Genomic DNA, 274,473 nt, shown 5'->3' on the forward strand with positions numbered 1-274,473 from the left:
TAAGGATGGAAATCTCCGTTTCATCAACGCTGAAACCATACAGTAAAATGCCACGTCCTATAGTGTAGTAATAATGAAATCAAAATATGCACTTAAAGTGTAATAAAAAAAACTGCATTGACCCTCTACCGAATGTTCAATGGGAGAAGACACGTTACTATCAAGAAAGAGAAATATCGAAATTGTCATGCTTATTATACCGCTACTAAGCTACCTGATACCAACAGTCGACCAAAGGAAGGAGAAGTTTTGTTCTCGTGGGTAGCCATCAATCTACTGATTCTGATCATTTCGCCCTCGCTGTAGTCTATATTACATCGGTCTTTTTCGTCACAAAATTTGCTCCAAAATAGTTCCTGACCATGCTATATTTGTATCGTCTATCACCTTTCATGGAGCAAAAGCTTATTGTTGTCATGATAATGGAGGAAGACGTTCCTTCCGTTAGACGGTATGATGTGAGTGGGGGAAATTGAAGATTCATCAAGCCATTATTCGAGTCTCTCCATACTTTTCGTACATCTAGTTCTGCATTATGGATATTATGTTATTGTATATATGTGTGTGGAGATTTGGAAAAGCAAGAATATACTGAAGGAGCGATCGTTTTTGTCACGAGAATCCGGTTATTTTATTAGTTGCATGTAGATGATAATTAAAATGTTTCCTTCGGCGGCCATGTATTTGTACAGAGACCTATATTAGTATATATAGGTCTCTGATTTGTATAATGTGACGTACAAGATATTAGTGACATCAATGTGACGTAAAAGATATTAGTGACATCAATGTGACGTATACAAGATATTAGTGATATCAATGGTTTCTACTCCCTTGTTAGCACTTTCATAAAAACCGAGTAACCGGAACTAGACTTGGTTACTATTTTACGAGTAGTCAACTAGGAGCTTTTGCCAAATACCAGGAACTGTATGTGTTGTATATAAAGCTATAGTTATCAAAATACCACTATAATGTTTTAATAGAATCATTCTGTAATGTCGTAAGACAGATGCAATGAAGTTGGAACATGGAGGGCGCCTAATGGTTCATGTTAAAGTCTTGAAACATAATAAGGGAATCGACTGGAATGTTGGAATGTCGTGAATGTTTGTGTCTTTGATGTACGTCTCGTTTGACAAATACTTTTATACCACTCTACATGTCCTGTAGTTGTAATTCCCGTCTGCTTCCACAACACACACCATTTTCAGGGTCGACGTTGGCACAGAATCTTGGCCCAAATTCCAATCACACGGTCCTGTGGGCGTCTGTGTTAATCTTAGTGTCAGAGTTTGGCTATTCACAGGGTCGACACATCAAAACATATGAGGTTTAAATACTGACTAAACACCAGGAATCTTTATATTGATTACGAGTTCCTAATTATACGCGAAGCATCCCGTTGGCACCAGACATCTGAGGTAAATCACCAAGATTCCTAAAAACACACTCAAAATAACAAGCCTTTTTGCGTCTGGGTGTCGATGTCCTCAAAATTACTTGCGCAGGTCGTGAAGATCGAAATGACTCGCTGGAATGAAACCGAGATCATACCACAGGTGCCTGACTCGTTTTATAAAATAATAACATATAGAGTACATATAAGTGAGAATATATAATTCTCATTTATATGTACTCTATATGTTATTATTTTACAGGTGCCTGACTCGTTTTATAAAATAATAACATATAGAGTACATATAAATGAGAATATATAATTCTCATTTATATGTACTCTATATGCTATTATTAATTCTCATTTATATGTACTCTATATGTTATTATTTTATAAAACGAGTCAGGCACCTGTGATCATACCAGAGCTATGAGACATTTTGAGAAGATTTTTTATGTACACTTGTATTTAGACGATCGGGAAATATCCATCTTTCAAACGATAAACAAACAAAATATATATATATATATATGTGGTAGCGCGACAGTTGCCGTTCACCGTGCGGCTTTGATTCTTCCTTAGAGTGCTCGTTAGTAGATGGATCGAGTCCAATTATGTAAATCATATTAATCTTGAAGTCCATTTTCTTCTCTAAAGATGAAGGCCTTTTTACCTTATTGGTCTGTATCATCCTGGGCCAATGGATCTCGGCGTTGTGTACAAATAGCCGGTATATGTCAAAGATAGAAAACAGAGGTAAATAATTACATTGTAATAGATTTGGTCTGAATATCCATGCATTGGCTAAATAAGATCTGGCTGCATCTAAATGCTTTTTATGGGGAACATTAGTAGAGTCTAATCGATATAGCAGACATAGACAAATCTTTATAAACCCTAAATTTCCTTAAGAACGGGTAAAGAGAGTTGTTTCTACTGTATTGCCAGAAACAAATGGTGCCATCCGTCAAAGACGGATTGAATTGCCTGAGCACAGCGAGAGGTCCCAATATGATAGATCTATATCATTATACAATTACATTCCTAAAGAATAATTGAAGATATTTTAATCTAAATTAACATTATGTGACGCAAAGGAAATTGGTTGTTGCACCATCTAGGGCGGTTGCACCTCAGGATGAAAACGATACCACTTAGAAAAATGGAAGAGGGATCATCTATATAGTTGTCTGTTCGTCTAAACATATTCAAGAAAAAAATACCTTAAGGACAAAAGAATTGTCTGTAAGATCAAATCTGTATTGTTTTACATTTAGCCGTCATTTAAGTGATATCACTAAACGGGATTTATTAATAAAATGGTGCCCCGTATCAATTATGTGAATATATATATATATATAGGGTCTAGTAAGTAATAACGACGGTATAAACCAATATAGGTACTGGATCCTAACAAACAAATGTTGGATGCGTATTACTAGAAATAGATATATGTCAAGTAGTAATAACGACAGTACAGACAAGTAAATTGTCGAATTTTCGAGACAATCTTCCCCTTTATCAAGACACAGGTAAATTACATACGATCACATATATACATAGAACATGGACCAGTTACACAAATATAGTAGGTATAAACAACGAAAAATATCGTATTGTTGTAAAAATGATCCCCCTCGGCCGATACTTAATTCGCCGAGGGCCTATTATGATTAATAAGGAAACATCTTTGGTGGTGTATAGATGCTAAAAGTAAATGAATGAGGAAGTAAATGAATTCATTTATTCATTTACTTTAAGCATCTATACACCACCAAAGATGTTTCCTTATTAATCATAATAGGCCCTCGGCGAATTAAGTATCGGCCGAGGGGGATCATTTTTACAACAATACGATATTTTTTGTTGTTTATACCTACTATATTTGTGTAACTGGTCCATGTTCTATGTATATATGTGATCGTATGTTATTTATCTGTGTCTTGATAAAGGGGCAGATTGCCTCGAAAATTCGACAATTTACTTGTCTGTACTGTCGTTATTACTACTTATATATATATATAGGTATACATGCATGTTTATATGGATATTAATAATGTATAGCCCCGTGCTTATAGATCTACATTTATATAATATTTTCTAAACCGCTATTCCTTTGTCAGATTATTTTCTGTGGGGAAATTGAATACCTTAACATAATCTGACAAAAAGCGCCGACGTATGACGTTATGGGAGGAAGCCTAGAACAGATAAGTCAGTGATACCCAGTTCATTAAACGCGTAGTAAGCATTGGAATTCGGAAGGGAGGCGCTGAGGTCAGAAGGTGTGGAAAAAGTTTCATTCATAATTTTTCTTTGTTGCAGTGTGAAGGAAGACTCCCGAGGTACCAAAGTATCCGAATGAATTTCGATTGAGCATGCGCGCACGATTTATTTCCTGTGAAAGGGATGATTATTTTCCAGTCCTACGCTTCGATACGTTATAACATATGCTAGATGTAAGTATAATTGCTTTTTAAATGTGGCAGATCTGATGGTTGGATATAGCAGATGCTAACTTATATTCACATCATCAGGTTCGAGGCTTGATCAAGGTGGAAATCACCGAACGTTACTTATCTGCTCTTCGTCGTTGCATCTTTCTCGACCAGAAGTGACCAGTCCACTTTCGTGGTCCATTGTTTTGTTCTACCATGCGTACATGATTCGACATATATAGCGACTTTCCATTTGTGCTTTGTTTGTGTCATCATTTGAAGCCACTGTAGGAAAATACACTCATAGACTGTGTGTTGTTGGTATGTGGGATACAGAATGTGACTGAGATTTGATTGTTTATTGTGGCCTTTAGGAAGAAATCCGTCTGTCATGTCTATTTATTTTGTGGCGAATTTTCGGAATAATATGGACTAACGAATTTGTAAGTATACTACTAATAAATTAAATGCAAGACATTCGTCATTGAAATGTAAACCACCGGTAGTGTACACGTGTGGGTACACTGGTCCATCACACTACAGTACATGTTAGAATGTGATACATGCCTGGAGCAATGACTTCACTGACTTGCAGTAAAACCGTGAGCAATTTAACCTTACTCAAGAATAGAATAATTTATCAGTTTTGATACGTTTCAACAAAACAACAAATGTTTGATTTCAATTCCAATACTTAAAATAGTACATGCTTCATTCGGGTAGACTGGACTCTGTCTCGAGGCATTTCTATTTATTGTTGAAATTCTGAATCTGACATGAAGTAAATGTGACCCAGTCATCAGAGTAAACACAAGAATTGTAGGCTGTGCCACAAGACAGGTACAAATATTGTATACATGCAATGTAGGCTATCAAATGACTGGGACCTATATTTTCTGCTTCATTGACTTTGGCTAGACAGTTTAGCCCAACTTCATAGATATGGTATATGTACTGTATGGTAATGTATGGATAGGTAAAGCGAAATACCAAAAGTATGTATCACACATATCATAACCATATCTAGGAATACTCCTAGACAGAAACTGCATTGCGCAAGTTTGTCATTAAAGCATTCAAATTAACAAATATTAGTCAAGTACTAATTACTACTACATATATATATAGCTTAAAAGAATTTAAAACATGGACATTACAGAGGTATTATATATAATTAACAGCAGACTGATTAAGTGTCTGCCGAATTATGAATTTCCTTTGGACATGTGCTGCTCATAACAGAAAGTGTGAAAATTGCAAGCTGTTTATATATGTAGAATATTGAGGTTTTGAAATTTATAAACATTATGTGAAAATTGAAATAGTAAATTGCAGAATGGAAGTTCAATATTCAAAGAATGCTTTGAAAGAACTGTATTTATGATTAAGGATCAATTATATATCAATGCGTGCATTTAGATTATCTGTTGTCTAATGCTTTGTAATCTTCATTTGACCTGATTGTGACTTGTTTAAAAATTCATCAGTTTCTGCAACAGGAAAGTTGGTGTATATTCTGTCAGCAATTGGACTCTTTCTAAATGTCAAGTTGTCTGCAGAGAATGGATGGTATTTGAGACCGATACTTGATAGCGGCTAACTGGGCCAGTGACAATACCTAGACAAGATAAGGAGATGGTGAAGTATTATATTTTACACCAATTTGCAATTGCGTTTTCATTATTTTGACACATCTGACAATCAGTCTGACCCATGATCTGCAGTAATTACACATTATCAATTTAATAAAGCTGAGCCAGGAAGCATGGAATGCTGATGACATACCATTATATCACCATAACATTAGCGTGACGAGGCAAGCAGTTTCCACTTATATACAATGATGTATTGGGAATGAACACAAGTAATAATATACACGTTAGTAGTTTAGTTGATGGAACATGTGTATTAACAGCAGACTGATTAAGTGTCTGCAGAATGATAAACTTATCGGTTGTTTCTGTGGACATGTGCTGCTCGTAACAGAAAGTGTGACAAGCTGTGTAGAACTAGAATATAGGTAGACACCAGACTTGGGATACCAGTTATTCCCTTTGATCCTTTGATGTGATGCTGATAGAGAATATGTCATCTCAGTCTAATTATGAGCTAAACACTGTATATATTCAAATCACAGTATTTTTAATCAGAAAAGCAACAAATTAGGAATATTACTGTACAATGCAACCTTTCATGTTTTTGTAAGTGCACAGTGCATTTATTAGGTTGAATACGGTAGCTAGTGAAATATACAAAGATTCTCACAGCTTAGTGATACTATACTGGCAACACACAGTAATAAAAAGAATCATCCTGTTAACAGTCGTAGTTGACGTTTAAAATCGTTTTGCAATACCTGGAATTTGTATGGAATTTATGCAAGATTCCTAACACATGTACAACAGTTGTCAGACAGAGCTGTGACAGTATTTACATACCAGTACTACTGGTAGGCTTTTGTATGACTATAGGCTGTCACCAGTTGTATGACTATAGGCTGTCATGATCACCGGTTGTGCGACTATAGGCTGTTACCAGTTGTGTGACTATAGACTGTCACGAGTTGTATGACTATAGGCTGTCACCAGTTTTGTGACTATAGGCTCTGTCACCAGCTGTATGACTATAGGCTGTCATGATCACCAGTTGTGCGACTATAGGCTGTTACCAGTTGTGTGACTATAGACTGCCACGAGTTGTGTGACTATAGGCTGTCACCAGCTGTATGACTATAGGCTGTCACCAGTTTTGTGACTATAGGCTCTGTCACCAGTTGTATGACTGATAGACTGTCACGAGATGTGTGACTGTAGGCTGTCACCAGTTGTGTGACTATAGGCTGTTACCAGTTGTGTGACTATAGACTGTCACTAGCTGTGTGATTATAGGCTGTCACCAGCTGTGTGACTATAGGCTGTCACCAGCTGTGTGACTATAAGCTGTCACCAGTTGTGTAACTATAGGCTGTCACCAGCTGTGTGACTATAGACTGTCACCAGTTATGTGACTATATAGGCTATCACCAGCTGTGTGACTATAGGCTCTTGCCAGCTGTGTGACTATAGTATAGACTGTCACTTGCTGTGTGACTATAGGCTGTCACCAGCTGTGTGACTATAGACTGTCACTAGCTGTGTGACTATATACTGTCACCAGTTGTGTGACTATAGGCTCTGTCACCAGTTGTGCATCTTCGCTAGCCAAGGCTTCTGATTACGTTACACTCCACGAACCCTTGGCGGATATAGTCGTGTTCAAACCGTCGCGCCCTGGAATCCCAGGGCAACCAATCAAATCGCATTTTACATTCAGGCTTGTTTTCGCATTAAACAAAAACTGCGGCACCCAGTACAGAGCTACATTGTCGACTATGTCATTGCATTTTAGCTATATACAGAGACGTACAATCATTAGGGAAACATTCACAGTGTTTGATCAATTTATATAAGTCATTGATCACACATCTCATCGAAATTGACACAAGCCTTCATGTGTGTCTGTAAACATCACCGATGAAGTACATTGGTAACGCTCATTTTGATTGGTCGAAAATTTCATGAATAAAGGGTGGTAATTTCGAATCTCCGCTAGAGGGCCAGAACTGACGACTATATCCGCCAAGGGTTCGTGGAGTGTAACGTAATCAGAAGCCTTGGCTAGCGAAGATGCCAGTTGTGTGACTATACAGGGGTCGACATTAACTTTTTTCTGCACTTGTCCCTTTGGACAAGCAACATTTATATTCACTTGTCCGAATGGAATTATCACTTGTCCCACTTAAAAATTTTCAATTAAGTTAAATGATGTTTTTCAATGTCTGTGTGTCATGCAGTAAAATGATAACATTGCAATGACAACTATATATATTACTGATATTTATTGGTGTTTTGTCCAAGCTACATAATGAAGAAGAAAAAAAATGCTACTGACTGCCTATTTTCGATTTACAGCAACTAAACTAGTCTTATAAGAAAAGAAATAAACTGACTAAAACATGAACATAATTATAGAAATGCAATAGTGCATAAATATCTGAAATACTATATTTGCTAAATCTTGCAATAAATAGCGAGCCTGCATCTGTTGCCACTTTAGTCCTTCAAATACACTTTCAATTTCCTTGTACTCTTATATTCATATTCCTTTTTTTTTCAATATGCATATTCAATACAAAGACACCAATGGGGCTGACAGATTGAATATTTTTGAAAAACACAGAAAGTTTAGTTATCATCTGCATTAGTGTTCTGAATTAAACTATTTTCGTTATGAACAAGTCACTTCCAATGTACACTATCCATGTTTTCGTTTCTTTTTTTATCATAGGTATATAAGGTGAAGTCTTGTGAATGTTGATTTCATAATATAAATAAACAACATGAAGACAATATTGGTCACTTGTCCCGTCGGACAAGTGTTTTGATACTTTCACTTGTCCGACAGCAATTTAGTCTGGTACAGGACAAGCGGACAAGCCTTAATGTCGACCCCTGCTATAGGCTGTCACGAGTTGTGTGACTATAGGCTCTGTCACGAGTTGTGTGACTGATAGACTGTCACGAGTTGTGTGACTATAGGCTGTCACGAGATGTGTGACTGTAGGCTGTCACCAGTTGTGTGACTATAGGCTGTCACCAGTTGTGTGACTATAGGCTGTCACCAGCTGTGTGACTATAGGCTGTCACCAGTTGTGTGACTATAGGCTGTCACTAGCTGTGTGACTATAAGCTGTCACCAGTTGTATGACTATAGGCTGTCACCAGTTGTGTGACTATAAGCTGTCACCAGTTGTATGACTATAGGCTGTCACCAGCTGTGTGACTATAAGCTGTCACGAGTTGTGTGACTAAAGGCTCTGTCACCAGTTGTGTGACTATAGGCTGTCACGAGTTGTGTGACTATAGGCTCTGTCACGAGTTGTGTGACTATAGGCTGTCACGAGTTGTGTGACTATAAGCTGTCACCAGTTGTATGACTATAAGCTCTGTCACCAGTTGTGTGACTATAGGCTGTCACCAGTTGTATGGCTATAGGCTGTCACGAGTTGTGTGACTATAAGCTGTCACCAGTTGTGTGACTATAAGCTCTGTCACCAGTTGTGTGACTATAGGCTGTCACGAGTTGTGTGACTATAGGCTGTCACGAGTTGTGTGACTATAGGCTGTCACGAGTTGTGTGACTATAGGCTGTCACCAGTTGTGTGACTATAAGCTCTATCACCAGTTGTGTGACTATAGGCTCTGTCACCAGTTGTGTGACTATAGAATGTCACCAGTTGTGTGACTATAAGCTGTCACCAGTTGTATGACTATAGGCTGTCACGAGTTGTGTGACTATAGGCTGTCACGAGTTGTGTGACTATAGGCTGTCACGAGTTGTATGGCTATAGACTGTCACCAGTTGTGTGACTATAAGCTGTCACCAGTTGTATGACTATAGGCTGTCACGAGTTGTGTGACTATAGGTTGTCACGAGTTGTGTGACTAGGCTGTCACCAGTTGTGTGACTATAGGCTGTTACCAGTTGTGTGACTATAAGCTGTCACCAGTTGTATGACTATAGACTGTCACCAGTTGTATGACTATAGACTGTCACCAGTTGTGTGACTATAGGTTGTCACCAGTTGTGTGACTATAGGCTGTCACTAGCTGTGTGACTATAGGCTGTCTCTAGCTGTGTGACTATAGGCTGTCACGAGTTGTGTGACTATAGACTGTCACCAGTTATGTGACTATATAGGCTATCGCCAGCTGTGTGACTATAGGCTCTTGCCAGCTGTGTGACTATAGGCTGTCACGAGTTGTGTGACTATAAGCTGTCACCAGTTGTATGACTATAGGCTGAGTCACCAGTTGTGTGACTATAAGCTGTCACCAGTTGTGTGACTATAGGCTATCACCAGTTGTGTGACTATAGGCTCTATCACCAGTTGTGTGACTATAGGCTCTGTCACCAGTTGTGTGACTATAAGCTCTCACCAGTTGTGTGACTATAGGCTATCACCAGTTGTATGACTATAAGCTGTCACCAGTTGTGTGACTATAGGCTGTCACCAGTTGTGTGACTATAAGCTGTCACCAGCTGTGTGACTATAGGCTGTGACCAGCTGTGTGACTATAGGCTGTGACCAGTTGTGTGACTATAGGCTGTCACCAGCTGTGTGACTATAGAATGTCACCAAGTTGTATGTCATATCTTGACCCTGGTTCTTATTTTGGTGATGTGACATTAACAGGAATTTACCTAGATTTAAATTGCCGGTGAAGCTGATGTAGCCGATGATGCTTACCCTTCCAGATCTAGATATATTCAATATTCTTGTAATTTTTACAGGGATGGTGTTCACACTTTATCCCTGTTTTATTGTTTTGGGGTTGAAATTACTGTTTTGTCTATATGCTTGTAAATTCTCATTTTTATATGTCAACTGTTTAACAATATATGTAGATCAGTTGTATCAGCTCACACATGTATAGTATGTATTTTACCTACCATGAATGTGTGAATGTACAAATATAATAAGTCATTGTTTGAGATTCAGTTGAAATATTCTTGACTTGCAATATTATTCCTAGTTGTTGTAATTGTCTTGAACACAATGTACATTATATATTTACGCTGTCATTTTTAGAAAGGAAAACATGCTTAGCCTGCTGTAAATATATACCGTATATATATATATATATATATAGTGTGTGTGCTTATTATAATTATAAGCCTTATTTTTAACACACATATTTTTCATTTGTTAGGACCAGTAGTGAAAATTGAACAAAGGTGTGCTACTTCAGTATAAAGATAGATCTATCAGCATGTAATTGTCACAGTCATTTATGGATCTGGGTCCCAGATAATTGCCACCATGACATTTTCATTTATTTAGTACTTTTGTTTGCAGTAGAAATTAAATTGCATTCCCATTGAATTGGTAATGGGCGTGTGCTTTTAAGTGAAATACACTGACAAGTCTTTTCAATGAAGTGGACTTAAAATGCTACAGTGACAGTTTTTATTCAATAACTTTTTTTTTTATATTTCAACTGAAAATGATTGTCACCATTATTGCATCTGTATGAATGATCAGATCTATTGTTTGCATTGTTGAAACTCATCATACCTGATTGTCACAATTCATGACACACCTGGATTCCTTTATGCTCCTACTTAGCCTTTCATTATGTTTGTTGGAACCTGATGTGCTAAAACTAAATTTTGTGCATGCAAGTTTCATTATAGATATATATGGCATGTGTTTAAATATAGATCATTTGTGTAAATACACTGCCCACAAATGGCATTGTAATCAAAGAAAGAGCTACCAATATGTTTGGCAGACAGATTTTAAAATGTCTGACACATATGGATGAAGCAAGCTCCAAATTTTGATTTAAACGCATCCCCCTTTCGAATTCACTTACCAAAATGTACAAAATTTCCCAGACGTGAAATATCCCAATTTACAGTACCTTTCTAGAAACATATATATACTTTCCAAACAGATAATTTCAATATGGTTATCTCATTACAATGCAGATCAGGAAAAATGATGTAAGGGATATATATATATATATATATATATATATGCAGACAACCATTTATTATATACTTTAAATTTAAAAGCAGGCATGTTTTGACCTACTCTAGTACAAGTAAATATGGACATACATGTATATTAACAGTAGCAATTTCGTAAACATTACAGGTTATGTAGACTATATAATTTTTTAATTAAATAAATGATCCATTCATTGCAAAACCTATATACAATATTTTCTGATTCAAATAAAACATATAACCACACACAGACGCAATATTTAGATCTCTGATTATATAATTACAAGCTTAAGGTAGCATATAGTCTAACTTTAATTTTGTGTCACAAATGAAACATGTGCCTACACAATACCTCTTATTTCGCAATAACGATCATAATTACTGTATCAGGAAATGAATTAAATGAAATACTCTCATTTTACCAATTTATAAATGTGCTATTGTTCAGCATGTCATTGTTATGTATCGGTCTTACATTAGATATGCCAGGTACATGTTGCCTACATGTTTGTGCCTTGATTTATACTTCACGGAGATTTTTGCCAATATCGACCTGAATAATTCCAGCTCAGGCTTATTTTCTGAACTATAATTTCGTAGAATTCGAACAGGTTCATCAATATTTAATTATGTTCGAACTGACCGAATAGTAATTGACAATCCATGGCGTTACGTACAATGTATATCAAAAAATATATATGTGTATAGACGTGCTACATAACTCTAACCATACAGAAAACAAAAAGTAAGCTTTGTCAAACAGGTGTATACGATTCAACATTCTTCCCCGGGCTAGTCAATTTTATGTTACATGGAAAGAGAAAAATTTGAATATGGTATGTAGAATTTTATAAAATCTGCCTGCAGACTTATACTATAAAATTTGTCACACATATCCATTTAAATGCATGATATAGTATTCGTATGTACTGTAATGCAGGTTAAAATAATCAAAAGAAATGATATTTTTCATGTGTACATGTTAAGATGAATAGTTTTATTTTTTGTAGCCCGTAACAAAGATATTTTAGTCAGTTCTTAAAAATAAAAGCTTTTAAGTTAATGATACCCTGATCATAAGTATTGTTTACTGGGGCTGCACCTTGTTGGGCGTGAGTGACGATTTCGTGAGCAGTGTATCCCAGATATTGATCGTATTACCAGCATATGTAACCTGCTCAAATAGGACGAGGCATTGCTGCCTGTAGCATGGGGAATAACCTTAAAGCCCTTTAGCCTCTGTTCAGGGTATACCTGTCGCAGAAGATCACAGATAACTGACATTCAAATTACAGAAAAATCCATCCTCGAAATTTGCTCTAATCATACTTGATATGGGAACACAACCTTCTGTGTTAAAACACATGTACAACACATGCATTGTCATGTTTGATTTAAGCAGTTTGGATTTTAAATCGTGATCTTAAAAAAAACCCCACACAAGTAGAAACACCCTATGAGCTAGCTCTGGTAAATTTAAATAAATGTTTTACATTTATATAACCAAGAAACAGTGTTTCTGTTACAATGGCTTATATCTGCTATCACACAAATAACCAAGCTATATATATTCTGTTTATGTCCAACACGGAATTCCTTGTCAAAGTTAGGAATTGACAAAAAAAAAACCTCAGAAAATGGCTATATTCCTGTTATCTTAGATTTTAGTATAAAAAATATTAAGTCGGTAAAATCGGAGTGTTCTTTTGGAAGTTAGTCAAAATTTGATAAAAAAAGGTCTGTATATATACGAGTTAAGATGTATAAATCACACTTTTATTTCATTTAAAACTAAGGAAAACTGACAATGTTCAAATCTGGATTAAATCCTAAAAATGTCACCTTTGAGATCAAGATTCTTATATCACTTAATTCACATATACTGTTATGTAATCTTTTTTTAACAGATAGAATTACACAAATTATCATTTGTCATTTGCAGTTTTAATATCTTCATGACAAGATAATTAGGAATCCCCAATTCATATTTGTGCTACCTAATCTGTTGAAATTCTGGTTATGAGAAGTTACTTTAAATTGCAATCCATGAATGAAGAAATGTACCTATTAATTTAATAAGAAACTATATATGAAGTTATATATGGTCCGGAAACTAGGAAATTCCCAAACGTATGGTCCGGAAACTAGGAAATTCCCAAACGTATCCCCAGAATACAAAATGATGATGATATAAATGTGTTACTCTCAGCTCCAGGATAATATGATAGATATGATAAACTAGGGACGCTAGTCGTGTAAGGCAGGGAATATGTACACCTGTGTCACATAGTGTATTTCAGTGTTAAACTTTCATGTTCTAATAGGTGCAATTGTCTTGTACTGGCAAATATTTCACATTCTTCTCATTCTATTAGTCCTGGAGGGATTCTATATTTCAAATGGCAAAGATGTTCATTCTGATGTATGCATATAGTTGGCTGTTGATCGTGACTGTTCTAAGAATGTTAGATAGAATGCGCAGTAGCATATAGAAAACAATACTTATAACAAAATATTGCAGGAATTCACAAGATTTATGTCTCGGGAATCCTTATCTTGATCTTGGGTGTTTAACTTTCTTGTTGTTTTATACGATGAACAAATTTACATTTACAAAATTTACAAAAAACCTGAAGTGCTGTAAATTGAGATATCTTGCAATTGGCTGTGGTTATATTTTGTGTTTTTTTGACGCCTGGCATTAAAAGTGCCAAAATTTAACACATTGAATTATAACGTCGTTGGTATATTCCGGACATACCGTTTTCTACTTGGTGATTAGATAATGTGGTTTATTTCTGTAAAAACAATTAACTAGGAATTTTTATCAGCAATTTCGTATTAAATTATGTTGTTTTGTCATTCATCAATAAAGGTATGATCATACATATAAAGACTTTAAATATATATAGGTATTTCTTGCTAATTTCTTGAATTATAACACTACAAGTTACCATGCATGGTTTCAATCGATTCTTTGTTCATTAGCTAACAATGGCACTAGCTATATCAATTACTATGTATATAATATAGATATATCAGAATAAATAACTTGTATGTATTTTAAAGAAGATAACGTTTCTTGGATGTTGAGAAGCCTTTATTTGTTGCATTATGTTCACCACATGCTCAGATCTCTACTAATTACCGTCCGTCAGGTATCCATCCTAGAAGAATTACCACTGTTTGAAACAATTGGAGTGTTGGTTCTTTCCTATCTTAAGTTATTCCTGTTGTTTGTATTTTATATAAAAGGGGTTGGTCAATTGTACGGAAGATCTCTAAGTATGTGGAGTTTATGGAGATGCCAAATTTAGATACACCAATATAAAACCAGCTTTAGATACACCAATATAAAACCAGCCTGCTTTGACAAAAAAGCGCAAAAATTGCAACACCAACATATCCTGATTCAAGGGGCTGCAATTCAATAGCTCATCAAATAATCACTGATGAGCATCAGACCAATGGCAATGTACTCACCTCAGGCAAAAATTTATGGTGTAAATATGCTGCAAGGAAATCTAAATATAGTACCCATAATATATACATATATATATGTGTACAAGATATGTGATAATTTCATGTCACCTTTTGCCATGTGATTTTATTTCTTGTTATGTGTACGTAGAGGACATCAAAGCCCAATCACGCCACCCCTTGTTTTTGTTTGATGTATGTTAACCAGAATGAAATCACCCAAATCAATCTTCTCCATCATGTGTTGTTTGTGATAATAGTGTCCACATTTCCCTTTTGATAATATTGTATTATCACCCACAATTTATATCAATACCAAGGTGTTCTGTTTCCTCCCAATATTGCTGTTCCTGACAATGAAGTATCTTTTCCAGTTACCATAGTGATATGACATAATTTACCGGTAGTAGCCTATACAATATTGTATTATCACCCTTGATTTACCAATACCAAGGTGTTCTGTTCCTCCCAATATTGCTGTTCCTGACAATGAAGTGTCTTTTCCCATTACCATAGTGATATGACATAATTTACCGGTAGTAGCCTGTACAATATTGTATATGGATGCAGATGGAACATTAAGAACTAGAAATAAATGTTGTATGTTATAAAATGGCTGTTGTTGGGGAATCACCTGAAAATTGATATGCAATACAAAGAGCTAATTCTATATTGCTGTAGTAATTTAAATTGGAATTTTACAGTAGTCTGATCAAATCCTCTCAGTCTTCGACACAGAGATTTGGCACGATTCCCAACCCCATGGTCCATGTTAATCATGGTGTTCATAGAAAATATAGAAATGGACCGCGGGGTTGGGAATTTGTGGCACTTTAGTCCCTGTGGTCTTATATTAAAGTACATTCCTTTCATGTGTAAGGAAATAATGTTTCCACATCGCATGGTACCGGTAAAACAAGGACTCTATGGAGTTTCACTGTTGCCTTATCTTCTTGCCGGCCTTCTTGTCTATGAATTATATGGGTAATTTAGGCTTAATTAATTTGAATTCATGCTCATAGTGCAATTTACACAATAATACTTTACACGTGAAAGTCTTGCTGGGTGTGCAGTACTAGTATAATCCCAAGAAAATATATTGATTTTTTTTTTTTTGAATTGTGTATTGGGTATTGTGGCACTATGTGCATTGTTGTATGGGGCCTTGTAGGGCTATTGCAAAAATTTGTAAGCAGAGCCAATTTTCTAATCACTAATAAAAGACAATTTCCTGACTAATTGAAGATATGAAACATTGTGTTGGGAGCAATTAGTGCATTGTGTAGTCGTGATCATGTATCATGTAGAAATCACCATATCACTGCTTTAAAAAAAGAAAAAACGTTCAGCATAAGAGTTGCTTCCTCACAAGAAAAAATATTTAGGGTTGCTATAGTAACTGCATGTACAAGGAAGAAAAGCATTCATGTTGGCGTCACACTGTCACTTTGGGAGGACGCATGATTGGCCCTTTGCGTGGATATGGAAATATCTTAACATATCAGATTCACGTAATGTTGTATGTTCAGAAAGTGAATTTGTTGTGGTGGTTAGTGGAAAAAATCTGTGGATGGGTAGTGATAGTGAGATAATCTGTTCTGACTGTTCCTATATATAGATAGTGGGACATATACAGTCTGTCCCCTCCGACTTTTACTGGATAGTGGGAAAGTTGTTCCCCTTGGATTTTCACTTGATAGCTATTGAGGGAAAGTCTTTGACCCTTTAGGCTTTCGATAGATAGTTGGATGGTCTGTATCCTTACACTTTTGATAGATAGTTGGATGGTCTGTATCCTTACACTTTCGATAGATAGTTGGATGGTCTGTATCCTTACACTTTCGATAGATAGTTGGATGGTCTGTATCCTTACACTTTCGATAGATAGTTGGATGGTCTGTATCCTTACACTTTCGATAGATAGTTGGATGGTCTGTATCCTTACACTTTCGATAGATAGTTGGATGGTCTGTATCCTTACACTTTCGATAGATAGTTGGATGGTCTGTATCCTTACACTTTTGATAGATCGTTGGATGGTCTGTATCCTTACACTTTTGATAGATCGTTGGATGGTCTGTATCCTTACACTTTTGATAGATAGTTGGATGGTCTGTATCCTTACACTTTTGATAGATAGTTGGATGGTCTGTATCCTTAGATTTTCATTGGATAGTGGGAAAGTCTGTCCCCTAAAAAAATATTCCCTAAAACAGTGGCTTTGTATTTACAGATAGTTGGGCAGTCTGGTAGTCAGATATATTGTAACAAGTGGGATCCCAACCCAAGGGGGAAGATTCTTAATCTGCCAAATGCAAACACGAGGCTTGTTGAGTGTTTGGCAGCTTAAGAATCCTATGCCGAGTGTTGAGATCCCCATGTCTCATTTCTAAGGGGGTGAATGATTATTTTTCTCTTAACCCTGTTTACCCTCTTATGTATCTAATATTGCTGTTACACGATCATGCAAAATGATGTTGACATGACGTGATTGGATTGTCGACATGACGTCATTGTAATGTTGCTGTGACGTCATGCAATTGTTGAGAACGTGTAAAGAGAATGTGTAGCCTGTCTCAACCCTAGGGTGAGATAAGAAAATCTCACACAGGTACAACCCTAGGGTGAGATAAGAAAATCTCACACAGGTAAAATCCTGGATATCCCTGTCCAGGGTAAGTAAAAGAAAATAATTTCCATTAATGCACCAACTGGTTTCTGAATTACACATTCAGGTAGTACATGGATTAATGCCAAGCTGTATTCTCTCCAGTATGATCGGAATTGATACTTTGTTTTATCTAGTGTTTTGGGGATAAGAAAGAAACTATCTTCAAACTTGACTCGCCACATTTGAGCTAATCAAATTAATGTGTTGAACACGTACAACTTTTTCATATCAGAAATTTCTTAATGAATGTAAATATGTAAAAAGAAAAAAAAATTATGGTGTATGTTCTTTTCGTTTGTAGAGTGAAGACGCTGGAAACAGAGACTTGATGAGGTTGTTATTGTGACAGAAAACATATGAAGTCCTTTTCCCACTGGATACTTCCAATTCTGGAATGATGGATTATGGATGAAGATTAAAAGAGAAAGTCAATTTCAAACCTGGCATTTATATCAGGTTTGAAGAGTCAGACCTGAAAATGTTGTGTCGAAGAAACGTTGAACGTTTGAAAATGATGTTCCATCGCTGGCCATCATACAGTTTGCGATCATGGCCACGTTCAATACGAAAGTTATTGTCTATAGGGGTATTTATAGTAATAATCTTGGTTATAATTCTGTCTTATCAATTAAAGATCATCGGAAGTAGTCGTCGAAAAGTGAACCCACCTCAGCCATCCATTACTTGTCGATTTGATCATTCTCATAAATCATTAGTCAAGCCCAAGAACCATAACTCTCGTGATAGTAGACATGTATCTAAACGTGTGTTAGTACTTGTGGAATCTCCGTACACCAGTCTCGCAAAGCATATCATTACTGTGTTAGAGGCAGCTAGGATCGAATATAAAATTGAAAACACAGGCAGAAACCTGCCAACATTGACACACTTTGACAAAAGTAAATTTGGTGTGATCATTTTAGAAAACTTAGAGGCATATGTGAATATGGACAACTGGAATAGACAACTTCTCGACAAATATTGTCGCGATTACAAAGTCGGCATGATTATATTTGTTCATTCTGTAGATGAGTATGGAATAGATAGAGAAAAAGTGCCTGGGTTTCCTTTATTATTGAGGTACAATATGGCTTTAAAAGACTATACACTGAATTTATTTAGTGACATTTGGAGAATAACGCGTCCTGGAGAGATTTGGGAGGGAACTCTTCAACAAGACGATTGGACTGTCTTTGAATTCAATCACTCGACGTATGAACCTTTGGCGTATGCGAAAGCAGCACCCCCACCTTTCCTGGATGCCGGATACCAGGTGGACAACAGGACACTGGTCAGTGTGTTACAGGACCGAGGCACATTTGATGGTATACAGAAAGTGTTCTTTGGTAATGGACTGGACTTCTGGTTACACATTCCGGTCTTACTGGATGTACTTTCCTATCTGTCTCATGGTAAACTTAGTCTTCCGTTGGAACGGTTTCATCCAGATTGACGTCGATGATATCTTTGTCGGGATTACTGGTACCAGAATGACACCTGTTGATGTAGAGGTAAGACAGCTTTCTTTACTGAAGTCAAACATAAGAAAATGTACGTTAATAAGTTTACTAATCATTTGGTATTTTGTAAAGCAGTTTCTTGTAATTGTATGATGTGGCCATCAAATACAGATTTTTTGTTGATTTAATTGATCATAAATACACATGCATTAAAACACCTAAAAGGGTACTGATTATGCTTACCGGGGTGTATATATATACTAAGCGGGCTCATTTGAGGACAACATGGTTTGAAACTTTAACACTAGGGGAGGGAGCTTATTTGAGGGTACATATATCAATATATATGATATCAAACTTCAACACTGGGGGAGGGGGCTTATTTGAGGATAAATACAGTATGAAACTTTAACACTAGGGGAGGGGGCTTATTTGAGGATAAATACAGTATGAAACTTTAACACTAGGGGAGGGGGCTTATTTGGGGATAAATACAGTATGAAACTTTGACACTAGGGGAGGGGGCTTATTTGAGGATAAATACAGTATGAAACTTTAACACTAGGGGAGGGGGCTTATTTGAGGATAAATACAGTATGAAACTTTGACACTAGGGGAGAGGGCTTATTTGAGGATAAATACAGTATGAAACTTTGACACTAGGGGAGGGGGCTTATTTGAGGATAAATACAGTATGAAACTTTAACACTAGGGGAGGGGGCTTATTTGAGGATAAATACAGTATGAAACTTTAACACTAGGGGAGGGGGCTTATTTGGGGATAATTACAGTATGAAACTTTAACACTAGGGGAGGGGGCTTATTTGGGGATAATTACAGTGTGAAACTTTAACACTAGGGGAAGGGGCTTATTTGGGGATAAATACAGTGTGAAACTTTGACACTAGCTAGGGGAGAGGGCTTATTTAAGGATAAATACAGTATGAAACTTTGACACTAGGGGAGGGGGCTTATTTGAGGATAAATACAGTATGAAACTTTAACACTAGGGGAGGGGGCTTATTTGAGGATAAATACAGTATGGGGGGGGGGAGGGAGAATTAATTTAGGATAAGGGTAAGTATAAACTTTGAAGTTTTGTCTCGCCTGCAATGAAGTTGCGAAGCAAGACCATGGTGTTACTTTTCCGACAGCAGGGGCATCATCGCTTCACTTGTAAGTTTAGCATTTAGATTTGTTGCCCAAACTTTAAACCAAACTTGGTATATAGTTAGATCACATAGTTGACATCTCAACACAACCTTCATTTGCAGAATATCATCCAGAATTCATGGTCCAGTAATTCTGGAATTTAGCCAGGGGTGCTGGGAATCTGGACTTTTAAAGTTTTGTGTTTAGGTGATCAGTTTCTCAAAAGTATCAATGTTATTTCAACCAAACCTGGAATGTATTTGTATTTAATTGTACATATCAACACACCCTACAGTTTACATGAATTTTGTTTTTTTTGCTCTAATTTTTGGGTTAAAATCTTTAGATTTTGAGAAATTGGTATAAAATCTTCATTGCTTTCCATTTAGCCAAACTGGAATAATGAATTCTATCATATATATCAGATGTATTTTCCTGATCACTTTGTGTGATTTTGGAGGTCTAGTGACAAATTTAGGTGAATTTTGAGAAAAGTAATTTTGCAATACATGATTTGTTTATTTTTATTTTTTTTTGCAATTTATCAATATTTTTTTTACACATGTCTTGATATATATAATTTTTTTGTGAATTTTGGAGTTTGCTTAAAATTTTCTCTATTGACAATGCGGGACAGATGAGACATATACATGTACTTACTAGTCATAATCATCTCCTGAAGCTAGCTATAGGTTTCCAAAATTTCTACTGTTTAAAATCTTCAAGGGCTGTTCTCGTTTTGGTTTTATTTGTGCCGATACCTCCAGATACGTGGTACGGTGGACATGATATTAGGTCATGGCGATTTTTTCTCCTCCATTTCTTTTATTCTGAAACTAAGCTAACCTGAGAAAGTGCAGTCAAATTTTAATACTAGGGATTTGGATGGTCGTAAGAATACATTAATCACTGTTAACGTTGTAAGGTGTGAGTAATCACAACTTCGAAATCTGAGAGTTATATTCGTTCTCAATTTGTTAACTCGGAGCACAGACCATGCCTAAATTAATGCAACCCTTGGAATTATTAATTAGTGAATTCCTAACTGGCAAAAATAGAAAAAAAAGGAAACAAAATCACCGCCTTCGTTAATAAAGTATAAAATTGTGTCCTAATTATGATATGAGAGTGTAATCCAAGATATTAAGTTCGGTAATAAATTGTTGATTTATCCAGTTTCCCTGGATCTCTTGATATATTTATGCTGACAGACTATAAGAAATAGTTTATTTGGGTGTGTGTAACTCAATTTGTTTCAAGAATGTGCTGAGATATTGTGTATTTGAACCTATGATATTATTTAGCTAGATGAAATTTTGCCGTGTGTGTATTATATATATGTAGGGGTTAACCAAACTCTAAAATCTACTGCACCAAGGGGCTAACTAGCAGGTCTAACTAGCCCAGGGAATCCACAGGTCTGGCATCAGCATGTGATCAGCTGGAAATTAGCCAGCAGTGTGAGAGGTCTTCCTGTAGTAGGAATCTAATAACATTTAAAATATTTAATGTGTTTGCAGTGAGAAAGCCAATATTGCTTGGAGGTAACTATAAATAATCAAAATAAAAGAAACTTCAGGGGTCCAGTTTCACCCAATTCAACTGCAGCTGTTATTTAGGATACTAATTACATTTTGTTGAGGAATTTCTTTTTGTCTGTACATTAAAACCTGTCTTGTGAGACCAATGCTTTTGTATATATACTTCACAACCTGTCTTGTGAGACCAGTCCTTCTGTGTGTACATTACAACCTGTCTTGTGAGACCAGTCCTTCTGTGTGTACATTACAACCTGTCTTGTGAGACCAGTCCTTCTGTGTGTACATTACAACCTGTCTTGTGAGACCAGTCCTTCTGTGTGTACATTATAACCTGTCCTGTGAGACCAGTCCTTCTGTGTGTACATTACAACCTGTCTTGTGAGACCAGTCCTTCTGTGTGTACATTACAACCTGTCTTGTGAGACCAGTCCTTCTGTGTGTACATTACAACCTGTCTTGTGAGACCAGTCCTACTGTGTGTACATTATATTAGGGCTGGGACGATACAGTGATTGCACGATCCGATAAGATCACGATACCTCCCCTACGATCCGATACGTATCACGATACTTTATTTATGGTATTGTCAAAGCAATGAACAACTTCAGTGTGTGATTTTTTTCAAATTTTAAACACAAAGTTCGACAAGTAACAAAACCATTTTAAACAGTACTTTTAACCTCTTGCCATAGGCTCAATCATTTGAGTATTGCATGAATTGACTAGTGAACTGAGGAAACATAAAAATGCATTGTATCTTGACTAGTAGAATAAAAGAAAATTTCAACATATCTGGACTTGAAGAATAAAACATTAACTAATATGTAATACATGATGTAATACATGGAGCTCTATATTGTCACAGATTCAGAACTACCTTGCATGTGGTTTTTGTTTTGTCAGTCTTCCTGATGCCACTGCCATCTTTGTTTTTATAAACAGGCTGACCGAACGTCTTCCACACGGACGATTTTGTGCCTTGCGGCGTAACTAACTCATCACAGTCGTCCATTTATAAACACATTTAGTCTAGCAATGGTTTTGTAATCTACTATTTGATTGGCTAACCATGAAACAGTCATAGTGAAACGACCAATCAAACGCTTCCTAACATAGTGCCCCATTCCCGGAAACGAGACTCGCAAGTACTTTCACTTTAAGAATTTCGATCTTTCTGTGTTTTTTTACAATTATTTTACTTTAAAAGCTTTGTTTAATGGATTTCAAATGATAATATGAAGCAATGCGTTTTGTTTTTCACAAAAATATAGTGGATCGATACCGTATCGTAATAGGCTTCTTTGGATCGATACTTGTATCATGTTGAAGTGTACCGCGATTCACCGATGCATCGGTGTATCGTCCCAGTCCTACATTATATAATTACAACCTGTCTTGTGAGACCGGTTTTATTAGCTCACCTGCCCAAAGGGCAAGTGAGCTTATGCCATGGCGCGGCGTCCGTCGTCCGTCCGTCCGTCCGGCGTCAACTTTTCCATTCAAGCAACTTCTTCTCAATAACCAAATTTAAAAAGCCCAGAGACCTAATATTGAGTCTGTAGCATGCTGGGGTGAAGGGCTACCAAGTTTGTTCAAATGAATAACGTTGACCTTCATTCAAGGTCACAGGGGTCAAAAAGGCTTAAATCTTTAAACGACTTTTTCTCAATAACCAAGAGTCCCAAGGAGTTGATATTGGGTCTGTAGCATGCTGGGGTGAAGGGCTACTAAGTTTGTTCAAATGAATGACCTTGACTTCATTCAAGGTCACAGGGGTCAAATATGCTAAACAAAATTTAAACAACTTCTTCTAAATAACCAAAAGACCCAAGGACTTGATATTGGGTAAGTAGCATGCTGGGGTGAAGGGCTACCAAGTTTGTTCAAATGAATAAAGTTGACCTTCATTCAAGGTCACAGGGGTCAAAAAGGCTAAAATCTTTAAACGACTTTTTCTCAATAACCAAGAGTCCCAGGGAGTTGATATTGGGTCTGTAACATACTAGGGTGAAGGGCTACAAAGTTTGTTCAAATGAATGACCTTAACCTTCATTCAAGGTCACATGGGTCAAAAAGGCTAAAATCTTTAAACGACTTCTTCTCAATAACCAAGAGTCCCAGGGAGTTGATATTGGGTCTGTAGCATGCTAGGGTGAAGGGCTACAAAGTTTGTTCAAATGAATGACCTTGACCTTCATTCAAGGTCACAGAAGTCAAAAAGGCTAAAATCTTTAAACGACTTCCTCTAAATAACCAAGAGCCCCAGATACCTAATATTTGGCCTGTAGCATGCTTGCGTGAAGTGCTACCAAGTTTGTTCAAATGAATGACCTTGACCTTCATTCAAGGTCACAGGAGTCAAAAAGGCTAAAATCTTTAAATGACTTCTGCTCAATAACCAAGAGTCCCAGCTGGGAGTTGATATTGGGTCTGTAGCATGCTGGGGTGAAGGGCTACCAAGTTTGTTCAAATGAATGACCCTGACTCACATTCAAGGTCACGTCAATCAAGTATGCTTAAATCTTTAAATAACTTCTGAATAGCCAAAGTGCCGAGAGACATTATATTTGTCCTGTAGCATGCTTTCAAATAACTGCAGGATCTATATATGAAAAGATCACTGCATTGCAGGTGAGAGATTCGGGCCCATTGGGCCCTTGTTTTATGTGGGTTTATATCCTTTTGTTAATTGCCTCATATTCTACTTCCGTAGTAGAAATATAATTCATTTTTCCTCCTTGAGAGAAACTAATACACATGCGTGCATAATTTCATAAAGTACAGTCAATTAAGGTTTAAATGTTGTATTATACTGTTGTTACAGAATTACAAATTCCATCTTTTAGCTTTAATCTTTTTACTGTTATATACCATTAATGGTATGAGAACATCAACTTTTATGTTTGAATTTCAAAGTTTTAGTTTCATTATATTCTTATGAGATAAATTGGTTGAAAATTGTAACCGGAACAATATATCATTACTGGTAAAATTTTAATTCAGGAGCAACATATATATATATTAAAAGGAAACTTTTAAGTAATGCTGTCTCAATGGAAGAAATTTGCAGACAATCTATTATTCCATATGGTTATATTATCTCCTAAATTATAAAAACGATCCCATCCATGGAAACAGAATATTATGTTGTTACTTGCACACAATTATATAATCAAAATTTTGGGAAATTTTCACAAAAAAAACACTTGTTATATATGTATAGGCATATGCAATCACTCCAAGTTGACTACAGCTACAAAAGTTTTTTTTTTTTAATAAATAAATAATGCTGTATTTCAGAAAGCTTTTGAAGTAAGAATCAAAATTTAAATCCTCTTTAAATATACAAATATGATCTAGAGCCATCATTGGCAGAGTGTCAGTAACCAAGAAACGTTTCATATTGATCTTTGATTTGAAATATAAAATGTCATGAAATACAAATTACGTCAAATTGGTTAGTATTATTTGATATTGTTCATATCAAGTAAAGTTACTTTATATATCATTCCGATTATATTTTTGAAAAACTCACTCAAAAGGCAGTAGCTGTATAGTTATAATCACTGAAATGCTTCCAATGCTTGTCTGATATAATCAGATAGGGAGAAATCTAAAGTACGCTGTGGTGATATCATTCTCTCTCTTACTGATTGATACTGCTGGGTAATTGACTCAACTTGTACGATGTAACGTACAACTGGAGAATCAATATTGATTGTGCTGATTAAGATTTGCTGTCAGATGTACCTGCTATAAAGTACAAGCTGACTGGTAGTACGTGGTACCCATGTCTCTCTGATCTTTGTGGAATCTACACAGAAATTCCCTTAGGAATATTGCTATCTTTTGTAAAAATTATACAGGAAAACAAAGAAAATGGGGTACCCAATAGGTTATATTTCAGACAATGAAAAACTCTTGATGTCAAATATTTCGGTCAAAGATTCAAAGCTCACAATTGTAATATAAAGTAATTAGTCATTACAAATTATTGATGCTCTTCTCAAGAATTACAGGTATATATAGCACTATCCTGCTTAATTTACTAGGGTCAAAGGTCAATATATATCAATGAAGATATTTTATAAAACCCATAAATATCCTGCATCATACCTATAACTGCCAGCCGCTATACACTATCATGTGCTCTTTTCAAAGCACTCAAGCTTAAGGTCAAAATAGTTTGAAGGAATATGATTTCTTTAATATTAAATATATTTCAATACATTTTGAAAGTAAAAACTTAACAGATGTTGACATTAGAAACTGTAAGCAGATCTTGTTACTTGATACTTGAATTGATGCAAGAAACTTATGAAATCTGAACACTTTTTTTGATTTCTTTAGTTTCTTGATCAGCAGATTAAAACTGATACATGCTATACAAAATATCCCATTGTTACGGGGACCACGATAGCTCAGTCGGTTAGAGTGCCGACCACATATCTCAGATGAAGATTTGAGGTGCTTGGTTTGACACTCCCTACCCCTGTCGGTTTGTGATTCTAAGGAAGCTGAGGGCAAAATAGGAAGCTATGAAATTAAAAACAGGCCGGTCTGTGCTGTCGTGGTTATGTCCTTGTGCAAGACGCTTTGCCCTAATTGATCTGGATGGCATGCGATGGGCCTCCTGTATGTTATTCATTCAAGTACTGGTCACCAACTACTACAAAGAGACCCCGCCTCAAAATAACACTGGCTGTGTGTTCACACCAGGAAACAAACAAACCCATAATGGGGATTGTTATTGTGACTTAATAGCAGGTGGGAGAGGCATGTCTACTTGAGAATTCCCAGACTACTGTAACAATCAGGAATCCATGTGTGTTGGTATATCCTGTAGTCAATATATTGTCATTGGATGTAGCATCTTCATTACATGGAGAGTTTTAAATTAGGAAGAGTTTTAAATTACAGGGTGCTTTAATTCAGTCTAACAGTAGACAGTTATTTCAGTAATACAATTAGATGGTGCACAAGAGTGGGCTCACTAGGGCTGATGTGTTTTCTCCTCCCTGGGTGTATATATATATGATCCCGTATAATGGAATGCGTAGAGGACTCGTAGGTGTCTCATTGTGCGTTGGGATAGCATTAAAAAAAACTATATCAGCAAAATCTTTTAAAGTGTTATACTTAATAGTAGAGTAATTTGATATTTAGTATTTTGTCTCCTATATAGATGAAATCAATTGGATTTTTATATCACCTTGAAACACATTGAATGGTATTACTCAAATGAAATGCTATATACATTTTTATATATATATTGTATCATAGGATTGAGCAGGCTCTACATCTTCTGTTTAATTCATCAAAGATAATTTCAATGAAAAATCTTGAGAACCTTCCTTCCTTAGTGATGAAGTTTGTAAGATTTATGTGGTATTTAGGTTTAAGTTTCCTCTGCATCGATCGTGTACATATTATATACATAATGCCAAAGTTTGACTTCGCTCTAGCACCTTCATTCCTTAGGGATTTTGATCATGTTTCACACAATGATAGAGGAATATAATATCTCAGACAAATTCAAGTTTCAGGGTTTTTGAATCAAGGTCACTATTACTATTTTTAGCAGGGACATGTGATTATTACTTGAGCAACACCAGTATATGCTTGTTAGGATATGAAATTTACTGTATACACTAGCACTATCTCCATCTACATAACTAAATACAACTGATCATGAGGGATATATGTTGTAAATTAGAGAGAATACAAATGTTAATCAGTAAAATTATATTTCTACCTTAGTCAATTATGGTGTCACTCTGCATCCTACCCACATTATGTATGCATTTCCTCCCCCTTTTCCAGGATATCCACATGAACACACCATAATAAAAAAAAACACCTCCCCCTCCCAACCCCCAGACATTGATATTTCCTCCCCCTTCCACCCACAATACATTAAGCATATTCCCCCCCCCCTCCTCCCCAGTAAATATCAAATACCCCCCTCCCATCCTCTCAACAATATACTCTCACACAGCAAGATATATCTTTAACAAATCAATTGTTGCTGTTTTTGACAGGCTATGGTTCAAGCTCAAGAACGTCTTCAGAAGCAGGTTCAAGGGTTCAAGTTCAACCTTGGGTTCTCTGGATGGTTCTTTCAGCATGGCAACTCTCTGGAGAATGAAGGCGACCGTAAAATATTAGGTTTGTATAACGCATGGAGCTTAATTGTGTAATATAAGTTGTCAACATTTGAGTGGACCATTGATGACAGTGTAAAGAGGTTTCACTGTATATTAGATACAAATGAAAAAAAAACCAGAAGTTAATTATGTCCTTCTTTTTCATTTGAACAGATGAACTTGCTTTTGTGTCACTGTTAACACTGATGACACCACAAGTGAACTTAACACAAATAAAAAGAGGCAATCAAACCCTCACATCCTGTATCTGCAATTATCTAGCAAGGTTCTGTTAAGCATTTTAAAGCATTTTTTCAGAAAATGAATACATACCTGTATTATCAAGGAAAGATAAAAGAAGAGGCTGTTTTTGACTTATAAACCTTTGGCCATGGATGGTTGTCTGTTGTACAAGTACTGCAGCCAGCTCTTTGATGTAGTATTAAGCTAAATGTACAAAATCTGGTGTCTGAATAAAAATATTTAATGGAGCGAGGAAAAGGAATGTGTAGATTTCCTGCTGCCATTAATATTCCACTTGTTCACCATACAAATCTACATGGTGATATAGGAAGGCCTAACACACTCTATAAGATCTTATACTGATGTAGGTTAACCAGGTACTGTCTATACCTCTATATCACTTATAACCGATAAATATCCAATTATACTGATATACAATATATAAATACCCAATTATACTGATATATACCCAATTATACCGATATATACCCAATTATACTGATATATACCAAATTATACTGATATATATACCAAATTATACTGATATATACCAATTATATTGATATATACCAAATTATACTCATATATATACCAAATTATACTGATATATACCAATTATATTGATATATACCAAATTATACTGATATATACATGTATACCAAATTATACTGATATATACCAATTATATTGATATATACCCAATTATACTCATATATACCCAATAATACCGATATATACCCAATTATACTCATATATACCCAATTATACCGATATGTACCCAATTATACTGATATATACCAAATTATACTGATATATACCAATTATATTGATATGTACCCAATTATACTGATATATCCCCAATTATACCGATATATACCCAATTATACTCATATATACCCAATTATACCGTTATATTCCCAATTATACTGATATATATCCAATTATACTGATATATATCCAATTATACTGATATATGTACCAATTATACTGATATATACCCAATTATACTGATATTTACCCAATTATACTGATATATACCCAATTATACTGACATACACAATTATACTGTCATATACACAATTATACTGACATATACACAATTATACTGATGTAGGTTAACCAGACAATGTCTATACCTCTATACCACTTACACCATCTACACTTAAAGTGATGTAGGGAGTCACAACACTATCTACACTAATACTGATGTAGGGAGTCACAACACCATCTACACTTATACTGATGTAGGGAGTCACAACACCATCTACACTTATACTGATGTAGGGGGTCACAACACCATCTACACTTATACTGATGTAGGGAGTCACAACACCATCTACACTAATACTGATGTAGGGAGTCACAACACCATCTACACTTATACTGATGTAGTATAGTCACAACACCATCTACACTAATATTGATGTAGGGAGTCACAACACCATCTACACTTATACTGATGTAGGGAGTCACAACACCATCTACACTTATACTGATGTAGGGAGTCACAACACCATCTACACTAATACTGATGTAGTATAGTCACAACACCATCTACACTTATACTGATGTAGGGGGTCACAACACCATCTACACTTATACTGATGTAGGGAGTCACAACACCCTCTACACTAATACTGATGTAGGGAGTCACAACACCATCTACACTAATACTGATGTAGGGAGCCACAACACCATCTACACTTATACTGATGTAGCTATATAGGAGTCACAACACCATCTACACTAATACTGATGTAGGGAGTCACAACACCATCTACACTAATGCTGATGTAGGGAGTCACAACACCATCTACACTTATACTGATGTAGGGAGTCACAACACCATCTATACTTATACTGATGTAGGGAAGTCACAACACCATCTACACTTATACTGATGTAGGGAGTCACAACACCATCTACACTTATACTGATGTAGGGAGTCACAACACCATCTACACTTATACTGATGTAGGGAGTCACAACACCATCTATACTTATACTGATGTAGGGAGTCACAACACCATCTACACTTATACTGATGTAGGGAGTCACAACACCATCTATACTTATACTGATGTAGGGAGTCACAACACCATCTACACTTATACTGATGTAGGGAGTCACAACACCATCTACACTTATACTGATGTAGGGAGTCACAACACCATCTACACTAATACTGATGTAGGGAGTCACAACACCATCTACACTAATACTGATGTAGGGAGTCACAACACCATCTACACTTAATACTGATGTAGGGAGTCACAACACCATCTACACTTATACTGATGTAGGGAGTCACAACACCATCTACACTATACTGATGTAGGGAGTCACAACACCATCTACACTATACTGATGTAGGGAGTCACAACACCATCTACACTTATACTGATGTAGGGAGTCACAACACCATCTACACTTATACTGATGTAGGGAGTCACAACACCATCTACACTATACTGATGTAGGGAGTCACAACACCATCTACACTATACTGATGTAGGGAGTCACAACACCATCTACACTATACTGATGTAGGGAGTCACAACACCATCTACACTTATACTGATGTAGGGAGTCACAACACCATCTACACTTATACTGATGTAGGGAGTCACAACACCATCTACACTTATACTGATGTAGGGAGTCACAACACCATCTACACTATACTGATGTAGGGAGTCACAACACCATCTATACTAATACTGATGTTAGGGAGTCACAACACCATCTACACTTATACTGATGTAGGGAGTCACAACACCATCTACACTTAATACTGATGTAGGGAGTCACAACACCATCTACACTTATACTGATGTAGGGAGTCACAACACCATCTACACTTATACTGATGTAGGGAGTCACAACACCATCTACACTTATACTGATGTAGGGAGTCACAACACCATCTATACTTATACTGATGTAGGGAGTCACAACACCATCTACACTATACTGATGTAGGGAGTCACAACACCATCTACACTTATACTGATGTAGGGAGTCACAACACCATCTACACTAATACTGATGTAGGGAGTCACAACACCATCTACACTAATACTGATGTAGGGAGTCACAACACCATCTACACTTATACTGATGTAGGGAGTCACAACACCATCTACACTTATACTGATGTAGGGAGTGACAACACCATCTATACTTATACTGATGTAGGGAGTCACAACACCATCTACACTAATACTGATGTAGGGAGTCACAACACCATCTACACTTATACTGATGTAGGGAGTCACAACACCATCTACACTAATACTGATGTAGGGAGTCACAACACCATCTACACTAATACTGATGTAGGGAGTCACAACACCATCTACACTATACTGATGTAGGGAGTCACAACACCATCTACACTTATACTGATGTAGGGAGTCACAACACCATCTACACTATACTGATGTAGGGAGTCACAACACCATCTACACTATACTGATGTAGGGAGTCACAACACCATCTACACTAATACTGATGTAGGGAGGCACAACACCATCTACACTTATACTGATGTAGGGAGTCACAACACCATCTACACTTATACTGATGTAGGGAGTCACAACACCATCTACACTAATACTGATGTAGGGAGTCACAACACCATCTACACTAATACTGATGTAGGGAGTCACAACACCATCTACACTTATACTGATGTAGGGAGTCACAACACCATCTACACTAATACTGATGTAGGGAGTCACAACACCATCTACACTATACTGATGTAGGGAGTCACAACACCATCTACACTAATACTGATGTAGGGAGTCACAACACCATCTACACTAATACTGATGTAGGGAGTCACAACACCATCTACACTTATACTGATGTAGGGAGTCACAACACCATCTACACTAATACTGATGTAGGGAGTCACAACACCATCTACACTAATACTGATGTAGGGAGTCACAACACCATCTACACTAATACTGATGTAGGGAGTCACAACACCATCTACACTATACTGATGTAGGGAGTCACAACACCATCTACACTTATACTGATGTAGGGAGTCACAACACCATCTACACTTAATACTGATGTAGGGAGTCACAACACCATCTACACTTATACTGATGTAGGGAGTCACAACACCATCTACACTATACTGATGTAGGGAGTCACAACACCATCTACACTTATACTGATGTAGGGAGTCACAACACCATCTACACTTATACTGATGTAGGGAGTCACAACACCATCTACACTAATACTGATGTAGGGAGTCACAACACCATCTACACTTATACTGATGTAGGGAGTCACAACACCATCTACACTAATACTGATGTAGGGAGTCACAACACCATCTACACTATACTGATGTAGGGAGTCACAACACCATCTACACTTATACTGATGTAGGGAGTCACAACACCATCTACACTTATACTGATGTAGGGAGTCACAACACCATCTACACTTATACTGATGTAGGGAGTCACAACACCATCTATACTTATACTGATGTAGGGAGTCACAACACCATCTACACTTATACTGATGTAGGGAGTCACAACACCATCTACACTTATACTGATGTAGGGAGTCACAACACCATCTACACTTATACTGATGTAGGGAGTCACAACACCATCTACACTTATACTGATGTAGGGAGTCACAACACCATCTACACTTAATACTGATGTAGGGAGTCACAACACCATCTACACTTATACTGATGTAGGGAGTCACAACACCATCTACACTTATACTGATGTAGGGAGTCACAACACCATCTACACTTATACTGATGTAGGGAGTCACAACACCATCTACACTTATACTGATGTAGGGAGTCACAACACCATCTACACTAATACTGATGTAGGGAGTCACAACACCATCTACACTTATACTGATGTAGGGAGTCACAACACCATCTACACTTATACTGATGTAGGGAGTCACAACACCATCTACACTTATACTGATGTAGGGAGTCACAACACCATCTACACTTATACTGATGTAGGGAGTCACAACACCATCTACACTTATACTGATGTAGGGAGTCACAACACCATCTACACTAATACTGATGTAGGGAGTCACAACACCATCTACACTAATACTGATGTAGGGAGTCACAACACCATCTACACTTATACTGATGTAGGGAGTCACAACACCATCTACACTTATACTGATGTAGGGAGTCACAACACCATCTACACTTATACTGATGTAGGGAGTCACAACACCATCTACACTTAATACTGATGTAGGGAGTCACAACACCATCTACACTTATACTGATGTAGGGAGTCACAACACCATCTACACTTATACTGATGTAGGGAGTCACAACACCATCTACACTATACTGATGTAGGGAGTCACAACACATCTACACTTAATACTGATGTAGGGAGTCACAACACCATCTACACTATACTGATGTAGGGAGTCACAACACCATCTACACTTATACTGATGTAGGGAGTCACAACACCATCTACACTTATACTGATGTAGGGAGTCACAACACCATCTACACTTATACTGATGTAGGGAGTCACAACACCATCTACACTAATACTGATGTAGGGAGTCACAACACCATCTACACTTAATACTGATGTAGGGAGTCACAACACCATCTACACTTATACTGATGTAGGGAGTCACAACACCATCTACACTTATACTGATGTAGGGAGTCACAACACCATCTACACTAATACTGATGTAGGGAGTCACAACACCATCTACACTAATACTGATGTAGGGAGTCACAACACCATCTACACTTATACTGATGTAGGGAGTCACAACACCATCTACACTTATACTGATGTAGGGAGTCACAACACCATCTACACTTATACTGATGTAGGGAGTCACAACACCATCTACACTATACTGATGTAGGGAGTCACAACACCATCTATACTAATACTGATGTAGGGAGTCACAACACCATCTACACTTATACTGATGTAGGGAGTCACAACACCATCTACACTTATACTGATGTAGGGAGTCACAACACCATCTACACTTATACTGATGTAGGGAGTCACAACACCATCTACACTTATACTGATGTAGGGAGTCACAACACCATCTACACTAATACTGATGTAGGGAGTCACAACACCATCTACACTTATACTGATGTAGGGAGTCACAACACCATCTACACTTATACTGATGTAGGGAGTCACAACACCATCTACACTTATACTGATGTAGGGAGTCACAACACCATCTACACTTATACTGATGTAGGGAGTCACAACACCATCTACACTTATACTGATGTAGGGAGTCACAACACCATCTACACTTATACTGATGTAGGGAGTCACAACACCATCTACACTTATACTGATGTAGGGAGTCACAACACCATCTACACTTATACTGATGTAGGGAGTCACAACACCATCTACACTTATACTGATGTAGGGAGTCACAACACCATCTACACTTATACTGATGTAGGGAGTCACAACACCATCTACACTTATACTGATGTAGGGAGTCACAACACCATCTACACTTATACTGATGTAGGGAGTCACAACACCATCTACACTAATACTGATGTAGGGAGTCACAACACCATCTACACTATACTGATGTAGGGAGTCACAACACCATCTACACTAATACTGATGTAGGGAGTCACAACACCATCTACACTAATACTGATGTAGGGAGTCACAACACCATCTACACTTATACTGATGTAGGGAGTCACAACACCATCTACACTTATACTGATGTAGGGAGTCACAACACCATCTACACTTATACTGATGTAGGGAGTCACAACACCATCTACACTTATACTGATGTAGGGAGTCACAACACCATCTACACTATACTGATGTAGGGAGTCACAACACCATCTACACTTATACTGATGTAGGGAGTCACAACACCATCTACACTAATACTGATGTAGGGAGTCACAACACCATCTACACTATACTGATGTAGGGAGTCACAACACCATCTACACTTATACTGATGTAGGGAGTCACAACACCATCTACACTAATACTGATGTAGGGAGTCACAACACCATCTATACTTATACTGATGTAGGGAGTCACAACACCATCTACACTAATACTGATGTAGGGAGTCACAACACCATCTACACTTATACTGATGTAGGGAGTCACAACACCATCTACACTAATACTGATGTAGGGAGTCACAACACCATCTACACTAATACTGATGTAGGGAGTCACAACACCATCTACACTTATACTGATGTAGGGAGTCACAACACCATCTACACTTAATACTGATGTAGGGAGTCACAACACCATCTACACTATACTGATGTAGGGAGTCACAACACCATCTACACTAATACTGATGTAGGGAGTCACAACACCATCTACACTAATACTGATGTAGGGAGTCACAACACCATCTACACTTATACTGATGTAGGGAGTCACAACACCATCTACACTTATACTGATGTAGGGAGTCACAACACCATCTACACTTATACTGATGTAGGGAGTCACAACACCATCTACACTAATACTGATGTAGGGAGTCACAACACCATCTACACTTATACTGATGTAGGGAGTCACAACACCATCTACACTTAATACTGATGTAGGGAGTCACAACACCATCTACACTTATACTGATGTAGGGAGTCACAACACCATCTACACTTATACTGATGTAGGGAGTCACAACACCATCTACACTAATACTGATGTAGGGAGTCACAACACCATCTACACTAATACTGATGTAGGGAGTCACAACACCATCTACACTTATACTGATGTAGGGAGTCACAACACCATCTACACTTATACTGATGTAGGGAGTCACAACACCATCTACACTTATACTGATGTAGGGAGTCACAACACCATCTACACTAATACTGATGTAGGGAGTCACAACACCATCTACACTTATACTGATGTAGGGAGTCACAACACCATCTACACTATACTGATGTAGGGAGTCACAACACCATCTACACTTAATACTGATGTAGGGAGTCACAACACCATCTACACTTATACTGATGTAGGGAGTCACAACACCATCTACACTAATACTGATGTAGGGAGTCACAACACCATCTACACTTATACTGATGTAGGGAGTCACAACACCATCTACACTTATACTGATGTAGGGAGTCACAACACCATCTACACTTATACTGATGTAGGGAGTCACAACACCATCTACACTTATACTGATGTAGGGAGTCACAACACCATCTACACTAATACTGATGTAGGGAGTCACAACACCATCTACACTAATACTGATGTAGGGAGCCACAACACCATCTACACACTAATACTGATGTAGGGAGTCACAACACCATCTACACTTATACTGATGTAGGGAGTCACAACACCATCTACACTTATACTGATGTAGGGAGTCACAACACCATCTACACTTATACTGATGTAGGGAGTCACAACACCATCTACACTTATACTGATGTAGGGAGTCACAACACTATCTACACTTATACTGATGTAGGGAGTCACAACACCATCTACACTTATACTGATGTAGGGAGTCACAACACCATCTATATTAATACTGATGTAGGGAGTCACAACACCATCTACACTTATACTGATGTAGGGAGTCACAACACCATCTACAATTAATACTGATGTAGGGAGTCACAACACCATCTACACTTATACTGATGTAGGGAGTCACAACACCGTCTACACTTATACTGATGTAGGGAGTCACAACACCATCTACACTTATACTGATGTAGGGAGTCACAACACCATCTACACTTATACTGATGTAGGGAGTCACAACACCATCTACACTTATACTGATGTAGGGAGTCACAACACCATCTACACTTATACTGATGTAGGGAGTCACAACACCATCTACACTTATACTGATGTAGGGAGTCACAACACCATCTACACTAATACTGATGTAGGGAGTCACAACACCATCTACACTTATACTGATGTAGGGAGTCACAACACCATCTACACTTATACTGATGTAGGGAGTCACAACACCATCTACACTTATACTGATGTAGGGAGTCACAACACCATCTACACTTATACTGATGTAGGGAGTCACAACACCATCTACACTTATACTGATGTAGGGAGTCACAACACCATCTACACTAATACTGATGTAGGGAGTCACAACACCATCTACACTAATACTGATGTAGGGAGTCACAACACCATCTACACTTATACTGATGTAGGGAGTCACAACACCATCTACACTTATACTGATGTAGGGAGTCACAACACCATCTACACTTATACTGATGTAGGGAGTCACAACACCATCTATACTTATACTGATGTAGGGAGTCACAACACCATCTACACTTATACTGATGTAGGGAGTCACAACACCATCTACACTTATACTGATGTAGGGAGTCACAACACCATCTATACTTATACTGATGTAGGGAGTCACAACACCATCTACACTTATACTGATGTAGGGAGTCACAACACCATCTACACTTATACTGATGTAGGGAGCCACAACACCATCTACACTTATACTGATGTAGGGAGTCACAACACCATCTACACTTATACTGATGTAGGGAGTCACAACACCATCTACACTTATACTGATGTAGGGAGTCACAACACCATCTACACTTATACTGATGTAGGGAGTCACAACACCATCTACACTTATACTGATGTAGGGAGTCACAACACCATCTACACTTATACTGATGTAGGGAGTCACAACACCATCTACACTTATACTGATGTAGGGAGTCACAACACCATCTACACTTATACTGATGTAGGGAGTCACAACACCATCTACACTTATACTGATGTAGGGAGTCACAACACCATCTACACTTATACTGATGTAGGGAGTCACAACACCATCTACACTAATACTGATGTAGGGAGTCACAACACCATCTACACTTATACTGATGTAGGGAGTCACAACACCATCTACACTTATACTGATGTAGGGAGTCACAACACCATCTACACTTATACTGATGTAGGGAGTCACAACACCATCTACACTATACTGATGTAGGGAGTCACAACACCATCTACACTTAATACTGATGTAGGGAGTCACAACACCATCTACACTTATACTGATGTAGGGAGTCACAACACCATCTACACTTATACTGATGTAGGGAGTCACAACACCATCTACACTAATACTGATGTAGGGAGTCACAACACCATCTACACTAATACTGATGTAGGGAGCCACAACACCATCTACACACTAATACTGATGTAGGGAGTCACAACACCATCTACACTTATACTGATGTAGGGAGTCACAACACCATCTACACTTATACTGATGTAGGGAGTCACAACACCATCTACACTAATACTGATGTAGGGAGTCACAACACCATCTACACTAATACTGATGTAGGGAGTCACAACACCATCTACACTTATACTGATGTAGGGAGTCACAACACCATCTACACTTATACTGATGTAGGGAGTCACAACACCATCTACACTTATACTGATGTAGGGAGTCACAACACCATCTACACTTATACTGATGTAGGGAGTCACAACACCATCTACACTATACTGATGTAGGGAGTCACAACACCATCTACACTAATACTGATGTAGGGAGTCACAACACCATCTACACTTATACTGATGTAGGGAGTCACAACACCATCTACACTTATACTGATGTAGGGAGTCACAACACCATCTACACTAATACTGATGTAGGGAGTCACAACACCATCTACACTATACTGATGTAGGGAGTCACAACACCATCTACACTTAATACTGATGTAGGGAGTCACAACACCATCTACACTTATACTGATGTAGGGAGTCACAACACCATCTACACTTATACTGATGTAGGGAGTCACAACACCATCTACACTTATACTGATGTAGGGAGTCACAACACCATCTACACTTATACTGATGTAGGGAGTCACAACACCATCTACACTAATACTGATGTAGGGAGTCACAACACCATCTACACTTATACTGATGTAGGGAGTCACAACACCATCTACACTAATACTGATGTAGGGAGTCACAACACCATCTACACTTATACTGATGTAGGGAGTCACAACACCATCTACACTATACTGATGTAGGGAGTCACAACACCATCTACACTAATACTGATGTAGGGAGTCACAACACCATCTACACTAATACTGATGTAGGGAGTCACAACACCATCTACACTAATACTGATGTAGGGAGTCACAACACCATCTACACTAATACTGATGTAGGGAGTCACAACACCATCTACACTTATACTGATGTAGGGAGTCACAACACCATCTACACTAATACTGATGTAGGGAGTCACAACACCATCTACACTTATACTGATGTAGGGAGTCACAACACCATCTACACTTATACTGATGTAGGGAGTCACAACACCATCTACACTTATACTGATGTAGGGAGTCACAACACCATCTACACTTATACTGATGTAGGGAGTCACAACACCATCTACACTTATACTGATGTAGGGAGTCACAACACCATCTACACTTATACTGATGTAGGGAGTCACAACACCATCTACACTTATACTGATGTAGGGAGTCACAACACCATCTACACTTATACTGATGTAGGGAGTCACAACACCATCTACACTTATACTGATGTAGGGAGTCACAACACCATCTACACTTATACTGATGTAGGGAGTCACAACACCATCTACACTTATACTGATGTAGGGAGTCACAACACCATCTACACTTATACTGATGTAGGGAGTCACAACACCATCTACACTAATACTGATGTAGGGAGTCACAACACCATCTACACTTATACTGATGTAGGGAGTCACAACACCATCTACACTTATACTGATGTAGGGAGTCACAACACCATCTACACTTATACTGATGTAGGGAGTCACAACACCATCTACACTTATACTGATGTAGGGAGTCACAACACCATCTACACTTATACTGATGTAGGGAGTCACAACACCATCTACACTTATACTGATGTAGGGAGTCACAACACCATCTACACTTATACTGATGTAGGGAGTCACAACACCATCTACACTTATACTGATGTAGGGAGTCACAACACCATCTACACTTATACTGATGTAGGGGGTCACAACACCATCTACACTTATACTGATGTAGGGAGTCACAACACCATCTACACTTATACTGATGTAGGGAGTCACAACACCATCTACACTTATACTGATGTAGGGAGTCACAACACCATCTACACTTATACTGATGTAGGGAGTCACAACACCATCTACACTTATACTGATGTAGGGAGTCACAACACCATCTACACTTATACTGATGTAGGGAGTCACAACACCATCTACACTTATACTGATGTAGGGAGTCACAACACCATCTACACTTATACTGATGTAGGGAGTCACAACACCATCTACACTTATACTGATGTAGGGAGTCACAACACCATCTACACTTATACTGATGTAGGGAGTCACAACACCATCTACACTAATACTGATGTAGGGAGTCACAACACCATCTACACTATACTGATGTAGGGAGTCACAACACCATCTACACTTAATACTGATGTAGGGAGTCACAACACCATCTACACTTGTACTACACTTATACTGATGTAGGGAGTCACAACACCATCTACACTTATACTGATGTAGGGAGTCACAACACCATCTACACTAATACTGATGTAGGGAGTCACAACACCATCTACACTTATACTGATGTAGGGAGTCACAACACCATCTATACTTATACTGATGTAGGGAGTCACAACACCATCTACACTTATACTGATGTAGGGAGTCACAACACCATCTACACTTATACTGATGTAGGGAGTCACAACACCATCTACACTTATACTGATGTAGGGAGTCACAACACCATCTACACTTATACTGATGTAGGGAGTCACAACACCATCTACACTTATACTGATGTAGGGAGTCACAACACCATCTACACTTATACTGATGTAGGGAGTCACAACACCATCTACACTTATACTGATGTAGGGAGTCACAACACCATCTACACTTATACTGATGTAGGGAGTCACAACACCATCTACACTTATACTGATGTAGGGAGTCACAACACCATCTACACTTATACTGATGTAGGGAGTCACAACACCATCTACACTAATACTGATGTAGGGAGTCACAACACCATCTACACTTATACTGATGTAGGGAGTCACAACACCATCTACACTTATACTGATGTAGGGAGTCACAACACCATCTACACTTATACTGATGTAGGGAGTCACAACACCATCTACACTTATACTGATGTAGGGGGTCACAACACCATCTAAACTTATACTGATGTAGGGAGTCACAACACCATCTACACTAATACTGATGTAGTATAGTCACAACACCATCTACACTAATACTGATGTAGGGAGTCACAACACCATCTATACTTATACTGATGTAGGGAGTCACAACACCATCTACACTTATACTGATGTAGGGAGTCACAACACCATATACACTTATACTGATGTAGGGAGTCACAACACCATCTATACTTATACTGATGTAGGGAGTCACAACACCATCTACACTTATACTGATGTAGGGAAGTCACAACACCATCTACACTTATACTGATGTAGGGAGTCACAACACCATCTACACTTATACTGATGTAGGGAGTCACAACACCATCTACACTTATACTGATGTAGGGAAGTCACAACACCATCTATACTTATACTGATGTAGGGAGTCACAACACCATCTACACTTATACTGATGTAGGGAGTCACAACACCATCTACACTTATACTGATGTAGGGAGTCACAACACCATCTACACTTATACTGATGTAGGGAGTCACAACACCATCTACACTTATACTGATGTAGGGAGTCACAACACCATCTACACTTATACTGATGTAGGGAGTCACAACACCATCTACACTTATACTGATGTAGGGAGTCACAACACCATCTACACTATACTGATGTAGGGAGTCACAACACCATCTACACTTATACTGATGTAGGGAGTCACAACACCATCTATACTTATACTGATGTAGGGAGTCACAACACCATCTACACTTATACTGATGTAGGGAGTCACAACACCATCTACACTTATACTGATGTAGGGAGTCACAACACCATCTACACTTATACTGATGTAGGGAGTCACAACACCATCTACACTTATACTGATGTAGGGAGTCACAACACCATCTACACTATACTGATGTAGGGAGTCACAACACCATCTACACTTATACTGATGTAGGGAGTCACAACACCATCTACACTTATACTGATGTAGGGAGTCACAACACCATCTACACTTATACTGATGTAGGGAGCCACAACACCATCTACACTTATACTGATGTAGGGAGTCACAACACCATCTACACTTATACTGATGTAGGGAGTCACAACACCATCTACACTTATACTGATGTAGGGAGTCACAACACCATCTACACTTATACTGATGTAGGGAGTCACAACACCATCTACACTTATACTGATGTAGGGAGTCACAACACCATCTATACTAATACTGATGTAGGGAGATTCACTTTGATATCGGAGATACATGAAGCTTTGATGCCTTACATTGCAGCATGCTCGGTGTTTCAATTGTTGACTCATCAGCACAGATGGAAATACAATTAAATTGGTTTGAAGTTTTTTCAAACGATACATTGTTATGTAATCACGATTTTATATAGATATATTGTTGGGAATGCTTTTCTATTCGTAACGCGATACACCAATGGTTCCCTTAGGATGACTGTGGAGGTAATATGTAAAGAGTTAGAAAATGAAATGTTAATATTTAAGGTTGCTTGTCTTTCAGAACATAACAATTCATATACTGTGTCGATTTGGCAACTGATAGTCAGGAACAATAGGCATGTATTAAATGGTACATGTTAAGTACTGTTTCAGCTTGTTTGTAGCTGTATGTCAATATAACTCGGTCAACACTCAATTACTCTACCTACTGGTTCAGAGCTATAGACACTTTCGTATGTAAATACTCGTCGTCAGCGCTCAAGATACATTGTTGTGGTGGATTGTAGTTCCTGTTTAAATATAAATTCAGCATAAAAGAAGAATAAACAAACTGTTTCGCTTATAAACGACTGCCTGGACTTTCTTGATAATATAAAATTGTACTGGTACATATATACAGTCAAACCTGTCCAAAGAGACCTCTCCAGCTAAAAAGAAGGACCATGCAAAATAAGTCTTTTTAGGCTGATAGTCTTTATAGCCAGGTTAAAATTTTTATAATTATTTATGCAAGGGGTCCTCGGAAGAGGTTTTTATAGACAGGTGGTCTTAATACACAGGTTGCCACTATAGCAGATTTGACTGTATCTCAAAAGGTTACCACAATACACACAGGATTCACAATAAACAGTAAACAAGGAAGAATTATTAGATTTGATTAAAACTGTGGTTACCAAATGCAAACCAGGGCTTTTTCTCACTGGTTTGGGATGGGGCCTTTTCGTGTCATTTTGGGCAGAAAATTGGTGAATTGGTATTTTTTTTTTCTGGAGTAAACTGCAAATTTTGGGAATTTGGCTTAAATATGATATAATTCCAATTGGGAATGGGGCCTATTAATGGCCCCAAAAAGCCCTCTGAAAAAGCCATGCAAACATGTTTTAGCTCGCCCAAAGGACAGATGGACATATGTTACATGATGCTGTCTGTCGTACACCTAACACCTTTTCTATTTAAATCTACTTGTCTAGAATTGCTAAGGGGATGTTCAGGAAATGTACTCAGGAATATTGTTAATTGACACTCAGGACTTGATTATGCATAAGTGGATGAAATAAACACATGCTGAGATCTGCTGGGGGGGGGGGGGGGGGGGGGGGGGCAGAGGAAGAAAGTGTAAGAGAGAAAAAAAATGAAAACAAAAACAAAAATCTTTTTCATTCTGTACTGTGTTTGAAGAATTTTCTATACAGAGTTTAAAACTCATTTTAATCCATATGGGTTCGCTTGAAAGTGATGAAAGCTAGAAGTTAAGATCATGAGAGAGGAATGGGTATGAATATTTTATAGATGTTTCATCGGAAGCTAAAGAGTTATAGGCTCGTTATAACCCTTCAATTATCTTTTAAGCTAGAAGTTACATTTACAAGCGGAACAGGATGAATATTTTATAAAGGTTCTGTATGTTTTAGTAGAGTTTCAAAAAATGCAATATTGCAGGCTTAGAAACAGTGTCAGGTTTGTCATCTTTCTGATATGTTTATTTTTCAGAATTGTCTTTAGAAGTTTTAACATAAAAAATAACATTCTGTTTTGGTCCTGAAAAGCAATAAAACTCTTTGTTTCCCTGAGGTAATTTGATACTTTGTGTGGTCAGGTGTGTAGAGGTGTTTTCATCAATTAGAAATCCAACTCACACATGAATGCTATGGTCAATTATCTTTTATTTGATGGCCTTGTTTATTTTTACAGAACAAAGACACAAGTTTTGGTGGTTTGGTCACATGTGGAGACATGAACAAGCTCACAAGTTTACTCAGGATCACCTAGAGCGCTCCATGTTGCTGAACTACCAGTTTGCGAAGGTCAGGATCTACAGTACACAGATTGATAATCTGTACTCTGTTTTAATTAAGTGTTCTACGTGCTTCCAAATTTAATCAATTTTGCATGTTAGAATTTGCACTCACCAAAAAGAACAATTAAGTAAATTTGAGATACAATGAACCAGCAGAAGGAATCCATGATAAGATGTTAGTATTCAATTGCAATATGCAAAAACTGTCACTGACAGTTAAATCATTGAGAAATACAATAACAGCAACAGTTCCAACATTTATATGGGAAAATTCAGTAGAAATTGAGAAAAAAAAATTGCAGAAAAGGTTGGATCAATTTGCGTCTACAATGTTGTTTGGAAGGTTGGAGGGCTTAGACTGGTATAGGCGAGTCATCTCTCAACCGTCACTTGTTACAGGGAGCAAACTGAGAACTGGCTTCAGAATTCAATAAAAACGTAATAAATATTGTCACTTTGTTAAATGTTAAAGCTTATTTATGGGGAAACTTGTATATTGTGCCCTACAAGGTTGTGGCCGTCCTGACATATGGAAATTTGTAACCTGGTGTTGGAGTATTCGCTTACACATCATGGCTGATCTGTAGGCCTCGACTGCAGTATATCTATAAACTGCTTATCTGACTATTCTCTATCTGTTTTCTATACAACAAACTTCATAAATTATTTTTGATACTTAAATTTGAATTTTATCTGAATTTTATGTAAAGTTATGCTGTATATACATTTGACCCTCTAAACACTAGTCTGAGCTGCTGGTTGCAAAAATGATGTGTAGATGTAAACACATTATAATAATGCAGGAGTGAAAATGCCTGTTGAATGTATAATGATATCGTATCACTCCTTAGAGGGTAAATGTTAAGTCATACTGCATTCTTATCACTTTAACGTATATTCATGCCACTCATAAATCTCTTTGATGTAAACTAATGCCACACATGAATAATTTTATTGAAAACTCATGCTACACATAAATCAATTTAATGTAAATTCATGCCACACACAAACTGTTTTAATGTTAACTCATGCCACATAAACTGTTTTAATGTTAACTCATGCCACACATAAACTGTTTTAATGTCAACTCATGCCACACATAAACTGTTTTAATGTCAACTCATGCCACAGAAACTGTTTTAATGTTAACTCATGCCACAGAAACTGTTTTAATATTAACTCATGCCACACATAAACTGTTTTAATGTTAACTCATTCCACACATAAACTGTTTTAATGTTAACTCATGCCACATAAACTGTTTTAATGTTAACTCATGCCACACATAAACTGTTTTAATGTTAACTCATGCCACATAAACTGTTTTAATGTTAACTCATGCCACAGAAACTGTTTTAATGTTAACTCATGCCACAGAAACTGTTTTAATATTAACTCATGCCACACATAAACTGTTTTAATGTTAACTCATTCCACACATAAACTGTTTTAATGTTAACTCATGCCACATAAACTGTTTTAATGTTAACTCATTCCACACATAAACTGTTTTAATGTTAACTCATGCCACACATAAACTGTTTTAATGTTAACTCATGCCACACTAAAACTGTTTTAATGTTAACTCATTCCACATAAACTGTTTTAATGTTAACTCATTCCACATAAACTGTTTTAATATTAACTCATTCCACATAAACTGTTTTAATGTTAACTCATTCCACACATAAACTGTTTTAATGTTAACTCATTCCACATAAACTGTTTTAATGTTAACTCATTCCACATAAACTGTTTTAATGTTAACTCATTCCACATAAACTGTTTTAATGTTAACTCATTCCACACATAAACTGTTTTAATGTTAACTCATGCCACACATAAACTGTTTTAATATTAACTCATGCCACACTAAAACTGTTTTAATGTTAACTCATGCCACACACAAACTGTTTTAATGTTAACTCATGCCACACATAAACTGTTTTAATATTAACTCATGCCACACATCATTTGTTTTAATGTTAACTCATTCCACACATAAACTGTTTTAATGTTAACTCATGCCACACATAAACTGTTTTAATATTAACTCATGCCACACATCATTTGTTTTAATGTTAACTCATTCCACACATAAACTGTTTTAATATTAACTCATGCCACACATCATTTGTTTTAATGTTAACTCATGCCACACATAAACTGTTTTAATATTAACTCATGCCACACATCATTTGTTTAAATGTTAACTCATTCCACACATAAACTGTTTTAATGTTAACTCATGCCACACATAAACTGTTTTAATGTTAACCCATGCCACACATAAACTGTTTTAATATTAACTCGTGCCACACATCATTTGTTTTAATATTAACTCATGCCACACATAAACTGTTTTAATGTTAACTCATGCCACAAATAAAATGTTTTAATGATAACTCATGCCACACATTAACTGTTTTAATGTTAAGTCATGCCACACATAAACTGTTTTAATATTAACTCGTGTCACACATAAACTGTTTTAATGTTAACTCATGCCACATAAACTGTTTTAATGTTAACTCATTCCACATAAACTGTTTTAATATTAACTCATGCCACACATCATTTGTTTTAATGTTAACTCATTCCACATAAACTGTTTTAATGTTAACTCATGCCACACATAAACTGTTTTAATGTTAACCCATGCCACACATAAACTGTTTTAATATTAACTCGTGCCACACATCATTTGTTTTAATGTTAACTCATTCCACATAAACTGTTTTAATGTTAACTCATGCCACACATAAACTGTTTTAATGTTAACCCATGCCACACATAAACTGTTTTAATATTAACTCATGCCACACATAAACTGTTTTAATGTTAACCCATGCCACACATAAACTGTTTTAATATTAACTCGTGCCACACATCATTTGTTTTAATGTTAACTCATTCCACATAAACTGTTTTAATGTTAACTCATGCCACACATAAACTGTTTTAATATTAACTCGTGTCACACATAAACTGTTTTAATGTTAACTCATGCCACATAAACTGTTTTAATGTTAACCCATGCCACACATAAACTGTTTTAATATTAACTCGTGCCACACATCATTTGTTTTAATGTTAACTCATTCCACATAAACTGTTTTAATGTTAACTCATGCCACACATAAACTGTTTTAATATTAACTCGTGTCACACATAAACTGTTTTAATGTTAACTCGTGTCACACATAAACTGTTTTAATGTTAACTCATGCCACATAAACTGTTTTAATGTTAACTCATTCCACATAAACTGTTTTAATATTAACTCATGCCACACATCATTTGTTTTAATGTTAACTCATTCCACATAAACTGTTTTAATGTTAACTCATGCCACACATAAACTGTTTTAATATTAACTCGTGTCACACATAAACTGTTTTAATGTTAACTCATGCCACACATAAACTGTTTTAATATTAACTCATGCCACACATAAACTGTTTTAATGTTAACTCATGCCACACATAAACTGTTTTAATATTAACTCATGCCACACATAAATTGTTTTAATGTAAATTCATGCCACACATAAACTGTTTTAATGTTAACTCATGCCACACATAAACTGTTTTAATATTAACTCATGCCACATAAACTGTTTTAATATTAACTCATGCCACACAAACTGTTTTAATGTTAACTCGTGCCTCACATAAACTGTTTTAATGTAAATTCATGCCACACATAAACTGTTTTAATGTTAACTCATGCCACACATAAACTGTTTTAATATTAACTCATGCCACATAAACTGTTTTAATATTAACTCATGCCACACAAACTGTTTTAATGTAAATTCATGCCACACATAAACTGTTTTAATATTAACTCATGCCACATTAACTGTTTTAATGTTAACTCATGCCACACATAAACTGTTTTAATGTTAACTCATGCCACACATAAACTGTTTTGATATTAACTCATGCCACATAAACTGTTTTAATATTAACTCATGCCACACAAACTGTTTTAATGTTAACTCATGCCACACATAAACTGTTTTAATATTAACTCATGCCACATAAACTGTTTTAATATTAACTCATGCCACACATAAACTGTTTTAATGTTAACTCATGCCACACATAAACTGTTTTAATGTTAACTCATGCCACATAAACTGTTTTAATATTAACTCATGCCACATAAACTGTTTTAATATTAACTCATGCCACACAAACTGTTTTAATGTTAACTCGTGCCACACATAAACTGTTTTAATGTAAATTCATGCCACACATAAACTGTTTTAATAATAACTCATGCCACACAAACTGTTTTAATGGTAACTCGTGCCACACATAAACTGTTTTAATATTAACTCATGCCACACATAAACTGTTTTGATATTAACTCATGCCACACATAAACTGTTTTAATATTAACTCATGCCACACACAAACTGTTTTAATATTAACTCATGCCACACATAAACTGTTTTAATGTTAACTCATGCCACACAGAAACTGTTTTAATGTTAACTCATGCCACACAGAAACTGTTTTAATGTTAACTCGTGCCACACTTTGCCAACACTTTGATGTAAATTCATGCCACACATTGATCAGTATATGTATATATAATGTTTGTGTTGCAGTACTCCTTTAACTCATTGATAATCCTTGTTAATTTCACAGGACTTGATAGTCTAGATCACATCATTAATATGAGGTCTATGTCATTGATAATCCTGGTTAATTCCACAGGACTAGATAATCTAGATCACATCATTAATATGAGGTCTATGTTAATTTAAGGCCATGTTAACCTACGTCAGTACCTAGGTATGACTTTCCTATTCAGTAACTCGACTTCCCTTTGTAGGACCATGACATCCCCATCTACCAGCAGTATGCTGTTGCGCCCCATCACTCGGGGGTGTACCCTGTACATGAGCCTCTCTATCAGTCCTGGAAAAATGTTTGGGATATACGAGTCACCAGTACGGAGGAGTATCCTCGACTCTACCCTGCCTGGAGGCGCAGGGGATTCATACACAAAGGCATTATGGTAAGTCTGTTCCCTTCGTAGGGGATTCATACACAAAGGCATTATGGTAAGTCTGTTCCCTTCGTAGGGGATTCATACACAAAGGCATCATGGTAAGTCTGTTCCCTTCGTAGGGGATTCATACACAAAGGCATTATGGTAAGCCTGTTCCCTTCGTAGGGGATTCATACACAAAGGCATTATGGTAAGTCTGTTCCCTTCGTAGGGGATTCATACACAAAGGCATTATGGTAAGTCTGTTCCCTTTGTAGGGGATTCATACACAAAGGCATTATGGTAAGTCTGTTCCCTTCAGAAGTAATGCACCAATATACTGAATGTAGGTCACTGTGGTAAATATTTTCTGCTTCACCGACTTTGGTTAGACAATGTGACGGGGTAAGCTAGTTTCCTTCCGATGGAGAAGTTTGTTGTGGCCCTTTGTTCGTGAAGAATCAACAGGCTTAAGTCATACCTGTGATGGGGATGACCTATATAGAGGTTACACAACGAGTGATTGTTTGATATAGAATTTATTTCACACGAGTAAGTTTTTTTTTTTTAAATAACTTACGAGTTTGAAATAAATTCCATATCCAGCAATCATGAGTCGTGTGACCTGTTTCTTCCACAATAATATCGGCTTGAATCAAAGGGAAACGTGGCTAAGTATAATTTCCCGTATGCAAATAAAGTGTACTGGTGACGTCCGGGACCCGGTGATGTGATGTCATTCGATTATTAATAACGTCAATAACAATTGCAGCTTGGGTCAAAGTTCGAATTCTTGACCAATCAAAAGACCGGAAGGTCATATACCACTAGTGGTATATAACATATATTTATCCAACAGTCGGCACATTTATACAATGGCTTGAGAGTGGATTAACAGAGCGTATTGTGGTAGAAATGGTAATTGTCCATTTCAGAATCCTGAATGCCTACATTTCTCATATTTTAGTTAAATATTGGTGAACATGTAAAGGATCAAAGTTAGGGGTCAATATAAAGCTTTTCATCATCATAAATCAGGAAGATTGTATTAATATAACATTTCAGGTTTTACCTCGACAAACATGTGGACTGTTCACACATACACTGTTCTTGGACAAGTACCCTGGGGGCCGACAGATCCTAGACAACAGCATTCAAGGGGGAGAACTCTTCCAGACATTCCTGTTTAATCCGGTAAGTACATCAATATATAGTAGTTTACGAGAAATCAAATGATATGAGCTAATATTGATATTTTGTACCAACAAAAATACTAATTTAACTTGCCCAGAACTCTATTGTCTATAACATGATACTGCTTCAATTTCCATTTCTTGCAGTAGATCAGAGTATGAAAATGAAAATGGATAACATGTCAAATTCTGTAATATTTTCGGAAGTTAATATGAGACCTTTATTGGATAATTAACACAATTCTGAAAGACCGTAGCTACAACTGTTTGGACTGTAGGAAAAGTCACCTTTTATACATACTCTAGCTATATCGTTTATATTTATTCTCAGATAAACATCTACATGACACATTTGGGGAACTACGCCAATGACAGACTGGCACTGTACACATTTGAGAGCGTGATCAAGTTTGTACAGTGCTGGACCAATTTGCAGCTGAAGCAGGTGCCCCCTTTAGAGTTGGGTATCAAGTATTTTGAGATGTACCCCGAGGAGAGGGATCCCCTCTGGCAGGTAGGCACCGCTTTAGGATATTTATGAAGTATAACAGAGTGTCAGGTGTATATTTTATTAAACTTTTATTTCTAATTTTGTTGTGTAACTTTACAGGAATAAATGTAGATAGCAATCTCAATAGTGTTAATAAGATATTGAAAACCAGAACATTTAGTACCATACAACTTGTGTATAAAATATGATGTGATTTATTTTCAGAATCCTTGTTTATACAAGCGTCATCTAGCTATATGGTCCACAAACAAGAGCTGTGACAGACTGCCTAAATTCCTCGTCATTGGTCCACAGAAAACAGGTTTGTTACTTGAACTGAAATTAAAATATTTAGGATTTATCATATCCAATATCAAAATGATTAGTGTTCAGATAAAAGATCAATTGGATAAATTTATAATCAATTACAAACACTAAAAAGATCTTTTAAAATAAGAAATTGCCAATCACTAGTTTTCCATTTTGTATTGCCTTTGGTTAATGTACAAGTCCTGGCGTTACACAGGTACGACAGCCCTGTATACATTCCTGTCCCTCCACCCAGCCATCCTCAGTAACTACAACAGTCCTGATACCTTCGAGGAGGTCCAGTTTTTCAATGGCAACAACTACTACAAGGGAATTGATTGGTAAGTAATGTCATAGACTTTCTGCCGACTTTTTGACCAGATCTTACTTTTAGACTTTCTGTCGACTTTTTTTACCAGATCTTTCTTTTAGACTTTCTGCCGACTTTTTGACCAGATCTTTCTTTTAGACTTTCTGCCGACTTTTTGACAAGATCTTTCTTTTAGACTTTCTGCCGACTTTTTGATCAGATCTTTCTTTTAGACTTTCTGCCGACTTTTAGACCAGATCTTTCCTTTTAGACTTTCTGTAAGGGCCTAGGTGGCCAATTGGTGAAGGTATCCCGACACTTTATCACTAGCCCACCACCTCTGGGTCGCGAGTTTGAAACATACGTAGGGCAGTTGCCTAGAACTGACCGTAGGCTGGTGGTTTTTCTCCGGGTACTCTAGCTCCAAAACCTGGCATGTCCTTAAATGACACTGGCTGTTAATTATATATATAATAGGACGTTCAACAAAACAAAACAAACCAAACCAAATAGACTTTTCGCTGACTTTTGAGCAGATCTTTCTTTAAGACTTTCTGTTGACTTTTGGACCAGATCGTTCTTTTAGACGTTCTGTTGACTTTTGGGACCAGATCGTTCTTTTAGACTTTCTTTCAGACTTTCTTCTGACTTTTACACCAGGTTTGGCATTGCGATTTGTTACTTTGAAATTCCCTAAGTAAAAATAAGCTTCATCTGATTTTGATTTAACAGGTATATGGAATTCTTTCCAATCCCACCAAATGCCACCTCAGATTTCCTGTTTGAGAAAAGTGCTACATATTTTGACAATGAACTTGTGCCAATGAGGGCTCACGGACTCATTCCCAAAGCGAAACTCATCTGTATATTAATCCATCCAGCCAAACGGGCTTACTCATGGTACCAGGTGAGAGTAATGTTATACTTGGAATGTGATTGACATCAGTATAATAATAATAACAATAATATAATAATAATAGGCTTTATTTAAACTTGATAACATATTGAGTCAACGATTCGTCTTACATATATGGTCAAGTCCTATGAAATGTACAACAAATTATAAGTTTTAGGTATTCTCTTTGTAATCATTTCACCAACTGGTACGTGAGTTATATTAGTATATAAGGTACTATGTAGACATATTATCTTCATCCAAACTACTGGCATATAATTATGTCTCCCCTTTCGAATGAAGGGAAATATATTGATTTAGTACTATTAACAACCTCGTCCATGTCATAACTTTGAACTGTTAAAGATATCTTGATAAGATTTGAGACATATATACAATGCCCGCAGATGCTGTGCATTGTACTATAATCAGGTCACTGAAACTTCATTTCTAGGTCAGAAGTCAGTTGAGTTCAAAATTTTTGAAACAGTATAGTCTTGGCATAACTTTTAAATAGATTTTAAGATGTCTTGATGATTCATTATATTGCTGTGTTAGTAAGGGGACACATGCTTTTGTGAACAAAATTAAACTCTAGTTTAACATATTGGAAGTTCTAAAAAATCCATTTGATTGAAATAACAGCTTTTGAACTTGACAGATATTATGGAGAAGTGATTAAATTTAAAGAATGTGTTCTTGCAGATTAAAATGGTTCTTGTTCAGAATTGAGATGAAAAAGTTAAACATACATGTACAACTCATTTGATAAAATGTCACAAGACTGTTACCGGTATATCAAAATATCTCGCATTACTGTAACAAAAATGAAATAAGTTATTTAACATTCCAGCATATACGAGCCCACAATGATCCTACAGCACTAAACTATACGTTCCTCGAAGTTGTCACAGCGGACGATTCAGCACCTCGGAAACTCAAAGACCTCAAAAATAGGTGTCTGCTTCCCGGTATCTATGTCCAACATCTGTCCAGATGGTTGGACTATTTTCCTGCTCGTCAAGTAAGTACCGGTAATAAGTGGATACGTACCTATATAAATAGTGAGACAATGGCTTGATGACAGAGGATTAAGAAATCATTTTGAAGATTAAAATATCCTGTTAAGAAACTTATTTTCAACTTTCATTTAATAATAAATGTTCAATATTTAGATGAGTATATTATAGTATTTAAATATGTATTCATTAACCATATACAATGTACATATATACCGATCTCAAACTCTGTTATAAAGTATCCTTGTGATGTGAAAATGAATTACTTTATCTAAAGTTACAGCTCCCTGGTGCTGGACTTACAAAAACAATAGAAATTTCAACATTTCAAGTACTTGAAAACAATTATTGGTCATGTTAAAGTGAAAGTAGTAAGACGGACAAATGGTCTTCTATCAGTGTCTATGTATGTACACTTGTTACCTAGATTGAAATTTGTGGTGTGTAGTTAAGGCCCTACACACTATGGTAGTCAGTCTATTGTCTTGTATGTCCAGATTTTGTTTCCATGCAGTTAATTTAGAATCATCTTTCAATCTCCCCTGACATAAGGCTGCACTGTTTACTATGCCGTTGACCCATTTGAGTTCCATTTCAGAATTGCAAGAGTTATGCCCGTTTTGTTTTCTGTGATAGTCCTCATTTTATCTGTATGGTCAGACATACATCATGGCCGATCGTAAACTGTCAGGTGGTCTAGTTGTAAATGCTACTGAGTTATTGTCAATTACTGCAATACTACCTGGTGGTATTAGGGATATATTTAGTTTGGCGTACTACAGTGAACTGTCAGATTTCTATTAGAAAGGTTGAATTTAAACATTTATACATACATGCCATACTTTCAGGAGACCAATAAGGGAGATTGATGATTATTTTAAGGGAGTTTTGTCTAAAATAAGGGAGATTTGTGTACGACATGAATATCGACATTTTTACTCAATTTTAAAGAAAAAAACTAATTTTGAAAGTGATAAAGAATATTTATATTTATTTGGGATATTAATCATACTGTATATGCAAACAACACAAAGTTGTATAAGGTAAAAAATGCAGTATACATTTAGATTCTGATGATATGAAATTATTTTTTGATTTTTTTATGTAACACAAAAAGTTTCACAGCACTAAGAACTTTGAATGACCACTGTCCGGTTGGTCACTCAAGTGGCCAAAGCTGAATTTCTTAAAGTTTCCCTGTCAATCAGCTCTTGCTGAGGCGACATATTTTAAACATTTGATTTTTTTCCAGTTATTCATTATTGACGGTGAATGGCTTAAGAGTCACCCTGTTGCTGTGATGCACAATGTCCAAAGATTTCTACATATTGAGCCTCATTATAACTACAGTCAGCTGATAAGGTTAGTCTTTATTTCCTGTCTGAATCACCAGTAATTGATAACAATCTGTACCAATGTTTCTCTGATTTTAAGATACCAAATTTTATAGAATCTGCATTGCATACTTTTTCCTGTGTACCTGTAAGAGATTAACGTTAATTATGACATTTTAGTAATAAAACATGTCTCGCATTTCATTTCATCAAATTTTATTGACAAAGTTTTTATCAGTCAGTTCGATAGATAATGGGCAAGGCCTATATACATTCTCTCCATTAAATGGCCAAAGTGGAATAAACAGTGAAACAATATTTTAAACATTTGAAATGAAAACAATTACACAAGATATAAAATACAAGGGCAAGGGAAGTAACTCTTGATTAAATTGTCTCGCACACCCCATAACATTCCTACATGTCTCACATTTTGTCCCTTAGGTTCGACCCAAAGAAAGGATTTTACTGCCAGATATTGTCAGAAGACAAAAACAAATGCTTGGGAAGAGGAAAGGGCCGACTCTACCCTAACATGAGCAAAAAAGTTACAGGCTACCTGAAACAATTCTACAGGAAACACAATGTCGCTTTATCAAAGTTTCTCAAGAAAAATCAGTACCGCATACCGGACTGGCTAGAGGAAGAATTAAGTCACTAACATCGTATTGATCATGATGTAGAAGCCAATGGATGTCTCCGTAACTTGTTCTCATGCTCAATACTGATTTAGATCTCCTGACAAAATGTGGCACCATAATCTCAGATACTTTTAGTTATGCTGTGTTTTAATTTAAACTGCTTTAATTATATCTTCACGCTGGAAAAAGAAGTAATATCAAGGTATCGGAAAAGTAATATTGTTAATCATGATTTGAAGATCTCTATTTGAATTTTTTACATCTGCTGCCATAGAGCACATTAAATCTTAATTCTCAATACATTAGTTAATATAACTGATTACTAATTAAATCCAATATATTAATCTGTTATCAAAACATGTTCTTTGTAAACTAATGGTACCCATACATATGAGGTACACTTCTATGAAGATCTTTGGTGAATTATTGTGTTACTGTAAAGAATCGCGTCTCATTTGCTTTGGTGCTGGGTCATTTTGCAATCGTTGAATAATGCTATGACACTGTACACATGCTGAGTCATTGTACATTACAGCATGTGGCAATCAGTGAAAAGGTTTTTTTTGTGTGTTTTTTTTTTTAATGTAATACGGGTATATTGTTGTTAATACGCTATGAACAATGAAGATGAACCTCCTCTGTGTACACAAATGTTTGGTTATACCCCTTCATATACCCTTTAGCTTTGTGAGCGTATGAGACAATCCCACCACATATCTATAACAGTAAATAGTGCTAGACTGTCAGAATCTGATGGTATTCCAGGCCCGGTGTACACGTTTAACTTACAGATGAGCATTTGTCATTACTCTAATGTTTCTACTATTATCTGTCACCATGGTAATCTGTCACCATGGTGACAAGATTATTATTTCATCATTAACAACCTGAATTAGCTAGATAACTTGACATGACTGTCTCCAAAACCCATTTGTTAGTACGGTGAAAACCAGACCTTGTTAGTACCTGTGGAATACTAACTGGATATGTGGAATACCAATCCCTGTAAGTATATGTGGAATACCAACCCCTCTAAGTATATGTGGAATACCAAACCCTGTTAGTATATGTGGAATACCAAACCCTATTAGTATATGTGGAATACCAACCCCTCTAAGTACATGTGGAATACCAAACCCTGTTAGTATATGTGGAATACCAAACCCTATTAGTATATGTGGAATACCAACCCCTCTAAGTATATGTGGAATACCAACCCCTGTTAGTATATGTGGAATACCAACCCCTCATATGTGGAATACCAACCCCTGTAAGTATATGTGGAATACCAAACCCTGTTAGCATATGTGGAATACCAACCCCTCTAAGTACATGTGGAATACCAACCCCTGTTAGTATATGTGGAATACCAACCCCTCATATGTGGAATACCAACCCCTGTTAGTATATGTGGAATACCAACCCCTCATATGTGGAATACCAACCCCTGTAAGTATATGTGGAATACCAAACCCTGTTAGCATATGTGGAATACCAACCCCTCTAAGTACATGTGGAATACCAACCCCTCTAAGTATATGTGGAATACCAACCCCTGTTAGCATATGTGGAATACCAAACCCTGTTAGTATATGTGGAATACCAAACCCTGTTAGCATATGTGGAATACCAAACCCTGTTAGTATATGTGGAATACCAAACCCTGTTAGTGTATGTGGAATACCAACCCCTCTAAGTATATGTGGAATACCAAACCCTGTTAGTATATGTGGAATACCAAACCCTGTTAGTATATGTGGAATACCAACCCCTGTAAGTATATGTGGAATACCAACCCCTGTTAGTATATGTGGAATACCAACCCCTCTAAGTATATGTGGAATACCAAACCCTCTAAGTATATGTGGAATACCAACCCCTCTAAATATATGTGGAATACCAACCCCTCTAAGTACATGTGGAATGCCAACCCCTTTAAGTATATGTGGAATACCAACCCCTGTTAGTATATGTGGAATACCAAACCCTGTTAGTATATGTGGAATACCAAACCCTGTTAGTATATGTGGAATACCAACCCCTGTAAGTATATGTGGAATACCAAACCGTCTAAGTATATGTGGAATACCAACCCCTGTAAGTATATGTGGAATACCAACCCCTGTTAGTGTATGTGGAATACCAAACCCTGTTAGTATATGTGGAATACCAACCCCTGTTAGTATATGTGGAATACCAAACCCTGTTAGTATATGTGGAATACCAACCCCTGTTAGTATATGTGGAATACCAACCCCTGTTAGTATATGTGGAATACCAACCCCTGTTAGTATATGTGGAATACCAACCCCTCTAAGTATATGTGGAATACCAACCCCTGTTAGTATATGTGGAATACCAACCCCTGTTAGTATATGTGGAATACCAACCCCTGTAAGTATATGTGGAATACCAACCCCTGTTAGTATATGTGGAATACCAACCCCTGTTAGTATATGTGGAATACCAAACCCTGTTAGTATATGTGGAATACCAAACCCTGTTAGTATATGTGGAATACCAACCCCTGTTAGTATATGTGGAATACCAACCCCTGTTAGTATATGTGGAATACCAACCCCTCTAAGTATATGTGGAATACCAACCCCTGTTAGTATATGTGGAATACCAACCCCTGTTAGTATATGTGGAATACCAACCCCTGTAAGTATATGTGGAATACCAACCCCTGTTAGTATATGTGGAATACCAACCCCTGTTAGTATATGTGGAATACCAAACCCTGTTAGTATATGTGGAATACCAAACCCTGTTAGTATATGTGGAATACCAAACCCTGTTAGTATATGTGGAATACCAACCCCTGTTAGTATATGTGGAATACCAACCCCTGTTAGTATATGTGGAATACCAACCCCTGTAAGTATATGTGGAATACCAACCCCTGTTAGTATATGTGGAATACCAACCCCTGTTAGTATATGTGGAATACCAAACCCTGTTAGTATATGTGGAATACCAAACCCTGTTAGTATATGTGGAATACCAAACCCTCTAAGTATATGTGGAATACCAACCCCTGTTAGTATATGTGGAATACCAAACCCTGTTAGTATATGTGGAATACCAACCCCTGTTAGTATATGTGGAATACCAAACCCTCTAAGTATATGTGGAATACCAACCCCTGTTAGTATATGTGGAATACCAACCCCTGTAAGTATATGTGGAATACCAACCCCTGTTAGTATATGTGGAATACCAAACCCTGTTAGTATATGTGGAATACCAACCCCTGTTAGCATATGTGGAATACCAACCCTTCTAAGTACATGTGGAATGCCAACCCCTCTAAGTATATGTGGAATACCAACCCCTGTTAGTATATGTGGAATACCAACCCCTCTAAGTATATGTGGAATACCAACCCCTCTAAGTATATGTGGAATACCAACCCCTGTTAGTATATGTGGAATACCAACCCCTCTAAGTATATGTGGAATACCAACCCCTGTTAGTATATGTGGAATACAAAATCCCAGTAGTAATTGCTAGTTGTATAGAACCCCTCATATCCAAAAGATACATATCTGGACTTACCAGAATTCTGCCATGACCACCTCATAATAAGTTTCCCTGCTGTTTTGAAATCTCACATTAAAACAAACAACCCAAGCAGTTTGTATAGGCCGTGTTTTGCTGTATAATACCATGAAATATTGCAAAGTGTAAGATCGGTATAAAATTATTGAGAGAATTATTTCATTTTTTGTTAATTAGCTCATGAATCATTAAAATTTGGTTGAGAATCGGACTTAAGTAACAGGAAATTAATTTCTTGGCCTTTTCCTTCAACACTGCAGATGTTTTTATATTCTATGTAGTGTCTGTATATTAGCTACAAGTTTATAAAAGTAGAGATTATAGGTCACCTTACTAGCTCAGGCTAGTAGAAACTTTCCTTTGTCTAGTGGTAGGATGTTGCGTTGAAAGCAAAACGGTCGCTAGTTCGAGCACCAGCACGGACAGGGTATTTTTTTCATTACTCCTTCCTATTAGATTTGGTGGCATTATAGGAGATTGAGATGTTTCATCGGAGCTAAATAACCTGGGTTGTGGTTGTCTTTGGGGGCAGATATTGTGTGAAGGAGGGAGTAGTGTAAAAATAGAGAGTATAGGTCCCTTTGATAGCTCAGACTAGCGTGGATTTCACTTTAACCTAGTTGTAGGATGTTTGCCTTGAGAGTGAGCTGAGGTCATTAGTCCGAGCCCCAACACGGGCAGGGTATTTTACTCCTTCCTATTACACACAGTACCGGTATGTTGTTACAACTTCAGGCCATTATAAAATGTACTCAGGAGAAGTTACATCATGTGTTGAATCTTGATATAACTGTATAACAGTTGTATGTATTGTCGAATTGTGGACTTAAATGATTAGGTATACATTGTAATATACAACTGTATGTTTTTTCCTTAAATTGACTAAACCCTTAGAAACTTTACAATAAATTAAATGCTTTGTGCTTCATATTTGTCTACTGTGTAGACATACAGTTGTCTTAGAAAACAATACTTTAAATGCTTTGTACTGTATATTTGTCTACTGTGTAGACATACGGTTGTCTTAGAAAACAATACCTTAAATGCTTTGTACTGTATATTTGTCTACTGTGTAGACAAACAGTTGTCTTTATATTAACCTAGTTATTATCAGCCATTTTCGGACAGGGTGACGTGTTAGAAAACTTTCAATGGAATTGACCACCACAGTAATTGGCTTGGTGGAGGGGAGATAACTCAAGCCAGAAACTTCCTTTTGAGATTTGAATTGCCGGTTTCGATCTATTATAGTATGTATTTGTCTGTGCTTCAATAAGATAACGAGAATTTCAATCAAAAGAACTGGGAGTGGTTTGTCCTATCTGCTTCAAGTAATTAGGAACTTTTCAGCGGGGAAATATGTGGCAAAATTCAGAAAGAAAATGACTTCTGACTTGAAATAATAGTTAAAACAAGTTAGAACTGTTATGTGTATTGTATGAAGACAAAGTAAAATTGATTGAATCATGATTCCGAAAGTCAGATGTGAGGGTGATAATCTCGCTCCAAAGAAACTCTTTTGTGTAACTTTCTCAATGCTTTCCTGTGAACAAATTCTTTGTGATAATCAATATTTCCCCACACTTTTTTTCTATACAAAACAGGTATTTTTTTAAACTTACGCAACACCTGTCACTTTTTTGTCTATTAAATATCTATGGCAATAAAATGGTTGTAAGTCTGTTCTGTCATCCTGTCTTGCTAGTTTCGTGTAAATATGTTGTTAAGATTCTATTTAGACTAGATCCATTGTGACTGCTATACATATCAAAGGAAAAACAGTTTAACGTTTGAATTTCTATGATGGACTGTGTTGTTTTGTTTGGACAGAAAATATGGCTGAATGCAAATTTCTTCATATATTAATTTTCTTTAGAAAGTTCAGATGGAATATTTTATATATTATTATCATATCCTAGACATGTCCATTGATTAACATTAGTAATTATTTTTTATGTTGATTACACCTTAATGCATGCGTATATATGGACATGTTCGACATTGATTTCAGTAATGAAGTTGTTGGATGGGTTTGAATGTAGTTCTGTTTCTTCACAACTTAAGCTGTGCCATCTCATTGATCAATTTCTTGGTAGGACTTGTATTCATTTTCTTTCTACAATTCGCAATCCCTTTTGGATGTATAAAAATGTATTCTTTGGGGAAAGAATTCATTGACTATATCAACGTCTGGGGTAATAATGACAGGGCATGAATTGGTTGGAGAGAGGAAATGTTCCTGTGGCACCTATCAGAATGGGGAAGGTAAATTTTATCCCTGTGGCACCTATCGGAAGGGGAGGGGAAATTATCCATGTGGCACCTATCAGAATGGGGAAGGTAAATTATCCCTGTGGCACCTATCGGAAGGAGAGGGGAAATTATCCTTGTGGCACCTATCGGAAGGGGAGGGGAAATTATCCCTGTGGCACCTATCAGAAGGGGAGGGAAAATTATCCTGTGGCACCTTTTGGTAGGGGATTGTAACTTACTCAATGTCACATTTTGGTTTGGAGGGAAAACTATAGGAGTAAATGTACATATTTTTTTTTTTTGTAAAAAAGGGGATTATAAACCTTTCAGCTTCAATATTGGGATATACTGTATGTACATCATATAAGTTGTATTTGATTCATGAAATTGTTTTATTTTTGTATTGTAGTACCTGTCATGTGACATATCACATGATCACCACTGGTTGTGATATTTTAAAGGTGTCATATAACATATGGTTACTACCATAGAAACAGAGTATATCTCTGGGGACTATTTTTTCAATTTGATTCTAGTATAAATGAATAGGATTTGACTTAAGGAAAATGTTGTGAGTCAATACATTAATCCAAGATGTTGATATTAACTTAAATGAGTGTGTGCATGTCTATCAATGCTATTTATGTAGGAATTACCTGTTAAAGGTATTAGTTATTTATGTGGTGTGAGTCGTGTGTCAGTCCAAAGTGATCGAGTGATGATTGTAATGTGTCATATCTGTAATTATTGGTATCAAATTACATTGTTGAAAGTTCTACCAAAGAGCAGATAATGATAGAAATGTTAAATCAAATCTTTGTCCATTTATTGGAAAGATTTCAAAGTATCGAATATGAACTTATCAATTTACTCATGAATACTTGTTTGAAGATCTCGTCCTTGTTTATCTGTCAATCTTCCTGTGTTAGATCTATTCTGTTCTGGCTTTAAGATATATGTCATTCTCAAATTATGAAGTATATTGTTTTGGAAATTCATCATTGAAATTTTCAAAAACTGTGAATTTGCTAATTGCTACATATGTAATCAAGAAATTGAAATTACCTTGTACTTACTGCCCCCTTAATCTGTGATATCAATATCAATATCACCAAGGATAATGCTACAATTTCCGAGTTTTGAGATTTTCAAGGGAGGCAATCTTGCCATCTCCATATGAGCTATACATTGTTTGTGTTAGATTTCAAGAAAAGAGACATGTACAATTGTATGTGTAGAATTTATGAATTTGATATTTCTCCTTATTTTATTAGTTTGCCAATGACCCTGCCTTACAGGTGTGGACAGTGTAATCATTTCATTCTTCTCCCCTTATGAATCTTTTCAGACTTTTTATCCACTTTAACTTGGCATTAAGCTATTATTGAGGCAAAGGTAGTATGTATATATGTCAAAGTCAAGATACCTGTTGCACATGCCCAGTGTCAATGCGACGTGGACAAATAACGAATTATATCAACTTTGCTTAGTGTACGAAACTACATAGAAATGCTGTCTCTCTCTCTCTCTCTATATATATATACTGAGTAGATCAACAGGTTACATTAAGTAGATCCTGTAATAGATTTAGTTGATAGTCTAGCAACTGTTACACCTGTTGAATTTGGTTAAAAAATACTCATTGATCTACATTATGTTACCTAAGGCCAGTGTTTATATTAAAACACAAATCATCTTTATGTTGGGGACCAATACCTTGTACAAGTTCCCATCAAATACATCATTTGTTTATTTTTGTCGTTGAATAGTGTGTAGCAATATATAGTTACATTAATGTGGGAAAGACTGCCCGACTTGTACCCCCTTTTCACCCCAAGATTGATTATCCAATATCTTGTTTTTTCTATCGTACAGAAAAAAATTCTCACCAAAGATTTAAGTGTAAGCAGTTTAAAGTTTTTAAATATTAACTTCCCTGTTATTCAAATAATTATCGTTTAAAATGTTTTCAAATCAATAATGGTGAAAGTGCGAAACACTGCTCGAAATTATTTCACTAAAATGTTAAGTTTTAGAATTATAAAATGAAATTTTTAAATGTTTAAATATGCCAGATATTGTTATATATTGTGTACCAAGTAAATTATGAAGTAATCTGCCAGTTTGGTTGATTAGGACAAGACTCGGTATTTAGATGAGGCTGCCTCTTTCTGTATATATTTGGTAATTTTATAGACAGCTTACCATTTTAAGTTGTTCATTTTATGTTGAAAATGCATGCCAAAAATTGTTTTACCTTTTATATTATGTACAAGTAAAAACAAAATAAAAACAAAATAAAAACAATGAAATGACGTAATGTAAATTGTTATTTATTTCTAGCCCATCATCAGATGGCGGCAGTTCAAATCTCTCTTCTTCTGTAGTCCATAACTGTGAGGGATCTTGGCGCCGACTATTGAAGGATCCATATCAGTCAAATGAAAGACTGATCTTTTCTCTTCTTTTCACTTCTTTCACTCTTGCTTCAAAACATTTAATAACTTTATATAACACGATATAGCAGGAGCAACCTGCAATTGGCAAAATCCAAGATGGCCACCTGTCGGCCATGTTGTTTTCCGATCAGTCCCAAAATGCATTGTGCAAATCTAGGTACCAAGGGGAACCTGAGAAAGACCCCTTTAGTTCTTTTTGAAATAGTAATAACAAACTTCAATTGTCAAAATCAAAGATGGATGCCTGTCGACCATGTTGTTTTCCGAAGTCATAAAATGCAATATGCAAAATTAAGGACCAAGGGGAACTTGCATATGAAATTTGAGAAAGATCCCTGCAGCATTTTCTGAGAAATAGCGGTAACAAGAATTGTTTACAGAGGGAGGGACCACGGACGCAGGACAACTTGAATAGCCCACCATCCGATGATAGTGCATAAGCGATATTTCTTGAAAAACACCTGTGTGTGAGAGAGAGAAAGAGAGTATGTGTGTGGTGTGGTGCGTGTTAAACAAATGAAGAAGAAACACTATTTTTGATTTTTTTTTTATTATTTCTGCTTGAAAGGAGAAAGGTGGAAGATTACTGTAACAAAATTTAGTGTTTTCTTCAAATGAATAACTTCAATAAATATAAATTATTGAAATGAAGACTTTTTATAATTATTTACATTTCATTAAACTTAATAACAAAAGTTCCACCAATAATTTTCCTAAAAAAGGAATATCACTACTACTCTCATAAATCTGAAAACATTTAAAACCAGAAAAAGAACCCAACAAACTTTTATATACAGCACTTGTGTGTATAAATGGACATATATTTTTCTAATGACGGACATGCATTTACTACAGATCTTCAATGAGTATTGGGCAAACATTGAACCTTTGTATTGGTTTTCAATAACAAGATGAACAAGTTCAACAGATGATGTGTCAAAAGTATGAAAAGGCATTTCGTTGTGAAATGGTACTAAGACTTGGATCATGGTATTATAGACACTAGAACAATTATTCTAACAAATAATGTGTCATAACCATGTGTTTTAAGAATGCAGTCAAAAGTTTTCATTAAAAAGAATTGACATCTTATTGGTCCTGTACAGAAGAATTGGACAATTCTCATTCAACTATCCTATGTACTGAAATAACGTGGAGAAAAAGTAGGTGATACTGGTCGTTATAATGTGGTCCTTGTTCTAGAGGCTGATTATGACAGATGGACGTGTGAACAGCAGTAATGTGGTACCCACATGCCTTAATGTACAAACTTATAGGATGTTCACTGAAACTAGTAACATGTAGATTGAACAGAATATATTCCATATCTAGTTCCTATATGGTAAAATATTATGTACCAAAGAACAGTGTAGAACACAATAGTTTTATCAGACCGAGATGAAAACAAGTTCTTGAAAAAATACTTTGAGATGAGTATTCATGAATCCAATGCACCCAGCCTTTTATGCATAAACCAAGGCAGAAAACATGAACATGAATCATTTCCATATAAAACATCTGTTGAGCTCTCCGCTAAATGCGCTATTTTTGATTAAATATTCATGCTGGTGTCATGAAATATTTGATATATTGAATGTATGATATTTGTTCTTAAATGCGATTAGCCCTGTTATCTTTATCGTGCTTAATGGTGTTTGCGTGGAATGAATAATACCAACGGACTTGTACAACCTAAACCACCTGTAATATTGTATACAGTTGGAATGTTATTTATCTAATATATCTCAATAAAATCATTTAACCAGTAACTTTTATTAGAAACACAAATTTTGATACACAACACAATGTGAAGACGCCATGAGAACACCTACACTAAAAAACATTTAAATTGTACATAATTTAAATTCTGTCATTTCTTTCCAGTAATTCACTTGTGACAATATCTTTGATCAACACAATGTCATAAAAAAATTCCTGTACTTAATGTCATGTTTATTTTCAAATACTGTACCATGAAAAAAAAACTAAATAAAATCCTTATGAAATTTTCTGATAAGACACACTTCCTAAATACTGGTACATGTATATGAAATGTGTTTTGATTAACACCAATCACAATTTAACCACTGGAAATAGTAGCAAAACTTTATACCAGCATATCATCTGGGTAATTTTAAAGGCAAATTTTACATAGATATGCAAGTTCAGTATATATATGTAATTTTACTCTGTGTATATGTAAGGTACATATCTGACTATAAATACCTGGTACATGGTCATGATGTGTAATAAACACATTAATGAAACAAACATATTGGGTACAACTGTTAAATATACATTCCCATTCAGTATAAATAGCCAGTAACGTACAGTGATACACAGTCTATATACACATTGATGTAATACATTGTCTACATACCCAGTAATGTAATACATTGTCTACATACCCAGTAATGTAATACATTGTCTACATACCAAGTAATGTAATACATTGTCTACATACCCAGTAATGTGATACATTGTCTACATACCCAGTAATGTAATACATTGTCTACATACCCAGTAATGTGATACATTGTCTACATACCCAGTAATGTAATACATTGTTAACACACCATGTAATGTAATACATTGTCAACACATTAAGCAATATATTATGTGTGACAGTTGTTTTGCTAAAATTCTTTAAAACCAACTTTGACTTTGATATTTCCCTCAGGTAGATAATATACATGTACAATCTGTACAAATGACCACTGAGTCGAGCATAATGTGTTTCCCCTAATATGAAATATAGCCACACATTATGTGTCTCCCCGATATGTATTTACTGACATTGTAGTCTACTTAACAACTGTCACCATCACATACATTACTATCAGACCCAGCACTTGTATCACCATCACATATTCACATTAAAGCTGGCTCACTGATTACATACCGACTCGACCACAAGTCACCATACGGACAATGGCTGCCACATACTTGCAACATACTTTATGGTTTACCCTGTGAAACACCAACTTTGTATCTGTAAAAAAATGTCCGTGGCCATCACATACTCACACATTCCCCGCAGTTCACCCTGTGACGCACCACATTATGGTTGTAGCAGATTGAAGGAGTATAAATACTTTAATACAGTAATAATACCAGATACTAGTACTTCATCTCAAGTAATTCTTCTATCACACCTCTAATTATTTAAGGACAGTTTCACACTATGTTTTTGCTCCTGATACTGACAATTTTAAAATAAAGAAATTTTGCCAGACAATGAAGCAAGTTGAGTATGCAGTCAACTTAATTTAAAATTATACCTTCACTGTAGACTGATGTTTCCCCTGACTTCAGACTTGGACAATCTAACAGATAGATACCCCAGATCATGATGGCCAAGTCTGGTGTCAGGGTCAGAGGAAACTTTACCTTCTTTTACTTCAGTTCAATATCACTTTTTAAATACATGGCACAGAATTCTACTCTATATAAATACAATGACGTATTTTGTAATTTTACACTACAAACCTCTGAGAGAATATCATACTTAACAAAAATTTGTACCATCTCCAGTGTATGGACTTTCATGGTCCATGATGGAGGACTGGTCCTGAATAAAATTATCGTGTTGTAAGAAAGTGCTTGATGTGAAATTTTGATTGATATTTTATCCAACAAAGTATCCTATGAATTCATATAAAGATGCATTCACATGGCATTTTGAAAAAATCTTAAAATTTTGTGATGACTAGTTAGTAGATAATTTTATTTACATTGTGCAATCTTGATTAAAAAAAAAACTTTTTATAGGGGGTAACTCACAGTTCATTACATAATGATTCCATGAAACACTTCCAGGCAGTCAATTTCTTTATCCAAGCACCACATCATTAAATACTTCTGTTATCTTAAGTTTTGTTTTGTGAAATATTAATTAGATATAGTGTCTCTCTTAATTAGTAAGAATGTTTTAACGAGGACAGCTGGGAAGTGTTTCATCACATGCTGTCCACCAAGACAGACACCAAGATGGTACCCAATGTACAGACTGACAAGGTAGATCAATCTCTAGTTAGGCTCCCCTCAAAGTATCACATTCAACCAATACAGACACACATAGCGAAGCCTTACACAACCTACATATAATGTATGTCCACACAGAGGAATCCTTTCACGTCAGTTTGCTGTACATCTCGTCAATCTGACTTTTAAAATACACCTTCAGTTCATTTCGCTTTGCTTTAAATGTTGGTGTTAAGAGTCCATTTTCCACAGAGAATAGTTCTGGGAACACAAATATATCTTTCACCTGCGGATAGAAAATGAGAGAAACAATGTAAGACACTTTAGACACCTAGAAAGTTTTTTACAGCATTTCCAGCCGCAGAAAATACCTGTGAACATTTCACAGGTGCACAAATTACATGTTCTTTTTTGTTTTGTTTTTGTTTTATGTTGTAGATACTGGTAGTAGTAACACTTGTGTAACATTTGTATACCCTAAATACCTGGTAACATACAAGTAAAAAGTAATATCTCTATATGCTGTGTACAGGTAGAACTTACCAGTAAGATATGTTTTTAATTAATATATTCTTATCTGTCTATATATACAATTAACTATAACTATACAGTTCTAAAATAAACATAAATACAGCTAACATATACAGCAAATGTTTGAATTTTTAAAAATCTCAACTTCATCTAATATAAATAGTTTTATATGTGACCCCTTCGATCACTGTAATTTGATATATGAAGGGATATCAGAATGATGGTACTCACCTGTTCAAAAGAATGGAGGCCAGATTGTTTGCCAATATTTGCCATATCATCTAGAATTGCTTTCTTGATTTTCTGAAACAAAATGTCAATGCAAAAAATATGAATCTATAGAAAACAAAAATGTGAATCAGCATTCTCTTCAGTAAAGGAATTTCAATTTACAACTCAATATTAAATGCTGTTTTAAAACTAAATGGTCTTGAGAGTATTCTTTCAAAAAAAAAGATGTTATATTTTTCTCATCGGAGAACATACATTAAAATAGTGGGGTACTCATCTGTATTATTTCACAATACATCAGAGTTTTGGCCTGGTTTTATTCAGAATGAGGGATAGATTTGTTTTCCTCATCAAACTTCCCCCAAAAAATTGATTATAAATGTATTTAGAGATTCAGACCTCTTCTAGCTACCCTGCGGACATCTGGTTTCCAGCCAAATGTGCTAGCCAGTCGGAGTTCAAGGGGTAGTCAGGGTACCTGAATTCAATCTTATTTACTTGTAACATGCTATTCCTTCTCTGGATTAGGTTTGCAATATTGAAGCACAGTAATCTGATGCAAATAATATGCACAGCTGTGTCTTTATCTTGCATTAATGGCTATATGTTTTGCAGTATTGTGGTAATCTGTTGTCACTAGTCCACACAGCCATAATATAATCTGCTACTATTTGTAGTAATCTGTGTGACTTGTTTACACATCTACAAATTACTCTCTGCCTAAACCGAGAGTGGGAATGGTATCACCAGTGTAAAGTTGAGTCTACCCCAAAGATGCCAAAAACACTTTAGCTTAGGTTTTTCTGGGTTTTTTTTTATGAGCTGGTTATCGATATGTATAAAATGTTTCTTATATTATGTAAGTTTTTTGTTTTATGCAAGATGCAGGTTGTTTATGGATGTTATTATGAATATGTTGATGGAAATGGATTGTTTGTATTTTATTAAAATTAAAATCTTCTATTATTTGTTCTATTTAAAAATAAGGAAATATAGAGAGTCATCCTTATAATAAAACCAGGCTAAATAACTTTCATAATATCAAAACAATTACAAAAATGATGCGACAAATTAATGTCATAACTGTATTTACCGGGTTCTTGGACAGCTCCTCTAGACTACCTGTCATACCGAGCTTGGACTTGGCGTACTGTGGGAATGTATCTGGGTCAGGCACCACCACGCCCACTAGGGACGACTGTCAAATACAACAAGGGGTCAAAGTTCAGGTAAAACAATGTGGCAAGAATTGAATACAGCAAGTAAACCATAAATGTATCATTGATATATACAAATATCCCAGATCAAAATATTTTATTACCATTTAGATTGAATAATTTGAAATTCTTTTTGCTACCCCTGAAAAAGTCAACAAGGAATTACCTTCAGACTGTCCCCATGGACAAACATCTGGGCCACCAGCGTACTCCGTACGTACACGTTCTCTATCTTCTCCGGAGCTATGTATTCACCTTGTGCTAGTTTGAAGATATGTTTTTTCCTGTCAATGATTTTCAGTGTACCATTCTGTAAACAAAGAAAACAAGAATGTTAACAGTATAAACAGGACAAGGAAGATAAAGGAAATTCAAACCAATACTCAAATCATACTATGGAGTCAAAAGAGCAGTAGTTACCTCAAAACTCAAGGTATCGTCCAAAACCTTCCATATAAATTTAATTAAAATCCACCACAAATCAATGAGACAAACAGACAAATGGTCATATGTTACAGCAGGGGACAATAGCACAAACTATGGAGTCAAAATAGCTGTAACTACCAGGGGATAATAGCCCAAACTATGATATTCCTCTGTCCCATATATATGTTCTGTAACTTACTGGTAACCATTCCCCTATGTCCCCTGTGTGTAGCCATCCTTCATCATCCAAGGCCTCTTTGGTCTTCTCTGGATCCTTGTAGTACCCAGCAAATACATTTGGCCCTTTTACACAAACCTAGAAAAAAAAATATATATTCAAAATTATATTTAGATGTACATGTTAAGACAGCCATTACGTATGTAAAATGTATTTAAGTCAGGAGAAGGCTAACTAAGTTGTAAGAACTTGTGCCTAGTCCTTTGTCATTTTAAGACAATAAAAATATGTTTAAACCAACGCCTACAATTGTACTACAGTACTGTCAACTGACCTCGCCTTTGTTATCCTTGCCGAAGTAATTCATATCAGGAACATCAGCCACCTTGAGATAGTTACAAGCAATCGGTATACCCACATGTCCTGTAATTAAATAGTGGATAAGATAACCTATAACCTCAGAGCATAAGTATCAGGAGATCTCTCCATACTGTTTCACATTCCGAAATATTTACGGTGTTATTTTAAGGAAGAATACAGACTGAACGGTAAAAGCATGCGAGACAATTTCATCAATTTATAATGATCTACATCTGTGCCAATCTAATTAAAATTAGACTTGTAATTTCCACTCCTCTACGATACACTGCAATACAAGATCTAACGATGCCCCGTAGGAGGTCATCTCAGCATGACCTTTGAGCTCAGCCAATCAACTCGCCGCCTATAAAATTGTCGGTGTGATTTCATTCTTCGGAAGTATAAATACTTACACAACATTCCCGAGGTATTCCGATGGTCGATAGCAACAGTAAACAACATGGCTTCGCCCACCCGGCTCACCAAGAAACCTCAACAAATTCATAATTTAACAAACCTGTGCTGTCCGTTTGGTTTTTCCTTCATCGTATGAGGGAAAGACATTGAAGACAACAGCATCGTGAACAAAAATTAGTTTGAAAGGGAATATAATATAATGTGTTACGGTAACGATTTTAGAAATCCAATTGGCAACACAATCTGTCCTGTCGATGAGATATTGTTTAATTGTTTTCTGTTCTTCTTTCAATGTAACGTCCAGAGGATTAGCAATATTTCTACTACCGTGGCCATTAACATAATGCAGTTATGTTTGTGAAATTTTGAGTACATGTATTTCAAATCAAGCGCTGAATTGAGTCGTAAATACTAAGGAGACGCAATCAAAGGCTTGTATAAGACTCTTTGTCATTGGTTGATTAATGACATCATTGACCAGTTTTCATTGGCTTATATTTGAAGCTCAAAGGTCATGCTGAGATGACCTGCTACGGGGTATCGTTAGATCTTGTATTGAAGTGTATCATAGAGTATTGTAGAGGAGCAGATATTACAAGTCTAATTTTAATTAGATTGCATCTGTGCCACAAAGAGGATGTTAATAGCTGAATATCAAATACATCTCATAAGTATAGTAGAATATTTTTCTTTTTCTTTGAGTCCTCATTGATGAGAAAATCATCAATATTTCAATTTTCAAGTACAGTAAAACAAGTGATATATTAACTTCCAATCGAGGCAATAAAATGGTCAAATATGACAGGTGGTCTCTTAATCCAGGTTCAGGAAAAGTATAGAAAATAACATTGGAAGGGGAAAATATGGTCACATTGTAGAGGGAGTCCGATCAAACCATTATCCATTCTAACATAAACTTACCAACTTCTGCATCACCAACCGCAGTCAGAGAACAAATAGCATGACACTCAGTCTGTCCGTAGCCTTCTAAGATCTGTAGGGAGAAATAAAGTGTTAAGACTGGACAGAAAAGTTAGATAACCCTGTTACATCTAAGATAACAACATCAACTAAAGGTACTTGGAGGTCAAGAGGAGGTTTTTTTCTAAGCCCCCCCCTCTCCCCTCCCCTGCACATTACATTTTGTATAACATAACATACAAAATTGACCCTCCCTTCCCCTACACATTACATTTTGTATAATATAACAAACAAAAGTGTGAGGATTATTGAGAAACTAGGACTGGACTAATGCCACAATCAATGATACAAGCTTTGATACAGGTGGTGTGATGACATCCCCCCTCCTTTGTGCCTGTACTACAGTAACTACAGAATCCACTTACCCACCTATCAAAAGGACCAATAAAATCACTGAGGCATGATGAATTGTTTCAGCTCAGTAATTTTAGGTAAGTATGTTACAATTTGGGATATTTCTGTTTTTGTTGAGTATGTTTAAACAGAAGATTAGACAGATCAATTTAATCTTTCAATGTCTTGGGGTGGGACGAGGGGATCTCAAGCCAAGGGGAATCGCCCACGTCTCAACCCTAGAGTGAGAAATGGACCTCCTGCTATAACACATCTACAGACATACCGGACAACCCACACAGCACCGGAGGAACTGTAGCACTTTAGCCGACAGTGGGGCAGACCCCGTCGTGATCAGTTTTACTCTCCCGCCAAGTCCTTCCTGGATCTTCTTGAAGACCAATTTATCCCACAAACTGTCTTTTCGTATAATACTCCTGAAAGTAAAGAAAGCATGGAACTGTTTCAAATACATCCTCCCTACAATGTAACAAAAAAGTTTAATGACTGACTTACTAGTCAGGGCTTTTGGGGGCCATTAATGGGCCCCATTCCCATTTAATATTATTTCATATTTAGGAGATTACTCCTGTAAAAGTCTTTCCCAATTCACCAATTTTGTTCCCAATATGAGACACAAGGCCCCTTCCTAAATCAGTGAAGAAAAGCTCTGCTAGTGCTTGAAACTTGAAGAGCCAAGCAAAGAGTGAAAGTGTCAATATTGCAATTATACTGTAACAGAGGGAAACAACACAAATGATATACCGTTTTAGTTCCGACTCTTTACTGCTCATTGCCATCTTGAACATAAACTGTTTGACAGCACTTGCTTGTGTTCCGGCCACTACCTGCAAAATCAACAAGACAACAGTAATAACATCATATAGTGTTGATAATGGATTCTACTCGATAATGATTTTAAATTGAACCATTTGACAGTGTATTTATCCAGAAATAAGCCAGGTACTAAGTCTAAACACCAATCTACTATAGTGCTGGAATTTGTTGCGATATCCTATATTAGAATAGAATTTATTCAGATACGCGTGATGCCAAACTTATCGTAGAATCTGTCGAGACAGGTTAAGCTACCTTAAAGAAGCTGTACAGACATATGACCTACCTTATAGAATTTGTCGAGACACATAACCTACCTTATAGAATCTGTTGAGACACATAACCTACCTTATTGTAGAATCTGTCGAGACAGGTTAAGCTACCTTAAAGAAGCTGTACAGACATATGATTTACCTTATCATAGAATCTGTTGAGACACATAACCTACCTTATTGTAAAATCTGTCGAGACACATAACCTACCTTATCATAGAATCTGTTGAGACACATGACCTACCTTATCACAGAATCTGTTGAGACACATAACCTACCTTATCATGGAATCTGTTGAGACACATAGCCTACCTTATCATAGAATCTGTAGAGACACATAACCTACCTTATCATGGAATCTGTAGAGACACATAACCTACCTTATCATGGAATCTGTTGAGACACATAACCTACCTTATCGTCATAGAATCTGTAGAGACACATAATCTACCTTATCGTAGAATCTGTCGAGACATAACCTACCTTATTGTAGAATCTGTCGCGACACATAACCTACCTTATCGTAGAATTTGTAGAGACACATAACCTACCTTATCATGGCATCTGTTGAGACACATAACCTACCTTATCGTAGAATCTGTTGAGTGAGACACATAACCTACCTTATCGTAGAATCTGTTGAGACACCTTAAAGAAGCTGCAGACACATGACCTACCTTATCATAGAATCTGTTGAGACACATAACCTACCTTATCATAGAATCTGTCGAGACACATAACCTACCTTATCATAGAATCTGTTGAGACACATAACCTACCTTATTGTAGAATCTGTTGAGACACATAGCCTACCTTATCATAGAATCTGTTGAGACACATAACCTACCTTATCATAGAATCTGTTGAGACACATAACCTACCTTATCATAGAATCTGTTGAGACACATAACCTACCTTATCATAGAATCTGTTGAGACACATAACCTACCTTATTGTAGAATCTGTTGAGACACTTTAAAGAAGCTGTAGACACATAACCTACCTTATCATAGAATCTGTACAGACACTAACCTACCTTATCGTAGAATCTGTAGAGACACATAACCTACCTTATCGTAGAATCTGTTGAGACACATAACCTACCTTATCATAGAATCTGTTGAGACACATAACCTACCTTATCGTAGAATCTGTTGAGCAGTCGAGGTACTGAGGGAAACAATGTGGGTCTTAATTCTTTGATGTCATCCATCAACATACGTACATCTCCTTGGAAAAACCCAATTTTAGCACCATACATTGTAAGATAGCACTGAAAGAAAAAACAATTCATAATTATATATTACAGAAGACCGTCATGATAGTTCTTCAGCAAAAATATGAATACAAATCCACAAAATTATCCCTGAACACTGATGTGCTTTACCTCTAGTAATCTCTCGTAGGAGTGAGCCAATGGCAGGTAGGATATTAATACATCGTCAGGCGTGATCCTTATTCCAGCTGGATCCTGCAAGATAAATTTCAAGGATGTCATTGATGATTTTCCCACAGTCAACAATAATTGACAAAAGTGTTATGTACCCTGAGTCTGTACATACATAGTAATAATGACATATGTCTATGAAAATAATGCATTTCAAATTCATTTATTTTTCAAATAATTGTATTTAACTTTAAATGTTAAATAAATGAAAACTGTTGCCACTAAATGCTTTTTTCTCCATTTTTATACAAAGAAAAAAGCTTGAACAATCTCACACTTTGGAATAAAATAAGACGTACTAACAATGGCCTTTCCAGCGTGTTAGTTACACTTTAAAGGTCGGAGAGTGGGTAGGTGATAACGAGACTGTGACAATCGTGTTATGTTACATGGTGTTAATGATATCTACAATAAAATCCTCACCAACTGTTTGTTAGTAGCTGCCACTGTAGCCAACGTTCCTTTGTGAGTCAGCATGGCACCTTTAGGAAGACCTGAAAAAATGTTTTGTATAAACTTTGACATTCAATCACTGCATTAGTTTTAAACAAAAACATGCTTGTGAAACAAACGCTTTGATGAAAATGGCGCTAAATGCAAAATTTAGCCGTAGTACAATTTTTTTTAAAAACAAATCCTATATAATTTGTATTTCCCCCCAATTGGACTGCACACCATTGATATTTGACCTGAGAAGAACTTTCAGGCAAAATTTCAGCTTCCTTTATCACTAAGAAAAAGGGCCTGTACAAGAGTTCAGTACAGAGCTATCCGTGTTGTTTTACATCCTCCTACATGAGTCTAAGTTATGTATTAGCGTCCTGAGCATATTGCAGAATAAATACGGTATCAACTACAAAGTTTAACTTCAAAACCACATAATTGAGTAATTATGCAAATGAATTCTCTCACTTCCTAAATATTTGAGTTAACTAGAATTCGTCTGACTCTCAAACTGTAGACAACTCAATTAAAAATAAAATAAAGGCTGATGTTCTGTACCTGTTGTTCCACTTGTGTAACAGAGAACACACAGATCGTCTGGCTTAGCGGGCTGTAAAAGATCACAGTCATAGTATCAGATAGAGTATCACAGATCTGACCTCGGGGATATCAAATGTAGAATTACTGTAAACGTGCTAATTTTGGCGCACACTCAAAGTTTAGCACATCACCAAATTTTAACAGATTGGCGCACCAGTATTTTTTTCTATAGAAATAGTATATAGAAAGTGTTACTCGTGCAATGCTTCCAGCACAAAAGTGCTAAAATGGTATTACTGCTAAACACTTACAGTATCACAATGTAAATATGATTCCTTATAATACAAATTTGTTAAAGAATAAATTTTATTTATCTTCAATCATTAAAAAACATTCTAAAAATATTTAAAAACAAAAGTGACCAATTACCGTTGGTTCCACAGGGTTTTGTTCTCCCAGTTTCTGTAAGGTAAAAAAAACATACATTTGAAAAAAATTGCTGTCACCTCACTACAACCATATTGTATGTCCTATTATCAACATCAGCTTTTAATCATTAAACAGAGAATATTATATTACTGTCCATCTTGAAATGAGGTTTATAATCCAGGTCAAACATTTATGGACAATTGGCAAATGGCAACTCTAGAAACTGTTATAGATGAAATAACTGTTGTAAGTGATAAATCATTATATATGAGAGCATTGCCTTAGCACTATACTGACAATAGTAAGTGTACAGGGCACTTAGAAAATTGTCAAAAAGTGGGCATTTATTAGGTTAATAAAAGAACATGTAAATAATTGATGAAAGCTATCGGCGGATGTTTTAAAATAAAGAATGTGAAACATTTTTGGTTTTAAAACAAATTTCACTGCCATTTACACCCTGCATTTGCTCAAAGAAATGGTGTCATTTTACTAAAAGTCATAAAAAAGTAGGAGGGGGCTTATTGGGACATGGGTGCTTGTTATGGCAAATACGGTAAATGTAATTACATGTTGTACATCAATATAAACTGGCTGTAAAATTACGTTTAACAACAATAATGAAACCTTATGAAACCTTAAACAATGATAAGGTATATAGTATATCTGAACCTCTACAAACATTACTAACAGCCAAGGATATAGCCCTGGGTCACTTTTAACTGTACTGGCTGGGACCTAGTTATTCATCTTACAATCAAAGTACAAATGTAATTATGAGTTCTACAAATATGTAGGTGCTGTTATGTGTGATTGTGTAAATGTTAAATGTTCTCATTCAACTGTTTAAATAACTGGCTGAATTTTAAAACTAAGACATGTAATGATGATCAATTACATACTTGTTCGTTTGGTATAAAAAAAGCATGTCAAGAGAAAATTTGATTAACTTATCTATTAATTCCTCTAGTACTGCCACTATATAACTATACCAAATTCAAGTGGCATTCCTATCAGCTATGAATTAGTGGAAAATCTACATGAAACATAGACTTATCACACTGTATGAGGACGTTTGCTCACCTCAAGATCCGAGAACTGGATGAGTTCAATGCCACACTGCTTTGCTTTAGCGACATTTTCTGGGGTGGCCGGTTCTATCAGGGCTATCATCTTCAGTTGAGGTGTCTCCTTAATACGCTCAAGTACATTCTGAACTTTAACATTTTTGTCACAACACACCAACTCAATGTCGGCTAAAAGAAAGAAATCAAACAAGACGTAATCCGTTAGTTACATAATGTGAATAGGTTTTATGTAAATTACAAATATAATATACATATATTACCAATAGAAAAATATTAATATCTATAATAAAAACTTATGACAATTATATAACTTCTTGGGTAATAAAAAGTTACCAAAGTCTCCTTTTCATATGAATATTAATATTTTTCTATTTGCAATTAATTACCACTGGAAGAATGATCACAAACTCACCTTGATTTATAATAAAGGAGCAAGCCTCTGGTCCTAATGTGTCATATAAGGGCACCAGTACCATGGAGTACATGTAGCAACCCTGCTCCATGATGCCATACTGAAAAGCACAATATAACAATTTCAGTTGTCAATCTTTGGAATAAAAAAGGTAATTAGTACTTTTAACTGTATTTCACAGCAAACATAAGATCTACTTTATACAGTTTAAATCAGGTTCAGTTTCAGGATATTACATTACATACAGCTTTTCATTATTTACTAGCCTAAAAGTATGATGAGGCTGAGTTAGGTTTCCATGAATACATTTATTGTTGACTAAAATATCAAAAGATACAATGCATGCCACCTTGTAAATTTCACCAGAATAGTCATAAATCGAGAGACATGGTATCTCTTGGCCTAGACGCCATAAATCTGCCTTTTCCTGTCATGGTTTATAACTGCTAAATCAATATATTTGTGGAAAAACAAGTGTATCAGAACTTTGGCATTTAAGACAACTGTTAAAATGAAAATTTACGATGAGGCATAAATATCAGAAACTACTTCATTACATTCATGAAATCAGTGGTCCTTAAGGGTCCAATGCTAGTTTTACTGTTTTTATGATCTTTGTATTTTATTTTATCTCTGTATTTTCTAGTGTTTGTAGACGATTATGTTTCTGTGCCAGGAGGCAGTAAACTCAGGATATACATGTAGAAGTACATGTCATCTGAAAATAATAATAAAACTCTATTCTCCCCTCAGTACTGTACCTAATATATCTGTTGGTAAGGCATTAGGGCCCATTCAGGGGCAATATAAATGATGTTATAAAGTTGAAGTATTTACTAGGTAGTTGGCAGAAGGTTAACAGCAGTGCTTGGGCGTGGGTGACAGTGGTGGGTGGGTGACAGTGGTGGTGGGTGACAGCAGTGCTTGGGCGTGGGTGACAGTGGTGGGTGAGTGACAGTGGTGGTGGGTGACAGCAGTGCTTGGGCGTGGGTGACAGTGGTGGTGGGTGACAGTGGTGGTGGGTGACAGCAGTAGTGGGTGACAGCAGTAGTGGGTGACAGTGGTGGTGGGTGACAGTGGTGGGTGGGTGACAGTAATGGTGGGTGACAGTGGTGGTGGGTGACAGTGGTGGGTGACAGTGGTGGTGGGTGACAGTGGTGGGGGGTGACAATGGTGGGTGGGTGACAGTGGTGGCTGGTGACAGTGGTGATTGGGTGACAGTGGTGATTGGGTGACAGTGGTGACTAGGTGACAGTGGTGGTGGTGGTGACAGTGGTGGGTGACAGAGGTGATGGGGTGACAGTGGTGATTGGGTGACAGTGGTGATTGGGTGACAGTGGTGACTGGGTGACAGTGGTGATTGGGTGACAGTGGTGACTGGGTGACAGTGGTGGTGGTGGTGACAGTGGTGGGTGACAGTGCTGGGTGGGAGACAGTGGTGGGTGGTGACAGTGGTGGGTGGGTGACAATGGTTGGTGGGTGACAGTGGTGGCTGGGTGACAGTGGTGGGTGGGTGATAATGGTGGGTGGGCGGTGTAGGGATGTCAGACCTACCTCTACTCTGTTTTGGGAGTAGATTCCTACAAATGTCTTGTTGGAAGCTTTAAGTCCTTTACTTAACAACCCTGCTCCAACGTTAGCTGCCTTCACCAAAACCTGACAAAAAGAAAAAGAATTAATATTGTGTAAATGGACATACTCCACACGGAACATTTAAGGTCAGACATGTACATTAAATTTGACCAGGTACAAATATACAGCTGAACCCGATTATCTCCAAGTCAGTGGGGTAACAAAGACATCTCGAGATATCCAAGTACTCAAGTTAACCAAGTTATCTTTAAGACAGAATTTTTACTCTTGGAACTGAATTTTTCACTTGAGTTAAGCGGGACCTTTGAATTAACAGAGTTTGAGATAGTGAAGTTTAACTGTACGTAACAAACATGTAAATGTAACTTACACATTTACAGTCAATACTGAAGCTTAACACTACTTATAATTTAATTTAGCTTGTAACAAGCATTTTCATTGGCTCAAAAAATTATGTTATCATCTCATAACATAAAAAACAAGAGATCCCAGAGGGATCTTGGCGCCCACCATTGAATGATCTTCATAGGTTCCATGTCAGATTGATCTTTTCTCTACTTTTCCCTTCTTCTAAGTCTTACTAATCCTAATCTGTGTAAATACAGAAACAGCCCTCTATAGCTAGTACTTTTCAAACAAGCGGAAACTATATATAAAATTTAAGATTTAGCGATAATGGCTGTCTGTCGACCATGTTTTTGGATTGGTCCCAATATGCAAAACTAGGCACTGAGGGGAACCTACAAATGAAATTTGAGAAAGATCCCTTGAGTGCTTTCTGAGAAATAGCGATAACAAACTTCAATTGTCAAAATCCAAGATGGCTGCCTGTCGGCCATGTTGTTTTCTGATTAGTTTCAAAATGCAATATGCATAACTAGGCACCAAGGGGAACCTACATATGAAATTTGAGAAAGATCCCTTCAGTACTTTCTGAGAAATAGCGATAACAAACTTCAATTGTCAATATCCAAGATGGCTACCTGTCGGCCATGTTGTTTTCTGATTGGTCTCAAAATGCAATATGCATAACTAGGCACTGAGGGGAACGTATGTATGAAATTTGAGAAAGATCCCTTCATTACTTTCTGAGAAATAGCGATAACAAACTTCAATTGTCAAAATCCAAGATGGCTGCCTGTCGGCCATGTTGTTATCCGATTGGTCTCAAAATGCAATATGCATAACTAGGCAACAAGAGGAACCTACATATGAAATTTGAGAAAGATCCCTTCATCACTTTCTGAGAAATAGCGATAACAAACTTTAATTGTCAAAATCCAAGATGGCTGCCTGTCGGCCATGCTGTTTTCCAATTGGTCTCAAAATGCAATACGCATAACTAAGCACCAAGGGGAACCTACATATGAAATTTGAGAAAGATCCCTACAGTACTTTCTGAGGAATAGCGATAACAAACTTCAATTGTCAAAATCCAAGATGGCTGCCTGTCAGCCATGTTGTTTTCGGATTGGTCTCAAAATGCAATATGCATAACTAGGCACCAAGTGGATCCTACATATGAAATTTGAGAGTGATCCCTTCAGTACTTTCTGAGAAATAGCGATAACAAACTTCAATTGTCAAAATCCAAGATGGCTGCCTGTCGGCCATGTTGTTTTCTGATTGGTCTAAAAATGCAATATGCATAACCAGGCACCAAGAGGAACCTACATATGAAATTTGAGAAAGATCCCTTCAGTACTTTCTGAGAAATAGCGATAACAAACTTCAATTGTCAAAATCCAAGATGGCTGCCTGTCGGCCATGTTGTTTTCTGATTGGTCTAAAAATGCAATATGCATAACCAGGCACCAAGAGGAACCTACATATGAAATTTGAGAAAGATCCCTTCAGTACTTTCTGAGAAATAGCGATAACAAACTTCAATTGTCAAAATCCAAGATGGCTGCCTGTCGGCCATGTTGTTTTCCGATTGGTCTCAAAATGCAATATGCATAACTTGGCACTAAGGGGAACCTACATATGAAATTTGAGAAAGATCCCTTCAGCACTTTCTGAGAAATAGCGATAACAAACTTCAATTGTCAAAATCCAAGATGGCTGCCTGTCGGCCATGTTGTTTTCCGATTGGTCTCAAAATGCAATATGCATAACTAGGCACCAAGGGGAACCTACATATGAAATTTGAGAAAGATCCCTTCAGTACTTTCTGAGGATTAGCGATAACAAGAATTGTTTACGGACGGACGGAGGGACGGACGGAGGGACGGACGGACGGACGGACGACGGACCACGGACGCAGGGCGATTTGAATAGCCCACCATCTGATGATGGTGGGCTAAAAATAAAAGGAACTACTTTCAGTTATACCGGAAGTAGCGGAGTAATCGTTGTTCACAGGATTTTGTATTTATCGATGTTTTTTTAAATATCTGGAGCAAAATAAACATGTTAAACTTAATGAAAATGTTTCTTATCGTTGTTAATTAAATTATAAGGGTTAACTGTACTATTTTTTTTACGTTATTGAGCAATAACACAAAAAACTGGGGTGTACTCTGAATAAACCGCAAAGCGGTTTATGAAAAGAGTACACCCCAGTTTTTTGTGGAAAAACAAGTGTATCAGAATTTTGGCATTTAAGACAACTGTTAAAATGAAAATTTACGATGAGGCATAAATATCAGAAACTACTTCATTACATTCATGAAATCAGTGGTCCTTAAGGGTCCAATGCTAGTTTTACTGTTTTTATGATCTTTGTATTTTATTTTATCTCTGTATTTTCTAGTGTTTGTTCAATAACGTAAAAAAAATATTACAGTTAACCCTTAAATATGTAATGTTTGGAATCATAGTTATCAATTTGAGCTAGTGGATTCTCTACAGCAAGGAAGTCAGCAGAGGACTGACAGTTATAGCATAAACACAATGTTAACACATACTGGTGCGGTAGTCATCCTTTTGACCACAAGTCATTTCACTTAAATAGCCAGATTGTCAGTCCTAATGCTGTTACATTATCTTGTCATTACAGGCCATAGTTATAATCATATCGTAATGGTATGAGAAACAATTACTTGTAAACCTACAAAGGACATTTTAATTTTTTAACATCCGTTATATTTTACAACTGATATTTTAATCATTAACTTCACTACCATCCACTAGTGTTTACTCATTACATCTTAAATAGCAGAAGTCTTCTTGAGTAGGATGTGACTTAAATCCAGTTTCATCCTGGATAATTTTTTTTATATACGCTGTTTACTTTAGATATTTAAGTATAAAAACAAGGAAGTGTTGAGATCTACATTTCTATTGTGAGACAGGAAAGGGCCTCTCAATGTGAAGTCAAAAGCTATGCCGTAACTCAGTAATCTTGCTAACACACCCATCGTTTTTGTAATAAGTAGTAATGACAAGTGAATGAAACATGAAAGGCAAGCATAGCTGGTCCCTAGTCCTTCATGGGATAACGACAATAAGAAGTTGGATAGATGAAAATTTATAATCAAAATGCATTTTAATGTTCAGAATAAGTAAACAAGACAGTTGACCGTTGAATAGTTTAAATCACACGTAGTTAAAAAAAAGACTTAATTTTAAAATTCAATATGCAGAGTCAAAAATTTGGAATCATAATATGGATATTTTTGTTTTTAATTTAAAATACTACAGAAAAAGGGCAAAAATAAAAAGTTATTGTCTGAAGTTACTTTAAAGTGAGGAGTAATAGTGAACTTGACCTTTCAAGCTCTAAATGAGGAATGCAATTTTCCAGCGATGCAAAGTTATGGTCTTGAAACCAAAATGCCTATACTAAGGTACGAGTAATTTTGGAAGACCTACATTTCCTAACACTTCTAATTGTATAGTATTATAGACAGATTTATTTATTAAGTGAGGCCAGAGTTTAGTTTTGATGCAATATGGTAATAGTTATAGATAGAGGAACACTTACATCATTATAGGAGAGCCATCGATATGGTTCCTTTGGACTAGGCTTCCAGCCATAGCAGGGACCATTGTCTGTAACATAAAGGGTATATAATGTATATATATATATATATAATGTCTGTAACATAAAGGGTATATATATATATATAATGTCTGTAACATAAAGGGTATATATATATATATAATGTCTGTAACATAAAGGGTATACCGTATTTGACCTAATAAGGGCGCAGGGCGCGGGTAATTGACAGTGGGGGCGCCCTTATTAAGATAAGTTATTCTGAAGTTTTATGAAACAGACTATACCTTATAGCAGAATACCCAAGGTTGTGGAAACGGTAAAATATTCAGTCATAAAAATATTCCAGATGAAGATATCTATTCATTATCATATATTAAGCTTAAACATCACTTGAATACTCCTGTAAACTTGTAAACCATGCCAGCTGATCTTTAGACCAGAGAACGTGTGTTCCACCATTTATGTTCAAATGGAACTCTTTTGTGTTCTATTGATTGAAACAGGTGATTTCCCAGATCATATCAAACATCGTTTTCTTTGACCTAATAATTGATTTACAATGTCTTTTACTAGCTTTCTGTTCTGAACAAATCTTATTTATCAACAAGAATGAAGTCTTTACTTTATCTTCAAATAAAGATGGTAAGTTATTATGTGTATGTGTGTTTAGTTTTGGGTGCTCTTTGCACTGACATGTCATCTGTAGCCTGTAGGAATACACAAAATGTTAAGAAAACACGTGTTCCAGTTACTTAATTTGCTAAAGAAAATTGAACACATAAAGTAGCAAAATATTTCACATGAATTTTTACTTTTGATCACCATTTTACACCATTTTGACACTCAGTCAAAGATTTATTTCCTTGAAAAAAGGTAGGGGCGCCCTTATTAGGTCAAATACGGTATATATATAATGTCTGTAACATAAAGTAGTGTCTGCTGCTAGCTTAGCAACATATACAAGTAACACATACAAGTAAAATTGTAGGTGATATATTCAGAAAGTGATCTTTTTTTTCCTCGTTTGTGGAATCATCAATAAAAGCAAGCAGGTAGAAGAAAAGTTGATTTCCCAAACGACGTGAAAATGATATAATATAAACCAAGCTATTGCTAGCATCAGAAAAGTGTGTTTTCCGAACGATGATGATATGCTATAAGCAGGTTCCATGGGAAGCATTGTATTACATTTACCATACTGGTACAATCAATTACAATCTCATACATATTTGATAGTTCTTTATTTGGAATTCCTAACAGGACAATCTGTTAGGCATTGGTCAAACACAGGTCTGTACACAGGACAACATCATATGAAGGAACAGCCACACACATATCAGCTTTATTCGTCCATTTCCAATTGGGCCACTTTTGTTTCATTTTGGGAAGATAATTGTGAACTGGGAAGGAAATTTTCATGAGTAAGCTACAAATTATGAAATATTAACAATATGGAATGGGGCCTGTTATCTGCCTTCAGAAGCCCTCAGAAAAAAAAAATTGTATACAATATTAATTTATCACAAACTTTTCCAAAGGTATTCAATATCCATACAGCAACAGTTTCTGGGAAAACCTGACGAGAGAGAACTTACTTGATAGCCTTGCACCCCTTCTGAATGCTTCATATAGTGTTGTAACACCATCTTCTGCTTCAGTGATGAGCTGTCCATTCGTACACAGTTTAGAAATTCTGGCTCTGTCTTTTCCCTGCAAAAAATAAACATCAAGACTATATAAAAAAAAAATGACAGTAGTGTTTTGTTGGAGTGGAACCCTTATAAGATAAATGACAGTAGTGTTTTGTTGGAGTAGAACATTTATAAGATAAATGACAGTAGTGTTTTGTTGGAGTAGAACCCTTATAAGATAAATGACAGTAGTGTTTTGTTGGAGTAGAACACTTATAAGATAAATGACAGTAGTGTTTTGTTGGAGTAGAACCCTTATAAGATAAATGACAGTAGTGTTTTGTTGGAGTAGAACATTTATAAGATAAATGACAGTAGTGTTTTGTTGGAGTAGAACCCTTATAAGATAAATGACAGTAGTGTTTTGTTGGAGTAGAACACTTATAAGATAAATGACAGTAGTGTTTTGTTGGAGTAGAACCCTTATAAGATAAATGACAGTAGTGTTTTGTTGGAGTACAACCCTATAAGATAAATGACAGTAGTGTTTTGTTGGAGTAGAACATTTATAAGATAAATGACAGTAGTGTTTTGTTAGAGTAGAACCCTTACAAGATAAATGACAGTTGTGTTTTGTTAGAGTAGAACCCTTATAAGATAAATGACAGTAGTGTTTTGTTGGAGTAGAACCCTTATAAGATAAATGACAGTAGTGTTTTGTTGGAGTATAACCCTTATAAGATAAATGACAGTAGTGTTTTGTTGGAGTACAACCCTTATAAGATAAATGATAGTAGTGTTTTGTTGGAGTAGAACCCTTATAAGATAAATGACAGTAGTGTTTTGTTGGAGTACAACCCTTACAAGATAAATGACAGTAGTGTTTTGTTGGAGTAGAACCCTTATAAGATAAATGACAGTAGTGCTTTGTTGGAGTAGAACCCTTATAAGATAAATGACAGTAGTGTTTTGTTGGAGTAGAACCCTTACAAGATAAATGACAGTAGTGTTTTGTTGGAGTAGAACACTTATAAGATAAATGACAGTAGTGTTTTGTTGGAGTGGAACCCTTATAAGATAAATGACAGTAGTGTTTTGTTGGAGTAGAACCCTTATAAGATAAATGACAGTAGTGTTTTGTTGGAGTACAACCCTTATAAGATAAATGATAGTAGTGTTTTGTTGGAGTAGAACCCTTATAAGATAAATGACAGTAGTGTTTTGTTGGAGTAGAACCCTTACAAGATAAATGACAGTAGTGTTTTGTTGGAGTAGAACATTTATAAGATAAATGACAGTAGTGTTTTGTTGGAGTAGAACCCTTATAAGATAAATGACAGTAGTGTTTTGTTGGAGTAGAACATTTATAAGATAAATGACAGTAGTGTTTTGTTGGAGTAGAACCCTTATAAGATAAATGACAGTAGTGTTTTGTTGGAGTAGAACACTTATAAGATAAATGACAGTAGTGTTTTGTTGGAGTAGAACCCTTATAAGATAAATGACAGTAGTGTTTTGTTGGAGTACAACCCTATAAGATAAATGACAGTAGTGTTTTGTTGGAGTAGAACATTTATAAGATAAATGACAGTAGTGTTTTGTTGGGGTAGAACCCTTATAAGATAAATGACAGTAGTGTTTTGTTGGAGTAGAACCCTTATACGATAAATGACAGTAGTGTTTTGTTGGAGTAGAACACTTATAAGATAAATAACAGTAGTGTTTTGTTAGAGTAGAACCCTGATAAGATAAATGACAGTAGTGTTTTGTTGGGGTAGAACACTTATAAGATAAATGACAGTAGTGTTTTGTTGGAGTAGAACACTTATAAGATAAATGACAGTAGTGTTTTGTTGGAGTGGAACCCTTATAAGATAAATGACAGTAGTGTTTTGTTGGAGTAGAACACTTATAAGATAAATGACAGTAGTGTTTTGTTGGAGTACAACCCTTATAAGATAAATGATAGTAGTGTTTTGTTGGAGTAGAACCCTTATAAGATAAATGACAGTAGTGTTTTGTTGGAGTAGAACCCTTACAAGATAAATGACAGTAGTGTTTTGTTGGAGTAGAACCCTTATAAGATAAATGACAGTAGTGCTTTGTTGGAGTAGAACCCTTATAAGATAAATGACAGTAGTGTTTTGTTGGAGTAGAACACTTATAAGATAAATGACAGTAGTGTTTTGTTGGAGTAGAACATTTATAAGATAAATGACAGTAGTGTTTTGTTGGAGTAGAACACTTATAAGATAAATGACAGTAGTGTTTTGTTGGAGTAGAACACTTATAAGATAAATGACAGTAGTGTTTTGTTGGAGTGGAACCCTTATAAGATAAATGACAGTAGTGTTTTGTTGGAGTAGAACCCTTATAAGATAAATGACAGTAGTGTTTTGTTGGAGTAGAACATTTATAAGATAAATGACAGTAGTGTTTTGTTGGAGTAGAACCCTTATAAGATAAATGACAGTAGTGTTTTGTTGGAGTACAACCCTTATAAGATAAATGATAGTAGTGTTTTGTTGGAGTAGAACCCTTATAAGATAAATGACAGTAGTGTTTTGTTGGAGTAGAACCCTTACAAGATAAATGACAGTAGTGTTTTGTTGGAGTAGAACATTTATAAGATAAATGACAGTAGTGTTTTGTTGGAGTAGAACCCTTATAAGATAAATGACAGTAGTGTTTTGTTGGAGTAGAACACTTATAAGATAAATGACAGTAGTGTTTTGTTGGAGTAGAACACTTATAAGATAAATGACAGTAGTGTTTTGTTGGAGTAGAACATTTATAAGATAAATGACAGTAGTGTTTTGTTGGAGTAGAACCCTTATAAGATAAATGACAGTAGTGTTTTGTTGGAGTAGAACACTTATAAGATAAATGACAGTAGTGTTTTGTTGGAGTAGAACCCTTATAAGATAAATGACAGTAGTGTTTTGTTGGAGTACAACCCTATAAGATAAATGACAGTAGTGTTTTGTTGGAGTAGAACATTTATAAGATAAATGACAGTAGTGTTTTGTTGGAGTAGAACCCTTACAAGATAAATGACAGTTGTGTTTTGTTAGAGTAGAACCCTTATAAGATAAATGACAGTAGTGTTTTGTTGGAGTAGAACCCTTATAAGATAAATGACAGTAGTGTTTTGTTGGAGTAGAACCCTTATAAGATAAATGACAGTAGTGTTTGATTGTAGTAGAACCCTTATAAGATAAATGACAGTAGTATTTTGTTGGAGTAGAACACTTATAAGATAAATGACAGTAGTGTTTTGTTGGAGTAAAACACTTATAAGATAAATGACAGTAGTGTTTTGTTGGAGTAGAACACTTATAAGATAAATGACAGTAGTGTTTTGTTTGAGTGGAACCCTTATAAGATAAATGACAGTAGTGTTTTGTTGGAGTAGAACCCTTATAAGATAAATGACAGTAGTGCTTTGTTGGAGTAGAACCCTTATAAGATAAATGACAGTAGTGTTTTGTTGGGGTAGAACACTTATAAGATAACTGACAGTAGTGTTTTGTTGGAGTATACGTAGAACCCTGATAAGTTAAATGACAGTAGTGTTATGTTGGAGTAGAACCCTTATAAGATAAATGACAGTAGTGTTTTGTTGGAGTATACGTAGAACCCTGATAAGTTAAATGACAGTAGTGTTTTGTTGGAGTAGAACCCTTATAAGATAAATGACAGTAGTGTTTTGTTGGAGTAGAACCCTTATAAGATAAATGACAGTAGTGTTTTGTTGGAGTGGAACCCTTATAAGATAAATGACAGTAGTGTTTTGTTTGAGTAGAACACTTATAAGATAAATGACAGTAGTGTTTTGTTGGAGTAGAACCCTTATAAGATAAATGACAGTAGTGTTTTGTTGGAGAAGAACTCTTATAAGATAAATGACAGTAGTGTTTTGTTGTAGTAGAACCCTTATAAGATAAATGACAGTAGTGTTTTGTTGGAGTAGAACATTTATAAGATAAATGACAGTAGTGTTTTGTTGTAGTAGAACCCTTATAAGATAAATGACAGTAGTGTTTTGTTAGAGTAGAACCCTTATAAGATAAATGACAGTAGTGTTTTGTTGGAGTAGAACCTTTATAAGATAAATGACAGTAGTGTTTTGTTGTAGTAGAACCCTTATAAGATAAATGACAGTAGTGTTTTGTTAGAGTAGAACACTTATAAGATAAATGAAAGTAGTGTTTTGTTGGAGTAGAACACTTATAAGATGATGGACAATAGCATTTAAGTAGAACCCCCCTAATTATTTCTATATAAGCAACAATCTTTTAATGGGCTTTACCTTTGAGAGAAGGTGTTCTGATAAAATGATTTAATGAGTGGTAAGATGTAAATATCTACAGTAGACAAGAGAATTCTAACAGAATGTCCTCAAGTAGGACGTTCATTTAATCCCCTATAAGTAATTCTTCGTAAAAACACGAAGGATAAAACCATAAGGATTCGGATTTTAGTTGATCATGCGATGTACCTATTCGAGAGAATACTGTTATTTATCTTAAACAGCTATTGATTTACACAGATCAGGAAGTTCCCAAATGCATTGTCTTCATTCTTGGGCCAAGGGATCTATTTGCCACTGACAAAGTATAAAATAGTCCAATGACCTTGACCCTGAAATTGCAGTACGTTCACTGCCACATTTAACTATTGATTTCATCATTTTATATGCTATATAGTCTCCATGACTATCCTATGGTATTGATTAGCACGTGTTGTGATAAAACAGACACTAGATCCACCTCCACACTGGCACAACGTACACCTGATTAATAAATATAAACAACAGTTATCTCCCCTTGGTGAACTGGATCTTTTATCAGACTGTGAATTAATAATCAAAGTTCTCATGAATGTAAATGACTTTTCCAAATAAACCAACTTTACTTCAAAAACTGTGAAAGTTAAGTTTCGTAGCAAGTAACCTCAATATAATTGTGTTCTGTTCGGAATAGCATACCATTACAGTCAGTGACATTCTTGTAAAGAGCCTATATAGCTAGTACAGTTTGAAATGTTAACTGTGGTGTCCCATTATAAATACTTTCAGTAAGATTGTGCGATATACCTATTAGGTTCATATATATCACTAGGGTATATATCCTCCGCTAATTTGCTTATTGTAAATTGTAAGTACATGTATATACGCGTACACAATATGCATCCTACCACTAACCCTGCTAGGTATACACCAGAATTATCTAATAAATGTAATCGAAAATATATTTATTCACTTCACGATTATGAAACAAGATTTCACTTGTATTATCACTCGTGCTGGCCTCAGTTTGGCAGTCACGCGTCAGGTCTTAATGTGGGACAAAGCCGAAATATGTGGAGAAAACTCACCTAAAAATGTCAGGTTTATTATGTAGGACACCCAATACCTTCGTGTCATCCTCTCGTTTTAGACTCTCGTTTTAGAGTCTTATTATAGACATGTAACTTAGGTCAACATAAAACTTTACAGAAGTTTATGTATTTATAGAAAGTTCTCAAACTTATGAATCAGAGACAGCTTCTCATGCGTGAAGTTTTGTTACCCCGACTCACATAATGTTAGGTATGTGTCACTGTGTATGTAGTAAATGGTATTTTTATTAATAATGATCACCTTCAGGGTATCTTATTCAACTCAGACAAACTATATAGCCTGTCTGATCCGGTTCACGTCACATCAATCACTAATACTACCTTAAGGTACACTTTCAGCGGTGTATTACATCCAATAGCAATAAAGTGTGAAATTATGTACATATATACAGCTATATAAGTTACTCAGTTTATACGGGTACAGATCAAATAATTCTTGACGTGATCATTCTTGCTGTACGACCTAATATTGATACTTTTCCACAAATAAAGCACATTATTCGGGTGTATGTGAAACCAGGTGTGAACTCAATATATTTGTTAAATAAAAATCTCATTCCAAGATCAAGTAAAAAATCCTAACAATTTTATAAGAATATAAAATTATCATAATTGCTTTTCAGTCCTGTAAATTCAATTTTGCACAAATTTAAAAGTTTTTTGGTACCACTTTTTTTTACCCCACTTACATTCTACTAGCCATGCATGAAGTGCCACACTCACATCTTTAAGGTAGAAATACTCACTTCCAGATATGGATAGCAAGAAAAATATTATCAGAGTAAATTGTCTAATTATAAGAAGTTGAACATATCTTAAACAGACACATATCTTAAACAGACATATGCGGACCCAAGCAAGGCCAGCCAAATTTGACTAAGTCAGTGAGGTGGAAATATATAGATCACAGTGACCTATATATTATGTAATTGGAGTAAGCATACCTGAAGATGTATATATAAGTATATACAGTTTTATGACTGTGAGACTTGTAGTGTCAAAGTGAAGGAATCTGAGAAATAGAGCTGAAAAACTAACCAATTGATGTAAGAGGCTACTATTTAATAACCTCACCAGAAATAGGAGTACTATAGATAGCTGGGGTTACAATCCCAGGAATAGTTATGTTGTACATTGTATACCTGAAATTACAACGAACAACATTTCTAATAATAAATCTGAAGTGTACATGTAGATCAGGTTCCATTGGCACACCTTTGGTGAAAGGTATACAGTGCTGTTGAGGTTGCAGTGTTTACACAGAAAAGACAGGATGTAATATGCTATAACACTAACATAACAGAAATCTGCAACCTTACATCAAAATTACAAAATCCCTATTTCTCCTACATAAGTCGAATCTTCTAGAAGTAGGCCGCTTTGGAGTAGACTGAAATACAGAGGTTACTAATTAATGACTTGGCTAGATATATGATTAAGCTGTTTGATCCTCCATAAATAGATTTTTGCACCAGTGTTACATCAGTAAGACATGCATTAGTTGGAATGTTATGTCAGTATATTGGTAACAGCAATTAAGAAATATACTCCTTCTGGTAGACAGAAATGAACTCAGAGACATCAGACTTCCAATATGCTTATCACCAGGTACTTTTTATGCAGAATAAAAAGTATCCGGATACTTTCTATGCAGGAGGTACATATTATGCATGACACCGGTCAAACTACTTAGTCCTGCTTTTACATCTAAGTACTCTAAAACTACGTAGGAACACTCCTTATAGTCCTATTGGTATATAAATATCCAGTTACTCTCAAAATACATGTAGTTGTGAATTGTCAAACAAGTTTGGGATGTCAGTCTTACTGGAAAAGCCAAACCTGGTATAAATCAGTAGTGCCAGATTTGTCTGTCTCATTTTATCTGACTTTCACCTTTTACAAAAACTTGCTGCTTGACCAAAAGATCACACAGCTGTTAGAAGTTAGAAATAATCTCCATATTTCTTAATTGACTATTACTCCATTTACCAGGCTGAACCAAGACAACGTTACTGACAAGGCTGTAAGGTTCAATAACCTAATAAGGTGTCAACAGTCCTGAGCTTTACTAACATTAGTTGTTGGTCAACTAAACAATTTCAAGTCGTTATGCAGTTCAATTCTCGCAACAAATTCAGACCTACTGAATCAAAACCACATGTTTACCTGTCTGAAGCATGTGGCTGCATACCTGTATGAAGAATACTATATTTATACAGGTAAAACAGGTAAATGTATTGACATTCCCGGACGAATACTGCTAATAAGGTAAATCACTGATCTTCCCAACACAACATTAATCATCATAGGATCCATTACTTTTAACACACTATATATAGTTAGTACTGATGGTAAATACATGGTACATACCTCTACTAATGAGGATTGTTTAGCAAGGTCCACCAAAAGTGGCACTGAGCTTGAACTTCCCATGGTCGTGTAATCCACTCACTGTTAGATCCTAGTACTGGTTACTCTATACACATGAGTGAGTTAGTTATGGCCATATACCTGAATGTGTATAGGTACCAGCCAGTAAGAGTTCTGTTCACCTGATATTAAATCGGGTCAGCGAACACTGGTCACATTCAAATTTTTTTCCCTCATTCACATTCCTTGGGATATACATTAATTGATCATACAGTTTGTATACTTTCCTTGGTCTAGGTTATACAGGCAAATGAGTTGGGCTTAAGTCCATGGTAGTGGATATGCTCTACAAAACTGGAGATATAGCAAGACCTGTTGTAGTGCTGATCAGTGCTAACCAGTCAATCAATAAAGAGAGAGAGAGAGAAAAATAATTCTAGTCAATTCCGGCTGGCTCTATCAGATTATTTCATTCCATGAATTATGAATTTGTTTCTGTACCAGGAAAAACTACAGTGTATAGAAGGACAAGAAAAGAAACAGGAAATAACAAATCCACAGCTTTTTAGTTTCACACTGCCTCTAGTCGGCAGTCACATGGCCGATAGTATATAGTAAATATTTCATCATTCCCAGGTCATGTTGTTAGAAGCTGGCCTGTGATTGGTTAAAGATGGTGGAATTATGAATGAATGGGGAAATGATTGGTACACACAGACACACCATGCCGTCTAAATATCACCCCACATCAATTAAGCCTTCATTCTCTACAGCACACGTAGCCTTAACACAGCTATTCCTAGGCATTGGTCACCTCAGTATATTTAGCCATTAGACAAATAATTTAACTATCTTTAGGAGTGTTCTCCTCAGCTTTTCCTGGTAAATGTGCTCATTATTGAAACTTAAAGCCAAACAACTTGGCATTTTTTATATACATATCAAAGATTTGGTAATTATTACTCAAATGGAAAGTTACATTTGTGTTTCTTAGTATTGTATCAGGAGCTGGAGTAGGTACACTAAATCAGTAAAGAATGATCTATAATGAACCATGAAGTATGCTTTTTCACAATTTCCTAAATTACAGGTGTGTGAAATTATGATCAGAGAGGAATCAGGTCTCATATATTCTAATCATGTCACAGCTTCAACTCCAGTTTTGGACAAAATTTGAAGACAGATGTGCTTCATTTACTGAATTTCTGGAATTACACTTTTCAGAGGATGAAATCACATGTAATCGCCTCATCTGTCATTGGGTTTTCTGACAGGTGAGGCGAGTACCTGTGATTAAACAAAAGAAATGGCAAATGTTATAAACAATGCAAGATTTTAACAGCAACTTCAAAATAATATTGTCAAGGAAAAAAATTCACAGTAAATCACAGTCAATGCCAGAAGTGTGATCAGTATTAAGTTTGGATGTGTATATTTTCAAGTGAAATGAACATTCTGTAAATCATACTTCCTGTGTAAGTAATATTATGGTTAACAGGAAACTGTATGCTGGGAATAAATAAATACACAATATTCTAGGAAAATGTTCAGTTTTGTAACTATGTGTTGTGGTTAATAAATAATTATCTTTGTTTACATGTCGTCATATTGTCAATCTTTCCATTTATGATTTCTACAGTAACACGGATGTGCAATTTGAAATTCCATATGGTATATATAATCTATTCCCTGAACAGGGAAGGGGCCGCGGTGGCAGAGTGGTTAAGGTGTCCCGCCACTTTATCACTAGCCCTCCATCTCTGGGTTGTGAGTTTGAAACCTATGTGGGGCAGTTGCCAGGTACTGACTGTAGGCTGGTGGTTTTTCTCCGGGTACTCTGGCTTTCCTCCACCTCCAAAACCTGGCACGTCCTTAAATGACCCTGGCTGTTAATAGGACATTAAACAAAAACAAACTAAACAAACCAAACCCTGAACAGGGGTTTTTAAACCAACAGAATGTTACTATAAATTGTATAAGGTTGTATATCAGATCTCTCAATATCTTGGGACCTTGTCTAAGGCCAATAAAACTAAGCAATTCTGTAACAGGTTGTGGAGTACCAGCTGCCTATCATAAATCTTTGACAACCATATTTACTGCTATATACTAGAAGAACTGATGAATATTTAATCACTACTCTTTGGTAAAGTTGCATTACAATTCTTATTTCCATTTAATATTGATGACAAAAATACATCAGGTGATGAAGAAAAATCCCAGGTAAGCATGCGCTACCTTGTAGCGTAGTCTTGTTGACTAGTGTACATTTTGTATTTTGTTGTTGAGTAATATTGGTTTTTAAACATTGGTACATATGTTTGTCATACCTGGTAAGTAGATTTAAATCAATGTGATGATAGCAAAGAGCTATGATGACGGACTAGATAAAGATAAGCAATAGAATTGATGAAGACATCAATATGTCAGAATCAATATATGGAAACACTTATACTGCGGCTGCTGGAAACACTTATACTGCGGCTGCTGGAGTGCCAGTGTACATCCCTGTATTACTAATCAATACCTGTATCATATCCTGTTCAGGTAAACAGGTACAGTTGTCAAGACAGTACAGTGAATTATTATTCACATTTTCAACATCCATGTTAGACTTTAAACATTGATACTTTACTGTTTTTGTGAATCTCAATATTTAAGCCTTAAGGGAGGTCCAAGACGTCCTAGGGACAGGAATCCTTATAACAGTTCACTGTAATCTGACCTTTGGAGTTGGGACCTCAATGGATATGGTTTACTCCATAACAATGAGCATGCATTGTTTGAAAAATTGCATGGCCTGAGTTGGAAAAATACCTGCTTTAAAGTCTTTAAACAAAAACCACTCAAAGGGTATGGCATCGACCATTGACAAAGAAAATCATTGACACGGAAACTCAAGCTCTATCCCAATATTTCATGGTGAGATGGTGTGTACATATTGTTGGCCTTCTTGTGACATCCTTATACCTTAAACTACTTATCTTGCTAGTAATTAGAAGACACATTCTACCTAGATTTTGATCTATAAGTATAAGGTCCTCTGCCCAGGGCAGTCATATTTTTTATTTTTAATACACACCTTATTGGGTTGAGGTGCTTTCCTCATTGTAACCAGGCATTATAACATTTGTGAAAGAACAGGGGAAAACACATTCCTGCCAAGAGCCCTGACAGGAATTGAACCTGGGTCTCCGGCATGATAATTAAAGTCACGGCTCTACCTCCTGAGCCAGAGAAGCATGCTCCGTCAGCTGAGAGACAGAGACTGTATTAATTAAAACTAGCTGAGTGACAGAGACTGTATCAATTACAAGAGGCCCAATGGGCCTGTATCGCTCACCTGGCTCTACAGCAACTTTGAAGTTGATTGAGGTCATTTCTAAAGATACTATGTTGATTACCTCTTTATTCAAATATCATTGCAAGCTAGTTTTATTCATATTAAATTTTTTCTAGTCCTTCATTCCAGCATTCTATTGGCCTACAATTGTAATATCAGGTCTTGGAGGCTCTTGGCTATAGCCTATTTGACTCATATGACCTTGAATGAAGGTCAAGATCATTTATTTGAACAAACTTTGTAGCCCTTCACCCCAGCATGCTACAGGCCCAATATCAATTCCCTTGGCCTCTTGGTTAGTGAGAAGAAGTCGTTTGAAGATTATAGCCTATTTGACCCATGAGACCTTGAATGTAGGTCAAGGTCATTTATTTGAACAAACTTAGTAGCCCTTCACCCAAGCATGCTGCAGGCCCAATATCAAGTCCCTGGGCCTCTTGGTTATTGAGAAGAAGTCGTTTAAAGATTATAGCCTATTTGACCCATGTGACCTTGAATGAAGGTCAAGGTCAATTATTTGAACAAACTTGGTAGCCCTTCATCCCAGTATGCTACAGGCCCAATATGAAGTTCCTGCGCCTCTTGGTTATTGAGAAGAAGTTGTATAAATGAAAAAGTTGACGCCGGACGGCCGGACGACGGACGCCGCACCATGGCATAAGCTCACTTGCCCTTCGGGCAGGTGAACTAAAAACTAGCTGAGTGACAGAGGCTGTATTAATTAAATAAATTTAGGTGTTTTATCAGAACCCACTCCTCTGTCCTGAGGGGGCACATCCTTCATTTATACATTTAGGTGTTTTATCAGAACCCACTCCTCTGTCCCGAGGGGGCACATCCTTAATTTATACATTTAGGTTTTTTATCAGAACCCACTCCTCTGTACCAAGGGGGCTCATCCTTAATTTATACATTTAGGTATTTTATCAGAACCCACTCCTTCGTCCATAGGGGCACAATAAGGATTCTTTATACTTTAGGCTAGGATTAAATTACATTAATTTCGTCTTTCAGGTAGATCCAACTCGTCTGGCTGTAGGAGACCACAACCTCTACTTAAACTAAGTTGAATTTACTGGCTCAAGGATACTCCAGACCAAATAAGATAACAGGGGTACTGCAGACCAAACATGATTTGCTCTTCTTTTGCCAAAGTGACATTCATTCTTGAATCAAATTACATTGTAACAAAAATTGTCCAATCAACATGCCACTCTAGTAAGAAATAACAATTACATGTCATGATGTTCAATCCCTCCAGTGGTCTCAAAGAAATCAATCACAAAACGAAAATGGAGACTACACAATATTCAGATGGTGAAAAAAAGGGGAAATAACTCTTGTAAAAATCTTCCACATTAGGACTCAGCCAGACTGATACTCAAGGTATAACACCATAACAATAATTACCAGAGAATTTATGGACAATTAAAATCCTTACACCAATTCTTAAGTATTTCAAGTATATTCATGTTTAATATCTTTTATTACTATGAAATTCGGAAAGGTACGTCAATCTAGTGCAATGAACCTGAATATGCAAGTATAACACAAGTGCTTTCCTCATCAGACACAAAAAGTTACCACGTAAATCGGTTCTGATGAGATATGATAATTTATGATATAAAGAGCGTTCTTAAATATGTAGTACCATGAACTGCTATGTGACTTGGGATAAATATCGAATGTTATATGGAAAATTGGTGACCAACAACAGAAAATTTAATGTACTCACCGGTACAATGGATGACTGGTTTTCAAGGTCGCACACCAATGGTACAGACGGTGGACTCCGGGTCAGGTAATAGGCCGATGCTGTAGTGACGGCCCCTATTGCCACAGCCCCGGCCCCCATTAGGCGCATGTATTCATCACCCATCCTTGTCACTGGAGAGTTACTACCAGATACCTGTAAATAAGATGTGTATCAATTAAACAACTAGACAATAACTAGAGTACTGGCCCGTCAGAAAGGGATCCATAATGTATGTACCCCTTAACCTGGCGCGTCAGAAAGGGCTCCACAATATATGTACCCCTGACCCCTGAACCTGGCGCATCAGAAAGGGCTCAACAATGTATGTACTCCTGAACCTGGCCCGTCAGAAAGGGCTCCACAATGTATGTACTCCTGACCCCTGAACCTGGCGCAACAGAAAGGGCTCCACAATGTATGTACCCCTGACCCCTGAACCTGGCGCGTCAGAAGGGCTTCACAATGTATGTACCCCTGACCCCTGAGCCTGGCACGTCAGAAAGGGCTCCACAATGTATGTACCCCTGACCCCTGAACCTGGCGCGTCAGAAGGGCTCCACAATGTATGTACCCCTGAACCTGAGCTAATAACAAGTGTTGCATGGTATTGAATTACTGCTTATATGTTTTTAGTTAAGAAACTTTGGTTAAGTTAATTAGTTTAGCATAAAAAATAAAAGTAAATTAAATTAGGAGACTTCAATCTTAATCAAAATGAATACAGGTGAATCAGAATGAATGCAGTTGTGAACCTGTATAAATCTATAAGTATAGTCAGTTGTGAACCAGTAAAATCTATAAGTGTAGTCAGTTGTGAACCAGTAAAATCTATAAGTGTAGTCAGTTGTGAACCAGTAAAATCTATAAGTGTAGTCAGTTGTGAACCAGTAAAATCTATAAGTGTAGTCAGTTGTGAACCAGTAAAATCTATAAGTGTAGTCAGTTGTGAACCAGTATAAATCTATAAGTGTAGTCAGTTGTGAACCAGTAAAATCTATAAGTGTAGTCAGTTGTGAACCAGTAAAATCTATAAGTGTAGTCAGTTGTGAACCAGTAAAATCTATAAGTGTAGTCAGTTGTGAACCAGTAAAATCTATAAGTGTAGTCAGTTGTGAACCAGTATAAATCTATAATGTATAGTCAGTTGTGAACCAGTAAAATCTATAAGTGTAGTCAGTTGTGAACCAGTAAAATCTATAAGTGTAGTCAGTTGTGAACCAGTAAAATCTATAAGTGTAGTCAGTTGTGAACCAGTAAAATCTATAAGTGTAGTCAGTTGTGAACCAGTAAAATCTATAAGTGTAATCAGTTGAGCATAAAAACCATATTGAATGCAGTCATAAGTTTATATTTACAAGTGTTGTCTTACTTCCGTAAGCTTTGTACCTGGTATGCCTAAAGTACACATATTGCCCAATCTATATCATACACATGTACACATTACCAATGTCCCTATCAGGATTTGATCAGTTCATACTTCAATAGATGATCAACGTTCAAACTCAGTTAATAAGTCAGTCACAAGCAACTCAGCAAATTCATGCTTCATGTATAGAAGTAATAACCTAGAAGAGGCCCAAAATTTTAAATCAACAGCAACAATTTGAATGTCTTTGCCTGTACTCGGTCTTTGAACAGGAATTATTGCAAGAGAGATAACTCTAACTTTTTATGGTAGGACCTGGTGTGTTCCAGTTATATAAGATCTGTATACTTTAAACAATTGACTATTATTATATATTACGTATATATACATACATGCCATACTTTCAGGAGACCAATAAGGGAGATGGATGACAGCTAGGCTCTGTCCAATTTAAAACAGGTACCCCAATACATGTGTTCTATATACCTTATAAGAATTAAATGTACTCTATAGACTACATTGAATTATTATAAGGTATATATATATATAACATACATGTATTGGGGTACCTGTTTTATCCATCACTAATTATAGACTACATTGAATTATTATAAGGTATATATATATATAACATACATATATTGGGGTACCTGTTTTATCCATCACTAATTATAGACTACATTGAATTATTATAAGGTATATATATAGTATACATGTATTGGGGTACCTGTTTTATCCATCACTAATTATAGACTACATTGAATTATTATAAGGTATATATATATATAACATACATGTATTGGAGTACCTGTTTTATCCATCACTAATTATAGACTACATTGAATTATTATAAGGTATATATATATATATAACATACATGTATTGGGGTACCTGTTTTATCCATCACTAATTATAGACTACATTGAATTATTATAAGGTATATATATAGTATACATGTATTGGGGTACCTGTTTTATCCATCACTAAATATAGACTACATTGAATTATTATAAGGTATACAGCATTCATGTATTGGGGTACCTGTTTTAAAATTGGACAGAACCTAGCTATACTATCACTGCCCTTATAATTACCGTATTTGACCTAATAAGGGCGCAGGGCGCGGGTAATTGACATTGCCAGCTGATGTTTAGACCAGAGAACGTGTGTTCCACCATTTATGTTCAAATGGAACTCTTTTGTGTTCTATTTATAGAAACAGGTGATTTCCCAGATCATATCAGACATCGTTTTCTTTGATAAATGTATAGCCTCCTTGCAATCACATACCACTGCCAGTAACTTGCGAAGGGCACAACTAGAATAGTCAGAGGTTAATCTAGACCGATTTTACTACCAACATTAGGTAGTATTACCCACTGATGGTGTTTTCCCCTTTGAATAAAAACAAATTTCCCATCAAGAAAAATCCCATAAAACAGGGGAAAATTCTCCAAAACAGGGGAAATCCCCCAAATTTTGATGAAATATGAAAGAATTATAGCAAAGAATAGCTGTAATGTTAAAGTTTAAAGAATAATTCAGACACTGTGGCCCTTCATTTCCCCTAAATTTCATAATGGTTTAACCCCTAATATGTGACTATGTACTAGTATAAATGACAAATAAATGAAAATTGCAAGGTACACCTACCACATGCACATATATAAAAAAAATCCAAGGTATTGAATGAAGCCATGTATCAGAAAAAATCATGTGAAACACAGTCGATATTAGACTTATTAATCAAAGTCGTGCTTTCAAAGTCATGCAAAGCACTGTGTAAATCATTATCAATCCAAGCAAGCAATATTGTGCAATATTTGACTGGCCCTCTATCCACTTACTTAGTTATTGTTATGTAAAAAAGGGGAGTAAATATGATCATATTACTAGCTTAGACTAGTGGGAATTTCCCAGCCAATAAGGCCATCTTATAATTACTAGCTTTGGCTAGCGAGAATTTCCCTGTCAAAATGGTCACCTTACTAGATTAGGCAAGCGAGAATTTCCCAATCAAAATGGTCACTTTACTAGATTAGTCAAGCAAGAATTTCCCTGTCAAAAGGGTCACCTTACTAGTTTAGGCCAGTGAGAATTTCCCTGTCAAAAAGATTCACCTTATTAGATTAGGCCAGCGAGAATTTCCCTGTGAAAATGATATGGTCGTCTTACTAGCTTAGGCTAGCGAGAATTTCCTTATCAAAATGGTCACTTTACTAGATCAGGCTAACGGGAATTTCTCTGTCAAAATGGTCATCTTACTACCATAGGCTAGCGGGAATTTCCCTTTGTCTGGTGGAAGGGTGTTGCCTTACGAGCAAAAGGTTCCAAGTTCGAGCAACAGCACAGGAAGGGTATTTTTCATTACCCCTTCCTATTAAAGAATTACTGAGAAGTACCGTTGACCAGTCCAAATGAAAGCCATAGGAGTCTGAGGGGCTTTCTTGCAGCTAAATATGCTGGGTTGTAGTTGTCTTTGAGGGCAAAGTCTCTGTGATGGAGGGAGTAGTGTAAGAAGGTCCCCTTATTAGCTCAGGCTAGAGGGCCATTCCTTTTAGCCCCCGGACAGGATGTTTGCTTGAAAATGAAAGGTCGCTAGTTCGAGTCAGTATGGGCAGGGTATTTTTCATTACTCCTTCCTATTAGAAATTTACCACAAGACCATAGAACATCCAACTTCTCATGTACCCGATATAAATGTACTGTAGTTACTGTATTAGGGTCAGAAGACCTCGACAGTATCAATTAACTTGGTCAATTAGTTATAATTATGAATACTGGGGACGATAAATGTGAACAATTTTTTGAGTACTGGCTTGCAGGCAGAACCTCTACAAGCCAAACTATATATATTCACAATAAACATATATTCATTAGGCTAGTGAATTGTTAATTGAACTATGATATAATAATCATACAGATTACACACTGTCTGGGTGATTTTCAGACAAATGAATCCTGCAACCCAAACTCATGCTCTATAGATACCATATTTTAAAACTCCCTTATCTCTAAGTAAATTGTTGTTATCAACATTTTGGAAATGAAGCGCCAGATATGACACACCTAAAACATTTGAATATACCTAAATGATTCACCTGGTTAACATGCAAATATCTCTCATGGAAACAAAAGCACCTGAAAAACAACATCCACATGTTACAGTGGTGTATAAATAGTACAGTAGATACCTATCATCCAGCATCTGGTTGGTGTATGGATTCTAGTGATTTTATAGGCATGTCAATTACACACTTTATCTTATTTATATGAATCACTGCATTGAAATTTTAAAGGCATTTTCAAGAACTGGCTAAAAATATCCTACAAAAACACCTGTATCATTAATGATCAATTCTTGAAGTTTCTTAAAGTTTCAACCAGAGGTTGTCATAACAATGTTATTAAAATCCAACTTTTTTTTTACTTACCCCTACATCCTGCTATAAGCTGATACTGCAGGATTACAAACAGTCTTATTGAAGTTTTACACTTACTAGGTGCACAAAACAGAAGCTGCATGCTGGGTATATTTAGGTAAAGCTACATCATTAATGTAGCTGTATATAGATAAGCACCTGCTGGGCACATCTGCCAAGATAGAACAGTTGATATCATGATGTGATCAGGGGCTGGGCTTTAAGATTGGAATACAATCACATTGCCAGTGTGTAAACACCAGAAATTTATATGTCAAAATAATGTCTATGAAAATATATCGACTTATTGAGGTTAACTCATGGTTTTAAGTTAAGTATCAACTTATTGAGGTTAACTCATGGTTATAAACTCATGGTTATAAGTTAAGTATCAACTTATTGAGGTTAACTCATGGTTATAAGTTAAGTATCAACTTATTGAGGTTAACTCATGGTTATAAGTTAAGTATCAACTTATTGAGGTTAACTCATGGTTATAAGTTAAGTATCAACTTTTTGAGGTTAACTCATGGTTACAAGTTAAGTATCAACTTATTGAGGTTAACTTATGGTTATAAGTTAAGTATCAACTTATTGAGGTTAACTCATGGTTATAAGTTAAGTATCAACTTATTGAGGTTAACTCATGGTTATAAGTTAAGTATCAACTTTTTGAGGTTAACTCATGGTTATAAGTTAAGTATCAACTTTTTGAGGTTAACTCATGGTTACAAGTTAAGTATCAACTTATTGAGGTTAACTTATGGTTATAAGTTAAGTATCAACTTATTGAGGTTAACTCATGGTTATAAGTTAAGCCAGACATTCTGACAATACATATGCCAAAATGTCTCATCTCTAGTTATAGAGCCAGAGAAAACTCAAACTGTGTTAAAGTGAACATCAGACATCTATCTACCAAAATGTCTGATCTCTGGACATCGGGCCGGAGGAAACTCAGGGTATATTTATCATAGTGAACATCAGCCATCTATCAGATATCTACCAAAATGTCTGATCTCTGGACATCGGGCCGGAGGAAACTCAGGGTATATATATTATAGTGAACATCAGCCATCTATCAGATATCTACCAAAATGTCCAATCTCTGGTGATGGGGCCAGAAGAAACTTGGACTAGAATTGGACATTAAACATCAATCTATCAAAATGTCTGATGTATAATGTTCAGGTCAGAGTGTACTGTATTCAAAAGCTGGACATCTATACATAGCAAGGGCTATCAGATTTTACTTTATATCTAGAAAAAATTTTAATTACATGTACTATAAATTTTGGATGAAGAATATTTCGAAAATTTGTTGTACACCTTGGATTTGTTACATCAAAGAATTGAAGGCCACAGTGTAGTGTTATCATACAAGTTAACTCTGAACTGCATGTAAGCCAGATGAAATTCGGACAATGTAAATACACACACAGTACCACCATATCATTATATCATATTGAGCTGTGTGAGCAGAAATGTTCACCTTATTTAAACTCTGGCTATATTGGTTTAACTGGGGTCAATTTAAGGCCATGGCTATGTCTTTACACAACTGATATATAATATTATCAGGATTCCTGCACTACCAACAACAGCCTACCCAGTCACACTATCCAATCAACTACCAAGTTTGATATTCTTACTTAAGTTACGATCATTAAATTATGTAAACCTTGATAGATTCAAGGTTGGTGCACACAAATGATCTGTATATTGATGTATGTTCTGCCCAATTTAACATCCTCCACCCTGCAAACACCTCTCATGGGGGGTGATTATGGGGAGAGAACTGATATACTGTATATTTTTATATTAAGAAGTTTACAACTCCTTCATATGACACCAATATCCTGACATCAAAGGAAATCATCTGAAGCTGTCCATGTTATATTGATGAACTCATTGCAGCTATCATCTCATGTCTACTCCTATACTCAACTCATCTAGAGCCTCACTCGAGGTTCCCAACACCTGTCCTAATGAACTCCTCTGGCATTTCTGCTTTATCCTCTACACATCTGAACCACACTGTCTAATTAACTTCTTACGGAACTCAACTGGAATTTGAAATGGCGCCTTGTATCATCCTCATTCCTACAGAATCTAAATGGAACCCTGCTTCTCATCCATACATTACCCCTACCCATCTCATCTTATATTAGTTCTCACTTCTCAGTATTTCTTAACTCATCTAGAATTTTTACCTTAAACCCATTCCAACTTAATTACGTGTACATGTATATGGAAGCTTAACAAATCCACACTAGTCCAGGGTAGTTCAGGGCAAGAAATAAAATTTCAGCATCATTGGTCCTGGGCAAGAATTTGATGTACATTGTACATTGGTCCAATTAAAAGGTTAAGATTACAAGATATTAATTTAAACTGGCCTATCAGGCAAATTCAGTCACTAATATTTTACATGCCCACACAGACCAAATCAATTCTAATTGATTTCAATTTACCTGGAACTTGTGCCTACAGTCCTGTCATTACCAGTAATTTATCTGATCAGGAACCACGCTCTAAGCCCCAGCTCCAGATCAGTTTCTACAGAAATCAGGCGATATATCTCTTATCTAACCTTGTACTTATAGAAAATGTACACCAGATTATGTCCATGACTTTGACTACAAGCAAATAACAAATGACCTTGATATTATACTTCAAGGTCAACAGTTTGTAGGACTTTGTTTACCCTATCCTACTGTACACCAAATCAAAAACAATTTACTGGTATAAGTACCAGTACCTATCACAGATCTATCGTACTAAGGCCATCCTAGATAAATAAATATGAAATCTGCAAAACATTCTTCCTGGGTTGGTTTAAAACTTGATACTGAAAAAAAGTTTTGATATTAAATTCATATTATCAGCATATGCAGCACGGAGAACTACCATATAAATAGAACTGTCATCTCAAAGACAACCAACACCCCCAGGTGCTAATTCTAAGCCTTTCAATCAATCAATCAACAACCTATATTTCGTCAATCAAAGTTATCATAAATGAAACGCCTGCCTACCAATTTTTAGATTTATCATACAATGGCTACATTCTGACCAGCAAAAGCCATTGTAGTAACGTTAACCATAGCAACAGATAATATGTGCACAGCAGTTAGATATGCGCTGCCTCATTGCCTCAAAATTTGATAAAATATGATATGTTTCATCATAAAACAGTGATAAACCATTTATAGAAATTGTTGTTCTATAACCATATGTCATGATCACAACTAAAAGCAATCACAAAGGCAAATAAATGCACTTGTAACTATATGTAGAATTAATTTTAATTGATAACAATCTCTAAATCTTAATTAAAATTATATTAAGGTATTCTTAAAAACAGGCTATAGTATATCTACAGCAGCTCAGGAATCATTAGGTCCAATTCCTATTTTCAAGTTCCTATTTTTTCAATTTTCCAAAGAATGCATTACCATAAAAAATATAAGCAATCAGCAAAGGTTAAAAAAATATGTAAAAAATTAGACATTTGAAGTACACTTATTGAATTTATATTATATTTGTTGCATGAATATTACACAACAGATACAGTCTTATAGATAAAGAAAATGATATATATACATGTATATATATATACTTTATCTATATACACACTAAGTAGGTAATAAATATAGATGTACATGAAGTTACATCTATACATCAGCATTAATATTATTTATATATAAGTATATATTAAATATATAAGTATATATTAAATACATAAGTATATATTAAATACATAAGTATATATTAAACTCTAATTTCGGTATTGTCACATTAAATTTTCAGATTATAAATGTATACATAAAATATAACCTTTTAAAATTAAAAAACATCATAACCTAACAACATAATGATTATTTTTTTCAAAAGATGTAATAAAACCATCATTTATTTAAGAAATAATATTAAATTAATGAAATATAATTACCTTGGCTGTTGTAACCTTGAATCTCAATACCACTATTAATTAGAATAATTACTAAATGAACCACAAGTGACACATTTCGTTACTGTCAATCTTCTCTGTTCTGTCTGTATAGTAGCTATATATACACACAGTCTACTTTACATATACCACTGGGCAAAGTCCAACCCACCAGCCCACTTAACCTTGACAATGATCAATCGCAAAGGTGTTTTAATGATGGTTCTACATGTGACCAAAGTACAGCCCATGTATGGGTAGTGTGTACTTTGTTCCAATGCAGACCCACTGTTAACACCAACTCTCTTTATCCCACCTTGTGGCTCATATAGACTAAAGGTTGTGTGTGACAACACTATGACATTCACACATGCACACCACGCTTGTACAGAGGTATATACCATGTATTTAGCAAAGACTAAAACACAGGTAAATATAATCAAAACCATACAATCACACCTTTAAGCAAGTTTATAATCTTTACAAAGATTGTTACTTGCAGGAGTATACATATATGTAAGTAAGTTTTTCCTATACATGTATATGATATATGTCAGAGTTACCACAGATAAATTTTAAAAGTTATATGACTAACGGCCAGTAAGCCTATAATAGATATCACAACTCAACACTCCTTCACAACTTAATCATTTACAAAGGTATATCCTAATTTATTTTTTTTTTTTTCGTTTTTATTTCGAGTCAATAAAGCATTTTCTCAAACGGATTTGTCCTGTGATCACTTACCAGTATATTATAGTAAATCATTACCATATATGACCTAATTAAGTACACTTTGTGTTTACAAAAGAGGTGTGCTTAATAAAACAATGTATGGCGCAAAGTTTCCATGTGAAATCTGGGTGGGGAAAATATGCAATGAAAAGGAGTAATTTTGAAGTAGTAAAATTGAAGAAATTTGTGAGTTTTGGTGGGCGATTTTGGAAAATATGGGGCAAATGGCTCCATGGCCCCTCCAGAGTTATCCCTGCTACATATCAGCCATTTTGTTTTTCTGAACAGTCTCAACATTGGACAATTACATTAGCAAAGAGGAACCTACATATCAAATTAAGTAAAGATCCATCATATGTGAGAAAATAAAGAAATTTCAACTGTCAAAATTTAACACTCAAATAAAATGGAGACCAATGGTATTAGCCTAATACATTTATGAAATTAGAGGAAATACCAATGTGTGCATTTAGAAGCAGAAACCAAGACAGCCCTCTATCAGCTGTTTTGCTCTCAAATCAGTCTCAAAAATGAAAAAGCAAACTAAAGACCAAGAGAAACAGATACCAAAATATTCCTACTGTGTACATGCCATACAGATTAATGCATGGTCATCCAGAGATTAAACAATTAATAAATTTCAAATAGCAAATTCCATGATGGCCTTCAGTCAACCAATTTGTTTAAAAATTCAGATTAAAAATTGATAGAGTACAACAATTGACCAATAGGAAGCCTACTTTATTAAACAGTAGGTAGCAAAACAATTGACCAATAGGAAGCCTACTCTATTATAAAGTAGGCTTCCTATTTGTCAATTGTTGTACTCTATCAATTTTTGAAATTATATCTCTAAAATTTGACAATAAAGGGATCAATATTTGATGTACTACACCAACATTCCGAAACATTATAGGATTTAAGTAAAAAGTCTGTAGTTAAGTGAACTTTCCTTAAATTCTGTCATGGTTTTCAATGGAAAATTTTGTTGAGGAATTTGCTTAAGTTATAAGTAATATAGAGAAAACCAAGACCTGAGGAGTGGGGATGTAGCTTTTTAATTTGTTAACTATAATTTTCAAACACAACAATTCAGGGGTTTCGACCATTGCAAAGAATCAGTTTAGGAGTTATTTTTATTTACCATTTTGTTGTTACATTTTCAAGATCGGAAAAGTACACATAGGCTGCTAGTGGCACTTGCTGAAAGCCTCCATTTCAGACAATTGTTTGTTTTTCTTTTAGGCTGACACAAGGCCCATTTGGTCTTTATTAATTATTCATTTGAATAAACTGTGTAGCCCTGTATCCTACTGGTCCAATGTCTTGACTTTTCGGTGCTTTGAAAAGTTGTTTAATGATTTTAAAACATTTGATCCCTGTGATCTTGAATGTAAGTCAAGGTTATTCATTTGAAAACATTTTAGTAGCCCTTCCACCAACATACTACTGAGTATCAAAAACCTGGGCCTTGTGTCTATCTTTAGGTTGTTTACATGTTAACACATTTGATCCATTTGACCTTGAAAAAAGGTCAAGGTCATTTATTTGAAAAATCTTACGTAATTTTCATGACATCCAATGGCCAACAGACCTTATTTGTTGACCAAATATCACGTCCCTGGGCCTCTTAGCTACTGATAAGTTGTTTTGAAGATTTTAACACAATTTTGAGGTCAAGGTCATTTATTTGAACTAACTTTTTAGTCCTTCATACAATTACTACTTACCCAATTTTAAGAACATTGGCATCTTAGTTTTTGAAATAATCCCATACAGACAACAGGCACTTTAAGTTCACCATTACACATCATGTCTGTTACATGATATGGTCACTTGTTCTTCAGACAGATAAACTAATCAATATATAATAATTATTATATGGTCTCGTCTGTCAGTGTCACTCTGAAGACATGGATTAGATTGGATTTCTGTTTTATATGAACTAGATAGGATATATTCCCCCTGCTCTTTCATTGACTTTTCAAAAAGGTACTTAACAAATCACTTGTTCACGAATAGGTCATGTGTTGTCGAGGGATCTTATCCTCTGAATTGTCCCCTCAATCCCATCCTGATGCTGCTGATGTAAACATGTTCATAGTACCATTAAACATCAATAGGGAGAACGGGCTCTTTTCAGTACAACTTCAGGATACCTATTGCGAAACTAAAAGAAACAGATACATGTAGCACGCTCTAAGTGCGTTCTTAAGCTTTCAAACACACAAAAAACCGACCTTTGTAACGAGATGCGTTGAACGTTCTTTTGCACTGATGCAGTCTCCGTCAGTTTACGTCTAAATCTGTTTTATGTCATTTCTGAAATTGTTCATCGTTCTGTAACATAATCGGTTCTAAAATTTGATTCTTTTAGTTTAATGTTTTACTTACCAAATATGCAGCAGTTCCTTCTTACAGTTATAAGTGACTGAATATTAAATGCTCTCAAAGTAGCCGGGTAGTTATGGTCTGATCCCTGTGCATAATAAGAAGTGTAATGACCTAGAATGAAATTTATAAGAGTTTGAAGTGAATATTAGCTATTGAAAATAAATTAAAATAATAATTTGGTGTTTACCAATAATATCTTAAATTTTTGTGTATGATATATGTTGTTTTATATGAAATATAAATAAAAAATAAAATATTTAAAAATAAATGTATAGTTTATCCTTTCTGACCACGTGGTTTTCGCATCGAAGCCGCACACTTCCGGTTGTCTAGATTAACCAACGCCATTACTCGATTCAGCTGTCGAATCTCTGTACACAAGGAAACAGGTAACTTTATGTTGCTCGTGGTGCTAGACTGATATGTTAAAACAATGTGTAGTAATGCTCCAGAATTTAGATCAATCATGATTGTGCAATTTAACGAAATATTATTTATAGAAATAAATTTGTCGTGCTAGAATACCCTAACTAACAACAATGAAAATCATTTTCCATTTCTGAAAAAATCGATACTTATCAATGTTCCTGACTGCTGACTGCTTTGATATTTGTAATACATATTTTCAAAACATTGTTAGACTTGACTACCTACACTCAAATTTAAAACGCGATTAATTATTTTGTATTTGAATTTGTGAACCTTATTATCATTATTCGTTATTAGGTTGGCACATGTTAATTAGGCCTATTTATAGCTCTCTACATCCAAATCGACAAAAAATCGTCAGCTGAAAGGCCGTAATAGCAGACGTAAAACCCATAAATAAATAAATAAAAACAAAAACATCATTTTGGGTGGATTAAATTAAACCACATGCGCACAAAAGTCACATCTCAGGAACTTGATAGGGATGTTAATAAAAGAAATCTGAAAAACATCAATTTTGCCGATGCCAGCCCTTGTAAGTTGTATGGAATATATAGAAAATCTACATTGATCTGAGAATCTTGACTAGACAATGAAATAAAACAAATAATGTTTAATTGGTTTTGGTCTTTGTATACTTTACATGATCAACCGTATCAATGTTGCCTATATATCTAGAAGGCACAGAATATCTTTAAAACTAGGGAACTTATAATTACCACTGCGAAATTGGCTTAAAGGTGCAGTTATTAATTAAACCTTCTTCAATATGGGTCACTGTTGTCGTAACTGAATACTAGCCATGACTTTTTTCAGACTTTGGGCCCATGTACATGTGTTGAATATGATTTCATAGTAGCTGATTTCCATGTGATATTCTGCTTCTCCTCGGTATATGTATATAGGCTGAGTCACCTTGAGGTAGATTCTGCTGAGTGTTTGTTAATACATATTTTCCATACAGTAATTACTGTCTTGAGGCCGTGGTGGCAGAGTGGTTAAGGTGTCCCGACATTTTATCACTAGCCCTCCACCTCTGGGTTGCGAGTTCGAAACCTACGTGGAGCAGTTGCCAGGTACTAATTACCGTAGGCTGGTGGTTTTTCTCCAGGTACTTCGGCTTTCCTCCACCTCCAACACCTGGCACGTCCTTGAATGATCCTGGCTGTAGGACGTTAAACAAAACAAACCAAACCAAATTACTGTCTTGTCAACTACACCATCCTCAATGAGATAACTGAAGTTGAAACTGTCATATCAATAATCCTAAACAATACAGTTTTACTTATCATTCTGGTTGGCACAACTATTTAGTAGGCAGTCAGATTGTGTATCACTGAGATATGACAAAAACAATAGATGCCTTGCTGCCATCATCAGCTACAACCTATTTACTCATGGTGAAGCTGTAATGGTACATGTTATAGCTATATAGGCACAAACAATATATACCTGTGTAACCTTTGGTATTCGTATAGATGGAAACACCAGGGTTCAGATTCAGGATTCTTTTATTACATAAAGACCTATATATAGCTCCAACACATATAACATGGAGGTAGTACATTGATCGGAACAACTACAGTATATTTAAATGACAATGGTACACTACACGACCACGGTTACAATTATGTAATGTATACGTAGATATATTGGAAGTTAAATTTATGAAATAGACATGAAGACAGACTTACCAGGGCTAGTCATCTATACTGTCCAATGGCATGATGGAGAATGAACAGGGAGCGGGGGACAGGAATGATATGTGCAGGGAATAGGACAACACTCTCATCCAATCAAACCTCTCTCACACGATGACATTTGACAAGAGTCCTTACATGCACGGGACATACATGTAGTTGATTATATAGATACATACATGTCCTGAGCGCCCAAGGGCTACACCTTTATTCCCAATTTCTTTGTAAAATTTGAAGGATGTATTTCATTACAGATTTATATATAATTGAAAAGTAAACGAGGTAGACAACAATGACTGCCACGAGGAGATCTCAAGAAAAGGCTAAAGATAGTAGTAAACCTACAGAGGAAACTGCAGCCGAAAGTTCTGAGGCTACAGCCACCGAGGCATCAGCTGAATCTATAGCTGATACACCAGTAGAGGACGCAACAGCTACCGACAATCAGGGTGAGACTGAGAACAATGAATCAATTTGTGGTGTAGAAATATCAATGGATAGTTGTACATGGCCTTCATATGTTGAGGATCCAGAATCTACAGATACCCAAGACTGTACATTAGTAGAGGAACCAGGGCAAGAAACAACTGAAAATGGGAAAGGTGTTATACTGTTTTGTTATTTTGGTACAAGTTCGTTACTTGCATGTGTTGAAGAAACAAGTTGACTTCTTTGTTATTGTTCTGTTTCTTTGTTATTGTTATTTAACCCCCAGGTGAAGTTGGGTTAACTTGTTTTTCCATTTCTTGGTTAATCGTCTTTTTTGCCATTTTCTCATCCTAGTGTGATCTTCAGAAACTACAGTAGTGCAGGGACATTTCTGTTAAAGTTTTTGTTTATTTTTCAACATTTTCATCTTCCAAGCATGATATTGTCTGACTTGGTAAATAAGGGAAAAGTTCATGACACAATTCTGCTAGTCTTAACTAATAGTCATCAGAATAGTACGAGTCTGGTACTGTTCTGTAATGTCAATGCTATCGATGAGTAATATGGAAGACAAATTGTGTTTCCTTCATATTTTGGGGTCAAATATAAGATCACATTACTTTAAAAAGAAAATAAACAGGAGTGTTCAAGGGGACATTTTTGGTGCCATTTGCAGTATTGCTGTTAGATTCCAAATACTTGTACCTTGAAAATTCACCAACAACATGTTCTTTCTCTAAAAGAAATCTAAGGCTTACATGGGTTTCACTTTCTAGGGTCACAACTGATGTCACAGCTATGGTAATATAAATAGACTGAAGACTTGTTGATCTCAACTGCAAGGGTAACACTGTATATTAAATTGCTTAATGAGGGGGAAAATCCAGAATATATACTCCTCCTCCTTAATATTTGTTTTAGTAAATAGCTGTTCAAAATATCAGACACATGTTGCACCTCATTATTTTATGATATCATTATAAATGTTTGGTTGATTAATGAAGGATTTGTTTACATTGCAGGTGAAGATGTTGAAATGAAAGAGGAGAAAACTGAAGATGATAAGCAGGATGAAAGTAACGAAAAAAAGAAGGAAGAAACAGTGGAGATTAAGGAAGACGATGAAACAAAAAAGAACAGACTTGTAGATCAGCTGTACAAGGCTGAGTTTTTAAAAGGCATGTTTATATATATAGAACTGTTTTTAGATGTGCTTATTTGTAAATGTTAACAAGGTATGGTTATGTGAAATTTCTTGTCTGCAGACTAGATTTGACTGGGACAACTGTGAAATATTTTTTGGTAAATAATTCTGTTAATCTGAACAAAAAACAACTACAGATGAACAACAAAGAGTATAATTTTATCCTATGTAATAGTAATAATAAGGATTTTATGTATTTCAGCTGTGACAGAAACAATTACCATAGAGCCTGTTAAATCACAGCTGCTGAAGAATGAGGAATTTATTGGACTGCTATCTAAAGCCAAAGTTCTTAACCTTCAGATGGAGCATCAGACAGGGTAAGCATATTAAAATAGTGGATTTTTTTTGTGTAGAAAAAAAAAACTTACCTAACTCAGTCACAATACAAACAAAAGTTTGTCTCAATTTGAAAAAAAAAGAATATTATGGTGCAACATGTGTGTTTTGTAGAACTGCCAAGCTTACCTTTGCTCCCTACCGAGAATGGATGGCCTCACGCATCTTGAAGGGATTGAATAGACTTCAGAAAGATGATTCAAAATTGAATATTGACTGCTCTGAAGGGCTGAAGGACCTTCTAGGTAATTAATAATTAGCTACATTATAAAAATAACAAGGTAGTCCTTTAATAGAGTGAAATTCTGATGCACAACACCAGGATCGAGAACTGGTTTTAATTATAAACTGTACACATTTTGACACTCAAATATATAAAATGCTCTGCTAAAGAGTGTATTTATCATTGAATTCTTAACACTCTTTACAGGTTCAAGAGACTGATGAAATTTCAACAAATTCTTTTATTTAGAAAACAAATTTATTGGACAACAGGAAAGCCTATATAAGTCCTCTCCAATAAGTACCACATATATACAAACCAAAGTGAACAAAGTAAATGATAGATATTATAGATAGTTAAGTATATGTATGTATATAAAGAGATTTAGGAATGTATGTATTGATGATACTATTCAAATCATGAAATGTATATATAATAAGCCCTGTTTTCTTTTTATTTCAGCATTGGAAAAAGCTGGGAAGCTCAAAGGTATAAAAATATCACTGAAGATAGGTTATACTGTCATTACTTCTGGAGAACGTTATAAATAAGTTGACTATCAAAAAAAATTGTAGAAAGATTTGATTTCTTTCTTTATCTGAATTATACCTGAAACAAACACAAAAGAACCTTAAAATTTAGTAAGGTTTCATTTTTACAGTCTTGAAAAAAACATTACCAACTCTTTTTTTTGTTGGTGACCAAAGTCTAGTCTAAATTTAGACTCATGTGGATGTCCAGTGCTTGTCACTAAGACAGTGATGAAATGTGAAATCAGCTCCCCGAGTCTGATGCACATGTTTTTTGTTTTTGTTTTCTGTTGAGTGCACTTGTATACTGTATCATCATTTGTTGCATCCACACATTCTACAATGTACTCGCAAACTACAAGAGGAATGACAATGGTATGTTGTTCAGCTCTCCTCGGCCATAACGCTCCACGGGATGTGTTCAGCGTGACCATAGCATGTAATTCTGTTATCAGCAATTACATCACCAACGACACCAGTGGAAGGTATCACAACTTAGAATCGGTGAGATTTACTCATCAGTAAATGCATTAGCTTTGCATCCTAAAGACTTCGGAGGCTACCAGTTGGCTTGTCTCCTGGACTGTTGTGTTTCCTAATGGAGTCCGGACATTCTTTTGGACACAAAAACTGAAACTAAAATGTCACAATGGCCACTGCTAATGTTCAAAGTGGGCTTGAGGGTTTGGTAAGTCAGTTTGTGTTGGATCATGCATGATGATACAGGATGAAAGGTGCTGATTCAACATTCTTATCTGGCATATTGAACATTTCAATGTTTGTGTATTCATACTGCACACAGCTGTATACATATCTCATCTTTTCTATTTGTTAGGGACTATGTCCTTACAACGAAACATTCATTATTTGAGATAACCTTGTTTTGCCGCCTTTCCTACATGCAGTGGTGTGATACACCTGCCCGGTGGTTTATCAGCACACAACCTTCTATTCTGGCCAGTGGCTGGTGCAGGGTGTCTGAGCGATAGCCTTTGTCGCTCAGACTTCCCCACATACATCCCTAGGAGTTGTTGTTTACAGGTGATTCTCGTGAACAGCAAACATCTAAGTGTCTGTATGTTAATAACATACCAAAAGACACTACGGAAGAAACCTTGAAAGCATTTTTTCCAAAATGCGTAAAAGTCTATGTACGTGGTGAATCTGAAGAATCCGTTTTAGGGTAAGTATATTCCATTAACCCCTACAACCAATTTACAATGACCTTCGGTCCACCTCTCTGATAGAGCTGGCTATTTGTTAACCATAATACCAAAGTACGTACTTGGTATTTCGCTCTTCTAAAAGAGCATAATTGCTGCATTAATGAAAATGATATCAGGGATGGAATTTGGAGTATTTACCCATTTCTGAAACAATTAATTGGTTTCTTTGTCAAATTTTTAATTAGTAATATGCAGTTATGCATGTTATGATTAATTTACATGCATACTGGTACAACATACATACCAATAAATGAAATACAGGTACATTGACAAGGTACGAGTTTCTACCGTCTGTATGTTGACCTGCTCACACATGTAACAGTGAAATATTTATTTATTTATTAACTGCAGCAGAGGTATTTGGGGTGTCAGCAACTTTTATGTTTATCTTGCATAAGAATTGCACCTTAATTTCAAGGGGAATGGATTTAACTCTTAAAGCACGGCGGTATCAGTTGTCTTTGAGAGGAATATTTATTTTCAAGTTGTTTTCAGCATTGAATAATGTTTGTTTGTTTTCAGGTGAATTAAATATTGCTGTTCTTCATAAATTAATTAATTTGATCAAAATTACACATCTTACCTAAGACTTAATAACAACTTGTTAATGATTATATATGATACATAATGCAATAATGATGTAACAAAACTGTTTCTTAAATTTTATGATATAAAGTTCTACAGAAAAATAAACTTAATATGATAATGGTAGTCTGTCTTTTCATACCTTAATTATATTTTATTGAACAAAAGATTATTAAAAAAAATACATTTTTTGAACCACTGCTATTTACAGATGGGCTGTAATGGAATTCAGCAGTAAAGCAGAACTTGACGAAAGCTTTGAAAGTCAGAAGGAGATTGAAATTGGGGAAAGCAAAATTGAGGTCTGCAAGGTGAAACCTTTCGAGAAAAGAGGTAAAACTAAAATATCTTGTATTTTTCATTGGTAGGAATAAGATTAGTGGTTCTGTAGGGCATGTTTGACATATTATCAACATAAATCTAAATGTTTAGAACTTTCTAGCATAGAGGATTACCATGGAATCTGCACTGTGCTTTAAACATATTTTATTTTATCTTATTATATACAAGGGAATTGGGCACAAGTTATCAAAATTATATTAAGCCCTTTCACTTTATAATTTTACATAACACATTCATTTTTACAAAGATGACATATATCTACATATTTGAAAGAGAGAGACATCAGACATTCAAAATAAAAAATATCAATTTTTATTTGAAAATAAGTGTTTGTGCACATTGATCAAAGATGAAAGGTTTTCCAGTTCTGAAGAAAGGAGGTGTCATGATAGCGCAATTGTTTTGAGAGACTAATAGACCTAAGGTCTGCAGTTAAGTTACTATTTGGAATAGATTGTGTTTATCAGGAAGCTGAGATCACTGACCATCCTGACCTGTTGTGTTGGTATACTTGAGCAAGAAAACACTTTACACCAATTTTTCTGGATGTCATATAATAGGTCTCCTGGATAATGTTCAGTGAGATACCAGCTTCTAATTTGTTATGATCACCTGCAATTTAACCAAGCAGGTGGAGAAATCCGAAGAAAAGAGCTCAAACTTGGCAGGCAACAGCACTAAGTGAACTTTAAAGAAATAAGCATGTTTGTTAGATTTTTTTTTAAAGATGAATTATTTAGTTTTCCTAAAGTGTAGTAAGAGAGATCATCTTCATGAGCAAAATCAGGGGTATGGTCCTATTAATACTTAGTGATAACTTGTTGTGGATTATGTTTTTTCTCCATGTTTAAATTACTGGATTTGTTACTTCTTGTTATGACAGGCAAAGGTTTCAAAGGAAAAGGAAAGTTCCAGAAGGGTGGTTTTAAAGGACTGGGAGATAAAACGAACAAGCCCAAGCCTACAACTGCAGGTGGTGACAAGCCAAAAGGGGGATCACAACAGTCCAGTATGGCCATGAAAGCCAATGACCTCAAAAGAAAAGCACAAAATCAAAAGATACAGCAGTTCAGTACCAACCAAAAGAGGAGGAAGCTGGGAGCAATGGGTGGCCCTATGGGGGGAGGAATGGGCGGTATGGGATCATTTCAATTCGGAAACCGAAACAAAAATATGCGGGGCTCTGGTATGGGGATGTCAATCCTGGGCAACCCAAGAGGAGGAAATTCAATGATGAATCTTGGACTAGGACCCAGTGTACCAAATATGATGGGAATGGGCAATATGATGGGTATGGGCAACATGGGTGGTAATATGGGTGGTATGGGTATGGGCCAAAACATGGGCATGATGGGAAACAACATGGGTGGCAATATGTCATCATTCAACAGCATGGGCGGAAATACGGGCAATCAGAAAAACAAGCGCAACAACAAACGAGGTGGAAATATGGACAGAGGTGGACAATGGTCAGGAGGTCAAGGTTAGTTTAAATGTCAAGGTCAATAATTGTTTGTGAGAGTTTTAAAACTACCTTTGCTCTCTTTGAAATTATCCTTTGACTGCTGTACCTAGAAATTTTAACTGGAAGTAGAATTTAGTTAATTTGACATAAATTATAACCATATACCGTATTTGACCTAATAAGAGCGCAGGGTGCGGGTAATTGACAGTGGAGGCGCCCTTATTAAGATTAGTTATTCTTAAGTTTTATGAAACAGGCTATACCTTATAGCAGAATACCCAAGGCTGTGGAAACGGTAAAATATTCAGTCATAAAAATATTCCAGGTGAAGATATCTATTCATTATCATATATTAAGCTTAAACATCACTTGAATATTCCTGTAAACTTGTAAACCATGCCAGCTGTTCTTTAGATCAGAGAACGTGTGTTCCACCATTTATGTTCAAATGGAACTCTTTTGTGTTCTATTTATAGACACAGGTGATTTCCCAGATCATATCAGACATCGTTTTCTTTGACCTAATAATTGATTTACAATGTCTTTTACTAGCTTTCTGTTCTAAACAAAAGTTATTTTATCAACAAGAATGAAGTCTTTTACTTTATCTTCAAATAAAGATGGTAAGTTATTATTTGTATGTGTGTTTAGTTTCAGGTGCTCTTTGCACTGACATGTCATCTGTAGGAATAGACAAAATGTGGCGAAAACTTGTGTTCCAGTTACTTAATTTGCTGAAGAAAATTAAACACATAAAGTAGCAAAACATTTCACATGAATTATTACTTTTGAACACCATTTTGACACTTAGTTAAAGATTTATTTCCTTGAAAAAGTTAGGGGCGCCCTTATTAGGTCAAATACGGTATTTAACTTACTAATAGCTTGTTTTAGCAAATTGTTTAATTGCTCAGTATTTTGTTTTGAAATATAGCAACTTAATGAAGTATTACATAGGGATAATATGATTTGCAACACAACTGTGTAGTTTTCAATTCTGAGAATATTTCTTGTTTCAGGCAATTTTCAAGATAGTCCTTCAGATGTAAGTGTTGTGTATCTTTTTATTTTCAATTTCTTTTTCCTATGTAGGAGATTCTACCTCACCAGAAATATATCCACACTTGACTGTTGACTAGTTATTAATTTGTAAAACATTTCTTTCTTGTTAGGCAAAAGATATAAATAGGGTTTTTTTCTGACATTTTCTTACTCCAGCTGTTAAACTGTAGTAAATGCAACTACATTCTTTTATTCACTTCTTTAAAGAAAACTTCATAATATGAATCCAGTCTCTATTTCAATTAAATAAGGTAATCTGATACACTGAGAACTCACTTAGGTAATCTGATTCACTGATTACTCACTTAGGTAATCTTAATCACTGATTACACACTTGGGTAATCTGATTTACTGATTAAGGATTTCGTAATAGAATATGTACTTGGAGCACCAATTATTAACATATTCAAATTCTTTATTTTCAGGAACTCTCATCCAAGCTGAGCAATGTGTTATCCAAGCAGAGGTAGACATGCTTTTGTCATTAACATAGTAACCTTCCCTTCTACATAATGTTAGAATTAATTTGCGTGCAGTGAGCAAGCCCTCCTGCGTGAGGACACAATATTGTTCAGGGGGTTGATCCCAGGGCTCCCCAACCTGGCAATCCTTATTAAATATAAAACAATGGCATAGCTATAAGTATAAATATATTTATTAATAATGCTGGGGGAATAAAATATTTGTATAAAAAAAAACAAAAAAAAAAACAGGAATATAATTATCCATATTGTAAGAATGAATTAAAGTGTTATTCCAGAAAACTCCCTTTAATATAAAAGATGCTTTATGCTAGATTTTGTTTGTAAATGAATTTATGACTATATTTGCGTTGTCCAAATTATGTAATTGCATGAAGTTTCGGTATTATAATTTAACGATGAGAACATACATACCAATTAAGATACATATCCATTGTTTTCACAACAAAATGTGGGCACTTCTTACCACATAATTCCTGCATGACTAATTTATTTGTATGATATCTAACAGGGTTTAAGAGTTAGCGTAGTTAATGTAAAATGTTTTGTTTGAAGGATGGGACAAGACAATGATTCAGACATGGTGTCCATGTTACAGTCCGCCTTAAAGGCTGCTCAGAAACGAATGTCGTGAGTACAAATTTTATCAAAGTGGTCTCTTATCATCTCAATTCATTTCAATATTAGAAATCATAAAACTTAAATCAACACATTAATAAAATAGCTATAATTTTTAATTCCCATTGATTTAATGGAGGACTTTCTGTAATATTGTAATAGAACCAACCACTATATATTGTTTATACAATGCCTAAGAATTTGTTTTTACTTTTCACAGGGGCAAAGATACAGGTGACAGAGACAGCGGTAGAATGTTGCCACCAAGCGCTTTCTCTAATTCAGGTACGATACAAACATTTACTCATCTTACCCTGTTAAAATTGACAAATATATGGAGATGATATATCGGGATATTCAATGGACATTTTAATAGTGTTTGACATTCAGTTAAATAAAAGTACTACAATCATCAAAGCTGTCTTTCAGTCTTTTAAAGATGTATTTTAGGAACAAATTATGTAGGTATCGCCTGTTGTATAAACCTGTTATAATAATATGTACTACAAAGTACGAACATTGATGTGTTAATTTAGGTTCATCGACCATGAATCAAGGCAACAAGAAACAACGCCAGCAAAGACAGAAAAAACAGAACTCGGGAGGTAACCGATGGGGATCTGGTTCAGGGTCAACGGGCAACTACGGCAGCAATAGTAGTAGTAGTAGTAATACCAGCTACATTAGTACCACCGGAGGCAACTATGGCAGCAGGGATACCAGCAGCTGGAACTCCAGCTCCAATTACGACAGCTCCCAAAGTTATGGGGGCTCATCGAGCCCAAACTATTACGGTAATTTAAGGGGGAAACACCAAATTTCAGTGTCTGATGATGATAGTTGGCATGTTTTTTTCCATACCAAAGTCTGTCTGCTCTTGTCTCTAATGCATTTATTTAGAGATTATTGTTTTTGTAGTATTTGTCATACTTTTGATCAGCTGTATTGATCAAATTAAAGTGTCTGTTTAACAGTAAACTTAAGGCATTGATATTGTGATGGCTTAAAGCATTTATCTCAAATTCAATATAAAAAAAGTGAAGGAAAAAAATAAATGGAACAGCCACCATCAGAAAGATCTCAAACGCTGTTTTTTAATTGAAATGACTCGCTCACTTAGAGTAAATGTCTTGCTTGGAAAAATATCGTAAATGTAAATAAAAATATGGTTTTGAATTAAAATGTTTATATTTTAGGAGGAGGCTACAGTGGAACATCTGACCAATCCAACACAGGTGCTGCTTATTATGATCAAGGTATTGACCAATCCAACTCGCCACTACCTCACTTTATACCATAGAGTCATTCTCTACTGTCATTCAACACACCTTACATTTAGTTTTCATAACAGGTAGTAGTGAAATATTTGAACCATGTGTTCAATTGATATTTTAGATATTGAAATATTTCATGAAAAATAAAATAATTTATATTTCAGGCAACTATGGATCAACTCAGAGTTCATATTCAGACACCTCTTCATACAAGCCTTCTACACAGTCATATGACTTCTGTAAGCATATTAAACAAAAATTAGTAAAAAAAAAATTATGACTATGTCATTGTGCTCTACTCTCAGCATAATATATTGCCTGAGTTTTTGTAACATACAGTTTTATTCGATGGTCTATATTCATGAAATTTAAGGAGGTAGTCCAAATGAATTGTTAAGAAAGAGAGTTTATCCATGAGCACTGGAAAAATTATTTTATCTCATCATCAAATGTAAGATTTACTTACCACACAAAAGTAGAATTTATGTTTAATATTTCAACAGACAAAATGTTTACTTTAATGATTATTGTGAATTTGTGGATACATTATCTCGGACAAGAAAATATGAAAATGTTTTATCATTTCAGCACAAAGGTCACCATCTGATTCCTACTATAGATCTGGATATTACTGATCAGATACACAAGACCAAGGAACTGGAGGGTGTGGAAGATCTTCTGTCAGAGGATTCTGTTTTCCTTCTTCTTAGTAACAGAGACTTGTTTCATTATCAGTCAATAATTGTATTCAAGATTTTCAGTTGAAAAATCATGAGTATTTAAAAATTCTGAAAGGATAGTGGTACAGATTTAAGCAGTAATTTTATTCAAGTACATTTAGCACCTAGTGAATCTTGCCCTGAACTATGATTGTGCTAAATTCAATTTTACATTATTGTAGTGTTGCAATTCATTACTTTGTATACTTTAGCTAACCACTTAAAATTTGAAGGCATATTCAAGACCCCAAAGTTGATTTCATCATAACATCTCAATGTTTATTGGACAGTTATAGTATTAAGTATCCTATCTAAATGTGAGTGGGAGTATTTTAGAATTACACAAATATATGAAGACATGTGTTACTGCAATGATATACATGTATGTTTGATCAATTATATTGTATTTCTAGTACTTTAGATCAATTGCAATTGTACCGATATAAAATTTGTACACTGAAATTATCTAAAGGGGACAATTCTGAAAATTTATCATTGTTTATTGTTGATAATTGTGATTTAAAAATGACTCAAGCTTCTAAACTTAGTTAAGAAAATTGTTGTTTTTGTCACATATTATTTAGCTTGAAATGGTTCTGTTATATCATTTTCATCCAATTCAACAACCATTTTTATCATGTTGTAAGTATTGTCATTACATGTTGTATTTTTAAATTTATTAAGTGCAGGTAGACGCTGATCTGTACCATGAATGATGGTTCCAGATCTGGTATACAAATCATGTTCCCCATCTGATGTCGTTATATGTGGCGATGTGTTCTGTGTCGGCCAATAAATTGCCCTCCACAATTGTAGACCGACGTGTAACACAACAGTTTCATAGCATTTTCAAAGTAATAGTTTTCAACTGTGAATCGCCTGAGTTATCTCCCTTGCATGTCAGAAACTCTTGGAGGCGGTCGAGATGCAGCAGATATTCATTAGAATCAGGTTTTAGAAAAAGACCGGACACAGTATGTTACGTATTATGGACATCTGGAATGTGTTGTCATTGTTTAGAGAGGTTTAATAATAAAAAAGATAACAAGATATTTGAAGTGTTGTTTGTATTTCTACCAGTATTTGTTTAGGCCTAATATAAAACTCATTTAACTGGGCATGACTACAACATGCTACTGGCTCCCGTTTTATTAACTTATCTGTTGCCTTAAATGTTACATCAACAAAATGGTAGATTCTTTCATTGTTTGGAAAAGGAGAGGTAGATTTGCTAAACACAATATATTTACTATTGTTAGGTACTTCAATGATGGACTATATTATAAAACTTGTATATGATTTTCCCAACGACTTTGACGGTTACGGACTATATTATAAAACTTGTATATGATTTTCCCAACGACATTGATGGTTACGGACTATATTATAAAACTTGTATATGATTTTTTCCCCGACTTTGATGGCTACAGACTATATTATAAAACTTGTATATGATTTTTTCCCCGACTTTGATGGCTACAGACTATATTATAAAACTTGTATATGATTTTTTCCCCGACTTTGATGGTTACGGACTATATTATAAAACTTGTATATGATTTTTTCCCCGACTTTGATGGTTATGGACTATATTATAAAACTTGTATATGATTTTTTCCCCGACTTTGATGGCTACAGACTATATTATAAAACTTGTATATGATTTTTTTCCCTGACTTCGACGGTTACGGACTATATTATAAAACTTGTATATGATTTTTTCCCCGACTTTGATGGCTACAGACTATATTATAAAACTTGTATATGATTTTTTTCCCTGACTTCGACGGTTACGGACTATATTATAAAACTTGTATATGATTTTTTCCCTGACTTTGATGGCTACAGACTATATTATATAACTTGTATATGATTTTCCCAATGACTTTGATGGTTACACAGTGCACAAATCATCATTCTGTATGTATACGTGTCAAATTAACATGTTAAAATGGCTCCCATAGTATAGATATACATCTTGGTAGTGGCACAAAAAAAACAGTAACAGCTATGTAAAACTATCTAAAATGGTCGCTAGGCCGTTGGAATATATACGGAATGCAATTGATTATTCGTTCACTTCAAATTTATACGAGACTCTTTTAAAGACTGATAATAGCTTAGTATGAACAAGACTCGATTCTTCTTTACAAACGACCATTGACTTATGGAAGGCAACAAACGGCATGTATGGTCATGTTTACAATTTCAAAAACAGTCTTGAATGGTGACCACTGGTCACATAAAAAAGGGGGACATGGAACATCATCAACTGGATCGTTGCAGGGGTGAAACCTGATAAAAAAAGACCTATCCAGTATTTGTGTTTTCACACCTGATCAACGACACTGAGGCTGAGGAATATATCACTGAACAGTTGTGATGTTGTATCTCTCAAGAGAACTAGCTATACCAAGCCCGACAATCACAGCCTCAGGGCAATGGAGCTCCACAACTATGTAGTGTTTCCGCATCGTTCTGAATTTAAATATCACCGACGGCAATCAACCAGCCCCAATACTTTGACCGTTTCTGTTTTTAGCTCCATTGTTTACCAGTTTCAGATATCCTTATAGACATATGATTATCTCTCTTTACGAGTGAAAATGTAGTACAGTTAGTAACACTTGGGGACAGACATTAGGCGATTGATTATATTTACCAGAAAACAGTATTTTGTTCATTTAGTTTTTTTTTGAGTAATTTCGGTTCATGATGTTTTTAAACAAACTTTAACCAAGAATGGTAGAACAATCCATGAAGGAAATGTTGGGATGGACAATTTTCAAAACTGAAACTAGGTTTAGTTTATTCAATAAGCATATTTTATTGTCATTAAAGTGATACATAAAATACAAAGAAATTGTGTCTCACCATATAAAAAACCTATATGGAACAAGGTCGTAATATATAGAGGTTAATAAGTATGTCAGCCAGCAGACTTCAGACATTCTCAGATGTCTGTCATGATTTGAATCCATGTTGATAACACATCATTGGTTCTCGAATACCCAATGTGACGAAAACAGTCACGTGGTGTAATAAACGAGGACAAAATATAAACAAAAGTACAGATTGAGGAGAATAAGACCAGGTGCTCTGGAAGAGTAAGCGTCTTCTGCTTCATGGACGACACCTGGCATAAAAAAAAATAGGTCAAATCTGGGTTGTCACAATTTCTTACTGGACATATCAACAAGCATTTGGTTTGGTTTGGTTTGGTTTAACGTCCTATTAACAGCCAGGGTAATTAAAGATGTGCCAGGTTTTGGAAGGTGGAGGAAAGCCGGAGTACCCGGAGAAAAACCACCGGCCTTCGGTCAGTACCTGGCAACTGCCCCACGTAGGTTTTGAACTCGCAACCCAGTGGTGGAGGGCTAGTGATAAAGTGTCGGTACACCTTAACCACTCGGCCACCGCGGCACCATATCATATCAAAAAGCATCGAACATGAACAATTTCATATGGTCTTCATCAACCTACATCTCTTTTTCGATTGATAACTTTTCCGTCGACATCTGTCACGGAAACCGTGTTAATGGGAACAAGCCCTTGGATATCGAATCAAGTGGGACACAAACACCGTAGGTAGGGGAAGCAGGGATGTTACTATATAGAAATGGAAATTTAACCATTGAGTAATGGAAATCATCACACGTATACAGCTTAGTTGTAAGATGTCCCTGCTGGTTACGTTTTAAGTAAAGATCGAGGTAAGAGGCTCTATGTTGAAGAGTCAATAGTCTCCTTCCTTTCAAGTTCTACATGGTTTGGTTTGGTTTGTTTTTGTTTAACGTCCTTTTAACAGCCAGGGTCATTTAAGGACGTGCCAGGTTTTGGAGATGGAGGAAAGCCGGAGTACACGGAGAAAACCACCGGCCTACAGTCAGTACATGTACCTGGCAACTGCCCCACGTAGGTTTCGAACTCGCAACCCAGAGGTGGAGGGCTAGTGTTAAAGTGTCGGGACACCATAACCACTCGGCCACCGCGGCCCCATATTCTACATGGTATATCCGACCAAGATGGTAGATAAAGTTATTGTTATTTAAATATAACACGTCATTAATATATACCTTGTGAAATTAAAGGTCCATTGTGACGTCGTAACATAATCTGCTTGTGTATGACGTCATTTTATTATCATATTTGTCATAAGACATAAAACTTAAGTTTTATTTCATGATCCCTAATTCAAGTCTAAAATCTTAAACTTAAGTCCCCAACTTAGACTCAAGATATTTTGATGATCCCGGAGCCTGATGTATTCATTGACTAATGCATCAATCATATGGTAGGTAACATGTGTATAAGATATCGAGTCATGTAGTCTTTACTCGGTACATTTAAAGGTGTATGGTCGGCACAGCTGAAGTAAATGACAATTTTCCGATGAAGTTGAACAAAGGAATGCGAGACAAAAACAATTTATGTGTTCAAAATTTTGCAGTTACTGTTCCCCGGTATTATAGGTGGCGACCGCCTTTAATTAAGTTTCGAACTATTTCCAGATGCTATATTAAGACGCTATACCGGTATTTTGGAAATGATGTAAGGTAACCAAAATTATCATATGCTGGTTAAAAAATAAGACTCTACATTGGCCCAAGCTGAAAATGTTATAGGGCGTTAAGTCAAAAGACATTTAGCAATATTTTAGTAGAATATTTGCAAGATATAATATAATCCATTTAAAGTGTAATCAACAACAGAAACGGGCGTATTAACATTTATATGTTTATAAACCCGGGGCGTAGCCAGGTTAGAAACAATATGGATGCAATATTTCCAAGGGTCTCTTAGCGACCCAAAGTCTCCTCGGGGGTGCTGAGGCATGCTTCCCCAGAAAAAAATTGAATATGGATCCTCTCTGGTGCGATTCCCTGTGTTCTGAAAGCAAAATTACCTCCTTTTTTTTGTGTATGTTGGAAATATATCAAGTTTATAACTGGATTTTCGATTTTTTAACAAAATGCAAAATGAAATATTTCAAATAAAATGGCCACCATTCATTGATAAATTCCGCTAATACTATAGATACATTTGTATCAATAAAGTTAAAATACGCACGGTGTGTTTAAAATACGCACGGTGTCCCGCCTGTGTAACAGAGGGTGCATGGATACTTATGTATCATATTTGTACTTTAAAATTCTGATTGCTTAATTAATTAAGAGACTATTCAATATAATGACTCAATATAGCAGTAAAGTCGGTGGACGGGGTCACCAACCAGTAATTTATTTAGTGTACTGTAACAACATTCGTTTTCTAAGTACTAATCTAGATTTGTTTCAAACAAAAGATAAAATGCTTAAAACATTACCAATTGATTTTCAACATGGAAATCTATGGAGAAACACAGAGTGTGAAATGTTCATTCATGATGTTCAAAAGAACATGATCCTCTATTTGTCCTATTCGTCGTATGTCCCGAAATAGTAATCACCGCGCGATAATATAATGGATGTAAATTTATAATATGCCTTCTGAAAATCATATCTCCGTACACGTATGTCCATATCTGTATGTGAATTATATCATGAATTCGTTTGGTGATCATATGCTTCCCTAGTACAAAACCCACGCTATTATGATCTATATACATTGTGTAACTATTGAATCTATATTTTAAGTTTCAAACTTTGGCTAGATAGCTTAAACAACAAGATGTAATGCAGTATTTCATTTTCTACCTTTAGGAAACGTAAACAGATAATATTTGTCCTATGTCGCACTAGGGTTTTGTAGGTATCATTACGTTACTTAGTACAGTTAAAAGTTCGTCAGAGACTAGCCTACTTGGTCCAGTTCGGAAGAAGGCTTTGGCTTTGGAGTTAACGATTCTGACCCAGAGGATTTAGGTTCATTTCTCCGGGCACTAGTCCTGTCTAGGTGAAGTGCCGAACAAGTCTGTAATTTTCTTTTGTCCATACAGACCGCCGTGTAACTTTTAGCGAGTTCATTATTTAGAGTCGGCTGCCTTTAGTTTTATTTTTACCCGGATTCACATTCACATCATTGTGACACGGGCAAAGAAATTGTTTCTTATAAGTGTGTGTACATGGGGGGAATCAATATCAATTCAATCTTAAAAAAAAAATGAGGAAAAAAAAACAGGGAAAAAACCAACAAAACATGCAAAAAGAAATAAAATCCCGTTTTTTTCACACCTTATCACTGTACAATGGTTAAAAAATGCACAAGTTATGGGAATTCGCGGCATCTTAAAAACTAAAAACAACAGGTGAGCTTATATGTCTTCAACTTCATCGAAGACACCGATCATATACTGTATTGCAGTAGGCCTATTAATCGGGAATCAAATACATGGATTTTCATACCGCAGAGTAAATAATACAGTACTGTATTTCATAGCGACGACTTCAACTAGTTGAGGTTATGTCTTCTATGAAATGGCGAGGATCCAGATTAGAAATCGCTAAAAATTAGGGTATTTTTATTGATTTTTAATCTATAAGGCCGTACACACTAGGAAGGTCCAAATATAGACTGTAACAAATTCTAAGGTTCCTGTCATTAGATAAATTCCGGATTGCTGGTCCGGCAATCCGCATCAAATTTACACTACATCCGATAAAAAAATCATGGCGGAGTAAGTAGCAGACTTGTTGACATCCTCTAAATTTGAGTTTATTACAGTCCCTTCGTCAACATTTCTTTTTAAAATAATAGGGCATTTTGTTTTCAAATATTCTAATTATATATTAGTAAGTTTGTAACTACCGTGTTATGTAAGAGTAACTTCCTATACACCAACAAAGGGAGCATGCATCCTCTGCTGGTCCCAGGGCCAGGCCGAGTCTCTCGTCAATTCACAGGTACTTGTGGACAGCAGTATAGTTTTTCATTAAATATGGAAAGATGAGAATGAATTATTTTTTAGGAATCATGTACTGAATTAGAAAATTTTATTGGCCTAATAAAAACAATCCACGTTTTTGCCTTAAAATCATGGATTGTTTTTAATAAGCTAATGTAAACTTTTAAAATTAAAATCGTGCAACGTCTGATTGTTATAAAATGATTTATTCTCGTCTTATTCACCATGTATAATGAAAAATGACTCTCCTGTCCACAAGCACCTGCGGTCAAGTCAATTTTATTTAGAAGTCAGTACATGGGTTACTAGGTAGCTAGCTATATGACAAACATCCTAACCTAAAACCAACCCCCATACCTACGATCTAATTAACCCAACATCCCGACTAGTAGAACCCACCCAAGACCCTACATAACCTAACACTACATTAGTACTGGCGAGGAAGACCTAACAGCACACAGGAAACTAATCCATCAGACTGCCCAGTATATGATATACCACCATGAATATATCCCACATTTAACAATACAAAACTTATAAGGACCAATCACAACAGGGAATTCACGGGCACGACAGACACTGACGAAAAAGCAAGCGACTACAAACAATGCATGACAAAAACATCGATCAGACCGAACACGTGAACAGTGGACAACAAAGGTCAGTGTGACATGGGTACACATAGTGCAGACACAACATATAGACATGACACATAGTTAGCGTTAAGCTTAACTCTGTCAGCTTAACCTGTTAATACGATAACATCCCCCTCTACAATTGCAATGCAGGACATCCTTCCTCGCCAAACACTTCCCCTGAGTTTGGATGAGTTGTTAAAGAGTTACAAGACATCCTCTCTAAACACATCATCTGAGTTAAGATGATGTACCTAAGTTGCAAGACATTCTGATCTCCTCTCTTAACACATCTCGGTTCGGATGATGTGTTAAAAGTTACAGGACCTATAGGACAGCTCAGGAGTGCTAATGGAAGCACAGGAGCTTTTTCCATTGATTCAGTAAAAAAGTAATATTTGTATATATGCCTTATTGACCCCTGGTATTGGGCTCATATTTTTAACAAGCTACTTGAAAGTTGTATGTGTGTTATAAATACTTGTTTAACTTTCTTTTATTAATTATCACTGAATTATTGAATGATACACGACTTTGTTGAAAATAATAACTGACAGTATTCATTTTCTTGACATGCAATTTGCTTTTCATTGCAGAAACAAGAATGTGATTACTACATGATCAGTTTTGTGTAAAGATAAGAATATGTCGCGGAATTACCAACACAACAGAGGTGGAAACCAGAATTGGAGAAGAGGTCATGGCCGTGGATTTAGAAGGGGTCGTTGGAACAGAGGCAATTTTCATCACAGAAACCAAGACAGGAATTTGGAACCAAATCAAAGAGACTTCAGAAGCCCAATGAGAAATGGTAAATTTCCCTTCAAGTTACGTGGGATATTAGAACACAATCACTTTACTTTGTTAGGGCATAAATCTTATACTGAATCAGTGATTTTTTTGGCATGAATTTAGGGCCGAATACAGGCCCCTTCCCTTAAAGAAATTTTGCTTTATTTTCCTAATTTTTAGTTCATATTTTCCCAATCAGAAATTGTAAGTTGCCTTGTATGTTAATGAATATGAAGAAATGTTGATCATAATACATTTCACATAATGTTTTCACAATCCATTGAAGCCAATGCTATAATTGATTGATCATAGTTATAATGCATATTCAAAATTATATTAAACCATTGATTTGATGATTATTTTTGAGCTTGGAAGAAAGTACATTTTGCACTAAGTTAAAACAAATATGATATGGCCAAATTTTCCCAATGGAAAAAGGTACAGGCCCCTGTATAATTTGAGTAAGAAAATTACTGTGAATATATATCGTGCAGAAATTGTACCCCACTACATAACATATATAAGTCTCTTGTTGACACTGAAGTTTTATGATAGTGAATTATGAACAGCAGCCAGGTGTTGTGTTACATACTTATCATTAATACATTTTTACAGAAAAGAACCCTTATGAATGTAATAAACTAATACTGAGTACATAGACACTAAATATTACCTCAATGCATCTCAACTGCTTGTCTGTTTTAGAAAACTGGGATGAACATGAGCATTTCGATGACAATGTTATGGAAAGATCTCCAAGATTTGAAAGAGAAGGTTCTCCTGGGATATTTTTTGATGGTGAGCTTGAAGAAAGAAATATGGTGATGGAAGAAGACATCAGATCTCCTGAAGATTTTGAAGAAAATCGTTTTCGTAGACGAAGGAGAACTAGGTGGAATAGATCTAGAAGCCCAGAGATCAATGATGAAAGAGATTTTGGATTGTCACCAAATTCACAAAGAGAATGGCTGGGACAAGGCGATCAGTTTAATGAAGAATTGGAAGGTCATGGAGACCACATGTCACAATACTCTAACGAGGACCATTTTAGAGATGGTTCGTCTATTAGGGAAGGTATGGATGAATGGCAAGAGGACATGAGATTTCCAAGTGAAGAAAGAGGTCGCAGACGACGAAGTCTATCGCCACACCGCAGTGGTTCTAGGGAACGTATACCTAGAGATCATATGAGAGATGACAGAAGAAATTGGAATGAGAGAGATGACAGAATACATCCTAGAGATCGCTTTTTTGGTGATCGAGACGATAATATGCATGAAGATCAATTTATTGACAGGCCTGATGATGTCCAGTTTGTTCACAGTCCAGTAGAAGGTGACTTTGTTCCAGACGAATTTGCCAATAGACAAATTGATGAATTTCCAGACAGAGACACAGATTATGATAGGCAAGATATAAGCCCTGGCCACGAGAATAATCAAGATGACATTTTAGATAATGAAAGACCAGTAAGAGATGAATTTGATAGAAGAGGTGGCTTTGAAAGAAGAGGTGGCTTTGAAAGACGAGGAGGATTTGACAGAAGAGGCAGGTTTGATAGAAGAGGTGGTTTTGAAAGAAGAGGTGGATTTGATAAAAGAGGTAGAGGACAAGATCGGGGCCGGTTCAGACATGACAATGACAGACAAGACAGACACAGGTCTAACAGAAATCATCGTAGCACAAGCCCTAGAAACCGCCGAAGCACAAGTCCTAGAGGTCATCGAAGCATTAGTCCAAGAGAACGTATGCGAAGTGCAAGCCCAAGAGAGGAACGCCAATTTTTATCTCATCCTGCAGGTATGCATGTGATTTGAATAGTGTTCCGTATAATTAATTAGTAAATTATAATTTAAATACTTATTGCTAATTGATTAGTTACATGATTTTAACTACTTGCAAAAAAGGAATTAGTTTGACCAATTTTCATATTCTTCAAAGCAGAAGCTTGGTACATTTGTATATTAAAAAACTACAAAGCCCTGGTTTATTTGTTAGAGTATAAGTAAATAAGATCCTGATAATCATAACAATAAATCAAAAGAAACCAGTTATATTTAGAAATCCAAGCAATATGGTAAGTGGAACTACATGTACTGTGATTTATCTCGGAAGATTTGATACTGTGTTCATTGCTTTCTAAATTACAAAGACAAATATGGCACTACAATTTCGGGACATGATTTCATACTCTTTATATGCAGGTCGAAATATATTCAAATTTGGATATACATCTCTCGTTGTTGTCCATCTACACTTAAGCTTTTGTAAGATAATTTGGTGCTTTTTAACATCTGCAAGCATGTTGTTCAATATCCAAGATAAGGCATGTGTAAAGCTGAGCAAAGATCATTGCCTTCTGTATTATGGTTGGATGTTTCCAATTAGTATAACTAGTAAAACTGTTTTCTTTGTACAAATAGATGGTGAGCCAATATTGATAGAGGCGGGGATGTCCAATATCATACACACAGAGGATGGACCAATGTTGATGGGACCTGATGGCCCCATTGAATTGTTGCCTCCAGGTGTACCTATAATGATACAGCCGGGAATGGAACCTCAGCTTCTGGGCCCAGTCGGACCAGATGGTATGCAGCAAGTTCTGGTCCATCTTGACCAGCCACAGATCATTCCAGAAGAAATGATGACCGAGCATAGACCAAACAATGAACCACCAGATGAAAGTCATCATTTTAGGTCCAGAGGCAGGGGGCGTGGCAGAGGAGGAAGATGGATTGACAGGGGTAGAGGTCGGGGAAGAGGGTTTGATAGAGGACGTGGTGGCAGGGGACGAGGTGGCTTCCACAGACATGAGGACATGAATGAAATGAATCGAGGTAAAACAGCTTTTTTAGCAATAAATTATGTTGATATGTTGTATAAATTGGATCATTAAGCTGATAACTGGAACCCTGTCCAATAATCTACTGCAGTATATATATAATATATGATAATAGTATAATCCTGTTTCAATCTGATTCATTGTTGTAACTTGGTTTTCAACAGACATTACTAAGAGAATACCGTGGTAGAGATAGGATTCTGGGTGCCAAGATCCAGCTAAAAGTCACATTACACTGAAACTTCACACAATGAAATAAGATATAACCAGGCAATATTAAATGAAATGGACTGGTATATACATTTTAGATGCTACTAGTAGAAAATGTTGAAACAATGAAACTAGTCTTGCACACGTCATATTAGATTTATCTGCAAATACAAATGTCCTCATCCTTTAAGTATAAAAAATTGATTGATTTATGCCTACAGATATAAACTCATTTTCTCTTACCACCCTATGTAGAAATGCCTGGGCCAGATGACATGCCTATAATGCTGACGGAGCCGCCCAAGGGACCTGGGCCAGTATTCATGGAACCAGGTATGATGCCGCCTCCAGGCATGCCCCCTATGGACATGCTACAGCCAGGTATGTCTGACATACCAGTTTCCGCTGGTGGGGGTGTTCCAGTCATGTTGGACCCTAACACCCTACAGCCCATACAGTTAATGGTTCATAACATGGAGCCAGGCATGCCACTAGAAGGAGATCAGATTGGACCGCCTCTCATGAATTTACCGCCAGAACACATGCCACAAAGAGGCGGGCCTCCAGAAAACATGCCGCAGAGAGGTAGGTCTCCAGAAAACATGCCACGTTGGGGTGGGCCTGCAGAAAACATGCCACGAAGAGGTGGACCTCCAGAAAACATGCCACGAAGAGGTGGACCTCCAGAAAATATGCCACGAAGAGGTGGACATCCAGAAAATATGCCACACAGAGGTAGATCTCAAGACAGAAGGAACTTCTCCCCTGATCGTCAGCGTGATCAACGGATGGATGACCGACACCATCATAGACATGAAGGCAGCTCTGATGGCTCTGCTAGCAGGAGTAGGGAAAACTACAAGGGCAGTGTCAAGGGAAAAGACAGGCCATCAAATAAATCAGCTGGTCATAGCAAGTTAGGTATATCTCACTAATTAACACCAGACATTTGATCCTAAATTAATCTTCTTTTGTTTCAACTTAATGACAATTTTGTTGAGATAGCAATTCATGTCATCCTCTGTTAATACAATACCATACCTTGTATGGTGTGTGTTTATGAGATTAAATGTGGTTGACCTTATGACATGTTAATGCATTTTAAAAATTCTTTATTTCTCTTTGTAATACAAATTTACATTCATGAAATAGCTATCAACGAATGTGGTACATACCCAGCAATACTATGTTTCTTTTTTAACCTTTTTCTGGCAATCAAACCATCAATTAATAAGTTGTTAATGAGTATTAGTTTTCCACAAGATGACAGATCTATTTGGGACTCTTTGTCGGTCCTGAAATATTTGTTATTTCTCCTATAGCTTTACTTTATTCCACATACATGTAGTTGTACAAGTGTCGACAGTTACAAACAAAACTCTAAACATAAGTTAAAATCCTTAATTTGTCCTGTTACACTTACTCTGACTTTTCAGGTAAAAAACAAGGAAAAAAAGGTACCAAACAGAGTGGAAAGAAAAAACAGCCCCCAATAGCACGTAAGGTAAGTATTAAGTGTTTAACACTGAATATTTAGAGCAGTATGCGAATAAATAGACTCACTCGGGAGATGGAGGATTGTATCTATCATGTTTCTTAATAATTCAAATTTAGTTTTAACTGGTTGTACATTATACTCACAATATGTGTACTGTTAAGGTGTAGTGTTTTCTGCTTTATAATAATTTATCTTTTTCTATTTCAGAAACTTGCAAAGCAGATAAAAAATGTAGTAGCCCGACATGGACTTCAGTAAGTCTACTGGTAACATTTAATCATTTTATTTTCCATGTATCATGTTAACACTTATTTTGATTGCACATCAGTTCACCCTGGCTTTTAAATATCCCATTTTGACAGACCTAGTAGGGGAAGGATATTTCATTGATCTTATGAATGAGGTCTTTGATTTCTCGGAACAACTTGTTTAGTGCATTGGATTGATGAGAATACCTTAAACTAGTTTGATTTTCAGTTTGTTTGGTTCAAGGCCAGGGCTATTGTTGAAATCTCAGTCTCCTTCTTTGTTGACATTATCATTTATTTGATTTCCCGGTGGATTTTGATCAACATCTTCCATGGACATACCTTACTTTTTAGTTTTAAATAAGTTGGGCATAGTCACTTTTCATAACTTGATCCACTTTTTGTCAGCTAACTATTATAGGAGCAAGTGGAATTTGTAATTTCCATTGCCCTGCTAGAATTGCAGTATTTTGTGTTTTTTAGTATTGAATGAATATATAACATAAATTTAGTTTCATTACAGACAATGGACATGGTTATCAGTTTTATGATGAAATGAAGAATTTTTGAAAAGTTTCGATTTTTTTTGTTTTTTTTGAGCATGCAAAAATATAAACTGTTTTCATACCCCAGTAAATCTCAACTGAAACGAAAGCTTGTGTAACATCCAATATATGTAATTAACTGCATGAGATTTAATACAATGTATTAAATAACTGTATGGGAGATATTATAAAATATATGTAATTAATGTCATGAGATGTAATCCAATATTTGTAATTAGCTGCATGAGAAATGTAATCCAATATATGTAATTAATGTCGTGAAATGTAAATGCATTATAAAAATTATGTAATTAAATTCATGAGATGTAACATTTCACAGGCAAAAAAAAGCAACAAATGATGCAGCCATGTTAAACTTGCTCAAGTCAGCTTTGGATGTGATGCAGTCAAGAGTCAGGTAAGATGTCATTCACTACTGACCATCATCATTAGCATATTTCAGGACTTCTCTGCTGCCACTTACAAACTTAGGATGATTTTTTCACTCAGCAACCCAGAAGACAAGTAAGTTTAAACTGTGACATGGCATAAATCCACTGCCCACCAGTTGTCAACATTCTCCTTAAAACACTTCTACCTTGAAACAGGAGTTTTATTACATTTCATCTAAGCATTGTTTGGCCAAAGTAGTTCAACAGTGAATAAATGGACTGTCTGCCTCCATTAAGTACATGGGATTGGTTCTAGTAAAGAAATTAAGCATACTCATTCAAGTATTGTTTTAAAAAAAACATCCTTAGGTTTAAACACATTTTTCTGGTACATGAGCTGCCACACCCATAACAGGGGGATAAAGGGAAATTCAAACTACAAACTTCAAACCCAATCCAGTGAGTGAGGGGGAGAAGGCGAGGGGGGTGACACAGTGGGTGAGGGGGGATGGGGGAGTGACACAGTGGGCGAGGGGGATGGTGGAGTGACACGGTGGGCGAGGGGGGAATGGGGGAGTGACACAGTGGGCGAGGGGGATGGGGGAGTGACACAGTGGGTGAGGGGGGATGGGGGAGTGACACAGTGGGCGAGGGGGGATGGGGGAGTGACACAGTGAGCGAGTGGGGATGGGGGAGTGACACAGTGAGCGAGGGGGGATGGGGGAGTGACACAGTGGGCGAGGGGGGATGGGGGAGTGACACAGTGGGCGAGGGGGGATGGGGGAGTGACACAGTGGGCGAGGGGGATGGGGGAGTGACACAGTGGGCGAGGGGGGAATGGGGGAGTGACACAGTGGGCGAGGGGGGATGGGGGAGTGACACAGTGGGCGAGGGGGGATGGGGGAGTGACACAGTGGGCGAGGGGGGATGGGGGAGTGACACAGTGGGCGAGGGGGGAATGGGGGAGTGACACAGTGGGCGAGGGGGGATGGGGGAGTGACACAGTGGGCGGGGGAGGGGGGATGGGGGAGTGACACAGTGGGCGAGGGGGGAGTGACACAGTGGGCGAGGGGGATGGTGGAGTGACACAGTGGGCGAGGGGGAAATGGGGGAGTGACACGATGGGCGAGGGGGGATGGGGGAGTGACACAGTGGGCGAGGGGGGATGGGGGAGTGACACAGTGGGCGAGGGGGGATGGGGGAGTGACACAGTGGGCAAGGGGGGAATGGGGGAGTGACACGGTGGGTGAGGGGGGAATGGGGGAGTGACACGGTGGGCGAGGGGGGATGGGAGAGTGACACAGTGGGCGAGGGGGGGATGGGGAGTGACACAGTGGGCGGGGGGGTGGGGGAGTGACACAGTGTGCAATGGGGGAGTGACACAGTGGCCGGGGGGAGGGGGGAGGATTGGGGAGTGACACAGAGGGCGAGGGGAGATGGGGGAGTGACACAGTGAGCGAGTGGGATGGGGGAGTGACACAGTGGGCGAGGGGGGGTGGGGGAGTGACACAGTGAGCGAGGGGGGATGGGGGAGTGACACAGAGAAGAAGTGAAGGATAGCTTGTGTTCACAACATGTTTTCAGTGCCCCAAACACATGTTTCAAAGTCTATTATCCCTATCATACACATTGTACATTACATGATAACTCAGGTGAAGACCATAACCAACCATAGGAGGGCAGAAATGTTGCATATTGTCTGCACAACCATTTAAAACACATGCAGGAGAAGAAGTACAGATATGACTGTGCCTCTTAAAGTATTTACTGGAGTAAATCTTCTGGCTGCTGAACTTGTCAGAGGTAAGATACAAATACAAGCTAGCCAGGAAGCTGCTCAACATGTTGGTGCCATGCCCTCATTTAATGAGTGTCTTGCAACAGTATCCATCAACTTTCCACCTCCATTCCAATATATATATATATGTATATATATATATGGTGATCGGGATACAAAACACATACCATACCTAGAAGGCTAGAGCCTCCAGAATTTGTCCTTTAGAAGGAGTTTGTAGGTTTAAGGTATAGAAAAGCCTATAGGTAAATTAAGATCCCGTATGTTCCTCTAAACCTCAGACTTGTGTATTTGGAGAACAACTGGGAGACAAGATTGAGATCTATAATATAACTCCTCTATAGACTAGCACTGCTAATGGAGTGGTATATCAAATACATTTACTTTAACAGGATGGGCAGTGAAAATGAAGAATGTGAGGAGATTGAGAGGGTAGATGACTCACTTAAGGAGATGAAGAAGCTGGCTCCATTAGTGGAGACAGAGGGTCCTTTGGAGTCAACAAATGGAACCTCCATGATAGCACCCTCTAAGGGACTGGCTGATACAGTAGCTCCCCATTCAGATTCTGTGGAGCATAGTAGTGAGGTTCAACAAACCCCACCTATTGAGACAGAAGATGACCAGAAACCCCTGCAATGTGCAGGGTTATTCCATCATCCAATGTCTTCACAGCCACCTCCGAACACAAATGCTTCAGAGGAAGCGAAGAGAGACCTTGCCTCCAATGTTGTCATCAGTAGTGAGGTTCAACAAACCCCACCTATTGAGACAGAAGATGACCAGAAACCCCTGCAATGTGCAGGGTTATTCCATCATTCAATGTCTTCACAGCCACCTCCGAACACAAATGCTTCAGAGGAAGCGAAGAGAGACATTGCCTTCAATTCTGTCATCAGTAGCGATGTTCAACAAACCCCACCTATTGAGGTAGAAGATGACCAGAATCCCCTGCAATGTGCAGGGTTATTCCATCATCCAATGTCTTCACAGCCACCTCCGAACACAAATGCTTCAGAGGAAGCGAAGAGAGACATTGCCTTCAATTCTGTCATCAGTAGCGATGTTCAACAAACCCCACCTATTGAGGTAGAAGATGACCAGAAACCCCTGCAATGTGTTGGGCTATTCAATCAGTTTATGTCTTCACCGCCACCTCCGAACATAAATGCTTCAGAGGAAGCGAAGAGAGACGTTGCCTCCAATTCTGTCATCAGCGACATCGTCTCTGTGAATTTGGAGGTTGAGGCTGAGGGTGTAGGAAAAGATAGGCCTGTCAAAGAACTTTGCCCTCCCCTCTATGTGACTGAGTCATTCAGGCAATCTCCACCCCAAGAAATATCACTGATTAGCAACTCTACTTCATCAGGAGCTATGGTGATTTATTTGTCAGGGGTAGCCTCAAGGAATAGAGAGGAGTCACAAAGTGGAAAGCCTGTCCTTAAACCTGATCATACCCTGATTGTGAAGGTGTTGGGAGGTGGATCAAATAAAACTAAAAGAAAGAAAAGACAGAGGGCACGGCAGAGGCAGAAAAAATCCTACAAACTGTCTTGTGTGACTGAGTCTTTCAGACAATCTCCTGCCCAACAGAAATCTCTCATTGACAACCCATCTCCATCTGGCGCACTGGTGATTGCATCTTCAAGGTCAGCTTTAAGAAAGAGAAAACGGTCCAGAATTGGGAAGTCTATCCTAAAACCTGATCATACCCTGATTGTGGAGGTGTTGGGAGGTGGATCAAATAAAACTAAAAGAAAGAAAAGACAGAGGACACGACAGAGGCAGAAAAAATTCTCTGCACAGCATTTTGTAACTGAGTCCTTCAGACAATCTCCTGCCCAACAGAAATCTCTCATTGGCAACTCTACTCCATCGGGAGCTATGGTGATTTCATCTTCAAAGTCAGCCTCAAGAAAGAGAAAGTGGTCCCAAAGTGTGACATCTGTCCCAAAACATAATACTACTTTGATTGTGGATGGGTTGAGAGGTGGTGGATCAAAGAAGACTAGAAAAAGAAATGCACAGAGGGCCCGGGCCCTACAGAGGCAGAAAAAAAACTCTGGAGATCTATTTGTGAGTGATTCCTTCAGACAACTCCCTGAGTTGGTCACGTTCTCATGTCAGCCTCCTGTTAGAGATCAGTTACTAAGTGGCAGATCTGCTATGTTGGGGCCTGGGTCAATTTCATCCTCATATCAGCATTTTAATATAGAGACTGCTCTATCGGGGCCTGGTTTGGTTGCATCTTCATTCCAGCCTCCTAGAGATCCATCATCCTGGGGCAATTCTGCTGTATCAGGGCCTGGGTTGATTACATCTTCATTCCAGCCTCCTAGAGATCCATCATCCTGGGGCAATTCTGCTGTATCAGGGTCCGGGTTGATTACATCTTCATTCCAGCCTCCTAGAGATCCATCATTCTGGGGCAATTCTGCTGTATCAGGGCCCGGGTTGATTACATCTTCATTCCAGCCTCCTAGAGAATCATCACTCCATGGCAAGTCTGCTGTATCAGAGTCTGAGCTTATGGCATCCTCATGCAAGTCTCCTGCCCTTGAACCATCACTCAGTGACACCATTGGGGACTGGGGTGATGACATCCTAGGGGGCAGCTTCAGGAATAGAAAGTGGTCCGAAAGCGGAAGGTTTGCCCTAGACCCTAATCCCACCTTGATTGTAAATGAGTTAGGAGGTGTTTCAAAGAAGTCTAGGAGAGAGAAAAGACGGAGGGCCCGGGCCCGAAAAAAACAGAAGAAATCCCCTGGAGAGCTCTGTATGATTGATTCCTTCAGACCGCCTGAGTTAATCGCACACTCATGCCAGCTTCCTGTCCAAGAACCATCACTTCATGCCAAGTATGCTCTATCAGAGCCTGGGTTGATTACATCCACATTCCAGTCACCTGCCCTGGAACCATCAGTCAATGACAATATTGGGGACTGGGGTCATCACCTCCAGGAGGGCAACTCCGTGAACAGAAAGTGGTCCCAAAGTGGGACATCTGTCCCAGAACCAAGGCCCTGCTTGATTGTTGATGAGTTGGGATGTGGATCGAAGGAGACAATAAAAAGGAAAAAACGGAGGATGCGGGCCAGACAGAGACAGGAAAATTTCTCTAGAGAGCACTGTGTGATTGATTCCTTCAGACAGTCTCCCGCGTTGATCACATCCTCATGCCAGCCTTATGACAGAGAACAACTCCTAAATGGAAAGTCTGCTCTTTCAGGGCCTAGGTCGAGTGCATCCTCATGCCAGCCAGGGAATAGCAAGTCGAATCTATTGAGCTCTGAGTTGATAGAATCTTCATGCCAGCTTTCTGTTCATGAACAATCACAGCAGATCCTGTTTCAGGACTGCTACACTTGCTCCAATGTGATGTGGGAATGTGGTGATGAATCTCCACCACCATGCCTTGGTTGTCCACCTCAGAACTCTTGGGAGAGGAAACAACAGCAAACTACCAGTGGCCAACAGATGGCCATCCCAAGCTACCAATCACAATGGTGGTCTTAGGCACAAATAGCTGCAGTTATGGTTATTTCAACTGCCAACTCCAAATTTTGAGGTTTTAGCCACACATAGTTCTATTTCGTATAAATAGCTAGCCAGTAGCCACACATAGTATATTTCGTGTAAATAGCTCCCAAAGGAAAAAAAATCAAGGAGGATAGGCCCCAAAAATAATAGAACTTTCAGATAGAGGTGGAGTTTTGAACCTCGAGTTGACGCTCATTAAGGTGATTTTTCCTTTGGTCGTAGAATGCAGTATACAGTTTACACCATTTTAAGGCCAGAGAGTCAGTTAACATGAGACTTACCACTTGAAGTTATTAATAGTCCCTACACTGGTGTATCATCCCAGATGTATTATTATGCTTGAAGCCATATAGGGTAATATGAGACCAAAGTGAATCTGTCACACTTGAGGCTACTTGTCACATTGGGTATTAGTGACCCAAATGTGACTTGTCACACTTTCAATTTCCTCCATATACAGTACTGTAAACATGGAAATTTATGCAATGGGGAAATTTACGCTAATTATGCAGAGTCCTATCAATTACAAAAATTCCCCCCGCACATTATTTTTATATCAAATTGCATAGTCTCAAACTACAAACGAAGGTATATCAATCCCGAAATTTATCCACACACGTATAATTTACATATCAAAATCGTGAAATTAACCCTTTGCGAAAATAACCACGTTTACAGTAGTGTAACTGATAATTGAAGAAAAATTAATAAAGAAATTTGATGTTCACCAAAACCTTTCTGGGAAGCATGTATTTACTGCTTTTTCTGTTCATCTGTAAGTGTGATGATCTTTTTGAGATGCTTTTCTGGGCCAAATTTGCTCCTCTTCTTTTCACTGGAGAAGCTTGTAAAGCGAGTGAAATCTATAGGTCAAGGTCACAATGAGGTAGAGATTTTAATTCCAAGTTCAAACTTTAGAATTGATGCAGGGTGGCAAGGTATTGTGTCCCATGCCTAATGTCCATATAGTAAAGGTCAAGGTCACATTGAGAGTAATTGTCAAATTCAATGTCTAGGTCATAGCTCTTACTTAATGAACATGCATGGGTCATTGATCTTTTAGGGATATTTGTAGGATGGACATGCTTTTGGTCTGGACACCCAATGTCCAAGGTCACATTGAGGTTTAAATTAGTTTTCTTGGTCACTTTAATACATTTACGTTTATTTGACATAGATAAAAAAACAAATTATAGGTAAAAGATAAGGTATAAGATGGTGTGCTGCATGCGATTCACATGTCTGTATGCCAAAGGTCAAGGTCTCTAAAAGTTAATTTCTTTACTTCAAACTAAAGTTAGGCCAATGCAATTGTATGGATGGTGTATTGCATACCATATTGGATCTGTATGCCTAAACTTGATGTCATGTATACAGGTCAAATGGGTGGGAGGGCAGGTTCTTACATTTTCTGGTGTAGAGCTGACTCCATGGTACCCTTAAATAGGAGAGTATATTATTTAGGCAGGTAGTTTTTAACCTTAAGTCAAGGCTCAGTGGGATGATTTATCCTCAGGTAGAGGAATATACATGTACCAGTTTTGAAACTCGGACGAGGTTAAATAGGGAATTCATTTTATAATTTTATTTTTTGTCGATTTTGGGAGTAAGATAACTTCAGCATTATTACAATTACCTAGTCCCCAAGGAGGGAGAAGGGGGGCAAAAATTCCTCAGAGTACGTATTTGTTAGCTTGTTTTCTGGGGAACCCTCAGGTAGAGGTATTGTTCATAGACTTTTTGTGGAACCCTTGGGTAGAGGAACATTTTGTTCTTTACACCACAAGTAACGGATTTAGTTTATTTACTTAGATGGTGAGAGTCAGATAACTCAAACCTTATCGATTGGAGCATTTAGAATACTTAAGAAGTTTTATTACCTCTGATAAACTATTTACGAGGGTACTGCTAAGCTGTGCCCTGCCGTTCTGTAGTTTATGTGGCTCACCAGCTTTAAGGCATCCTCAGATTTGAAATCACCATTGACAGCAGTCTGGGGGATATCCACATTCCACATGCGATCTCCAGGAATTCAGTCTGTCCTCAGAATTGGTCTTCATAAAACAGGAAGGTGTGTACTTATTTTGGGGAGATTCGTCTCCCTTGAACTGTACATATTAAAACGTGGATTATGCTTAGGTTGTGATCTGGTTATGATGGGATTTTTTTCAAAGGTAATAGTCAATGGTTGCAATTGACTGTCATCAGTTTTAAACCTGATTTGAATGGCCATTGGTTGAAAGTAAAGAGTCAAAGGTCACTGGAATTGAAATGAAATCAGCAGGTGTACATAACCAGGTTTATCATGAACTCTTTTTCAAATTTTGTTCATATCTACACATGGTATATTAGCATCAACTTCTATGCCAGATTAAATATTGTGGTCATTGGTAAAGATTTAGGGTTCATGGTCACACTTGACATATAGAAAAATAATTACTTGTGATCACACACACCATTTACTGGTGAGGGGTAAATCTAGGTGAGCTTCCACTCAATTAGTTTTATGATATTTTTAAAATTAATGGTTTTGTGAAATTGAAGAAGTGGCCATATTTGTGGACAGTGGCTTATTTGTGGATAAATATAGTAGTACTTTGCAGTCGAAGTGGAAAATTTGAAGAATTTAATTTAATTGCTGCAGTTTATATCCTTCACAAACATTCTCTATAGATTTTTTTTTTATAACAGGGAGAAAGACAAAGGCCAAGGTCAGTCATCATCTACATCCAGTAAGACCCACAACAGAGCTTCTATGTCAGGTAAGTCTCACAGATACAGTAGCTGTCATCTACCGTAATCAGTTATATAGCAGCTAAAGCATAATGGGTTTTTTTTGTTGTAAATAGTAATTTTATGAAAATAGTACAAAGAGATATGTGTGGTCGGGTAGTGCATTGGTTGTACACTTGACTTCCACCTAGGTGACGGGGATTCGATTCCCCATTAAGATGTGTAAAGTATTGGAGTCGCCTGTCTGACCACATCAATTTTCTCCATATAATTACAATTTGTTTGTATTTTTATTTTAGCTGGTCAGCCAGGCAAACACACCAGTAGTAGCAAACAGGAGGGTTCTGGATCAAGTTTCAAAACTGAGACAACTGATAAAAACCCATCACTGTCAAAATCAGCGGAAAGACCTGAAAGAGTCTCACAACTATCACAAGCAGTGGAAAGGGCTTTGTCTGGGCAGGTTCAAGACAGGGATCAAAAACATTCTGGATCACAGAGTGCAGCCAGTTCAAATTCTAAATCTGCCAATGATTCACCCATCAAACTGACATCTAAACCTCCATCACAATCAGCTGGCAAAGCTACAAATACAAGACCTACATCTCAACCGACGAGAAAAACAGATTCCGAACAAACATCACAATTAGCTGGTAAAACTGCTCCTAAATCTACATCACAGTTAACTAGCAAACCAGCTCATAATTCTACATCACAGTTGACCAACAAACCAGCTCCTAATGCTACATCCCAACCAGGCAAAACTGCTCTACTGCCGACACCACAGTCGTCAGGCAAAGCTGGCTTGAAGGCTACTTCACAAATGACTGGCAACTCCACTCTGAAGCCTGCTACACAAGTGGCTGCTGGATCAAGTTCTGTAACTTCGAACTCAGAGGTGATGAAAGCTGTTGGTAAAAACTCAACTGGTAAGAACATCTAGTCTATCAATTTACATGTATTTATTTATTTATTTATTTATTTTTTGTTTGGACAATAAACAAGCCAGAAATTGTCTCCTTTTGCATTAATTCGGTTTATATATTCAGATATATATCAGTTTGCTTTGAGAATTTTTAGATAATAATGATTATCAATACACGTTTGCTTTCCTGTTATTCCCATAAAAGTTCTGTAACAGTTAGATGTATTGTTACAAACTGATTTTTAGAGGTGTATTACATGTATATTTAAGATATGAACATTACAGGCCTCTCTGATAGATGTTCTGGATTCATGTGATAAAATAAACAAAAAAATATTGTTACGTTTCAGGCAAACCTGTAAAGCAGAGTGAAACAGCAAGGCTTATCAAGGTAGGATTTCAATGACAGAAATATTCTGATGTTGATGTATAGAGGAAACATATAGAGGAAAATTGAATATCTATCAGAAACAAATGACCATTGCTCCACATCTAAAGAGGAAATGTATTTTCCTTACTGATATTAAATAGTTCCTATTTTTTATTGTGAATACAAGGCAATTTATCTTTACATATATACTATAATGGAGCAGTTCTATGATTTTAATGCGGTTTTACTGTGTATGATTGTTAAAGGATAACGGAATGGTGAATGTGGAATTCAACACAATAACTGGTGGAAATCTTAATGGATGTACTGTCAAGCCAGACATTTCTTATTCTTAATGAATCAACACTGTCTTTTGTAACCCACCCTGCATAGTATTTTTGTTATTTCTTTCAGACGCTATCATTGAAACTGGCAGAAATAATGTCCAAGGCAAGGTTAGAATGAAAATTTATTTCTATCTGAAGTCAATTTGATAAATGGTATTTACTTCTGAATTTCATGCCTCATGATATTAGATGATTATTTTGCTATCTACAGACACAAGTCAGTATTCGCCACAATGAAACTGATATCTTTAGAAGAAGAAAAACTTGTTTAGTGAGATTTGTCCTGTATCTGACTGGTCTATTTTTGGATTTTCTATCAGAGACAACAGCGCAGAAGACAGGGATATGATTTTGTTGCTGAAGTCAACACTAGACGCTGCTCGAAAACGAACTCAAATGTAAGTAAACCAAGGTAAACTTTTCCTGCATAAGTTTGTACTACTGATATAGGAAGGAGTAATGAAAAATAGCCTGCCCGCGCCAGGCCTCAAACTAGTGACCTCTTCCCAAAGTAAACATTCTACCACTAGGTTAAATGGAAATTTCTGCTAGCAAGAACTAGCAAGGTGACCTATATTCTCAACTTTTACACTACTAGTAGTTATTTTGTAGTTCACATGACAGGAAAGGTTTTAAAACCCATTAGTCTAAAATAGCTTAATGAATCTGGAATAAATGTAGGCTTTGAGCATCCAATATCAAAGGATAAGAGAATATAACCATTCATTGCATTTTTGCCAGTGAAATATACAAATTTATCAAACTGATAAAACTTATATTTTCATTGCAGCGATGAGCAGTGAAAATATAAGATTTTGCAGTGAATATATAAGTTTTTCGTTTTGACCTATCAGAGCGGACCTTTGTATTCTCCTCATTGAAACTTGCCGATTTTTCCAATCAGAGCGAAGATAGATAAATAGCTTATTTTGCTCTATTTTTGAAATATTCAGACTAGTTTTACACAAAATTTTCACTTGGCGTTAGCTTTTTAATGTACAGATTCTCTGAAAACAACAGAAAACACTTATATTGCATTGATCAGTCCTTTCAAAATGGTGCCATCAAGTTGACATGGGTCACAAAGAGACGATGTCATGAATAATGTTATACCAATTCTCGCACTTTTTGACATTATTAATTTTTCGATGTTTTCAATTTTGTTTTTTAGCAAAAAAATGCAATTAAAAGAAAATTGAATGGTTTCCCATTTAATATAACATACATTTCACTTGTGTGACAGAATATTTTGATTTTTTTTTGCTCGTGCTTCGCACTCATGAAAATATTGATATTCTGTCATAATTGAGAAATACGTTATATTCAACAGGAAACCATTCAATATCCTCTATATATATATGGCCTGGAGCATTGTTGAGTGAAGGAGACTTAACTTGTTTAAACAAAGGCTGTGCTTCCTTAACGATATAGAGGAGTTCAGACAAAGTAGGTCAAATAGAGAAGTTAGCTTAATCTAAAAAAATCATTCTCCTTTTGTACTATGAAAAGATTTGATTATTTTACATCTAGTCCATCAAAAGAGGGCAAGAATGAAAAGTCTGAGGAAAAGCCTAAACCAGCCGTGAACAATCAGAAGTTACAGGTGAAATCACAAAGTGTAGCTGGGTCCCAAGTCAAGAAGTGGGGTAAGTAGGCATCGTTCTCTTAATACTATTTATATCACACTACACACTATATCAAGATACGATAAAACAATATCTATAAATAAATTAAAGTATCCCCTCAACAAGTATTTAGTCAAATGAAATGTGTTACTGACCATAGTTGTTCCCCACAAAAAGTACATAACAAATGTATTCATGAAGTTGTGGCATGATAGATTTGTAGTATAAGGTTTATATTTCTTTATTCAGAAGAAGACATCAACAGCGATGAAGATTTTGAGGTTGATGAGAAATCTCAAAACACTAATAAAACAACAATAGAAAAACAGGTAAACCCTATTGACAAACCCATCGCAAGGCCCAGGAGGCGTCTGACCAGGCAAGAATGGGCAAAGCTGAAGCGAGCTGCAGAAGATGCAATAGCAAAATCCACAACAGGAGACATGGGTCAGTCTGCAGTACAGCTAGCACATTTCTCATACAGGCTTTATTAGATATTCAGGATCAATAAGAAACAAGAATTTTCCATTTACCATTACAGTATAGCTGTTTCATTTCTAGTTTTGAAATGTCGTGCAATGTTGCCTTTATTAAACATGTGACACTTGTGTTTTTATATACAATGTACAAGCCTACGATATTATATTTAAAATACATGGTATAAATAATCATTGGGTATATATTTTCCTGCTTCATTTAATGACCACAAGTTTTACATAAAATAAATCCCCTTCAAATATTACTATTATTAATTAAAACTAATGTAATATGTGACTTTTCAATACAGTTTAACATATGCCTAGATATGTCTTTTCTTTATTGGTAACAAGTTAATATTTTTCTATGCCTGTATTTTACTTTTATATTAATATCAATTAATTTCAGATATTGAACAAGCCATCATCAGTGAGGCCAAAAAAGTAGACCTGAGTAAAGAAAAGGTAGGATTTTTTATTACAATTAATTGCAGTTCCAGAAATCTTTTAACTATCAGCAGTTTATTGTCTTTAAAAATATCTATTTCAGATTTTAGAGGACATCACCGCTATCTGAATAAATCATTTGAAATGTACAATCTTTGTTGTTTCTGTTGTGAAGTTATTTAAGTAAATACAAATGTTTACTAGCCTGGGTACCTGTCTAATTGTTTTTGCTGTCATCAGATAGTATAGTTAATTTCAGGAATGAGAAAGCTTACAGGTGGTAGTATTTAAATTAGTATAGTTTATTTCAGAAATGAGAAAGCTTACAGGTGGTAGTATTTAAATTAGTATAGTTTATTTCAGAAATGAGAAAGCTTACAGGTGGTAGTATTTAAATTAGTATAGTTTATTTCAGAAATGAGAAAGCTTACTGGTGGTAGTATTTAAATTAGTGTAGTTTATTTCAGAAATGAGAAAGCTTACAGTAGTGGTAGTATTGAAATATGTATTTAATTGCTTATCTTATCACCACTTGTTATTGCTATCACTGGCCTATATAGTCACAATATTTGAGTAAGTTTTCTTTTCACTGTTTTCATAATGATAACAGTCTATCATTTATAACACAATAAAAATTATATCGTGTTGGGGGTATAAATTGTAGTAAACCATAATTAGCCAGAAGCTGCATATTAATGTATGAAAAAACAGTCCTTTTAGCTCAGAAGCAGTATGTGAACACTTTTACATTGTAACAAAAACTGCTGTCCAAAGGTTTGTAGTTTATTGATAAGATATTTCTCTAACAAAAATATCACCCATTTTAATGCAACTAAGTATTGTTATCAAGAATTGAAAGACATGCCTGCAAGACAGTTAATAAATATATTTTCAGTGTTATTCCTTTCACAACATTTCTAAACACTTTATATATGTTTGATTACTTTGGAGGATTTTAACTCCTTAATGTGACATACTATGGAATTACTGTTTGAATTGTGGGATATAACAACTGCAAAGAGCAAAATGTCATGATTAAAGATTGTAAGTTACTGATACCTTCTTCAAATATATAAGGAAGAAGTCATTGACTGTTTTTGGACATATTAATGTGAGGAGATTCCTGACAGCCACTGATCATGAAGAGGCCAGCCAGTTGCATTGTGATATTCCATTTGATCTTGTCTGTACATGAAGTTGACACCTTCAGGTGTTTTACTCCAAGGAAATGTCCAGTCCTTGGGAGTATCTACTGGTCAGGACATGGAATTTGTCTCAAAAAGGGACAGCAAAGGACACATTCCTCACAGACAATTTTGATTTTGCCTCAAAATGGAACAGTAAAGACCATTTTCCTCTGAAAAATATTGACATAAGTCTTTACTTTGTTTCAAAAAGGGAATATATATATATGCCACTTTCCTTTCAAACACATAATAATTTTCTTGTTTCAAAAAGGGACAGTAAAGGTCATTTTCCTCATAAATACAAAATATTGCCTTGATTTTGCCTCGATAAGGAACAGAAAATTAAAGACAATAGCCTTCACTTCAATCTCTGAAACACAGACCATTGTTCTGGTTTTGTCTAAAAAAGGAACAATAAAGGCCATGTTCCTCACAAAAATATAGTCGATGTCGTCACTTTTCAACAAGGCCACTTTCCTGGCACACACAATCGTCTGAGATATTCTTATTAAGCATTTATGATGAAATCAGAAGGTACACAGAGAAGTAGCCAACCAAACACGTCCATCTACGTGGATTAGATACTAATATACTACCGTGGCATGTAGATGCTGGAAATAAGAAAACAACACTGAAATTTTATATGAATATGTCACCTTGTTTGATTAGCATAAGGTGTGTGGACATTTACCTTAGAAAAAATGTAATAACAGTTGGATTAACTGTGAATCATTTATGAAGTGTAGAAACAGTCCTGGAGAGACTACCATGTGAAAGTATACCACTATTTAGTGTGAACTTCATAGAGACTGTCACAGACATATTCTGTAAGCGTGAAAATCTACCTTGTCTCATTTTACTGAATTTTTGCCAAAAAAGAAACTTACAAGATATATTTAAGTGCAAGATACCATATATCTGATGTAGGAACATTGCTGGAAACTAATGCTGTATCAGTTATTAGTTAATGTTCCTGTGTACTTTATATGTACATGAATCACATCATTGTCCATATCAAAAGTTTCCTTATGGAATATGTCCAGAGAAAACAATTTTAGTAGCTTCAAACATTGTAGTTAACATGGCAGGCATATAGAGCTCAAGAAGTTTCAGTGATATGTATGTAGAAGAAGCTTAGTTAAGAGACATCACTAATCAACAGAACTGAGAACCAGTAAGGAATCCGACTGATGTCCATCACTTGGAAAATGATATACACGTATACTTGTATGAATCTACATTACAAGTGTTAAAAATTTGAAGTTTAAACCAAAGAACTGTATGCTCATGAGTTACTGATTCCAGCAACAAGGAAAAAGCTGCATCCTCACCAGTTATACTACACAGACTAAGAAAGAAGTTCATCCTCATAAATTACTGTATGACAAATACCAGAAGAGAACTGAGTGTAGATACAACCTGTTTTCTTCTATACTTAGAGAAACACTGTGATGGTGTCCCGTCTTTAACACCTGGATTGTAATAACGTCCTATTTATAGCACCTGGATTGTGATGGTGTCCTATCAATAATATCTGCCAATATTGTCATGGCATTGTCCTACCTACAACACCTGGATTGTGATGTGCATTTTCCTGTCTATAACACCCTGATTGTGATGGTGTCCCATCTATAACACCCGGATTGTGATGGTGTCCCATCGATAACACCCTGATTGTGATGGTGTCCGATCTATCACACCTGGATTGTGATGATATCCTCCTGTCTATAACACCTGGATTGTGATGACACCCTCCCGTCTACAACACCTGGATTGTGATGGCATCCTCCTATCTATAACACCTGGATTGTTATGGAATCCTCCTGTCTACAGCATTTGGATTGTGATGGCATCCTCTATCTATAACACCTGGATTGTGATGGCATTTTCCTGTCTACAACACCTGGATTGTGATGGCATTCTCAATATATAACACCTGGATTGTGATGGCATCCTCCTATCTACAACACCTGGATTGTGATGGCATCCTACTATCTACAACACCTGGATTGTGATGGCATTTTCCTGTCTTCAACACCTGGATTGTGATGGCATCTTCCTATCTCTAGCACCTGAATTGTGATGATGTTCTACTATCTATAACACCTAGATTGTGATGGCATCTTCCTATCTCTAGCATCTGGATTATGATGGCATCCTCCAATATATAACATCTGGATCATGATGGCGTTCTACTATCTATAACACCTGGATTGTGATGGCATTCTCCTGTCTCTAGCACATGGATTGTGATGATGTTCTACTGTCTATAACACCTAGATTGTGATGGCATCTTCCTGTCTACAACATTTGGATTGTGATGACATCCTCTATTTATAACACCCGGATTGTGATGGCATTTTCCTGTCTACAACACATGGATTGTGATGGCATTTTCCTGTCTACAACATCTGGATTGTGATGGCATCCTCTATCTATAGCACCTGGATTGTGATGGCATCCTCTATTTATAACACCCGGATTGTGATGGCATCTTCCTATCTCTAGCATCTGGATTGTGATGGCATCCTCCAATCTATAACACCTAGATTGTGATTGCATTCTCCTGTCTACAACACCTGGATTGTACTGGCATCCTCCTGTCTACAACATTTGGATTGTGATGGCATCCTCCTTTATATAACAACCGGATTGTGATGGCATCCTCCTGTCTACAGCATTTGGATTGTGATGGCATCCTCCAATCTATAACACCTAGATTGTGATGGCATTTTCCTGTCTACAACACCTGGATTGTGATGAAATCCTCCAATCTCTTGCACCTGGATTTTGATGGCATTTTCCTGTCTACAACACCTGGATTGTGATGGCATTTTCCTGTCTACAACCCCCGGATTGTGATGGCATCTTCCTATCTCTAGCATCTGGATTGTGATGGCATCCTCCAATCTATAACACCTAGATTGTGATGGCATTTTCCTGTCTACAACACCTGGATTGTGATTGCATTCTCCTGTCTACAACACCTGGATTGTACTGGCATCCTCCTGTCTACAACATTTGGATTGTGATGGCATCCTCCTTTATATAACAACCGGATTGTGATGGCATCCTCCTGTCTACAACACCTAGATTGTGATGGCATTTTCCTGTCTACAACACCTGGATTGTGATGGCATCCTCCTGTCTACAACACCTAGATTGTGATGGCATTTTCCTGTCTACAACACCTGGATTGTGATGACATCCTCTATTTATAACACCCGGATTGTGATGGCATTTTCCTGTCTACAACACCTGCATTTTGATGGCATTTCCCTGTCTACAACACCTGGATTGTGATGACATCTTTTCTCTAGCACCTGAATTGTGATGTTCTACTATCTATAACACCTGGATTGTGATGACATCCTCCAATCTCTTGCAACTGGATTTTGATGGCATTTTCCTGTCTATAACACATGTATTGTTATGGCATCCGCGCCTCTATAACACCTGGATTATATTGGCATCCTCCAATCTATAACAGGTGGATTGTTATGGCATCCTCCCGTCTATAACACCTGGATTGTATTGGCATCCTCCGATATATAACACCTGGAGTGTGATGGCATTTTCCTGTCTACAACATTTGGATTTTGACGGCATCCTCCCGTCTATAACACCTGGATTGTGATGGCATCCTTCCATCTGTTACACCTGGATTTCTGATGGCATCATCTATCATTAACACTAGTGATGGCATTTGCCTATCAATAACACATGGATTGTGAATGCATCCTATCTATAACCCATTGATTGTAATGGCACCCTCCTATAACACAGATTGTGATTGATTCATCTGTAAGTAAAACCAGGGGATGAATGAAGCCCAATCAGTCACACTAGAAGTTATTGGCATTTTGGAACCATTACACAATTTCATCTTTCAGGGGCAGATTCTGGTGGCATGGAGGTGGATTCCTGTTTACATTATAATTTTGACTCGCCTTTAGATTGGTATAGCAGAATAATAACAGTGAAAAATAAAGTTTATTTTACAAATAAAGCATGTGCCCTTCGATTTATGTTTTGCTAAAGAGTGGAGGAATTTATATGTCTGCATCTCTTGATTTAAGTTCCTGATCAAACTTTATTGTATGAAAGATGAAATATAAGAATTCCATGGATTGGTTCATTTTTGCTGTGATGCAGCATATATTGTCGGTCCGCTGGCCATCCATCTGGCTATTAAATGTGTGGCTGGTATCACCTTATCCCTTTAAATTATTTTTTCTCAATAATCGATCTTGCTCAGAGTCATGATATTGGGCCAGTAGCTAGCATACTAGGATGAAGGGCTATCAAGTTTGTTCAAATGAATGACCTTGACCTCAAGTTCACAGGGGTCAATGCGTTAAGATCTTTAAACAACTTCTCATTAAGCAAGTGTCCCAGTGTCATGATATTGAGCCAATAGCATTGTTTTAAGCACAATTAAATAGTCTTGACCAACTTTCAAGGTCATTGATGTCAGACAGAGAGACAGACATTTCTTGTTGATGCCAAAGTTTATCTGGAATATAACTTCATTGATGTTACTAAATATTGGTTATAATACCGTCTTTACTATTTAAACCATATTCACCTGAGTTTGTGTAGGTACAGTGTATCTTAATTATGTAGTCAGGTGCATACAGAAATTGTGTCTTGCTAAATGTAAAATTACCCTTTGTTTAATTTTGAAAGTTCTGGAGCAATATGTAAATTCAGCAGTAAAAAGCTTTTCAGAACACATTAGTTTTATTTCCTGTACCAGTGTATAAAGCTTTTATTTTGAATTATTTAAATAACTTCATGTAAATGTGTAGGGAAATAGGAAAAATGTTTCTTTACAAATAATTTCCAGTAGAATTTTGTCTGCAGTATCAACATGCCTTAGCCTAAGTAGCATATCATTTCTCCATGAGGAGTTCTGCTGTCCATTGGATATTTCATTAAATAAGTCTATCCACCGTCTGTCCATCCACATTGTATCGGTACTGAAGTATTTTTGTTTTAATTTGTTTTGTAGCTGGATGTTGTCATACTGGCATGAACATCATAAAGCACTTTTTGATTTACAAGACTTTTATCCTATATCAGTTTAACAGGTTTAAATATATTTACTGAACATTAATTGGATTATATTCTTATCAAGGATTTTCTTCTAATTAATTTATCTTATTTCTATGTAGATCTACATAATCAAACTCATAGATGGAGCAGGACATCTGAAAACTGCTCTTAGCACTATGGACCAATTAAGTTATAATGGTTTTAGGGACATTTTCTATAATGACTTCATTAGTACCTCTGCAGACAGCGGCATGTTAAATTATTGTATCCATATCCATAATGATACGGGACCTGAAGAATAAACGGAAGGATAGAGGACATTAGACCTCATACAACTTGGCATGTAGCAGATATTATATGGTGATCATGTTCCAATATTGTAAATATGACCCAAAATGTATAATTTCTTGATTTTACTTTCAGAATCAGAGTGAGAAGACTACTGGATCAACATTCGTGAAGAGGTAATGGTTTGAAGAAGATCAACAGGGACAGAAAACCATCTACTCAGCAATGTCCCAGAGGCATTAAGTCTCGTCTCGGCTGTCTAGTTGAGAGATTTGATAACCTGGGGACATGTATTATCTGCATGTCCAGGCCAGAAGATTTCCCCCTTTACAGTTTATTAGTCTTCGTTTCTAGAAACTACAGAAAAATGAGATCTCGTAATCATAATATGAAATTCTAAAATGTTTACATTAGAAAATTCTCTTTGTCAAATATCTGATATTTTATTTTGAACAGTATTTTTAAATTAGTTTCTTTTACATTTTCGATTCAGTTATTGCACATAAATTGGCACTTTTGATAACATTGTCTTATACTGAAAATGCTTAAATGACCAATATCACAGAAAAAAAATCTAACTCTTTGGCAAAAAGTATTACTCATCCTTTTCCCCTGATCCTGTTTTGAGGTTCTTGAAATACAAACATTTTAAGGACACATGTGTATACATTCTACAGAAAGGTATTTTATATTTGAGGGTTTATGAGACTATGAACACCAGGTCCTGTACAAGAAGATGATACGTCACTGTACCAACTGAAGAGATTATTTTTTTGAAGGTTTGCTGTAAATTCAGTCTTGGAGCCATGGGCAGTTTGTTTACATCCACAGTTAAAATAATTAGAAGTTCAGCTACACTGTTATGTAATGTGCATCCAAAATATACAGTTGAAACTGTCGGATTCTCAGTGCTATATGACACCGCAATATGTTTGGGAATTTTGATTGTAGCAGTTGTGAGGATGTTAAACCCTGTACAAACTAACGACACCAATTTTGCTATGCTCAGTACCAAACAGCGAAGTACACATAATATTATATACTCCAACTGATGAAAGCAGTGGAATCAAGACATCGTTTTTGAGGATTCTTCATCAACCATAACAAAGAAAAATGAGTGGCTGGAAGCAAAACATTTTTTTTTTTTTTTGCACAAGGTGGCTATTACTTTCCTCCCATATCTTTTGTCTTCACAGGAAGAAATATTGTCACAGGTTCAGAGTCTTGTATGGTAGCATATACATAGCCAGTTTATTTTACACCTTTTAAACCATGAACAAATCGTGTTCGTTCCAAAGGACGTAAACTGTGTTTCTGAAATCAACATGTAGTTTTGAGTTAACAGAATCATATTGTTATTGTATGTGCGATGTAGGTGAATGGGATCAGCTATGCCTGGCATACTTTTGTACGGATATAAGAGGCAAAGCTGATTTGCCATGGAAACCAGCACAAATTTGGATAGTCTTATACATTCCCTAGTGGAGATATATGCTTCAAGGTCTAAAATTGGTTATTTAACTACTTGATGGTTAATGAGTGAAAGTTAGTAGTTGAATTTTTCTTCTATACGCTATTCACACGAGTACAATCCAGTGAGAAGGAAACCGTTCCAAGATCAACATTTAACAGCAACAATCGTGGTCATATTTTGGAGACACATAATTAGTATGTACACTCTATATCTGCCAAGAATTTCTGTCATCATGGATAAAGAGGAGAAGTTGGAAATATGTGAAATGCACATTACAATTTTAAATTTGTATACTCCAATGGAGATTACCAGGAACTCAATTCCAAAAAAATATAACACTAGTGTTTTATGGTATGAAAAAAGCATTTCATTACTGCAAGAAGAAATATGAGAATAATGAAGTACAGTGTACTTTGAGCTGAAGAGAGAGGACTTGTTTCATGACAAAGGCCAGCATCACGATACATTACCTTGTATGGTGGTGCTATAGAATGATACACTTAAGATATACTTAAGAGTAAAATATTTAAGCCAAAAATGCAATCTGAGAAGATATATGGATAGTTTTTTTTCAGTTAAAATATGACTTGATCAGCAAAGGCTCCCATCAAAGGATTTACTGCAATACATGTATAGCAATCCAACCAAAAGATTTACTGAAATATATCTACTGTTCCTTTAAATCATTCTGGCCAAAGAATACAATTTCAAGAGCATGAAGTTGATTCTTCAAAGAGGACTAGAAGCCTGAAGATATTAAAACAGTTATGAATAGCAAAAAAGAAAGATATTGTAGAAAAAACAGTAGTCAGATTCGAGAAATTTTAAAGGCAATGACAAAAACATGGATGCCATGTTAACTGAAACCGTTCAAAATTGTTCACAAGGTGGAAGAATCTATTAGTTGGCCTTCAAAATTTGTAAAGTGTTTCACTGCAGATAAAGTAAAAAGCTCTTGGAAAAGCTAAGAGCCTGTGGAAGGATTTTTAGAAATATACCAAATAGTAAACCAATCACAAATGGAGAAATGCATGGAGATCATAAAATCAGACATGGGGAAAGCAACGGAGATGGAGTTGCCAATCATGAAGAATGAACAAATTTAAAAGAAGGAAGTTTTTTTTTACAGGAAATAGATCAATCTGAAATGTTGGAGCATGTCGAATGACCAATCCAAACTGTAATATTTGTAAAAGACCATTTAATGCAGGTTTGAGGGCATATACAGAAAGACCAACCAGAAGTGAGAGACTCTGTGGAAGAGACCAATCAGGAGTGAGAGAGCATGTGGAAATGACCAATCAGGAGTGAGCGAGCATGTGGAAATGACCAATCAGGAGTGGCAGAAATTGAATAGCATCTGCAATATGGATACAACCAGTTTTATTTTATTTTAATTTTTTTTTCATAAATACAAGGACATGAACATGAGTGATCAAATGACAGAGAGTAAGTCAGGAAAACACATTAGTGAGGAGTTATTAACTGACAGCACTAGATTACCACATGGGAAAGCCAAGATCAAGGTATATATAGTGTATCATGATCAGGAGAGGAGATGGAACATGTTTGAAATGACCATCAGTACATCACTCCATTCATTCTGTCATGCCAAGACATAAACTACCAGGTCCTTTAAACCAAATGAAATGTACAAGACAACAAGAAACTAAATTAACAAGCTTGTCTGTAGGAGCACCAAGTATCTGCTCTAGGAACACCCTTGTCTGTAGGAGAGCAAAACATCATCTCTGGGAACAAGCTTGTCTGTAGGTGTACCAAGTATCTCCTCTAGGAACACCCTGTCTAGGATTACCAAACATCTGCTCAAGAACACGCTTGTCTGTAGGATTACCAAATATCTGCTCTAGGAACACGCTTGTCTGTAGGATTACCCAATATCTGCTCTAGGAACGAGCTTGTCTGTAGGATTACCAAACATCTGCTCTAGGAACACCCTGTCTGTAGGATTACCAAACATCTGCTCTAGGAACAGGCTTGTCTGTAGGATTATTAAACATCTGCTCTAGGAACATGCTTGTCTGTAGGATTACCAAACATCTGCTCTAGGAACACCCTGTCTGTAGGATTACCAAACATCTGCTCTAGGAACAGGCTTGTCTGTAGGATTATTAAACATCTGCTCTAGGAACAAGCTTGTCTGTAGGATTACCCAATATCTGCTCTAGGAACATGCTTGTCTGTAGGATTACCAAACATCTGCTGTAGGAACGAGCTTGTCTGTAGGATTACCAAACATCTGCTCTAGGAACACTCTTATGTGTATGCCTTTCCCACAAGAAAAAGAAAATAATAGTTAACAAATGTTACCAACAGGATAATGCTGTTAGTAGGTCTAGGGGTAGCAAGCAACTTGTGAAGATACCACTGTCATTCAGTCTAGGAGAAGACAACAACATGGTTAGATTATCAGTCAGTAGGTCTAAAAAAAGCCAGCAAAAGTGAGTATACCACTCTAGGTAGGTCTAGAAGCCAGCAGCCAGCATGTTGAGGAATCCGATGTCAATATATCTAGGAAAAACCAGCAACACAGTGATGATACAACTGACATTAGATCTAGAAGCCAGCAACATGGTGAGGATACCACTGTCAGTATGTCTAAGAGAAGCCAGCAACATGGTGAGGATACCACTGTCTGTAGGTCTAGGAGCTAGCAACATGGTGAGGATACCAGTCAGTAGGTCTAGGAGCTAGCAACATGGCGAGGATACCACTGTCAGTAGGTCTAGGAGCCAGCAACATGGTGAGGATACCACTGTCAGTAGGTCTAGGAGCTATCAACATGGCGAGGATACCACTGTCTGTAGGTCTAAGAGAAGCCAGCAACATGGTGAGGATACCACTGTCTGTAGGTCTAGGAGCCAGCAACATGGTGAGGATACCATTGTCTGTAGGTCTAAGAGAAGCCAGCAACATGGCAAGGATACCACTGTCTGTAGGTCTAGGAGCCAGCAACATGGTGAGGATGTTATTGTCAGTAGGTCTAAGAGAAGCCAGCAACATGGTGAGGATACCACTGTCTGTAGGTCTAAGAGAAGCCAGCAACATGGTGAGGATACCATTGTCTGTAGGTCTAAGAGAAGCCAGCAACATGGTGAGGATACCACTGTCTGTAGGTCTAAGAGAAGCCAGCAACATGGTGAGGATACCAATCAGAAGGTCTAGAAGCCAGTAACATGGTGAGGATACCAGTCAGTAGGTCTAGGAGCTAGCAACATGGCGAGAATACCACTGTCTGTAGGTCTTGGAGCCAGCAACATGGTGAGGATACCAGTCAGAAGGTCTAGAAGCCAGCAACATGGTGAGGATACCAGTCATTAGGTCTAGGAGCTAGCAACATGGCGAGAATACCACTGTCTGTAGGTCTAGGAACCAGCAACATGGTGAGGATACCAGTCATTAGATCTAGGAGCTACCAACATGGCGAGGATACCACTGTCTGTAGGTCTAGGAACCAGCAACATGGCGAGGATACCACTGTCTGTAGGTCTAGGAACCAGCAATATGGCGAGGATACCACTGTCTGTAGGTCTAAGAGAAGCCAACAACATGGTGAGGATACCACTGTCTGTAGGTCTAAGAGAACCCAGCAACATGGTGAGGATACCAGTCAGTAGGTCTAGGAGCTAGCAACATGGCGAGGATACCATTGTCTGTAGGTCTAGGAGCCAGCAACATGGTGAGGATGTTATTGTCAGTAGGTCTAAGAGAAGCCAGCAACATGGTGAGGATACCACTGTCAGTAGGTCTAAGAGAAGCCAGCAACATGGTGAGGATACCACTGTCTGTAGGTCTAAGAGAACCCAGCAACATGGTGAGGATACCAGTCATTAGATCTAGGAACTACCAACATGGCGAGGATACCACTGTCTGTAGGTCTAGGAACCAGCAACATGGTGAGGATACCACTGTCTGTAGGTCTAAGAGAAGCCAACAACATGGTGAGGATACCACTGTCTGTAGGTCTAAGAGAACCCAGCAACATGGTGAGGATACCACTGTTAGTAGGTAAAAGAGTAACCACCAATATTGTGAGGATACCACTATTGTCTTTCAAATAGCTACCAGTAACTCTCGCACTACCATGGCGAGAATACCACTGTCTGTAGGTCTAGGAGCCAGCAACATGGTGAGGATACCACTGTCTGTAGGTCTAAGAGAAGCCAGCAACATGGTGAGGATACCAGTCAGAAGGTCTAGGAGCTAGCAGCATGGAAAGGATACTATTGTCAGTAGGTCTAGGAGAAGCCAGCAACATGGTGAGGCTACCACTGTCAGTAGGTAAAAGAGTAACCACCAATATTGTGAGGATACCAGTCAGTAGGTCTAGGAGCTAGCAACATGGCGAGGATACTATTGTCAGTAGGTAAAAGAGTAACCACCAATATTGTGAGGATACCACTATTGTCTTTCAAATAGCTACCAGTAACTCTCGCACTACCTTTGTCCTTAGTAGTAGCTACCAGCTACCAATATGAATAGTGGTATCAAGTAACATGTCAAGGATGCCACTGTCTGGAGTAGTAGCTAGTAACTCGGCAAGGATACCATTGCTGGTTTGAGTAGCTACCAACAGATTTCAGAACAACCCTGATGACAGGAGTACCCAACAGAAGCTCTTAAACCTTTGTCCTTAGGTAGAGCTACCAACAGCTGTCAATAAAACATTATCTAAAGGAACTCTCAGAAAACCTTTTTCTTTGAGAAGAGCTACCAGCAGCTCTTAAAAACTTTGTCTTTAGGAACAGCAATAAGCAGCTCTCAGACAACCAAAGAGCAACTTGCAATAGCTCCCAGAAAACCATTGTAGCTTCCAGTAACTCTCAGAAAACAATTGTCTTTTGAGGAGCTACCAGCAGCTCTCAAAAAAACTTTGTTTTTATGGATCGCTTTCAGCAGCTCTAAGAAAACCATTGCCCTTTGGAATAGCTACCAGCAGCTATCAGAAAACAATTGTCCATAGGGGTAGCTACCAGCAGTTCTCAAAGACCATTGCCCTTTGGAATAGTTACCAGCAGCTCTCAAAGACTGCTTTGCAGTAGCTACCAGCAGCTTTCAGAAAACCATTGTCTTTGGGGGAACTACGGGCAGCTTTCAGAAAACCATTGTCTTTGGGGGAACTACCGGCAGCTTTCAGAAAACCATTGTCTTTGGGGGAACTACCGGCAGCTCTCAGAAAACCATTGCCCTTTGGAATAGTTACCAGCAGCTCTCAGAAAACCATTGTCTTTGGAGTAGCTACCAGCAGCTATCAGAAAACCAACAATAGTTGTGGCGATAAATCATATTTTCTAAGCCAGTAACATTTAAACGACAGCTGTCAGGAAACCAGTTGGAAAAGATGTCAAATCTGGCTTGAAAAACTCTGATGTTGGTAGGAATAAAGAGTGGTATGTTGTTTGATGACAGCATTTTAGGATGCAATTATTAAGAACCAATTGTCATTTAAAAAGGATCTGAAAGGAGAAACAATGCTTTGACCATCTTGTGATGTTAAGGTCGATTTGAAATCATCATGTTTCCGCTTACTGACTCTTCATACAAAACAGATTAAAAGAATGTAAAGCTAGGAATTCATACAATGACTGTCCTTGACCGTAATTGAAGGTCAAAGGAAAATAATGGAAAGAAATTTTACCAATAAAATACTGCAGATTTTCCATCCTGTAAGAAAAGATATGAATACAGTAAAAGATTGAAGCCCTTGAAAATAACAACCTTTACAGTATTCTTTGCAACCACAAGAAACTGCTGATATTCAGCAAATTACTCAGGCTTCACCAGAAGTGAACCACGGTTTGAAAATGTTATTTATTAGAGGTTTTGTTCCAATAATAAAGCTCTGATGTCACAAAAAACTGACCTGGCTATTTTCTGGTACCACAGCAACTACTGATAAATTGTGAACTGGCTGAGAGGGATGCCACAGCAACTGCTCAAATACAGATTTAGCTTCCTGATGCCACAAAAGTTGGCACTTTTTTATACCATAAGAACTGCACATACTGTCTCTGATGCTACAAAAACTGCATAAGGCCATCTCTGATACCCAAAAACATCGCAGAGCCTGTCTCTGTCGCCATTAAAACTGCATATGCTGTTGCTGATGCCACAAAAAATGCATTAGTCATCACTGATGGTGATTAAACTGAAGAGACTGTCTCAGATGCCATGAAACAGCCTGCCATCTCTGTTGCCAGAACTGAACTTGCTGTCTTATGCTAAATCCAGAACTGCAGTAAGATATTACACATCTTTAGATATTGAACAGAAATTTATGCAGGGAAAATTAAAATATCATAGCACATGTCTGTCTTGCAGTCCTAAGATGGAACCTACTTTCCAAAATACAATTAACATTATCTACATGAAACAAGCACTTTTTTAATATCTTTTATATAAATATTTCACAAGACCACTGGAAATTGCAATAAGCAATTCAAGAAAGCACAATTATATGTTATCAACTCTTAATGTCCAAATGGAGATTGGTCGATGATTCAAGGAACAATTGGAAGTGAATAGATGCACAATTGCAGAACCCTTTCATATTCAAACCTATAGTTATTTCTGAAAATAAACTTTTGCTGGGAATATTTTAGAAAGGTAGCTGTTTCTCTCAATAATTTTGTGATGCTAGAGGATAAGAGTCTATAGATACATACAACTTCTGTACCATTTGATGTAAATGGAAACACGTACTAGGCAGACAACACAGAGACAACTATGATATTCTGATGTTTTTTTTTTTTTTAAAGAAATGATACTTTAAGATAGAAATTGAAAATCTTTTTGGGGGGTTTTTGGACTTAAAAATAAAAAAAAAAACAGGGAACATGCTCATGAAGATAGTTTAATCCTTTCTGAACAAAACAAAAAGATTTTTTAATGAGATCTCTCTTACAACGGACAGTGACAATTAGTCACTGTAAATTAAGAACCACTGATATTTAATCATGCATCACTGTAGAAGAATTAATCAAACAATGCTGCTTTTTCTGTGATAAAAATTAATCAAGAAAAATTACAAGATTATTAGCTGATCTTATTTAGCATCACGATGGACGCAGTCGACCAACCTGTATAACATATCTTCAGTAAATACGATTTGAGGAAAGGACACAAGCATATAGAGAATGATAGGACTACTGTAACATGACATTTCAGAAATGATGTATTCTACTACATAACATATATTCAATGAATACCGCCTATGAAGACCAATTAGAGTTAACTAAACGTCAATCTAAACAAGTTGTTTTTACATAGTCAAAATACCATTCTCATGTTATTCATATGAAGTGTACAGGGACCAATACGATTTTTTTATCATACATGTCAAAACAATTAATGATGGCAGCTGCTTCAGATATATATATTATTTGTTGTAACTCTTTTACAGCAATACATCTAAATGTAGATGTCGCACAAAGTACCCACCATTGTTGTACCCTCTAACCAATGTCAAACTTTTCCCATTTTTCAGCGATACTCAACCAACTGATTTTGAAAGATATTCTAACAGATTTCGCCATCAACATTGGTGGGTACTATGTGCTATATCTCATTTAGATGGTATTATGTTGCTATAAAAATCTGACATTTCATGTTTTTTGGCTTGTATGATAATAAAAAAAGTTACATGGGTCCCACACACTGATATCATAATGATACACATCGTACAGACATGTTGATGATGTTTATAAACAGGTATATCCTCATTCTACATGCCTTACAAGTACCGATATAGAATTTTTAGTCTGAAGAAATAGAATATGTAGAATTAAGTGTGAACTGTTTCTTAATTTTGTAAATGCACAACAAGGTAAATAGCAATATATATTTATATAGGTATTTAAATAGCCATAAATATTAAGTGTGAAGCATATTCAGTGGGTTGTGAAGAGGAATTGCAGGTAATGTATACAGAAGTGGATGTTCAGGAAATCTGTAGAAATAAATTTCATAATAAAAGATTTATAGAAAATCACTAATTACAACATGGAAAAATATGATTTTGCATATAAACTATTTTATATAGATTGAAATTGTTTGTGATGTGGGTTTTTGTTTTTCTATCCTAGTGGGTCTGTGCAGTCTGGAGAATCCAAGGATAGTCAACAGCCTGTCAAACCTCCGCCTATGGCCCGATTCAAAGCAGAAAAGCGCAAAGCCTTGGAGAGGAAGGCAGCAAAGGAAGCAAAGAAGGCCTGTCTAGAGATGGCACAGGGTAAAGTTGCCTTGTATCACTCTTTCAATTTTCAATGTTTGTTGAAAATTTGACACAAAAATTTGTTGGAAATAGAAGTTTTATTAATCTTAAGCTGATTAAGCTCTCAACATTCCACATTCAAAATCAAAATTTGAAAATTTGAAGAAGAAAAATGTTTTAATGTGGTATGTTGAGCTAGCTTGACATTTAGATTCTGAATGTTGAAAATTGAATGTCTAGCAGGAATAACATTCCAATTCTGAATGCTGAATGTTGTATGTCCAGCTGGCTAAACATTCAAATATGAATCTCAATGAATGTTGTATGTCAAATGATGAATGTTGGGCCAACTTCATGCAGCTTTATTAATAACTTCATAGATATATCAAAAATGAATTTGTATTAACTCCTAAGACATAAACAAAAAGCTTAAGACATAAACAAAAAGCTGACATTCCTAATTATGTATTGTAACTAAATTGAGATATAATTTATTTATAACTTAAGAAATAAGTGAAATATATTAAATTTATGAGATCTGGACTTTAAACAATGAACATGTTATTGATATTAATTTTACTATTATACCTCTGATAAGTCTTGTTTATTCAGTAACCAATAATTATGTTCATTAGCAGGATTGTCTACAACACCCAGTACAACTCCTTCGACCCAGTCGCAGAAGTCGTCACAAGCCACATCGTCAACGGCAACATCAGAAACAGGCCCAATTCTGTCTTCAGCCGTACAAGCAGTAAAGGCTGTTGAGGCAACCATCAGTCAGTTGATAGCTTCGTCAGAGAGTGGATCAGCCTCTGTTTCCGAGTCAAGTGCAGCCTTGGCAGCCCAGTTAAAGGCCATTGAGACATTGACAGATGTTGCCTCAAAAGACTTGCCTGCATCTTTACAGTCTGTAGTGAAGGACCAGTTGGCGGCACAGCAAGCTCGGATAACTGCACAACAATTATCCAAACAAACACCTCCTCCTTCTGTTCCGGTAAGCATCCCCGGGCTTGGGGGACTGGATAATAATACCATTCCTCAACAACCAGCAGCACCACCACCAAAAGTACCTTTCCTAAGAAGTCCAAACAACCAGTTTGGTGTTCCAAGAGGTCCTCCGACTCAACCAGGTATTCCAATGGGGTTTCGGGCTCAGTTAGCAATAGACATTCCAAAAGGAGCTCGGACTCAACCACAGCCTCCAAGGGGGTTAGTAAGAGGACCTCAGCCACATTTTCGTCCACGAGGACCATTGTTAGGACAAGCTAGGGGAGTGCAAACTCCAGCAGGTTATTCAGAGAGGGCCCCAGCCAGGCCGCCTTGTACCTGCTCAGCTGGGTAGGCCTCCCCAGGTGACTTCCTTCCAACAAGGTAAGTACATAACCTATATAATGCTATCAAAGTAATGTAATAGTTCAATTGTAGGGGCCGCGGTGGCCGAGTGGTTAAGGTGTCCCTGACACTTTATCACTAGCCCTCCACCTCTGGGTTGCGAGTTCGAAACCTACGTGGGGCAGTTGCCAGGTACTGACTGTAGGCCGGTGGTTTTTCTCCGGGTACTCCGGCTTTCCTCCACCTCCAAAACCTGGCACGTCCTTAAATGACCCTGGCTGTTAATAGGACGTTAAACAAAAACAAACCAAACAAACCAAGTTCAATTGTAAAAATTATAAAAATTCAAAAGAAAATCATGGCTTTGTAAAATTTCTTGCACTCCATACCATGCATTTTACAGACTGATTCTATTGATAGTTAATTATGTGTGTGTTCTATTTCAGCTGGAAGTCAAGCTCCTAATTTGCGTGGACATGCAGCTTTTCCTAACCTACCAGTAATGAGGCCACCAGGCATCCGGTCAGCCCCGCCACTGTTCCCCAGTGCAACACAAGGTATGTTGCTATCAGAGAGTTGTTTCTGTTGGAGAAAAATATCAGAATATTGAATCCAATTTGGTTAATTGTGACATCATAACTTCCTTGTGTCACAGACTACCAAGTGTGTTGTTGAGTCAATCTCTTGAAAATGAAATTTATAGAGAAAATGATTCCATTGAATAATTTTTCTTATTTTTGTTTGAACACAATTTCAGTATATAGTGAATGGTTTTATTTTCTTATTTCAGTGAGCAGAGCAATATCCATCCCACAGGTGCCACCTCCACAGACACCTTTCAGCCAAGTTTTGCCTACCCCCCGATTACCGCCGCCCCAGGTACCCATCAGCCAGTCCCTCGACTACTACATACAAAGGAAGCCAGTAACCTATCAGAATCCACCATCAAAACCAAACATTCAATCTAAAAACAGCACTGAAGAGGCAACAAACGAGCTTGACAAAATTCTGTCTAAAAATCAAAATCAAAATTTCAACAAAAAGGGGCCTCAACCAAAACTTGCTTTCAATGTGAAGAAAATTGAATCTCCAAAACAAATACAACCTATCCCAGTTAGCCGCCTCGTTGCTGCTAATGAAAAGGTATCTGGTAAAACAGATCCCCCAGAAAAGAAACAAGAAAAGGAAAAGGCAAAGATACCTGATAACCTGTTCGGAAAAGTCATTGACCCTTTTAACAAATTACAAAAGAAAGAAGAAAGCAATGCCAGCAAAAAGATTGCTGATAAAGAAATGAAGAAAGATTTGATAAAGGATGCTAAGTTGAGTAGGGAAGTTCAAAACAGGGCGGACAAAATAAGTGCCAAGATTGCAGCATCATCAAAAGGACAAAGTAGGGAATCTCATGGAAAGGTAGTCGAGAAAAATCTATCATTGACGGACACAAAACGGAGAGTATTTTCAGAAGAGCCTAAGGATGGCAAGGGGGACCCCAAATCTCGTAGAAGGGAGAGGAAAAGTAGATTTGACAACAGTGGTGAAAACAGTAAAGGAAACAAAAAAGGAGTTGATAAAGAAAGGAAAGAATCACCAGTTGAACTGGTAACCAGGGGAAGGCGTCCTCCATTAACTGATAAAATGCCAACAGGGTCAAGGTCACCAAGACGTATCTCTCCTGCTGCCCGATCAAAGCGTTCACCAGGTAGGAAGTCACCTGATAGAGGAAGGAAAGAGGACACATCCAGAACAAGACTGTCTCCAGAGTACTATAAAGACCGGGGGTCATCAGGACGAAAGTCGCCTTCCGAAATCGATCTAGCTAGAGACAAAAAACGCTCCAGACACTCCCCTGATCGTTATCGTAACCAGGTTTCTCCTGGGAATTCCTTAGACAGATCTAGAATGTCTTCAGATCGTATGCTTAAGTCTGGAAAGTCCCCAGATCACTACAGGAATAAGTCTCCCCCTAGTGAATTACGTTCAGCAGATCAATATCTATCCCGTTCAAGGCATTCACCTGGTCATTACGGTTCGTCAGGCAGGTCAACCCACTCTCCTGACCATCATATGAGAGGTTCAGATAAATGGTCCCCAGAGCGTAGTATGGGGTCTCGATATCCTTCACATCCATATGATAATCCAGGTAACCTATCTCCATATTCTTATAACCGCCATTCTAGACGTTCACCGAGTCCTTACAGTAACAGAAGTCAGCATTCACAAGAGATGTGCATTAGCCGATCACCTGTCCGATATCCAAATATTTCATCTTCTACACAGCTTTCACCAAGGGGATACAACTCACCGCCTCCTTATGGAAGAGCAAGGTCAAGATCTCCAATAAGATATCACAACCAGAGGCATTCCAGATCAATTTCACCAAGGTTAAGGAGGTCACCAGACCCAAGATTAAGGTCAAGGTCACCAGACACAAGATTGAGAAGATCAAGGTCACCAGACCCAAGATTGAGAAGATCAAGGTCACCAGACCCAAGATTGAGAAGATCAAGGTCACCAGACCCAAGATTAAGAAGATCAAGGTCACCAGACCAAAGATTAAGGAGATCAAGGTCACCAGACCCAAGGTTAAGAAGGTCACGGTCACCAGACCAAAGATTCAGGTCACGGTCACCAGACCCAAGGTTAAGAAGGTCACGGTCACCAGACCCAAGGCTCAGAAGGTCTCGGTCTCCAGATCCAAGGTCAAGAAGGTCATTTTCTCCTGATTCAAGGTACAGAAGATCACCAGACCATAGATCTAAAAGATCCAGGTCTCCGGGAGGCTTGCACAGAGGTCAACAGCAAGGATCCCACAGTTCCTGGGGGCCCTGATGGTCAAATAGGTGGAACCAATTTGCAGGTGTCCAACTTTGGCCCAAATCAGTATGGTAACAATTTACCACCACCTAATGTTGGCCAGTTTGGAAACCAGTTTCCTCCTAATATACCACCACCCAACATCAACCAAGTTGGAAACCAATTTGGTAATACTGGAAACCCATACAACAATCCGCCTGTGTTGGCAGCCAACCAGTATGGCAACCTTGGTCCTAGCCAGTTTGGTAATAATATGCTACCACCTAATTCTATGTCTTCTGGGAATTTGCCACAAAATGTTGGACCTTATGGGAATATACCACCCATATCCGGGCCTTATGGAAATCAGCAACCAAGCTCTGGACCTGGTCAGTATGGGAATCAAACGCTTAATATGGGGCCTGGTCCATATGGAAACCAGTTGCCAAACTCTGGACCTGGTCAGCTTGGAAACCAGACAAGTTCTGGACCAGGTCAGTTTGGAAATCAAATAAGCTCTGGACCTGGTCAGATTGGAAACCAGATAAACTCTGGACTTGGTCAGATTAGAAATCAGACAAACTCTGCGATGGGTCAGATTGGAGTCCAAACGAGCTCTGGACCAAGTCAGTTTGGGAATCAAACAAGCTCTGGACCTGGTCAGATTGGAAACCAGATAAACTCTGGACTTGCTCAGATACGAAACCAGACGAGCACTGCCCCTGATCAGACACGAAACCAGACAAGCTCTGAGCTAGGTCAGCCGAGGTGTTCTGGAATACAGCAGTCCAATTTGGGGTCTAAACAGCAAGGAAGTGAGGATAAGTCCTTGATGCCCCCACCCAACACATTCAGTGAACCAAGTCCACATAGAAGCACAACCAGCAGGTCTGGGAGTCAAGGTTAGTAAAAACATCAATTTCAAAACCATTGATTTATGATGATAATGTCATTTACAGTCAGTATAAATCATATTGTAATACAGTTACACATCCGAATCTGATGTTTCAAGCATTCAGTAATAAGTCTGGAAATTAGCATTGCGATTCTGATTATAAAGTCACATGGCATCAGTACATGGTCTAAAATAACATTGTATTAAATGTGATTGATAATTGATTTAATTTGTTGTAGGTTCATCATCAAACCTGCCACAGAGTAATACAGGGCAACCTGGTACAAACAAACCACCAGTTCTTAAAGGAATTCTAAAGAAAAGTATGTACAGTTTAATTAATAAATCAGTATACTCCTTCTTTGAAAACTGTTCAGAAATATTTCAAAGTTTAAATCAATATGTGTTACTTCATAGAATTTTCTGCACTTACTGGATGATACTATTTAGCAATTTACACAAGGAATTTATTATCTGAGTTTTATGATCATAGATAGTTGGATGGTAACAGAAAAAAAAAATCTGCCAAAATCAACTTTCAGGAAAAGAATCCCTACAGGACCAAGAAAATACTGCAGTATAGTAATTTGTAATAATTAAAAAGTCACCAAGTCCAATATCTTCGATCTTAAAACCGTTTAACAATATTTTGATGTTTCAATATCTTTAACGCATAACTGGACCATTCTACCATATGATATGGCCATGTCACAAATATTGTAAGACACGTGTAATAACACTGTTGTGACATCATAGATAATTGATGATGTCACAATACCAATACAACATCACAAAACTGTCTCTGTAGAAAAAAACATAATGCCCGAGTCGAAACCTCGCCGGATACCTACAGTTTATTGTACTAATTTGCTTTTTGTAGGGTAGCATATGTAGTGCAATCAACCGTTTGTATCCGACGATGAAATCGAAATTAAAGGAATTAATTTAAGGGTTTTCACTTATATTTTCATAAATATCAGTCCGTGTAGTAAAAAAAATCTTACACTTGTTGCTATGTTTTATGTAATTTATTGATTTTGTTAAATAAATTCCTTATTACATGGCCAATCCTCTAATATGTATGCATTGTTTTGGCAAACATATTGTATTTTAGTAAAAAAGAAAATATATTTTTGTGATAGATTAGAAGTGGTGAAATATGAATATATCTTCTAAATTATAGAACCCAATAATCCATCGGCATCTGAATCATCATCAGCATCATCCATCTGGCAATCCTTATCTGGTGTACAAAGTACAAAGGGTGAGGCTGCTGCATCAAAACGCTTCACATCAGGGGCACTGAGTTCACTACAGGAATCCTACAAGGAACCAACAGGTGAACTGCTGTTAGATATCTGGCCAACTATTCCTAAACAGAAAAATAAACTATTAACTGAAACAGTAAAAACACATTATGATAGTTGAAGAATAATAGTAATAATTGAAAAATGTAGATTTTAAAAGATATTATATTTGTTCTGCCTAATGTAGAATGAATTAACACTTAATTTCTAAATTTATATTATACTGCACTGGTAGTTGTTCTGATCCGATTTTCTCTGGTATTATCATTGCTGAATTGATTTAAAAGGTATTTGTTTTTTTTATAGGGGGACATGAGTTTTTGTTTTGGAAGATCGATCACATCTTGAGATTTTATTTATTTTTACATTTATAGGTACCATTCCTACTCACATAGTACAAAAGCTACAAGAATGGCTGCCTGGTTTGGGTGACAACCTCATATCTGGTCTCAAGGATAGCCTTAATCAAGTCAAACATAATGAAAGTCAGTTGAACCAAGGAGGTCAACCAAGCCAAGGGCAGACAACCCATAGTCAACCAGGATCAAAGTCACAGGAAATGCCATGTAAGTTTGATAGCTGTATAGAGTTTTTTTTATGATGTAATTGCTTTTGTTGATAATTACTATATCACAGGTCGGGTTTCTAAGTGGATAACTCTCTGGGCATTGGTATGTTAAAAGGTTATAAATGAATTTTATAACAGGATGTTATAGACATTTGATATCACAAATACCCCAAGAATAAGATAAAGTAAACGGAAGATGCCATTAACTTTCTTTTCTTTGCAGATGTACATAAAAACGATATTTGATCGATATAGTCTTAAATAACCTTTCAATAACATTTTCAGATTCTATACTAAAGTTCAAAACTCCATTCTAGTTATGTTGTTCTTTTTGTGAAAATTGAGTTTATTTCATGAAAAAGAAATAAAAAAATTTCAAAAAATTTCAATCATATGTAAAGGTGGTTGTTAAGGGCCAATGGTGTCTTACTTATTCTTTGAATCACAGTTTTCTTTTTATATGTAACAGTTGGTCAACATCGCTATGTAGCAGAGCCAAAAAGGGACATTACTCCTGGCAGGGAACAGGGACAGAAGACCCAAACAGGGATGGAGGACACTTATGAGTCATTCCTCAATGGTAGAGTGTTTTTATCAGTCCCCTACCTGTAATACCCAGAGGTTTAATCCCCTACCTGTAATACCTAGAGGTTTAGTCCCCTACCTGTAATACCCAGAGGTTTAATCCCCTACCTGTAATACCCAGAGGTTTAATCCCCTACCTGTAATACCCAGAGGTTTAATCCCCTACCCGTAATACCTAGAGGTTTAGTCCCCTACCTGTAATACCTAGAGGTTTAGTCCCCTACCTGTTATACCCAGAGGTTTAGTCCCCTACCTGTAATACCTAGAGGTTTAGTCCCCTACCTGTAATACCTAGAGGTTTAGTCCCCTACCTGTAATACCTAGAGGTTTAGTCCCCTACCTGTAATAGCTACAGGTTCAGTTCCCTAAAAACACTGATATGAAATAATGATACAAAGTTGGATCTCAAACATCGTAAAACATTGTAACATAACTGAAACTGCAAGATATGTATATAAGTGTCCCAACAAATGCCCCTCCCTACTATTTCTTCAATATTAGGAATGCTGTACGATATATAAAAAATGATATAGATCAAGACATTCATTTGTATATTCACAGTGATTGGCTATAAGAAGACGGCAGAGAGTACCAAGCCTCACCTCCCCTCACACTACTCATACAGGAGTGGCAGTGCCGAGTCCAGTATCCCTGGTCTCGACATTCCAGAGAGCACGGGTCAGTGAAATACCCTGATACTCATTCGTACAGATGTCCTTTAGATCTAGCCATTTCCTTATAGACCTCATTTGTGTCTAAAAATAATACAAAAGTTTGTAACATAAAATATACTTAAAAAGTGATGGTCTTACTCTTTTATACTTTGAATTTGCTGTATATATGTTTTAATTGATATACATGAGGCTCGTGAAAGACTTAAATTAGTCGCATGAATCTTATAAATATCACCCCGTGAGTCAAATACAGACTTAAATAAGTCGATCAAATCTTATAAATATCATCCTGTGAGTAAAATACTCTAAACTAAAATTATGCTAAATTACTGTCAACACAAATTGTTTCTGCATGCCTGCTGCATACAATATTGTTTAGTTATAATCAGTTCAGTGTAAGGGGCACGATTCTTTTAAATTTTGTACAAGTTGCAATAATTTTGCTGAAGCTGTTGATGCCAAATGTTCACACTTGCTTTGATAATGTTTTATCTTTGATATTTAACACAAGAGGGCTTCTATAGGCTTTGCCTGCCGCAAAACTCCTATTGTATCTTAGATCTGAACAATGAGATATTCTGCAATGAAATCTGTTACAGGTGAGGGTGATCGATTCAACAAGCCTCCTGTAAGTTCTCACCCAAGTCTGTTTCCCACCTCCTCGGACCGGCCTGCTGGGAGTATGAGTAGACAGATGGATACCCTGGCTGGACCAGGGGCCCATATAGTTGGTAGGATGTGTTGATTAGTCTTGTATGAACAAGATTTAAGTGTATCTTATGGAGAATCGTTCAATTTGATTCGTCACAACAAAAATTTTCATTACCACATTCACGTTTTGAATTGAGTCAAATTACTCTTATGACAAATAACTTACCAACAGCTGATTTATTAATTAAAACAGAGTACACTCCTTATGGCAGAATACTGGAATGCATGCGTTAAAGATTGACCATGCATAGGATCATTGAGTTATATGATATTGCAATTAGTGGTGTAACGATTCACTGATGCATCTATGTATTGGATCACAGAGTGATGCATCGTCTATCCTTGATTTGTATCAGAGTACTTGAAAATTTTGTAGTTGTCTCCCTTGACCAATATTAGCTTACCTTTTGTAGTAAACAACATGGCTGACAAGGTCGTTCCTCTGGCTTATACATCTGCCTGTTGGAGTTCTTTCAAATCCAAATTATCTAAATTCAAGAACGCTTTAAGGGAAAGGGACAAAATGTATGTTTTTTGTAACAAATGTAGACAAAGAATGAAATATTCTGGAAAGTACCACAAACAAAACATGACTACTGTACAATGGATACCAGATATCTGATAGGTCATCAGCTTCTCATATATCGTGATAGGTAAAGTATCGTGACCCTGTATTGTGATACGAATTGTATCGCTACCCACCTGGCGAAACACAGCTCTAGTTGCAATACAATTAATATATGCCATGGTCACTGTATATCAGATTTATCACTTTATCCTGGTAAAGTTTCCTTTCTATTAGAGATATCAGTATGTTAATATTCATAAATAACCTTACTACTGGTGAGTGGATAGACTATAATTTTATGTTTATTATGGCATGGCAGTAGTTGAACTAACTTTTGTCGTTTTTCTAACAGGTTCCCAAGCTAACAATCCGGTCTCTTCAGCAGCCTCTTTGCCATACTTTGATGCTCCAATCAGTTTTAATCGACGTAAGTAATTTGTAATGATATCTATATATTAAAACCTCTTTCGTCTGTTAAATCTTGGCAGACAAGTCATCTTTAGTATGTTACTGTCATTGAGCCCTAACTGTGAACAACAAATGTTGTTACTGCCATTGAACCCTAACTGTGAACAACAAATGTTGTTACTGTCATTGAACCCTAACTGTGAACAACAAATGTTGTTACTGCTGATGAACCCTAACTGTGAACAACAAATGTTGTTACTGCTGTTGAACTGTGAACAACAAATGTTGTTACTGCTGTTGAACTTTGAACAACAAATGTTGTTCCTGCTGTTGAACTGTGAACAACAAATGTTGTTACTGTCATTGAACCCTAACTGTGAACAACAAATGTTGTTACTGTCATTGAACTGTGAACAACAAATGTTGTTACTGTCATTGAACCCTAACTGTGAACAACAAATGTTGTTACTGTCATTGAACTGTGAACAATAAATGTTGTTACTGCCGTTGAACCCTAACTGTGAACAACAAACGTTGTTGCTGCCGTTGAACTGGGAACAACAAATGTTGTTACTGCCGTTGAACCCAAACTGAACAACAAATGTTGATACTGTCATTGAACCCTAACTGTGAACAATAAATGTTGTTACTGCCGTTGAACTGTGAACAACAAATGTTGTTACTGCCGTTGAACTGGGAACAACAAATGTTGTTACTGCCGTTGAACCCAAACTGAACAACAAATGTTGTTACTGTCATTGAACCCTAACTGTGAACAATAAATGTTGTTACTGCCGTTGAACTGTGAACAACAAATGTTGTTACTGTCGTAGAACCCTAACTGTGAACAACAAATGTTGTTACTGCCGTTGAACTGTGAACAACAAATGTTGTTACTGCCGTTGAACTGTGAACAATAAATGTTGTTACTGCCGTTGAACCCTAACTGTGAACAACAAATGTTGTTACTGCCGTTGAACCCTAACTGTGAACAACAAATGTTGTTACTGCCGTTGAACCCTAACTGTGAACAACAAATGTTGTTACTGCCGTGGAACCCTAACTGTGAACAATAAATGTTGTTACTGCCGTTGAACTGTGAACAATAAATGTTGTAACTGCCGTTGAACCCTTACTGTGAACAACAAACGTTGTTACTGCCGTTGAACTGTGAACAACAAATGTTGTTACTGCCGTTGAACCCTAACGGTGAACAACAAATGTTGTTACTGCCGTTGAACCCTAACTGTGAACAACAAATGTTGTTACTGCCGTTGAACCCTATCTGAACAATGAATGTACTTCACTACCTTAACAAGTGTCAAGTGCATCGAGAACGTCCTGTTGAGAAATAATGATGTCAGAAAATATGCCAGTATGAAACGTGTTTAGCACAGGGGGGTCAATATAAGTGTCATCAATAGTGGACTGTGAGGAGAAAAGTGTTTGTATTGAATTTATCCACAAAAAATAGTTATCTGTAATCACGTTGTTACGGTGGCAGTGATTGGCTGTACTTGAAGAATGTGAAGTTTGAATTTTAAAGTTTTGACAGCACTGCAAAGTGAAACAACTTCAGCACATGATTTATTTTCACAATATCAACATTGATCAAAATAACGACAGAACTTTGGATACAGCAAGATCAAATTCTCCCTACATGGGGAACGCCTGTACAGAGCCACACAACAAGTTTGTGTCCTTGAAAGGCATTGAAGTCCTGCCTGCTTTTGCTTTTAGCAAACTGTCCAATGAGGAAATGTTTTACTCTCTGAAGCTGCGGTTTATTTGTTTTGAATAATGTACTGTTGATACTGTTCACAATAGTGTTATACTTTCATCATCCACAGATAGGGTTCAACGGCAGTAAGTGTGGTATAAAAATATTGTTTGTGTTGATCTATCAAAATTATGTTCTTATTTACACTGAAACTATACATTATGTACTCGTAACATAATTAAATACAGAATATTTTAGTTACACTGAAACCATACATTATGTACTCATAAACATGATTATATATAGAATATCTTATTTACACTGAAACTATACATTATGTACTCGTAACATAATTAAATACAGAATATTTTAGTTACACTGAAACTACACATTATTTACTCATAAACATGATTATATATAGAATATCTTATTTACACTGAAACTATACATTACCGGGTATGTACTCATAAACATGATTATATACAGAATATCTTAGTTACACCAAAACTATACATTATGTAGTCATGAACATGATTATATACAGAATAATGTAATAGTGATATAATCAATGGCCATTTCATTCCTTCTTGTTTCAGCTGGTGTTTTCCCCACAGCTGCTCGACTGAACCAGATTCTGAGGAAGTAGTGCGGTCACTGTTGTCATACTGTAAACCTCGGGGTTATATGACTCGACTGAACCAGATTCTGAGGAAGTAGTGCGGTCACTGTTGTCATACTGTAAACCTCGGGGTTATATGACACAAGTCTATTTCAAACATATCTGCACATGGTTGTGTTTGTCATGATAGCATGAATGTGTAAAAGAATGAAGTGCTTTAGAGTAATTCCTCATTTATATGATATATTTCTCAGTCTTTGAGATAAGGTACCAGTTTCTACTGTAATACTGGCCAGAAATGTATTTATAATGTGTTGTACTTGCAAATTAAATGTCCATTGAGAAAATCATATTGTTGAACATGTTGGATTTGTATAAATTACAAGACAGTTGAATCATGACTGAATATTGCAATGTAAATAACTAATTTTAATGTACAATAAAAAGCGTAATTGTAGGAGATGATGACATCAAAAGTAAATGCGAGGATGTTTGAGTAATTTGTATCAGGTTCATCTGTTATGAAATTATTTTAGGTGGCCATTTTTTATCTTTTTAATTTAAAGTTATTTTTCAATTCTTCATCATACAAAAAAGTGAAATATCAATTTTCAAAATTTTTGGCAAATTTTAGTCAATTGCTTTTATAATTAAAGACAAAATATCAGCTTGTCTTGAAGACGTTAACTTAATCAAAATATTACTGTTATATATAACTTGTGTTATCAAACCCACTTGATGGTGGTTAAACTGGAATTGCTGTCCATCTTTCCATCCGTCTGAAGATGTAAGTTAGGGGGTTAAACTTTCCATCGGTCTGAAGATGTAAGTTAAGGGGTTAAACTAGAATTGCTGTCCATCTTTCCATCCATCTGAAGATGTATGTTAGGGGGTTAAACTTTCCATCGGTCTGAAGATGTAAGTTAGGGGGTTAAACTGGAATTGCTGTCCATCTTTCCATCGGTCTGAAGATGTATGTTAGGGGGTTCAACTTTCCATCGGTCTGAAGATGTAAGTTAGGGGGTTAAACTGGAATTACTTTCCATCCATCTACAGATGTAAGTTAGGGGGTTAAACTAGAATTGCTGTCCATCTTTCCATCCGTCTGAAGATGTAAGTTAGGGGGTTAAGCTAGAATTGCTGTCCATCCATCTATAGATGCAAGTTAGGGGGTTAAACTAGAATTGCTGTCCATCTTTCCATCGGTCTGAAGATGTATGTTAGGGGGTTAAACTAGAATTGCTGTCCATCTTTCCATCCATCTGTAGATGTAAGTTTGGGGTTAAACTGGAGTCACTGTCTGTCTGTCCATCCGTCTGTAGATGAAGAGTTTGTCAGAGGTAATATTGCTGGAAAAGTTATATCCCCTTTAATGATGTGCTGCATACTGTTCAAGCAATCTTAATGAATGGTGCCTAAACAATTGTGCACAAGTAGTTAACAATTTATTTTTCATTTTGATGATTTTCATTTGAATTATGTCCTTTTTATGAAGTTATGGTACAAAATTCTTTTACAATTGCAATTTTTTTTTTTATATTTTAACTTTATTCTAGTCAAGTATTGAATGTGCTAAAAACAGGATTGCTGTTACAGGTATCTTGGATGAACATTGTGAGAAAAGGGTATCTTGGATGGACATTGTGAGAAAAGAAGTATCTGATGAAAGTCAGGATATTGATGGTTTTTGGCATCCTTTGTACAACTTCATTCAATTTGGTCTAAAGTGGAATTTACCAGTTCCTTTCATTTGAATTTTTTCCATTGTTCTTGATTGTGTTCTTTCTTATTTTAATTATAATTTGAATTAGCGATGATGAAATCAAAACTGATTTTCTGGATGAATTGATTCAGATGATGGCAATATCGGAAAAGTTTATAGGTGCAAACTCCCAATAGATCTCTTGTTTCCTTCTCATGTGTACAATCAACATGTCACTAGACCTCACAATCAGAAATTCCCCCTGAAATCAGTGTTAACCTCAACATATCATTTATTTTGGGTTCAGCCAATTACAACGGTTGATCCAGGTAAATTTGGTCAATGTGAATCTTTATAAATAAGGAAGATTCATTGAGAAACAGTGTAATTGCATTTATAATGAAAATGTACCTGATATTTTGAAATTGCCTTCACCAAATCCTTGCGATTCTGTGAATAAATATTTAAATCATGTGTTTGTACTTGTGTTCTGAATTTAGTGAAGTGAAATAATGATGCTCACTGGCATTGGAAACTTGCTTGTCATGGCACATTTCCCACAAAGCAAGACACATAATAAGAGTTTGATGGACTATTTTCAATTTAATAAAATCAAATAGGAAATCAAAAATAACCACACCTAACTTTCTCATTCTGCAATCTGGATATTTTACAAGTTAAAATTAACAATACAATTTTATATTGATAATAATAGAGTTTTCCTTCGAATTAGGGAGATTAGCAGATATCACAATATATTGGATATACACGATGACGAAGAAATGCTCTGTAGTTTCAGCAGACTGATAACAAGAACACAGGACTATTGACTAAGTTACGTGTGTACAAGTGACTATCTAAGGAGCTGCAATTAAATCCTAAGTCGTGCATTATGGATCTGTCCGTGTCAACATCTGCAGTTATAATGATGAGAGGGAACAATACTACCCTCGGTATTTAGGAATTTCTTAAAGTGTACCCTGAACGAAAAACGGTAATCAAATATGTTATTCTTAGTAACCACCAAAGAAGAATGTCGCAAACCGCATCAAAATCGGTTGGCCGAGTGCCGAGATATCGCACATCGAAGTACGCGATTTGCACCTGTCGGTCGACTGCTAATCAGCGTATCGGTCAGTCACGCTGATTTGGAACTCTTCAGTCTATGACGTCACAGGTTGAACAGAGTGACTGGTATGGTGGCCAGTTTGAGTTAAAAAAAAAATAACATCGTGAAATTGACTCTGAAAATGACCGCTTGGTTAACACAGACTGGTGCAATAATCGGTCAATCACCAATAAATGTCAACATTTTTAACTAAAATAATGTGCCATTTCATTCGCAAATTAATATTCAAATAAACATACCAACATTACAACAGTTCTGGATGCTCTGGTTTGTGAGAAAAGACGAACACACGTACAGTAAATTTATGCGTTATATTCTATACAAAATCCGCTTTAGTCATGAAGGACACTTAATTTAGAAAGTAATATATTATAATCATCATGATCTACAGTATACTAAATCTCTCTCCCGTATGAATACCAGTGTATATATGTCTCTGGTATACCGCTAAACAATTACCAGGTGTGAAATTACGGTCCACAAGCTCGTCATACCTGTCACTGCACCACAGGTGTCCGTGATTTCGGGTGTTCTAATCGGCACACGCCGATAATTGCTTGTGAGTTCACGCGTTTGGTTTCTGTGCATTTCAAAGGAGTTCCGAAGACATGCTTTTACAGGTTGTACATAAATTGAGCTTGAATTTTATTAGAATTGCGTTTATACTATAGGGAATACATTTTCAAGTTGTTGAAATCAAACACATTATTTTTGGAATTCAGTGAGTTTCGTTTTCCATACAAACGAAAAAAATCATATCTCAAAGGTTTGTCTATAGAATAATTAACCTAAATTACTTCATACATATATATACCCATGATGTTGAAAATTTACTCTATGAATCTTGTCTGGGAGTTACTGATCTTTCATGGACACGTTTTATCAATTGCGGACAATTACCCAAAAATCACAAATGACGGTATAATTTCTGTTTTGGCTAATAAAAATATCAAAATGATTAGCATTTTTTTCACATCTTCAATGAATTGCATTTTAAACTTGTATTACTAGAAGTATTATAACCGAAATCAATACTGGTACATTATGTAACAAACCTGTCATGCCCCCATAATAAAGGCTATATGATGTAAGTCGTTATAAACGGCCCGTTATTCAAATGTCATACATGTTACAACGAACCGTTAAAATAAAAAATACAAATACAATATTTTAATATACCTGTTATAATAGAAAATAAATAAGATGATACACGTTGTATTTGGCCCGTTATAATAGAAAATTAGTAAGATGATACACGTTGTATTTGGCCCGTTATAATAGAAAATTAGTAAGATGTTACATGTTGTATATGGCTCGTTATGAGAGAAAATTAGTGAGATACTTCATGTTATATATGGCACCGTTTAAAAAGAAAATTATATGTCCCTGGTTTCAGTAGCACTTGCTATTAACTAATTCACAAATATAACTCAGAGAGTTTATTCAGCACTTTCATTTTTGTTGTCTTATTCGCATTAATTACAGACACGTGTTCACGTTTGTTTCTATATATTTCCTATATGGCGGCTCCGATCGTGTTCAACCTGTGACGTCACAGGTCAAAGGTCACCAAAACGAGGTATTCGGCTTTGAGCTTCAGGTGTGTTTTCGAGAAAAATCACAATAACTCGGTAATGGGTCGGCCGATTTTGATGCGGTTTTCTGCATTCTTGTTTATTAACCAATACCAATAACATGTTTAAATATGATTTTTCGTTCAGGGTACACTTTAAGGTTAGTAATTGAAGGATTGTATTTAATGTCATCTGTAGTGCGTTCCATAAATCAACTGAAGAGGGCAAGACAGAATCTTTATAGAGATTAGTTCGACAGTTTACTTGACAGAAATTATTAGCTCCTCTGGTATTATAGGAATGTATATTGTGGCGAGCAGGTATTATTATATTAGTCTATAATCGGTCTTGGACTTGTAAACGTGCTAAGCACCTATGGCTGAGTTAGTGATACTGAGGTGTTTGTGCCACGTGACTTCCATTAATGAAATGTTGATCATAAATAAAGAGGGGTGAATCGGTTTTTCAAGTTTCTTCCTTACTGTCATTTTTACAGTTTTGTTAGGGTTAAAATTTACAAGCCATGTTTTAGACCACTCGTGAATTTTTGTCAGATTATCATTCAAAAGGTTGGCCGTCAGATTCGGCGATTCCACTTCGACATATAGAGGTGCATCGTCAGCGAATAGTTTTATTTTGCAATTGATGTCTTGTACAATGTCGTTTATGAATATTAAAAAAGTAATGGACCTAAGATTGATCCCTGGGGAACTCCTGCTGTAATGTATGCTAAGTAGGATTGCTTGCCATTTATAGCAACACGCTGACAGCGATTGTTTAAGTAGTCTGTAAACCAAGCGAAAATATTTCCTGTGATACCGAACGAACTTATTTTAGAAAGAAGGCTTCGATGCCAAACACGGTCAAACACCTTGCTGATATCACAGACGACCATTCTGACTTCTTTACAAGAAATAAATATGAGTTGATTTATAGTGGAACCGCCGGATCTGAAGCCAGACTGATAGGGCGGTAAAAAAGATTTGCTAATTAGATAGTTGTAGACATATTATATTCACAAAGTTCCATCATTTTCCCAACAATTGGCAGTAGGGATATAGGACGATAGTTGCTTAAAACAGATGGATCTTCTTTGAATACTAGGGTGACATGAGTTATTTTCATAAGATGACGGAAATATACATGTAGTGAGAGAAAGATTGAACAAGTTTTGTAATGGATTACATAGGACGTCGACAGGTTCCTTAATTAAACGAGGACTTACAAGGTCAGGACCAGCGGCTTTCTTGTCTTCGAGGCAATGTATAACGTCCTGTCGAGAAATGACAATGGACTATGAGGAGAAAAAGGTATGGCAAGCCAAGTTGTCATTTATTCACGGAGCAATGTTGATCCAGGGATTACATATAAGATATCTCATATACTTTATAAGATACTTTATATCTTTTTTGAGATATATATTTTTTTATATGATATCTTATATATATATCTTATATATACGGTATCATCTATGGTGTTCCTTTAGGGCCGAATTTCCAATATCGCTCCTCCTCTCCTTCGCTCTAAACGGCCGTGTTTTCGCTCCTTCGCCATCGTGTTTTCGCTCCTTCGCGTTAAGAGCGATATTGGAAATTCGAAAAACACGATGGCGAAGGAGCGAAAATACGATGGCCATCGTGTTTTCGCTCCTTCGCCATCGTGTTTTCTCTCCTTCGCGTTTAGGTCGAAGGAGCGATATTGGAAATTCGGCCCTAACGGAACACCATAGGTAATACCTACTACCCGTCACCTTCAGTTCAGTTCTCTGTTACTTTGAAGCATTTGGTTCATCAGTACAGTGTATAATATATAGTGCAAACAAAAACGACACAAACTATATAGTTTGGTTTGGTTTGTTTTTGTTCAACGTCCTATTAACAGCCAGGGTCATTTAAGGACGTGCCAAGTTTTGGAGGTGGAGGAAAGCCGGAGTACCTATAACTATATACAGACACAACACTCACATCATATATAGTGTAGAGGGACATTTCACATTACATTTACCTACAATTACATTATCACATTACATAATCACATCACATTACATTATCACACTACATTATCACACTACATTATCACACTACATTATTACATTACATTATCACACTATATTATCACATTACATTACATTATCACACTATATTATCACATTACAATATCACATTACACTATCACATTACATTACATTATCACACTATATTATCACATTACAATATCACATCACATTACATTATCACATTACACTATCACATTACATTACATTATCACATCACATTACATTATCACACTATATTATCACATTACAATATCACATCACATTACATTATTACATTACATTATCACATTACATTACATTATCACACTATATTATCACATTACAATATCACATCACATTACATTATCACATTACACTATCACATTACATTACATTATCACATCACATTACATTATCACATTACATAATCACATTACATTATCACATTACATAATCCCATTACATAATCCCATTACATAATCACATTACACTATCACATTACACTATCACATTACATTACATTATCACATTGCATTACATTATCACATTACATTACATTATCACACTATATTATCACATTACATTATCACATCACATTACATTATCACACTACATTATCACATTACATTATCACACTACATTATCACATTACATTATCACATTACATTATCACACTACATTATTACATTACATTATCGCATTACATTATCACATTACATTATCACACTACATTATCACATTACATTATCACATTACATTATCACACTATATTATCACATTACATTATCACATTACATTATCACATTACATTATCACACTTTATTATCACGTTACATTATCACATTACATTATTACATTACATTATCACACTATATTATCACATTGCATTATCACATCACATTACATTATTACATTACATTATCACACTATATTATCACATTACATTATCACATCACATTACATTATCACATTACATAATCACATTACATAATCACATTACATAATCACATTACATAATCACATTACATTACATTTATCTACCATTCTTACATCACATCTATCTATCATTCTTACATCACATTTATCTATCGTTCTTACATCACATCTATCTATCATTCTTACATCACATCTATCTACCGTTCTTACGTCACATCTATCTATCATTCTTACATCACATCTGTCTATCATTCTTACATCACATCTATCTACCGTTCTTACATCACATCTATCTACCATTCTTACGTCACATCTTTCTATCATTCTTACATCACATTTATCTATCATTCTTACATCACATCTATCTACCATTCTTACGTCACATCTTTCTATCATTCTTACATCACATTTATCTATCATTCTTACGTCACATTTATCTATCATTCTTACATCACATCTATCTATCATTCTTACATCACATTTATCTATCATTCTTACATCACATTTATCTATCATTCTTACATCACATCTATCTATCATTCTTACATCACATTTATCTACCATTCTTACATCACATTTATCTACCGTTCTTACATCACATTTATCTATCGTTCTTACATCACATTTATCTGTTATTCTCACAATATATTTATCTACCATATATTACATTATCACATCATATTACATTATCACATCTATCTATCATTCTTACATCACATTTATCTACCATTCTTACGTCACATCTTTCTATCATTCTTACGTCACATTTATCTATCATTCTTACATCACATTTATCTATCATTCTTACATCACATTTATCTATCATTTTTACGTCACATCTATCTATCATTCTTACATCACATCTATCTATCATTCTTACATCACATTTATCTATCATTCTTACATCACATTTATCTATCATTCTTACATCACATTTATCTACCATTCTTACATCACATCTATCTATCATTCTTACATCACATCTATCTATCATTCTTACATCACATCTATCTATCATTTTTACGTCACATCTATCTACCGTTCTTACATCACATTTATCTATCATTCTTACATCACGTCTATCTACCATTCTTACGTCACATCTTTCTATCATTCTTACATCACATTTATCTATCATTCTTACATCACATCTATCTATCATTCTTACATCACGTCTATCTACCATTCTTACGTCACATCTTTCTATCATTCTTACATCACATTTATCTATCATTCTTACGTCACATTTATCTATCATTCTTACATCACATTTATCTATCATTCTTACATCACATCTATCTACCGTTCTTACATCACATCTATCTATCATTCTTACATAACATCTATCTATCATTTTTACGTCACATTTATCTATCGTTCTTACATCACATCTATCTATCATTCTTACATCACATTTATCTATCATTCTTACATCACATCTGTCTATCGTTCTTACATCACATCTATCTACCGTTCTTACGTCACATTTATCTATCATTCTTACATCACGTCTATCTACCATTCTTACGTCACATCTTTCTATCATTCTTACATCACATTTATCTATCATTCTTACATCACATTTATCTATCATTCTTACATCACATCTATCTACCGTTCTTACATCACATCTATCTATCATTCTTACATCACATCTATCTATCATTTTTACGTCACATTTATCTATCGTTCTTACATCACATCTATCTATCATTCTTACATCACATTTATCTATCATTCTTACATCACATCTGTCTATCATTCTTACATCACATTTATCTATCGTTCTTACATCACATCTATCTACCGTTCTTACGTCACATTTATCTATCATTCTTACATCACGTCTATCTACCATTCTTACGTCACATCTTTCTATCATTCTTACATCACATTTATCTATCATTCTTACGTCACATTTATCTATCATTCTTACATCACATTTATCTATCATTCTTACATCACATTTATCTACCATTCTTACATCACATCTGTCTATCATTCTTACGTCACATTTATCTATCATTCTTACTTCACATTTATCTATCATTCTTACATCACATTTATCTATCATTCTTACATCACATTTATCTACCATTCTTACATCACATCTATCTATCATTCTTACGTCACATTTATCTATCATTCTTACTTCACATTTATCTATCATTCTTACATCACATTTATCTATCATTCTTACAGTACATTTATCTATCATTCTTACATCACATTTATCTACCATTCTTACATCACATTTATCTATCATTCTTACATCACATTTATCTACCATTCTTACATCACATTTATCTATCATTCTTACATCACATTTATCTACCATTCTTACATCACATTTATCTATCATTCTTACATCACATTTATCTATCATTCTTACATCACATTTATCTATCATTCTTACATCACATTTATCTATCATTCTTACATCACATCTGTCTATCATTCTTACATCACATCTATCTATCATTCTTACATCACATTTATCTATCATTCTTACATCACATCTGTCTATCATTCTTACATCACATCAGTCTATCATTCTTACATCACATCTATCTATCATTCTTACATCACATTTATCTATCATTCTTACATCACATCTGTCTATCATTCTTACATCACATCTATCTATCATTCTTACATCACATCTATCTATCATTCTTACGTCACATCTGTCTATCATTCTTACGTCACATCTGTCTATCATTCTTACATCACATCTGTCTATCATTCTTACGTCACATCTGTCTATCATTCTTACATCACATCTATCTATCATTCTTACATCACATTTATCTATCATTCTTACATCACGTTTATCTATCATTCTTACATCACGTTTATCTATCATTCTTACATCACGTTTATCTATCATTCTTACATCACATTTATCTATCATTCTTACGTCACATTTATCTATCATTCTTACATCACATCTATCTATCATTCTTACATCACATCTGTCTATCATTCTTACATCACATCTATCTATCATTCTTACATCACGTTTATCTACCATTCTTACATCACATTTATCTATCATTCTTACGTCACATTTATCTATCATTCTTACATCACGTCTATCTACCATTCTTACATCACATTTATCTATCATTCTTACATCACATTTATCTATCATTCTTACATCACATTTATCTACCATTCTTACATCACATTTATCTATCATTCTTACGTCACGTCTATCTACCGTTCTTACGTCACATCTGTATCATTCTTACATCACATTTATCTATCATTCTTACATCACATCTATCTATCATTCTTACGTCACATTTATCTATCATTTTTACGTCACATTTATCTGTTATTCTCACAATATATTTATCTACCATTCTTACAGTACATAAATATCTAGTACACTCAATACATTTATCTATCATTCTCACAGTACATAAATATATTACTCTCACGATACATTTATCTAGCATTCTCACAGTACATATATATATTACTCTCACGATATATTTATCTAGCATTCTCACAGTACATATATATATTACTCTCACGATACATTTATCTATCATTCTCACAGTACATATATATATTACTCTCACGATACATTTATCTATCATTCTCACAATACATATATCTATTACTCTCACATTACATTTATCTAATACTCTCCCATTCCATTCATCTGATCATCACTTTATGTCAAACTAATATTCCTGATTGTGTGCTTGCTTGTTGTAATTTAGAAGAAATTGAAGACGAGTATCATTTTTATAACAATGTGTCAATTTTACTCTGATCCTCGTCAGAAATTTATAAAGAATTATTATTATAGAAAGCAAGTGTTTTCAATTAGTAGAATTATTAAGTGTAAACAATATAAAAGAACTAAATAAAACTGGTAAATTTATTCATTTAGCTTTTAGAAAAAAAGACAGACAAAAATTAAATAGTTGAACATTATTTTGTTAAACTATTGAGATGCACGTTTTTAGAATGAGCTTACAATATCATGTTGATCACTCCCTTTTTCGTGTAATTGTGCTGTTGAATATTTATGTATAATTATGTTGTTATTTTCACTTAAAAGGGCACGCAATAAAAGTAACTTGATAGAACCAAGCTCCTAGCCGTAACCTAATTAAATGACGAGCTGTCTGTCACTGTACCTGCGTTGATTATGTGTATCCATGGCGATTTAACTAAATCCTAATATTGACCAATCCAATACACACTTACCTCTAGTGTATTGATACTTTTCTTATATAGATTTATATTGAAACCCTTTTAGTGATATGAAATATTTAATATACAGTATGTCCTGTAGTAGATCAGCTGATTAAACAATGGCCATGGAGTGGGAAATACTTACATATAAACGTGAATACATAGATAAGGAATTACAAGGGTACTACCATCAGGTAAATATCGATTTCCCTTGAGGTCAGGCCTTACAACGAGAACAATACACACATCGGTATATCGGGGTGGCCGTCTCCAGTGATCCGTTCTAGGGGTGTTGTATATTACTGATATACTTTAAACGTCATTCACGAGTCGGATAGAACAAGATGGCTTCTCAACCACCTCCACAACAACAACCCCCACCCCCAGGTGGATACCCACCCCCACCGGCAGGATACTCGGCACCCCCACCGGCAGGATATTCGGCACCACCACCCATGTACCAGCCAAACCCAGGTAAACTCAGTTTACGATTTAAAGCTCGCCCATTATATTACAGCAACATATTTAGTCATTACTTACGGTTGAGAAAGTACCTCTCTTAGTTCGTGTATATATAATGTATTGAACTATGAGCGTGTTAATCGGTCACTATACTCACTTAGAGTCGTAATGACAGACGGACGAACCATATTGTGTTGGCAGGTGATTATCGATTGAATCTGAGACTGCCAGTAATCTTGTTTCAGTAGATGTTCGAGTAGTCCTAGTTTTCAGGGCATTATATTTTCTCAACGAAATAACTTTTAGAGACAAGATAAGCCTTCCTAAGACGATAATATAATACTATGATTTACGGAAAATCTACAATATTATAGAGCATATCTCCAAAAAAATATGGACGGGCGTAATAAGGGGGTATTTAGAAAGTCTAGACAATAAACAAACATACTACAAAACATTTGGAATGAAAATAAAGTATGAAACTAGGTCACCGTGACGGTTACCTGGTATATAAGATTGGATGTTGGCCAAAAGAAAGATAAGATGTAATATCATCGTGTCGAGAAATGTATTCATCCGTGATGAAGCATAAGAATATGGTTGCCACTGTATACAGCTACATTGTATATAACTTTATATAAGTTTTGTCGAGGTCTTATGTAGCTTTTTGTACCTTCTGTTGGAGCCTTGTGCTATTTCGTGTATATTTATGTAGATATATGCGATTTTAAAGCGACATTATTAAAACTGTAAAAATCACTGCTGGAAAATATCATCAAGCGTTTTAAACATTTAGAAATATTATCTTTGACTTTCCCTAACTAAAAGTGTCCACGTCCATGTTTTGTAAATACCCAAATCATTGTAAAACAATTACATTACAATTCGATAGGTCCTACCAGAATGTAGCTGTAACCGCTCATACACAGAACGCTGTACTAACACGTCATCCGTACCCAAACTACAGGGGGTTAGCGCGGACCTACGTACGTCACAGAAAAAATAATTGTCAGATAAAAAATATCCTCTCTCTATATACCCTCACCTTCAACAATCTAGTTGATAACACGATTTATGTTCTTTTCCAGAATTTCTACTACCAATAGTAAGTGTTCTATTGGAATTGACCCAAATATTCTAGTTGTTCCAATATCTATATCTATAGTCTGTGTGAAGTGGGAAGGTCGTCCTAATATCTATATATAGTCTGTGTGAAGTGGGAAGGTCGTCCTAATATCTATATATAGTCAGTGTGAAGGTCGTCCTAACATCTATATATAGTCAGTGTGAAGTGGGAAGGTCGTCCTAATATCTATATATAGTCAATGTGAAGTGTGAAGGTCGTCCTAATATCTATATATAGTCAATGTGAAGTGGGAAGGTCGTCCTAATATCTATATATAGTCAATGTGAAGTGGGAAGGTCGTCCTAATATCTATATATAGTCAGTGTGAAGTGGGAAGGTCGTCCTAATATCTATATATAGTCAATGTGAAGTGGGAAGGTCGTCCTAATATCTATATATAGTCTGTGTGAAGTGGGAAGGTCGTCCTAATATCTATATATAGTCAGTGTGAAGCTCGTCCTAACATCTATATATAGTCTGTGTGAAGTGGGAAGGTCGTCCTAATATCTATATATAGTCAGTGTGAAGCTCGTCCTAACATCTATATATAGTCAGTGTGAAGGTCGTCATAAAATCTATATATAGTCAGTATGAAGTGGGAAGGTCGTCCTAATATCTATATATATATTCAGTGTGACGTGGGAAGGTCGTCTCAATATCTATATATAGTCAGTGTGAAGGTCGTCCTAACATCTATATATAGTCAGTGTGAAGTGTATCGTCCTCTCTATCAGAATTGATTAAAAGTTCTTGTTTTCCACAATTGACTACTGAGTAAGTGATTTAGGGATCAAAGTGACATAAATTTCCATCAGCATTAACACTATATTCTCATTTCCCCCCAATATAGTAGGTGTTTTAGTTGTCAGATCGATCTATTTCTATATATAGATTGACCTAGCATTCTGGTTGTAAATCGTTAGTTGTCAAACCTAGCATCCTGGTTGTAAATCGTTAGTTGTCAGATCGACCTATTTCTATATAAAGATTGACCTAGAACTCTGGTTGTAAATCCTTAGTTGTCAGATAAACCTATTTCTTTACCAGGATTGACCCAGAATTCTTTTTGTATGTTGTTAGTTGTCAGATCGACCTATTTCTATACCAAGATTGACCTGGCATTCTGGTTGTAAATCGTTAGTTGTCAGATCGACATATTTCTTTACCAGGATAGACCTAGCACTCTGGTTTTAAATCGTAAGTTGTCAGACCTAGCATTCTGGTTGTAAATCGTTAGTTGTCAGACCTAGCATTCTGGTTGTAAATCGCTAGTTGTCAGACCTAGTATTCTGGTTGTAATTTATTAGTTGTCCGATCGACCTTTTTCTATATAAAGATTGACCTAGCATTCTGGTTGTCAATCATTCGTTGTCAGATCGACCTATTTCTATATAAAGATTGAGCTAGTATTCTGGTTGTAAATCGCTAGTTGTTAGATCGACCTATTTCTATATAAAGATTGAGCTAGCATTCTGGTTGTAAATCGCTAGTTGTCAGATCGACCTATTTCTATATAAAGATTGAGCTAGTATTCTGGTTGTAAATTGTTTGTTGCTGAAAGAGGTAAGAGTTCTTCGTCTAAAACCAAGATATGCTGGAAACAAAGAGAAAGGTTTAGCTTCATTGGTTGGAAAGAAGAGAAAAGATTCCAAATTTAGTCTCCTCTCATCATACAAAGGGGGCAGCAGGTAGAGTGATTGAAGGATATTGAGTAGCTCTATCAAATTATGAAGTCAATTACCATTTGACGACCTGTTTCTAAAAGATTTGCAATGAGGTTGTCATTCTCTATATACTGCATCATGAACATGCTGCACGATACGCTTTGGGGCGATTGTTATCAGTATTGGTGTCACCGGGGTGTGGAATGCAAAACCAGAGACACAGAAGAGGTTGTTCAGTTGATGTTTAATCAGGTCCTGAAACCTACAAAGACGAGACAAACATTTACTCACAAAGTCTTCCAAATCGAACACACTCACCCAGTCTCGAACGCGAGTTCCACACACCATTCACCATTACTACTATGTCAACTTACCAGGCTTCTATGGCGACAAATTCAGCTCGGTAATCTCTCGATGACCGATATGGGTGCTTTGCGCTGCTGGACCGCTTGCGCCGACGTCCAGCAATGGAATGATAGGGAGAGAGATAGAAAGCCGGAAGGGAAGTGACGTAGACAGGTGTGGGAACGCAAAGCAAGTGCAGGTAGTAATTACTGAGTTGCGTTCATGCTGATGTCCATGTCACGTCGGACTGGTACGGCTACTTTGTACACATACCTTACATTCCACAGGACAGGTACTTTGACAGGGTCATATAAACAACATGTCACGTACACAGGGACTTGACGCAAACATACACAGTGCATAATTATGTATACATGGACAGGTATACAACGTACAATACTATGTTATATATATATATATAAATATGTATATAACACCTGGGTTACATTGGTATTAAAATAGAGGGGTTCTTGTCGATCATTAAAATGCATTTGCGATTAAGCCTAATGTGCGTGGATACACAGTTGAGAACACTATGTCATGTATCTATATTTCAATTATTCAGCGACAACTATAGCTAGCGTAGTCAATAGACATAATTAACACGCCACTGCGTTTTACCATTAAACCAATAAACGTCATTGAATCCGTATGGTTTATTATGTGAAGCAAGTTAGTCGATTCCTAATACACCCATGGCTTGACACTCAAAAGTATAAATCCCTTATCCAACTGTTTATTGGTACCCAAACGGACCACTCCCCTCTATACCCCCATTGATTGGCATACTAACGCATCGCTCCCCTCTCCACCCCCATTGATTGGCACACTAACGTATCACTCCCCTCTCCACCCCCATTTATTGGCACAATAACGTATCCCTCCCCTCTCCATCCCCATTTATTGGCACAATAACGTATCCCTCCCCTCTCCATCCTCATTGATTGACACACTAAAGCATCCCTCCCCTCTCCATCCCCATTGATTGGCACACCAACGCATCCCTCCCCTCTCCATCCCCATTGATTGGCACACTAACGTATCACTCCCCTCTCCATCCCCATTGATTGACAAAATAACGTATCCCTCCCCTCTCCATCCTCATTGATTGACACACTAACGCATCCCTCCCCTCTCCATCCCCATTGATTGGCACACCAACGCATCCCTCCCCTCTCTGTCCCCATTGATTGGCACACTAACGTATCCCTATCCTCTCCATCCCCATTGATTGGCACACTAACGTATCCCTCCCCTCTCCATCCCCATTGATTGGCACACTAACGTATCCCTCCCCTCTCCATCCCCATTGATTGACACACTAACGTATCACTCCCCTCTCCATCCCCATTGATTGGCACACTAACGTATCGCTCCCCTCTATGTCCCCATTGATTGACACACTAACGCATCACTCCCCTCTCCATCCCCATTGATTGGCACACTAACGTATCGCTCCCCTCTCCATCCCCATTGATTGGCACACTAACGTATCGCTCCCCTCTATGTCCCCATTGATTGACACACTAACGTATCCCTCCCCTTTCCATCCCCATTGATTGGCACACTAACGTATTCCTCCCCTCTCTGTCCCCATTGATTGACACACTAACGCATCGCTCCCCTCTCCATCCCCATTGATTGGCACACTAACGTTTCCCTCCCATCTTCACCCCCATTGATTGGAACACTAACGCATCACTCCCCTCTTCACCCCCATTGATTGACACCACCTTCACCTCTTACCCCTCATTAATTAACATTTTAACATATTACTTACCCCTAGAACCCCCTATAATCACTCGAACGGATCACTCCCTCTCCAGTTACACAATGATTGGTATTATGCCAGATTTATTTATAAAATTACAAACACAGACTATTCAGAAGTCATTTGTACCATTACGGCTATTGCTGCCTTGGTGATTATCACAACAAATGAACATACCTTTTGTAGCAAAAAATGGTTAACCTCACTGTACGACAGACCAAACGCACCATATACACAAATACAACGACTTCCTGGTGTATTTGTGAACACCTTGTACAATTATATTTTCATCCTTACCAATTTTTTTGTGTGCGTCACTGAAAAGGTGAAGCGCCGTCTGAAGTCTAAACAGATCAATTATTTGCTGAATGTCGGTGTATATGTGATATAATTTATATTTACATGATACCGTATATTCTTCCATTGTGTCATAAATGTTATGAATGGTACTTGGTGCCATTGGAGTTCAACTTATCTGTATGCACTTATTTTTTAATTATATGGAGGCATGGCATATATACTGTCTTTACTAAACAATTTCTGAATGTGTTTCCTGTTTCCCACAAGCTACACGAAGAGCTACAAGGTACAAGGTAGATTGCTAGGAGAACATACAATATTGGACAACTGCAGGAGACATAAATGATCCAACTCAGAGGAGAGAATTATCGAAAGTTCACTGTATGTTTGTATAACGTTGTGTGGAGGGCAGGCATTTTCATGAAACCAATTCCATAGTTGGATGTTCCTTAACAATGGACACTGATGTAGATTCCTGCGTGTCGTAAGAGTGTCCCTCTACATTTTCTTGCTGAAGTTTAGGGCATATCGTAAAGCCCAAAGGAGATTAAGTAGGGGGCCCTGCAGAATCGGGTCTTGTGATTAGGTGACAGTTCTATCTGCAGCTCGATCACTGTTCATCTCTTTCCTTTCTGCTCTTCTTTTCTGCTTTGCTTTCTTCTTTGTTTATCTCTCTGAGCTCATGTCAACATGGATGTTGTGATGAGGGTTAGGTCCGTACAAACAAACAAATGATCATAACAACCATTTCCCATTAAATGCCTGGAAAGTCGAAGCTCGCGATGTCTACTAGAAATTCCTCGAAAATAGTAAATTTAGAACAATAAACAGGTGCTTTTATCTAACGCAAATTTGTTGTACCCTTCTTTGTAATTAGAAAACCTTATAAATGAATTGATACTGTCCCTGAAGGGCTTCCATCCCTGGACGACCAGCGATGCGGTACGGACATAATGAGACTGCCGTTGTATGGGTATATATCGACTTTTAAAAAAATATAGTATATATATCACCTACACAATTGTCACCCGCAGTCTGTCGTAACACAGTCTACACTGCTCACATAAACAAGACGCCATTAACGTCGTGAACAGCTATGGCACAACAGCAGGCACCTCCACCCCCGGGCTACCAACCAGGTAGGCAGGTTATTGAAGAGCTGTTTTAGTTTAACGTAGTTCGTTGGGTTTGGATAGTTGACGTGACTACTATAGAGTCTAATACGTGTTAATTGTTTATGTGTTATTGTACACATTCAGTATTACTTCATGACAAACATCACTGGTGTGAGAGTGCATAGTATTGAGTTAGTGGTAAACATTCCCTTGTACCTATTACCATCAGTTTATTTTCTTCTGATTGACCATGACGTATTTTAACCTGGCTTTGTGCCTATGATATCACCCGTAAGTAATTGAAGAAATTGACATTCATGACTGATAAAAAGGACGTTCTGAGTTTAAGTACATAAATAACTGCATTTTTGTAAACAATAACAATATTCAATTCCACGACAAGCATATAGAATAATTATCGCGGAAGATTTATTTATGGGATTTAATCCAGAACCATTAAGGCTCTACTAGCCGGGTCATTTAAAATCCTTTTATACAATAATGGCATGCTAAAATACATATTGATAATTATTATATTTTTTTTTCATTAAAGTGTCACGCATTGATCATCATTGATTGAGCAGTAAAATACAAATCACAATAATAAAATGTTTGAATAAAACCGAGCGATACCCAGCCATATAGATCATCACATGTCAGTAGATTCCTGGGAATCTAGTTTCTAGTAAAGATACATAATTTTCTAAATAGTATTTTTAAATATTGCATTTTAAAATTGCTTCTTTAACGCGTGCCCTATTCTCCATTGAACGTGTATGTGGGGAAAAACCGGACTAATACTATTGCTAACACGTCTATGGAGACTATATTAAGTTGTTCTGAATATTATGTTAATTATTACTGAATCCATGGTGACCCCATTTCATCTTCGTAGGGGCTTGTTGAACCTTGAAATAGAATTGAATGTCTTTAATTTGACGTATATATCACAAGATAATTATATCATACGGATTCGGTTTACTGATGAAATAAAATTCCATAATTACTTGAAGAATTCGTGACCCAACAGCAACCCTTATAATATAGAATGTTACACACATCGTATCCATGGAGTCCAACTCAACATTTCTCTAAACTGGAGGATTAGTCAGAGAAACCTTCTCAGGAAAGTTCAGGTGATACATATTGCTTGCTATAGTGACCCTTCCTGAACATTCAGTGGATGCCATATTGCTGGCTAGAGAAACCCATCTTGGAACATTTAGTGGTACATATTGCTGGCTAGAGAAACCCATCTTGGAAAATTCAGTGGATGCATATTGCTTGCTAGAGAAACCCATCTTGGAACATTTAGTGGTACATATTGCTGGCTAGAGAAACCCATCTTGGAGCATTTAGTGGTACATATTGCTGGCTAGAGAAACCAATCTTGGAAAATTCAGTGGATGCATATTGCTTGCTAGAGAGATCCATCAAAGAAAATTCAGTGGATAAATATTGCTGGCTAGAGAAACCTATCTTGAAACATTTAGTGGTACATATTGCTGGCTAGAGAAACCCATCTTGGAAAATTCAGTGGATAAATGTTGCTGGCTAGAAAGACACATCTCGAAAAATTCAGTGGATGCATATTGCTTGCTAGAGAGATCCACCAAAGAAAATTCAGTGGATAAATATTGCTGGCTAGAGAGACCCATCTTGAAACATTTAGTGGTACATATTGCTGGCTAGAGAAACCCATCTTGGAAAATTCAGTGGATAAATATTGCTGGCTAGAAAGACACATCTCGAAAAATTCAGTGGATGCATATTGCTTGCTAGAGAGATCCATCAAAGAAAATTCAGTGGATAAATATTGCTGGCTAGAGAAACCCTATCTTGAAACATTTAGTGGTACATATTGCTGGCTAGAGAAACCCATCTTGGAAAATTCAGTGGATAAATATTGCTGGCTAGAAAGACACATCTCGAAAAATTCAGTGGATGCATATTGCTTGCCATAATGGACTGAACAAATAGATTAAGCCTAATGTGACAACTCATTAATATTTGAACCACTATACCTCAATATCTGGCGTAGAAATGGTGAACACCACATCTACATTCACCGGTTTGTGATTATTTATAGCATACATGAATACGTAAATAACGTGCATTAAAAGGTTTGAGCCGTGTCACGCTTGATTGAGCGCGTTAGGTATACGATACCTACCTGCCTGATTGAAATTAACATGAAAAAAATTGTTTATCCTTGTACGTATATACTTCTGACTCAGCGGTTATATTTAAACTTACGGAACACGCTCAGCGGTTATATTTAAAATTACTGAACCACGTACACAGTGACATTATGATGAAATATCTCATTTTTATATAAAATATCTGCGGTGAAATTTCAATAGCCTCTTGTGCCTGGCACTGGTGGGTCGTGGCCGCGGTACATTCTTAATCTTTAATTTTCTTTTGGGAAACATAATTGAATTTTTCGGGGAAATCTTAGTTATGGAACTTTCCATAAATTCTATAATACCTTCTTTGTCTAATAAAGAAACAATAACAAACAATACCGACATAATTATACGAGACCATAATTCAAACTCAAAATTGATTAATTGAGGTCAAGATATAACAAAAATATATATTTGCATGAAAACTCGTGAAAAAGCACAAAGATTATAACACCAGGTGTACCGCAGGAGTAAGCGTCTTTAAGCGAAGGAACGTAAATGTAAGTTGGACATGACTCGATGGATTACCGTAAAGCCGTAATATTGGACATTAGACTCGTTGATACTAATGACGTATCTTCATGTTGCATTATTCAATGTAGTGTAAAATAGTGTAGTGGATAAAATAGTTTTTAATTTCATTAAACTTTGAATTACAATACACGGAGCGCTTTGTAAAGCACCGTAAACTAATCGCTTAAAGGACTAAACGTTACATTACCTAATACAAAGGTGGGGCAAAATAGAACTTCTCCGAAATCAATTATCGGTTCACTTAAATTTTTTTGCAAGATGAAAAGAAAAACTCAAAATTTTGTAGAATGGTTATACTGGGTAGCGCAAAGTATGGAGCTTTTGGTATTGTGTAAAATATACAATAGTCTATTCTTGTTTTCATCATAATGACTGTTTTTTCCGTAGAGAATGACACGTCATTGTTCTGTTATCGTTATAGGGAACACGATGTAGGCCAGATCTGTTATAGAAACTGTTTTATATATAGGGTATAATGTTAGGATATTTACATTACAGTTTACTGTAGCTACAAGGACATCAAACCTGGAGCTTATGTCGTAACAGATAATACCTTAATAACATAGTTTACAGGGATTTGTTTACATGAGAATATCAGTGATGTTTACATTTCTGACAGAGATACAGCTAATTGATCAAAATATCCATCGTGTCTCTTCAATAATCATTCGGCTTCACCCTCCCCGCCAGTCTGACTACATATTTCATTATCGGTTGCTTAGAATCCTGAAACTTTATTTTAAAAGTTTTGATTAATTTTCAATAAATTGGTAACTTCATATTGACTCATCTTTTCCAATATCTCACACCAACCTTCCCCTAATGGCTACAGTGTCAGTTACCAGTGACCAGACTGTAGATGGACGATGCATCAGAATATATAAAGACAATGGAGATTATATAGTGTCCATGATCTCATCGAATCGCACCTGGTTCGACGTGTATTGATGATCTGAGAGTAATTGATAGTCAAGCCTATACTATCCATCGGGTAGTAGGCTGACGGAGTGATAACGTACACTCGTCTTTCACACAGGCGACCGGTGTTCGATTTCCCGATCGGGCTTGGGTCCGATGGCATGGGGTTTTCCAAGGGATTCCAGTTTCCTCCCACAGTATTTGCAATTATTTTCAATGAATAAAATTGTAGTTTTATTACGCAGGTCTTATAAGCCTTTTTTCCTCCACTTTTTCTTGCATGTATCACGTCATTTTATTTATATAATTTTTTTATCCTATGCTTGAGTGTACTTACTCGGATTATATTTATGTTACAGCCCATCAGACCGTGGTTGTCACCACTCCTGGATATGCACAGCCTCTCATTTTCCGTGAGGGTCCAGTCAACATGTCCTGTCCATTCTGTCAGGCACAGATAGTGACTACCACCACATACGTCACCGGAACACTCGCCTGGCTCATTTGTGGTATCCTTATTCTCTTGGGGTGAGTGAACATGTGTACTGCTTCGATAACACACGAGGACAATATCTAACAATTATTTACCACATTAGCCTATATATTGTACAACGGTTTCCCCAACCACTGAAAAAGACATGACAATGTTTTTACTCTTGCATAGATGTCTCCATATTCCATATTTCCACAAATTAAGTCAATAATTGGTTCTAAATACTGAAGTTGGCACGTTCTTTTGCTTTGGTATGCCTATATATGGTGTCATATATTCATTACGTCATATCACTCTTTTAAAAAAAAAAAAAAATAATAATAATAATCCTTTCGTTTGTGACAACGAGGAAATCTATTTATGACGGCATCTTCGCTAACCATGCAAGGGTTTCACTAAGCTAAGCTCCATTTCACCCTTGGTTAGCGAAGATGCTATGGCGGTCTCCTGTAGGCTTTAGAATCTTAAATCAAAGTAGTTAAGCTCCAATAATCTATTGCAGACTGTGTTATGTTTAGAATGTTTCGGCTGTTTTGCATCTCCCAGTCCTTATATTGACATTCATGTCGACATATTTTGATTTTGTCGCCCCCTAGATGGATGGTGCAGCTTAATTCATTTTGCATCTGACTCTCAATTTGTTTGAATGATGTTAAAATACCTTGTGTGTCTTGTGTACAATCATATCGATATTCATCTTCTTTGTTTCAGATTTTGGCTCGGCTGCTGTCTGATTCCTTTCTGTCTAAACGGATGCAAGGATGTTGTACACACGTGCCCGAACTGCCGCCAACAGGTTGGCAAATTCTCCCGGATGTAGGGAAGCTACTTCGGCATTTCCCGGGGAAAGAGACTTTATTCTAATACTATCGGTTTTTCATCGACATGGAACACACATTTTTTGTGATTATACATCTGTGATTGAACGTGTTCTCAACAGTAGACAACCACGCTATATAGTTTCATCTAGAATTTGTTATGGGAAGACATCAATGAAAATATCCTCAGATGCCATGACCGTTTGGGGGAAATGAGATGTCGGAGGTTTACGTGGAAGACCCGTAAAACTATATAACCGATTTGAAGCCATCCGGTGACGAAAAGAAATGTTAATATTGTATCTAACCTATCAACATTATTCTATAAATGATCTGAGGGAGAAAGGCGTTTTCATGGTATACCTAAATTATCACCATTCCGCAAATGTTCCCGAGGAGAGATGAGTTTTAATGATATACCCAAAACATCCCCATTATTCTGTAAATGATCTGAGGGAGAGTTACCGAGGACGGGGGTGATGTGCTGTCATATTCTTAATTATGTCAAATCCAATCTTTTTATTGGAGGATTTGTTTTATCTTGATAAATTCGGAGTAACAATGATACATTCTATTCCATTGTGATATTTACGGCCATGCGTGTGATAGTTTGATTACATGTGCCTATTCAGCTCGACAACAGTTTTACAACGGTGCCACCAAATCCTTCGAAGATTATGTGTAATATACATTATGTGTAATATACAGTATGTGTAATATACGGTATGTGTAATATACAATATGTGTAATATAAAGTATGTGTAATATACAGTATGTGTAATATACATTATGTGTAATATACGGTATGTGTAATATACAGTATGTGTAATATACATTATGTGTAATATACAGTATGTGTAATATACATTATGTGTAATATACGGTATGTGTAATATACAGTATGTGTAATATACATTATGTGTAATATACAGTATGTGTAATATACATTATGTGTAATATACATTATGTGTAGTATACATTATGTGTAATATACAGTATGTGTAATATACATTATGTGTAATATACAATATGTGTAGTATACAGTATGTGTAGTATACAGTATGTGTAATATACATTATGTGTAATATACAGTATGTGTAGTATACAGTATGTGTAATATACATTATGTGTAATATACAGTATGTGTAATATACATTATGTGTAATATACATTATGTGTAATATACATAATGTGTAATATACAATATGTGTAATATACAGTATGTGTAATATACATTATATGTAATATACATTATGTGTAGTATACATTATGTGTAATATACATTATGTGTAGTATACATTATGTGTAATATACATCATGTGTAATATGTGTATAGTAATAGGTATTTACATTACTGGTATTTAGTGAACCATCTATAACAATGGAATCGCTGTCTTTTCTCTCAATTTACATGTATATAGTAGATGATATTTTCGTGTTATTAATACTCTTTATGCTGTGACAGTTTACTTTGTATTAACTTTTACTTAATTTTGATATCATTTTCCTGGTGCCATTAATGTTTCATGGGATTTTGGTGACATTTTTAACACAGGCATATTTAACGAAGGTCAACTCCTCAAACGGTAAAACTTTCATTGTACATGAACTACATACGTAATTATTTTTCTTTTGGCAGAAGATCAATGTAAATAAGACTTCTAACTCACACTGTATAGAGACATTCCTTAAATAGACATGTTATCAGGTTGCTAGATATAAAACAATATTCATTCCAAAGCAATGACGTAATCTACAAGTTTACTGATTTTACGAAGGTTACAAGAAAATTAATTGCTGAAAGTACGACATTCAAAAATAAGTTCAAACTAATGAATCGTTGGTTCATTGAAGTTCGCTGATAACTACCACAACTGAAAGTGCGAGTTAAATGATGTTCACAGACATTACAAGGTTTGAACAGTAGTTCACAGACATTACAAGGTTTGAACAGTAGTTCACAGACATTACGAGGTTTGAACAGTAGTTCATTGACATAAATTTGTTTGAACAGAGAAGTTCATTGAAAATATAATGTTTGAACAGTAGTTCATTGTCATTGGCATCACGAGGTTTGAACAATAGTTCACTGACATTAAGGTTTGAACAATAGTTCCCTGACATTAAGGTTTGAACAATAGTTCCTTGACATTAAGGTTTGAACGATAGTTCCATGACATTAAGGTTTGAACGATAGTTCCCTTGACATTAAGGTTTGAACAATAGTTCCTTGACATTAAGGTTTGAACAATAGCTCCTTGACATTAAGGTTTGAACAATAGTTCCCTGACATTAAGGTTTGAACAATAGTTCCTTGACATTAAGGTTTGAACAATAGTTCCCTGACATTAAGGTTTGAACAATAGTTCCCTGACATTAAGGTTTGAACAACAGCTCCCTGGCATTAAGGTTTGAACAATAGTTCCCTGGCATTAAGGTTTGAACAATAGTTCCCTGACATTAGGTTTAAACAGTAGTTTACTGACAGTACGAGGCAATAACAGAAATTGGCTGATACTACGATCCTTTCTTGAAATGCACTGGCAGTACAACGTTGACCAGTGGGGGACGTGTACCTGTAATATCAATGAGTTTCGCATGTACATGTTATATGAGCGTTTTTTTGTAGTTTACTGGTGGTACACAAGCAAGCTTTGACATAATATATTTATCATATATGAATATTTACAATGGTGATTTATACAATAAGAACAGATATTATGTTATATTTTTCTTGATGTTGTTTTCATTAAAGCATGACACATTTTGTAAAACTACGACATTTGAATTCAATTTTTATTCACACGTAAGTATAAATGATTAAACATGGGATCCAGAAAAAAATGCAAAAGATCCATGAAAATACAGTATTGGGTCGAGAAAATTACTGTGTTTGACCATCATAGTATATACCTAAGACAGTGGGACAGTATATATCTACTGTATTGTAGGTGTGACAGTATATATCTACTGTATTGTAGATGTGACAGTATATATCTACTGTATTGTAGGTATGACAGTATATATCTACTGTATTGTAGGTGTGACAGTATATATCTACTGTATTGTAGGTGTGACACTATATATCTACTGTAATGTAGGTGTGACAGTATATATCTACTGTATTGTAGGTGTGACACTATATATCTACTGTATTGTAGGTGTGACACTATATATCTACTGTATTGTAGGTGTGACACTATATATCTACTGTATTGTAGGTGTGACAGTATATATCTACTGTTTTGTAGGTGTGACAGTATATATCTACTGTATTGTAGATACAACAGTGTATTCTGCACCTATATATCCATGCTAGACTGCATTGTGGTGGTTTGGCTTTACCTCTCGTGTCCAAGAGTGGCGTTCAGGTATTTCGACATACAACAGATTATGATAAGATGTCCTTTGTTATACAGTCATTGTATTGATTGTACCATATATATCCACACGTGTATAGTCACCCTGTTATTGCATTTATTGACCAAATATTCGGTCTACATTTTGACATGCCGCATTGGTTATGGTTTTTACCTTTGTGCTCTTTATTGATTAAGGTTTTCGAGGTGGCAGTCACAGTCATACTCCTATTGAGTATTAAAATGTACATAGCAACCTCGGGTAGTGATGGCAAACACCAGGAGTATGGAGGAGCACGGGAATCATGGCTTTTGCACACGGCACCACGGCCGAATACAGGTCCTGGAGTAGTAAGTCCGGTTAAATATACAGCTATATTTCACGTTGTACCTACATTATCAGTAAACAATGGTGGCCTACTTTCAATTTGAACTGTCGGTCTGCCATTTTGAGCTTTGAAATCGCTATTTTTATTCATTGGTTTGCGACAGTTATCTGATGTTATATTTTGTGTATTGGTTTACCTTATAAAATCTCTTGTCGAACCAAATAGTGATCGAGGAGAGGAGGGGGCTGCAGTAGAGGTAATTCCTTGAAACAAAGGAACACACACATACATATAGATCTGCTCTTTCACACAACAAGGGCATGGATAATACATTTCCCTTGTAGTTTTTTGGATGTTTTTCTCGTGTCGTCTGCTCATGTGACATTGTACAAATCACTTTGTATCGTATGCTGGTACAAATATGATCCTTCTCACGTAATCATGGATTTCTTCCTTCTTTCCAATTTCTTACTTTTGTTTGCGTCTCTGTACATATTCGTCCTCACACGACCCTACAGATGTGGCGGATACATAATGGGGACAAATTGTAGGGTATTTAGATGTCTGTTATAGGACTAACTACAGGCGTTAGACATTATCTACGGTACATTGCTATCTAGGGTAGTGTCCATTGTTCTTTTGTCTACGTTCTCAACGTAATTGGTTAGGTTGTTTTGTGCTGTATTGAAAAGAAAGACCAAAACCATGTTGTAGTGTCGCAAATCATATGAGTACCTTGTACCTGTATAATAACGGTATAAGTGGGTCTGTCTGTTTCTTGTTCATCGTGACCTAAAAATTATCATAGAGTCGATGCCAAGCGATAGTGGTCCTCATATCCATATTAAAGCTCTTAGCTTTTGACTTGAGTAGAGTATACATGCATATCAGATTTCAACAAATGTTATTGATTTATGAGAAAAAAGATTGAAAAACAAACATAGCCTATATTATTTCTATCTATATATAGTATAGTGTAGTATATTGTTATTTTGAAATTTCAATGTTGAGAGTTTAAGTATGAAACATAAAATAGTTAGTATAAGATATGATCTTGGAAGTTAGGAAAATAATTTTTATATGATAGTCTATTAGTTTCACAGTTGATTTCAAAATGTATCCATTTGAGAGCATATAGATTCCAGCATCCATATTCCCTCTATTCATGAGATACAAACCAAATTATTCATGCTGGCATATTAGCCATTGGTCGCGGTTTCTTTAGAGTACAATCCCTTTTTTGTGGGTAATACCTCCATGAAATAAAAATATATATACATTCAAGTTAATCCTTACATATAAGAAAGAAAGAATTTGGCAGATATCTTAGTACTTGTGTTTTTTTTTTTACGTATATACATTCTATAGGGATACGTTAATAAGTACGTAGATTCAGAAGCTTATATCGTCTTTGTGTTCTCTTTGGAAGAAAATAAATGGTTCTTCATACCTAAATCATTCGTGTAAATCATAATATACTATATAATCCAATATACCTATAATATCACTATTGTATTCCTACCAGTCCTCAGATCCAGTCCTATTCATTGCCTATTAAAGTATGGCATTATATTCTGATAATGATAACGCGCAAAAATAACACCGGAAGTGACGATCTTTATGAACAGACAACAGGATGTTGACTAAGGAATCCGGAAGTGTGTTTTCTACACTATATTTGACATCCAGCGTGACAGCTTCCGTCTTCATCTTACTATTAAAACTATTAATTTATATCGGTGATTAATACTATCTATAACTAAAATACAGCTGAAAAAAACGCACAGAATTGGATGAGTCAGTATACATATTTAGAAATAATACAAATGTACAAAAAACATTAGATCGGTATGTATACAGCCATAATATCAGTGTTCATTCAATATAAAAATTCCTACCGGAAGGAAAATCAGCATTCATACCGCTTTTGAAGTAGTTCATTACATTATAAATTTGCATATACAATGTATTACCTTTGGTGTTTTTCATCTGACTACAGTGAAAACATATGTCGTCATTATGTACATTCATAGCCTTCCTTAGGTTTTCGCTGTTATAATGAATCATAGATCAAAGACAAGATGTGTAGTTTTTATAGCGTAATCCGTTATATTGTGGCTAGCTTTGTCATAAAAAAAGTTTGATCGTAAGTAAGATAAAAGATTTTCCAACTAACAGTCTATGCAGTTGCATTATTCAAAAATGGTTTTGAAGACGTGCCCTTATTGATCAAAGTATCCCCCCTCCCCCCTTCAGTGACCCCATGGCAGCTTTTCTACGTTGATGCAAAACGTAAGAGCTTAAACTAATGTCATACCGAGGATATACACAAGTGATATAGCTTTGATGAAGCTCAACGAAAACTTACTCAGAGATACTTTTTTTGTTTGTTAGGTACTTTTTTTACAAGACACAAGAAACTTAAGTATTGTCTTGAAAATGATAAGCTATGAAATAAGGAATTACACGGAACAGAGAGAAAAACAGCAACTATTTACTAAAACTAAATCTTATCATTAGTAGTTTAAACAATATTTTATTTCTCCATCATTTACACACTACAGTTCAATAATGCAAATACAATGAGGATTTGTAAAAGCTTAAAGCATATATAATATCATCTGATAATTCATACACTACACATGAAAAAAACGAGAAAGTATACAGTTTTAAAGCAAAGAAAAAAGAAACAGCAAGAGAATATTGATAATGTAAACAATGAAATTAACTAAACAAAAAACAACATCGCAGGAGGGACTTTATTCGACATACATTTTTTCATTCATTTTCATTCATATTCATACATACGTTAGTTTGCTTTTTACACTTGATAAATCATACATTTTAGTGGATGGACATACATGAACCTTTCAGCTACAAGAACGGTATCAGACAATTTGTGTTTGGCTGATGAGGTTACCTCACCTAACCATATTGTCCTCCTCGACATGTAGTGAGAGGTAATTAATACCAATTATATATACTTCCATGTATTGATCAAAAAAATTATTTTGAACCTAAAAGAAACTTTTTTTTGATTAAATATAACTATGACAAATGTTTATTTTAATCAAAATGTTTGTCAATCGAAATATTTTTGACTTACTAAATAAATACCCTTAAATGTCCCGTTAAAAGGTCAATGTAATTCATGCTCACTTTCAATATCAAGAATGTCATTTATCCATAACAGAATGATCCGAATTCCTGGGGGAAAAGTGAAAAGTTATTGTGAATTTAGCCTTTATGACTAATAATGAGATTTTTTTTTAATTATGTGGTGATATATGTACATTATCCGACTCCACGTAGGGTTATCCCCTAATTAAACATATACACGTCTTAGACAACATACATGTTATAGGTATGCCATGCAATCAAAGCATATTAAGTGTATTCTATCTATGTGTTCATATAACTACCGTTGATAAATTCCAGAGTGTATGTTAATAGTCGAAGGAAGTATGTAGAGTCATTTAGTTACTATATTAAGATAAGGATTCTACTAAATTAAAAAAAAGCCATGCGAGAATATATCATAGGATTGTTTATTTGTATTTGAACATACATAAAAGCACTGTAGGGTGGAAAAGGGGAAAAAGCCAAATTGACATCACAAGAGGTAACGATTAAACGTATACGCACATTAAACACTTACAGTGGAAGCCACCCTACATACCAAACTGTGAAATGACGTGAACAATATACACATTGACAAGGCAGTTCAGTTCAAGATATGTAAGCTTTGCTTGTGATGCTTACCCACGGAAACGATGTCTAATCTCTAAAAACACATTACACATTGATAAGACAATTCAATATACGGACTGCCTCATACCTAAAGGGTCTGTGACAGGTTACTTGTGATACCTTGGAAGGTTTCATTCTGCCATAAAATAAAACAGTTACTTACATAATTGTTTGTCAGATATAATATGAGGAAAGATCTTAAAAGAAAGAAAACACTTCTTTTGTCATCAGCTTGATTTCAAGAAAATTTAGATTGTTGTAATAGTTGCTTCCTAGAGAACAAACAGGTGATTAGGATATGCCTATTAAATGCACTTTCTCTATTAATCCCGATCGCTAATCGGCTGCAAAAATTACCATAGATGTAGAAAATGATTTTAATTTGATAATTTCAGCAGGTTCAGGTAAATAATCTCAACTCCTATATACATGGTTAAGAGTTAGGGTTGATGTTTAGGTAAGGGATGCTGAAATAATTCAATACACATCTCTGTCTTATGTGTCTCAAACTATATTTTAATGTAGTCTTCAATACCTAAATGCCCGGTTCTTTCTTCAAGCCTTTACAAAATAGTTGAATTCTTCAGAACTTTCTTTCCAAAAATGTATAACACATGAAATTATATAAAGGGAATTAGCCATTCAAAGCAGTATTTTCATAAAACGTTATGGCCAGAATTGGGATTAGAAAACAGTAAGATGACATTGATGTCTGTTTAAGGAAGACAAGGACAATTCACGCGATACTTATTTTTAGAAAGAAAATATTCTAATTTGTTTAAATTATTTTTACAAATTCGAGGATGTAAAGCGTCGCGTGATATAGACATGTCTCTTAGCACTCCCTATCTTATTTCTGGTCGCTAATCGTACACAAATACCACAGATACTGAGATATTTTCATACACATTTCTGTGATATGTGTCTTAATTTCTATTAAGATAGTTTCAACACCGTAACAATCTAGTAACATGCAATCTTACATAGTATGTAAGGTTTGCTCATTCAAGGATGTAAAGCGCAGTTTTCACGCAAGGTATACTCTTTGCAGTAGTGCTTTGGAAATTGTAGTCACAATCAGCAAACATAATGTTGATGTTACAAATGATAGTTTCTTGTTCAAAAATGAGGACGGGTGTCAAGGGGACACAAACAGCCTGGGTCATATGAGGACGGGTGTCAAGGGGACACAAACAGACTGGGTCATATGAGGACGGGTGTCAAGGGGACACAAACAGCCTGGGTCATATGAGGACGAGTGTCAAGGGGACACAAACAGACTGGGTCATATGAGGACGGGTGTCAAGGGGACACAAACAGCCTGGGTCATATGAGGACGGGTGTCAAGGGGACACACACAGCCTGGGTCATATGAGGACGGGTGTCAAGGGGACACAAACAGCCTGGGTCATATGAGGACGAGTGTCAAGGGGACACAAACAGCCTGGGTCATATGAGGACGGGTGTCAAGGGGACACAAACATGCCAGGGTCATTTTGAGGGAATGTCTCAAGAAAACACCAATTGAGGAAGTCAGAAACCAGAAAAGGTGATCGATTCGGTACTCATTTTAGTGCGCGCATGGCAGTATTACTGAATGTGGACGGTTGTGCTTTTCAGTCATTATTTCTAAAGTACCTAGGACGGTCGGCTCTTGGCCAAAATTCATATGCACCCCGAGTGGGATGTGGTGACCAGGGAAAGGTGCTCGATCCGGTAAAGAAAAAGGTAAAGATCTTCACTTGTGCATTGTGGACACAAGGCTTGGCTTCTTTGATCTCCCAGAAGTAGAAGGCAGACAGAAGAAACATCCCGGGTTCTGTAGGGAGCCCAGTTTAAGTCTCCCCGGAAGATCAACATGCAGTGAGACAAATCAGGCCTTACTATTGGGTTTTCATTGTCACCTGATCAGAGGACCTAAGAGAAATCATAATGATCACTGCAGGGGGCATACTAAGGCACCTCTTGGCTCTTAAAAAATGATATGATATACAGCTCCCTCCACCTCCAAAACTAGACAGGTCCTTAAATGACCCTGGCTTTTGATAGGGCGGTAAACAAAACAAACCAAATATACAACAGGCCTATTCTACAACAAAAAATGACCGATAGGGAAAGTTATAAATTTTCTAATAATCCTGTTTATAATCCCCCGACGCTAAGTACATATTTAGTTTGGACTTGTCCACGGTTTTGAACCTGTATGCTATGACAGGCTAAACAATCTATTGTTTAGGTGTATCGGTCTACATACCTTCTATCATGAAATTTGCAAAAGGAATATATTGGCCAAGCATACATCAATAACACAAATTCGAGTTGGCGTAAGGGAGTTTACTCCTACAGTAAACTCTTTTACAGTTAATTCATACAAATACAATCTGAGAAAGACTTTGAATGAATGTAGTTGGTGGTCTGAGGTATCAAACGTTAGGCCCTAGCACCACTGACGAACCCTAGAATAATTAATCAGTTGTCTGGTGCAGTTGAATCCAGGTTTGGCTCTATTTGTATCTAATTCTCAACTTGTATTGGAAGGTGCTTGTATTGTGGATGTCATTTGTCCGTGTCCATTGTGAAGCATATGTAGACTCTACGGTGACCTATATACGTCTTATCAATATACATCTGATTTTTGTCAGTGGTTTGTCATAGAAGTTTTGTCAGCAACCATAAAATCAATCGGTTTTTGTGATATGTTGTACAATTCTTCTTTTTCTTCTTCTTTAGAATTACTCAATATAGGTATATATGTTCATTCTTATACATAAAACCATTGACAAATGTATATTACTTAGGAGTATATTGGCAAGGTATAAAGGCCACCCTACCAATCTCAATATTTACAATTAATGAACGAGGCGCATTCTTCTGTTTGTCTCCAAGTATTTACGTTTTAATTGATAAACAAATTAACTATATGCTGGCTTTTGATTGATAAACACATACAAAATATCAATATTATCCATTGTTTAATCATTAACCTGGATCTATATTTAACACCGACTCTCCATATTCATTATTGAAAATGACACCATATGATATATTTTAATTCTTAAAGTTTCCTCGATTACATTATAACGACGGAAATGGATATTAGCCTTTTGTATCTCAAACAATCTTTATCGGGTCGATATTCACCGTTAAATTATATATATTAATTCGTGAATAAATACTGAACCGAATAAAATAACCTTCATTGAACGTCATCTCGATACAATCAAAGTTGACTTCTTCAGACCTATTTTGACTGAATTTTCTAACAATTCTAGTTCTAGAAGGACAGACAGCTGTATGGTGTAGAGCTACAGCCATTACTTGACATAATTATATTCAATTATTCATAATAAAAGGTGTTGTTCGATAGTGTGCGTGTGTTGTTTTTCGTTGTTTTTTGTGTGTTTGTTTGTTTGTTTTGCGTTTTTTGTTTTTTTTTGTCTTGTTGTTGTTTTGTTTTATTTTTTTGCGCAACCGTGGAAAAACGATGAGTGTCTTTCAATGACAAATCTATGATTCCCAAGCTATATTTGATAAGTTTTTATGAAATCAAAATATTGTGTATCCAGGAGATATAATTATCGGGAATCGTAATATTTTGTTTTAAACCTGTAGGCCTACTTAAGTCGGAGAGAGGGGAGATAACTTGTACAGGCTTATGTTAAAATTACAAGCGGCACCATTGTTGGTGTCCGTAAATATTGGTTGTACCAGAAGGTAGCTTGAGTTGAATTGAATGATATAAAAGAGGGTAAGATAGATAAATCTACCATCTTTATAACTGAGGGTAAAATAGATAAGTTTGCCATCTTGATAACTGAGGGTAAGACGACAAATATACCATCTTTATAACTAAGGGTAAGATAGATTAATCTACCATCTTTATAACTAAGGGTACGACAGATAAATCTACCATCCTGATAACTGAGGATAAGACGATAAATCTTCCATCTTTATAACTGGGGGTAAGATAGATAAATCTATCATCTTTATAACTGAGGGTAAGACAGATAAATATACCATCTTTATAACTGAGGGTAAGATATATAAATATATCATCTTTATAACTGAGGGTAAGATAGATAAATCTACCATCTTTATAACTTAGGGTAAGATAGATAAATCTACCATCTTATAACTAATGGTAAGATATATAAATCTACCATCTTGATAACTGAGGGTAAGATAGATAAATCTGCCATCTTTATAACTGAGGGTAAGATAGATAAATCTACCATCTTTATAACTGACATCTCAGCCAACTAAAAGTTAGAAAGTTGACAATGAGTTTAGCTGACGACGATGACAATTATATCCCCGGTCGGTGTTATAAAGAATATCCCAAATAGAATATTAACTCATTATTTGAACCCTAAAACAATGTTTCTAATTTTTTGAAATTATGCCAACGTAATTTTTCCGCTGAACAGCTTTCTAGACAGAAATAAAATTATATAATGACCAGTATAAGCCGTTCAGTCAGAAAACAGTCAAATTAATATAAAATATATTATATACCCACCAGTAACATGTTGTCTCAACAAAAACCGTTCAATATACTTGAACTCGAGAATCAGCTCGGCTTCAAGACATGCAACAAATTTTGAAATGTCTGCAGTACAATCATGGATAATTAAAAATACAAACAGGCTTATTCTATTATAATATACTCTCCGCAATTTATTTTATGTTGGTATGATTTAATAATGGGAAAGATGATATCTGATCAAATCAAACTATGTGACTAGTTAAACAATATTTATAAACTACATGTTCACGTTGTCGATGCACAGCAAAACAGTACACATCAAAGATGAGGATTACACTTGCAGAAATGAAATGTAACATCAGATCTTCATCAGAAACAAACTGTAACATCAGCTCTTCATCAGAAACAAAATATAACCTCAGCACTTTGTCAGAAATAAAATGTAACATCAGATCTTCATCAGAAACAAAATGTAACATCAGCAATTTGTCAGAAACAAAATGAAACATCAGATCTTCATCAGAAACAAAATATAACATCAGCTCTTCATCAGAAACAAAATGAAGCACCAGCTCTTCATCAGAAATGAATTGAAACATCAGCCTTTTATTGGAAACAAAACGAAATTCTAGTTCCTCATCAGTAACAAAAGTTTAACACAAGTTCATTTTCAGTAATAAACCTTAAGACTGACCTCACATTATTATTATTAGCACCTTCTAATACAAATTGTTAGATACAGTACAAAGTGTATTATCTTTCATCAGATACTAGCTTTTAATTAAAAACAAACTATAACACTACCTCTTCATCAGAAACAAACAATAATACTAGTTCTTCATCAGAAACAGACTGTAACACTAACTCTTCATCAGAAATTATCAAAATATTGGTTCTTCATCAGAAACAGGCTGTAACACTAACTCTTCATCAGAAACAGACTGTAACACTAGTTCTTCATCAGAAACAAACAATAATACAAGTTCTTCATCAGAAACAGTCTGTAACACTAACTCTTCATCAGAAACAGACTGTAACACTAACTCTTCATCAGAAACAGACTGTAACACTAACTCTTCATCAGAAACAGGCTGTACACTAGTTCTTCATCAGAAACAGACTGTAACACTAACTCTTTATCAGAAACAGACTGTAACACTAACTCTTCATCAGAAACAGACTGTAACACTAACTCTTCATCAGAAACAGACTGTAACACTAACTCTTCATCAGAAACAGGTTGTAACACTAGTTCTTCATTAGAAACAGACTGTAACACTAACCCTTTGTCAGAAACAGGCTGTAACACTAACTCTTCATCAGAAACAGACTGTAACACTAACTCTTCATCAAAAACAGGCTATAACACTAACTCTTCATCAGAAACAGACTGTAACACTAGTTCTTCATTAGAAACAAGCTGTAACACTAACTCTTCATCAGAAACAGACTGTAACACTATCTCTTCATCAGAAACAGGCTGTAACACTAACTCTTCATCAGAAACAGGCTGCAACACTAACTCTTCATCAGAAACAGACTGTAATACTAGTTCTTCATCAGAAACAGGCTGTAACACTAACTCTTCATCAGAAACAGACTGTAACACTAACTCTTCATCAGAAATAGGCTGTAACACTAACTCTTCATCAGAAACAGGCTGTAACACTAACTCTTAATCAGAAACAGACTGTAACACTAGTTCTTCATCAGAAACAGACTGTAACACTAGTTCTTCATCAGAAACAGACTGTAACACTAGTTCTTCATCAGAAACAGGCTGTAACACTAACTCTTCATCAGAAATAAATAAAATATTAGTTCTTCATTAGAAAAATGCTGTAACACTAACTCTTCATCAGAAACAGGCTGTAACACTAACTCTTCATCAAAAACAGACTGTAACACTAACTCTTCATCAGAAACAGGCTGTAACGCTAACTCTTCATCAGAAACAGACTGTAACACTAACTCTTCATCAGAAATAAACAAAATATTAGTTCTTCATCAGAAACAGACTGTAACACTAGTTCTTCATCAGAAACAGGCTGTAACACTAACTCTTCATCAGAAACAGACTGTAACACTAACTCTTCATCAGAAACAGGCTGTAACGCTAACTCTTCATCAGAAACAGACTGTAACACTAACTCTTCATCAGAAACAGGCTGTAACACTAACTCTTCATCAGAAACAGACTGTAACACTAACTCTTCATCATAAACAGGCTGTAACACTAACTCTTAATCAGAAACAGACTGTAACACTAGTTCTTCATCAGAAACAGGCTGTAACACTAACTCTTCAGCAGAGACAGGCTGTAACAATAACTCTTCATCATAAACAGGCTGTAACACTAGTTCTTCATTAGAAACAGGCTGTAACAATAACTCTTCATCAGAAACAGGCTGTAACACTAGTTCTTCATTAGAAAAATGCTGTAACACTAACTCTTCATCAGAAACAGGCTGTAACACTAGTTCTTCATCAGAAACAGGCTGTAACACTAACTCTTCATCAGAAACAGACTGTAACACTAGTTCTTCATTAGAAACAGGCTGTAACACTAGTTCTTCATCAGAAACATACTGTAACACTATTTCTTCATTAGAAACAGACTGTAACACTAACTCTTCATCAGAAATAGGCTGTAACACTAACTCTTCATTAGAAACAAACAATAATACTAACTCTTCAACAGAAACAGGCTGTAACAATAACTCTTCATCATAAACAGGCTGTAACACTAGTTCTTCATTAGAAACAGGCTGTAACAATAACTCTTCATCAGAAACAGGCTGTAACACTAGTTCTTCATTAGAAACAGGCTGTAACACTAACTCTTCATCAGAAACAAACAATAATACTAACTCTTCATCATAAACAGACTGTAACACTAGTTCTTCATTAGAAACAGGCTGTAACAATAACTCTTCATCATAAACAGGCTGTAACACTAGTTCTTCATTAGAAACAGGCTGTAACACTAACTCTTCATCAGAAACAGACTGTAACACTAGTTCTTCATTAGAAACAGGCTGTAACACTAGTTCTTCATCAGAAACAAACTGTAACACTATTTCTTCATTAGAAACAGACTGTAACACTAACTCTTCATCAGAAATAGGCTGTAACACTAACTCTTCATCAGAAACAAACAATAATACTAACTCTTCAACAGAAACAGGCTGTAACAATAACTCTTCATCATAAACAGGCTGTAACACTAGTTCTTCATTAGAAACAGGCTGTAACAATAACTCTTCATCAGAAACAGGCTGTAACACTAGTTCTTCATTAGAAACAGGCTGTAACACTAACTCTTCATCAGAAACAAACAATAATACTAACTCTTCATCATAAACAGACTGTAACACTAGTTCTTCATTAGAAACAGGCTGTAACAATAACTCTTCATCATAAACAGGCTGTAACACTAGTTCTTCATTAGAAACAGGCTGTAACACTAACTCTTCATCAGAAACAGACTGTAACACTAGTTCTTCATTAGTAACGGGCTGTAACACTAACTCTTCATCAGAAACAGGCTGTAACACTAACTCTTCATCAGAAACAGACTGTAACACTAGTTCTTCATTAGAAACAGGCTGTAACACTAACTCTTCATCAGAAACAGACTGTAACACTAGTTCTTCATTAGTAACGGGCTGTAACACTAACTCTTCATCAGAAACAGGCTGTAACACTAACTCTTCATCAGAAACAGACTGTAACACTAGTTCTTCATTAGAAACAGGCTGTAACACTAACTCTTCATCAGAAACAGACTGTAACACTAGTTCTTCATCAGAAACAGACTGTAACACTAACTCTTCATCAGAAACAGACTGTAACACTAGTTCTTCATTAGAAACAGGCTGTACCACTAACTCTTCATCAGAAACAGACTGTAACACTAACTCTTCATCAGAAACAGGCTGTAATGCTAACTCTTCATCAGAAACAGACTGTAACACTAACTCTTCATCAGAAACAGGCTGTAACACTAGTTCTTCATCAGAAACATACTGTAACACTATTTCTTCATTAGAAACAGACTGTAACACTAACTCTTCATCAGAAATAGGCTGTAACACTAACTCTTCATCAGAAACAAACAATAATACTAACTCTTCAGCAGAAACAGACTGTAACAATAACTCTTCATCAGAAACAGGCTGTAACACTAGTTCTTCATTAGAAACAGGCTGTAACACTAACTCTTCATCAGAAACAAACAATAATACTAACTCTTCATCAGAAACAGGCTGTAACAATAACTCTTCATCATAAACAGGCTGTAACACTAGTTCTTCATCATAAACAGGCTGTAACACTAACTCTTCATCAGAAACAGACTGTAACACTAGTTCTTCATTAGAAACAGGCTGTAACACTAACTCTTCATCAGAAACAAATTGTAACACAAGCTCTATACAAGAAACAAAAATAGCATGAGCTCTTCATTAGAAATAAACTATAGCATTAAATCTTCTTTAGAAACAAAATATAAGTTTAGTTTTTAATAACCCGTAAGCAGTAAGACTGGTTCTTAATCAGAATCGAACTTTAATGCTAGCTATCCATCAGAGTATCCGTCATCTACATTTTTTGTATTAGCATTCCTCCTCCCATCAGTAACATGTGCCATAAACCCCCTCATCTTTAGGGGCTAACATGTCACATGTTGATTTCCTAATCAAACACCTTTTCTTGATAGTTGCATCATGTTCATTAATAAATTAGATGTCCTGAAATTTTTATCTTAGGAAGATTAATCAAAGTTGAATATTTTATATGATCTGATCTCGAATGACGATATTTGTCAGTGTTTGTTAAGTAGGCTTCGCTTTCTCCGAAGTACCTAATTTTATTTTCTGATTACAGACAATACTGTCGTTCATTATAGTATTGTCCCCGCCCTTATTGTCTTTTGTACGGACTTTCCCTTGGGCTTTGACGACGCGGTATTTTTTCCTCCATTACATCAATATGAATTCAAACATAAAATACCAATTTACAAGACAACTAATATGTAATTCATAAAATGTTTGCGGAGTTGAATGATTATTCTATTTGACATGATGGATACATTATGTATTGTGTACGATATGGATGTTGATCACATGGATCGCGTTCAATTCATTAAATTGATATTGATAGTAAATGTACTATCAAATAGACACATCAATCACGATGTTATGTCATGACTAAAGGATTTCTTCACTCGCTGCTTTTGTTTAGGAATGTACGAAACAAATAAATACCGAAGATATCAATTACTGAAAACAGTATACCTTTGAAAACTAAAGAATCGATACCGTTCTTTTGATGAGCAGATAAATACATCGTATTCACCGTTAACACTGATAACTATGACATAAATCTAATATCTTCACACCTGCATTTGTTAACTATTACCGAGCTAAATTAAATATTCACTAACATCTCTTTTTCTATCGATACAAGTTGGCTTTACATTGTCAGTCACGCAATTGAAATTTTTAATGAATATTCTCCCCATTATCATTGATGTTGATATTCCTTAAAGACTAACCCTTTTACATCGGATCCTCTGAAATTAATCATGTCTCCTTAGGGTCAAATCCTAAACCAAGGTTTCCCAAGCATAACATTTAATAAAGCAGAAAACACCAGTTCATGCCTGTATACCACAGCCAGGCTAACAAACAGTGGATATGTTTATGAATTATTGACCATTTTATTCTAGACGAGAATGACTTCATGCAGTCATTAAAATATGGAACACGTAAACACATCTCTTGTCACTGCAGGATTTAATATGTGAATAGTAAATTAGCAATTATATTTCTCAGTGGATGTGTCGTAGATACTCACAGGAATACAATAACGAAGCTTTACGGGTTGAATTATTTTTCCTGAATAATAATGCATTTCTGATTTTAATTTTGTATGTTGGTATTGTGGGACAATGCTGTTTTTGTTTTGCACGGTAACAATCCATTGAGTTCAGCATATCTAGAGTACTATCGCCATGTTGGCTAAACGTAGATCTTTATCGCTGACATAAAATTTCTCCGAGCAAGCTTGTGTAGCCTAATGAACTATAATATCGGTCATCTAACGTCTTTTATTACATTTTTACCAGTCAAATATGGAAAATTATTTTAAAATTCTATAAAAAGTGATATTCGTTTCGAAAAAAAAAATATTTTTCACTAGTGAGTGAAAAATATAACTTTTTCTGATATGACCAATTAAAACACTGCTTACAAACAGCAATGGGGACATTTAACGCAGGTATATATTTTGCTATACCATGTAATAAACAGGATATCTAATAGTATCTTCAGTAATACCGAATATATTTCACTCGTGTGGCTAATATTTTGATATCAACCCCACTCGTAAAGATATTTGGTATTACTGAAGACACTGTTTGATATTCGTTATATCATATACAGACCATACTCTCTGTTATACTTTATTACATTATATTCATCTTAGAATATCCTGGAATCTTCAAAAATCTAAAGTGTTTTGTTTATGAGAGATTTCTGTAAAGAAATGTATGATCTCTGGGAGGAAAATTGATTTTTTTTCTCCTATGGAATTGTTTACATGTGATATATGACAAATTTTGTTTTCGGTTGTGTCGTGCCATGTTATTTCTAAAAAAATAATTACCTGCATTAAGTTCAGCTGATTGTATATGACACCGCCATTCGGCGAACAAGATCGGTAAAGAGATACGAGTTCAACAAGTACAGATGGGGTAAGTGGTTAAAGGAACAGTGTTATGTTTAAAAAAAAAAAAAAAAAAAGGCCCAACACCTTTCCTCAATAGCAGCCCTCCCTAGCTGTCCTTTTCTAAGGTCAAACCAGGATATAAACAAACGGTCAAGTGCTCTTGTGCTGTTGACAATGGCAACTCGCTTTTTTTCTGTTGTGATTGAAGCTTTTTATTATTTTCAACCACAAACCCTGTATTTCCGTCGGACGAGCTTTGTGAGCCACTGCCATAGAAACAAAAGGCGACACCAGATAGGCCATAAAGAACCTTGCTTTACGCTGGATTAGAGTAAGATGGCGGACATGTTAATTACACTCCGGCACGATCATTGATGAACACGTACACATGTCATTCAGCCCGGATTTTTATTGGTCCAACCCCCTTATTTACTATCATCAACTTAAATTATACCCGTCGTAAAGTGACCAACTAATTTCTCCTACAAATTGGACTATTCGATAAGTGAGGAATTTGAGATCATTTGGTACAAATGCATAACTCAATCAGGGGTATTGTAACTAGGCAGACTGGAAATGAGCGTGAAGGGTCTCCATGATTTGGAATAGCCTTCCCCTCTTTTATGTCCAGTTGGTAGACTTCTATACTATGTCTTCGATAACGCAGCCTCTTCATCTTCTTAACCTATCACAATTTCATGCAAACGTTTTGCAGCGAACCCTCTTTCCTCGCGTATCTTATAAACATCAAACAGTCCCGAAATCGCCATTCCGAATTAAACGTGGAAACCATTGAATTTTATTTCTATTGATAAAATAATCACGTCTTAAGGTCGTACTTTTTTTAGCGCTTTATTAATTTACTTGACATACAGCCGGCGATGGGTTCTTAGCAAAGATGTGTAAGACACTTACCAGAGAGAACAGACATATAAATCTATTTTGTTTATATCGCAAATAAGAGTTATCATCTCATTGCGTAAATGTGAATCATGCTAAGAGCACATGTACAATGTTAAGGATTATGTTAACACGATTTAATTATGCCTTAAGCATATCTTATATCGCACGTGCAAGCGTACATTAAGTCGAGAGTGCACCAGTTATAGCGTGCGCACTAATAAAGTAAGTCGAGTGCACGAATGATCATCTTGAAGGAGCATCTCAAGAATAAATGACGTCATGTACGCAAGTTAAGTATCTCGCGAGCACAAATTACTTATGTTTAGCATGGGTGTAAGTAAAATGCCAGGTGAGAAAACTGTCTCGAGAGCAATCATCTCATGAGTTAATAATTATGTCGTGAGCACGAGTTAATAATGACGCACGACTTAGTTTTGTCGTAAGTGTTAATTATGACCCTCACCAAGGGTCAACAGGTGGTACGTGCTGAGTAATGTTCCGTGAGGAGTGATTTGTATCTGCGTGCGCACGTGCGCTTTCGTGTAACCTGGTGCGTAACCGGTGCATAAGTACCTTGTGCCTTTTTTTTTATGTTCAGTGAGGGGTGACTGGTATAGTAGTAGGTGTTGTCTCGTGCTCGATAGAGGGTAACTGATATCTTGATACATGTTGCGGGTATGTTAAGTGAAGGGTGACTTGTATATTGGTATGTGTTGTTTCTGGTTCACTGGAGGGGAACTGGTACCTACATGTCGCCGTATGCTCAGTGAGGGGTGACTGTGTTGTCTCGTGTTCATTGGAGGGGAACTGGTACCTACATGTCGCGATATGCTCAGTGAGGAGTGACTGGTATAAAGGAACGTTTTGTCTCTTGTTCACTGGAGGGGAACTGGTACCTACATGTCGTGGTATGCTCAGTGAGGGGTGACTGGTATATAGGAACGTGTTGTCTCGAGTTCACTGGAGTGGAACTGGTACCTACATGTCGTGGTATGCTCAGTGAGGAGTGACTGGTATATAGGAACGTGTTGTCTCGAGTTCACTGGAGTGGAACTGGTACCTACATGTCGTGGTATGCTCAGTGAGGGGTGACTGGTATATAGGAATATGTTGTCTCGTGTTCACTGGATGGGAACTGGTACCTACATGTATTGGTATGATCAGTGAGGGTTGACTGGTATCTATTCACTGGAGGGGAACTGGTACCTACATGTCGTGGTATGCTCAGTGAGGGGTGACTGGTTTGTAGGTGCGTGCTGTCTCATTAGAGGTTATCGAGTTGATAACTGTAATGGTGTGTGCAGTGAAGAATGACCTGTTCCTAACAACTTGTTGTGTATATCTATATATACTATTAGCATGTTCATGTCTGTACCTGACTGAGGCCCCCGGGTGCTTACAAGCTTCGATTTTATTGATTAAAAGTTTATGTGAATTTCGATTAATAAAATTAACCTCATCAATGTAACTTTAGGAGGAGTCATGCAATAAAGATGTGTGTTTATCCTTAATTGACATGTATAAGTGGAAATAGAGACGTCGTCAGTAAAACGACTCCTTATTTCAAATACGACATTTAAAGATATGAGGTTTTTTTTTACTTTGTGTATAAATAGTTTCCATAAGTATATCGATTACCATAAATTTTCAATTCTAATAAATGGCATGTTACATCTAGTTTTTTTTTTCATTTAGAAAACTCAATATTTCATCAAAATAAAATATCAATATTTCATCAAAATCAAATAAAGCTGATTTATTTAATCTGTATATTATTAAGTGCTTAGTTTGAAAACTGATTATTAAAGAATTAAATTTGAACTGTATATTTCATGGCAATGTTCAGTCATCCAACATCCAGTTTAACACCTTTTAAAATAACTTCAAGAAAAATAAACAACAAAGAGAAATTTAAAGATTTTGTTAAAGTACGTGACCTTTGACATTTATCCCACTATATCTCACGATGAAAGACTTCTAACAAATTAACGAAGCTGGTTCTAACAAGTTTTTATTTCATCCAAATGCAAAACAAGCATATAGGGAACAGTACAAACATTTTCATAATTATCATGACATAGACAAGCATAAGATGGCGGAGGACCATATTACCATCAATACTACTGTAATGAGATGTACAAGACATGTTGTAACTACATTGTGTTATCAATATACACTGTAAACTCACCAGTTTCAACTTATTGAATTAATATGACAAAACCGTGACGTCATACATAGTAACGACACGTCATAACGGATGACGTCATACTATATAAAAAGCTACAGAAGCAACAGTGACACTGATGAAAAATGATGAATCAATAATAGCAACAAACTAAGATCAATTTAATTACTTGCAAGCAGGGCTTTTCTTTTCGCTGTAGCACGAAACAAATACTTACCCAACATATTCAAAATTTTAACACTTTTACTCGATAATAATTCAATATACTTATACACACTTGGTCGACAATAAAAATACTTTTTGATGTATGTCGCCCTTAATTCGGAATATGCCGGACAGAGAAGTACAAAATGCACTTCATCCTCTACGTCATTTTTATCACAGACAGTACAAATCCTCTGATTTCTAGGGATGTTATTATAACGCCCAGACTCGATATTGAGTCTGTGACACTGCATACGAAATTGGCTTAATAACTTCTTAAATATATGATTGATAGGTTTAATTAGATAGAACTGAGTACAGAAGGAATCCACAATATGTTTATACAAATAACATTTGGGGGATACATCAAAAGCATTATACAATTCTTGAACAAAAACATCATGAATACGTTGGTTGTATATTTGCAAAAAATGATTTTCATTTAAAACACATTGATTTTTCCAAACATATCCAAATCCTAAACTACAAAGATCATACTTAATATGATAGACCCAATTAGTTTTACAATTAGGTTTTCTGCAATTCAATTCGACTAGAGCATCATAGCATGATTTCAAAATACAATTTTTTGATTTCAATATTTTTAACCAATATTTCATAACAGATGTTTTACGTTGCACATACAATGAATATCTACCGGTTTCAAAAAATACCATAGAGGTATTGACTGTTTTTCTAACGTTAAGTAAATCCTTAAGAAAAAGGAGGTGAATTTTTTCTACTTGTGGCGAAACATCTTGCCCCCAAACTTCACACCCATAATTCAAAATACATGTAACATATGTATCAAATAAGGAGAGTTTTGTTTCCGTGTTAAGGTTAAAGTGTTTCATTTTTCTTTTTAATTGAAAATATGCTTTCCTGCCTTGAGAAGCTAAAGTATCTTGCGCTACAGAAAATCTGCCGTTAAAATTAAAAACCAAACCCAGGTAACAAAACTTATCCACAATTTCTATAGGTTTACTATTGAACGTCCAGCTTTCACCAGGTAATATTCTTTTCTTTTTTCTAAAAATAACAATTTTTGTTTTGTCTGTGTTAACTTTTAAATTCCACTTAGTAGTGTAAGTCTGTAAACAGTAAAGCATACGTTGGAGGTCAGTAACGTCCTCACAGCCTGGTGTCATCAGGCTATACACCAACTTAATTACATACCGTGATACGTGACTTCCTCCTACTATCCAGATTTAGGACAACTCGCTTTCTGACGTCTCTCTCCTTTAAAAAGAATCGCCGGACATGTGTCGATTCCGGATGGTTTATTATCAAATAACAATTTTCATTGAAACTATCGGGTTTTTGTTCACTGAAATTAAGACACGGGTTGTAGTTATCGGTTTGGAAAGGGTCTTCCCGGCAATCCGATGATCTGGCTTCAACATTAAAACTTATAATTACGATAGTGTCACTGTACATCGATATGTACGATAGTAAAAACTGAGTACACGTGTAGTAATGTTTTGGCTTCAGTAACGGTGTTTGTTGAAATCAATATGCCGTTATTTTGTTGTGACGAAGGTATTTTCTTTGAAATTAAAACATTTTCACTCAATATGCCATTATTTATTTATATATATATATATTAAGAATAAGTACCGTCGTAACTTACCTTGATAGTCACTACGAGGAAGTCACGGATAATTTGGTTCAATATCAATCATTAGTGTATATCTATGTGTACATTACTTGTTTCTGAAACGTAAAACTCATTAACGTATCAAGCTTTGTAACAAGGTAAGAAAGAAGTTGCGGTTTTTAGAGAAGAACAGGCATTTGATAACTACATGCAAATATTTCGCGGTCACTATAAAGGATTGTAACAAATACATGCTACAATTTAGTATGACACGTGATTGCCATAGTGTTCCTTTGTTACTTATTCTTTATGATATTCAAATATGTCAGGTGTTTTGACTCAGAGAGCACCCATGTTTCCTTTAAACTATTTGATGCGCTTATACCTCCCTAAATACAAACCAGCTTATATACGACCAATGACGAAAAGTCTGACAAAATGTCCGCCATTCTTCTAATAAATTATGTTTTAAATGACAATCCGTTTGACCTGTCCGGTGAGGTCAGACCCCTCAAGTCTAATGAAGGAGGGGAGCCGTCATTTCGTATTCTATACGAAGGTTTACGGCCTCATCATGCCCTCCACGTGACACCACATAAGTAATTAATCACTTAATCATGTATATAAACAAAACGAATTGCTCCTTTTGGACATAAACTTATCATATATTTCTTTTACAGCTTGAAAACCAACAACTGACATTCAAAAGGATAAAAGATATATGTAACATGTGCACTATGGCTAGAATATTATTAATTTGCCTTTATACTCATGACAATATCCACCGATCATGATGAATACTTACATACAAAAACAAATGCTAATGTTGATGATTAACTCTTGTTTTTGCCGATTCCATGGGGTGATGAATTGCGTTGGTCTTCAGACAGAATTAATGAGCTGAGAGCAGTTTATGTTGAAATTTGCTTCTAGACAATCTCAACCCATGAGATCGTCAATGCACTATTAAATTCTTATATTTCAATGAAGCCACATATTAATAACATAACACGTGCTTTCAAATCTGTAATTGATCACTAGATGTGGGGACTTGTGCAAGTATACGCAAAAAATATGTAGTCTAGAATCTATTATTATGTTCATGGACTGTAATTCAATAAAATATTTCTCCGTATTGAATTTGATAAAAAAAAGTACAACTTATTAATCTATTGATATTTATTAGTCAAATACACCAATATAATCTAAGGTGAATTAATGGCACTTGTAAGCTTAATGGCTTAAGATAAGACACAAATTTATAAGCACTGTCAGAAACAGTAAGTGTTTAGTGATTCTATTGACATACAACTATAGCAGAAGCTAAAATGAATACAATCGGTGTCCTATTGAGGCTTATCCTTCTGCCTTGAATTGCACAACGGAAGTAAACATTCAAGGCAACCTGTGTCATGATGATAATTAAGCTTAGTTTAAGTTACGACTTGTAGGGCTGTCATAAGATATTTTAGGAAAATGCAGGTGAAGAATAACTTTTAAGATCATGAGAAGTGATCACGAGAAGAAGCAACACAGAATTAAACTTCACCAGTATTGTAAAACATAAACAACGACAGAATTATTGTAAAATTAGTATCCCGATGGCTTCAGTCAAACGTTTACTATACTTAGACTAAAGCGATATCATTTTGACAAAATGAATAACTCATATATCACGACACATCACGCAAAATACAATATTGTGGAGTTAGTCACGACACATCACACCAAATACTATACGGTAAAGTTAGTCACGACACATCACACCAAATATTATATGGTATTGTTAGTCACGACACATCACACCAAATATTATATGGTATTGTTAGTCACGACACATCACACCAAATACTATATAGTAAAGTTAGTCACGACTCCACACACCAAATACTATATGGTAAAGATAGTCATGATACATCACACAGAATACTATATATTAACGTTAGGAGCTCAAATGATGATATCAATGACATAATGGAGAACAGGGTTATAAAAGAATATGAAATGATTGAATGAATGACACACAACTCTAGATGTAAATTTCTAATTCTAATTTAAGCATTTTCCCCATATTGGATACTTCTGCATTATAACAAATTACTCATTCCCAATCATTTAATGATATTAATGGATAAATGTAGTCCGTTCAGTTAAGAAAAGAGCATATGGAATGTGGAGTATGTCGGAATTGGAAAGGAATCCCAGCTGATGATAGAAAACACAAGTTAGTATAACAATGAGTCATGCTATACAATGTTATGTAATTACAAATAAATACCCAAACTATGAATAAGTTATATCACAATTAGTGAAACTGACAAATATATATAAATATCGATAAAAGATATTATCACTCATAGTATGTAATGGTACTATAGTAATGAATCATTTTGTGACCACTATCGCGTGTATCAACTGATTCCTCAGCTCAGTAGATAAAGTGAAGTGAAAGGGCATGATAACATATTTGATTCAAATTCAGAATTTTCTTCTTTGTAAAAAGGGTCCTAATAGCCAACTGAAAATAAAATAAGGAACAGTGATACATTTCAATGTTATGAGGCAAAAAGTAGACATAATTAATTAAGATAATAGAAATAAGAATATCTTTTTTTCAAAGAGGATTTAATTATTTACTCTATATTGTTATCTAGTATTCACTACTGTACAACAATGTAATTTATCATATGATATGCAATGTTTTATTTACTAGTATGTACATGTATGACAATGTAATACATTTTTACCTTTATGTATTTAGCTATATATTATTCACCACTATGTATAACAATGTAATGTATACTATTCTACTATGTCATAAATACTATCGTATTATGTATGACAATGTAATATATACTATCGTACTATGTATGACAAAGTAATATATACTTTTCTAGTATGTATGACAAAGTAATATATACTATTCTACTATGTATGACAATGTAACATATACTATTCTACTATGTATGACATTGTAATATATACTATTCTACTATGTATGACAATGTAATATATACTATTCTACTATGTATGACAATGTAATATATACTATTCTACTATGTATGACAATGTAATATATACTATTCTACTATGTATGACAATGTAATATATACTATCCTATGTATGCCAATGTAATATGTACTATCCTATGTATGCCAATGTAATATATACTATCCTACTATGTATGACAATGTAATATATACTATTCTACTATGTATGACAATGTAATGTATACTTTTCTACTATGTGTGACATTGTAATGCATACTACCGTACTATGTTTTAGAATTAATGTAATGTACAATATTCTACTATGTATCACAATGTTATGTATAATATTCTACTATGTATGACACTGTAACGTATAATATTCTATGTATTACAATGTAATATATACTATCGTACTATGTATGACAATGTAATATATACTATCGTACTATGTATGACAATGTAATATATACTATCGTACTATGTATGACAATGTAATATATACTATCGTACTACGTATGACAATGTAATGTATAATATTCTACTATATAATGTATACTATCGTACTATATATTACAATGTAATGTATGCTATCATACTATGTATGACAATGTAATTTATACTTAACTATATCAATACAATGTCTTACATACTGCTGACTATAACGTTTCACATCATTTAATACCTGAATATCATATATTAATTGTTACTTTGTAAACCAATGTAATGTATTTTCAACAAGTCTTTTGAATATTACACTAGATTTACACATGGATGCACTTTCGTTATCTATTTATTTACTTATTTATTTATTATTTATTTATTCATTTATCTATTTTCATCTTTCTATTCCAGAAACTTCTTAATTTGTTAAGTGTCTTCAAAATTAAGCAAAAATGTGACAAAGTACATATTAAATAAAATAAATGTAGCTGCTTTAAAAGACAAGATATTTTATTACTGTCATTTTGCGAAATCTAGCAGTAATTTACCTTTGTTTGTAATAAAGCTGATAAAATAAACGTCTAGGACCTAAGCTCGCAGATAAACAGTGTCAACAAGTAGTTTTCTTATCAAACGATTCTCATTTGTAGCACTTCGTTTGATGAGCACCTCAAATCGCACTTAAAACGCCTTTGGAGATAAATTTAAACCAAATTTAATTTGAATTCGTTTATCACAGAAGAATATATAAAATCTAAACTATAAAAAATACCCTTACTCATCGAGGCAGAACTGTACAAATTAGATTTGATGACGGATTGATGTGGGAAAATTGCGCAATGATTTTGTCATGGTTGACGACAAAGGAACAGAACGGCGATGGAGGGATGCATTGGAGCGTGACCAGCGACAGGCATATTACGAGGGAGGCGGTGTGAATCTACATCAAACATGCGTAAACACGGGTGTTTACACGGGTTTATGTGGTGTGAAATGGTCCTGTGATATAGCCAAACATTACGGGGATGTTCATGTCTGACAATACATTGGTAACAAGTAGGATACAAACCCCTGGTGTACACGCATGCCTAGCACTGATGGAATGCATCACTCTCTAATTAGTATATTCGATACAGACCTCATCACCTAATGGAATTTCATTTAGTTACATGAACAGAAATCACAAAAATGTTGCACTTAATAAAATGCTAATAAAATGCTGTGGACCTTTGATTCTATCGTTATGTTATTGATGTGACTTTACGACTGTAAATGTTATTTGTTTGAAAGTGTTATGGACTTCAATGTCAGACCGACATTAGGTAGTGGAATTAAATACATATCAAACCAAACAGCAATTATATGATACGTAACCAATTTTCAATTTCTGTAGATGGATTCAAAGAATTGCTTGTTTGTTTCCGTTTCGTACATTTGTATGAGGGTTGTCTCCCTTCTACAACTCGCTGTTTGTTTAGAAGGTTTTAGGAAGAATTCCTTATTTAAATACCACTAACTTACACACATGCGTAACATAATCATGCACGCGATATTTGATGTTTTTATTGATGGCCATAGACGTTCGATGAAAATGCATAAAATGCTAATTTGGTATGATTATATATCCATATACCCAAAAACAGTGTTAATAAAATAAAAAATAAAAATATGAATTTATATTATTTCATAGTAAAAAACATAATAAACTTAAGATATATTCTGTTTTTCTTCTTTCCTCTATCAAAAGCGTGGGAACAGTTATGATAAAAAACAGTTGTTTGTTGTTTAACTGCTATTCCTAATGTCAAATAGCATAAACAGTACACCAGTTTATTAAGTCCTAGATGTGAAAGTCGAATTGTTGCTTTTTGTAACAGCTGTTTGTTACATAATTTCCTGGACTGAGGTACTTATCCTTGTTTGTACAGGTGGTGAAGGAAATAGTTACCGCCCTTCGTTTTTTCCCTACATGTTACATAAAAGGTTGATTGCTATTTTTATTTGATGTCCTTTAATTTCCCGTTGTGTTTTTCTCTTGACCTCTGAATCTGTCATTGTGGATTGATGTGCTGTGTTCTATCACTTTTTGTTGATTTGTATTTTCCCTCGTGTGTGGGTGTTTGTTTTGTCATTGCTTCGGCGATGTGTTGTATTTTGCCGCCGTTTTTTGACTTTGTAATACTTTGTTGCTGTTAACTGACGCTGTGTTATACTTTGTTGCTGTTTCTTGACATCATGTAATACGTTGTTGCTGTTAACTGACGCTGTATAATACATTGTTGGTGTTTATTGACACTTTGTAATACATTGTTGGTGTTTATTGACGTTGTGTAATACTTTGTTGGTGTTTATTAACACTGTGTAATACTTTGTTGGTGTTTATTGACACTGTGTTATACTTTGTTACTGTTTATTGACGTTGTGTACTACTTTGTTGGTGTTTATTGACACCGTGTAATACTTTGTTGGTGTTTATTGACACTGTGTAATACTTTGTTACTGTTTATTGACGTTGTGTAATACTTTGTTGGTGTTTATTGACGTTGTGTAATACTTTGTCGTTATTTGTTAAAGTGTCATATTCCCTCGTTATGTGATATATTTATCCATGTTTGTTGACGATGGTTAAATGTTGTTGTAAATTGTTGTGATACTAAATTTATTATACAAACATGTTAAAGCAACATTGAAATCAGAGAATGATAGAATTAACGTAGAGTTATAGTACGTGTTGATGGTATGATGTCGTTTAGATAAGAAAACAGTATATACCAGGACCACCTTTCCTGGAGAGGGCAATGTCTCCATAACATCATAAACACACCATTAAATGTCACATTTTATTCATTAAGACGGGTTAAGTAGTTACTCTCCTGTCCAGAGATGTCATTCGACAAACATTTCGGAAATTATTTTGTTTGTGGCAATAGCCACATAAAACGCGAGGAAAGGGTTGAATTCAAAGGATCATATGTAATTACCAAATGAAAAAGTGGAGTATTTATATCCCTGTGAAACGAGTAGGAAGAAAAACTCTGAACGATCGACTTTGATATGTAATAAAGACACTAACTTAGAGTAAACAATTGCCTGATCGTGACATTCGCCAAATTGAGCACAGGGACTTGTTAAATCAATATCTATCAGCTAATTTCCTTCTCCACAGACTGGTATTTCAGATTAGAAATTAATTGGCTTGTCATTTAAAAGTGATAATTTCTCTATGTTGTCATATCATAAGTCAAATTCTGCAATGCTTATAGTTGAGATTCAAAAGTTGATATACTTTTAGAAACTATAATTTTATATCCATACTGCGGAACATTAGTAATTAATATGACGTATATTTCAACATAATTGTTAATAATTTCATCAGAATGGCCACTACCTATGGATATTGTCCCGAGCTATTTTCTGTGTGGGAGTGTCCTAATTTGGACCAGTATGTAGTCATAGCGTCTACAATTTATATCTAACGGTCGAGATCAAATAAATATTTGTTATGTCATAGACATTATTTCTCTGAGAATTAGGAAGAAACTGCCAATTTTCATTCACTGATAGCCATAACAGGTAATTCTTTCATATTACAGAATAGATTTTAACACTGTTCTGGTCCATCGTTAAATTATTGATTAGATGTGGATACAGTAAAGCTTGTGTCGACATGTCCATAGTATGTTGACTCTGTTTGTATACTATAAAATGTAAGAATATGTTTTGCCATATAAACAATATTTATATGTATGCGATATATATTTAATAGGGTGTAGTATCGTGAACACTGTTTTGTATCATACTTACATAAACAATAACAGAATACCAGGTGTACACAAACAGAGTCAGAGGAATATGACCAGATGACCAGGAAGGCTAAGCGTCTTCTGTTCCATCGACATCCGTCATGGGAATCTTGGTAAGTCCAGTTGATATCAGCTTCTAAAAATGTGACCCGGATTATTGACAACGAAACAACCACAGATATCAACAAGCTTGAAAAATACCAAGTTAATATCGCAAAAAAAGAAAACAGAATATTTCCTGAAGAACTCGGGATGTTTATCATCTAGTTTCCCGATAGTCTTCATAACCTGCATACAAAATGTCCCTCGAAATATGTCGTAAGTTTTAAATTGGTTACAAAAACACTACTGTACTGAAATAAAAGGGCAAATTTATAATTATGTATTGATTTGGATACGTGTCTCTTAAATTGAAAATAGTGTTCGTTATCTCGTTAGAGAAAATAAGTCGCACGACTACATGATAAACACTACAAGCCCCTGTGATACTTGGGAGGAGAATCGTGTTTTATTTTTTCACCTTCATGTTGCATTTTTTGTTTATTCACAGATGTTGATGGCCAATCAAATTTTTTGTGAGACCATTTGTGTCATAAACCGTGATGGTGTGAGACAATTCTCTGATGATTGACACCTTCGGCCAATGGCCTGGTCATCGATCTCAAACGGAATAAAACACTGATTAGGTAAGCTCACAGATAGACGGTGGATCGTGACAGGTGGAAATGTTAATGTCAAGATAAATCGTTGATTAGCTAACTAGGTAGACAGTAGAACAGGTGTCGAATACTGTTGTGTAGACATAATTCGTATTTTTTTTTTTAAAAATCATGAATTTTGCATGAATTCAATTACAATCAATATTTCCAGGGTCTTTCTTACAACAGTTAGTTATCAACTAAATAATTGTATAATATGTTTGCTTGCTGTATAAATTTTCCTGAATTACATAATTCTTTCGTATTAACAGACGATTAAAATATAATTGATTTAAAGACGGTAATCAGGTTAATTATGTAGCCAGGTAGACAGTAAGACAGGTGTAAGATACTGTTGTGTAGGTATAATGTTGATTAGATAACCAGGTAGACAGTAAGACAGGTGTAAAATACTGTTGTGTAGATATAATGTTGATTAGATAACCAGGTAGACAGTGAACATCTTTACATGCCGTGATTTATTTCTAGGGGTTCAACAAGCTAACAGCTCCATTTTTGTCCAGTGGATTTTATGCATCATCAGCATTTTTTACTTTACCTATAACTATGTGAGTAAAGTGCACCCTATACGATCACCTCCTCAGCCTGTCTATCTAATAATAAACCACGGCCATAACTAATAAAAAACAAATTTTCGTGACACCTAATTCTCCGGCAGACACCGACATCCACTAAACTTAAAGACAAATGGCAAATGATATATTCTTTCCGGAACAAAACAATGTCTGGTTTTGTTGACCGTAACCTAGGTTGTCCACATACCTGATATTTGTACTCTTATTCTCAACGATACAGTACACTTTTTATTCAGTATACTTCTCCGGTAAACAAGGAGGAGATTGTGTGTCGTGTACCCGAACTATGTTAATTCACCAACCACACAGTATGTATATTACAGGTACGGGTGTTGTAAGGCAGGTGGCCAGGATTAACACGATTTCAAATCTTAAATTGAAAAAGAAAGAGCCTGAAGTAATAGAAAATACATTAAAATGTCATTACGATAATATCGAAAATATGGGGCAAATGTCTCTCCTCTTTAATTGAATGTTTATTTAGTTCAATTCGTAATTCTCCTAAATCTGCATCTGTATTTCAGCAAGTTCAGTTCCATCCATCACTGACGAGTCCTAGGCGAAACAACAGCATCATTATTCGATATTTTACTATAACTTAATACATAATTCAGGTGATATTTACTTATGCCTCTTATGTCGGGTTCTGTACTCGTTGTTAGATTCATAGTTTGACAATCTCTTTTTACAGAAATTAAATAAAATAAAATACCAGTAAATATCAGTTTAAATGATGTATGGGTAGTAAGCCTATTCAGTCTTAAACATTGACGACGTCCTCAACACTTATGATATTCTCAGGTACCGTCTAAATGTACTCAATGTTAATCCTGTCCTCAACCTCCAAGGCAAAGTCAACTAATAGAACCATCTTAGAGCAAATCCTGAAACTCACTGACACCTTCAAAAAAGTAAGCACACACTTAACAAATTAAACAGTATCTACTTAAAGTCTTCTTCAACATTAGCATAAACAAAGCCTGTTGAACGTAAAAGCATGCGCACCTCTGATGACTGCCGCCATTTTAACTACCTGGTCGAGGTAACACTCCGGCGTAGAAGTTCATCAAAGGTCTATAATACCTTTTGATATCAATTGATAAAGATACAGAATACGATAAACTATTGAAGTAAAACTACATTAGTAAGCTTATTGGGGTTATCTGGGACTCGTCAGTGATATTACGGCCCAAGCGTTTGGGAATCCATGAAGAAGGTAAGGAAAAAGGGGAGGTGCAATTATCCCTACAGCTGAACAAAATAATCGTAAAACAGAAGCTAAAAAATTGATGAAATCGGCAAAATATGAACAATGTGAAAGAAAGTTAAAGCTTAGAGACGCATGGGAAAAAAAAGGGGGGGGTTGGGGTTGGGGTTGGTTATATAAAAATAAGATTAGGTGTCCCTGAATGTCCCCGAGGTAACAATCATTGTTGTAACACAGCTGTTAATTAATCAATTTAATTAATGACATGTTCTTCAATAGGTAACTGAGATAGTAACAAAGTCGATACGGTAATGCAATGTTCTCAACAAAAAAAATGTAAACAAATTTTACAATGGAATAATGAGATTTCCTCATTTTTTATTACCTGCTGGATTTCCTGAATTGTGTATTGCCATTATTGTGGGTATCGCGGTATCCACAAGCTGGAGATGGTTCGGGAATTGAAACTCTTCACACCTTTCTACGGGTGTCAGCTACCTCTAGTGTCGCCTTTAGGTAAACATTCTTATAAGAGTAATTTACCTGTACCAAGCTTACCGCCGTTTACGTCCAAACCTTGCAATGCTATTTGAACTTTTTATAAGAAAATGAAGCATTGTGATCCCAATCTTACGTAATATTTTTATTTTACAAATCTCGAAACGAATGTTCCAGTATACTAATTGAATGTCCTTGCCGCATATATAGCATATCACAAAGACGTAAGATTCATATATATCCTTGATATAGTCAATTGGCTGAGAAGAATCCATACAAATTGAAAACATGTGTTTTTGCTCGTAAAAGTTTTATCTCAATACAAATTTAAAAGAAAAATCCCTCGCCAAATAATTTCAATTCCTTTCTTTACAAATATATTTGAGTAAAGATGTCAGTGTGGTTTTAATAGTGCTGCCTAATGGACTTCGAATGAGATCTACAGTCTAAGTAAATTGTAAATGACCTTTTTATACACATTCACATGGCCATTTAATTTCCATAAAATATGCCTTATGCCTAATGTGTAGAGGTGAAAAATCATACGTGAAGATCTCTTTCCTGCCATGATGTGACAATGCGAATTTTCCCAGACGTGAACAAAATATGGATATCAACCATCATTTTTTTCAATTCGGTCAAAGTAAGTCATTTTTATATGCATCAAATGGATAACAACTATCAAAATATCCATCGTGCCCGTTTAAATCATAAGTCACTAAGGAGAAAAAAATGCCTTCCCACCTTATTAGGGGACATTAAAAAGCGTCAATTTTAGATTGCTTTTAAAGTGTATATCTGATGGACTTTTCTACTTAAATGTGAGAAGTAGGCACTTGACATTTTCGCCATCTCGTAAATGGGCCATGATTAGAACTCCAGGTGTTGTACTTTGATAGACGGCAGTGTGGAATGGAATCAGAATGTCTCCTAATTAAAGTTTAAAACATGAAAAGAGTTTTTTAAATCTTCAATTTCTAGTTCATTTTTTATTCAGATGTCAGCACATTTGTCATTGAGATGCAGTAAATCTAGTTATTCATGGGTAGATGCTGAGATATTTCAGTCATTCTACATAAAATAATGATATTATTTATTCAACTTCTTATTCAAATGGAAGACGTTAAATGGACCAATCGATCAAACCTATTTTGAATATTCCAGTGTTATGATAACGTATGTAAATTGGTTTTAATCTTAATTTACATAATTTACCAGAGCAAATTTATCATACAAAAAAAAAAAAAAAAATACTGAGACTTATCTGAACATTTATCAAAGAGTAAAAAATAACTAACAGGAATATGATTGTACCACAACGAATTAAAAAAATATTTCACTTTACAACTGTATAACAGATATAATGTAATGATTCGATAAAAAGATAATATTCACTTTATCTACATTCAGATTTAAAAAAAAAAATCAATTGTATTTCATGTCTCATGATTCGTAAAACATAGTTGATCAATTCATTAAACAGTCATTCTGTCAGGGTGAAATCTACGTTTTATTTTGGTTCACGAGGCGAACGTCAATCCGAATGCAATCGAGACATTATGCTTTCCTTTAATTCTCTCACTTAAGGATATTGATGAAACTGTGGTTTGAAACATAAATGAATGAATATATAAAGAAATAATAATTTTGACTGATTATTGACCCGAGACATTCAGACTAACGTGTTATTGATTCTCCTTAACATACCTCATTACCTGATACAATACTATGGATAAGATGCCATAAGTAGACGGATTTACATAAGTATTTCATACTTTTTTTCTGAATCCTTGTCCTAATGTTTGTACTTCATGATGACACTGAAATAAAATTTAAAAAAATGCGTTTAAACCGAGATGGCATAAGTATTACAAGTCGTTAACATAAGCTAGGTTGTCTAAAGACATGGTGTGTGTCAGTCAAACGTATTTACTATTCTTAAGCAACCAATGCACAGTTAAATTTTCAGACTTGATATGACCGTGTTTGATGTGGGATCTTCACTATTTACATTTAATAAGTCCCCTGTACTTTACGGGTATTGACACAAAGGTATTCGTTAAATCAAATAAAATATCGAGCGTCAATTGGACGTACAATTATCTCAACAAGGTGATGATCCTAATCGTTCCTAAATCAATAAATCGGCCCTTTCCTCATTATCGATACTGTTTTAAACGCTATATCTGGACGGTAGTCACTAACTCTGTACACCATTGTCAAATCATCATTCTAATCATATTAATCAATTGTATGAATGGTCGGTCAATAGACGTCGTAGCAGGCTAGGTCTGAGAGTAGATCAATTTTACAGTCATTTATATCCTCACATCTTATTACAATATCTCTTTACATGCAATGAAGTAATTAAGATTATCCCAAAACAGCAAACAATCATGCAAGCTACCCCTTAATAATATAAGGAAATAACTTTATATATAGAATGGACAGTTTGAAAAGAAACTTACTTTTTGTCACAAATTGTCTAATCCTTTTAACGTGGCATAACCGCTTCTGAACAAGATCATACAAATGCCAATCAGAAACAAACATGCCTTCTTTACATCACTTATGATTACATTCTGATTTCTTCTGTTTAAATCTGGGGTTTATATATGAGGTTTTCGTTTTCCATATCTGAGGTTTCCGCTTTCTATACCTGAGTTTTCCGTTTTCTATATCTGGGTTTTCCGTTTTCTATATCTGAGGTTTGAGTTTTCTATATTTGGCGTTTCCTTTTTCTTATTGGTGGTTTCCGTTTTCCGTATCTGATGTTTAAGTTTTCTATATTTAGCGTTTCCTTTTTTTTATATTGGTGATTTCCTTTTTCTATATATCTGCTGTTTAAGTTTTCTATATTTGGCGTTTCCTTTTTTATATTGGTGGTTTCCGTTTTCTGTATCTGAGGTTTCTACATTTGGGGTTTCGGTTTCTCGGGTAGATTCTTCCTGGTGATACAGATGTGAGAGTTGTCAACTCATGTTCTGGTGACAGTTAATATCACTGATAAAACCATGTCATGCTTCAAGGACTAGGTGAGAAACATTCGTTACATGTATACAAGTTTCTGATTTACTCAATGATGATAACATATTACAGTGCAACTCTTTAAACCTAGATTTATTAATGGCATTAATTATGAAGATTATCGGTTTGTCGTCTGAAGCTCTCATCCTCGCTTTATGATTTCTTCGCCTCATTCACACTGTCAGCGCAAATAAAAAAAAAAGGAATCGTACCATTTATTGCAAGGTATCTGTTGTCTGTGTTGATATTCATATTTTATTTGAAAGGTGGGGAAAGGGGGGTTGGCAAATGGTCGTCAGGACATTACGGCTATCACTTTATAAAGAAGGTATCAAAATTGCCAATAAAATATCTGTCATCTTTTTGTCAGAAAGTGACCCGTTGTGAGTGTTGGGGCAAACGTAGAAATGGGCTAGATAGGAGATACTATAGGTAGTAGATAAATAAAGCTTTTAGCTCTTATGGACTGTGTTGAAATTATGACTTTTATGTTGTAAAGTTGAAATGTTCCGATGTTTATCAAAATAATTTGTTTCGTGTCTGTAGCTTGCTTATCTGGACTGACCGATGCGATCTTGTGAGACGATTTGATGAATGTGTCTGAAAGCCTTTTACGAGGTCCGTTGCGTATCTATCTCAGACTCTGCTCGGCAATTGGTCATTTCCTAGGAAACAGAGTTCGAAACAAATGGATGAGGACGGGAAATTGTTAAAAAGGTATGTCTAAGGATTGAGGGTACTCGGGTAGAAGACACCATTGAAGTAAGGAATGCAATTCAGCAGTACAAAGACTATAGCCGAACACAAACTTCCACGGATTAGACATGCTTGTAAAATGATGCGTGGATAGTATAGTGAACACAATCATGATAAAAAAAACTTGGTTTCTAGATGTTCTTCTGCTTATTTTCCAATAAAGGCTTGTCTCCAGATTGAAAGAAAAACTGAAATACAGAGAAAAGAATAAGATATGGGGGATATATCATTTAGCTTTAATGACGGATTTACTGTAAGTCAAATCCACAGATACATGTGGATACTTAAAGAATAAACGTAAAAACTTAAAGAATATACTCAAATACTTCAAGAATATACATAAAACACAAAGAATATAATCAAATACTTAAAGAATAAACGTAAAACCTTAAAGAACATAATCAAATACTTCAAGAATATACATAAAACATAAAGAATATAATCAAATACTTAAAGAATATACATAAAAACTTTAAAATTATACATTAAATACTTAAAGAATAAGCATAAAAACTTGAATAATATAATCAAATACTTGAAGAATATACATCAAAACATAAAAACTATATATCAAATATTTTAAGAATATATATAAAACATAAAGGTTTTACATAAAATATGTAAAAACATATATATATATATGCATAAGGTATACATACATTAAGTACTAAGGGCCGCGGTGGCCCAGTGGTTAAAGTGTCCCGACACTTTATCACAAGCCCTCCACCTCTGGGTTCGAAACCTACGTTGGGCAGTTGCCAGGTACTGACCGTAGGCCGGTGGTTTTTCTCCGGTTACTCCGGCTTTCCTCCACCTCCTAAACCTGGCACGTCCTTAAATGACCTTGGCTGTTAATAGGACGTTAAACAAAAACAAACCAAACCAAACATTAAGTACTTATATAAATATCATAAACATGGACTTATTTAAGGCTATGCTTTATACACATACAGTTTGTTGCATTTTTTTTATACATATAAACGACAGGATGAAAACTAGTTTACATGCAAATACAGATGAAACACATAGTACTGCACAGTTGTACTTTGTTTAGATGGAATTAATGCTTTATACCGAACTATCCAACACCTTGGGAAAACCCTGGATGAGTGGTCCTTTTTGGTGATCATTCACGTTGGTGAGACGGTTGTCTTCCAAATACGGTCCTACCTTGCGAACGTCTCCATCAACACTCAACTTGACGTCCATTCGACCGTTTAGTCGTGTGTGCGCACCAATCCTTACTTAATCCTCAATTCGCCTTCCGCGAAACATCTTCCAATTAGAATATCGTTTTGCTGTCCTGATGACAGGAAATATCTGCCCATCCCTGGACATTGCACCTGTCCAGATAATTCTTATAGTTTGTCTTCTTCGGTATAACATCTTCATAATATGTCACCCAGTGCTGTTTGCCCTCGCTACATCAGTGCAAAGTACATGTTCTTAACGTAAGTAAGTCTACAATTCTCAATATATATTTCAGGTATCCAGTCGCCCGCCATTACATGTCAGGACCACTGTGTTTACCGTGTACATTGCTGTTTGTGTTTCCGTTAGGAATAAAACATATTAGGTCCGGAATGTTCCTCCATTCTCATCTTTTAATCTCTTTATTTCCAACTACAAGGAGCTTACCCGACAATCGGTTTTGCCCTCCCGTATAGCGGTCATGGATAGGGCCTCGCACAGTGTGTAAGCAGGCAGTTCAAGGCCCAGCAGTTTCTACACAGACGGACCAAACATACGTAATGGTAAACTGACTTGTTGACGGAAATCAAGAACTGACATTTAGTTCCGAATACTTGTTCATGACAGTTCCAGGCCCCTACTTACCTACCTGTCTGGAACCTGAAAACCTGGCATTCCTACTCTCAAACTAGGAATGGATTCCATCTCTACCTAATCGTCTTCTTCCTTGTATCTGCTGCCATCCTGTCTTTGTTCCTGGTCGATGCCCCTTGACCTCCTGAGATACAGATTCAATACTTTCGAAACCTCTCACGGTCTACTCCATACTCCTACCATTCCTTTGCTAACAAACCACGTTCTTCTGATTATATTCGGTATTCCACCATTTCCTTACTCACCTTATTCTGAGGACTACCAGGTCATGATGTGCCTGATTTCATTTCTTCGACGTCGGTGGAAGATGAAGCTCTGATTTCCTATTGAACAATATATATATATATATATCATACGAACCAAGTCCCTAAGGAAAGTGTGTTTCTGAGGTCTGTAGGGATTGGTCTGATTAATAAACATATGGAGTGGATACTTTCTATAAACGAGGACAGAGAATAGTGTCATAAGTTTAAAAAAAAAAAACATACACCGCTACTAAAAACAGGATGGCGTAGGACTACAGGTGGAATAAGGCGGGAATTCCCCAGGTCGGGGATTCCTCCGTCCACTAAGTAAGTAAGTTCCTATGACCACCCTTGTGCTCTTATATGCTAAGAACCTGTACAAAACATCAATTATGTGTGGCTGGAACTTCAAACTATAATATGGAAAAAAAATCTGTAATCATTTGAACTAAAAATGAATGATAGAGACGACTAAATCTTTAGTTATGACATATTGTAGGATTTTCTGTTGTGAGAGTCCTTCAACTACGTAACATGTGGAGGATTATCTTTCATTCATGCCGAGTGGGTAGCCGGTCTGGAGTTGGTTGATCTAATGTCGTTCCTTATTTAGGCGTTGTTGGTCATCCCAACTGCAGCAGTGGTCAATGGGGACCACCTGCATGTCATGCCATGTACGCTCGGCATGTTGAAATGTCTCGCTACTGGCAGGTTCTTGAGTTTCTGTTTGATAGAACAACGGTGGTTGTTGATCCTCAGATGAGTGGTGTTTTGGTCTCCTCTACATACTGCATGTTACACTTGGTACACGTAATAAGGTATACTACATTGGCCGATGTGCAGGAGACCGACAAGAGGATGCGGTATTTCTGTCCATTAGTCTCACAATTGAATGAATCGGTGCTGTGAGTATACGGACAGAGTTTACACCTCTTACTGTTACATGTCTCGAAACAGCCATTGGAGGTAGCATGAGAGGGTGAAGGTAGCTTACCACTGACTACTAAATTTTTGATGTTTTTTTTGGTCTGCGGTAAGCTAGTATAGGTGGTTCCGGGAAAATACACCCGAGTTTGCTGGACGACAGCACGATGTGCCAGTGTTTCTGGAAGATTGTTGAAAATGCGGGCATGCCGGGATGAAAGGTTACCATACAAGGTACTCTTCCAGTTTTCGGTCTGGCTTTGTATTCCAGTGTACTCGCCCTGTCCAATTCTTTCACCATATCGATATCACGATCAATCAAGGCTGCCCCATACCCTCTACTGAAAAGATGGGATCTTAGTTCTACATAACGACGTCTGAATCCATCGTCGTCGGAGACGATACGCCTGATTCTCAAAACTTGAGAATATGGATTGCTCCTTGTAGTATGGGGTGGGTGACAACTGGACGGGCAAAAGTACTGCTGAGGGCCCGTGAGTTTACTGTATAAATCCGTGTGTATTTCTCCCTTGACGAGTGTGGAACAGGTGTCCAAAAAGGTTTTTTTCTCGTCGGAGATGTCGGCAGTATACTTTATGGTCCGAACTCATTCGCGGAACGAATGGATTCCCCAATTCCCTCTACATCCTGTGAAAGGCCCTTTCTGTAATTTAACATTTTCTTAGACCCATTTTTATTTTCCTACTTTACCCGCGGCGTTTCCAGATTTTGGCTCCGGTCATCACTAACGAGTCCTTGAAGGAAGAAATAGCTTTATGTAGTACCTAGCATCATTGACGAGTCCTGGAAGGACGAAACAGCTGTATGTCCATACATCCGTCCATATTGATTATTGACAATGTCCATTCATCTGTCCATATTGATTATTAGCAGATTTATTCATCGAATTCCGTATATGAAGAGGGGGCATTGGGTCTGTGCATATTTTATGAAGTAACTAATTATTAGTACATAAAAAACATGATGTAATTTTGAATTTTTAGAAGCGTCTAGACTGACAGATGAAACTTTGTACACAATTAATTTCGTTCATTTGATCTGGTATTTCTTGACTGCCATAAGTAAGATTAACTGATATAACAAACTTGGACGTATTGCAAACTATAGGGAAACTACCCATATAAACTATAAATATATAATTTTGAATTTCAAACATATTTGGTTCTTATATATATATATATTTAAATCAAGATGCAACAGTAAAATTTGAGTTATCTGTACAATATCAAAACAAACAAAAAATATTTGTATAAAAGGTATTTTTGTAAATCATAAACAGTAAAACCAGTACAAATATCAATAAAATCAAATTTCCACGAAAATTGAAAAAAAAAAGAAAAAAAAATCAAGGTAAGACCACATTTTCGGAAGGTTTAAGAGCCTTCAGCTTCATCGAAGACACTCATTCACCAAATAGATCTTTTTCAACCCCAAGTTATGTTTTAATAAGAACAACGAAATCGGTCGAAATACTAAGGAAATGCAAAAACGTTATCTAACCACAAAGAAAAAGATTATTCCCAATTAGGATCATGATAAGACAATAAAACTCACCTAAATTTCCATCAGTCAGTATCTTTCGAAACTCTGTGTTGTTTAATTTCCGTCAGGAGTCATTTATCAATGAAGTCGTTGTAATAAGAATAAGCCGTTCAACAACATAAGTTGGGAGAGAAGGGATGTTACTATCGGGAAAAGGAAAATTCATAGAAGGGAAACAGAAATTATCAAGCTAATAATTGAGCTTAGGTGTAAGCAGTTTCTCTGTTGTAGTTTTATACATGCGATCGAAATGGTTCGGAGAGAAGGGATGTTACTATCGGGAAATGGGAAATTCATAGAAGGGAAACAGAAATTATCAAGCTAATAATTGAGCTTAGGTGTAAGCAGTTTCTCTGTTGTAGTTGTATACATGCGATCAAAATGTCCAATAGGTTTATGCACGTTTATTGTCGAGATTTGTTTTGCAAATAAAAACCAAAAAAAAAAAAAAAAAACTTTAAATGCTGGAATAGCAGACGATCGTGAAATGTTTCGGATACTGATATTAAATGAAGACATTTTAAGAGTACTGAATGTCGTTGGTGGCATTTTACATGCGTAGGTTGTTCGACATGGATTTTCCAGCTGTTCAGCACCATGGCCTCCAATCCATGACAATGCTGTTTTTACGCGATATTAAATGTGAACAAATGACAAAATGATTATAATGTTACACGTAAGGAATAGCCACTCAGGAAAAGACATCATCTTTGTGTTCATGTAAATTCTTATTGTATCAATAGTATGTATAAATGGACCGGACAAAAAGGGTACGGAAAACACACACAATTTATTACGATAGCCCATTAAACCATACACATTTCATAAATAATACATATGGGTGCACAAAAAAATCCCTAAGTGTGTTTCTCCAGAAAATAGGCATAAAACCTGAATTGATATATTCTCCATTACCGTCGCTGTTGTGACACCACATTCTTTTTATATTACTTACGCCGAATGAACTAATGCCAGCGGGTCGACAGCTATAACTGCAAACGTAGAGTTAGTATCTGTCATATCTAATATTTACTGGTCCCGAATGAACTTGTCACAAATTATCTGCCGAAATGATTCCATTTTCTATCGCTATTCCCAGAAAGGCATGAAACAATTGGTAGACAGATAGCCATCTTGGTTGTGCCGACCGTCCAATTTTAATACGTGATTTATGGAAACCCACGAGGGCTAGGAAATCTACGTATGAAAAGCGATGGAATCTACTATCTGTGGGCGATCGCCTCTGTCAACACTGTCTATTGTTCTGCTCGTGTTTAGCACTACCTGTCATATCGATGTAAATGCATTAGTTTGTCACCGACTCGTCTTCATTGTAAAACCGACCACTTCCATTTTGGCGAATTCCGTTAAAAACAAGATAGCGATAAACAGCAGATTGATTCCTGATTAAAGGAATTATAAGTTGACGCGAGGCTCTCAAATCTATTGTATCAGGGAATTTCTATATGATATTGTCGTTAACTATCGACAAAGTTCACAATCTGAAATTGAAAAATGTATTTTGTCTTTTATTTCCTGAAAGGGGGCGATTTGCAGTCTATTCATGGAAATGTCAAACCGATTTGTTGATGAAAAGTTCATTCTATGAGTGTTACGCACGCTTGAGTGAATAGGTCAGTACTACTATGTGTAACAGTTTGATCGGGTAGGTACTCATAAGTATATACATATGTATGACAGTTTTGTGTAAGCACTATCTCGTAAGTACGTTCAGAGATATCGCTAAGGATACTTTCATCTCATTCAAAAACCTTCCTGATGAAGTCTGCATCCTATTCAAACGCCTTACTGAACTGACGACACCTCCATTCTATTCAAACGCCTTACTGAACTGACGACACTTCCATTCTATTCAAACGCCTTACTGAACTGACGACACCTCCATTCTATTCAAACGCCTTACTGAACTGACGACATGCCAATCCTATTCAAACACCTAAATAACCTGACAACGACCTCCATCTTACTCAAGCACCTTACTGATGTATAACCTGCATAATATCCAAACATCTTACTGACCTAATGACAACCATTCCATCTATTCAAACACCTACTGAACTGACGACAACCTCCATCCCATTTAAATACAAACAACTTACTGATGTAACCCGTATCCCATTTAAACTGATGACAACCTTGCATCACATTCAAATAATGAACGGGTGACACTTCGTCCCATTCAAACATCTTAATGATGAAACTGCGTTAATCTTACCCGTACATACATGTACTTTATAGTTTGTACCTAACATGATATATGTATATTTGATAGATCGGCGTTGTTTGGGCTAAGTTCCGTACTTTCGATTTGTCTAATGGGTCACAGATACGATGCACTGGTATTGTAATTTAGATAAGGGTGGGTTTATAGGGAGATACTAAAGGTGAAGTATTGGTGAGTGACCGGTTATCAGATGTTCCGGATTCTGGAACGTCGTCACTATACGCTCCACTACGGTCATAATACTCTGATCAGGAGCAAGTCGACCTTTTATGATAAAAATCTGTTAGTATCAATATAACCTTACCTACTTTGATTTCCTCACAGAAAAAAAGCATGAAGTGTTGTTAGTGTCCAGCCCATACATTACTATCTACTAGACTCAGTCGATCGAAACCTTACACAAAGCTTGTAGCATAAAAACTTGTAAAACTAACAACTTTTGTTCCACAATTGAAATACGATTAGTTAAACCAGCTGGGCCCTTGTCAAAGAACATTAAAGGAAATTATATAAACTCTACAATAAAAGGATGGGTTTGATTACCGTGATGAATTTCCTTGTTGAAAAAAGATTAATGAAACCAACTGGAAAGCAAAGCTCGCTTGCGAACATCATTTATTTAGGCGTTAAGTTAAGTGTCAAACAAGCCATACATCATTGTCTTTTCCCCCTGATCTTATTACCATATCGACTGAGGAATGAGCCGGACTGCCCGAGATGGATCAGATGGAGCCCGCTATGCGGTTATTCCGGATTCTCGACCAGGCAGGTCCCGTTTGGTACTGACACAGTACGTATTCCCTTCATGCTCGACCTTTTGAAAAAGACAAAAATCGGTGCAGCATTAATTTGGTCCAAATTGAGTTATCGTCACTAAAAGAAGCAATAAGATCGACAGAGCAATTCTAACGATATTATTAGTAATTTAAATGAATTATTTTGATATGGAAACCTTCCGCGAGACAATCATTTGCATCAATTTCTATCAACAATGTAATCAGTACGCCCTGTGATTTCTCGCTTTCCCCTGATCCGACATTTTCCCTTCAGCCCTATTTGCTGTGCAATCTTAACTCGATTTACGGCTTGCCATTGGTGGATTGCGGTCTGTGCTGGTGTTGCGCTTCTCTGATAGGCCTAGCGCTCCAGACTTACGGCCGGCTGTGGACAAACCGTGTCACCCCTGAAAGTCGGATCACTGCCTTATTGAGGGAGAGACTCAAATGATCATTACTTACGGATGGTCACTTCGTGACCTTAACCTCTGTCTAATGGTCAGCGTGCCTGTCTTAGTGCCATTAATTAGCAGAGTGACCATTAGATGAAATAAATTCTATCAGAAACTAATGAAGCTGTCTCCTTCTGTAACTAGACAAACGCTGACTGTCCTTTCAAATAAACGTGATCTCAAATACAACACCAAACACATGCGATGCATCATTCGGCATTACCAACACACGTGTTATAACCTATCACGTGACATTAGCCTAATTCCATGCGCTTTAAGACTTCAGAAAAAAAAACCAATGACAATCGTCCTGTAATAATAATGATAACAAAAATTATCAAAACCAATTATGTATTTAAAAAAAAGCAAAAACAAATGAACAATAGAAATTAAGAACAAAACTTTAATTCATATTGCAAAGGTTCCGGCTTAGATCACGACGTTCTTTCGAAACCAACCAGTACCAGATTTATTGAACAAAATAACAACGATTTTAGACTGTGCAATTGAATGATAACATGCATTTCAAATGTCTTTAGTATTGTATACAGATCGACTGTTAATTCGAATATCAAAACACACTCTTTCGCCGAATACTGCTTTGCCATTAATTATTTCTGTGCTTTCAATCACTACTTAGCTAACAGGCATGGTCCTTTGAGAACTAGTTTATTCCCTTCAAAAGATACATCTACCTATTAGAATAACAGCACGCGCAACATTGTTCCCGATGATTGACAGGATTCCCTGGAGATCTGATCATTCCCTATACGTACATTTAAGCATTTTCATTGTATTGTGCATTGTTTAATTTCACTTGAATCAATCAAGTTGTTTTTAAACATTCGCACTAAAATTATTACACGCTGAAATAATTTTCTTTATTGAAAACCTCTGATTTTGTCAGCGTTCATTACGAAAATACAGGGCTATGCTGGTTAATGATGGGTATCTCTGCAAAGGCTCAATTCTCTAATGGTTTCGGGGAAATAGTTATGGACAATGTTTAGGATCGTAATTGTTATAAGTGTCACAGCCTGTCACGTGACTCGTGTGGGCGCGGGTGTCCTGTAACACGTGCTTTGTTATCAGACAGCTTCCGACAGATGTAATCCTCGGCCTCTCTGTCAGTTATCTCCCCACAAACAAACCTTACGGATTAAAACATGACGAGGATCCTCATTACGATGATTAATTGACGGTATCTCTAATGTCTTCAGTGGTCGAAACAAATCTCTGTTGTCGGAGTTTAGTTTTATGTGCTGGAATGAATGGTGAATGTTAATACAATAAATCGTTCAGAGTATTGATATTATATAATACATTACATATACCATGGTTTGAATGTCTAAAGATACAAATAAAATTGACTATCTGAATAAAAGACACATCTATTATATATTATATACAACTCGTAAACGTATATACTAGAAACCACACATAACAGACTGCTATGAATGGACTGCTTTAAGTGGGCTGCTATGAGTGGACTGCTATGAGTAGACTGCTATGAATGGACAGCTATTAGTGGACTGCTATGAGTGGACTGCTATGAGTGGACGGCTATTAATAGAATGTCATGAGTGGACTGCTATTAGTGGACTGCTATGAATGGGCTGCTATTAATGGAATGTCATGAGTGGACTGCTGTGAGTGGACGGCTGTGAGTGGACTGCTATTAATGGAATGTCATGAGTGGACTGCTATGAGTGGACTGCTATGAGTGGACTGCTATGAATGGGCTGCTATTAATGGAATGTCATGAGTGGACTGCTGTGAGTGGACGGCTGTGAGTGGACTGCTATTAGTGGACTGCTATGAGTGGACTGCTATTAATGAACTGCTATGAGTGGACTGCTGTGAGTGGACTGCTATAAGTGGACTGCTATGAGTGGACTGCTATGAGTGGACTGCTGTGAGTGGACTGCTATGAGTGGACTGCTGTGAGTGGACTGCTATGAGTGGACAGCTATTAGTGGACTGCTATGAGTGGACTGCTATGAGTGGACTGCTATGAGTGGACTGCTATAGGTGGACTGCTATGAGTGGACTGCTATAGGTGGACTGCTATTAGTGGACTGCTATGAGTGGACAGCTGTGAGTGGACTGCTGTGAGTGGACAGCTACTAGTGGACTGCTATGAGGGGACTGCTATGAGTGGAGTGGTATTAGTGGACTGCTATGAGTGGACTGCTATGAGTGGACTGCTATGAGGGGACTGCTATGAGTGGAGTGGTATTAGTGGACTGCTATGAGTGGACTGCTATTAGTGGACTGCTATGAGTGGACTGCTATTAGTGGACTGCTATGAGTGGACTGCTATGAGTGGACTGCTATGAGTGGACTGCTGTGAGTGGACTGCTATGAGTGGACTGCTGTGAGTGGACTGCTATGAGTGGACTGCTGTGAGTGGACTGCTATAAGTGGACAGCTATTAGTGGACTGCTATGAGTGGACTGCTATGAGTGGACTGCTATGAGTGGACTGCTATGAGTGGACTGCTATAGGTGGACTGCTATGAGTGGACTGCTATAGGTGGACTGCTATTAGTGGACTGCTATGAGTGGACAGCTGTGAGTGGACTGCTGTGAGTGGACAGCTACTAGTGGACTGCTATGAGTGGACTGCTGTGAGTGGACTGCTATGAGTGGACAGCTGTGAATGGACTGCTGTGAGTGGACTGCTATGAGTGGGCTGCTATGAGTGGACCGCTATAGGTAGACTGCTATTAGTGGACTGCTGTGATTTGACTGCTATTAATGAACTGCTATGAGTGGACTGCTGTGAGTGGACTGCTATGAGTGGACTGCTATGAGTGGACTGCTATGAGTGGACTGCTGTGAGTGGACTGCTATGAGTGGACTGCTGTGAGTGGACTGCTATGAGTGGACTGCTATTAGTGGACTGCTATGAGTGGACTGCTATGAGTGGACTGCTATGAGTGGACTGCTATAGGTGGACTGCTATGAGTGGACTGCTATAGGTGGACTGCTATTAGTGGACTGCTATGAGTGGACAGCTGTGAGTGGACTGCTGTGAGTGGACAGCTACTAGTGGACTGCTATGAGTGGACTGCTATCAATGAACTGCTATTAGTGGACTGCTGTGAGTGGACTGCTATGAGTGGACAGCTATGAGTGGACTGCTATTAGTGGAATGTCATGTGTGGACTGCTGTGAGTGGACTGCTATCAGTGGACTGCTATTAATGGACTGCTATAAGTGGACTGATATAAGTGGACCGCTGTGAGTGGACTGCTATGAGTGGACAGCTGTGAGTGGACTGCTGTGAGTGGACTGCTATGAGTGGACTGCTATTAGTGGACTGCTATGAGTGGACGGCTGTGAGTAGACTGCTATTAGTGGACTGCTATAAGTGGACCGCTATAGGTAGACTGCTATTAGTGGACTGCTGTGATTTGACTGCTATTAATGAACTGCTATGAGTGGACTGCTGTGAGTGGACTGCTATGAGTGGACTGCTGTGAGTGGACCGCTATGAGTGGACTGCTGTGAGTGGACTGCTATGAGTGGACTGCTGTGAGTGGACTGCTATGAGTGGACAGCTATTAGTGGACTGCTATGAGTGGACTGCTATGGTGGACTGCTATAGAGTGGGACTGCTATAGGTGGACTGCTATGAGTGGGACTGCTATAGTTGACTGCTATTAGTGGACTGCTATGAGTGGACAGCTGTTGAGTGGACTGCTGTGAGTGGACACTACTAGTGGACTGCTATGATTGGCCTGCATCATGAACTGCTATTAGACTGCTGTGAGTGGACTGCTATGATAGTGGACGCTATGAGTGGACTGCTTATTATTGAATGTCATGGTGTGGAATGCTGTGGTGGACTGCTATCAGTGGACTGCTATTAATGGACTGCTATAAGTGGACTGATATAAGTGAGACCGCTGTGAGTTGACTGTGCGTATGAGGTGGACGCTGTGATTGGACTGCTGTGAGTGGACTGCTATGAGTGGACAGCTATTAGTGGAGTGGTATTAGTGGACTGCTATGAGTGGACTGCTATGAGTGGACTGCTATAGGTGGACTGCTATTAGTGGACTGCTATGAGTGGACAGCTGTGAGTGGACTGCTATGAGTGACTGCTACTAGTGGGACTGCTAATGAGGGTCTGCTATTAGTGGACTGCTATGAGTGGACTGCTATGAGTGGACTGCTATTAATGGACTGCTATAAGTGGACTGATATAAGTGGACCGCTGTGAGTGGACTGCTATGAGTGGACAGCTGTGAGTGGACTGCTGTGAGTGGACTGCTATGAGTGGACTGCTATTAGTGGACTGCTATGAGTGGACGGCTGTGAGTAGACTGCTATTAGTGGACTGCTATAAGTGGACCGCTATAGGTAGACTGCTATTAGTGGACTGCTGTGATTTGACTGCTATTAATGAACTGCTATGAGTGGACTGCTGTGAGTGGACTGCTATGAGTGGACTGCTGTGAGTGGACCGCTATGAGTGGACTGCTGTGAGTGGACTGCTATGAGTGGACTGCTGTGAGTGGACTGCTATGAGTGGACAGCTATTAGTGGACTGCTATGAGTGGACTGCTATGAGTGGACTGCTATGAGTGGACTGCTATAGGTGGACTGCTATCAGTGGACTGCTATAGGTGGACTGCTATTAGTGGACTGCTATGAGTGGACAGCTGTGAGTGGACTGCTGTGAGTGGACAGCTACTAGTGGACTGCTATGAGTGGACTGCTGTGAGTGGACTGCTATGAGTGGACTGCTATTAGTGGACTGCTATGAGTGGACTGCTATGAGTGGGCTGCTATGAGTGGACCGCTATAGGTAGACTGCTATTAGTGGACTGCTGTGATTTGACTGCTATTAATGAACTGCTATGAGTGGACTGCTGTGAGTGGACTGCTATGAGTGAACTGCTGTGAGTGGACTGCTATGAGTGGACTGCTGTGAGTGGACTGCTATGAGTGGACTGCTGTGAGTGGACTGCTATGAGTGGACTGCTGTGAGTGGACTGCTATGAGTGGACAGCTATTAGTGGAGTGGTATTAGTGGACTGCTATGAGTGGACTGCTATGAGTGGACTGCTATAGGTGGACTGCTATTAGTGGACTGCTATGAGTGGACAGCTGTGAGTGGACTGCTATGAGTGGACTGCTACTAGTGGACTGCTATGAGTGGACTGCTATTAGTGGACTGCTATGAGTGGACTGCTATGAGTGGACTGCTATGAGTGGACTGCTATGAGTGGACTGCTATAGGTGGACTGCTATGAGTGGGCTGCTATGAGTGGACCGCTATAGGTAGACTGCTATTAGTGGACTGCTGTGATTTGACTGCTATTAATGAACTGCTATGAGTGGACTGCTGTGAGTGGACTGCTATGAGTGGACTGCTGTGAGTGGACTGCTATGAGTGGACTGCTGTGAGTGGACTGCTATGAGTGGACTGCTATGAGTGGACTGCTATTAGTGGACTGCTATGAGTGGACTGCTATGAGTGGACTGCTATGAGTGGACTGCTATAGGTGGACTGCTATGAGTGGACTGCTATAGGTGGACTGCTATTAGTGGACTGCTATGAGTGGACAGCTGTGAGTGGACTGCTGTGAGTGGACAGCTACTAGTGGACTGCTATGAGGGGACTGCTATGAGTGGAGTGGTATTAGTGGACTGCTATGAGTGGACTGCTATGAGTGGACTGCTATGAGGGGACTGCTATGAGTGGAGTGGTATTAGTGGACTGCTATGAGTGGACTGCTATTAGTGGACTGCTATGAGTGGACTGCTATGAGTGGACTGATATGAGTGGACTGCTATTAGTGGACTGCTATGAGTGGACTGCTATGAGTGGACTGCTATGAGTGGACTGCTGTGAGTGGACTGCTATGAGTGGACTGCTGTGAGTGGACTGCTATGAGTGGACTGCTGTGAGTGGACTGCTATAAGTGGACAGCTATTAGTGGACTGCTATGAGTGGACTGCTATGAGTGGACTGCTATGAGTGGACTGCTATGAGTGGACTGCTATAGGTGGACTGCTATGAGTGGACTGCTATAGGTGGACTGCTATTAGTGGACTGCTATGAGTGGACAGCTGTGAGTGGACTGCTGTGAGTGGACAGCTACTAGTGGACTGCTATGAGTGGACTGCTGTGAGTGGACTGCTATGAGTGGACAGCTGTGAATGGACTGCTGTGAGTGGACTGCTATGAGTGGGCTGCTATGAGTGGACCGCTATAGGTAGACTGCTATTAGTGGACTGCTGTGATTTGACTGCTATTAATGAACTGCTATGAGTGGACTGCTGTGAGTGGACTGCTATGAGTGGACTGCTATGAGTGGACTGCTATGAGTGGACTGCTGTGAGTGGACTGCTATGAGTGGACTGCTGTGAGTGGACTGCTATGAGTGGACTGCTATTAGTGGACTGCTATGAGTGGACTGCTATGTGTGGACTGCTATGAGTGGACTGCTATAGGTGGACTGCTATGAGTGGACTGCTATAGGTGGACTGCTATTAGTGGACTGCTATGAGTGGACAGCTGTGAGTGGACTGCTGTGAGTGGACAGCTACTAGTGGACTGCTATGAGGGGACTGCTATGAGTGGAGTGGTATTAGTGGACTGCTATGAGTGGACTGCTATGAGTGGACTGCTATGAGGGGACTGCTATGAGTGGAGTGGTATTAGTGGACTGCTATTAGTGGACTGCTATGAGTGGACTGCTATGAGTGGACTGATATGAGTGGACTGCTATTAGTGGACTGCTATGAGTGGACTGCTATGAGTGGACTGCTATGAGTGGACTGCTATGAGTGGACTGCTATAGGTGGACTGCTATGAGTGGGCTGCTATGAGTGGACCGCTATAGGTAGACTGCTATTAGTGGACTGCTGTGATTTGACTGCTATTAATGAACTGCTATGAGTGGACTGCTGTGAGTGGACTGCTATGAGTGGACTGCTGTGAGTGGACTGCTATGAGTGGACTGCTGTGAGTGGACTGCTATGAGTGGACTGCTGTGAGTGGACTGCTATGAGTGGACAGCTATTAGTGGACTGCTATGAGTGGACTGCTATAGGTGGACTGCTATGAGTGGACTGCTATAGGTGGACTGCTATTAGTGGACTGCTATGAGTGGACAGCTGTGAGTGGACTGCTGTGAGTGGACAGCTACTAGTGGACTGCTATGAGTGGACTGCTGTGAGTGGACTGCTATGAGTGGACAGCTGTGAATGGACTGCTGTGAGTGGACTGCTATGAGTGGGCTGCTATGAGTGGACCGCTATAGGTAGACTGCTATTAGTGGACTGCTATGATTTGACTGCTATTAATGAACTGCTATGAGTGGACTGCTGTGAGTGGACTGCTATAAGTGGACTGCTATGAGTGGACTGCTATGAGTGGACTGCTGTGAGTGGACTGCTATGAGTGGACTGCTGTGAGTGGACTGCTATGAGTGGACAGCTATTAGCGGACTGCTATGAGTGGACTGCTATGAGTGGACTGCTATGAGTGGACTGCTATAGGTGGACTGCTATGAGTGGACTGCTATAGGTGGACTGCTATTAGTGGACTGCTATGAGTGGACAGCTGTGAGTGGACTGCTGTGAGTGGACAGCTACTAGTGGACTGCTATGAGGGGACTGCTATGAGTGGAGTGGTATTAGTGGACTGCTATGAGTGGACTGCTATGAGTGGACTGCTATGAGGGGACTGCTATGAGTGGAGTGGTATTAGTGGACTGCTATGAGTGGACTGCTATTAGTGGACTGCTATGAGTGGACTGCTATGAGTGGACTGATATGAGTGGACTGCTATTAGTGGACTGCTATGAGTGGACTGCTATGAGTGGACTGCTATGAGTGGACTGCTGTGAGTGGACTGCTATGAGTGGACTGCTGTGAGTGGACTGCTATGAGTGGACTGCTGTGAGTGGACTGCTATGAGTGGACAGCTATTAGTGGACTGCTATGAGTGGACTGCTATGAGTGGACTGCTATGAGTGGACTGCTATGAGTGGACTGCTATAGGTGGACTGCTATGAGTGGACTGCTATAGGTGGACTGCTATTAGTGGACTGCTATGAGTGGACAGCTGTGAGTGGACTGCTGTGAGTGGACAGCTACTAGTGGACTGCTATGAGTGGACTGCTGTGAGTGGACTGCTATGAGTGGACAGCTGTGAGTGGACTGCTGTGAGTGGACTGCTATGAGTGGGCTGCTATGAGTGGACCGCTATAGGTAGACTGCTATTAGTGGACTGCTGTGATTTGACTGCTATTAATGAACTGCTATGAGTGGACTGCTGTGAGTGGACTGCTATGAGTGGACTGCTATGAGTGGACTGCTATGAGTGGACTGCTGTGAGTGGACTGCTATGAGTGGACTGCTGTGAGTGGACTGCTATGAGTGGACTGCTATTAGTGGACTGCTATGAGTGGACTGCTATGAGTGGACTGCTATGAGTGGACTGCTATAGGTGGACTGCTATGAGTGGACTGCTATAGGTGGACTGCTATTAGTGGACTGCTATGAGTGGACAGCTGTGAGTGGACTGCTGTGAGTGGACAGCTACTAGTGGACTGCTATGAGGGGACTGCTATGAGTGGAGTGGTATTAGTGGACTGCTATGAGTGGACTGCTATGAGTGGACTGCTATGAGGGGACTGCTATGAGTGGAGTGGTATTAGTGGACTGCTATTAGTGGACTGCTATGAGTGGACTGATATGAGTGGACTGCTATGAGTGGACTGCTATAGGTGGACTGCTATGAGTGGACTGCTGTGAGTGGACTGTTATTAGTGGACTGTTATTAGTGGACTGTTATTAGTGGGCTGCTATTAGTGGACTGTTATGAGTGGACTGCTATTAGTGGACTGTTATTAGTGGACTGTTATTAGTGGACTGTTATGAGGGGACTGCTATGAGTGGACTGTTATTAGTGGACTGCTATGAGTGGACTGTTATTAGTGGACTGCTATGAGTGGACTGCTGTGAGTGGACTGCTATGAGTGGACTGCTATTAGTGGACTGCTATGAGTGGACTGCTATGAGTGGACTGCTATAGGTGGACTGCTATGAGTGGACTGCTATAGGTGGACTGCTATTAGTGGACTGCTATGAGTGGACAGCTGTGAGTGGACTGCTGTGAGTGGACAGCTACTAGTGGACTGCTATGAGGGGACTGCTATGAGTGGAGTGGTATTAGTGGACTGCTATGAGTGGACTGCTATGAGTGGACTGCTATGAGGGGACTGCTATGAGTGGAGTGGTATTAGTGGACTGCTATTAGTGGACTGCTATGAGTGGACTGCTATGAGTGGACTGATATGAGTGGACTGCTATTAGTGGACTGCTATGAGTGGACTGCTATGAGTGGACTGCTATGAGTGGACTGCTATAGGTGGACTGCTATGAGTGGACTGCTATGAGTGGACTGCTATGAGTGGACTGCTATCAATGAACTGCTATGAGTGGACTGCTATGAGTGGACTGCTATTAATAGACTGCTATGAGTGGACTGCTATTAGTGGTCTGCTATCAATGAACTGCTATGAGTGGACTGCTATGAGTGGACTGCTATTAATAGACTGCTATGAGTGGACTGCTATTAGTGGACTGCTATTAGTGGAATGCTGTGAGTGGACTGCTGTGAGTGGACTGCTATGAGTGGACTGCTATTAGTGGACTGCTATGAGTGGACTGTCATGAGTGGACTGTTATGAGTGGACTGCTATGAGTGGACTGCTATGAGTGGACTGCTATGAGTGGACTGCTATGAATGGACTGCTATAAGTGGACTGCTATTAGTAGACTGCTATGAGTGGACTGCTATAGGTGGAATGTCATGAGTGGGCTGCTATGAGTGTTTTATTAGTGTTTTTTAACATAGAAGTAACATTTTCCTAGGTGAGGGTAGATTGCAGTATGTTTGCCGCCAGAAACCATTCTCAGAGTACAAGCAGCCAGAGTTAAAATGACTTTGTTTTTAATGTGTGCCCCCTCACCACATCAATCCCTGGATCGCCCCCTGGAGCTGTATCAAATCATTTTACCCCCCCCCCCCCCCCCCCCCACACACACACCCCTTCCCACACCCCACCCCACATCCCCACACCCCACACCCCACCCCAACTCCACCCCCTCACAATAGACCACGCCAACTCCACCCCCTCAAAATAGATACAACCATAGTTTTTTAAGTTATAAATATATTCGTATTTATATAAAAGGTATAGCTTTCGTTCGACAGGTGACCTTTTCCATGAGGAGACGGTGTATTTAAAAAAAACCTTAATAGTCTGTCCGTAGGTCTGTTTTGAACGTGATAAGATTTTATATGACAGCAATGTGTCTGAGAATGACCACGACTTGTGGTCAGTATATTGATAACTGGACATCACTGATAAGAGTTATGTTCTGAGAGATAAAGACACTATCAAAATTAAAACCCAATAAAGCATGGAGTGCTCTCTTAATTTCAAAAGACGATGGTAGATATCTAAGTGAAGATCTGAGAACTCGGGCAGTCTGGGAGAATAGGTAAGCCTATTGGGTTCCCTTGCTTTGTCTGGCCGGAGTGACCCTCACCTCGCCGCTTTGTCTGACCAGAGTGACCCTACCCCTGTTATTGAGATTCTACAACAGGTGACCTGGGGAACGCACATAAGCAACGCCTTTCTACAGACATTTATAAAATATAACGACATCAAGTGTACATTTTAACGGACATTAAAGCACTATTAAAAGCATGTTTTATTTCGGCGACAAAACTTTTCAGCATCACATTTAAATTTCCTAATGATGTTTCCAAAAATGCCTAATGATTCAGTTTTCCGAAATTCATAGAGCTGTTTTCTGAAATTCCTAAGGATTCGATTTTCCCCAAAATATACTCCAACTTAATGAAGACATTAGTTAAAGACAATATATTGTTCTTAAGTCACCGTTGTCGATACTTAAATAAGTTGAATTACAATGAATTTGTCAGTATATGAATAAGGACTTAAACATTCAATTCATGAACTTATGTGTCACTGTGAAGTTTCGAGTAGCAGCACATGTTTTCAAATATTTGGTAATATACAGTGATATATGTTGAGGTAGATCGACAATTTTATCAACCATGTGAGGAAAGTGTAAAAATATTAACCGAACATAGAGAAACGTTATAAGCTTATTCAGGCTAATTTTCTAGCTAAAAAACATTACACGCATTGTTAAGTCGACACAATGGTGTTATTTGTTTCATTAATAACAATATCTCATTTTATACTATTTATATGTATAGGATCGTGTTCAGACTCAAATATATCGGCGATACATATCTTATTTATGATATGGCACGTGAAGAAAAAAAATCAATGAAACAATATATATTTATACAACAATTAACAATGAATGTACGACATGGACCTCCACTAACGGAGCCAGCTGTAGAATTATCATAGCAATAGATTGGCATCATTTAAATTCATAATTCATAGACTCAACGGCTTGTTATATAGTCAAACATCCGCTAGTATGGTCACAGAATCCAACATTGTATTCCATCTCCAAGTTAATGTTGACAAATTCATATCTATCTATGACACGTATCTATTGAAGATCACGTGTCATTCTCAACTCTCAGTATCATCGTTGTATGCAGTTTAAGTCGAGGTGACATTTTAATTACACCTTAGTCGATTTTGTTGTGAATTTGTTATTATTGTTCCTCGGTACCACTACCATTGATGAATTATACACGTCGTAAACTTGTCGATCTCAAAGATTAATCCATGAAATCGATATTTAATGAACGACACATATTTGTAAAATAGATAGATTGTAGATTAACTTTAGAGTGGTGATATACCAGAAAACATCATAAAATTAACTCGTTAGAGAGTCATGTATATTCAACTGGGCTTCCGAAACAATACACTAAACTATGTTTGTTATGAGAACTGTGTGTCGGGTTTTACTAACCATAACATACACTGTGGCTATTGTTATAGTACATATATATATAAGAATGGGCATATCATACCATATGGTGACCGGTATGTGATAGTAAACTTTAAACTGAGTCTTGCTGAAACAAAAAGAAGTGCATTGGTAATTCGCTCGGCGGACAAACAGAGCTAAGACAATGGTTTTCATGGCACTACGGGTTGAAACAAAAAATATAATGTTATTTTGCAACGATAGAGCCATGATTATGCGGACGAAAAATGTTGAATAGCTAAACGGCAATTCCGATGAAGTTTTCCTAATTTAGAGTTTCGTTATTTCGTTATTTCGCTAGATGACGATGTAAAGCGGCGCGAAGAAACAAAGCGAAATTATGCAATTCAGCAGCAGTATTGTAATGTACTCTACAGTAATGTAATATTAGTGGTACTCTACAGTAATGTAATATTAGTGGTACACTACAGTAATGTAATATTAGTGGTACACTACAGTAATGTAATATTAGTGGTACTCTACATTATAGAACATTTCAGCCACAGTAATGTAATATTAGTGGAACTCTACAGTATAGAACAGTTCAGTCACAGTAATGTAATATTAGTGGTACTCTACATTATAAAACATTTCAGCTACAGAGATGTAATATTAGTGGTATTCTACAGTAATGTAATATTATTGGTATTCTACAGTAATGTAATATTAGTGGTACACTACAGTAAGGTAATATTAGTGGAACTCTACATTATAAAACATTTCAGCCACAGTAAGGTAATATTAGTGGTACTCTACAGTATAAAATATTTCAGCCACAGTAATGTAATATTAGTGGTATTCTACATTATAAAATATTTCAGTCACAGTAATGTAATATTAGTGGTATTCTACATTATACAATATTTCAGCCACAGAGATGTAATATCAGTGGTACACTACAGTAATGTAATATTAGTGGTACACTACGGTATAGAACATTTCAGCAGCAGTAATGTAATTCTGGTACTCTACAGTAATGTAATATTAGTGGTATTCTACATTATAAAACATTTCAGTCACAGTAATGTAATATTAGTGGTATTCTACATTATAAAACAGTTCAGCCACAGTAATGTAATATTAGTGGTATTCTACATTATAAAACATTTCAGTCACAGTACTGTAATTTTAGTGGAACTCTACATTATAAAACATTTCAGTCACAGTAATGTAATATTAGTGGAACTCTACATTATAAAACATTTCAGCCATAGTAATGTAATATTAGTGGAACTCTACATTATAAAACATTTCAGTCACAGTAATGTAATATTAGTGGTATTCTACATTATAAAACATTTCAGCCACAGTAATGTAATATTAGTGGTATTCTACATTATAAAACAGTTCAGCCACAGTAATGTAATATTAGTGGTATTCTACATTATAAAACATTTCAGCCACAGAGATGTAATATTAGTGGTACTCTACATTATAAAACATTTCAGCCACAGTAATGTAATACCAGTGGTACACTACAGTATAGAACATTTCAGCAGCAGTAATGTAATTCTGGTACTCTACAGTAATGTAATATTAGTGGTAGACTACGATATAAAATATTTCAGCCACAGTAATGTAATATTAGTGGAACTCTACATTATAAAACATTTCAGCCATAGTAATGTAATATTAGTGGAACTCTACAGTTTAGGGGGCGGCGTTAAGTAATACATACTGCCATACATCTATATGTATAGATCTATTCTGTATATTGTCTATATATAGGTATTATGTTTATCATTTTCAATATTTATGCGTAACTTGTTATTGATTTTTTCAGCATCAATTCTATTCATGTAGAAAGAGTCGATGATATTTGCTTCCCCTTATAAAGTAAATACTGTTTTTTGTACGTCTTTTCATTTACTTTAGTATAAAAAATAGATAAACCGAATTAAACGTACAGTGAATTTAAACATTAACACTTCCGTCAATACGAAACTAGAACACGACTCAGGTTTCTAAAACGCCCTGTTCGTTATATGGCCTCTGAAATATTATTATGTTGATATATCCCGCTGGTTAATATTTCAACCTCTATGATATTATCATGTTGATATATCCCGCTGGTTAATATTTCAACCTCTATGATATTATCATGTTAATATATCCGGCTGGTTGATATTTCAACCTCTGAAATATTATTATGTTGATATATCCCGCTGGTTAATATTTCAACCTCTATGATATAATCATGTTGATATATCCCGCTGGTTAATATTTCAACCTCTTAAATTTCATTATGTTGATATATCTCGCTGGTTAATATTTCAACCTCTATGATATAATCATGTTGACATATCCCGCTGGTTAATATTTCAACCTCTGAAATATTATGTTGATATATCCCGCTGGTTAATATTTCAGCCTCTATGATATTATCATGTTGACATATCCCGCTGGTTAATATTTCAACCTCTGACATATTATTATGTTGATATATCCCGCTGGTTAATATTTCAACCTCTATGATATTATTATGTTGATATATCCCATTGGTTAATATTTCAACCTCTGACATATTATTATGTTAATATATCCGGCTGGTTGATATTTCAACCTCTGAAATATTATTATGTTGATATATCCCGCTGGTTAATATTTCAACCTCTATGATATTATTATGTTGATATATCCCACTGGTTAATATTTCAACCTCTATGATATCATCATGTTAATATATCCGGCTGGTTGATATTTCAACCTCTGAAATATAATTATGTTGATATATCCCGCTGGTTAATATTTCAACCTCTATGATATAATCATGTTGATATATCCCACTGGTTAATATTACAACCTCTGAAATATCATTGTTAATATATCCCGCTGGTTAATATTTCAACCTCTTTGATATTATTATGTTGATATATCCCTCTGGTTAATATTTCAACCTCTATGATATAATCATGTTAATATATCCGGCTGGTTGATATTTCAACCTCTGAAATATTATCATGTTAATATATCCCGCTAGTTGATATTTCAACATCTGACATATTATTATGTTAATATATCCCGCTAGTTGATATTTCAACCTCTGAAATATCATTATGTTGATATATCCCGCTGGTTAATATTTCAACCTCTATGATATAATCATGTTAATATATCCGGCTGGTTGATATTTCAACCTCTGAAATATCATTATGTTGCCTCTGAAATATTATTATGTTGATATATCCCGCTGGTTAATATTTCAACCTCTATGATATAATCATGTTAATATATCCGGCTGGTTGATATTTCAACCTCTGAAATATCATTATGTTGATATATCCCGCTGGTTAATATTTCAACCTCTATGATATAATCATGTTAATATATCCGGCTGGTTGGTATTTCAACCTCTGAAATATTATTATGTTGATATATCTCGCTGGTTAATATTTCAACCTCTATGATATTATTATGTTGATATATCCCGCTGGTTAATATTTTAACCTCTGAAATATCATTATGTTAATATATCCGGCTGGTTGATATTTCAACCTCTGAAATATTATTATGTTAATATATCCGGCTGGTTGATATTTCAACCTCTATGATATTATTATGTTGATATATCCCGCTGGTTAATATTTCAACCTCTGAAATATCATTATGTTGATATATCCCGCTGGTTAATATTTCAACATCTATGATATAATCATGTTAATATATGCCGCTAGTTGATATTTCAACCTCTGACATATTATTATGTTGATATATCCCGCTGGTTAATATTTCAACCTCTATGATATTATCATGTTGATATATCCCGCTGGTTAATATTTCAACCTCTGAAATATCATTATGTTGCCTCTGAAATATCATTATGTTGATATATCCCGCTGGTTAATATTTCAACCTCTATGATATAATCATGTTAATATATCCGGCTGGTTGATATTTCAACCTCTGAAATATTATTATGTTGATATATCCCGCTGGTTAATATTTCAACCTCTGAAACATTATTATGTTGATATGTCCCGCTGGTTAATATTCCAACCTCTATGATATAATCATGTTGACATATCCCACTGGTTAATATTTCAACCTCTGACATATTATCATGTTGATATATCTCGCTGGTTAATATTCCAACCTCTATGATATTATCATGTTGACATATCCCACTGGTTCATATTTCAACCTCTGATATATTATCATGTTGATATATCCCGCTGGTTAATATTTCAACCTCTGAAATATTATTACACTGATATCCCCTACTGATAAATATTTCGTAGTGATAAATTTTGTAAAATATGTAAATTGTTCTGCTATGAATGTTTGATACTAACGAGGTTTAATTAAACAGCAATTAGAGCTATTTTTGTTGAGTAATGTATGGTAACTTGTTTTAATTCCTTTGAACTAAATGAGTTGAACCTGATTCGTGTCCAGTAGCATCCTCCCGCACGTGGCACGGCTACCTCAGGACTAATTTGAGCGGTATCGCTTAGTTGATTATACCCCTTGTCGGTTTTAATTTCTGGTTGTGGATGAGAACCGTGGATCAGCCACACGTACAAAGATGATAATAATATGATTATAATTTTTAGAGAAACGTTTCCTGGTATCTACTGAAATGTAATGAGTCTACACACCTGTGTACAGAGATGTAAGGTAGACGGCTACCGATGTAAAACTAGCTAATTACACAGATGTCTCCAACACAGATCAATAATTCAAACACATAACTTTGTTTCTGTTTGATGTCGCCAAGAACATGTGACAATCGATTTGTTGATGGTATTGGTGACTCTGTTGGCATACGTACCGTGCACGTATGATACTCAGGTGTAACAACATGCTGATTAGAGATAACCAATTTGTACTAACTGGTCATAACAAAAAAAAGTTACATAGAGGTATACATCCTGATAGCAGAATACCACTAATTACATGTATTTACTAATCTACATACTTTGTCAGTTTAATGTGACCTGGTGGTGTGCCCTGCTGGGTGTCTTCGGCAGTATGCTCCAGTGAGGTAGCACTATAAAGTCGACATCAGTTTCGTGCTTTCACATGGAGACTTAACACGAAAAAATACAAGTACTGCAGCCTCTCAAATCACACACTCATACACCAAACGCATACACCCCGCACACAGGACAGGCCGTCCTTAAATGACCTTATCTGTTGGCAGGGCGTTAAACAAATATAAAACCAAACTAAAACAATCTACCCATATACCAACCTACTCACTACTTACTAACCTAACCAATTACTTACCAACATACCTAACAACCTACTAACTACTTACCAACCTACTAACTACTTATACACCTACTAATCACTTACTAATCTAACTAATCACTTACTAATCTAACTAATCACTTACTAACCATCTAACTAATCACTTACTAACCTAACGAATCACTTACTAACCTAACTAACCACTTACTAACCTAACTAATTACTTTCTAACCTAACTAATCACTTTCGAACCTAACTATTTATTGACTAAGCTAACTAATCACTTACTAACCTAACGAATTATTTACTAACATAACTAATCACTTACTAACCTAACAAATCACTAACTAACCTAACTAACCACTTACTAACCTATCTAATCACTTGCTTACCTAAATAACCACTTACTAACCTTACTTATCGTTTTCTAACCTAATCAATCACTTACTAACCTAGCTAACAACTTACTAGCCTAGCTAACATCTTACTTACCTAACTAATAACTTACTAACCTAACGAATCACTTACTAACCTAACTAACTACTTACTAACCTAAATAACTACTTACTAACCTAACAAATCACTTACTAACCTAACTAACCACTTACTAACCTAACTAATCACTTACTAACCTTACTAACCACTTACTAACCTAACTAATCACTTGCTTACCTAATTAACCACTTACTAACCTTACTTATCATTTACTAACCTAACCAATCACTTACTAACCTAGCTAACAACTTACTAGCCTAGCTAACATCTTACTTACCTAACTAATAACTTACTAAGCTAACTAACCACTTACCTAACTAATCACTTACTTACCTAATTAACTACTTACTTACTTATTTCATCACTTCAACATTTCATCATAGTGACATTGCATTACTACATTCGTTGTTACATTTATCATGACATTTCACCCATACAAACACACACACATTTTACAGCATGTCATACATGTATATTAAACACAAAGAAAAAAATTAACAAACGAAAAAAATAAACTCACAGATACCTATTTAACTATTTACTTACCTTACTAATTACATACCAACCTACTTAACTGCTTACTAACCTACCTAGCATATTACTAACTTACCTAAATACTTACCAACGTACCTTAATAAAAAGGAAACTATCGAAGTAGTCTTTAAAAGCCAGATATTTTAGTCATTGTTTTTGAACTAACACACCTGTGGTTATACATAAATTATAACATAACACACATCGATATGTACGAGGAAAATAACAAAATATAAGCCAGAAAACTCATCGTACTTGGCGTCTCAACACACATCACACAACCCATCATAAACAATACACACCACACGGCTCATTGTCATTGACGCCTTAAAACAATACACACCACACGGCTCATTGTAATTAACTCTCAAAACAATACACACCACACGGCTCATTGTAATTGACGTTTTAAAACAATACCACCACACGGCTAATTGTAATTGACTCTCAAAACAATACACACCACATGGCTCATTGTAATTGACGTTTTAAAACAATACCACCACACGGCTAATTGTAATTGACTCTCAAAACAATACACACCACACGGCTCATTGTAATTGACGTTTTAAAACAATACCACCACACGGCTAATTGTAATTGACTCTCAAAACAATACACACCACACGGATCATTGTAATTGACGCCTTAAAACAATACACACCACATGGCTCATTGTAATTAACTCTCAAAACAATACACACCACACGGCTCATTGTAATTGACGTTTTAAAACAATACCACCACACGGCTAATTGTAATTGACTCTCAAAACAATACACACCACACGGATCATTGTAATTGACGCCTTAAAACAATACACACCACACGGCTCATTGTATTTAACTCTCAAAACAATACCACCACACGGCTCATTGTAATTGACGTTTTAAAACAATACCACCACACGGCTAATTGTAATTGACTCTCAAAACAATACACACCACACGGCTCATTGTAATTGACGTTTTAAAACAATACCACCACACGGCTAATTGTATTTAACTCTCAAAACAATACCACCACACGGCTCATTGTATTTAACTCTCAAAACAATACCACCACACGGCTCATTGTAATTGACGTTTTAAAACAATACCACAACACGGCTCATTGTAATTGACGCCTTAAAACAATACCACCACACGGCTAATTGTAATTGACTCTCAAAACAATACCACCACACGGCTCATTGTAATTGACTCTCAAAACAATACCACCACACGGCTCATTGTAATTAACTCTCAAAACAATACACACCACACGGCTCATTGTAATTGACGTTTTAAAACAATACCACAACACGGCTCATTGTAATTGACGCTTTAAAACAATACCACCACACGGCTAATTGTAATTGACTCTCAAAACAATACCACCACACGGCTCATTGTAATTGACGCCTCAAAACAATACACACCACACGGCTCATTGTAATTGCAGCTTTAAAACAATACCACCACACGGCTCATTGTAATTAACTCTCAAAACAATACCACCACATGGCTAATTGTAATTGACTCTCAAAACAATACACACCACACGGCTCATTGTCATTGACGCCTCAAAACAATACACACCACACGGCTCATTGTAATTAACTCTCAAAACAATACCACCACACGGCTCATTGTAATTGACGCCTTAAAACAATACACACCACACGTCTCATTGTAATTGACGCTTTAAAACAATACCACCACACGGCTCATTGTAATTGACGCCTTAAAACAATACACGCCACACGGCTCATTGTAATTGACGCCTTAAAACAATACACACCACATGGCTCATTGTAATTAACTCTAAAAACAATACACGCCACACGCCTCATTGTAATTGACGCCTTAAAACAATACACACAACACGTCTCATTGTAATTGACGCTTTAAAACAATACCACCACACGGCTAATTGTAATTGACTCTCAAAACAATACACACCACATGGCTCATTGTCATTGACGCCTCAAAACAATACCACCACACGGCTCATTGTAATTAACTCTCAAAACAATACACACCACACGGCTTATTGTTATTGACGCCTTAAAACAATACACACCACACGGCTCATTGTTATTGACGCCTTAAAACAATACACACCACATGGCTCATTGTAATTAACTCTCAAAACAATACCACCACACGGCTCATTGTAATTAACTCTCAAAACAATACCACCACACGGCTAATTGTAATTGACTCTCAAAACAATACACACCACACGGCTCATTGTAATTGACGTTTTAAAACAATACCACCACACGGCTAATTGTAATTGACTCTCAAAACAATACACACCACACGGATCATTGTAATTGACGCCTTAAAACAATACACACCACATGGCTCATTGTAATTAACTCTCAAAACAATACACACCACACGGCTCATTGTAATTGACGTTTTAAAACAATACCACCACACGGCTAATTGTAATTGACTCTCAAAACAATACACACCACACGGATCATTGTAATTGACGCCTTAAAACAATACACACCACACGGCTCATTGTATTTAACTCTCAAAACAATACCACCACACGGCTCATTGTAATTGACGTTTTAAAACAATACCACCACACGGCTAATTGTAATTGACTCTCAAAACAATACACACCACACGGCTCATTGTCATTGACGCCTTAAAACAATACGCACCACACGGCTCATTGTAATTAACTCTTAAAACAATACCAACCACACGGCTCATTGTCATTGACGCCTTAAAACAATACACACCACACGGCTCATTGTCATTGACGCCTTAAAACAATACCATCACACGGCTCATTGTAATTGACTCTCAAAACAATATACACCACACGGCTCATTGTAATCGACTCTCAAAACAATACCACCACACGGCTAATTGTAATTAACTCTCAGAACAATACACACCACACGGCTCATTGTCATTGACGCCTTAAAACAATACACACCACACGGCTCATTGTCATTGACGCCTTAAAACAATACCATCACACGGCTCATTGTAATTGACTCTCAAAACAATATACACCACACGGCTCATTGTAATCGACTCTCAAAACAATACCACCACACGGCTACTTGTAATTAACTCTCAGAACAATACACACCACACGGCTCATTGTCATTGACGCCTTAAAACAATACACACCACACGGCTCATTGTTATTGACGCCTATAGATTAACGGAATTATCATATTTACAAATAAGACATTGTAGAGTAGGAAGGAACCATTGACCGCGGAAATCAACACGTCCACAAAAACCTTATCAGATCATTACTGTTTAAACGTGAACAATTAAGGAAAAAAATAATTCATATTTTATATCAAATATATTATATGAATAGGATATTGAACACTACGGACTCTATGGATCTTCTGAACAATGCGTACCAAAGCTCATTGAAACTGATATATTTACACAAAACACATTATATACTACGAAAAAAAGAAAGGCGGTCACATAATGCTTGTCAAAAAACAAGTTAGGGAACGGATATCGAGATCAGATGCTGATAGAACTGAGGCGTTAGTCAGATGTGGGATATTAATATGACGATTTGATAAAAATCTTAATATATACCCTTTGAAGACCAACAATCATACAATGCCTGGGAAATGACCTTTAATATAACAACATGATGTCGGCTTAATGTTGTTAACTGAAAAACCACACCAGTACAGGGATATCACACCAGGACAGGGATATCACACCAGTACATGACCGGTACTGGGATATCACACCAGTAAAGGGATATCACACCAGTAAAGGGATATCACACCAGTACAGGGATATCATACCAGGACAGGGATATCACACCATTACATGACCGGTACTGGGATATCACACCAGTATAGGGATATCACACCAGTATAGGGATATCACACCAGTACAGGGATATCACACCAGTATAGAGATATCACACCAGTACAGGGATATCACACCAGGACAGGGATATCACACCATTACATGACCGGTACTGGGATATCACACCAGTATAGGGATATCACACCAGTATAGGGATATCACACCAGTACAGTGATATCACACCAGTACTGGGATATCACACCAGTACAGGGACATCACACCAGTACAGGACCGGTACAGGGATATCACACCAGTACAGGGATATCACACCAGTACAGGGATATCACACCGGTACAGGGATATCACACCAGTACAGGGATATCACACCGGTACAGGGATATCACACCAGTACATGACCGGTACTGAGATATCACACCAGTACAGGGATATCACACCAGTACAGGGATATCACACCGGTACAGGGATATCACACCAGTACAGGGATATCACACCAGTACAGGGATATCACACTGGTACTGGGATATCACACCAGTACAGGGATATAACACCGGTACTGGGATATCACACCGGTACTGGGATATCACACCAGTACAGGGATATCACACCAGTACAGGGATATCACACCGGTATTGGGATATCACACCAGTACAGGGATATCACACCAGTACAGGGATATCACACCGGTACTGGGATATCACACCAGTACATGACCGGTACTGGGATATCACACCGGTACTGGGATATCACACCAGCACAGGGATATCACACCAGTACATGACCGGTACAGGGATATCACACCGGTACTGGGATATCACACCAGTACAGGGATATTACACCAGTACAGGGATATCACACCGGTACTGGAATATCACACCAGTACAGGGATATAACACCAGTACAGGGATATCACACCAGTACGGGGATATCACACCAGTACAGGGATATCACACCAGTATAGGACCGGTACTGGGATATCACACCAGTACAGGGATATCACACCAGTACAGGACCGGTACTTGGATATCACACCAGTACATGACCGGTACTGGGATATCACACCGGTACTGGGATATCACACCAGTACAGGGATATCACACCAGTACAGGGATATCACACCGGTACTTGGATATCACACCAGTATAGGGATATCACACCAGTACAGGGATGTCACACCAGTACAGGACCGGTACTGGGATGTCACACCAGTACAGGACCGGTACTTGGATATCACTCCAGTACAGGACCGGTACAGGGATATCACACCGGTACTGGGATATCACACCAGTACAGGGATATAACACCGGTACTGGGATATCACACCGGTACTGGGATATCACACCAGTACAGGGATATCACACCAGTACAGGGATATCACACCGGTACTGGGATATCACACCAGTACATGACCGGTACTGGGATATCACACCGGTACTGGGATATCACACCAGCACAGGGATATCACACCAGTACATGACCGGTACAGGGATATCACACCGGTACTGGGATATCACACCAGTACAGGGATATTACACCAGTACAGGGATATCACACCGGTACTGGAATATCACACCAGTACAGGGATATAACACCAGTACAGGGATATCACACCAGTACGGGGATATCACACCAGTACAGGGATATCACACCAGTATAGGACCGGTACAGGGATATCACACCAGTACAGGGATATCACACCAGTACAGGACCGGTACTTGGATATCACACCAGTACATGACCGGTACTGGGATATCACACCGGTACTGGGATATCACACCAGTACAGGGATATCACACCAGTACATGGATATCACACCGGTACTTGGATATCACACCAGTATAGGGATATCACACCAGTACAGGGATGTCACACCAGTACAGGACCGGTACTTGGATATCACTCCAGTACAGGACCGGTACAGGGATATCACACCGGTACTGGGATATCACACCAGTACAGGGATATCACACCAGTACAGGGATATCACACCGGTACTGGGATATCACACCAGTACAGGGATATAACACCAGTACAGGGATATCACACCGGTACTGGGATATCACACCAGTACGGGGATATTACACCAGTACAGGGATATCACACCAGTATAGGACCGGTACTGGGATATCACACCAGTACAGGGATATCACACCAGTACAGGACCGGTACTGGGATATCACACCAGTACAGGGATATCACACCAGTACAGGGATATCACACCGGTACAGGGATATCACACCAGTACAGGGATGTCACACCAGTACAGGACCGGTACAGGGATATCACACCAGTACAGGGACATCACACCAGTACAGGGATATCACACCAGTACAGGACCGGTACAGGGATATCACCAGTACAGGACCGGTACTGGGATATCACACCAGTACAGGGATATCACACCAATACAGGACCGGTACTGGGATATCACACCAGTACAGGGATATCACACCAGTACAGGGATATCACACCGGTACAGGGATATCACACCAGTACAGGGATATCACACCAGTACAGGGATATCACACCAGTACAGGGACATCACACCAGTACAGGGATATAACACCGGTACTGGGATATCACACCGGTACTGGGATATCACACCAGTACAGGGATATCACACCAGTACAGGGATATCACACCGGTACTTGGATATCACACCAGTATAGGGATATCACACCAGTACAGGGATGTCACACCAGTACAGGACCGGTACTGGGATATCACACCAGTACAGGACCGGTACTTGGATATCACTCCAGTACAGGACCGGTACAGGGATATCACACCGGTACTGGGATATCACACCAGTACAGGGATATCACACCAGTACAGGGATATCACACCGGTACTGGGATATCACACCAGTACATGACCGGTACTGGGATATCACACCGGTACTGGGATATCACACCAGCACAGGGATATCACACCAGTACATGACCGGTACAGGGATATCACACCGGTACTGGGATATCACACCAGTACAGGGATATAACACCAGTACAGGGATATCACACCGGTACTGGGATATCACACCAGTACGGGGATATTACACCAGTACAGGGATATCACACCAGTACGGGGATATCACACCAGTACAGGGATATCACACCAGTATAGGACCGGTACTGGGATATCACACCAGTACAGGGATATCACACCAGTACAGGACCGGTACTTGGATATCACACCAGTACATGACCGGTACTGGGATATCACACCGGTACTGGGATATCACACCAGTACAGGGATATCACACCAGTACAGGGATATCACACCGGTACTTGGATATCACACCAGTATAGGGATATCACACCAGTATAGGGATATCACACCAGTACAGGGATGTCACACCAGTACAGGACCGGTACTGGGATATCACACCAGTACAGGACCGGTACTTGGATATCACTCCAGTACAGGACCGGTACAGGGATATCACACCGGTACTGGGATATCACACCAGTACAGGGATATCACACCGGTACAGGGATATCACACCGGTACTGGGATATCACACCAATACAGGGATATAACACCAGTACAGGGATATCACACCGGTACTGGGATATCACACCAGTACGGGGATATTACACCAGTACAGGGATATCACACCAGTATAGGACCGGTACTGGGATATCACACCAGTACAGGGATATCACACCAGTACAGGACCGGTACTGGGATATCACACCAGTACAGGGATATCACACCAGTACAGGGATATCACACCGGTACTGGGATATCACACCAGTACAGGACCGGTACTTGGATATCACTCCAGTACAGGACCGGTACAGGGATATCACACCGGTACTGGGATATCACACCAGTACAGGGATATCACACCAGTACAGGGATATCACACCGGTACTGGGATATCACACCAGTACAGGGATATAACACCAGTACAGGGATATCACACCGGTACTGGGATATCACACCAGTACGGGGATATTACACCAGTACAGGGATATCACACCAGTATAGGACCGGTACTGGGATATCACACCAGTACAGGGATATCACACCAGTACAGGACCGGTACTGGGATATCACACCAGTACAGGGATATCACACCAGTACAGGGATATCACACCGGTACAGGGATATCACACCAGTACAGGGATGTCACACCAGTACAGGACCGGTACAGGGATATCACACCAGTACAGGGACATCACACCAGTACAGGGATATCACACCAGTACAGGGATATCACACCAGTACAGGGATATCACACCGGTACAGGGATATCACACCAGTACAGGGATATCACACCAGTACAGGGATGTCACACCAGTACAGGACCGGTACAGGGATATCACACCAGTACAGGGACATCACACCAGTACAGGGATATCACACCAGTACAGGGATATCACACCAGTACAGGACCGGGACAGGGATATCACCAGTACAGGACCGGTACTGGGATATCACCAGTACAGGACCGGTACTGGGATATCACACCAGTACAGGGATATCACACCAGTACAGGACCGGTACTGGGATATCACACCAGTACAGGGATATCACACCAGTACAGGGATATCACACCGGTACAGGGAGATCACACCAGTACAGGGATATCACACCAGTACAGGGATATCACACCAGTACAGGGACATCACACCAGTACAGGGATATCACACCGGTACCGGGATATCACACCAGTACAGGGATATCACACCAGTACAGGACCGGTACAGGGATATCACACCAGTACAGGACCGGTACTGGGATATCACACCAGTACAGGACCGGTACTGGGATATCACACCAGTACAGGGATATCACACCAGTACAGGACCGGTACTGGGATATCACACCAGTACAGGACCGGTACAGGGATATCACACCAGTACAGGACCGGTACAGGGATATCACACCAGTACAGGGATGTCACACCAGTACAGGGATGTCACACCAGTACAGGACCGGTACTTGGATATCACACCAGTACAGGGATGTCTCACCAGTATAGGACCGGTACTGGGATGTCACACCAGTATAGGACCGGTACTGGGATGTCACACCAGTATAGGACCGGTACTTGGATATCACACCAGTACAGGACCGGTACTTGGATATCACACCAGTACAGGACCGGTACTTGGATATCACACCAGTACAGGACCGGTACTGGGATATCACACCAGTACAGGGATATCACACCAGTACAGTGATATCACTTACTTACAACAGTCGTTGTGGTACAGATTTTTAGCATAATACCAATGAATAAGACATGAAAGAAAAAAAATCAAAAACCTGAAAAATGTGTTAGTTTTGGTATTTAGCATAATTTAGCTAGTTTTAGCTTTCCCTTGTATAATTAAGTGTACATTGTATGGGAACTCATTTGAATACAGGTGTGTACAATGATGTTTAATTTATTGATGCCGTCCTTTGTTATAGCCTATATTCCGTAACATATTCATATACAGAATCTTAAATGAGTTTCCATTTAATGTTAAATTGATGAAATGAGACTGAAAAAACCACCGCTTTCGTGACAAGTTTTATAATCTTGTGTGAAATGAGACTATTTTAATATCTTTTTTCTCACTTAACAAAAATATATTCAAATATTCTGGGGAAATGTGTTTACTTGCCACTGAGAATTCTCCAACATACCTATCTCTTAACTGTAAATGCAAATGGTCTTTCATTCAACGTCACATTGTCCAAGAACTTCACGATAGCAAACTACTCGCTACCTATCATAAATTGAAATCTTTGAAGTATGTAAATTTCCCCCAATCCGTAGCCCCCCCCCCCCCCCCCCCCCCCCCCGCCCTCTTTTACACTAATACACCGGATAAATAGCATCGACCTATGGCTATAAGTTATTTAGGAGAAAGACTTTTTAAAAATCCCAATCATCATCTGAAGCGAAA

General features: G+C 36.7%; 6 protein-coding genes across 14 annotated transcripts; 5 read left to right on the forward strand and 1 right to left on the reverse strand.

The window, feature by feature from the left end:
* Window positions 1-3,768: 3,768 nt before the first annotated feature.
* Window positions 3,769-67,230, forward strand: LOC117334779 (bifunctional heparan sulfate N-deacetylase/N-sulfotransferase-like). Its single transcript, XM_033894581.1, is given in 14 exon segments — window positions 3,769-3,858; window positions 17,844-18,980; window positions 18,982-19,053; window positions 27,737-27,863; window positions 44,660-44,772; window positions 49,614-49,799; window positions 50,838-50,966; window positions 51,297-51,479; window positions 51,681-51,777; window positions 51,982-52,105; window positions 52,807-52,981; window positions 53,823-53,993; window positions 55,241-55,350; window positions 55,767-67,230. Coding segments are annotated over 13 exon segments (2,664 nt in total). The 5' UTR covers window positions 3,769-3,858; window positions 17,844-18,020; the 3' UTR covers window positions 55,984-67,230.
* LOC117334787 (long-chain-fatty-acid--CoA ligase 5-like) lies at window positions 65,997-110,368 on the reverse strand. Of its 3 annotated transcripts, none has more exons than XM_033894593.1 (21): window positions 110,281-110,368; window positions 98,391-98,564; window positions 85,501-85,615; window positions 83,888-83,955; window positions 79,921-80,022; window positions 78,367-78,466; window positions 77,950-78,122; window positions 76,867-76,899; window positions 76,456-76,507; window positions 75,877-75,947; window positions 75,394-75,477; window positions 75,145-75,279; window positions 73,663-73,745; window positions 73,184-73,334; window positions 72,505-72,577; window positions 71,141-71,229; window positions 70,828-70,944; window positions 70,369-70,512; window positions 70,079-70,183; window positions 68,986-69,057; window positions 65,997-68,509 (listed from the first exon to the last, which is right to left on the reverse strand). In XM_033894593.1, the coding sequence occupies exons 2-21, from the start codon at window positions 98,532-98,534 to the stop codon at window positions 68,372-68,374; spliced, it is 2,049 nt and encodes a 682-aa protein (XP_033750484.1). In that variant the 5' UTR covers window positions 98,535-98,564; window positions 110,281-110,368; the 3' UTR covers window positions 65,997-68,371. The 3 variants fall into 3 exon arrangements, with proteins under 3 accessions (XP_033750484.1, XP_033750492.1, XP_033750499.1); XM_033894601.1 differs by lacking the exon at window positions 110,281-110,368 and adding an exon at window positions 107,155-107,260; XM_033894608.1 differs by lacking the exons at window positions 98,391-98,564; window positions 110,281-110,368 and adding an exon at window positions 93,313-93,830.
* A 190-nt stretch (window positions 110,369-110,558) lies between these two features.
* On the forward strand, window positions 110,559-123,959 carry LOC117334807 (uncharacterized transmembrane protein DDB_G0289901-like). 3 transcript variants are annotated; one of them, XM_033894618.1, is made up of 17 exons: window positions 110,559-110,669; window positions 112,664-113,011; window positions 113,861-114,016; window positions 114,245-114,362; window positions 114,496-114,626; window positions 115,067-115,093; window positions 116,176-116,317; window positions 117,157-117,278; window positions 118,171-118,770; window positions 119,772-119,797; window positions 120,240-120,280; window positions 120,852-120,926; window positions 121,135-121,199; window positions 121,451-121,708; window positions 122,111-122,170; window positions 122,353-122,427; window positions 122,777-123,959. In XM_033894618.1, the coding sequence occupies exons 2-17, from the start codon at window positions 112,702-112,704 to the stop codon at window positions 122,821-122,823; spliced, it is 2,253 nt and encodes a 750-aa protein (XP_033750509.1). In that variant the 5' UTR covers window positions 110,559-110,669; window positions 112,664-112,701; the 3' UTR covers window positions 122,824-123,959. The 3 variants fall into 3 exon arrangements, with proteins under 3 accessions (XP_033750509.1, XP_033750523.1, XP_033750515.1); XM_033894632.1 differs by having other exon boundaries at window positions 112,664-112,858; XM_033894624.1 differs by lacking the exon at window positions 122,353-122,427.
* Window positions 123,960-130,979: 7,020 nt separating this feature from the next.
* Window positions 130,980-167,309, forward strand: LOC117334823 (serine/arginine repetitive matrix protein 1-like). 4 transcript variants are annotated; one of them, XM_033894644.1, is made up of 19 exons: window positions 130,980-131,197; window positions 131,884-132,978; window positions 133,602-134,018; window positions 134,489-135,154; window positions 135,670-135,737; window positions 135,939-135,985; window positions 136,865-136,942; window positions 144,946-145,016; window positions 145,287-145,916; window positions 146,263-146,303; window positions 146,697-146,737; window positions 146,950-147,027; window positions 148,160-148,275; window positions 148,504-148,701; window positions 149,140-149,195; window positions 155,846-155,886; window positions 165,290-165,435; window positions 166,053-166,791; window positions 167,199-167,309. In XM_033894644.1, exons 1-18 carry the CDS (start codon window positions 131,032-131,034, stop codon window positions 166,760-166,762), a joined length of 4,665 nt encoding a protein of 1,554 aa, XP_033750535.1. In that variant the 5' UTR covers window positions 130,980-131,031; the 3' UTR covers window positions 166,763-166,791; window positions 167,199-167,309. The 4 variants fall into 4 exon arrangements, with proteins under 4 accessions (XP_033750535.1, XP_033750542.1, XP_033750550.1 ...); XM_033894651.1 differs by having other exon boundaries at window positions 166,056-166,791; XM_033894659.1 differs by having other exon boundaries at window positions 145,287-145,901.
* LOC117344976 lies at window positions 167,255-179,779 on the forward strand. Its single transcript, XM_033907919.1, has 13 exons — window positions 167,255-167,309; window positions 167,543-168,895; window positions 169,033-169,337; window positions 169,448-170,450; window positions 170,683-170,766; window positions 171,627-171,782; window positions 172,125-172,316; window positions 172,788-172,898; window positions 173,465-173,581; window positions 174,177-174,308; window positions 175,209-175,283; window positions 177,581-177,632; window positions 177,731-179,779. Exons 1-12 carry the CDS (start codon window positions 167,255-167,257, stop codon window positions 177,628-177,630), a joined length of 3,633 nt encoding a protein of 1,210 aa, XP_033763810.1. The 3' UTR covers window positions 177,631-177,632; window positions 177,731-179,779.
* A 9,600-nt stretch (window positions 179,780-189,379) lies between these two features.
* On the forward strand, window positions 189,380-201,567 carry LOC117334851 (LITAF domain-containing protein-like). 2 transcript variants are annotated; one of them, XM_033894679.1, is made up of 3 exons: window positions 189,380-189,668; window positions 199,978-200,146; window positions 200,823-201,567. In XM_033894679.1, the coding sequence occupies exons 1-3, from the start codon at window positions 189,539-189,541 to the stop codon at window positions 200,929-200,931; spliced, it is 408 nt and encodes a 135-aa protein (XP_033750570.1). In that variant the 5' UTR covers window positions 189,380-189,538; the 3' UTR covers window positions 200,932-201,567. The 2 variants fall into 2 exon arrangements, with proteins under 2 accessions (XP_033750570.1, XP_033750577.1); XM_033894686.1 differs by lacking the exon at window positions 189,380-189,668 and adding an exon at window positions 195,880-196,001.
* Window positions 201,568-274,473: the final 72,906 nt, after the last annotated feature.

Source organism: Pecten maximus, chromosome 1 (genome assembly GCF_902652985.1).
Source record: "Pecten maximus chromosome 1, xPecMax1.1, whole genome shotgun sequence".
NCBI classification, from domain to species: Eukaryota; Metazoa; Mollusca; class Bivalvia; order Pectinida; family Pectinidae; genus Pecten; species Pecten maximus.

What these genes read in the sequence shown, in the direction of transcription:
- LOC117334787 (XM_033894593.1), bottom strand. Translation starts at nt 98,534, where the DNA reads ATGGGTGATGAATACATGCGCCTAATGGGGGCCGGGGCTGTGGCAATA. An exon ending in GGTTGGTGATGCAGAAGTTG is followed by an intron (nt 71,230 to 72,504) that starts GTAAGTTTATGT and finishes ATTTAATTACAG; the next exon opens with GACATGTGGGTATACCGATT. An exon ending in TCCATGGGGACAGTCTGAAG is followed by an intron (nt 70,184 to 70,368) that starts GTAATTCCTTGT and finishes TGTATTTGACAG; the next exon opens with TCGTCCCTAGTGGGCGTGGT.
- LOC117334807 (XM_033894618.1), top strand. Translation starts at nt 112,702, where the DNA reads ATGACTGCCACGAGGAGATCTCAAGAAAAGGCTAAAGATAGTAGTAAA. An exon ending in CAGATGGAGCATCAGACAGG is followed by an intron (nt 114,363 to 114,495) that starts GTAAGCATATTA and finishes TGTGTTTTGTAG; the next exon opens with AACTGCCAAGCTTACCTTTG. An exon ending in ACAATGGTCAGGAGGTCAAG is followed by an intron (nt 118,771 to 119,771) that starts GTTAGTTTAAAT and finishes TTCTTGTTTCAG; the next exon opens with GCAATTTTCAAGATAGTCCT.
- LOC117334823 (XM_033894644.1), top strand. Translation starts at nt 131,032, where the DNA reads ATGTCGCGGAATTACCAACACAACAGAGGTGGAAACCAGAATTGGAGA. An exon ending in ATTTTTATCTCATCCTGCAG is followed by an intron (nt 132,979 to 133,601) that starts GTATGCATGTGA and finishes TTGTACAAATAG; the next exon opens with ATGGTGAGCCAATATTGATA. An exon ending in AGCCCCCAATAGCACGTAAG is followed by an intron (nt 135,738 to 135,938) that starts GTAAGTATTAAG and finishes TTTCTATTTCAG; the next exon opens with AAACTTGCAAAGCAGATAAA.
- LOC117344976 (XM_033907919.1), top strand. Translation starts at nt 167,255, where the DNA reads ATGAGGCCACCAGGCATCCGGTCAGCCCCGCCACTGTTCCCCAGTGCA. An exon ending in TCAAGGTCACCAGACCCAAG is followed by an intron (nt 169,338 to 169,447) that starts GTTAAGAAGGTC and finishes CTCGGTCTCCAG; the next exon opens with ATCCAAGGTCAAGAAGGTCA. An exon ending in ATCCTACAAGGAACCAACAG is followed by an intron (nt 171,783 to 172,124) that starts GTGAACTGCTGT and finishes TTACATTTATAG; the next exon opens with GTACCATTCCTACTCACATA.
- LOC117334851 (XM_033894679.1), top strand. Translation starts at nt 189,539, where the DNA reads ATGGCTTCTCAACCACCTCCACAACAACAACCCCCACCCCCAGGTGGA. An exon ending in CATGTACCAGCCAAACCCAG is followed by an intron (nt 189,669 to 199,977) that starts GTAAACTCAGTT and finishes TTTATGTTACAG; the next exon opens with CCCATCAGACCGTGGTTGTC. An exon ending in GGTATCCTTATTCTCTTGGG is followed by an intron (nt 200,147 to 200,822) that starts GTGAGTGAACAT and finishes TCTTTGTTTCAG; the next exon opens with ATTTTGGCTCGGCTGCTGTC.